This window comes from Rhea pennata, chromosome 2, assembly GCF_028389875.1.
Source record: "Rhea pennata isolate bPtePen1 chromosome 2, bPtePen1.pri, whole genome shotgun sequence".
NCBI classification, from domain to species: Eukaryota; Metazoa; Chordata; class Aves; order Rheiformes; family Rheidae; genus Rhea; species Rhea pennata.
Window position 1 is genome coordinate 115,071,067 of NC_084664.1, and position 288,358 is coordinate 115,359,424.

The 288,358-nt window shown below is 40.3% G+C and overlaps 5 protein-coding genes across 9 annotated transcripts; 4 read left to right on the forward strand and 1 right to left on the reverse strand.

The window, feature by feature from the left end:
• Positions 1-2,998: 2,998 nt before the first annotated feature.
• On the forward strand, positions 2,999-8,531 carry CABYR (calcium binding tyrosine phosphorylation regulated). The gene is made up of 5 exons (XM_062568139.1): positions 2,999-3,161; positions 3,249-3,302; positions 5,242-5,520; positions 7,274-7,912; positions 8,328-8,531. Exons 1-4 carry the CDS (start codon positions 3,014-3,016, stop codon positions 7,906-7,908), a joined length of 1,116 nt encoding a protein of 371 aa, XP_062424123.1. The 5' UTR covers positions 2,999-3,013; the 3' UTR covers positions 7,909-7,912; positions 8,328-8,531.
• A 916-nt stretch (positions 8,532-9,447) lies between these two features.
• Positions 9,448-86,442, reverse strand: OSBPL1A (oxysterol binding protein like 1A). Of its 4 annotated transcripts, none has more exons than XM_062570228.1 (28): positions 86,405-86,442; positions 81,923-82,045; positions 76,882-76,967; positions 74,706-74,780; positions 73,422-73,533; positions 72,245-72,330; positions 69,000-69,144; positions 68,195-68,262; positions 68,063-68,107; positions 66,972-67,045; positions 66,795-66,858; positions 65,658-65,759; positions 64,669-64,794; positions 60,951-61,032; positions 57,903-58,009; positions 37,203-37,365; positions 29,514-29,670; positions 24,266-24,341; positions 22,877-23,011; positions 22,392-22,489; positions 21,452-21,634; positions 20,799-20,906; positions 20,627-20,716; positions 20,260-20,386; positions 17,161-17,277; positions 16,244-16,367; positions 14,189-14,279; positions 9,448-10,653 (listed from the first exon to the last, which is right to left on the reverse strand). In XM_062570228.1, exons 2-28 carry the CDS (start codon positions 82,041-82,043, stop codon positions 10,551-10,553), a joined length of 2,865 nt encoding a protein of 954 aa, XP_062426212.1. In that variant the 5' UTR covers positions 82,044-82,045; positions 86,405-86,442; the 3' UTR covers positions 9,448-10,550. The 4 variants fall into 4 exon arrangements, with proteins under 4 accessions (XP_062426212.1, XP_062426211.1, XP_062426213.1 ...); XM_062570227.1 differs by lacking the exon at positions 86,405-86,442 and adding an exon at positions 84,502-84,518; XM_062570229.1 differs by lacking the exons at positions 57,903-58,009; positions 65,658-65,759; positions 66,795-66,858; ... (8 more) ...; positions 81,923-82,045; positions 86,405-86,442 and having other exon boundaries at positions 64,669-64,759.
• Positions 86,443-94,863: 8,421 nt separating this feature from the next.
• On the forward strand, positions 94,864-115,340 carry IMPACT (impact RWD domain protein). 2 transcript variants are annotated; one of them, XM_062568140.1, is made up of 11 exons: positions 94,864-94,922; positions 95,794-95,922; positions 96,678-96,730; positions 97,743-97,805; positions 101,016-101,101; positions 102,741-102,872; positions 103,167-103,261; positions 107,813-107,886; positions 109,421-109,511; positions 112,866-113,000; positions 115,151-115,340. In XM_062568140.1, the coding sequence occupies exons 1-11, from the start codon at positions 94,887-94,889 to the stop codon at positions 115,220-115,222; spliced, it is 966 nt and encodes a 321-aa protein (XP_062424124.1). In that variant the 5' UTR covers positions 94,864-94,886; the 3' UTR covers positions 115,223-115,340. The 2 variants fall into 2 exon arrangements, with proteins under 2 accessions (XP_062424124.1, XP_062424125.1); XM_062568141.1 differs by having other exon boundaries at positions 102,744-102,872.
• Positions 115,341-121,270: 5,930 nt separating this feature from the next.
• Positions 121,271-129,745, forward strand: LOC134136338 (histamine H3 receptor-like). The gene is made up of 4 exons (XM_062568142.1): positions 121,271-121,277; positions 123,162-123,443; positions 125,742-125,908; positions 128,588-129,745. The coding sequence occupies exons 1-4, from the start codon at positions 121,271-121,273 to the stop codon at positions 129,374-129,376; spliced, it is 1,245 nt and encodes a 414-aa protein (XP_062424126.1). The 3' UTR covers positions 129,377-129,745.
• A 6,555-nt stretch (positions 129,746-136,300) lies between these two features.
• Positions 136,301-142,588, forward strand: LOC134136617 (histamine H3 receptor-like). The gene is made up of 3 exons (XM_062568531.1): positions 136,301-136,577; positions 139,938-140,104; positions 141,782-142,588. Exons 1-3 carry the CDS (start codon positions 136,331-136,333, stop codon positions 142,586-142,588), a joined length of 1,221 nt encoding a protein of 406 aa, XP_062424515.1. The 5' UTR covers positions 136,301-136,330.
• Positions 142,589-288,358: the final 145,770 nt, after the last annotated feature.

Consider the following 288,358-nt stretch of genomic DNA (forward strand, 5'->3'; position numbering starts at 1 on the left):
GTGAGTTCATGTTCAGTTGGCTTATTACGCCTATTTTTTTTCAGTTGTTGCTTTTTCCAAAATGCTGTTTATCTTGTGACTTGACTTTCAAGATCATGTACCAGTGTACCATTTAATCAAGTGATCTATGTAGCTCTGCAGAACTGAAATGACCTTGGTGTTTTCCAGTCATTTGGCAGGCTCTGCTTAGCTGTATGTCCAGAAAAGCTTCCAGATGAAGAGATTAAAAGAAAAGCTTCTTTGAGTTGAATATTGAAGAGAGAAAGAGAGATTGCCAGACTGGTTGTTTAAAGCATTTAAATAACAAACACATACTAGTGTTTCCTTAAGAGTAATATGTTTATTGTATTGAAAAAAAGATAATTGCACTCTTGATAGTTGTACTTTTGGAATATATACTTCTCCCCACAGGCATTACTTATAGCAAAGGTAGGAACTAGGGGGAAGACAGAGATATGCAGAAGGGCACCTTAAGTAAAAACTGTTTTGCAGCCTTTGTAGGAAAAGCCAGAGAGCTTTCTTGGACTTGGAGACTTTGAAGAAACTCCTACTTAGGATTCAATTAAAAGTTTCTGGGAGTTAGAAATAGGTGATGCTTCAACCCGTTCTCTTACCCAGTTGGCTAGAGCTAACCAGTGTGATTCATTTAGTTCTTACAAATTCTCTTTAATGAAGAGTTTGTTGCATTGAATCCATTTGATTTCATTATACTAAGCAGATGTACAATAGTAAACTGATCCTTTTGGGGGCAGAATTGCATGGCTGGTTCCTGAAAATCTGTTAAGGGATTTCAACAGATTCCAGACAACACTGATTTTACATTTCTGCAGATGGGGCATAAGAGGCAAACTGCTGTTAGGCTGACAGACTCTTCAGCTTGGGGACAAAGCAGTGGTATATTTTTAGTAGACCACCTGATACAATTCACATAGTGTTACGATAGGTTTCCTCTAGGTGGCTTCCAAAAATGGCATTCAAGTTCTTGGGCAGTGAGTAAATTTAGGCAATCTTTTTCCTCTTTACTATATGCTGCACTTAAGTTTCGGATAGACAGGCTTCTATGTTAGGGGCTGAATTCTTTTTAAATTCTTCAGGAGGTTTGTGCTTATTTTCAGTTGACTCTTAATAGATTTTCTTGTGTTTTATGACGTGTTTAAGTTTTTGAAGCTTTTGGTGCATAGAACTTTGCAGACCTAGAATTTTGAAAGCTTTCCAAAGAGGCAAGTTCACAAGGTGTCGTCTTATCTGTCTGTATTCCCGGATGGCTTCAAGGCAGCCACATGACTGTCTTTGCATACAGGTATGTTTAATGCATTTATTAAGTCCTGTTGCTTCAGTATGCTCTCCAGAAAGAAATCCAGACTTGAGATTGCTATCCTGTGATGTGTTTTCTGGTCCTGATGTATATTCTCAAAGTACATCTCATCCCTCTTTACAGAAGTTATTCTTCCTAATTTTGTAAGTCGTAGCACATTCTTATTTAACTTTGTTCTTTTTATAGTGCAGTCTGTACTGATACTGTCCAATACTGAAGAGCTGTTTTGAGAGGTTTTCTTAACAAGAAATTAATCTTGCGGGATTCTTTCTGAGAAGAAACATGTCTTGGTGAGTTTACCATTTACATACTCTCTGGTGAACTAACTTTGCCAGTCCAGTGATATTTCTATTTAACTTTGAATAACTTGTTTGGAAGATAATGTTACTCATCTTTTAAAAGAAGTAGTTGTAGATGACCTGAATGTTTTAATAGTCACAAGACTTGCATCTTAGATCTTCAGCACTACAGGAATTCCTGTCAGGTTTGGTACAAAGACAGACCTGCAGGAATGCAACAGCAGGAAGGTAGTTAGCAGTTTTCCAGCTTTCATGAATAATACTCTCTCCTGTGGATGTGTTCTGTGCAACAGATCTTTTCCCACAGGAATCTGCTGTAATTGCATGCTCCCATGGCTTCACAATCTTCAGAAACCCAGGTCGCAGTAAACTAACCAGAAACCCATCAGCCTTGGAAACTGGCATTTTATAGTTACTTTTTTCTGCTCGTTTTACTGGAATGTTAAATAGTTTTGTATGCATCCACTGGTAATACATAACGGAAGGAGAAAGCCATCAACGAGGCTGTTAAGTTTTATCTCTAAGTTTCAAATTCTGCCCTTGCAATAGGCATGGAGACGCGTTAAGGAATATGATTCCTCTTGGGTTTAGCTGCAGTGGCTGCAGAGGTTACAGCCCCCAGCTCTTAGCTCTGACCTGCCGCCAAAAAATTTACCCAGAGCATCCACCCCTCGGGCGCTTTTTTTATTTTTATTTTATTTTTCCTGGTGCCAGGAAAAATGCCTGCTATTCTCATGTCCGCTGCGAATACGGAAAGCGGCGCCCGGGCCTGCAGCGGTGAAGTGTTTGTCTTTCCCCAGACCCTGCGCGCCGGTCGCTGGCAGAGGGCGGCCGCGGGAGACGCGCGTACGGCGCGCGCAACTTCGGCGCGCCCCCGGCCCCGCCCGCGCCCGCTCCCATTGGCCGCCGCGCCGCGCCCTCTGTGACGCGTGGGCACTGTGGCGTCACAAAGCGGCAGCGCCCCTTTCCCTCGGCTATAAGAGCCCCTCGGGGGCGGCTCCCCGGCGGGAGGCTGCGGCAAGGGCGAGGAGCGGAGGCTGAGAGCCAGCGAGTACCGGGGCGCTGTTTGGGTTAATTCTAAGTTCTTGCGGAGATTTGAATTTAAGTCACGGTTTCCTAGTCGGTTGAGGGTTCTTACCATGCCTTGTGCTGCTTAAAATTGCAGAAGGGAGGAATAAAAGATTTGGCTGCTAGTAAAGTTTAATGCTCGTTTAAGTTAAAGGAATGTATGGAAAGCCCTGGGAGAGGATTACTGTTGGCTTAATGGTCACAGTCTTGTACTTAAACACTTCACGCTGGGACAGGTTGGATGCTAAGCTTAGTTTTTTGGGTTTTTTTTTTTTTTTTTTTTTTTTTTTTTTACAGTTCAGAAACCATAATCTGACTTCAGTGGACGAAGATGCATTCTTCAAGGGCCAGGTTTGTGGTTCCCTATGGTCTCAAGACCCTGCTGGAGGGTGTGAGCAGAGCTGTCTTCCAGACCAACCCAAACAACATCACTGGCTTTGCAGCGCTATACTTCCAAGAGCTTGTTGCCTTCAGAGAAGGTTTGTGCCTCCCACTGTTCTATTTGAAGGGCTGAGCTATGCCCAAGTGCTGTCCAGCTCCAGGTTAACTTGTGCTTCTGCTTTCAGGGAATCCCAATCTGGATTTAACAGAGCTGGTTGGAGAATTTCAATTTATTAGTGGTAAGACAGTTTGTTTTCTTAAGATATTTTGAGATAAAATTCCAACTTGAATGGATGCAAATAGCATTTACTTACTATGGGCTGAACCCCAGCTCTATCTAGTCCTGTGGAAGAAGCACATGGGCTGTGTGCTATAAGAAGAGACGGGTGTCTTCAGAAAGCCCTTCCATTTAATGTGGGAAGAGACAGTCTCCTGGGCTGCTTACCTTCCCCTTGAATATAGAGAGCAAGCATATACACTTTGGGACATTCTAGTTTTAATGCCTCGAAGAAGGATTCATGCCACCCTCAGCAGACAGTGACTTTACATTCATACAATACCTATTTGCAAAGAGTAGATCTTATTTTATAAGAACACAGACCTAATTCTGCATGATGCTCCCTTTGGGATGTGCTGGGCACTTTCAGTGGCTCCCTGAGCTTGGCTGTAAAGGCTTGAATTTATGGTGGTATGCAGTAAATGCACAAGAAGATTGTGCAGGAGCAGTGCTGGGTGCAATGTCTGTCCTCACTCAAGAAGCACGCACAGCCCATTTCTGTCTGCCCCACTGAGTTGGATCTCTGTCATCTGGTGGTCATGACTGTCAGCAGCTTGAAACCTACCCCTTATTCAGAAAGGCCACTTGAACTGGCTTCCCAGTAAACTTGGAACTAGCCAGCATTTGAGAGAGACATGTTCTATAGACCAAGAGTTGCACGCTAAGGTAATTACTGCAATGAAGAGAAGCCCCAGCTACAGCCAGGTACTGCTGTAATCTTGTAGGGTTCCCATACGAGGATCTCCTCTAAAGGAGCCAATGATCACTGCTTTCAGCACTTGAAGTAGCTTTCTTCTTGTAAAAACATCTGGTAGATATTGCAGCAGGACTTAAAATATCACCAGAGGCTGAATTTTGGTGCGTCGGCAATTGTTGCGTTACTGTCACATGGCTGAAATTACTCTCTCTCCAAGTGCCTGTTAGTGGTTTGGCTTATGTGGTGGTACACTGACCCCTGCACCAAGCTCCAGTACAAGCCAGTCTGTCTCACCCTTTTCCCATATAGGTCGGTCACTTAGCCTTTCTCCTTCCCTGGTCACATAAGCCTCAAGGCACAGCAGGAATGAGCAGAGCGGAATGCCATGCTTGAGCATGGTTTCCTCTGGAGTGTCCCTCCATGTTTCTTGTGTGGTTTTGAGGCTGCCTATGAGCCAGCAGGTTGCTAGCTACAATTGCTGTAGCTGCAAGGGAGCATTTATCTGTTTGTTTATTTATTTTCCCCCTTTGGCACTGCCTGATTTTGATGCTGGATTGTAAGTTGGTCTGTGTTGGCTTGGGATGGAAATCAGAAAAATCCTTTGAGTTCCTGCTGTTACCATTCTGTGAAATTCCCTGATCTCATCTAGTCATGACTTCACAAAACAGCTCAGTGCTAAGCTGCAATCATTTATCATCAAAGATTTACCTGCTCTTCCATTTTATGCTACATCTTCCACTGTGCTGCTTTGTTACCTGTTGGCCAGCGCTTGATATTTATTTTATATATATTATATATATTATTATATATATATTATATATTTTATATATTTATTCTTGGGAGAAAACAGACATCTTCTTTATTTTTCCAAGGCTGAGGATTTTAGTAGTCATGTATGTATGATGGTACACTATTTTGCTTATTTATTTGATCATTTTGAATACTCTCTCTTCTCCATTCCTTGATAATTAATCACTTCATGATCAGAAATACAGTTCAGGCTTCCTAGTTTTTGACGTGCTATCACTGCTTTCTGAATTTTTTTAATCTCTCCCTAGGCAAGCAAATTGTAAATAATGCCATTTCTGCAACCTGGGAAAGCTTTATAAAAGTGCTGTAGCGTTGACACCAGAATTGCTCTTGAAATTTTATTTAAAATGAAACATTTGCTAAAATATTGCCATTGTCGCCTTTTACCTTACAGAAGACTGGAATGAGAGACTGCCACAGAAATTGGATGCACAAGACACTTCAGTTCCTGGGGAGCCCAAACAAAAGGAAAAGTGTACTGACACAGAGGAGGACCAACTCCTTGAAAGCCCTGATACTGAATATACCTCCAAAATGACTCAATACCCATCAACTCACAATGACGTTGTAGAAAACAAAACCCCCACCGGACCTGATGAAGCTTCGTCCCCCAAGGGACCAGAACTTGCATACGTCCCCGCTGACCCTGCCCAGCTTGCTACCCAGATGCTAGGTAACACTGATTCTGTTCATGCTGTGAAGGATGTGGCAACAAGTGTGCAGACTCTTCCTGAACTCTCTCTGAGCTCAGAGAACATATTTGCACCAGTAGAAGGTGCTGCTGAAGATGATCCTGCTATCCCAGCAGCTGAGGGGTCTTCAGAGTCTGTTAGGGCACAACTGGGAATGCAAAGGCAGCCTTCCGAGGCAGGAGAACTAGGTCCCTCAGACAGCCAGGCTGAAGTCTCAACAAATGATGTAAATCAAGTTTCCTCAGTCCCCTTGCAGGAAGAACCATCACCATCACCTCCTTCACCACCACCAGCACCTCCTCCTAAAGATCCATTGCAGGCCATGCCTCCCCACAACAAAACTGAGGTTATCTTAACCACTGAGGTTGTATCAGTGCGTCATGCTGATCAGCTGGTTATGGATGCAGAGGTTCCACCTTACATAGAGCAGTTTCCACAGAAAATACTCGTTCTCTCTCTAGACCAAGTAGCTTATCTGTTAAAGATTGAGCAGCTATTAAATGCAGGCCAGTTCTCATGTGCTAAAATCTTAGGTCCATCTGCCGATGACGTAGTGTGTGACCCTGAGAAAATGGAAACCACAGCACAAATGGCATCTGCTGAACAAGGTAATGCCATATCAGGTAAGAAAGTCTGGGTCTTTCTGACAACTTCCTGATAGAGCCCTATAGTTTTGTCAGTGTCAGTTTTTAAATGGAAAAGCACCTATGTCAGTGCAACAAAGGGTGGAGATGACTTGTAAGAAACATCTATACCCACACCATCTACCTGGCCCCACTGCACATGTGTTAGATCTCTCTGCAATCTGTTCCAAGGGATGTGGCTGGTTCTGAGCAGGACTCATGCACTCCCATGGGTTGTGCAGATAAGAGTGATTGGAAGGTGCTCCTTGAACCCAAAGGATCTTAATCAAAACAAGCCACATGCTCTGAAGCAGGTATCAGAGATCTAAGATGTAACATATGTGTCCTGGGACAAGGATAGGTGACTGATGGGAGCCCTGGTTTTTCATCTCCTCCCCTTGAAATATTTCATATTCCAGCACTAACATAGGGGGTTTTGCATTTAAAAAAATGGTGGTGGTTGCCTGCCTGTGCTGTCTTGTTAGGGTTGGTGGGTTTCTGCAGCTGGGTTGAGTGGCTAAGTCTTGGTCATCAGCTAGTGGCAGACCTTTTCTGCAAACTGGCAGAGATCTGTGCTGATCTCTTATGGTGAGATCTGCACTAAACAAGCACTTACTTACCCTGAATTTCTTCTCTTTGGTGACATGTGTCTGGCTTATCCCTTGCCCAGCTGGAAAAACCCTCCAGGTAGAGCCTCCCCCATGAGTCTCCTTAGTACTGCAGAATCTTTCTGAGCCCATAGAAGTGTGAGTCCCAGCAAAGCATTTTATAGGAGAGAGCTGCATTAGGCAAATTTGTGAAATGACATTGGCTTTTTTTTTTTTTTAAAATATTATTTTGGAGGAGTTTGGAAAAAAAAAATCAGTTTCAGAAATGCCAATCAAATGGGGCAGTTCCAGAAGACTTGGCCAGAAATGCCCCTGAGCATTAAGGAGTTTCACTTTTCTAGGCTCCAGGTGTTCTTCAGCCAATCTGTGTGTACAGCTCCAGCTCTCTTCTCTAACATGTTTGCTCTAACAAGTATAGGTGTGTTTTAGATATAAGGATTTGCAATATGACTGCAATGCACTGCTCCTGACACCAGCACTCTTACATTTTTTTATCTTTGTAGCCATGGCAGCAAGCGAAGCAGGACAGCCACCACCATATTCTAATGTGTGGACCCTCTATTGTCTAACTGACTTGAGCCAAGGTCAAAAATCACCACCATCCCTTCCTCCTGCTGGAACTGGCATTCCTTATCCCCAGGCAACCCTCTATCTCTCTGGGGGGAAGGATCAACAACAGTTCCTCCAACCAATACCACTACAAGGTCAACCACCACAACTATTCTCTCCGACATATGTGATGCCAGAAGAAAGCAAGAGGGGAAATGTTCCACCTTTCATTTTAGTGGGCTCTGCTGTTCAGAACACACAGGACTGGAAAGCTATTCCTGGCCAGGCTGTCCTTGCACAGCAAGACACTGGTGCTAGGAGATTTGCTACAATCCCAGTACCGGTTGCCAGGCCAGCTGATCAGCAAGTACCTATGCCAAATCCCAATCCTACTGCTGCACAGGAGACTGCTAGGCCACCAACCCCAGTTTTGCTCTCAGTTGCCATCCCCCTGGATGATGTAATGTCTGCAAAGAAAGGCTCACCAGCTGGTGATAAGCAAACGGCCATGCATGCCTTTGCAGGAAGTTATGGTATTGCAGGACAGATTACAGTTACATCTGGCCCAATCCACAGAGCAGGTTCATGAGAAGGTAAGTTTGGGTCTTGCATATGGAGATACTACTGTTGGATTGTATGCAGTTCTGTGCTACCTGAATCTTAGCTTGACCCTGCTTCTGTCAAACGAGATTTAAGGCCAGTGGCTAGAGTATTTGTTATACTTGAAGAGCCCACTCCTCCTCCTGCTGGTTACACCTTGCACTTATTAGTACTACTTTGCTCTAGCTTCAGTCGAAGTAACAAAAAGTTTCAATCTCTCTTTTGCTAATGTATCTTTAACCTCCTTGCACAACAGTTTTTAAAAGTTCAGGCTGCAAGAGCAGTATAACAAACACTTGTGTGGCAAAATACTCTCCATTAAGAGCTCACTTACTTAAGTAACATGTTCCAAAATGTAATTATTAATGTATACTATCATCTACTGAATGCATGCTGTTTCTTAAACAGGTTGAGAAGAGAGGCTGTTTGGACTTCATCAGGAGTGGAATTTACATCTTAATAAATCAAATAACTTAAAGCACGTGCTCAAAATTAAATGCCAGCAATCAGAACAGAATCTCATGCCTTCTGTGTCTTCCTAGCATACTGAAGGTTAACTTTCAGTTTCCTGGGAGTGCAGTATGACAAGACTATGCTACTATAGTGTGTACATAGCCCAACAAATGATTTTGAAATTCCATAGAAACTAATCTGGCCGTGAATGGCTGTGTAATCAGATGTAGCCTGTACTGCTGGGTTATTCTGTAGCCCAAGTTTCAGGAACAAGGAGGACAGCTGAGGCTGTGTTTCAAGGAACAGGTTAAAGTAATGCTCTTCATTTTGCTTTCGAGGTTTCCGAATTGTACTATGATCACTTACATATGCCAGGCCCTTGAGCTGTGAATAGGTCTGCAAAGAATCCCATGTTCTCATGAGAACATAAGTCCCTCAAAATGAAAATAAAAACCGCTCATGTTGTGCAGAAGCCTCTCTCTTGGGGGAGGGAACCTAGCGGAGAGATTAAATGCTTTCTTTTCCCTAGCACTGAATGTTCAATGCTGTGTGACCTGTTGAAGCATTGACCCAACCCGGCTAGACTGTTTTAGCAGTCTGAAGTTTACACAGGAAAAAGTAAGTGCACAAACATTACAGACCAAATATTAAACAAGACTTAAGGAGTGACAGCCAGAGGCTTGAGGGTAGGGGAGGAGGCAAATACCAGTGCATGTATTGGATTTCTGCCTTCCACCCTCTAAGAGCTGGGCCTTCCTATTGAGGAGACTGGTGAAGAAAATGCTTCCCTTATCTCTGCAACTAGGACTCAGGTAATTCTAGCACAGTACAGACAAAAAATACAAAGCAGCTCATTACCTTCTTAGTAGCTTCATGAATCCACCCTCAAGGCTCAAGCCACAGTGTCACTGAGCACTCAGAAAAAGCACCATTCCCAGCATCACCTCCCCTATAAACAGTTCCTGTTCAGGGGAAGGAGTCCTTGAGACAGGCTAGAGCCGTACAACTTCATTGCAGCTGCTTTTGGATCTGCTCAGAAAGGGCCAGCACCACCAAACAAACAGTTTACACTCAATGCGAGAAGTTTTGAAGCCTTTATTTAGTAGCAATTAAATTATTATTCAATTAACACTAACCTCCAGACAGCAGTTAAAATATTGTACAAAGAGCAGCTAGCCCTCTAGAAGCTCTGTACACAGTTCAATATAAACTTACACTCCAAGATTGAAAGCACCCCAATGAAAAGGGGTAAAGCAGCTGTGCACCGGAGGCCTCACTGAGGTGCCTTACTACCTTTGAAATGCACAAGACTTCCTCCCAAGGAGTCTGTACAGTGCATACACAGGTCCTATCCCCTCCCCACCCCCTGCCACTATGTCCCCCTGGGTCCTGGACTGATTCATTCTCGCCTTCTTGCAGCAGTGCGAGGCACCAGAACTACTAGTGCATTAAACAGATTCTTTAAAAATCTGTTACTAGTGTGCAGTTCAAATCAAACTTGTAGATATTTAAATGGCTCTTAATTCCTTAAAACCGTAAGGCTGGTAACAAAACAGGAGAGCAAAACTCAGAGCACACTGCACAAAACATTGAATAAATACCTCTGAGTAATGTTACCAGCTTAAACAACTGCATGAATGGTCCAGAGATGGGACCACTTCTGGAATCTCTCTGACCACAGCTCAGGATTCCAGGTAGTTAGTTACTTAGTAAAAGAAAAGTCACTTTATGAAAAATTACATCTTTACAGGAGTGACGCGCCTTTTTGCTTTAAGCACAGAATATTCCAATTACTGTGTGTGCTTTCAAACATTCCCATATCACAATAAATAAAACCAGTTTTACTTGTGCCAGTGTTATCTATGAAAGAAAGTATTCACAGAACAGCTGAAGGTGTTTTATTCCTCATACACCACAACCTAATATAGGTGTATTCAGCAAACAGGGCAGCACTAAACCATGGCGAGTTACTAATTTTGTCCACACAGGACCCACCATCAGCCAGAAATACTCTGCTCCCTAAGGGACTGCAGTTCATGTACCACCAGATTTACTGCGGAGATGCTTAATATTCTGTTTCTGATAACTTGTCATTTGTTCAGGAGATAAGTAAAACAAGGGAAAACATTAAAACAGATTAAGACTTATGTTCATCAGCCACAGGCTCCTTATTGCATTTTAATAAATATCAGGCAAGTTAAAGTAGTTTCTGTCCCAGTAGTTGCCAGAATAAAGCCAGTCCTGTGTACCAGTGTAGGGATTGGGGCCTTGATGGAACCATCTGTTAAGAAAAAAAAAACCAAAACCAAAAAACAGTATTTAGTGAATTGACTACCACACATTTTATAGGAGTTCAGAACTGCTTTGCTCTGTCTTCATTGGTTACTGGTCAAACTAACTCTCTTGGTTTTAAATTTGTAGCCCTCTTCAGTGGTTAGATTTTTGTCGTCCTCCATACCTCTTAAATGTCTCCTAGGAGAAGTTACTGACACCACTATATTGTCACTTGAAGCAAAGACCACCACATAGAAAGGATGGCTACAGTTCTACTTCAAAGCAGTTGTGAACAATCATCATGGCATGCATAAGCAATGTTTTTTTGTAAGACACGAGAACACCACAAACACCGCAGTTCTGAAAAGAGAAGAACATTATTTCCCCAGGATCTAGATTTCCCCTTGTGTTGTAAACCCTTGCTTTGCACAGCACTAACCCAGAACAAGGGTATCAGTTAGCTTAGCGTAGGTGCAATGTCACCCACAGGCCACAGGAAAGGTTCTGCCTCATTACAACCTAACTATGGTGTATTACATTGTCTCACCGTTGGGCTATTTAATGCCCAGAAGGCTGCTTCCACCTGCATTAAGTTACTTGCAAACTTCTGCTGAGCTGGTTGTTGGTAGAAATACTGAAGTTTATCACCGTCTTTCCTTCCTTCCCTCTCCTCCCTGGCCTGGACGCACTATGTGTACACATTCAGTATGCATGCAGTATATATAGCGCTTACTCTGTTTGGGCCTCGATACTTCTGCCTCGCAATGGGAGCATTTTGCACAGCACTGACCCTCCGCTGCTTTTTGACTTTCTGCTGGATTTTGCCAAGCTTTGCTCATGGGACAAGTCAGTTTGCTGTATGTTGCTTCTGTGGTTAACATGCTCCACAGCTTCCTTTCAGCTCTCCACTGGCCACAGCAGCCAGTTCTTGCTCTGTATGCCTCACTGCAGTCAGCCCGCTCATGTAAGTCATCCTTATGCAAGACTGCCTATTTTAACTCAACTCTTCCCCCTCCAGGATAAGGTTTCAGAACAGAACTACAGCATATTAGGACCAAATATGACCTGGTATCTTTAAAAAGCAAAATTGTAAAGACTACCAGTATTATAACTGCACTGAAGTGGGGTTGCTAATTAGCAAGTCTGGTTTGGTTCAAAAGATTTGAGATCTCAAGTAATGCTTTGTACTATCTTCACTATGATAAACTGAACGGTCAAAAACCTCAACAGTTCACCTGGCCGGATTAAATGAGTTGAAACCAGCAGAAGAGCATCCCTTGTGTTGTAGGTGGTACGCTACTACCACAACACTGCCACACAGGGTGCAAATTACAGTGTGTCACACAGTCGTAGGCAACTGCTCGGCGCATGTCTTCTAGTACGCCTCCTAGTTCACAGTAATAGTAGTTTACTCTAGAGCAAGAGCCAAGCCATCTTGCTGAGAGGTAAGGGTATGAGCACAGATGGCTCATCTCTCAGATAAAGCAGTTTTACCCCTCATAATGCATTAGTATGTCTTCAGCACACTAACACGAGGAGACTATTCCTCTTCTCCAACGAAGCTGCAACTTCTACAGGAAAGGTAATAGAAAAAAGAAGTGAGAGACATGGGGAGACCCAAAGCAATCGAATAAGCACCCAAGTAAGCAAGGGGCAGAAAGACGACTGGTGTTGATCACAAACGACAGATTGCTGCTGTGTTTCAGAACTGAACTAGGCTCTCACTCGAGAGTTAAGACCACTGGTCAGTCTCTACAGTAACTCATCAAATGCACAACACAAACCACTTCAGAAACACCAAGATCCCACTTCTAAAGTGCCTAAAATCCTAGACTTCAAAAATAAACAAAAATTACTAGGCACTTTTGAGAACTGCATCTTGTGAGGGAGGAACTCTACTAGAGAGAGTAAGGTGCATGCTTTTCTGTGGCCAGGAAATCTAACAGTTTACAGAGATTATGTCATACAACAGGTGAAGAACGCAGTTGAAGAGTTTCCCTTCAAAGTACGGATTTTTTTTCAAGCACATTTCTTTAAGTGGAAAGTAACCGTTCTTTAATTCTCTACTTCATCCTTCAGTCACACTGAAGCACTCCTATCACACTCAGCATTCCTGTCAAGGAGATCAGACACTTGGAAGTTTCTGCCACAGCTTTAGAAAGACACTGGAAAACACAGAGTTCTTAAAGGATACCTGTATGCGGTAGGCAGGTCTAGAGTTCACAAACAGACTACTTATGTAGTAACTGCACTATTAATAATAACCAAAGAACCTTATGAGTGGCGTTTGCACTATTTATAGCCCCTGTAGTCGTTGCTCCAAATCACCCTCTGGAAGTTCCCCCATTTCCCTCTAATACAGCACACAGGTGCTTTGAGCTGTACTTTTAAGTACTTCTGACACATGGAAGAACACAGTGTGACTATCCCTTGCTTTGAAAATGCTCGGTAAGAGCTCGGAACAAAGCACAGAAGCCTCAGAATTCAGAAAAGGAAAAGGGAGGGGCAAGGCTGTTCAGTACTTAACATTTTTACTCAAAATTATCAAAGTGTTATTTTGCACCAGTCTCAGGGCAAACAAACCCAAACACTTCAGGAGAGCAAGCACAGGAAAAGACACAAAGTCAGACACATCCAAACCTGGGGCTCTGGGCTGATGGGTGACTTCATTTGAAAGAAAGAAAAAAGTGATTTATAGTTACAAATAGACATTATAAACACATTTAATCCACAGTGTTTGGGTGTACTAATAACAAGTTAATACGGAAGAGAAAGTTTATGTGAACAGGCTACCAATTTATTGCTATGTGTTTGAACAACTGTGTCTGGCCAAACTAGATTCATTTTGTAACATTTTACAAAGATTCTATTTAGCCTGTTGTATGTAAGTACCCCCAACTTTCTTCCCTCATCTTTTCAACAAAATAAATAAAAGTCCTGGTAAAACTCTTGTAAGCTGATTTTTCCCTTAGCTTTTCTTATTTTTGTAGTTAGTTTCTCCTCTTATGGAAAGAGGGAAATTGCTTGGCTATCTTGGCAATAAAGCCATTTCACCAACTTTGAAAATAAGTGTGTGCAGTGGGAGTACAGTATTACTAGCATACACACATACCAACCTGGGAAGTCATGGGCAACAAGCTATCAATTTCCTCTCCATTTCCTATCCATTTCCTCTCCTCCTTTGGCCAGGCATACAAATTTAGGTCAATTATAAATTAATCATCAGCAACAAGAGTCCTTGCAAGCAGTTATCAGTGGCAATATCTTTTTCTTGATGGAACTGAGAGGTGCTCAGCAGAGACAACACAACTCGTGTTCGAACATGGGTGCAAACAGCAAGAGGGAAGGAACCGACAGACTGAGCCTGATATTTCTCTTCAGAAGCACTACACCTTGCGCTGACCACGTCTGCAAATACAAAAGCAGCACTACCAAACCTGCTGATGTTTTCAGCTTTTCATGCTGATAGGACAGTGCGTATTTGGGTGGACTGACAGTTAACCTGAATGTTTAAAATCTTTATCACAGGCAGACACACTAACCTCGTTTTCCAATCTTCCTCTGACTTGGAACGATTTTTGCGAGCAGTCCTCTGTTTTTCTTCTAGCCTCTTCTTTTCTTCACTAGCTAGGTCTTAAAGAGAGAAAAAACAAACAAACAAACAAGCAAACAAACAAACAAGAAAATAAGGCCTTAAGTGTAATATAGGACAGGGACATCTACTTCAACTGACCCAGAAAATAAACAAGGGAAGCAGTAAAAATTGTCCATTTAAAGAGCCTCCTACGTAACACAAAAGCTCTTCTATTTTAGTCTAAAAGCCAGTCCAGCTTCAGCACAATGATAGCCACGGAAATCTTGTTCTAAATTTGTTTAGCCACGGCCTGAGGACCCTGAAAACATGTTTTCTTCACAGCACATGTGAGGTAGGGGATGTGACACATCTAGGATTTATTTCAACACAAACTGGTTATGACATAATGCTGGATTCAATTCAAGAGTCAGGCCACCAACTTAAGTCTTGGGGTAAGATCTTACTAGTGACTAGTTTCTGATCTATAGGGATTTGGAATATTCATTTCCAAATCATAAAGAACTGCCTCTTTGCAACATCTCTGCAGGTTTTTTTTGTTGTTGTTGTTTTGTTTTTTATTAAGCTACTAAGATAGCATGGGACATTGTCCTTTCTGCCAAATAGAAGTGACTGTTCTGCATGTTATAGACAATCTCATTCTTCAGATGTTCTGTAAGAAAAAAAGTCAGACCAAGATATAAGTTAGATTAAGGGCAGCATCTTTTCAAACTTGAATCCTGAACAGCTTGGGAAGAAGTAGTTGGGAGAATCATTTTTGGCAGACTATCAGCTGTTCCCAGTTATCTACCAGCTACTGACATACCACATATGTACCAATGTATCTGCTAGACAGTCTTTATGCTGCTATTACAGTTAAGGAATATAGTCTGTTGCTAAAGACATAGATACTTCACTCTAAGTTTAGACATGCAAGTCACTGAGAATGCTATGAACCTAGTACGTCCATCCCACTTGCCAAAAAACAATCCTATATACAGAAGACGCTAGTTGGGGGAATTCATTGATCTGCTTTTTTTTTTAAGCCTCAGGGAAGTGGTTATCAGCTTCCAAAGGAAAAAAAAACCCGCCACCTTCACAAGCACAACGACATGATACTATGCCTGTGTCTTCATGTTTTATATCTAAATCTCAGACTATTTATCAGAAGCAGTCAGAATCATTGAAATAGGTAAAACAGAATCAGAGGTTTCACGACTTACAGAGATCGCTCAGCAAACCAGAGAAACTAAGAGCCCCCATGCTTTTAGTCTACAAACCAGGCCACCCTGCTTTATAAGCAAAATGCCAAAAAGAAACAGAGGAGCACAAAAATGGCCAGAGGCAGGGCACAACTGTCCACTCAAGTCAGCTGCTATATCAAAGCATTCCACCCCAAGCACGTATCAGAAGACTTTCACTCTGTGGAACCTACTGTAACAATGTCTACAGGGTTTCTAAATAGCATACAACTTCTGCTCATTTAAAGTCCCACAATGCTTTTCTAATTCACTATTCTAAGACAACAGAAACACTCAGCTACTACTGAAGTATAATTCTGCACTAAGCATCTTTTGTCACTGCAGTTCGGCTTAGTTTTGACTGTGATACTCAGAACTGGCACATCAAACTACTTTTGCTTTGGCTGGTGGAAACAGAAAAATGAGAAGTTCACAAATATTTTTGATGGTCAGAACCTGTCTCCTTAGACAAGCTTCCAATTACAGGGCTTGACTATGGAGCACAGCAAAGGGGCTAAAAGCAAGTAAAAAGCACATCAACCTGAAGTTTTTAAGATTCTTGGTTATATGGAGAACCTAAGTAGGTGCGTAACAGAACTTTCACTGGAAGCATACCATAACCTGTCAAGGCTGAGTTTAAGCTACTATCTTGTAATATGAAGGAACATATTTTCATGGGTTGCTACTTTAACATTCAGCCAACTTGAGAATGGATTTTTTTTTATTTCCATTTTTCCAGTCCCTCAACTTGGGAAAATAAAATGCCTTTGCAATAATTAAGTTACCTATTTCGCCATTTTCCATGGCTCTGATATCTGGTCGTAGTCGGCAGTCAGTTTTGGGAATGACACTCTCCATTTCTTTATCCAACTCATTCAAAGCCATAGCAAAGCTAGTAAAATTGTACATCTGAAAGAGACAAGGGTAAAGGGTGACTTTATAAAAAAGTCTTTAGCTGCTGGGTTTAATATACAATAAAGCAGTATTCTAAAAATAAATATCCAGGTGCTTTTATAATTATTATTTTTAATCACTCAGGATAGGAATACCAAAGATGCAAGCAAAACTGCAGCGTCAGGCACAGTGTAGGTGATCCTTGGTGTTTCTGTTTAATCAGGACAGCATCCAATTACTCAGTGCAATGTTTCTCTCTATCTTCTTTTTCCAGTCCTACTAGCACTTTCCTTGCCATCTCTACTGAGGCACTTCCCCCTTGATGAACCTGATGAAGGCACTGCTTCTTGTTTCAATTCTAGGTCTTTCTAGTTTGCACTCTGCTCACTGGCTCTCCAGCTCCATGGCCCTTTACAGACCAACTCAGGCTATGCACATTTTGCAAGCCCTGTAAGAGCACACATCTCCTAGGAAGCGTCTGTCGTCTAATAAGCCGTTCAGTAGGGATTTATCACACAGTAAGTGCTTCAGTAGGGGGAAGATGGGGAGGAGAAGAGGCAGGGAAATTCCCTGTACCACTACCTACATGGAACATTCAATTTTGTAGAGAAATTCAGCTAATTAGAAAGAGTCATGCCTTTCCTCCAACCCCACCTCACCTGGTTACAATAGCAGTGGAAGAGTTTGTTACAATAAATAGGTAAATCCAGACTTGTCCATGAAAACGAAAGCAAATGGATTTGCTTTGTGTTGAACAGGCAAACTGACAGAACAGCATACATTTTCAGGAAGCAAAGCAATAGCTGACCTGAGCTGAATTTGGAGGTCTTGGAGTTATCCTCCATAGCAAAATACTTCCAGGAATAACATAAACACTCTCAGAATCTGGCAATGGCATCTCATCAGGTTCCTCAGTATTACCCACCTAAAAGCAGCACACACAAAATGGAAGGAGTTATTTGGAGTCATAAACCATTTGAACCCATTCACTCCAACACTGAGACTTCAGTAAAGTTACTTCCATGACCAAAGTAAGTAATTCCAATAACACAGGAACTTTTCTAGGTGCTCATCAGAAAGATTAAAATAGAACACATAGTCTCCAATTCCCTCCCAAGGGAAGTCTGCCAGTTTCTTACATTAGTGCCTTTGTAGATAACATCTGGATGTTCAAGAGTTAAGAAATGACAATTTTGCCATCAGTAGGCACTCAAACATATGCATTCCTATGCCTCCTACTTAACTTCATTACTGCTTGATTTAAGCTGAAGAGGAGAAGTCATATACTTTATCCCTCCACATCAAGGAAAAAACAGCACATAAAGTAAGTGCTGTCATCACCTTGTACAAGATGGAAAGGACAATGCTACTGCTCTTTGGTCAGAGGAATCTTCATTTCCACTGACCATTACGTTACCAAAATGGTAAAGGTTAAATCTAGAGTTGCCACTTCTTCTGGAAAGGATATCCTATAAGGGCTGCCATACATTGCTTGAGGCAACCACAATACTGTTGAATGGCTTTCCCAGAAAGGGAGCAACTCCTTCAGCCCAGGTTACCAGCGCAGTTGAGAATAACTGGTGGCCACAGCATAGATGCGACTAAACCAATGGTTCTAAACCATTAAGCTTTTAAAAAACTCCTCTGGATCAGCTGAGGTCCAGAGCTGCTGGTATTTATTCAGCCATAGGAGAGTATGTTATAATACCGATCTGAGGCCAGCTAGACAATGAGTAAGACTTCTCCCAAGAAAATCTAGTATCATGATCACAGCTAAAAAAGCAGCACATTTCAGAGACCACTGGAGAGCAGAGCTGAATTTAAAGGCAACTAATGAACCCAATCACTTTAAATACTTTGGCTACGTGCCAGCAACTTTAATCTTGCTGCTAATAAGCTTTGATCTCTGATGGTTACATCAGATAATACAGGCTGATATTTTTGTACAAAGTAGTCCAGTACCCAGAACTGAACTTAATTGTATTCTGAGATGATTCATGTGTTATGGCTCCTAGAAAGTTACGAAGAATGAATAACTCCGTCTCTCTGCGGAGTACGTGGGTGTGATTGTTTTAGCAGCAAACCAGTTGCAAAGGAACCAGAACAACACACAGAGCAGGTTCAGTCTCTTAGCTACTAAGAAGCTAAACAAGGCTTTTAGACGACTACATCTGAGCTGCCCTGGTAATCTGGCGTTCTAATCTTTAAGGGATACTCCTCACTGTAAGAAATTAGGATTTGAGGTAAAACACAGATCAGAAAGATATTCTTATATCAGAACAAAGGAACTTCAATACCAGAGTGTCAAACTCAAGATGAAGTTTTATAAAAAGACACAATACACACTGTAGTTTTTTGTCTTGTTTGATACAATCTGAGATGTTGCAAAACTGCAAAGAATGAAAACCAGGATTTTAATGTGCTCCTGCCACATGCTGCATAGTTTATGCTCATCACTACTCAAAGTCTCTCCAATTCTAAGGAGAGTAGTAACACACTTTGCTAAAGCAAGACCTCTGGTGTCTGAGTCTGTAACTCTGCATAAGTGAGAGCAACTCCTGACGGCTATCTTACATTATGCTCTTCTGTATATTTGCACTGGAAATTCAGCACAAAATGCTTTATCTTAAATCAAAAAATGGCTCTAGTCCCACCAGAGCTGAATCACCTCTGCAGAGCCCCAGGCCTACTGCAACTCTATCATGATGTTGGTAAAATATCTACCTTTGCGTATATGAAGGTTTGTCTAGCATCCTGTAAGATGGTATTTCCAAAAATTTAATCCCTACAGAAGTCAATGAGATTTGGGGGAAAAGACAAACGGATCTACAAAAGGATTCACATCCAAGAAGGCCCCCTAAAGGGAGAGCTTTAAGCCTTCTATACAGAAATAGTTCTGTTAAATGAGTAGAAAAAGTGCTTTACTAGAATCAGGGCAACATGCAACTTGAGCTTTAGAAATAAGAGTGCTTTATTCTGAATTAAAAAGCAAGAGTAGCCTTGAGCTTTGTCAGAGAAAGCCAAGTGATAGCTCAAGTACAACAAAGACACAGGCTGTGTTTTTTCTTTGTTCCTTCTCCCTAGAGCTCACAGGGGCAGACCTCAAAGAGAAGCAGAAATCTCCAGTGCTTTAGCACTCTCATGATAGCAAGTGCTGGAGCAATCTCAGATACAGCAACAATCTGAATCTGCACAGGAACAACTGCTTTTAGAGGTTTGTTTTCCTTTTTTATGTTAAAAGCTACCAATACTTAAACAAAAAAATCTAGCTTCACTCAGCAAAGGAGGACAGTAACTATTTTAAGCTACTAGGAATGGTTGCTCTTCATCAGGCTACTGTTACCACCACTATTTGTCTTAAACAGAAAGCATACTGCTATCAGAAATGTAGTAGAATTAAGAATGTTATTTTTTCCATTAGGAAAAAAAATACAATTGTGGAAAGGTAGCATTTCAGCAGTTGTGACAATGGAATAAACAGAAATACAAAATTTCTTCTAAAACTTGGAAAATAGGATCTTTCATCAAGATATGAAACATTATAGGAGTCCAAATCCTTCTACTGGAATATAAATATTATCAAACATAATCAGAACCAGGGTCCAATTAATACACAGGTCATTTCCTCCAGGTGACTTGGGATGAAGAGGTAACAACTCTGCAGGAGATGGGTACGGAACCACCAGCCAGTGGATAGATTGTGCCAATTTCTGGTAACTTCGAATACAAACTCTAGAAAGAGTCAGCATTTTATCCCTTAATACTGGTACTCATTCAATCTATTTTTGAATCTTACTAGGTCAGAGAGAATAAGTGAAAAGTAAGTTGTAATGCACTTAAAGTGCTGTTAAAATATTTAGTTGTCCTATCACGCTTTTGAGATACCATCTCTTTACGTGAGTAATACCTGTTTACTGCTTTTCTTCTCTTCTGCATTTTTCTTGTCATTCTTTTTGTAAGCCTCAAATGTAGCTGGGTCAACACTGTATAAGCACTCAGTCCACTTCCCATACAGCGCACAGAGCTTCTTTTTGCTGTCAAAAAAGACTAAGTCTATGAAAGAGCTTAAGCAGATTTATTTCAGCATTTCAAACATATTATTTGAAAGAGTAACTTTTGAGAACAACTTGCAAACCTAACTTATTGGTTTTATGCAAGTTACAACCTTCCCATTTTCAGTTCATGCTTTTGAGGCACTGTTAACAGCATTCACTTCTACAGTTCGCACCAGAAAGTGAGCACAGTAGCTTGTTTCTATTAAGACTGAATCTTACCTTTTGTCCTGAATGTAGCCTTCAACTTTGTGCAACTCCTTCCCAAAGAGGCCACAGGGCTTGAAGCTTAAAACACATTTCTCACCGGTTCTAAAGGTAGAACAACAATTATTTCCAAATGCTTTTCTTTTTAAATTCCCGGCAAGTGAATACACTCATATTCTTAACTTACTTGTGGTTAGTTATTTCTACATTTCCATACTGCTCAATCCAAAGTTTGCCCACAATAATGTTATGCACACAGCAAGTAGGATTTGTCCATGTGTAGGCTTCATTGTGTCTAGAAGGAGAGAGAAAAAGAATAAAGTACACAGTCTTTGTACTGAATGGCACTGCTGCAATAAGCTGTCTTCTACAAAGGGCACCAAGTCTTGGAAGGGACATGGTAATACGCCGGGAAAACTCAAGGAGTTTACTAACCATGCCAGGTGAACAAGGGATACTGCTACTGATTTTATTAATTCTTTAAAACACCAGCCTCAGTGTTGTCAGTCTCTGCTGGCACTGAATCACACGAGGAAAGTCAACAGGACTCAAGTGTACTAGTCATGGTAAGACTGGATGTCCAGGCATCTGCAGAATATACAGCCACATGCACCAACTACTGCTACAATGTCAGTTTGTACAAATTAGTTAGCAGAAAATTTATTGTTATGCAGTGTATCAGGCTGAATGATTGTAGTTCTCGTTTTCTCATCTCCTCTTCCCTGCAAAGCGATTGGCTATCAAACATTAGGATGTGGCTGTTAGACACTCTTAAGTCATGAGAATGTAACGCGCCCTAATCATTACAGATGTGTCCACAATTATCACTTTTCAACTTACTCAAGAAGCTCCAAAGTCATTGTGCCTTTTGGTTCTGCTTCCACACTCTTGCCCCAGAATTTGAGTTTAGGATAAATTGATCCATGAAACACAAAATCATTATTTAAACCCTCAGCATAGAAAGCACTGATTGGAGGATGATGGCTAACTTGTTCTGAGAGAAGTCTAAATCCAAGATCATCTCTGCAAAATAAAATAAAATAAAAAAAACACTGTTTGGAAGATACAAAATAAAAAATACTGAAAGCATATATCTAGTATCAAGTGAAGCTGAAGATGTAGTTCTTCACCACTAGTGTAAAATACACAGTTGACTCATGCATAGTCACTGCACTCAGCGCAAGAGTTACTTAAAATGCCAGAGTAACACAAAGGACGATCAACTAATATATATAACATCTTCATTCTAAGAAACTGAGGACATGTGAAAAGGTAAAAAGAGCAACCAAATCTTATTAGCCAATATGTTTATTTTTGATAATGATTTTTTTAAGTCAAATGTTTGCATAATCACAGGCAAAAACCTCACTTGTTTAAGAGAATTTCCTCTAAAGGCAGCTGTAGACTAATACACTAAAATCAACTACTTGTACTCTGGACACCCACATAATGAGTATTACAACTCTACCACCTCCTTTATATGTAACATGCAGCCTTTCATTCAAGTTTTAGGAAAAAAAAATCATTTTTGAAAATAAAGTTTGCTTTTAAAATGCAATTTAAAGCCTGTTCCGGGTTGAAAAGCTAAGTGGCTTCCCTTCACTGAGGGGTGCATGGCTGAAACACCAGCAACACATTTCCTAGCAGCTGCAGGTGGTGCTTGCTAATGCTGGGTATTTTCAAGCCAAAGAGCAGTCTGTATGCCATCTAACAAGCCTAACAAAACACTGGTTATGTAGAATACCACCCTCTACTCTTCAGTACACCTTTTATTCATTACCTGATTAATTCATACGTCTCTCCAAGCAGTGGGTTGAATGGCTTCCCCGTACGTTCCCACTGTGAGGCTACAGCAGACACAGCAAATGCAGCGACACACTATTTAAACAAACACAAGTACACAGTTAACTCTACTGAATTTTAGTATTTGTCAGATATCAACAACAGCCATGGTATTACAGAATGTTTCTTCTCTAGTGGCTTAGCAAGCGTAGGTGGTTTCTTCTCTCCTTTTTTTTTTTTTTTTTTTTTTTTTTTTTAAGCCAAGGGAGAGGCATAAATAGATTTCATCAAAATGCTAAAAAAGCAAGCCTTAGAAAAAGCACAATACTTCCCTGGATAGGCAAAACCAGTTAACAAATTAACAACAGAATCAGACATGCAGCAAATTACAGGAGTTCCTCCTATAATGAGAGTTTATCTATGAAGAAGAAAATCTAAGAACATTCAGAAAGGACTAATATAAATTACCACATGCAAAAGTACCTGCATTCGCTCAGTCGTATTAGAAAGTGAGCTGGCTTTGTGGATGAGGTATGTATGCTCCATATATTCTGTAAGTCGCTGCAGAAAGCTCAGTGGCTCATTGAATATAACTGGCATTGTGATCTTGGACAACTCCTGATGCATAAATGAAATTTGTGTTAAAAACCAAATGATTAGATACACTGACCTACAGTAACCCAAATGTAATTGGCTTATTACAAAAATAAATCAGGTTCTTAGTGCTAATGCAATGTGCTTGACCTGGCCCTGCTAATGCTGCATGGAAACCCCCCTCTACATCCCTTATGAGCTTGATAAGCCTATCTATATTGACATTAAGGCCACTTCTTTTAAAACAAAAAGAAAACCAAACATCAAACAAATTTCCTACTGGTAAATGTATTAAGAAGGTGAGATGAAACACTGGAATGAAGTATTAAGGGCCCTTTTAAAAACTGAGATATTTATTACTCTTAAAATAGATATAGGCCACCTAATTACTTCAACATCTTCTTCAGAGACAAGCAGGCAGTGGAAGAAGGAAGCGAAAGGATGGAGGAAGGTGGCAGCACAGGAGTAAAAAGCAAGAATTTTAAACTCTGAAAGTATTAAAAAAAAAAAAAAAGGAATACAAGTTTAAGAGGAGTTCTGTTTTGTTGCTGTTTATTTTCTTCCCTACTTTTAAAAAGCATGCATTTTGAATGCTTAACATTGCAGTGGTTTAAACTGCCTGCATTAGCGCATTAAAAGCGTAGTATGACCATTGGCAATGTGCAGAGTAGCCAGGACCATAACAGCAGCACCTGACACTAACAGCTTTGACAGATATTTAAGTACAATCCTCCCCCTGTCCCCTCCCGGGACTGCTACCTCTGTGCAACCGTTTCTGCAGACCAGAATGATAACCAAACGCACATTCCCTTCTGTATGCTAGTGTTACGGGGGGACGGAGGTTTAATGGCAGTAAATACCTTCAGCCTATTGCAGGACCCAATGGAGAGAGGAATTTGTTTCAATTCACCCTTGGCTGTAAGCAGATTAAGTGCCAACCAACTAACCTCTCTGATCTGCCCACCGTCTGGCAGTAGTACTGCTAAAATACTGGGAGGAAGGGGGAAAGGCAGAAAAAGCTGAAAGTTCCTGTTCTCAGAGTCAAAATACAAGTTTTTGATACCACAAAGTGATTGAAGGTCTGAATTCAAGAGAAAATGCCTTTTCTCAACCAATACTGCTCTGACCAACTCTTAACCTTCCTGAGTTATAAAAGCATACAAAAGCTTAAGAAGGAGATTAACACACACACACACACACACTCACTCACACTTTCATCTGGGCCTCAAATGAAACAAAATATTTCAAGTCTATTATTGTAGCTTTCTGATTACCTACCATTCCAATACATTTTCTTAAGATACTCCAAATACTGAAGTCATTTCTAGAAAACATTGGAGATGGCAAGCTTGTTCTGTGAAAAGGAAGGGATAATAGAGGAGGGAAGGAAAGAGAAAAGTTTTCCATTACTAAGCATGGTTGAGAAAAACTCAAATACTCTTTTCCGAAAGTAACACTCTTCCTAATCATCCAAACTGTAAAGCCAGTTACCAAGCAAAAGCAGCACTGGGAAGCTTTCATTACAAATATCAATCTTATTTAAACTTAATTTTTAGTTATTTTTTAAAAATTATAATAAAAAAATAAAATTAAAATGCAAGGGTGAACATCACAGTACTACTTTGAAGCACTTAACTATTTTACCTGCAAAGAAAGCTGAATTTCTCCAAGAACAGTACCAGAACTACCTGTTCATTTTGCTTGAGAGCAAAGAGAATTTCTACATCAGATATAAGGACAGCGTTTGCATGATGGCATCATTAAAACATTTAATTGTGTTTTCCTGAGAACAATTGAGTGCTTTTGAGTATTCTTCATGAAAGATGCTGTAGGTGGGTTCACTGCATTTGAACAGGTTTGAGAGTTAAAGAGTTGGGGGTATTTGATAAGTCACCTGTATACTGACTCAAGGGCAATGACATTTGTTGTCTATAATTAAAATCAACTCTCAGGAAAAACAGAAAAATCAGCATTGCTAGGGAACAGAAAACATCACAGCCCATTGTATGGAGGGCTACGTATACCGAAGCAAGTTTTAAATACACTTTTAAGACCAACATTTAGGCTGTATCTGCGCTTCTCAGCATTACAGAAGTTACGCATATATTTTGTTGAGTTTTCTTACTCCTACTGACTAGATAAATTAATCCAATTTACCTATAGAAAAGCATTAAATGTGGCTTAGAGCTCTTTGCCCATAACAACACTAAAGTCACTGTTTGTACCATAAAGCCAATATCAATGAGGAAAATTGAAGTAAGAATTACCTATAGCTCACTCAAACTGCACAAACTTTTTATTGAGTTTCAAATTTTAGTTAATTCTGCCTGAAAAACTAACCAAGGAGGTCCTGTCCCCCCCCACAGCTAAAGCAATAATCAGAGAGCTACAGTCTGAAGAGTGGTGTTGTCTCCTCCATCCCACTTTTCTGATAAACAGACAGATGTTGCAAGGATGAGAATCTCTGCAGGCTAAGTAGTAAGTTTCAGTAGCTTTATTTTTGGCCCCTCACATATTTTTCTGTAATAGAAATATCTTTATCAGGGCTCATCCTTCAGTTTTCAGAATGAACAAACAAATAAATAAAAGCTCTCTAAAATGAGCCCCATCAAATCAGAAACCTAGTCATATATCTGTATTTCTCAATGTACCAAACTATGTTTGTCTTATTTGCTAGCAGCCAAATACTGACTCATCTTACTCAGCTCCCATGCTGGGGCTGGGTGGGAGGAGGAGTTATTTTAATCGATCAATGTGATATCACTTGTTCCCTACTCAAATTTGCAGTACTACAAAAATACAGAGTGAATCAGATCTGACTGCATAATATTAAGCATTCTGTGGATGCTCTGACACTAATGTCCAGGAGAGGACACTGTCCACCAAGTGTTCAGTCTCATCCTTTCTCTTCGTAGTGTTTACTTATTTTTCCTGTGTACTCTTTAACAAAGGTAGTTTGCAGAACAGGTATTTGTTTTCAAATGAGCCCTTTTGTATGGAAAAGGCTCTCACATATCTCTAGTTTTCCCATGCATACAGAGGGATCACTTTTCCTAAATATGAAAATTTACATTTTCATTAAAGTTAACCTGTCTCTCTATTCAATGCTTTTAATGACATGAAAGCTGGCATTCTGTGTAAGCCATTCATCTACAGGGCCTGCACATGACTGCATAAGCCAAACCTGAAATGCAAGTCAGTTCTTTCCTCTATATTACACACTCGTACTGAAGAAACAAAACAATTCAAAGCCAGCAAAAAGGATCCTGGGGACAAGTAAGGACACACAGAAAATGACAGACAGCCAAGACTTGAAGCCTACTAACCTTGACACAGTCCCTGTGATTATGGAAAGGTTTGTGAATGTAAAAATTTCCTTCCAGATGTCAATTTTAGAAGCAACTCAGGAAGATAATTTTAGCTTTAAGTGACAAGAACATCTGCTGGAATTTCTTTGCAGCAGAACTGATAAGTTTAAGACCATTCACTCAAAAGCAAATACACTATCTGTAATGCATATCTACAATAGGGTAACCACTGCAGTGATCTTGTGGGGAAGATGTAGGGATCATATACAGTGTAGAAGCAGCATGTTTAGCTTGCTCTTTTTGGGTACCTGACCAAATAACCTCCCACCCCCCCAAATCTCAAACAAGCACATTTGCATTTTGAAAGGCCCCTGAGAAAGGAAAGCTGACTACAAAGAAACCCAGCAATAAAAGAGGGAAGCAGCAGTGACAAAGTGGATGTTAAATGTTGGCAAGTATTACAGAACATTCTTGTGCTTTTTCAGTTTTTTTGGTAAGGTTTGGCTCAGACTCAAAGCCCTCCTCTCTTTCTCAAAAAAAAAAAAAAAAATACACAACCAACTACAAACAAACAAACAAAAAAATCCACACGAAAACTTCCACAATTTGAATGCTTCTAGACTAGTTATTTTATGGACCATTCTCTTATCTCTTGAATCCCCCCCATCCAATTTTCAATATTGTGGTGTCCATTCTCACATCAGCCTAAAACTACAGGAAATCAAGTTACCCACATTCTTTCAAGCATCCTATGATCAATCAGTAGGAGGCAAATGAGGTTAATAAACCAGTACTAGACAGAGGAGTACAACTGATAATTATTCCTTAGTATTTTCATGTCATAGCTATCGAGACTCACCTAGAAAGTTTAAAAGGTGACTAGTCTGATGAAAGCCAAGTTTTAACCACCACCAACAGCACCTTGCCAACGTATTTAATATTCTTCACTGGCACTAGCTTCACCTAGGTGCATACCTTACGTCCCACCACTTTTCTTTCCTTGGAACCAACAGATTGATTCCTACTGCTCCAACCAAAAATCAAAGCCCCTACACTCACCTATCTGTACCGAACCACTTAAAAAGGAGAGACAAATGACAGCTCGGACTTTCTGGAGAAAGGCAGGAAAAAGAGTCTTATTTACACTGGCTGGTAAACACTATCAGGAACTTACATGTGCAACTCATATGCAGTTGCAAATCCTCTATTCATCTGAGGAAGTATATGAAGCTATCAAGATCTTAAGCAACAGACAGTACTCTGATCTGCGTTAAGTGACTTGCTTCCATGTAGCTAACAAAAGGAAGTTAAATAAATAGACAAGAAATTATAACAAACCCCAGAGTACAAGGTTTCTACTCTGAAAAGGACAAAGGGGGTGTCACAGATGATGCATATTTGACTAAATGCCCCCTAATTACCCCAAAACAGGCCCAAATTAGAGCCACCAGCAGCTCCCGTTAGGTACCGCAGTTCTGTAGTCAGCTGCAGACCCGCAGTTGCAGTCACTGTAATCAGATGTAGCAAACAAATCCCACATCAGGACACGAATACCACTGCCACCAAGAGTCTCAGAGACAGAGCTAGAAACATTGTGCAACTCCCATCCCCTGAGAATGTTCTTGTAAAGGTAGAATTTAAATTGGCTGAGCTCTGGAGAAAAACAGTTTGCGTCAATATATTTGCACACAAATCCCAATGTGTAACCAAGGCACTCAGTAAAAGCTCAGCATTACAGCTTAACCTAAAAAGTGCTCTAGACATTCAGTCATCTGAAATACAACCATATGTTCCTATATATGTAAGACAGTTGTTTCCAACTTTCTTTAAATTACTAGCCAGTCACTTTATGGAATAGTTTTGCTGTGATTTCCTTCTTTATTATAAAATCACATGCAACTTAAAGAGAGACAACTTACTGAGAGTCACTTACTATTTTTCATTCCCCCTTACAAAAACAGTGGATCTTAAATGCTCCTCTGGTCATCTGCTTTTCACACTTCTAACAACATAGTTAGTGCATGGTTATGAAAACTAGACAGGTTACTTTTTATGAAAAAGAAAATCAAATGTGTTAAACTTTTCAGAAAATGTATGTCACAACATGCATTATCTTTATCATTGTGGTTCAAGAATTGCTTCCCTTCTCCTCCTTGTTTCCCAGGCAATGAATGCACCTTCATCTAGTGCTTTCCTTCCTTTAAACTTCCTGTTCTAACCCGGAAAGGCACTTAGCCAAGGCCATAAATACCACCTTGTTAAAAGCACAAGTGTGCAAAGCAGAATGCTTAGTCAGCTGCTTTACGCTGCCTTTTAAAACCACCCCCTGCTCCTCCACCCAAGACCTCATATGCCTTAGCCTTTGCCTAGTATGGGAGGGACCTACATTCGGAAGTTGAACTTTGAGACATCAAGTCTCAGACATTACCACACACTTTGATAGTGACTGCAGTTTAACCATTTAAGATACCAACTAACTGAAGCATTTCTTGCTTGCTTCTGTAAAATTAAAATTTATTTCCCTATTTTTACAGATATCTGTTATCCCCATCATCATTTTGCACATCTAAATCATCTTCAAATTAGTCTTTTAGAAACACGCTCAAGTCTGGCCCAATCTGTAGCACACGTCATATTGCCCTTCCACTGAAACTTGAGAGCAGTGGTGTCTATTACATCTCATTAGCTCCAGACCTATTGTCCTTCTTTATAGACATGGAAACAAAACAAAAATGGATCATTTGACAACACAAAATAAGCCCATAAAACATAGATGAGACTTTTAGAATAAGACTCCCTTTGTTCACATTTGAGTTTCTGATGCCACGCTAGAAATATTTTTCATTCATTCTTGATACCGATAGAGGGATCAAATGACTAGAAATTAAAGAGGCAATAGGAGGCACAGATCATTAAAGATATATGAAGGAATTAAAATACACATAGATTTCAGTAAGATCTATTCAAAAACAACTGTTTGTTTTTACATAACATTATACTGTATTTTTACTTATTCACATTTAATTATCAAAAAGCAAGACGCAAAGGAACACGTTAGCCTTAGAAAAATATTCTTTATAAAACCATATGACAATTAACTACTTTTCAATCATATCTAACAAAATTTATTTAGAAGCTTTTAGTTACCTTTTAAAAGTTGTGGTCTTTCACACAAAATTACAACTTACTATACACCTTAAGAATTGGCAACATCTTACCTGTGTTTTTTGATGCCGTTAGACAGTGATTCCCCACCGCCACAAACTTTTTCTTCAGACTTGCCTGAAGTTATTGTATCTTTTGAATCCATGCTGTCCTCTAATGAGTACGCTGTTGTTGTCTCAAACCCACTTAATGATTTTTCAGATTCTGAATCTGCAAAAGAGCTGGTGCATGTTAATGAATCTACTGCCAATGCTACACTTCAGTCACTAACAGACCTTCTCCCTCCGTACAAAACTGAAACCTAAGTAGGCTACTGTGTCCTGGTGACAGCATCCATTTGGTAAGTAACTCGTACTGCCACAGAGTGCCACAGCTCTGTATTGAGATATAGACTAAAGAGATTGCAAGCTAGACAATAATACAGTAGATTAAATATCACACAGTATCAAAACCTGATGTTTTGATTAAACCGAAGCTACCACAACTTGCTTAAGACTAGTGCCAGAGTCAAACGGTTGCCAGTATCTTACCCAGCTAAATAACATTTAGCTTAACATTCAAGTTCTGATTCTTCCTTCTATGTAAGATTTCGGTTTGGTCTGAATTCCTGAAACACCTGGTACTTTTCAGCAATCTTCCTTCCCAACTTACTGCATGTATATCAGTGAACAAGAGGATATTGTACTCAATAGATTACACTAGCCATGTAAGTCCCAGCAAAGTCTAAACGATAAGATCACCAGCCAGTAAGGTAAACTTTGTACTCTAGAAGGTAGGCTAATAGTACAATCCACATTGTGTCTAAAGCTAAACACAAAATAAAGCCAACCTCATTTCCAAATAGTGTATGGGTTGGATAACACTTAACCTGCTCTGGAGAAGAGACAGTCTTGCCCCATATTAGATGGTAAAAGCTTCCTGGCAAAAGGTTTTAGTTTTTTTTCATGTTTCCTTCTTTCAAATCTGACAAGCCTGTCAAAGGATTTATCAACTGCAAGCATTAGGAAGCAAACGAACAGCACAAGACAAGTAAAAGATTCACCAGTTTTCATCTCATTTGGGAAACCCTTTAGCAAAGGCCAGATACAGCAATGAATGGTAAGCAGCTAAATCAAAGCGTTCCTGCTTCAGGAAAAAGCAAAGCCAACTTCTACCAGAAGCCAAATTCTATGGCTTCTGTTTCCAGTTCTGATTCCAATTCTAAAATCAGCAATCAAAATCTGTTGAGAGAGTAGTCCGCACAGAGTATCTATAATAAGAATATCTCAAGTCACAATTGCCTATTGCCAGGTGCTTTCTTCTTTTCTCTTAAAAAGGGATGCTAGTAGCTTCTCCAAAACACGTTAAGTATACTTTGGTGAAGGGGACACTGACAAGAGGACTTTCTGCTAGATCCAGACCACATTAGCATCAAGAACAGGAAAAAATCCTGATTAACAGATGGGCTGTGCCATGAGGTCTGCATTCCCTCTGGAGAGAGACACTTAGGAACATAAAGCAGATCATGGCTTTCATTAAAAACACCTATCCCCATCTATGTAAAGACAGTGCTGAAATTAAGTCAGTTGCTAGGGAATGAGAAGAACTGCCAGCTGGTGCTGAGGGTAAGTTAAAAGAGCGGACTGGCACTCCAGAGAATCTTCTCACACATTTCCCCAAATTTGTCAGTCTATTTACATGCCAAGTTATGATATAACATACCAAGCATTAGTTTGGCAGGTACTGTATATAACAAGTAGGGTAAAAGCGGAAAGATTTTTTTATTTTATGTAACCAATCTCTCCGCAAGTACCGATTTCTCCAGAGAGCCTAAGCCCAGATAGAGAGAAAAACACTATTAACACATCCAAATACCACAAAGGAAGAGATGCTCTAGCAACATAACACAGCTTGGGCCTCAGCTTCCCGATCCCATTGTGCAGCCAACACATGACAAGCTATAAACCCCTTCAAAGTAAGAACTGCATCTCTCTATTGAAAGAGCTGCTCGACTCTGCCAACGATTACGAGGACAGGAGAACTGTGAAACAAACTCCGAAACACAGCGGAGCAACGGTAGTAGGGCTCCTTTCACTTTCAGTACAGTCACGCACCGTCCTGTTTTCTGCTAAGAGTCACTACAAGGTTTCCCACAATGACTTCCTCAACTTGAGTTGCTGCCCCACATCTAGAAAGGAAAGAATAGGTTAAGTTTTGTCAGAATCTCTGACCGCTCTCTAACGTGCTTCTCAGCATAGGGAGGGATTTTAAACACTGCACACGTGACAGGCACACTCAGTTCTCCTACTCCTGGCCTCAGGTCACAGCACTGAAAGACAACTACGCCGAAGTGACCGAGCTCATCGCCTGCAAACCTTCTTTTCGGAGCTGGAGATGGTGACCAGACAGTCTTTTCCAGAGAACATGTGGGTTACTTAATATAACAAGAACATACTATACAAAGAAGAACAGACGAAGAATAAAAACCAGACATCAGTCACCTAAGTATTGCTCTCTAGAGATACCTCTCACATTTCCCTGAGAAACAGCTCTCATTGAGAAAGTACGCCTGTAACAGCCCAGTCTGCCAAAGGTCTCTGAATCTCCGGTCCCTAAACCTTTACAGGCAGGTATCTCCTCTGACCCACTGAGCCTAACAAGGCCTCAGAGTTCTTGTTCAGGTGTCAACAAGAATAGGCCTAGAACTGTCTTGTGAGCTTGGATCAACAGGCAACTCTGACTGAACTTTTCTTAATGTACTTGCAAATAACTCCTTCTGAATTAAGATTTACATACTCCTCCGTCACTGTATAAAAAGATCTATATTCACAAGTTGTTACAGAGCAGCTGTCAAACAGATAACTAGGAGAAAATGAGATTTTCCTAGTGAACTGAAGAAGGTGTGGGAGAAAAGAGAGAAGGGAAGGAAGACGAGCTGCTGTTCATAAGCCAGAATTTTTAAGTGATCCTTGAGACAAGAGAAAGCTGACTAGGAAGCCCTCCAGCTCATGAAACCACAAGTATCAGTGTAACAGTAAAAATGCCAACTACATTTTGCAGAAGTGGAAGAGCAAAAGGAAATGGCAGAAGCACTGGTCACTTAACCACTTGTTCTCAAAGCAAAGTCATCTCCTATTGTAACAACCAACAAGTCTTGGTTTCCAGGAACAAAAGTTTGGCCAACGTGTCTAAGTAATCAATACACTTGAGAAAGACAGTGTTGAACCACTGACCGGACTGGGATTCAACTCTGACCAGGTGTTTTCCTCCCGCTCTCCTTCTGACCTACTTGAATTCACTCTTTAAACTGTACTCAAGGCAAGAAGTCCTCAGTCAGAGAAATTCTTACAGACATTGTCTGTAAGGTTGGAAGGGACCTCTGAAGATCATCTAGTCCAACCTCCCTGCTCAAGCAGGGTCACCTAAAGCATGTTAGGCAGGGTTGCATCCAGGCAGCCCTTGAAGATCTCCAGAGAAGGAGACTCCACAGCCTCTCTGGGCAACCTGGTCCAGTGCTCTGTCACTCTCACAGGGAAGAAATTCCCCCTCACGGTCAGGCAGAACTGTCTGTGCTTCAATTTCTGCCCATTGCCTCTTGTCCTGTCACATGGGACACCTGAAAAGAGTTTGTCCCCGTCCCCTTGACACCCTCCCTTCAGGTACTTGTACACATTGATAAGATCCCCCCTCAGGCTTCTCTTCCCCAGGCTGAGGAGGCTCAGCTCTCGCAGCCATTCCTCATAGGGCAGATGCTCCAGCCCTCTGATCATCTTCGTAGCCCTATGCTGGACTCTCTCCAGTAGCTCCATGTCTCTCTTGTACTGGGGAGCCCAGAACTGGACACAGTCCTCGAGATGTGGCCTCATCAGGGCTGAGTAGAGGTGGAGGATCACCTCCCCTGACCTGCTGGCAACACTCTCCCCGTGCACCCCAGGATACCATTGGCCTTCTTGGCCACAAGGGCACATTGCTGGCTCATGGTCAGCTAGCTGTCCACCAGCACTCCCAGGTCCTTCTGTTGTCCCCAAATCTGGGTTCTGTTACCCGGTGTGCAAGCAACCAATAGACACACAGGGTCGAGATATTTGTTTATTTCATTTCTGCGCAGAGATGGGTGCTAGGTGGCAAATCCACAAAGCTAGCACACCTTCTCCCCCTCTCATTCTTGATTTATACACACTTTTCAGGGAGTATTTTATACAACTCTTTCTATTGGTTACAATTTCATTACCTCAGGTAATCGCTCTGTGCTTGCGCTTTCACATTCTTGTTAATTAGCATAGGAAGCGAAGAAGAGGTGGTAACATCATTATCATGTCATTTCCATCTCATTATTCATTTAGGGGTGTGAAGTTTAATATGTTAATAAGCCTTAATGAACCTACGGTCACTTCTGGGTTATTCTGCTGTTTTTGTCTTACCTACCCCTCGCAATCTTCAAAGCGCTGTGGTTTCATCAAGGTTATTTAGCCGGAGCTGGTTATCCTTTGCAGTACTGTTTTTCTCTCCCCCTTGTCTTTGAGTCTTGTTAACTATTTGCAAGGTTTTTCTCACAGTATTTCTCTAACAATTCTCTGCAGAACTGTTCTCCAGAAGGTCAGCCCCCAGGTTGTACTGGTGCCTAGGGTTATTTTTCCCTAGGTGCAGGACTCTGCACTTGCCCTTGTTGAACCTCACGAGGTTCCTCTCTGCCCAGCTCTCCAGCCTGTCCAGGTCTCTCTGAATGGCAGCACAGCCCTCAGGTGTGTCAGCCACTCCTCCCAGCTTGGTATCATCAGCAAACTTGCTGAGGAGGCACTCTGTCCCCTCATCCAGGTCATAAATTCAAAAATGCTATTTGATAAACCCCAAATATGGAAGGAAAGAACAGTAAGTTCTCACACTACTTTGCACTTTTTTTTAAGTGAGCAGATAATTGCAGACAAACTAGAAAGTGAACAAAAGCAACAGAACTGGCACACTGCTTCTGGTACCATTTAAGAGCATTAGTTAGAAACATCAGATCCATTACTAATACATAACAGTTGAATCTGTGGTACAACAGATTAGGTTTACTATAACCTAAATATGCCCGTAGCTAAATAATTGCATTTACAGTAAGATCACATCCATGCAAGACCACCAGTGCCCTCCAACACAAAAGAAACTTTGTTTCAGTAAGACCTTCTACCTGCAAGTCAAAGTCAAGTATCTTCACCTCTAAGTTCTTGATCTGCTTAGCTGTCTTCAGCATTGTGGATAGACTCTGGATTTGTATTCAGCCTGTTTCCTGAGGTCTGTATGCTTAATCAAAGCTGGTAATAAGTCATCTATCTCTCTAAAAGATGTCAGTCTCAACAAATTTTGCAGCTTGTATAGTACTTCTTTCTTCCTCACATCTGTTGGCATGTCATCCTCCAACAAGAGCTCCACAGCTCCACATACTGTTGAGTTTTACTACATGTTTCTATCACTCCTAGGATGAGAGGATCAGCACACCCAGAAACACTGTTTACTAACCTGTTACTGTCAAGAGTTCAGATTAGTAAGACACTCATATTTGCTGTTTTTAAAACTGGATAGTATCCTTTTGTAATATAAAGTTACTCCCATTTCCTGTAATTCTTGCTGTCAAGCTCAGTGTCTACTAACCTCCCATTGCAAGGATTAAAAGTTATCCTAACAATCAGAAAGCACTCATATATTGATAAGTGTTCACTCAATTCCCCATATAGACTAATAAAATGATTCATGAATCTATCTATTAATTAGTATCACTGAATTTTTTTAGCCAGATCTTTTAAGGCACTGAAAGTCCTGGTCTGGAATTATAAGCTTTTGGCTTCTGACAATTGGGTCTAGTCACTGCTTTCAGTTATGAAGATATTTATGGTCGCATCCTGTCTCCTTAGCCCAAGATGGGAGCCCCGCATCCCCAAACTTAGTGTCGCATCTCCTGATCTCTCTGCTCTCACTACATTCTTGTCATACCGTCCTTCTAGTCAAGAATCCAAAGACTGTCAACATGCCAGAAAAACAAGAGGGTTAGAATTATATTATCAAGATCCTAGTGATTAGCTAAAAATGAACATGACAAAAAACTAGTTCTTTTCATGTTTACACTGAAAGTCATAACATGCAACCAGGGGTCAGAAAGCCAAGCCACATTTCCCTTTCTCTAGCCAGCAACTGAATGCCCTTCCCCTAGACATGTGCCTTCAGAGACGGAGAGGACCCAAAATCACTGCAAAACTACTGCATTTAATACAAGTCTGATGAAGCTGACAGAGTTAAGAAAGTGAGTCCGCCCTAAAAAAAAAATTTAAATTGTAAACAAGATGAATTATTTCAAGTAACTTTTCTCAAATGGAGAACTGAGATATATATATACTGAATAAGTTTTGCAGTTACACAAATCTGCTTGTTACGATTTATATGCAGCTTCAAGCAGCAAAAATACCTCCTCTCCCAACCAGAAAGGTAGTTTTAGACACTTTCATTCAAGATGAAGTTTTAGATACTGGGTCAGTTAGGAGATATATAGACTAATAGTTCTTTAGAGCTAAGAGAGTATTCTCTTGTATATACAAATGGAGTAAGCCTGGCTGGAGAGACTACATTCCAGTAGCACCATATAAACAACTGTTTTCTGCTTTGCTGCAGCAAGTGAAAGAGCTGAAGGCCTTTAAGTAGAGCTGTTCCTTTGGTTCTGGTTGAAGAACCTGTTTCTAGTATTCCTTAATCTCTTCTCCTGGTTGAAGATTTCCTACATTTGTTACTGTGTCAAGAAACAAACTCTATTGTTGATTTACTGTGTTCCTCTGCTATACACTTGAGCATCTCGACATAGACTCTACTTTGCCTGTTTTTATCCAATGCTTAGTTAAGTTATGCACTGCAGTACACTTAAAGATGGGAAACACTGGTTTTCTCATCAGTCAAAAGCATCAGACAGTTAAGTTTTCAGAACAAATAACCCCATTCATACCTGCTCATTATTATGCCATCACAATCTAATTATCTGCTTCAGTTAAACTAAGTTTATACTCGAGCTTTTCTAGATCCTGTTAGTTCTAGCAGTTTTTGTAGTTTTAGTCAGCTGTGCATTGCCAGATCACCCAATTAGAGCTGTTACTGAGCTGCACTATGTACATCCTATCTATGTCAATGCATGTTGTAATCATCCTACGCAGTTCAGTGCTTTCCAAAAATCTCTATTTGCATGTTTTGCACATGAAAATATGAAAGGCACTGAACTGAAGAGCAGACCATAAAAAGGTACTTTGAGGATGCATAAGAAATTGTGATTCTTTTCTTCCATTTGTGACACTTAAGATAGACAGAGGTGAAATAAAACAAGCCTTTTATCCCTCATAATCAGTTTGTTATGAACTGATCTTAAGAACAAAACAAAACAAAAAAAAACCCCATATACCTCCATGGATAAAGTAATTCAGAAGACTTCTAGCTATATTTACATCTCTTGAAATAGGACTTGTAAATTTTGCTATTTAAAAAAAGGGCATAGACATCCAGGCAACTGCACCTTTCATGCCTGTAACTTCCTGTCCTGCTAAGGTAAAACAACACAGTTCTACAGGTGAATTGAGGAAAGTTTACACTCAGGCATAATTTTAGAGGCCCACTCACACAGCACAGTATTTTCCTACAGTTAGCTCCATGTTGGAAAGAGATTTCACTTAGAGCAAGACCATTGCCTCAGCCCCCCAACTTGATCAAACACATGCTTGCTATTTCCTCGTATTCTGGACATCATTACTTACCTGAAACAGCATCATAGAACTGCTCTTCACTGATGATGCTTAAAGGTGGAGATCCCTTCACTAGAGACTGCTCTAGTTCATGGTGTTCAGTGGCTAGCGTCTCTAATGCTTCTGACAAGATCTTGTTTTTCTCCTGCTCATGCTCCAGTTTCAAATTCCTCACCTATAAGTAGATACATGTATGAATAAAATCTCATCTCTTTCAGGCATGTGTAGCTCAAAGCTATTCAGAAAATAGACTGTAATGAATAAGTAAACTGGTTCAAAGGCAAATGGCTGAAGTTGAAGTCATGTGGATTAATGAGAATATTACAATTTCTGTGACCACAATGGTTGTATCTCAACATTTTTTCAGTAACTGAGAAATCCGCCAAATAAAATTTAATAGAATAAATCAAAATTCCACGAGTGAATACAAGCCAGTCAGATAACTGCACCCTAAATCTGAGCAAAAATACTTACAACTCTTTACTTGGATGACCTTATAGTGATCAGTTTCTACTCATACAAGGCTACCTCTATTAGTCAGCTCTAATTTGGGCCAAGAAGCATCAGCTGAATCGAATTACAGAGCAAATGTGAATGCCAGCTACAAATAACTACAACTGAACTATGAGCTGAAAACATGCATCCCTGAGGATTAGAGAAGGAGGTTAAGGAAGAGATTCCTCTACTGACTGATTTATCTTTGATATAAACAGCTTTCCCTCCCCATTCCCAAAACAGTTTACAGAGGAGCCAGAAACTGAACAGTAAACCAGCCACCCAAATGGTAGAAGCTTTTTTAAGCCCACACATGCAATCAGCACAAGAGAGGATGATGTTAACTGCATCTTGAGTTCAAGATTAGCAACAGGAGAGCAACATGTCCTTCCTATTTCCTCCTCCTTTTTTGCCTGTGCTTTCCTGCCTCCTCTGTCTCCTAGGAGAATGGAGAGAATTTTTGACTGACTCCTGAATGACTGACTCCTTTTTTTGACTGACTCCTGAAGACCTATTCTCCCAACACAGCAAGGCTGTCACCTGCCATTAACTTCCAGTCACCAAATGACTTACTCTCTTCCTCCCCTTTCCTCTCGCCCTTCTTGTTCCTGTTCAGCATCCCCAACTATTGCCTTGTCCTCTAGTGTATTCTCAAAGGTCAGTTTACAACTTTAATTCCCCCTCCACGAAGAACCAGCAAGGACATATCAATTAATCTCTTGGAACAGCTACATGGACAACTTACTTTCCTAAGCAAGTTATACACATACCAACGTTGCTTTTCTGAATCTAAGTTACAAATTGTTCTTATGTCATTTTCTGGTCACCTTCTACATCATACCTTTACTTCAAGTACTGTTAACATAAGCAACCACATTTATAAGGCAACTGTCTCTCAAAAAAAGTTCTAATGTAATAGTTCTAGATCTAATAATAGCTTCTATTTCCCTATGGAGGCTTCAGCTCTCTCAGTTATAACAACCACTGAAATAGTAGATTCAGAATTGGGCACAACTGAGGGAGTGGGAATTTAGAGGCTAGAAAGGAAATGTCAAAGCAAATTTGCCACTTCTAGAGAAGTTTCTATTCTGGCAGTAGCATATCCTCTGGAGAAAGACCGGTGGAAGAAATTTTCACCCTCTTATTTGTGCCTAATACTAAATCAGCTGATTTTGCTACCAGGCTGAGTATAGAGTAGCAATCCAATTAAATGATAATTAAAGAGAATAAAATTGGGTTGCTAACTGAAAGCAATAAAATCACTAAGTCAGCTACTGTCTAACAGTTCTTAAACAGTTCTTGAACAAAATGAACAAAATCTAGACAAGTTATTGCCACTTTTGTTTAAAGTTCACTTTGAATGTTCCAACAAAGCCAATTACTACAATGCTTCATAGAAGTCAGATGTGCCCCTTCGCAAAAGAACAAGTATTGAGGAGTTCCAGCAGAGATCTTTCTGTGCAACACATCATTTAAAGAATTGCCTATTTATAGAATTAACATTTGTATTTCACACACTTGAGAGAGGAAGGAGAAGGACTCAAACTGAAGTGGTACTTTTCATTATTATTAAGCAGCAAAACAAAATGAGTTATTAATATGGTATTTGCAATTTTAGACTAAAACCAGAAGAATTAGATGCCTTTATCCTCTGTTCTGTTTTGGTAAGTAATTAGGAGTGATGTTAAATATTAAAACTTTAAGCTTCAATACTATCTAACAGCAAACAGAAAGGAAAATTGAAGTATATCTAACAAAATCAAGATTTTTTTTTTCCTGCATCCACCAAGCATGGCAGTGCAAATAAACAGGTAACATAAATACAAATTTGAGATCAAAAAAAAGTCTGTAGAAATTATGTGGAGTTATTTATAATTGCAGAAGGTGGAATGAAAACAAATTTCCCATTTGTTTTCCCATTCCAAAATAAACAGCCAGGCTAACAGTAAGGTTCATTTTTCTATGTACTTGCAGATTTCCTAGCTGCCAAACACTTATTAGTGAAGCACTTACACTACCAGTAGGCAGGAAAAAAGCTTTTCATCTCTTACATAAGGAAACAAAAGCTAGGAATAAAAGAAAACACACTCAGACTGAAGTTTGCTGCTTTCAGCTTAAAAACGTTCATTTGTATCTGAATGATCTTGTTTTAATGCAGCCTTAATTCAATACTTGGGGGCAGGAGATGAAAGTCCCGTACAAAATCTCTGCCAACAGCACTCATCAACCTGCAGAATGGCCTATACATTCAGCAAACGCAGAAGTGCCCAGAAGTCCTGCAGCCCAAAACTCATTGCAGGATTAGAGTTCACATGGGCACCTCTCAAAAGGCAGTGGTCTGGAAATACTCTCTCTAACAACAACAACTGCATCCTTAACAATCAAAACAATTCAGTGGTGTTGACATGAGAACAAAAAAAAGATGATTATACCACCATTATCTGATTTTACATGTAAAAAAGCCTGATACTTGCACAAATAAAACTAGTACCATCTTCATGTAATTTACTTAAATATAGGCATCACTGGAGAAATAATCTTGCTTGAAATAAACATACTAAATACACTAACTTTTCTGTAAAACAGCTTTAAGTAAGTGGTATCATTAGTTTTGTCTTCTTATTAATACATCTCTCAAAATTTTCCTGCAGTAATTTGACTGCAGAGGCAGATCCCCCACCCCAACCCTCCAAACTACGGGATGTAGTCACCATTCTTCCAATCATAATGAGAGAGATTTCTATCCAGACATATCGGAAGTATTAGCAAAGTAGAAGTTTTCTTGAACATCACTGACTAACCAATATACAGGTTTTACCAAAACATAAAAAGTAGATTGCTCTTTATTCTGATTCACAAGACATGGCCAATACTTAAGTTCTGAGATGAATCATTCCATGCCCCTTGCTACTCTATCAGTATTTCTGGAGTTTACACTCAGCTTCATCCCCTTTCTCATCAAAGCTTCTTCTTCCCCATCTTGTCTTTCTTCATTGTCTCAACACAGAAACAACTGTAAGAGTGTAAAAAGAACCTCCAGACTAGTTTTAAAAATACATTTTCACACAAAAATCTTTAGGACCAACGTATAAACCAGAAACATGACTGCAGACAAAAAGAACCCCGCAAAAAATGAGCTTTCAGATGCATACACATTTTGATCTACTAGAATGAGGCAGACAGACCAAAACATTTCAGTGAAATATCACCTAGTTTTGTGAAGTTTCATTACCTGAATGCCTCACTGTGTTTTACACACAGTGGTACAAATACTTAATTAAAAATAAGGTATGAAACACCACACCAAAATGCTGCAGATGTCACTGTACGCACAGCTCCGGAAATCCAGCCTAGGCATATTCAGAGAAATACAGAGGAGATGTTGTATTGATAGTCCGCGTAAGGCACACCTTGCGCTATAGCAGTGGCTTCCACACTTTTCGCAGTTGTGCCTGAGCTGCAGAAAGGCCAGATGGTAATTCACATCTTACCGGGTTTAGTTCCTCATCCTCTAGCTTTGGAATAAGTGTCATCTCTTTTTTTATCCCTGCAGCTGATGCCCGCAGTGCCAGTGCCACCGTCGGCTCTGCGAGCTCTCGGCAGAGCTGGCAGAGGCGGCAGCGCAGACTGCCTCAGCGAGCCCCGTGCGAAGCCAGCTGGGGTCTCACGGGGTTCGTCCGCGTGGGCTCTGCGCCCGACCCTTGTCGGGAGCTCCTTGTACAAGAGCAATTGCACTACGTCAAGAGGGTTAACTTGATGCGTTTGCACTGTTGAGACGGTGACAGTTGAGGTCAGCCTTGTTTTCACCTCTAAACGTAATGCTATGGTAGGGAAACATCAGACTTGCACTGCTGTAAATCTGGTGGGAACTAGCTAGCTTTGTCTCACAGAAATAAGCAATCATTCAGTCATTAACCTTACAGCTACAGACACAATTATAACAGATACACTGACACACAACCACCAAGACTTCAGTATCTAGATCAGTGCAGCATTTTTTTTTAATACTTCTCCAACCAGAGTTTTGGTACTGAAGTTGAGGTAACTGACTTTACTCATAGTTTAACTCAGCACAGTCTACCTACAACAGTTTTCTGTAAATGTTAGAGCCCTTCAGGCTTTTAAACACCAAAATGTTAATTCAAAGAGTAGAATCCATTTATTTCAGCATTCAGGCTACAGCTCTGTTCCTCCTCTCCTCTTTTCTTCCTTTAAAGGAAAGCAATAGGCTACACGCAGACACTTCAACTGTCTTTCCACGCTCCTATGCTCACAAGAGCATGATTTAAAAGGTAACTCCTTCACTGCATAATACTAGCAAGAAAAAAAAATATATTCAAAGTTCATATGTCTATTCCAAAACATCAAATAGCTTCTCTGAATGTCACAAACACAAGTTCCATTCCTCTCTGCAGCCTCAGTTTTCTTGTTGTAGGTAGGAGATTAGTAAAGTGGACCAGAAGACCTTCCCCTCACCTCCTCCTTTTTTTTTTTTTTTTTTAAGCCATAAGCCTTGAAGTGTATCTACACAGCCTGTATCCAAGGCTCTTTTCTGTGCCTCCTGAAGACATCTCAGTGCAACACACAAAATACTTGCTTTGTGCAGTGCTCAATGCTTTTAATTTAAATTAAGGCTCAACAACAGTGGCACTTTTGTAGGGTAGGAAATAATCACGCCACTGATGCTCAGCTAATAAATGAACATCTCAGTAACATGCTATTGCAGCTTCAAGTAAACCATCTAAAACCAACACATAACAAACAAGGAACAAATACAGATACCTCAATGTGCAGGTTCTTTTAACATTAGAATAGTGAATTAAAACACAGCATACCTTAAGTTCTTGGTTCTTCTGAATTAAGAGAGAAAAACATCTCACAAGACCATCATGTGATTCAGTTAATTTTACTTTCAAGCACATACAACTTCAGTGTCATGAATAAGAATGTCCAAATATGCAGGCTTTCAAGTTGTGTAGGAAGGAAGAACCACCTCTTTCACATAGCAGCCACCAGAGGATCTGAAGCCAGACTCCACCAGAGTTTCAGTACTCGGCAAACCACTTTGCTCTGCACTAAGCTGACTGCAGAAAGGCAGCCTACCACACTGTCTTACCGAGACCTCTCACGGCTCAGAAGCAGGGTTTTGGTTTTCAAAATGAACGTCTCTGTCCGACTGGCGCAGAAATTCCATACTCCCTGAAACGTCACTGCGTATGGGACATTCGCCACCAAGCACAGACAGAGAATGCAAATGTTCAGTAGCAAGATAAGGGCTAGTCTAATACCTAGCTGAAAATTAACATTTAACCAGGCAATTAGAAAAATGCTGCTCCATTGAAACTGCCAGTTTTATGTGGCTATCTTCTGACATTGAGAAATTAAATTCCGTTTTCTGGAGAGAAAAAAAAAGTTCCAATCAAACTCACCATTTGTTTCACATGCTTCTCTTCATATCAAACTGTTAGTTTCCAGACTCAGCTACTCTAGCGGGACACACTGGCCTGAAAGACAACTTATTGGACAAAGTTGTGCATTGTAACATGCTACATTACGGCAAGCTACCCACAGGAAACGATGAGAATTGAAAAGGAGGATTCGTTCCCTTGCTCTGTGATCTTTCTATCAAAAAAAGAAGTCCCCACAAGAAAAATCTAAGGCTCACAGTGCAAATCACAACCTCCGTGTGCACAGTCTGCGATACATACACCATTCTAACAGACAAGCTCACGTAATTGCAATGTTGCTGTTAGCACAATACAGTTTATTCTTTCCCTAGTGCTAGCTTCTCCCTGCATAAGCCAGTTCTTTGTGATGACCAGTTTAAACTAGTGGGGAGTAAATCTGTTATTCTTCTACATTTAATGTGGAAAGAGAACTATAAAGTTTTGAGAAGAGCAGAGTCTGTTTTAGTGTCTTGAACAGAACCTGTATTTTCATTTTACCATGGAAGAAATTGAAAGACTTGGAATAACCTCCTCAAGGCATAGCTATTTAAAAAAGAAACAGTTTTACGTGACTTGTTAGCTGACTCAGAAGCATGCTATTACAGCACTAACACTATAGGCTCTGCTTCTACAACAAAGTACTTTTACATTTTCCACTACCTAGAGTAGGACTAAGTTGCTGCTTAAGCAGCTACTGAAGTGAAACCTGAAACCAGTTGCTACACACATCAGAAGGAAGTTTTAATTCTGTACTTTTGAGTTCTCATACTATTAAACATGTTTCGAGATTCAGTAAAGCAAGTTCTCCATAAGAGAGGCTTAATTTCTGTCTTTACTCCTAGAGCTTTTCTTAAAAAAGAAAAAAAAACACACACACAGAAACAAAACTCAACAACAACTCAACAAAACCCCCACGCACAACTCCAAAACGAGCAAGAACAGGGGTAATTTTAGTATTAGTATGTTTTTCTGCAAGTATGCTCGAATATAGTACTCAACCTATCAAAGAAATGAGTACTTAATACATAGTCTTATGGCACATCAGAAAACTGCAAGTGTGACAGCCTGCATTGGGAACTCTCTCTCTCTCTCTCTCTCTGTTTTTTTTTTTTTTTTTTTTTGCTTTGTACTAGCAGAGGCAGACAGTTTCACAAACATATCACTCGACAGCTAAAGCCCTAAAGCACATGTGTATTTTACACAAAGCTTTCTGAGTTCTTACCTGGTTTTGTTTACACACACGCCTTTCTAAGTGGTTGCACACACAAAATCTCCCTGATGATTCCCCACTCCCATCAGCCACAAAGAACTCAACAAACACTAGCCACCTTAACACATGTAAGACCTCATGTCATAACTCCTTATTTGCCAGAGTAAAATAGCTCTTGCAAGCTTTTTCCTTCTTGAAGCATGACCAAAGTGTGGGCTCACCCTAGGGTAGAGAAGACTGAGACCTGTCCCCTGTCTCTTCCCCCCAAAGAAGTCATGCGTTGTTTTAGGATTGTTTCCTGCTCAGGTCTACCAGCACACAGCAAGCATCTCTCAGTGCTGCAGGTCGACCATTTACCCAGTTTTAAAGCTCTATAGAAAGAATAGTTAGATACCACTCACCAGTGACTTAAACTACTGCTAATGCAAATACTGAAATGCAAAATAAAATGTGAACAATTAATCGGGGTAAACTGAGCTCACTGATGATAATAAAGTGTTATTTATTGAATCACAACAAAACATTAATCTTTATCATAAAAGTCTGGTCAACTGACCAATTTGTAGTCTGTAACTACAGCATTAGACTACCACACATTACCAAGGGTACTTCAAATTCAAAGGAGAAACTGAGGGGGCCAACAAGCCATTTTGTTCTTTAATACTCATATAGAGGAAACATCACCACTGAAGTCTTTTTCGTTGTTTTTTGTTCTTTTTTTCTTTAAGCAATGGCTGAAAGATCCCCAAACACACAAACAAACCCCCCAACACAAACCAATCACATACAAACCAATTGGCAGTCCGGGTCACCTTCAGTTACCTCCCAACTCAAAGCCCATAGAAGATACACCAACTTCATGGTCACAAGACTACTTCAGCCATTCCCAAGATGAACAGAAGAATTCATTGTCAGTCAGCTACCAAAGTTCACCTCAGAAGTTCAAGAGAAGGAATTTATCAGGGCTAAGTTGGAAAGCCTACATTTCATTCTCTTGAGTACAGAGTTATGTCTCCCTCTACTTGATTTATGCAAATAATAAAATTCTGCTTGTGAATAAAAAGACAAAACACAATCAGAAAGTTTAAAAAGACACAGCGGAAGTCCTGCTAGGGGCAGCATCCCAGCTATCTTCCACACAGAAGAAACTCAGACTTCAGCAGGATCAGCCTCAACCAGATCATGGCAATGTGTACAGGAATCAAAATACAGATTTTTTATTCAAGGTAAGAGCTAGAGCTTCTAAAAGCAGTCAGATCCCGTCTTATAAGGTACAAGGGTATTATCAAAATTCACTCTTTAAGACTTCCTGGATGAACTGTTTCTGAACGATCCACATGGAAGGGACAGAGACCTTTATCCCTTCCACTCTTCCCTGGTAAGAGATCATGCCACTTCCTCTTGCATGTGAAGTTTGTTGCCTTGCTTCCACAGTTCCATTTGGCTGCATCAGAGTTTATGTATTCAGAGGCTGATGAAGTACTGCAGGTCTAACTCTGAAAGAACACCGTAGCTCTGAGCCAAGAACTCTTCTACAGCACATGAACATGCTGCAAAGACTTCATTTCTGACTGCAGATTAAAGGGATAGTTTTGGACTTAAAAGCTTGGGTTTAAGCTTTGATTGGAGAAACAACTCTCTCCAAAATGACTCTTGTGCTAGTCAAGATTTAGCAGAGGTTTTTGGTTTGTTTCTAAAATAAGACTTTCTGGTAATTTTAATTCTTCCTCTCAAAGGCTGTATTTTTTGCACTTGCGTTTTCTTTAGATGACTCAGTTGTAAACTGATAACTCTCATAAGAAATCTACTTAGGTCTGAGAGCAGCAGGAGTTGCCAGCTTCCAAAGCACGTTCTGTCCCTACTTTTGCTCCAGTCTTAAAATAATGATTAGTCAAACACGAGGAGTTCAAACAAACAAAAAAAAAAAACTTCCTGTTTTGTCCTTTTCTATTTAGTATTGTTTCCATTTTCAGCCAAGCTGAAATTAAACATGGTTGCTGTTTTAAGTTTGCTTGTAGCTTATGCCAAAATAAGCTTGGGCTGAAAAACATCTGTGGTGATGTACAACTTTGGGAAGTTAAGGTATAAGCTGCAGAGCCACTTGACTACCAAAAAGATACTCTGCTCCCCTACCCTAATGAGATTAAGCATCCATTTCCTCAGACACAACCTTACATGGGTAAGGATCTCTTTCAACATAAGCATGACTTTATACATTAATATTGATGCCAATGTGATTAAAGTAGAACATTACTACATGTTTTGAGATGTGGCAGGAATTTTTGTGAGTCTTTTTCCTTTGACAGGCTTTGGACATCTTTGAAGTTTGCTAGTCTCACAAACAGAAAGCCTACATTTAAGATGTAAGGGTTCTTAAGAACACACACAGGAAACACTTCCTTTTTATTCTTAAGAGATTGTTTTGAAAATGCATCTTAAGGCAGTTTTGATCTCCTTACTTCCCTTAAATATTTTGCAGAAGATACAACTGATGACTTTGATCAATTACTTTGCATTCCCTCCCCAACACTTGGCTTCCCAGTCGAATCAAACCCAGTGCGTGTGTCTGTGTGCTTTTGAGGCAACTGTCACGTTTTTGCCACATTTTTGTTGGCTCTTACTGCCTCAGTAGTGCTGCTGCACAACTGGATGTGTTTTAGATTCGGGAGAGTGAGACTAGATTCCTATCAAAAGAATTAACACTTGTGAGGCTAGTTTTCCACAAGCGCCAGATTTGTAATCTTGTTAGTTATTCATAAAGAATAGGTAAGAGTTTATTAAAAATAATTCCATAAAGCATGCATGCCATACAGTTATTTTGCATTTATAAAAACAGGTAGTCAGATGTTTTATTTGCTAGTTTTTATTTCAGAATAGAAGTGCTTAAACAAATCTAGACGCTAAACAAACTACTAAAAAGGTTGAACTCCTGGATAGGACAGGAGTCAACAGTGAGTCTTCCAACACAAGTGTGAGGCATCCTCAGTTGCTACATCCTAGAATACGCATATCAGTTTTCCAGTATTAAAAGGTCAGACTTCATAGAGATACATAAGCACAAAAATCCCAGTTCTACCATTGATTCAGAATGACTTGTGGCATTAAGAAGTTTATCTCTGCCTAAGCAGATTTTTTTTCTCCTTTCAGATGCTTTTTTGACCTTATCCTTAAGCAGACAACAGCGGTAGGCAAAAGGTAAGTCTTAGACAGGCCGATAAGGCATATCCTGAAACACAAGTATGCTATACTCGACATCCTGGATTTAAGGCAGATAGATGCCCTGAGCTATGGAAGTCCAAATCGAATGTTTGCAGCCTTAATTCAAAACAGCAAAAGACATTCACATATTGAGACCAATGGCTGAATTACAGCCTCCAAGTTCTCATTTTCGCTAGAAGTAATTGCAAGAGTGTAAAAACATTAAAATTTTCTTGAAATATGATACCTACTATTACATTACAAAGCAACACTAAAAACATTATCCTTGCTATCCAAAACAGCTGGATAATCCAAACACAAATATTGTCATTTTGTGAAACAAGCTTTCCCTCCTTATGAATGATCTCAAGCACTTTTACCTCTACTTGGAGTTTTTATTACTTTTTTGTTGCAAGAATTGAGTGTGTTATCCATTGCTACTCTGCTCATTCTTGCCTGACCAGTAGCCAGAGAAGAACTGAGCTTCTCAGAGAGAAGCAGGCTTGTTTTACCTAAGTACAATCTTCCATGGACAACCAGTTCATCTAGACTTAACATGGCAGTAAAGCTATTTACTGATAAAGCTTTTATCTATTATTCCCTGATCTGCAACATAGCAGCATCTACAATGAAGAAAAGGAAGAAGGGGCCCTGGCTTAAAGTTCTAGTAATCTCTTTTACGAGCTCCAGTAAAAGCCACAAGTTGCTAAAATAAAACTGAAAGGCAAGAGATTTGAGGCAAGCGTAAATCTAAGGAAAACCATGTGTTTTCTCATCCCAAACTAACATGGAATCTGATAGTTTAGAGTTACAGGCTGCTTTCAAGAGTCTATAAATTGTAGTTTGTGAGTAAAGTCAGAGTTAAAAACACAGATTATGTTATCGACTGATTTCTGACACACAGACCCCTTAAGCTGTCTCAAACAGGTTATAGTAGACTGCCTCTTAAGTACTGCGCTGATGCTTGAAGAAAGTCAATAGCACCAAAATGACATTCTTATAGTCCAATTACCAGCTGGTATTTATGCACAAATTCTCGGCAGTGAAGCAGTAAATATCTGGGAATAGCACACACACAGGAGTAGCTTTTAGCCTTTAGCTTGAAACATGGTTTCAGATGTTGAGAAGATGCAAGTTATACAAAACTAGGTGTTAACTATCCACAGACATAACTGCCAATGGTTTCAGACCATCTTAAAGGTTCAGTCAGCATTTTCACCTGAATTTGATTTGTTCAACCTGCAGCAGCTTATTTCACCAGATCTGTAGAGAGTCCACATGCACAGCATAGAATATTTCCACAATTAATAGTCTTGTTGGCATTTTCAATACAGTAAAAACCACAGATACACATGAACTATCATGTTACCTAGAATTATCTTGACAAATTATGCTTATTCTCCATCAAAAAAAAAAGAAAAAAAAAACGACATATACGATTGACCTTTTTTCATGTCTATTAGTTTCAAATTTCTTCAAGTACCTGCCAATGCTCTTCTGCTATGACAGAGCTGCACAAGGTCTACAGGCTGATGCTCAGGTCAAGTTAAACCAAATCTTCCTGGATAAGGCGAGAATAACTTTGTTCTCCCTTCCCCCTGCCCCCATCATAGCTCTTGACTCAAAAAAAAAAATGCAATAGTGACACTATTAACTGTGAATATTTAATGTGTTTAATGTGAAGTCATCTTTCCATTCAGGGAAAAACAACATACCTAAACCAGCTGATGTTGAAAAAGCAGTGTAACTGTTGCAGCACAGATCTCTCAGATACAGATAAGAAAGTTTAGTCTGCTTCTGTAGCTACAATGTTTCCATTTGCAATCTCAGGGGTACCCCTATGTTATCATGTAGGCCATGGACTTCCTTCAAATAGGCATACTTTAAAGCCATTCTGATAAAGTCTATCCATGGATCCAAGAGTTATTGCATTGATATCTCAGTTTTAATATTAAACTGTAGTAGTGGCAAGTATGAGAGGAGGGAAAACACTCCTGTCTAATACCAGTGACTGACTCCACATTTACCTTCCAATTGGCTTAACTATGAGAGCAAGGTAAACATGCCATCACAGCTGTCACTCTCAAAAGCATCCTATAAAGGCAAGAGCCATCTAAATGAAGGCTATCGTTACATCAGAAGCTACAGGTCCTCTTGGCACTGGACTGTTCAGCATATTCAGAACAAATAGATATGCTTTGCTCGTAAGAGGCCCTGCATCTTACCACTCCTTGCAGCAACCTTCAACTCTCAAGCTTTTTATCATAAATGGAGCATCACTTGTTTTGTGTCTGCTTATCAGCAATCCCCAGGCACATGCCTGCATTGCTCATCTGCTTGTAACACTGAACATGCTTCTTTTTCAGGTCTATTACTGAAGCATTTAAAAGGGGATAATGTTAAGAACAGTGTAAGTCTTCTTTGGAGAAACAAGTTACCAACATTCACTGGTGATCTGACCTGGTGTGTACTTTCAAGGAAAACTACAGTAGCAGTGATTTATTTTCAGCACATAAACATTTTTGCACAGTCCATTTACCAATTCTAATGATAACCCCAATGACTCAGCAGTCAGCATTATACGCATGCATTTCTTCACTGCACAGGACAGCAAGCAGCAATAACACAAGTCTGAATATTAATATTAAAAACAGAAAAGCTTTCAATGTCATTGGCAGTCTGGGAGAGAGGAAGGTCAGTGAGCACATGCTCAGTTCACAAGATGACAAGTCAGACAAGAGGTCAAATTCCACAAAGGTTTACCTCTGTTATAAAAAATGCCATCAGTTCAGAGGAATCATTGAATAAACAAGTGAAAAGGTAGTTTTGATTGAAAAATCGTGATTGTGGCCAAGAAAAATTTAAGTATAACAACAACAAAAATAGAGAGGTACACACAGCTATTACACCCTAGATAGGAAATCATCCATTTCACTGCTCACAGTCAAAGATCCATATACTCCAGGGAACCACAAGCAACTAAAATACACCATCTATAAACACAGCAAAGAACAGGAGAAGTAAAGTTAGATTCAGCCAACCTCCTTTATTCAAGGAAAAGCAGCAAAGTTGCACATGGACAGCCTACTACAGCAGGGCAAGACCCACAGGATGAGAGAACTCAATCTGAATCAGTGACATTTTAGGAGGAGCAGGTAAAAAAACCAAAGAATCCCACAACACTGGCAAACTTAATAGGATTTGATAGCAGTTCAATGACACATTACATTACTCATACTGCTTAGGGATTACACTTTCCAAAGAATTTCACGCAAAATGTACAAATATCGTATCACAATCAGAAACACAAGTGTTAATATCCAGCAGTGGACAGGTCAAGTGAAATTAATTTTTCAATTGTGGAAATACAGGTTTTTAAAAATTAGTTTTCTAGAATAAGAGTTATCAGCCTTACAAGAAAAATGGTACTACAAAAAATAGAAGTTTCAAGAAGAAAAGGTCAGGGGGAGAATAAATTGCCAGAAAATTAGCAAATATATTTGACTACAGTTGCTCAGTCTAGCACTTAAACAGCATTCTGATGATTTACGCAGTAGAAAGACAAAAACAGAAGAAAAAACCCAGAACACTCAGCCCTACATGCAATCATGTACCTCACAAGCTTGTGCACAAAATATCACAATAGCAACAGGTAGGGGGCTATAAACAGAGATTCCAAGTTAAATTCTATTTTCTGTTGCTTCATTTTTTTCTGAAATAGTATCAGTCTTTAGCTAAGAATACACACTGGCTGTCTGAGAGCTAAGAAGTTTCAGAACTGTTTCTCATCTATTCTTTCAAAACATGTCAGACACACATTAGGCCAGCAAATTAAAAACAAGCTGATCAGCTTTATATGCCATTATGAAATCATGATGAAACTAGGATAAAGACATGTACCCTCCTCATTCCAGTTTGTTTTTCAAGTATAGGAAAGAGGAAAACAAACAATATCCTCAGAGCAGTAAGAAAAATAAGCAGAACACATGCACAGAATTTCCATTTTATGTATTTCTTTTGGTCCCAGCTATCAGCTTCCTCACACACAAAAAGAGCAGCACCATTTTCCAAAAGGATTCATATAACAGACTTGAATAACTTCTATTTAAAAAGCTTACTATATCAAATATTATTCCACTAAACTTGACTGTTATTTGATCTTTCCTTCCCACAACCCTAACTAAACTGTTATCCACGTTTTTGTATTAAAAAAAAAATCCCCAAGCAGTTTTTAAACAAGACCATAGAAGCAAGCCTCACAGCTGGTGCTGTAGAGACATAGACAGAAGAGGTTTCATTAAAAAGTAACATGCTTTTCACATGTTTCTCCAGAGGCCTATGAACCAACTGCAATTTAGTTTACACAATTTGGTGGTTTAATAACCACCAAATGAGTGTGCTTGTAAAACCTACAAGCTTTGAACATGTATCAATCCACCCTAAAAATTGCAAGAACAGGTTAGCAGGAGGCTTTGAGTTGGCCAAATGGTTCACCACATCAAATGGTGAATACCTTCAGACAAGTTGTGTGATGAGCTTTTGCACAGGCTTGTAGAGCTGGAAGTCAGCAAGAGTTCCACTGGCACTACAAGTTAATAAGCTACCTTGGCAGTAAATTATATTCAAACACATCATTCACTACAAAGAAAAAGGTTAACTTTTGAAGCACACATTCTTAAGGAAATAAATGTTGAGACTGATACCGGAACAGGCCCTCTGCTGCACCATTCATCTTTTGTCCTGCAGTAACACCCAGGTGTCCTGCTGTGGTCAGCGCTCTCTGCAGCCCAAAGCCTTTTTTGTACATCACTCCAACATGGACCTTATCGCTTGTTTTGAAATTTAAGTGTTTTGTCAATATATAAAGCACCCTTTCAGAAAAGGGAAGCAGTAACAGTTACTTACCTTCCCTGAATGGAGAACTAGTATTTGTTATTTTAGCAAGCTTCTGTCTGGACTGCTGTTTAGGTTCTCTGCTCACTGGTGATCTAACTTGGCCTTGGCTGCTCTAGGAAAGTCTCTGAAAACAGTTATACTCCAACTCCTCTATCCCCGGAATACTTTGGACTCATTGAACTGCTTCCTTTACATAACACTGACAAGGCCACTGTCTTCCCAGACCTATAGTTTGCTTTCCACCTGCAAGACAGCAGGAGGGAGTAAGAAAGAAAATGCTTCCAAAGGAAGAACACCAGGCCACTGGGACAGATTTCACTATCAAGTTGCTCTGATTTGTCCCTCTCACCTTTAGAACTTGCAGAAGAATGACAGATGTATGTAAATTGCCCCAAAATTAGTACAGTAAGAATCATCAAGGCATGACTAGAACATTTGGTATTCAAGTAAGGACAGAAATAATGAAATAATGTTCCAAAACACTTCTTTTTCAATAGCTTTGTTCTATTGTATTCCACGCATACATGTCATTCCACAGTGCATTATATCCTATGCTCTCCTGTATGAGGGAAAAATATAATAATTCTTTATCTGGACACTTGTTTTAACATAGAGAACCTTGAATTAACTTATTACTTTGGAACAGGATTTGATCTACACTAGATATCATATTTCTAGCAAAAGAATACTCAAACTTGGCAGGGAGGAAAAAAAATAGGGCCAAGCAAGTTAGAGATTGGTATGGCTGATATTTTCTTGAAATAGACACACCTTAATCTGAATCCCTCAATACTAGATAACTCTTACTGTGTGCTCAGTGCAATTACAAATTGTCAGAAAATTGCTCTCCTCCTTCCAAGTTTACAAGCTGAATAGACATAGCGTTTCAGTTGTTTGCAATACTGCCTACTGGCCCCGACACACTGAGATTATTGCCTTAGTTTCCATTACTTTCAGCAATGGCCATAAAGCAGAATGAACAACGTATCTATCGCACTGTATCACTTTGCTGCGCTCCAGTGATTGAAAAGAAGAAAAAAAAAAGGAAAAAAAAACTTTCACCTGTATAGGAATGCAAGGAGAAAAGGTCACAGAACTAGTGCCTGCATTTTTCTGCTCAGAGGGGCTAAGGACCTCTGTGGTTCTAGGTCCAACACAACAGCAAGGAAAGACACCATCCTTTCTCCAGGTAAAAGTGGTTACTTTCTTAGTTTTCCTAATTTCAGTTGACCCCTCCCACGCTCCAGGGGTTCTTAAGACCTGGCCAAGGTTAATGTAGCCCAGCGTGCTTTGCCAGGTGGCAGGCAGGAAAGGGACTGCTGACTGCAGGGCTTTTCTGGACAGACTTGCTCAGGGTGCCCATGTCAATAGTTCTCCCTCAATTGCAGAGAGTGTCATTACTATTCCCCTCATCCCTACCCAAGGCAATTGATACAAAAATCTCATTAAGAAGTCACCTGGACCCGCTTCACAGGCATTTTCTTCATTCACAATCTAGTAAGGTAGTAGCTCTAAGCAACAACAACCATGCTTATACATATCTCCCAGGCCACATAGTAGACAAGTATTAAAGACAACTATCTGCATCCTAAAGACTACACATACGTTCATTCACAAACGTGCACAAACACACCTAACTCTCCAACATTCAATGGCATCCCCAAGATATTCACAAAATGTGAAATAAACTGAAGCACTACACTGAACTTCTGCATTTGCTAGTTGAACTGCAAGCACATTTCTTATTTACACTGTTTCACGCTATGTCACTTATACATACAAAAGACAGCATGTTACACCATACTGAAGATAACCAATTCGAGGACTACGACCTACAGTGTTTTGACCTTAGAGTGCCTGCAAACGACAAGCTTAATTTGTTTTCACAAGTTCTACCTAGGTGTAGATACAACCCATTTAAATCAAGAGATGAAGAAATCATGAACTGAACCGTCCTTTTCCCTTATCTCATTGGCTGAACGTTTCCAGCTTGCAAACAAATCCTCTTTTGAGGTGAAAAAAAAAAGTACAAAGAATGACAACACCTACAAACAAGGGAGGAATGTTTCAGCCAACAGCAGACTGCAAATGAAGTCAGCTTACAACCTTTATTTGTTCGCAAGTCATGCAGTAAGATGTGGCATTTACTGTTAAATATAACCTTTGATGGTAAAAGTGAAACTCAGGAGAGTCAAGTTACTCATCAGCATGCTTATCCAGCATTGGTTAACGAAGGAGCAACCCCAAAAAGAAAGAAAAACAAAACAAAACCAGATTTCTTTAAAAGCCATCTTTCCTTTCAGGTTCATAGAGCTTCAGTGCTCAAATATTAAGAATAGATCTTAAACTTACCCAGGAAGTCTTGGCAAAAACAAGAGTGTGCAAAGACAGATTAAGTCAGACGCTTACGTTAAAATTCTGCTGCCATAATACAAAAACATCAGAAAATCTAAAAACACCAGAATCAAGCTGCTTGTAGAAAGCAGGTTCCAACATCTGCTGGAAACAGCGCAGAGGAAGCCCTGCTCTCAAAACCGTACTTACTAACCTTGTGCCAAAGTCACTGCAGAAAAACGCTTCGAGTCACGCTAGCCCCGACACGGACGCCTCAGCAAACGCTCGCTTTCGAGCGGCCGAGTCGCCTCCGTTCCCCCTCGCGGCTTTGCGCACGGGCAGTCGGGCCCGCGAGCCGCTCCCGCGCCGGGCACGCAACAGCTCACCCCGATGTCAAGAGCGGCGGGATCACTAGATAAATAAATAGACAAAGCGAAGCCCCAGGAGCCCGGAGCGAGCCGCACGCCGCGCACGCTACATACCGCCGAGCCGCTTTTCCGAGGGCAGCCGCTGCCGGACCTCGCCGCCCGCGGCCGCGCAGCCCGGCGCCGCGGCCGCGCAGCCTTGCGCCCCGCCCCGCCGCCCGGGCACCGCGCGGAAGGATGGGGGGGGGGGGGGAAACGGCGGGGAAAGCGCCCCAAAAACGCCCTCCCAAAACGGAGCAGCCGGCGGCGGCGGCTCGCAGCGCGGCTCTCGCCGCGCCCCCGCCCCGCCCCGCCGCCGCGGAGCGCGGCGCCCGCTCGCCGCTCACCGGCCGCGGGCGGAGCGGGGCGGCGGCGAGGGGCGGCCCCGCCGCAGCCCGCGCCACGGCGGCCGCGGAAGCGCCGCGGTACATGGCCGCGGAGCGCCCGCCGGGTCCTAGCGCCTGCCGCGCCGCGCCGCGCCGCGGGGCGCCCGCCGCCCCCTCTGTGGCGTCACAAGCGGCCGCGCGGGGCGCCGCGCGCAGCCCCCCCCCCTCCTCCCGCCACGCCGGAGGTGCGCGAGCACCGCCCGGGCCGGGGGCGGGTTCGGCCGCGCGTGGCGTGGCGCGGCGCGGCGCGAGGCGAGGCGCGGCCGCCCCGGTCTCGGGGTGGGCAAGCGGCCGCCCCTGGTAAGCCGACACTGTAAGCTAAAGGAGGAAAAAACGGCTGTGCTTGAAGAGGCGAGATAAAACGGCGTTGAGGCCGAGCACGCCCTCGTTTTAGGGGGAGAACCAGGTTTCCCAGGACGTGCACAACGCGGCCGAAGGATACAGCAGAGCGAGCAGCTCATCTCTGCACGGAGGATCGAGGAGGGAATCCCATCAGGAGGCCCCAAGACGAGCAGCAGGGCTCAGAACCTGCAACAGCAGTGAAGCAGCCCAACAGGCGAAGAAAAAGGCCTGGAAACAGCAGGACAGGCATGCAAGAAGGTTTTAGGCAGCTGCAGTTATCCTTCCTGAAGCTAGGTTGGGAACAGCTACCTCCCATGTTCTCACCATGCTCTGGCCTGCCAAACACTTAAAACATGTAAGCTTTAATTTCATTGATCTGAGGAAAAATAAATGCAAAAGATTTCTTTTTAGAGTTATTTAGATTAGTGTTTTTACACTGAACTTTGATTGCTTCAGCAGAGTCATGTTTTACTATTCAGCATATTTAGAAGGAATATTAAAGCATTTCCTTGGGATTGCATCATTCACTAAAGCAGAACCCAGTATATTGCTTTGGCAAAGCCAGCAGAACTACAGCCTAGAAATCACACCAGGTAGTAAAGAGCAGTACTCTGTCTTATAAAAGGCAACAAAACAAATGCTTTGGGTTTAAGAACAGTAATGCTCAGGGAATGTAACCTTTTTTCAGAGATTCAGGTCTTAAGGAGACACCCCAGGGGCAATTCCCTTCCCTTATGAATTTATGAAAAGCCTCCATTATACTCTGAAATGGCAACATTTAAGTTTATAAATACCAAAACACACAACACTATAATCACATTTTTCCTCTCTGTCACGAGGGACTGTTTTTACTAGCTATGGCAGAAATTCAATTTTATACCTCAGCCTGTCCCTCGGCGGCCAAATCTATGTGCTTCCAGATTGAAATAAGGGCTCTAACACCTGCTGATACTGTCCAAGTTCAAGTAAGGTGAAATTACAATTTCACCATACGTTTTGCCACGCTCCGCTCTAGAAAGATATTTTAGTCTTGCTTGAAGCAAGATGCCAACACAATTAAGGAATACTAACTAACACTACACCCACTGTTGTAACAATTTCCCCCTCATCCACAAATGGAACTGGCAACCTTCATATTAGATTTCCTTAGAAAAAAAACCCAGTGTAAGAAAAGCAATGCTTGTTCCACTCTGCTGGAGCTTGACTCAAGCAAGTCTAGAAGACTTGTGACTGGAGAGAAAAAGCTTTGGAAAGGAAGGAAAAAACTAAAGCAAGCCTAGACAACAGGGCTCATTGTTAGTAACTGGAGGAGACCTAGCAGGCACCAACACAACCTCATTTTGAAATTTAGCTTGTTGATGACAAGAGACAAACTGAAGAGTTACTATTATCACAGTCCAGGAAGATGCATTTATTCCGTGGTACTAATGTATATTTCTAGAGGAAGAAGGGAAAAAAAGAAAATTTCCTACTCTGAAACTAATGAGCATACAATACGTTCCCAAACTGAAGCATTTGTACTATATTCAACAGCACACAAGATTTTTATCACCAGAAAAGCCGGAAATCCAACAGATATCATTCATCCACCCACTAACCACATGGTCTGAAAACCAAATTCAGAAGCAATACTGTTCAGCACCTCACAGTCAGTCCAAAAAGGAGAATAATTTTCCCCAATACAGTAACCTTCAAATTAGTAAAGCAACCATTTTATTGAACTCAAGCATTCAGTTTGAGCATTTTAAACAGTCATTTATAAGCAAGATCTGGGTTTATTCTGAATGTTCAATACTAAGATATCCTTTTGTAACAGATCTTTTTAGCTACTCCCTCTTTTGAGGCACAAGTTTTTGCTAGACACTGAGCATGTAAAAGGACAGCTTGCTAACAATACATAGCTGTATAGGATCTATTTGTTTATGGCAGTTAAGCAGGGAGCTAGTAAAATATCTGAAGTTATTCAGACCTTTTAGAATCCCACACAACAAAATACATACCCCTTCCTGCTTTGTGAATAGGTTGAGGCAGTCAGCCAGCGCCTCACAAGTTTCCTGGGATACTTCAGAGACCACATCAACTTTTTGCAGGAGGGGAGAAGACATTCCTGAAAGCGTCAAGACATTCGTAGCTTTAGGAAGCACACTGTAAACCACAGGATACTTTCCCTCTAAATAAGGCAAACATAACATTCATATTCTACATGAGGGCTGAAGCACAAAGTTCTGTGTGAGAACAAGCAACTGTAGCACTGAGGGAAAGTTAAGTTCTTTCTCTTGCATCCTTTCCCAAGTATTGGCATAAAAGGCACATGAATAGATCAAGTCTCTCTTTCAACATGGCTTGGAAAGCAGAGGAGGTAAGCTATGGCAGCAACACATTGAAAGACTGACTAGCAGCAGTCTCTCCTTTTAATCTTCTTCTAGATTTAAAAGCCTCAGAGTTACCAGGAGCCAAAATCCAAATACAAGCATACTACACTAGTTTAATATGAACTAGTGGGGGAAGCGCATTTTTTTTTGCCTTCTGCTATTGTATTCTACAGCAGAGAAAATGCTTACCACAGTGGAGTTAGAAAATTAGCTTAGAAAAAAAATAGTCTGGGAGCAAAAAGGACACTAGTTATTAAAAGGGGAAGGAGTCCTCATTTTCACGGAGTCATCTCCAGGATAAGCAATACAGCTTCCATAGCAATGTCACCTCACATCCTGACCTGTATGACTGTTTATGAACGAGGCTCTGTGTCTAGAACAAGAAACACACTATCATAAATGTTAAATAGCTAGCAGCTGATGGGGCTAAGCTGAACTTTGAAGTTTCTGTGATGTGCAGCAATTCCTTAGAAGTTAGAGCTGGAAATTCCAATAATCGTACTTACATTTGCACAAGTATAAAAGTAAGTAGAGTTCAGGTTGTTGCGTCACACATCCAGTCATAAAACAGAGTGATGAGCCGTGAGCTTCCACATATTAAAGATGTGGAAGAGACTGCCTGTGGCAAGCCTGTCACACAAGCCATTCTCAAGTAGCATACTAGCTGCAATAAAAGTAAGTTTCTAGAAGCCCCAGCCTTCAGCTTGACACTTCTTAGTAATATAGATACAGTCTAGTGCTATGTGCTTCAGGCTGATGTTGCAGCAATTGAAATTAAGAGCTCCAGCAACGATAGTTTTAAAATAGTCATGCATTTACTTTGCTATCATAGTGCTTGCGCAAACCTCAAAATATAGTGTGTGTCCAAATACTACTTGTTGCCTTTGATATCAAAGCTCGCTACTAAGTCCCTATTTACAGCAGCTATCAAAATAGCTAGCACCTCTAGAAGGAGAGCAGCACACTGAATGCTGGAGCCATTTTTATTAAATATCATGCATAAATTTCAAGGATTCCTGGATTTTGAATAGCATTTTGGAAGACAGTCAGGAAAAAAAATTCTAAATATCTTCTAGCCCCAACATGGCCATTCTGATTAATCTAAAGTTTTTAGAAGCTCCACATGGAAAACCTTTTATTTCTGAAACTTGCATTCCTCTGAAGGAAACTAGAGGACTTGAATACTTTAGAGAGGCTACACCAACCCAATGTACTGACTAGAGAACTGGGGGAGCTACAGCAGAGTTTTCTGTTGAGACCCTCAGGGACTAAACATGAAGCTGGAAACAGTCTGCTGACACATCAAATTACAAACATTCATTGGAAGGAAGGCAGTCTCATCCAATAGCAGTAAGTTCCTGGCAGTTTCTTTGCAAAAGACGGTATCTGGTTTTGCTTTGCTATAGATTTTGGTTATTTGGATTCCAGATTTTTTTTAGAAAAGGCAAAAAAAGAGTGTAGGTGTCCTCATTGGTTCTTTAGGTTAGCACTATGGAGTCAGATAAACTGTCCCTGTACCTACTAAAGGGGCTTTATCCACCTCAATACTAAATTTCAAGCTGTTCTTTGTCAAGAATTCAGTTTTAATGTATTATTAATTACAAACATTTCCCAATACAAGATTCACATGTGTTAGGAAACCTTACTTCTCCTCATGAAGTCAAAAAGTTCAGTTTACTCAATTAGTGCAAGTTAGTTAATATCACACTGTAACTGACCCTACTAGCATATGCAGAAAATAAGTATTTTAGACTCCATCTGGGAGGGTACAGGGGTAGAAGCAGGGGAGGTCAAACCTTTTTCCTCCCAAAACTTCTAGTCTGTTACAAGCTAGAGATTTGTACAGATAAGCAACTTGTACCCCAGTTTGAGCTTCATAAAGTTTAGCCATGGTAAGTAACTAGGACTCAGGTTACAAAGGAGCAACAGTTAAACATGCATACAGAACTACCTTATTCTCCTTTATGTGTTTAATATGTAGGCAGGTTTAGGACATTAAGTGAGGCAAGACTTCTAATCTCTAGCAGCTTGATGTTTATGCTATTTTTAGGCTGTTATGCTGCAAAAAACCCAGACAGGTCAATTTAAGAGTTATTTAAAATGAAGCCTGAAATCTGGCAAAAAAAAAAAAAAAAAAAAAACTCAGGGCAGATGACAGTGGAATATAACCCATCACACCTTACCTCCAGTTAGATAGTTTTATAGTTCCATTTCACACCCTGCTTATCATGTGTGAGCTTTCATTATGTTTCTACTCACTGTAACACAAGTTATGAGTGGGAAGCCACAGTGAGGCAGCTGCTAGCTCTCTGTACCTTGCACATTTATACTCCGCAAAAAGCCACCAATTACATATTTTCAAAGACCTGGATGAAACTAAAGCCCTACCTCATATTCCTATGATACTATCTACTCCGGAGCTACATTTAAGAGAAATTTCATTACATTTACAGCCCCATTAAATTTTTCGGTCAAAGTACTCACTAGTTGTTTCTCTGAATCTGAAATCTTAGTTCTTATAATTATTTAATTTGAATCTGTTTCAGTAAGGAAAACAGACCTATATCTGCAACTTCCTAAAAATTTAATTTCAGTGAAGTTAAGGCATGTGCTCCTTAAAAAGGAGAGTGAGTTGCCTGGTAACAGATAGCATTTTATAAAACTAAACAGCTTTACCTTTTGTTGCATCTAAAGATTTAACCATTGCAAGGAAGTCCGAAATCTCTTTGTTGAGTCTTTGTTGGCAAGCTTGTGCTTTCTGGAAGAGAGAAAAAGGCACTTCAGAAATAGTTAAGTATATTTATTCTTATATATGGATAGATAGATATACACACATATCTACACACACACGAATTTCTCTTAAGTATACTCAAGTTTTTAAATCTGGAGAGCATTAAACATTAACAAAGAATCCCAATGAAAGAGACTGCTACATTAAAACTGAAAGAGTTACTTCAAGCACCTTCAAAGACATGCAAAGCAAACAGAAGAATTATGTGTATTATATAACTGACCAGCTTTTGTTTAAATTAGCATTGCAAACCAAACCCAAAAGCTATGTTGAACATTTTACTTTTCCATTTTTCTCTCTCTTTTTTAGTTAAAGTTTGAAAATCCAAGAAAAGCTATCGCTTGCAACAACTGTACTTTTAGAGACCAGTACAGAGCCTTCAAGCACTAGGGATTTCACAACACGAGTTTTTAAATATTTAATAAAGTAAGCTTAGCAGACCAAGGGCAGTGTTATTCACCCACCATTGACCTTATAAGATGCTGCTTCTCCAGTAAAAACAAAATTAATGCAGGAGTATTTTAATTTATGAGTAAACATTAATGCCAGCTATTGACACAATAAATAGTTTATTCACTATGTTATAGTCAGCCACCTCAAAAAGGCGAGCAGGACATTTTTCTATATAGAGAATTATGTTTGGAAGCACTTATATTAGTTTGTCTTTCCTGATCCATTGTTGGGCAGGATATTGCCAAAAACCATGAAGCGCAGAAGTGACTGTGCACTTTGTTATTGAGCGAACTTCAAAAGCCAGGCTCTGGACCTGTTTCATTAGCTGGATGTAGAGCCGAGGAAGTACATCTTATTGAACATATATCCCCCTTTTCAGGTGCATTATGACTGGCTTGTTCATTGTATGACATGACTTGAACATACAGAATTCTTTTGCAACACTGTAGTCTTTCCTTTTGCAGGGAATGACAGCAACAAACAAAAGTTTCAATGCCTGCAGAGTAGTGTATATGAGTGATAAGACTCCAGAGCCTATCACTTCTTCTAAAAGGCCCGTTGATGTGTGGATACCACCACAGAACTATTAGGTCTATTTTCATCAGCAGTTAAGAAGACAAAAGCGTTAGAAGAGGAAAAGAATGACATTGACACAGTATAAATCCATATCTGTCCATATCATGGAACTTGAAAGAATAGCCAATTGCAAGACAGGAGTTCATAATGAAGTTCACCACTCAGCACATAACTGATTTCTGCTCACTACAGCACAACAGAAGAACTAGAAGGCACCAAGTCCTCATCAGGCAGCACACTGCAAACAAGAAAAGCTTTTCTCTAAGCTATACACTATGATACAGTGCAAATTCTTGCAGCAAGAAGCACAAGACAAAAATACAAATTGACATAAAAAAAGGCAAAATATTGACCACAGATCCAGTGGTGTTAAAGAGAACACCTAGTTTATCCCTCAGGTTCAAGAAGTCCCAATATGTTGTACTAGAAGAAGGCAGAAAGTCATTCTGTGTTTCCCCTGTTTGTTCTCCTCTTTTAGACATCTCCTGCTGTGCTCTGTTGGTGATTAGCTATCATCTTGGAGGACTTTTAGTCTGAGATGCTATGGCTACTCTAGTATTCTTAACTCAAAGTGTAAGTGGAAATAAGAGATTTGTGGTGCTTGTTTGTAGCCATGGTGGAGGGGAACATGTAGAGAAGGCATTTTGTAAAAGCTTAATTTGAACTGACAGCAAATTGATAACACTAACAGTCACACTTTTATTGGCCTTGAAGTTGAGGGGAAAGAGAAGAGGAGCAGGAAGATCTGTATGCTGAAACATCACCCATGCAGTTTTACTAGGGAGTGACACATTTTGGCACTTTCATACGAAGCTCAGATGCAAATGTATGAAGATTAGTGGAACTGTAGCCTCTAACAATAGAAGAGGCTATAACACTAAGGGCTACCAAGCAACAGGAGGGGATTCAGTAAAACAATTCTGTCAGAAGTTAAAAAAAAAAAAAAAAATCCTAGATTTTTAGTCAAACTCCCAGGCCCGCCTAAAGGCTCTTCCAAGTTTGAGGAAAGTCTGATATATATATACACACACACACATACATATATATATATATATATATATATATATATATATCTCTATTTAACATTTACAATAATCCAATCTGCCTTCAAACAGTCTGAAGTTATATAACTCTAAGGCATGAAAGATAATGGTGAATCACCTAGCAGAACTCATAAGATTATTAAAATATAACAAACAAAATCACACACACCACTAGAACATCTCTTCCACAAAACTGAAGTTGTTTTCAAAGTTAAGTCATTTGCAGTACTGAGGTACACATTAGTATTTTGGATTATCCCATTTACAGTTTCTCCACACAGCAGCAGACTGTCAAGAAGCCATAAAAAAAAAAGAAAGAAAAAAAAAAGTTTTGAAATTCTCCTACATTGCTTCTTCTAATTTTCAGTTCAGGTTATTTACACCTCCATCCCTTCTAGCCCCTTTCAATCCCAGGCAAAATGGGGACTGAGACTATAGTGAACAGAAGAGAGAAGCTGGCATGTGAACTGTGCACCTGATCTACTCCACAAAGCATCACAAATATGTTTCTATAGAAAATACTTTTATTTCAAAGACAATGGACTGAGAAAACAGTCATTAAATGTTATTTCCAAAGTTTATTATGTCAATTCACGCAATTAAGTTTTATAACTCAAGTTTTTTCTTGAAAAGAAACCTATCAAGCCCAGTGCCAATCAATTTGGGAGCCCAGAGCAGGCTTCTGTGGAGTATTACCACAGGGCCCCACTGCATTGAAGACAAATCACATGACGAACAGCAGGACTGCACTGACACAATCTGCTGAATAATCCAGAATCAAGCTGCAGATGAAGACTGGCAGAAAATGCTGAAGCAAGTAATTACTGAGTTCTCCTAAGGCCCACACTTGGTAGCCCCTTCTTTAGTGGGCTGATGGGAACTGATGGGAATTACCAGGTATCTCCCTTCTTCCATGAGCTATTTCAATTTCTTTCTTTTATACCACAAGGTATGGTACAAGTGACTTGGTGATTTTTGTGTTGTAATGTCAGAAATTTTGCTTATATATACTTCTCAAACCTTTCCCTTCAAGGTTAAGTATGGTAAAGAGCAAGAACCACAGGTTGGTTACTAGAATAAGTCAAGAGACTCATTCCCCACGGGAAGTCTGTATAGAAGAATTACTGTACAGAGGACTTGATGTGACTTGAGGTGTTAAAGACTGATGCCTAAGCTGTTTCACTGCCTGTTCTACAGAGGTACATAAAGGTGAAGGTCACATTTGGTGACCTTGGTCACACCAAGGCTAGAGAATAACAAAATTAAGTACAGGAGGCTCCCTCTGCTGGCCAAGAGTCTCCAACAGTTTTCTATCTTGCAGTAGTGCTGACAGAAGTGAAAAAGCAACTCCAGTAGCTATGATAACCTATCTTTTATACATACAGCAAGCACTGCAAATACAAGCAGCATTTATCTATCTACAGGAAGAAAGAATCATTACTTTTGGCCAAAAGCATATTTGAGTATTCCAACACATACTAGCATTAATCTGCAATTGCCTAGATGCATGAAGCAAGTATTTAGTACATACTTTCAGAGTTTCTTGAAGGTCTGTAACAGATACTGTATCATCTTCTTCATCATCACTACTGAGCTGCTCCTGTGTGCAGTAGTGAGTGCTATAGGCAGAGTGGTCTTCTATTGCTTCCAGCCAACCCTGAACAGAAAAGAGACAGTGTTAAAACGTATTTCCAGTCACACGCAAAAGGCAACAGTAGACATGAAAGAAAATGTATTAAAGTATTCTATTGACATGAATAAGATACTCGGTAGTAACATGAGACATCTTAAAATTAGGAGAAAGATTGCTAAAAATTGTGATATATCATATTCAAGGTGAGTTGCACTGCAGTCAGAGTGCTGCTTAGGACTTGCTCAATCAGACTTTAAACACAGATACCACATACCTCTCTAAGCCTATCCTAAGCTACATAGTTAATCAATTTCACTCTTAGCAAAAAAATGCAATAAATTCCCTACAGTGGTTTTTTTTTTCTGCTTTCTGCTCAGAAGCAAGGTCTTTGTGACAAAGTCTGCCTTATGTATGACAAACTGCGTGCAAAACTAAGCACTACCATAACTGAGGAGGTAGATTCTTCTCCTCCTGTTGCCTCCATCTCTACATCATCTCCAGTTCCTACATCTACAGAGGTACACAGTAATAGCTACACTACAAAAGAGCCCTTAAAAGAAAAGGTAATTCTCTTGTTTCAGATCCACTATTTTTGAGTATCATTTATTAGCTCATTTTAAAGCTTAGCTAGAAGTAGAACATATCATTAAGAGCTTTTTTATTTGTGATGACAAATTATAAAAGAAAATGCATCAGAGGGAAGTTGCAATGAGATGCCACACAGTCCATGGCCATGCTAAAGGATTCAATACAAGCGGTTATGTCACACCATCCTGGTGTTCAAGATACTGAATCCACTACGTAAGCAGCCATAGTTATCCTAGCAAATTACTTTGTCTTATAGAAGTAATTACATCTTTAAGTCTTTAATAGAAAGTCACTAATACCTCTCTAGTTTGAGGAGGAGTGTTATTTTTAGGGATCTTGAAACGATGAACAGTGTCATCAAAACATCTGACGGAAAAGAAGCAACTGTCTGTAGATTTTACCTGGAATGACAAGGAGAAGTAGCAAAAAATGAGTTTAATGAATCCGAAAAAAAAGGACCAAACTTCTGTTAAAGTTAGCAAAGTAGATAATTACTGTCAACTCTAAGTTCTTGTTTCAGTTTTGATGCAAAGCAAGTATAATTTACAAGAAGCTTCATTAGAACAGTTTTGCAAAACGTTTTGCCTTGCATTTTTTCTACCTCATGGATAAAAATACTAAGGTTAACTCAGTCAAGAAATATTTGCATGGCAACAGTGGATTCAGAAAAAATTTCAACAATAGTGCAAGACAACCAAGATAAAGGAATTATAGGAAGGTAAGAATCACTTTTGTATAGCAATAGTGTATATATACACTATAGTTTAATAGAGAATTTGTGGTGCCAATACACAGAGGTATGACAAGTTAGCTAAAGAAGAAAGCACTGAAGTGATCCTAAATTCATTCTCCTTGAACACTTCCATCTTCCTCTGCAATATACACCCTTCTTTCCCTCCTACACACTTATGTGATAAGGAGGTCTGAGATGATTATTCTTTTGCCAGAAGTGGACTATCAATTCTGGCTTGGTTTTGCTCTGTCTTCCATCCATCCCTTCCAAAAGAGGATCACACAAGTACGACTAAATTTCATTGTAAAAAGGTTTTTCAACAGTCACTTTCAAAATTTCAGTTCTCTAACTGAGATAAACTTAAGTTACATATTTACTCACAAGTAGCCAATGAAAATTACAGGAGGAACTAGAGCTTTGTTACTCTGTATCACACAGTTCAAACAGACATTTTGCACAACTGTAAAGGCACGCTTTATGGAAGCTTTATGTTTATTTACATCTTCAAGAGATGAAAGAGCTAAACAGTCACTTTACATATTGAATTACTTTGCATGATAAGAATGACAAAATGTTTCTCACAACAGCACAAGCATTTTTTTTAAATGAAAGCATGCTTACCAACCTAGCCAAAGATTTCATTGTCTACATACAGAACATCACATACAAAAACTGTAGTTATAGGTCTCATCTTGTTTCCTACCGTGCAGACAGCCTGTGTTAGATGCTTGCATCCCTGACGATGATCATTACTTACTGCATCAGCTCTTCGGAAAAACAAAACAAAAAAAAAAAAAAAGAGAGAGAGAGAGATATTAAGAATCTCTTAAAGAAGGGAATTACTTAACTCATTTATCAGAAATCTAAACACAGAACTTACTGTCTCCGATACCAGGAAAGGACTCCGTGTTCTAGTACTACCCAGTACAGTTTCCAACCAAAAAACCGTGAACTCTGAAAGAGAAGGTTAACAGCTGAACAGTTGCTTTTCACAGTAAGTTTGATAGGTTGAAGACTATTACATAAAACTGGCTGTCTTTAGGACACCTCAGGTGCTACATATTATCACAACAATCACAACAATCTGAGAATACTTTATAATTACAGTATGTTCTTTTCTGGAACTTAAAAATTACCTAAAAACAAGGTTTTGATCTTGCCATTCAGTAGGAACTAAAGTATTGAAATACTACATTTTTTAATATTAGAGGGGTTGCTGATCACAGCACAATTCCACTTTATACAACAAAATGAGAAACAAAAAAACATGTTAAGAAAGCTAACTACAAACTTTTACCTTTCCCAATCACTAACACATAGGTCTCATTTAGAAAACAGTTTCTTATTTTACAACTGTGTGTGCATATATAGGAAAATTTACACTGAAGAAATCTTCATAAAGTCTTCAAAGATTCCATAGAGGAACACCAAAATTAGGTGTTCGTGTGCAAGTTCAAGAAATTTTTCTCTTTATTATAAGGAAAAAAAAAGGAAATTTGCTTGAAGATCAGAGAAAAACCAAGTATTTGACTTGCATCTTCCCTGTAAATTTTTAAAAATCTGACAGAAAGTAACCTGTAGCAAAATGTTAGTCCAATAAGTTATTAAAGATTTAAGACATCTATGCAGCAGATGAAAGAGCATTCTGATCACCATACAGATACGGCACAAAACTTTACCACAGTGAAACCATAGCACAAAAATTACCCACCTCCCCAACCTTACCACTCTCAATAAGTCGGATGCATTTTAGGGACTGAGGTTTCTAAGATCAGAGCATCCTGAATCTAGTTACTTCTCTACTTTGGCCAGCCCATCTGTAATTTATCCAATATGTTAGAATAAAAGTTAAGTCATCTAGCAAATGTGTAATTGAAAAGCTCCCTCATCTATCAACTGTAAGTTAAGTATGTAAAATAACTTACTGAGAAATACTGTAAGCTTTTTTTCAGAAAAGGAAGTAAAACATACCTTCCATAGGAGACCTTCATATCGTCTCAGGGGTTTGTTGATAACCTGCATAGACATTAAAGCTTTTATAGAGATAGCTCCAACTAGGCAGGCATGGAAAGCAGCATTGTAAATGGATACAAAAGTGCCTACCTTTCCAGTTTTACCTCCTAGTATCTGTTTCATTTCTGCACCTTGGGCTAGATCAAGGGGTGTTTGATCTGTTTAGTAACCAAGACAAGGCATGAGAATTTGATGCAAATAAACCTAGAGGTACTTAACTTTTAAAATAATCTTTCTGACACTGTGCATACCCACTAAAGCTGGGTCCCACAAGCATCTGAATTTACAGGAGATGAGAAACAAACTTCTCAGGTGGAAGACAAGAAAAGGTTCTTCAGTGCACTGAAGTGCCCTTCAGTTCTACTGGACGCGTAAGGGCCCTTTGTTCTTAGTTACTTAAGATAACTTTTAGCACTTCAGCTATGTAAAAAAAAAAATCAAGTATCAAGATACAGATGTCTTAATAATAAGTACACAGTCTTCATAACATCTATGTAAAGTTTTCCTGGATTTGCTTTCATTATGATCCTTCTCAAGAGTTACTTGTCTGTGCCAGGTCTTCAATTTTACCACAGTTTTTTTGTTATCTATTTCCAATATACAACGTTTAGTATCAAGAAAACAAAAACCAAGCAGTTATCATGGTTAAGAAAAAGGGCAGGTGAATTTTCTAGGAATGGTAAGTTGAGTAGAGTTGCAGCAAAATACTTATCACACAAGCTTTTCATTTTCTTAATTATCTCGCAATTTAGTCAGGCTTCCTTTATTAGCAATACAAGATTTGTAAAGCATTGTAAGATTTTCCCTAAATGTTAAATGGTAAATTACACAGCTTAGAGAGGCTTTAAATTTCAGCCTTTTCTTAGCACTTTGAAGACTTTAATTTGATACTCACCATTTTTGTTTCGTATTTTGGGATCTGCTCCATTTTTCAGAAGTTTTAAGGCACAGTGCTTATGGGCACGGTAAGCTGCACAATGCAATGGTGTATTTCCCAACTGATCTGTACAGTTGATATCAGGAGGTTTTGGCTTGTTTAACTGAAAAAAAATTTTTTTTGTTTACTCCCCAGGTGCCATGTTCATCCTTTTGGTTGTTAACTGCTCCTAAACCCAAAAAGCACTTCAGTGTAGATCTGGCAATGAAGAGGGCAGGTAGTGAACGTTATGAGAAGTGTACGAACTACAATTGAGCAAGATGTTCAGCTACAGTAGGGGACTTCCTATATCCTTCCTACATTTACTGCACACAGAAATATTTATATTGTTAAGTTATACAGTGCTGGAGAACATCCCCCAGCACTACAGTTCAGACATCTATATTGCTAGATGTCTAACTATTATGGAAACTTTCAAGATTAGAGCAGCTATGAAACTGAGGAAAAAACGTTGGAGAAAATTGCCCTTTTTCTTGTCAAGAACATTCTTTTTAAATATGGTTGCTACCAAACCCCCTAACCTACCACTACACTTATGCTCAAATATGCGGCTACTTGATATGTACACGCAGTATCAGCCATTAAAATTAAGCCTCCAAATCAAACAGGACTGTCTTAATAGACTAAGCTGTTTTTCAGTAATCTGAAGAGACTAAATTCACAGGTGCATGGCAAAAATTCTAGAGAAACTCAATTGAAGTCTTCTGTATGAGCCATACGCTATATTAAGAGAAGCTACTTGAAAATAACAGGATTCCCATTGCATCTTTAAGTCAGCATCAACACTAACCACCTTAAATGCGCTTCAAAATTTGTGCGCCATACAGAATAAACTGCTACAGCTGTTACTTACAGTTCAGCTGGAAGAGAACATAAATCACAGAGAGAATTTGTAGAAGCATAACCTCATTAATATTTAGATCTTAAACACTTGAGTTCCTGAGTGTTCTTAGGTTTTAGTTCTTTCAGATCAGCTGTTTTAAAACTGCCTTATCTCTGCCCTTCCCAACTCCTTTCCCTCAACATCTTTTAAGTCACATCCCTGTGCTTTCAGCAGATTATACCTGGTATAGTTAGTTTCAATGAGCTAGAAAGCTCTCCAGCCATTTCGGTAAGCGTACAGTAAGTTTTTGAGAACTCACGGAATGAACACAGTTATTAGCTTTGTCTTGAGGCTAAAGAACTCAGGTTAAGATTCAGCTACTGAACGTCTAGCTTTTGGTAGCTAAACATATTGTGATCTAACGAGAACCTTGACAAGAGGGAAGAACAAGAGCCACCACTAGTATCTGACACTAAGAAAATACACCAGAAGGAGCAGCTAGAAGGTGAAAGTGCATGCAAGGAAAGGGTGAGGGGAAAGCCTTAAGTTCAATAAGAAAGTTTAGAAAAACTATCTCATCAAATCATCTCTTTCTAAAAAATGTGTTAAAAACAGTACAATCTTTTTATTGGTAAAAATATCAAAATAAAAGAGAGTTAACAATAAAGAGGTATCTTTCAAGTAAGTGAAACTCTTCTCCAGATGCATGGCAGTAAAGAACAAATTCTGGTGTATTAGGTCTCACAGTGAAGTAGACTAAAGCAGCTAAGGATGTTTCATGAGCACAGTAGCTTGTAATTAAAAAACTTACAGCAGGAGCAGAAAGTCCTGAACATCAGCGGGTAAGTATAAGGAACTCTCAAGATAAGGTGCAGTTCACAAGGAGCATTAACTGAAGGATGGGAAAGTCAGAAACCATGGAACTATTTTGAAGTAGAAAAATTTCTTCAGACTTGCTTAAAATCAGCAGGAGTTTAAGATTTTAAACCATCACAGGTCCAAGTATTCATCTAAAGATTCTCAAGAAGAACTTGTATAAATTTAGTGAATTATTAACTGGTTTATATCCAGCCTCCACGTCACCAAAAAGTTTAAGTACTTTTAAAGAAGTTTAAGAGGTCAACATATAGCTGTGCTCACATATACACAGCTCAATTATACTAACATGAAAAAAAAAATCAACTACAAATGAAAACAGCTCACGGGTAGAGATGTGCATATATGGTTCATGTCACATGGGAGAAAGCACCAAGTTTTTTTAATGACAAATTTATAAATATTAGGAGTCACCTTTTTCAGATCAGTTTAAGGCTTAGTCAACAGGTGTGCAATGCCACATGCAATGGGGTAAGAATTACCAGAATCAGAAACAGACCAGTTAATCCAGTGTATTAGTTACAATTAATACAATTATGTCAATGTATTACTGCATAATTCTTCCACATCTTAATTACTATGTACAGTACTGGTTCTCTCTCTCTTTCTTTCAAGAGAGGATAATACTAAAGATAAGAATAACAAAGATGACTACAGATTTAAGAACCATTTCCATGATGGTTCAATTTAGATAGACAAGGACTCTTCAGGGACAAACTTCATGGAGGAGCAGATAACAGAAATTTTGAACTCTGGCTTTGAAGCAAAGAAGAAAGGAATGTCAGAATTCTAAACATACAAATCTCATAGTTGAGAATTTTTCATTAGAAATAAATAACAGATTTCAGACTATCTTGGTGAGTAAAAAAAAAAGGTAGTATTAAAGGTGCTAACCCTGTGGAAAAGAAATCCTACACTGCCCTCTTACTTCCAAAGAAACTCTTCCGGGTTCTCAAATCTTCAGTTTAAGCATTCAGATCTTGCTTCTCTTATAGCCTTACCAGACCATAGTATCATTCAGTTTGAATTAATATGAGAGAGTGTATGTGCACATACAGTTTAAGTCTTGTTCAGTGAGGAATTATGATGATTGTTATAAACTACAGTTATTTCAGCTGCAATGGATGACAGTGACAAAAGTCTATTTTCAAGATTGAAAATAGTCCACACCGTGGTGAAAGCTTAAAGATTTATGACATTTAATGCATCTCCAAAAACATAAACTTATGTCAATATATCTAATAATTACACTGGAACTTGCAATTAGCTGAAGAGTTTAGTTTTCTAAGCTAACCTGAAAGAGGCAAAAAAACACATTGCTTTTACTAGATAACAAGGATATTAGTAAACACTTGAGGTTTCTGCATCTTACAAACAGTAGTGCTGTGCAGCTCATTATGAATTCATAGCACTCTGAAACGCAAGCCCTAAGAACATGTTGTGATACTAGTTTTATGGCTTTAAGTACTGGACATAAAGGTAGCACAAATACTTGAATTCTTACCAAGGCAGTCAGTTTCCCAGTTTCTCCCTCTCTTGCTGCTCCTAAGAGCTCTTCTTCCAGTTTCCTTTCTTGTGTCCTTTCCACTGCTTTTAGAGAAGGATTTTAACAGTCATATTAGTAAAAGTAGCACTTACGTCTGAAGCAGTGCATTTAAGAAACTGTACCAAAATAAGCCTAGAGAAAGAAAGGTTTCCAGTATCATTATCTGGGACATGTACTGATAGCATCTAAGCAGAGTATTTTTTCCAGAAAAGTCTGTATCAGAGATAATGTTCAAAAACAAGTAATATTCTAAAAGTTTGGGGTATGTATTTTATACTACCACCCTCAACTCTACCCCCTAAGAAAAAGGGAAATCAGGTAAAATGTATGCTTTCTTTCCTACCCCATCAGATCTTCCATGCACTCTTCTCACTTTCTCTTCTATTCTTTCTACTATCCCACAGAAATTCTGATTTTTCTCTAACAATTAAGCAGATTAGTGTCTAGAAAGGAATTATCTGTGTACTTGCATGTAGAACAGGAAGAAAGTTCAACTTTTGCATACAGTCTGTGTACTAGACATGACACTTCAGCAGTATTTAGGGGCAGCACATTATTAATAACAACAGGAAGCAACAGAGCTCTTGAACTCTCCAACCTTAAGACCAGTCAGCCCTAAGTAAGTAATTGGGGCACCATCTGCCTCACTTTTACCACCTCCAAGATGGCAGAGGAAGTGAGGTAGAGGATTTCCTTTTTAAATAATCTCTAAGGCTGCAATAGTAAGTCCTAAACTTGATCCAACACTGACTCACCCTTATAAAGTGTTCAGGATTTTGTTCTTTAACAATCTTATTGTCGTAAAGCCATTATTTTTGACTAGTTTTTCCTCATTCTAGTGAGCTAAGGCTTTGACTGCCATTTACCATTCAGAATTGTAGCACATAACATCCCAATAGAATTGAAATATTTACTTGAATAATGCTGTAGGTATTTATAATACTTATTTCTCCAAGTAAATTCCAGTTATATGGTGGAAAAACAACCAATATTGCAGGAAAAAAAATATGGCCTTTTTTTAAAAAAATGACTAAATTTAAAGAGCGAATACAAGTGAGCTTCAGTAGCTTGTAAGGAAAGAACAGCTTCAGAAAGTACAAATGTTTAGAAACATTCTATGAGCTATGAAAGTTACCTTCCAACATATTCCTTATCTCTTTATCATAAGTAACTTCTTTTGCAGTCTGTCCACTCCCATTAACAATAGAAGTATCAGCATTATGTTGCAAGAGTAACATCACCACCTCCTGGAAAACAAGTTGACAAGCATTTTTCATCTATCTCAAAGCCAGAATTGGGCTTTTAGCTAACATTAGCTGAGGAACAGCTTCTCACCACAGCTGAGTTATGAGAACAGGAAGGGATGTTTTAGAGAGCCTGAGGGACTCAGTTGCGGGACTGACTGCAACCTTCTCTTTCATGTTAGTCAAGCTGAGGGAACCAACAGGAAACAAGTTACAGCTGGAGCAACCCAGACTGATTTAAAAGCCTATCTTTGCGCCTCACACAAATACTGAATTTGATAGATTAAAAAAAAGGCATGTTGAGCACTTTTGATAAAGGGAACCTTGCGATTAAAGAAGTCACCCTTTCAGAAGGGCCATGTGGTTATCCACAGAGGTGGTATTAGTTTGGAAACAACAGTTGGAAGTGGGGAACAAGAAAACCAATCTCACCTTAAAGATCTATAAAAAGCACTTTGGTTCCAGCTTTCTAGAAAAAATAGCATTTCCAGACACCAAACAGACCAGTGTGGCCTGTTTTCTTCCCCCCCTCCTCACTTCCCCTCCAGAAACCACTAAAACAATGCTGGCTGCTCTCTATGTAGATATGCATTTAGTAAGGAGGAAATATTTCAACTATATTTGTACCGTGTCAAACAGACGCAAGCACAAGTGTAGATTATTGTATTTTAGCAGTAGATGACAGATCTTTACACTGGTTTCCACAGAATAATTAGCACCTGCAGCTGGAGATAGTGCCATGCCTAAGTGCTTTGCCGCTGGCACAGAGCAGATCTCCTGCCAGAACAGAAGCAGCATCAGTTAGGCAGTTGCACAAGTAGTGCACAGTACTTCTGTTGAAGACAACTATCACAATTTCTTTCTTCCACTGCTAGCAACATTCTTATCAACAAAAAGCCAAAGAGATACGACAAAGTACAGCAAGGAAGAGGATAGACCAGTCTTCTCCTGTCCTCAAAAGGGAGATATGTGTATCATGTTTTTGTTTTGGACAGAGTCGCACCAGCTGTGAAAAAAGTCTAATGTCCCTGGTTCTTTTGAACACACTGTACCAAAACAGATAGTAATTCACTTTCTGGGAGATACTGTATGAACAACTTTTTATAGAGATCTCATGCTAGAGTTTTGCTAGTAACCCTATGAGAGAGCCTCAAAAAAAACCCAACACACATTACCTTCCGCCCTGTGAAAGCTGCGCGATGGAGTGGAGTGTCCCCCATGTCATTCAGCACGTTCACATCTGCACCAGCCTAAACAGCAAAAGAAATCTGAATGTCCCTTCAATAACGCCTGCATAGCTATTCGCTCTAACTGGGGGAGAGCAGGCCACTGTGATGAAAGGCCTTATGGCGTATCAGACTAGAGCCGTAACACGGCCACAACGGCAACCAAGTACATATGCAAGATTCAAAGCCAGAATAAATAGTTTCCAAATGGAAATGCCTCCCTTATTTTTTCCAGGGCTGTCTTTCATTTCTGAGAAGAAAGTATATAGAAGACAAGTTTAACAGATTTTCTTTTTTTTAACTACTAAAAGAACTGTAACAGTACTGGATAACATGCAAACATGTATTATTACTACAAATAAACAACATAGGGTAGCAGAACCTCAGATTCAACAAGCTTTGTTCTCTCTAAATATATATTGTTACTCTTTCACCAAAATAAAAACTTCAGTGTCAGTATTAAGATTGTACTACCTGAAAATTAACCCGTTCTTTTCTAGCATCTTTGTCTCAACTCTCCTGTTCTCTTGTTTCCCACCTTCCCCTTCCCATTCCCTTTGAAAGGAAGAGTGTTTGGCACACTGTGTAGGCACTGTTCCAGCAGAACAAAAAAGCTTACCTTTAAGTGTCTCTTCTACACTGTTTTACCTAGTCTCTCAAAGGTCAGAAAGAGGTCGAGATGTACTTAACTTTATCACATACATGCCTTGATCACGTAGTTTAACCAGATCTCTCTCCTGGCCTAAAGTTAGCTGACAGGCTCCAACTCTAGTTCTTATAATTGCAGAGCCCTTTTTCTGATCATACTGGACTTCCTCTTTGAATATGAAATCTAGGCCCTAGTATGCATAGAGTTTTATATGCCAGCTTCCAGAGATGTGTGGCCTCCTTTTTTATTCATCTTAATTCTTTAGCTAATACCCTTTCAAAAGCCCTACAAGCAATGAATAAAGAGCACTTAGGGTTGTGTAATGTCTTTCAACTCTGGAAGGGCTGATAAATGCATTAAGTGACAAAACTTCACCTTTTGCATTAAGTAGCCCTCTTGGATTGAGAGCATCATCATCTACTGAGCAGGTGCAAAGGCTAGAGAAGAATTTTCCAAAGAAATCTCAGCTTTATTTCCTGCTTTAGAGTCACAATTACAGTTGGTAGTCTTTATTCCAAACAGATTTCAAATTTCATTAGCTACCTTTGCATCTGAGCATGTTTAAAGTGTTCTTGCTGTCTAAAGCAAAAGCTTTCAGACAAGAACATGGTGTCCAAATTACACAGTAAAGGTTGGTTGAAGTTACCCTGAGGATGGGGGGTAAGAAAAGACCTTAGTCAGACATAACCGAAAATGTACTCCAGAGGTTGCTATGAAGAGACAAATGGGTCAGCTCTGACCACAGAAGCTACGAGTTCAACATCTCTAAGAAGTCAGAAAGAAACAGTAAGTCAAACTATGTTAGTTTGTGCCTGGGAAAAAAAAAATATATATATAAGTTACTTTGCGAGAATTCTGCACATACTTCTTTGTACAACTGCACCATACAATCAGCCCAATTTTTTGCATCTGAAACACTTCAGCCTTTCCTACAACACAATCCGTGAAACTGCCTGAATTTTATACGTATAAGTACTACAGTAAACCAGATCAGATTCTTGAAGTAAATGCATTACTACTACCTGTTACTGGCTTATTATATGCAGATATTCATTGAGCATGACAAGGATTGAAGCTTTCATAAGTGCATAGCTATATACTGTATAATGTTTTTCATTCCAACATTCAGATGGTTACATAAGCAAACACACATGTTTCATGAGAAAGTTAGTTCACTACTGGTAGCTGTAAACACTGTTCAAAGTAACTACAGTATACTACTGCAACATCCCAGCAACTTCCAGTGTCGTTATCTTGAGTCCTTGTAACCAGGAATGACCTTCTTAATATTGCAACTGTTCCACTCCCTGGTTTTAACAGTCAGCTTAGTTATCTGTGTTACACACAGATAAACTGTAAGAGTGGCTCTGTCTCTCTACTAACAAGCCTTTCTTCCATCACAAAAAATGAGTAAATACTAAGTGCTTCTAGCATAAGAATCTTCTGCCTTATGCAGAGAGAGAAGTAGAGAGATACCTTCAGCAAATCGTCTACCACAACAGCATGTCCGAAGTAGCATGCAAGGTGAAGAGGTGTCCAACCCAAATTAGATTTACTTCTGCCTAGAAGATACAAAACAGAAACAGGAAAATTAAGTTTTGGTAACACAACACAAGTTGTTTTGAGGAGTGGTATGGATGACTATTCTTCATAGTAACATAAGAAAGCATTTGGTGTATTTTTGGCTTTCGTTTTTTGGAGCACAGAAGCCAGGAGGCATCATTACAATTCATTTAAACTGAATCACTAGATCAGGCCATGGTCTGAGTAAATTACAGATTCAAATCTATGAAATCTTTGTGGAAGAAGAAAGCCATGCTGTTTGATGGCAATTAAAACCTTTGTCTTCATGTAGTATCTTGTGCCTTGACACTAGCAACAAGTTTCAGTTACTTTCATTCAGTGTGCAAAGCGCACACAGAGTGCAAGTACACATATTTCTCTTAGGTGGATCAAAAACGTTTGGCTTACCTGGTTTTATTTCTTGCACATAAAATGAGAACTAAGACAAAGTATCTTCAGAACAGAGATTCAGAATAAAACAGTTGGTACGGACCAAAGTTTGCAGCTTTTTGTAGCTTGGATTCATTTTTTTAAACACAAAGCCTTATTAAGAAAGTTTCATAATTTTAAAAACTCTGCAACGAGACAAGCGTGGGCAGAAAGCAGACACAGAAGCAACAATCTAAAGGATAATAGCAGTTACACGTTAATGAGCTTTTAGAGCATTTCCTAAAGGACTGAAATTCAAGAATTGTCCTACAATCACTTCTTTTAAAAGCAGGATATGAAAGCGTTGGAGACTACTACTAAGCTAGCAGTTCATGTTATCTTCCCTGTGTTGCAACACTCCATTGTATCGAGCAAAGCTGATTCAAGCTTTGTGCTTACTATGCAACAAGACCACCACATTCTGAGTGCTACCCAAAAGCTATGGAACCAAAGGGGACAAGAAGCATTCAACTGTATTAAGCTACAGTCACCATCAAGTTTTCTCCTTAAGCACTGAATTTAGGAAAACGCGCAACATCAGCCACTAGCACAAGCAAAAAAAAGAGAACTACAAGTTCATCATTCTCTTTTTAACTTTCATTTTAAAACTAACATTAGAATAGGGTTCACAACTGAAATACTTCCCAATTCCTTGTAATTGTTTCCACCTAACATTTCTGCCTACTACTGGCTATTTGTTTTGTTATTTGGTTCTCTCTCCAACTTCTTCTCTTGTTCCAATCTCAGATTCAATACCTTGCTCTCATCTTAGTCTGGCCTACTGAGTTCCTGCCCTAAGTGACTGACGGATCTAAGTACCACAGAAAATACATGGTCCACGTGGACCACCAATTCTGGGACTATACTGAATAGCATACCTACAGAGATCATCTGTATCAGTCTAGCAGAGCAGAACTCCTTGCACTCTGACCAGTAAGTAACACTAAGATCTAAATGATGTAAGCTCAGCTTTTAAGTTTCCATTGAGCATCATATCACTCAATACCAAAAACAGCCATCACAAAATTCACTTTTTTTAAAAAAAATTGACGATATACACTTCCCAGTGAACTCTGACCGATTGAAGACACTGCTTTAGGTTACTAGGTGTATGAATAAGTCATTTTTAGGAATCACACATACTGCTGTGGCTTAACAGCCATGCTACCTTGCCAAGTAACACGACAGGGAGTTATATATATATATATGCCAAGGTCTATACTAAACTGACACTATCCCTCTGAAAGTTCCAAAGTATGTGAGCTGTTTTTAAGAAGGCTTGAACACTGGTCCTGATCTGAGCCTTCCCAGCCACAAAAGGACAAATGAAAAGTTCTTTCAAAGAACACAACAAGGGTCAAAACTGTGCTGAGCTCACACAATTAGCCCAAGACAGGCATTAGTTACAGAGATGACAAGACAGTGCTGCTGCCAAGAAATTCCATTATTAAAAAAATGAGAAATTTGTTGAGATGTTTTTATTCAATAAAGTGCCAGAGGCCTTTGCTCTGCACCTACACTGAATGTCTGTGCTTCTGATATCAGCTGAGCAGTTACTTCAAGCTCTTGAGGTATACGTTACTTCTCTTCAAGTGACCACAAGTATCTGCCCTTTACTGCATTGTATGTTTTCTACCAGGACATCAGTGCACTGGGGAGAATGAGAAGATAGACAAGAAAAAAATAGGAAAACAGACGAACACAATAAAAACCCAACAATCCCCCTTCTCCCTCAATTCTTTGCTTTGATGCCACTTGGCTGTAAATCTCAAATCACTCAATTAAGAAAATGAACTATAACTAGATGGTCATCTTTGGGTTGTGGTCTGTCAGGCTGCTATGCAATCATTCAAATACATATTTTGGCATAATACACTTGCTATTGATCACTCATCTTATTTTACAGTTTTCTCACATTGCAAGGTCTAGATATTCAAAGTTCTTTATTTAAGGAGAACGAGCCAATGCAGACAGGGCCTTCAATTGCTCAACTCTTTTGGATGAAACTCAGGTTTGGTATTATTTTGATGTAGCTACCTCTTCTGCAACCAGTGGTCTGAGAAAACTGGAAATTGAAGTTTACTTCACTTGGCTTGACTTTCATCAAGCACGTCTTCCTTATCTTCCCAACTGCAACACAACAAGCATGACAAGCCTGGATTTGTTTGCTCTTCCTTCACTTTTGCTGAAATCAAGATGTTGGGATCATTGCTCATGGTTACGTATCTAATGTGCAGTCTCAGCAAGGGTTCACCCATGCAAAGAGAAGACACTTTACAAGACGCTGAAGGTAAGTTTTGATGCTCAAGCACATAAATCTTTCAGACTCAAGACTCCTATGGTGCTTTTGGGGGGAAGTTTACACTACCTCGAGTATGGCCTTCTACCTACTCCAAAAGTACTTTATTCCATCACTGCCAGGTCAGATGCAAGTTCTGAAGGAGCGGCTGCAGCACTGAAGATACCCCACATCCTGTCTTTCTAGGGACATCTATCATTATCTAGAAATTAATCATAGAAAGACAAGAGGCTGAAAGGAAGAGGGAAGCGAAGAAAGATTGAAGATTGCAAAATGTTACAGTCTACAGCCTTCATTTTAATAAATTATCCTGTGGTTATGCAATTACTATCTGGTATTATGCAACAGATCAGGATTTGCAGCAAGATACTGGTTTTGGTAGTTAGGAGACTTAACGGCAGTGCTAGTTATACTGTAGATGCTGGCTGGTCTGAGTTTGTCTTAGATAATTTCCAGTGGGGAAAGAAAGCAAAATAATCAAAATGGTCAGTAGCCTCTGAAGAATAGCTTTGTAAGAATAAAGATTAAACTCTGAAGTTTAACACTACCAGAACAGTTCCTCCAGAAAATACTCCAGTCACACTTATTTGTCTTCTGACAGATTAACCCATTTAGAAGAATTAAAGACCAGAGAATTCATCCAGTAGGGATTCCATATTCATAATTACTTTGTTTCATCTAAACTACCATCAACACATTCCCTCTAGTTTCCCAGATCTTCCATTACCATGCATTTATTAACTGGCTGGCAGCCACATATTGCTAAACTGGAAGAGTTAACAGCTAAGCACTGTCTATCTTTCCCTTCATTAGCTGAGTGTCTTCTACCTATCTGCTGACTTTCACAATACTAGCATTCAACTTTGATCAGGAATGCTAACTTGAGACCAATTTGCATTATTTACCACTTGATTGCAGATTATGCCATTTTATTAGGCCTTCTTACCTTTAGATTATGTTTAAGAAGAACACATCTGAGAAGCTCTGTAAACTCTAAGCATAGCACATTCCAGTGATCTACTTACGTGCACTGCTGTATGAATCTTAGCATTTTTCTTCCAACTGGCACTACAGATGATGTCATGAATGTTTCCAAAGGACATACTTGTGAGGGTGGAAGATTCTAGCTCCATCTAGTTCACTTCTAAATTATGAACTAGCTTCCTGAAGATGAAGTGTGAAGAGTTTGGTTTTACATACAGCTTGTGTTGTGAGGTGAGCACTTTAACTATTGTGAAAACACAGACAAGGCTGAATAGTCAAACAAAAGCATGAGTAAACTCTTGATTAAGAACTGAAGTTGGGAAAGGGATAGAACTTGTTTGGCTAACAGCCTTTGTCATGACTGAGAGAGGAAGGATGATTCCCCCCTCCCAGCCCACATATACACTTTATAGCACTATCTTCTCTGTTCTAATTAACTGCTGAATGCTGAACAAAGAAACATCAGTCTGTGTAGAAAAAGCAGGATACAGATCCACTTTCTTGAAGCAAGTAGAAACACTTGGTAAATAAAAAGAGAAATACAAAGCTATTTAAAAACTAAAAAATAGGGTAGTCTGCTACTGCTAACAAGCTTGCTAATCCAGCCCCAGTTTGAAGTTCTAACGCTCAGCAAGCAAGTTGCTTATGTTCAACTATTTGTTGATATGCCTATGCAGAATTGCAAAGTTGGCCAAAGACCCGCACCAGCAATTTCTATTTTCTCTTCCCAAGTGATCTAGTATACATCTAAAAGAAAAAAAGAACATACTGCTACAAGGAGGATTGGGACAAATTAAGAGATGTAGCTGCTGATAATGAATTGATAATGAACCATGGCTTAAAAATCTGATCTAGCAGAGCGTACATAAGGTACCTGATCTCCTCTGCAGCCTTGGTTGAGGCTCTTTACATCCCTGAAACATCCCCTTACATCCTGGACTGTTTTGCTTAATATTATAAACATAACAGCTTGGGTGTTGGCAGAAAGAGATACTACTTCTTCACCTTGTTGACATATCTAGCTTCAATGAACTACTCTGAGCGCTGTACATTATATTTACCTATACTCTATTTTTACGATCCTTTCCCCACACAGTATGGCCTTAAAAGTCACAGGGTAAAAGCAGCAGCATAAGTGGTTTCTATTAGTCTACTGAGCACTTCAAAGAAAGCAAAGTTGTCCTACCAGTAACAGTTTCACTAATTGCAGCTTCAGTGAGGCAGATGAGAAGAGGTACTAACCTTTACAGTTGATGTTAAAGATTATTTCTCCTTTGTCCATGCTATCCAATAGCTGTTTAACTTCTTCAGAGTTTCCATTTCTAGCATCATGGAGAAGCTGCTGCTCTGCTTCTGTACTCATCTCTAATAAAGACACAAGAGACTGAATTTTACAATTGTCTTATGCTGCTCTAAGTTATGGCTTAATATAATACCGGTTTTCACCCTTATTTGTACAACCCCAGCATGAGAGAGGTAGTTATTTCCTAAGCAGAAGACCTTTAATATCAGTTCAAGCTGTTCTTCACTGTCCAGCACCTAGTCATGCCACTGTAGGAAACATTAAAATTTCTCATCTAAATATAGAAGTTAAAGAACATAATTCACATATTTTCTTGCTTCTTGGTTTTCCAGGTTCCAAGTGTGATTTGGGTATTGAAACCGTATGACACAAGTGAGAAATATCTTTGCCACAAGCATAACCAACAAGCATTTACTTCTTCCTCTTAAGGCTTTCACCTTTTTCATGTAAGGTTCATGTAAGTTAGCTTTCCTACGCTAGCAGAGGTTTCTAGTGGACCCACATGTTTACGCTCTGCTGCACTGGATGGGCAGCTCGGTTATATCACAGACATTCACAGCTCCACAGGCAACAGATACTGCTGCAAGGCGAGAAGCCAGTCAACGAGAGAAGACACGATTTTGTTTCTTGTGACCACTGCAGTTGTTTCTGGGAAATCTACACAAGATGAAGCACTGGGTAAGCAAGGAAAAGCACATCATAGTGACAGATAATGTAATATCTAAGAGACTAGAAACCTAGAGCAGAGGACAGACTCCCAAAGCGCTGCGTACACTGAAATGGGAGTTTCCACCTGCCATTCAAATGGCAAAGGATTTGGAAGGGCAGAAGAGAAGAGAAGGGGAAACAGTCTTCAAACTGAAGAACTTGCCAGATAAGACCAAACAATCCCTTTCCAGTCTGTTTCAGAAGAGCAGACTGGATCAGTCACCTGCAACCTGCCACAGACATGAGATACAACCTCTTTTTTCAACAAGGGTTAAACAGTACTCCTGTTTGTGTCTGCTTTTGTCTACAGTTTTTCTAGAAGAAATAGCACTAGTACTTCTATAAAGCTTCAAGCCCTGAAGGTTTACTAGAGCCTTCTCTTCTGAACAGGAACCTATGCATTTGTCTAAGGCAACAGGTACAGCTTGTTGTTATTAGGGCATGTACCATTTGTCGAGCAAAGCTGTTTTACCAGAGTCTAGAGAAAGAACAAAATGAAATATACTGATGCATTATCAGTCTGCAACACTTCCTCTGAAGCTTAGCAATACTGTTTGGTGGACCACAGAACACAGCATTGAGAATCATATGCTCTGAAGCTAATAGCATAGTTAGAGCTCATTTTGCCGACTTACTCATTGAAAAAAAAGCAAAGCTCATCCTTCATTTCTCCCCCACACATGACATTTCTTTAGCAATCTCTCAATGTATCACATGAAAAATCATACTCATATCATTACCCCATCTATGTGGGATGTTGACAAAAGACAGGAGGTACTTAGAGCAGTGCACATTCAATGCATTAAGAACCTTTCCCATTTGATATTGATGAGAAGAAAGAAAAGACTGCTTGGGAAGGGAATCAAAAAGCTGATCCAAATGCACAACTCTTATGTATGCAGCAGGGCTAGCAATGTGCATGAGCAGAATGTTAAACAGCTTAGAATACACAAAAAGCTGAATGACTAGGTAAAACTACTTGTATGGTTCTTTCCTTAACAGTCATTAGATCAAAACCACTGATTTTTCTCTCTTTTTTTTTTTTTTTTTTTTTTTTTTTAAAAAAGAACTCTTACAGCAAATATTATCACACAAGTGAAACATGTAGTAATACGGCTAATAAAGGTCCATTTGCTTCAGTGTTAAGTTCCCAGAGACTTTGCTGTTTAGGTCCAGCCTTCAATTTCAATACACTTTGTAAGTCTGAAGTATGCAGTGATGCAGAAGAATGACTGGCTGGCTATTAGTCATAGTTAGAAGGGTCATTCACATGGAAATGTTCCTACAGTTGAGGCTAGAAAGTGAATGTGTCTGTGGTTATTCATTAGACAACAAGTGATACAGATCCTGAAGCTTTAGTTAGCAGAAGCTCAAGTTAGCACTAGTACCTAACTGAAGCCAGCAGCGAGGGGCTCATAACAAAAGTTAGCATAATCTTGGAAAGACTGATTTAAGCAATATGATTTGCTCTTTAGTGGAGTTGAGCAACAGCCAGCAGAGCCAGCAGATTGAGTGGCAAGTTTAGATTACTCAAAGAGATAAATACATAGGAACTCAAACTCCACAGGCTAGTAATTTTATTTGGTACATCTGCACACCACCTGAGATAGGAATATACTATTTGGTCACACGACCTGACATCCAAAGAGCTCCAAAATCCTCACCCAATGGTTTTGAGGTCGCATGACAGCTCACCAGCACTGAGAGACACACTCAATGGTTTAGTCTGGATTTATTAGCCATAAGATACTACTAACAAGTTAATCCCGATGAATTGCACTGCTTGTAAGTTAAGCTATTAGCCACTTACGTGAACTGACATCTGCTCAATCAGTGATGCTGCCATCATTACAGTAGTCCATTAATTAGATAGAATCATAGAATGGTAAGGTTGGAAGGGACCTCTGGAGATCATCTAGTCCAACCCTCAGCGTGGCCCTGTACAGGGACTCATGATCTCGGCATTAGCAGCACCGTGCTCTAACCAACTGAACTAAACCTGCCCCCCTAGCTAAACTGCTTTTCATGGCTTATCGTTATGCCTTGTACTGCTGGAAGGCTTGTGCGCTAGTCTCTACAGTCACTGGTATGCCATGAGAAAGTAAAACAAAAAAAACATTTAGTATCTCAATCATAGCTGAGATGCAACTGTGAGGCACTTCCGTTAAACCTATTAGGTCTACGTGAGCAGTATTTGACTGCTAAGTGAATCTTACCCTGTAAGAAGATATAAAGAATAGCACTGAAGATACTCCACTTCTATCTTCCTCTATGAACCTTCCACTGAAGAGATTTTCCTCACTCTGCTAAAACATCCGGGGTTGTTTTCAGCACAAACTAGACAGCCCAAGTTAGCACACTATTTGCACACCTGACTAAGGAATCTTGCAGAATACTCAACCACAGAAGGCCAGCTAACAACTGCTGATATACCAGCTATGTTTATCTAACTGCTAGGAGACTCCAAGAAAAAAAAACTGCTTTTCTCACCAAGAGGTCTATGAAGATCTAAAGTGCCATCCCTACTGAGCAGTATTGTTGATATGAACCGCTCACTTTTACTTTGATTTCTTCTCCCACGCTGAGGCCTCCTGCCAGATGTATACAGTCCAAAACAGCAACAAACCATGTTAACCAGCACATCATTGGCTTTCGCTCAGCTGCAGCTTAACAAAGATTGCAGGCAGCAGAAACAGTACAGGCACTGCCCAATTTAACATGAAGGCTCTGAGTCAGCAGCTACTGGTGGCACAGGAAGCTTTCCATTCACAACGAGTTGTACAGCATTGGCTGCTCTTTCAGAAGATCCCTCTCTAGCAATGAAAACTAGATTCCTAAGAGAGGATGACATTTGCTTAGGAAGACTTCTTGCTTGTCCCAGCAAGTACGTGTTATGAAGGGAGGCTTGTAAAGGAGAGGATGAGAAGCCCCAAACCGCACAGACAGACAGAACCAGTCTACAAACCCGCACGACACACTGCACCAGTTCCACGGAGGAAGAGCTGCAGCATCAAAGCATCTAGTGATGCTCCCTAAGAAGAGTTACTTTAATTTACAGGTAAAACGTTCTAAAAACCAGAACTTGAGCACGCTTCTACGATGTGGTTCCTTCGGTACTTCGCGTCAAACAACCACTTACCTAAAACAGAGCTACCCCCGCTCAGTAACAGCTAATGCAGAGGCAACAATAGGCTCCCTCACCAACAGCTACTGCCATGGCACGGGTATTTAAACTCATCGCCGCTCCGGGGCACCTCCTGGCTATTTTCTGCCCGCAGCTGAGCTCTGTCAGGTCAATTCCTGCCACTCCCGGCCGTGCTGCAGGCGCTCACCGCGGCTAGCGCGGGACCCCGCGGGACCCGCCGGCCTGCACGCGGGCCGGCCCGGGCCACCAGCCGCAGCCGCCGGGCCCGGCCGCGCCGCGCCGGTGCGTCCCCGGCCGCCGCCGCCTGCGCCGGGGGGCCGCGGGGGCCGGGGACGGGCGCGGAGCCCCCCGCCGCCGCCGCCGGCGCCCCACGCGCGCCCATCTCGCGGGCGGCACAGGGAGGGCGGGTCACGCGCGGGCGCGCTGCAGCCGGGCCCCACCGCGGGCCGCCGCCGCCGCGCAGGCCAGGCCAGGCCAGGCCGCTCCCCGCGGCGGCCCCGACCCCGGCCCCCCGTGCCCAGAGCCTGCCGCGCCGCGCCGCGCCGAGCCGAGCCGAGCCGAGCCTCACCGCGCCGCGCCGCGCCGCGCTCTACGCGCCGGCCCCGCACGTGACCGCCGGCGGCGGCGGCAGCGCCGGGGCAGGCGGGGCCGCTCCCCTCCCCCTGCCCCCCGCGGCGGTTCGCGGCCTGACGGCGCCGGGCCGGGCCGGGCCGGGCCGGGTCTCCTCAGCAACCCCCCCCTACCCCCGGCGTGGCCTCCTGCCGGAAGGAGAAAGCAGCAAAGTGCGGAGGGAAAAAGTGTGTGTGGAAGCGCCTTCAGTCTTGCGTCCGTCTGGAGGAAGCGGGCATTTTTATACTTATATTTTTAATTTATTTTTAATATGTTTTTATACATACACATCCCTCAGGCGAACCGGGCCGTTTCGCGAGGTGCGGCGCGGCTGGGGGCGCAGAGCGAGGCCCCTCGGCCTCCTCTCCCTGCCCCGGTTTCATCCGCACCGCCTGCTCCTGCTGAAGGCACCTCGCTTCCCTGCTGCTACCGCCCGAGGCGGCTTTGGCCTTTCCCAAGCCTTTGAAATCCCACAGGAAATCCCAGGAGTTCAGCCGCATGGGAGTTGCGTGATCCCCAAACCTGCGTCGTCGCCACAGCAGCCATGAGAACCTATCTCAGAAGTTTATGATGAGACTTTCGTTCCAAGACTGGGCAAGTTTCAACCTGAGAGATTACTGTGAAATTCCTAGGACATAAATAACAAGGCAGTCTTTAGTATTGCGTGTTACATATAACTACGCATATTTTTAACATACAACCATTTGAAGAGGGATATATTAAAAGAAGAAAAATAGTTCCGCACCTGCAGATAAAACACATTTGTTACGATTTCTGCTGCTTTTCATTGTCTTCTGTTAACCGATCTTAGCTAAGAGACCTGCTTCTAGGGATGCTTCAGCAATAAGCATAAGCATCCAGTATCTGAGAGGCTGGAGTTCAGCATCACATTGACTTTCTTTCCTCCGTAGCAGCTCTTCAAGCCTGTTCTCCTTACTTACGGAGCCCTCTCAGCTGTGTCATGCCCATGTGCCTATCTTTTCTTACACACCTACCCGCTCCTGTCAGTCAATAAAGCTTTTTCTTGCTTGCTTTTGCTTCTGGTTTTAAGTCTTTTTTCACAATGCCGTAACTGCTCTAAGCAGCCTCAAAATAAAATGAAGGCACCCCCTCTTTTCCTATTTTTCATCATATTTTACATACAGAAATTCTAGATACAAATATTTATATATTTCCTAATACTCATTATATTTTATACAGTAAAAGCATCAGCAACCCCCCTACTCCATCTTTGCAATGTGGTGCAGACTTTATAGCACAGGGCTTTGCCTTGCAGCCAGTTACAGTGCAGCTGCTCTTGCTTCCAGATTCAGACACAGGGGATGTCTGTTATCTACCAGTGTTTTGGCTCCTTGTGCGTCCATGGAGTTTGGGACTCTGAAGTGTGGAAACAAGAAAACAGTTCTACAAATATCATACCTTCTTTTTGTTTTGAGCATATCATTTCTCTTTTTTTATATCTTTCCTTTTTCAGGCAGCCTGCTGGAATTAGTGGTGCAGAAAGCATGAAGCACTTGCCATATTAGGGCTGAACACATTGGCAAACAACCTGGTATAGAACTCACTGGACTGTTTTTGTCAATGATTTTTGCAGCAGAGTGTATTTTACATCCTCTCCTGTTCTAGGATGGGCAACCTGACTGCAGAATTCAAAGCCATGAGGACATAGGCTTTCCTGAGACCAGACCAAGGAGAATCTTCTTCAAGGAGGGAACTTCCACTTTGTGTGGTGCATAATCAACTAGCTGAATTAATTGCTGCAGGCAATCCTATGACTAGAAGTACCCGGGTGAAAAATCTGAAATAATACCACTCTTCATTGCCCTGATTTGAATAAAATAACCACACTATTGCGGCTGAAGTCATCATTAGCAATTATACAAGCCAAGATGTCAGATGTGGATCATTTCTTACTTTGCAAGGTACTGCTGGCAGCTGAGAGAAGACGAGAAGCAGCGTGCACACACACACACACACAGATAACCCCACTTTCTGCCTCTGCACAATTGGCCTAGGCTTCTAGTCGTTTATCCAAGGCTGGAGTAAGGATGAACTTTTGGAAGGCACTTCGGGCTTGGAAAGAGACAATAATTACTGACGATTTATTTTGCTATTCCCCAACAAAACTTTACAATTTTATTTATGATACAGCACCTCCTATCAGCACATAGCGCTCTGACTCTTTGTTTCTTCCACTTCAGACTAGAACATACTAGCCACATTAGCAATATCCCGCTCAGCAAGGAAGCATACAGATGGAGAAGATTAGTGAAGTAACATATAAGATATGATAAGTTGTAGTTTTCTTACAGTAAAATGGTTAATGACTGAATTGACTGAATGTTCATTAATTGACCATCAGTCGTTGGACAGAAATTTAAAATTTGTGCTCTGACGCAGTTCTTGAGAAAGTTCCTGCTTGACTACTTGGAGAGCAGCACAGCAGAAACAGGACCCAGTCCTCTTTCTATACCTATTGTACTTACCAGGTTGGCAGAAGACAGGCATAGCAGAATTAACAAATATGCTGATGGTCTCAGATACGATTCCTGTGGTTCTTTGCCTTGAGCCACCAAGAGCAACTTCCAGAGAATGATGAAAGTAAAATTTCTGTGTAGTTCTGAACTGCTTGCAATAGGAATTTGTTACAGGTGCAAGTTTCTTGGTGATATTTATTTCATTTCTGGAAGGAAATAGCCCATAGAAATTAACCCCGTGAAGTGGTTAATTTGTAGATGGTGTGAACCTGATTCACTGTTGAGATAGGAATGCGCTTTACTGCTCAAAGCAGCACTGAAGCAAGCTCAAGCAGCTTCTGGAGGCATCTTCCTCCAGAAAAGAAGCATATGATAGAGATTATTTCAATGGAGCATTGTATCCTGCTCTACTTATCTGAATGCAGGCATGGCAGAACAAAAATGAGAGAACTCACGGATCCTCTTTAGGCAGGATGCTCCTCTAACCTGCTGGCAGTTATTACACTGTAGAAAAGCTTTTAAATTTCACTAGCTCTACAGCAGACAACTGTACATTGCTATAGGCTATATTCAAGCCAGCACACAACTGGGTCATAGCTGAGTAAGGAAGCAATTTTATAATTCCAGGTGTCACAAAGCCACCCGTATGTGACATAATGCTTCTCCTGTGTTTTACCAGCCATATGTCAGCCAAAGATTCGGTCTTTGTGTAGTGCACTTTTTTGTCAATGTGATTGAATCAGTTTGGTTTGTTTTTAGTTCCAAGATGATAAACTGGCTGCATATAGGGATTTTATATCTAGCAACTTTGTAGGTAACTTACAGTAATTTACCCCTCATCTAGCAAAATATAGCATTGTGCAACTGAAATCAGCTGACCTACTTTGTGCTTAAATGCATATATGTTCCTTATTGTATGGTAGCGATTGACATTTATCAGATGTTGTTTGGTAGCAAGCTGAATAGTATCCAAAATTCTGTGTCCTGTTGGTGAGCAGTTTACTGTTTCTATAGCAAAATGCTTTCACTGAACTGTTAAGATAAAGCTACAGCTCTAGTAGTGACAAGTAAGTAGACTCAATGGAAAAAAAAAAATCTTATATAAAAACAGAACACGGAACTGAGGGCATAAATTGGTAGTATAGAATTTGACATGGTAATTTTGAACTATTAGCATGGTTAAACTATACCAAGCTTAAAAGTATACCTTGAAGGGAAGACTTAACAGAAAATTAAGTAATTGTATGCACTACTGTATACTGTTTATTTCTTGACTCTCATCTTGAGTAGTAAGGCATCAAATTCTCTAACAGATGGATCTGTTCACTTTTAATTTGTCCTTTGTTTGTCTTGTCCTTAATTTGTCCTCCCTTACCTTTATTTAAAGACTTACCTGAACAGTCAAATATTCTTGATTTTTTACTTTTCAGAACCTTAAGCATGTTTTGATACTGATGCAGAATTAAACAACACATCTGCACATGGTAATTTGAGGTATAGTTTGCAAATGTTAAAATTGTCTTTAATCTTCTAATTTTTTTAAAGAAGTTGCAAATGTACCATACTACTTGTGTTGTTCGATACAAAAACAAGTAGTATCTTTGATATTTAACTAAAGATCTGTAATTTTACTTTAATTAAGTAATTTAACTGTAACTTGACTGTAATTCTGTATATTTTACATATTTGTGTATTATCCCTGTACTGTGCTTCTATGTGTACATATTGTGGCTCCATAGAAGTTAACAGTCAAACTCCCATCAACAACACTGAGATTAAGATTTTGTGATTATGCTTTACATGTGATTCTTCATCACAAATCAGAATTTGTCATTCATACCAACTATGGCATCTTGCACCTAATTTGCATTTACTGTGTGTTATAAATGTCTATATAATACAGTTTTCCTTATATCAATTAAATACCAGCTTATTATACAAATATAAGGTTTATAAGCTTTGGATCATGATGTTTAAAAACTGACTAGCAAAGATAAAAGGAATTTGCAAGGCTAGACCAATAAAATTCACATGACATAAAGTTACATACAGAGGGAGAATGATCTATGGTCAGCTAGTTCCTTTTGCTTTGTACTAACATAAGGATGTGGCTATTTACCTCCCCCGCTTTGGGCAGATTTAGTAATAAAATGTAAGCATTATTATATTAAATCTAAAAGTGTTTCTGTAGTTTTGGTAATTTTTTCTTTCCAAATTCTTGACAGCTTGTACATGTCTTCCATTTAAATAACATAAATAACAAATTTTTGTTTAAGCTTTCTGTGTAAATATTTCTTCCTTTATTTCATGAATATTGTTTTTATCTGATTTAAGCATTTGGTTCTCTAGCTTTAGATTTTAGTTCTAAAAAAGCATCAATAATGACCAAGCATACTACACAAAGCAGAGCAAAGAAGCTGCATTCCCTCTAGCAATTTAAGCCACTCTGACCTTTAGAGTTTTCTTTTGCTTACTTGTGTTGATTTGAGCTGTGAATGTTTTCTTTCGCTATCTATGGTTCACAGAAAGAGAACTAATAGACTGAAGGTTAGACTTAGCCATTATTTAAATGTCAAAGCTCATGCACTGCTGTGAAGAGTATCAGTTTGGGACGCTGTTAGCTATTAAGAACAGTGAGGGTCAGTTGCATAGTAAAAGAAGACCCCAAACACTTCACTAAACTCTGCTGTGTTGGTGCCCAGGTTTGAAAGTTATTTCATATCCAGCTTTTACTGAACGTTTATTTTAGACAGGCAAGAAATTAATCAGCTGTTAAATACCCTTGTGCATCATATCATCTACTCTGTTATTAATTTAGTATATATAAACATGTTGGAGATTCACTAATTACATTTGTCTCCATTTCAGTTCAGCAAGAGTTATAAAATTATAATCAACAATGAAGGGAAATAGTAGGGTCCTCATAAATCTGTCAGAGATGTCTCCAATCCATGCAGTTTTTATTCTTTTTTGTCTTTTTATCCAGTACAGTCTCTCCCTGATCCAATGGCAAGTTGTTAAACTCCTTCATATCAATGCTTTTATAGGGATTATAGACAACAGTCATAAATATTGTCAATAATAACTTTAAATCATTTAATAACACATACAGTGAATATTCATGTAAACTCATTTGCTCAACTAAGTCAAAACGAGCAATTTACAGAGTGCAAGCACTCTGTAAAGAAGTGTTTGTTATCATAAAGTTAAAAACTGTCTCATAGTGTCATAATTATAACCTCTTAAAATATGTAAGAAAAATTAATATTGGGACAAAGAGATGCAGCACCAACTACCCATCTTTTCTATGTCTTTATAAGTTAAATCTTTCTGTTATGTTGGGGTGAGAAGGAAACTGTTAAAAAACTCCTTTCTCTGTTTTTGTTGTTTTTTTTTCAATATGGGGTGTTCTTTTGAATTAAAAGTGGAGCAGGCAACTTCTGACAAAGTCTCCATGAGATTCAGTTAAATATGTATCAGTCTTCAATTTTGTCATGTTTCGTGACTGGGTACATTCTTTTTACTAGTGGCCAAAGAACAATTAAATCAATTCTGGCATCATGATGCTGATGACAAAGGTAGTGTCAGAAGCCTTGCTAACCTTGGAAAAATAACCTTTCCAGTTATCAAATATGGAACAACTATGTATTTATATATATTTGCATATATTATTTCTCAAACAACATCAGAACAGAGTTCTATTTTTTTTAAGTTTAAACTAATACAGACTGAATTAACTCACTAAGAAAAAGTACATTTTTTCAAACTTCCACCCCTGCCATCTGAACTTGGGATTTAAAATTTTTGGCTCAGATATCATCAGTAGTAGTGTCAATTAAGTTCTGATAGGCGTATTATAGACAGGTTCTAATATACTTCCAAATTCCAATTGATTTTAATTAAAATTTACAACATGAAATAGGGGTGTGGAACCTAAATATTTTCTTGAATCTAGGTCCAAGTGTGCAACAAAATTTTGCCTCCAGACATCTCTGTGAACTGATTGCCCTCGGGTTAGGCTCTCATTTAACAGCGGTAATGAACCATAAGCCTAAGAATGTACATACATAAACATCATAGGGATTTGCTTTCGTATTCATCTATTGCATTTCCAGGATTAACTGTACCCAGATCTCACCTTTCTTAGAGCTTTTCAGTGATGATGACTTATTAAACTGCTCAGTGTTTCGCTTTTCCTTCTAATTATCTGAATCTTCCTTGCTGCAATCTAAGGTAATGTTTTACTTCAATACTTAGTATTGAGTTAATGTTACATTAACACACATTATCTGTGTCATCTCAGGATGACAAAGTTAATTACTGGCAAATACTTTCCTAGCATCTGATCTGAACCTTCCTAACATCCAAATTTAATCTCTAGTACTTAGTATCTTTTCCAGAGTGGACAACAAGAATGTATTCTCTTCTTTGCAGCAATCTGTAGCATATGAAGGATGCTTACCTCTTGCAGATTTCTCTTTAAACTAAAATCTTTCTCATCAGTCTTTTCAGATGACAGGCTTTCTAGCTTTGTGATTGATTTTATTACTTTAATCCAGACTTTGTTCATTTAGTGCACATCTTTCTTGAGGGATAGTGCTAAAATTGGACACAATTCCTGTTGTGGCTTTAGTAGTTCCTTACAGAGCAGGATTATATCGCATGTCTTAGATTACATCACGTGCATTTGGACATCGCCATATGATGGCTCTCCTTTAAGCAGAAGCAGGGTATCATTGATGAGTACTTACTGTGGGATTCATTAAAACTTCCAAATTATTTCTGTGGAAGTCTACCTAACCAGTACCTTTCCATCCTGAATTTATTCAGCTCATAAGACAGTGCTGTATTTGTCTTGACTCATTTACATCCTTTCCTTTCTTTTTTGGGGAGGGGAGATGGTATCATCTCATTTGTTATAAATGTTCTCTGTTCTAATTCTGTTCTCCAAAGCATGTGCAGATTCTCCCAATTTTTGAGAAAGAGGAAAACGTAGCTTAACCTTAATTCTTCACAACTGAATCGGTATAAAAACACATTGGGAGAAAGCATAGGAACTACAAATTGCAGAAAAAGGTAGCACACGTACTTTGCACAGAAGCAAAAATAGAGAGACACTTAAACCTGTTTTTTCACTGAGCAGATATGGGAAACTTCTCCATGTTAGAGAAATTAATTGCATTTCTGTTAAGTATAATGGAAATTTCATGTGGTACCAATGCTGTTTCTGTAAGTGTTTTTTAGAATAAATTATGCGATTAGAAGAGTGCCACTCATTCATTTTGATTGACATCAACACAAGGCTGAAACTGCTGTCATCTATAAAATTGTCATGGAATTGTAACTGCTTGTACAGTTTATTTTAAAAACAGGACATCACGAATAAGGGAAAAACACCGTCTGACAAGTAGAACCTTAATTCTGTGGCAATACAGGACCAAGGCAGATTTTTGGGACCGTTTTATTAGTGCTGCGCCTTGACTTGGTTATTCGGGGCGCTTGCTGTACGCGCCCGTTAGTTTATGTAAGCTGGGATGGTAACTCCAATGGGTCCCGGGGGGCCGCGGCTGGCGGGGCACAGGCCGCGGGTGGGCAGGCTCTCTCCTGTCACGAGTTTGCCAGTCCTCGGGAGCAGCAGCCCCTCCCCCCCGGCACAACAGGACCGCGCGGCGCGACGCGGGCTCCCAGCGGCAAGGGCAGACACGCAGACGGGCGGCCAAGCCACGCAGGGCGCAACCCGGGCGCCAGCTCAACGCCGACACGGCGCCCGCTGACGCGCACTGCGCACGCGCCGCTGACCAGCTCTCCCCCCCCGGCCCCCGGCGGGGGTGCTGGCAGGGGGGAGGGCGGGCAGCTTCACCGCCGCTACTGCGCAAACTCCGACGCCAGCGCATGCGCGCTACTCTCTCGCAGAGGCCGCTGGACACTGCCCTTCCGCTGCTCTCCGCCTTCCCTCAGGTACCGATGGCGGCGAGTGACCCGGAAACGGCCCAGCAACAAGTGAGCGGCCGTGGGGAAGGAGAAGGCGGGCGGGGAGCAGCGCGGATGTGGGACGAGGGTCTCGCGGGGGCGGTGCGGCCCCGCCCCCTGCGTCATGGCGGGGGGCGGGGCCGGCACGTGGCGGGGCGCGAGGGCGCGGGCAGCCCCTTGCCTGCCCCTCCCCCAACTACCCCCACTCGCCTGGGCGCTAACGGCCGCTAACGGCCGCGCCAGCCCGCGGGGAAAAGGGGTAAAGAGCAGACAAAGCTGGAGGTGTGAGGTGGCTCTCACAGCGGCGATGGAGGAGCCCTTAGTGTTCTCGCTGAGCTGGGCAGCGGTGTGCTGGGTCTTTCGGTGTAAACCCTTATCCTGTCAGTGGAAATACTAAATCAAAATGAGTGGATTTAAGTAGCTTTTCGTCAACCACAAGTCATGTGAGGGGCTTCTTGCCGGAAGGCCTTGATATCCTCCAAATGACAGCTTCGTTGTGTTTGCTCAAGCACTGAGAGGTGACTGAAATGTTGTACTGAATATGCTGATTTCAGATTTTTTAATAGATAGCATTGCAAGCAGCAAGAAATGTCTCACCCGGTAGTTACACTGATTGGGAGCAGCAGGCACGTGTTGCAGCTGCTCCCTGAGTGGCCTTGTCACTGCTAAGAGTTACAGACAATCCACAGAAATGCAGAAGGCACTTGTGTGCATGGGAGAACTGAGCGAAGTCTGCTTACAGGGTGAGCCTGAATTGGTGCCACCTGTATTTGTGGCCTTCTAGTGGAGTCAGCTATAGTGAAACTTGTCACATTTGTAAGTGAACTGTAGAGTGGCATGTCTTAAAATTGTGCTTGGCACAAAAACTATTGTCATTTACTTTAATGTACCCCTTTTCTAGCTTGATGAAATTGAAGCCCTATCATCCATATATGGTGAAGATTGGTGTGTTGTTGATGAAGATGAAAAAATCTATTGCATTAAGATCAGCAATTGTCTGGAGCAACCTAAATGGACCCTCTGTTTACAGGTATAGTATTGTTAAAAGTTTGGCACAGAATATGCCACTGGATCCCCACATAAAAACTTGTTTTTGCATGAAACCCTTTTAAATAGGATTCAGTATGGATCAACAAGATTCTGAATCAGAGTACTTGATAGACTTTTCAGTGATGGTTCCTGTAACACGTCAGTGTGCTTGTAACATTTAAGGAACATTACATAGCCTAATTCCAGTGGTTTCCCCACTAATTTCAGTGGTCTTCCCCAAGTCTCCTTTTTAAATTATGTTTTTACATCGGCTTTGCGTAGGAGAACTCAGTGAACCAGCTGTGGCCACTTCTAGACTTACTTTCTGTGAAGCATGGAGACAAACTGAAATCAGATCAATTTAACTGACTAACTTACTACTATGTGTTTAGAGCACTGAAAACAAGTTTTATTTAGAGGAGGTAACACTGAAGTGTCTAATTACAGAAGTGCAGAGCCCTTACATAAATCTGGCAGCCATGCATGTAGCTATTTTGAAGTTTCTTTTGTGCCTTTGTTTGCATGATATTTCATCCCCAAAGATTACACTGTGAAATATATTATTTGTATGTATAACAGTTATTGGAATCCTGAGTATAGACATAAAGGTTTTTTCATTCTGCAACAACAAAGCCAATTGTTGTGTTCATTTGAAACAGTGATTGTGGCCCTAATGCTGCACATCAGAGTCTGTAAGTAAAGCTCAGGTAATTGAGAGGAATAGCTTGAGGAATATTTATACCAAGTTTCTTTCAGGTAGTTTTGCCTCCAGGATATCCAGCTGCCGAGCCACCTATTTATCAACTGAAGTAAGTGAAGTTTCTTGTCAGTTTTTTTTTCTATTAAACATTTGTATCTCTTTTATGAATTACCACCATTAACTGTTTAAAGCGTAGCTTGAAGTTCAGTTAAGATGGCTTCTTGAATTAAAATATCCTGAGGGTATGGATGTTTCAAGTGAGAATATTTACTCTTTTTCCCAAGCCAGCCTCCTGGGGCTCTCAATGACAATTCATTCTCTTCCTGCAAAACTCTGCTAATGAAACTGTTACTTTGTTGCAAGGCAACAATAAGACTGTGGCAATATGGTGACTGTTGCATGTCCCACTGTTTACTTGAGAACCCCTCTTGCCTGGATCCTTCTGTCAGTTTATAAGGCAGATTTTTTGTCTGAGCACTGATTCTTTTGGGATGGAACCAAGCAGACAAGCTATTTTACTCTTTTCTTTCCCTGTTCCTCACATGCCTTGGTTCCTGTAAGGAGGAAGTCCTGATATGTAAGCCAAAGGCAATGGAGATGTTCTAGCCGGACCCTTGATTCTGATGATAGAGGGACCAAGCCTGCATGGCATGATACAGAGCATGTCTGTCAGAGTTTTAGTTTATTGCTGAGACAATAGAAAATAGTGCTGGTAAACTTGAGACTAAGTGTATTTTAACATGAGACCAGGAGGATACCAGTACAGAACTGAAGGGTCATTGTAAATTGGATAGGTGCTACAATGCTGAAGGAGCCAGAAAAGTAAGCTAATGATGCATAAGGTGATTCTGGAGTGACAATGGCCTACGATGAAGAATGAGTCCAGCTTTCTTATCTGAAGTGAGTGTAAGCCCAAGGACTGAGTTTTGAAGGGAAACTAGATGCTCATAGTTTTACCGAGATTTTAAAAACTGAAATCATGTTTAGCAGGAATGATTGACAAAACTTTACTCTTATGTTTTCTGTCACATTTATTTTAAAATGAACATTTGTTGAGCTCAGTAGAGATGCCGAAATCAGTGTACGGGTACCATTTTCACTGTATTCTTTTTTCATCCTAGTGCCTCTTGGCTTCGAGGACAGGATTATATGGAACTAGCAAATAGCTTGGAAGAAATATACATGTAAGTGATAGGCAGTGGAATGTATTAAAAAGAGACAATGGATTTCCAGTTTCATGTCAGGCTCTATGCGTATTTTTAAGTACCCATATTAGCAGTTACAAAATGGTAGTTACAATAGCCATACAAACGTTAAGTTTCATTTATAAATCAAACCATCAAATATGCTGTATATTTACTGTACATAACATTTGTGAGAACAAAAGTGTGTTAAACCCTATGTCTATTTCTTTTATATTGTTTAAACCTGGTGCTCTTTGTAGATAAAAGTCTTCATTTTGCCTCCTAATCTGTGATCTTTTAGATTTTATGAGTTTCATAAAGAATTTGGTGCTATGAAGTGCACAATTTATGCATCTGTTCTGTATTTGGATATTAAACTGTAAGATGTGAAAATATTTATTGTTATCTTAGAGAAAAGAGACAAAACAATTTTGTATTAAAAAGCAGTATTTCAGCTAAGAGATGAGTGAGTTTTTAAAGTAAATTAAACCATGTTTAGGATCTATTAACAACAATAAAGTATCAGAGACCGTTTATTATCATAGCATGCAGTTAACGTAGCAGCAACTCATAATACAAGAGAATAAACATAACATTTAGAAATACTCAGGTTATAAGGTTTTGAAGTACTGTGAAGTTGCCATAGTTAGCATAGTAATTATATACAGTTTATTTAATACTTTTAGTTTCCAAAGATAACTTTGTAAATGAAACTGAAATGTGTCATAAGCAGTAATTTGGGCACAACTTGAACATAGGAAAAGTATTGTTTTTTTAAAGGCATACAAAAAGGAAGATGATATTCCAGCCTGGATAAGGGTTTTTTTCTAGTTACTCTGTTACCTTGGCTGACTGAGTTTCTTAATGAAGTAATAGATAATTTAAGCAAACAAAAGAGAAGTGTTAGAAATGGAAGAGCATGTTCAGTAAAAAGTTATATGGGATCATATTAACCACAAATATTCAGTAGTGCAGAAAGAACAGAGATTGACCCTAACTCTCAGTCTGGGCACCTGAGTTGTGGGAGTCTCTACCAAGGGTAGAGCTACTGCAAGCTTTTCCTATGCTTTGTCCTGAGCATCTGGAGCAAATTGTCACATGACAGTTGCGGAGAGGAACAGTCTACTTCTGAAGCACTCGCAACAATCTTGTAGATTGTTAAGTTATGCTATTCAGGTCAGTCCGTAGGAGCTCTGTTTTGTCTGTATCAGTTGATTTTGAAAAACCTCCCTGGTCTCTTGTCATTTTTATTTGTTCAGCAGAAAATGAATGTGTTTCTGTTTTAGGCCATATATGTCATTTTAAACTATGTTTCAAACAATAATCTCCAGTGTAATGGAACATTAACTCAATTTAATCCAAATATTCCACTCTTGCAGTAGTCACTGATGTGCACAGTATTCCTTGAAAGTCTTTGACCTATTAAAAGGTCTGGGTAATTATCTGGGTAATTATCTGGTAAACATGGGTACACTGCATGGTTTGCAGGTGCACTTTTAGCAATTGTTTAGGTGATCTACTTCGCTTCTAATCCCTAGCACTCTAAACTACCTGCTTTTGCGATCTAAAACAATTTGAACTATATTGTCAGTCACTAGTCTTCATAATGAAGTGGGAAAACCAGATAATTACAGATCACAAGTCAATTTGAGGAGACCCAAAATACTTAAAAATGTAACAAATATTTTTTTTTTAGATAGTCCCAAAGCAAAAGATTTATTTGGTACAAAACTTTTTTGGGGACTTAAATACCGAAGTGACAAGATAAAAAACAGCCTAGAAAGATGACCTTTAAGACTAAGTGTAACTTGCTAATAATAGGTAAAAGTTGAAATTGGGTTATAACTATAGAAATTGCTAATTACTTGCTCACAGGAGAGAAATCATATTCATTCTCTCTCTCTCATTCCAAAGCATTTCCTAGTATCATATTTCTTAATATGGACCTGTTATGAGATTGAGAAATGGTAAATATATTTTAGAGAACTACTATGAAGTTTAATTCTTGATTCTGTAGTTAAAATGTCGTAATTAAATGTAACTCCTCGTGTATTGAAATGGTGCTTCTATATGATAAGCAGCAGCATGAAGTAGGGCACTGACTTGTTCTGGAATCTGTCCAGATTTTGAGAGTCCAAATTTGACCTAGCTACACGTTTATAACATCCTTACTGTTCCTTGAATATTCTTGAAAAATGTATATCTGTTTGAATTTTTGATTTTGTTCAGCAACAGTGCTGTGCACAATTAGCAAAGTACATATTTAAAAATGTACTTTTGTTATTGATATGTACTTATATGTTGCCCCAGTTGGTGGCAGTAAGTATAAAATTATTAGAATGTGTGAGTTAGCTAAGGCTCTAAATCTTCGGTTTTGGTTTTGAGACAAACATGCACAACTCGTATCAAAGATTATTTCTCAGGACACTTTTAAATACATTTTGGGTTGTTTGGGTCTTGCTGTGCATGAAGACAACATTACTTAGTTCTGAATATAAGCACAAAAAGCATATATTTACAGTGATGCTGCCTAACTAAGGACTCCCAGACCCAAGTCCTAACTTTTTCTCCCCATCCTACAGGACTGCTCCTTACCCAGACTCTAGCACATCCATCCAGTGCTCCATTTGGTCTACTGCTGCTGCCGTACTATGCAGTCTACCAAACACTAGATGTATGTGTAATGAGTGCATGAGCAGGAAAAGAAGGGGCACCTTTCCAAGGAAGAGCCCCTGCAAACATAAAGGCGAAGACTCTCCTACAGCTACAAAATGGCTGAAGGAGCTCACTACTGGCTGTATAATACTGGCTGTTATAGAGAACAACTGACCTAAAGAAAGCTCTGCAGCTAGATGCTCTGACTTAGCATTCTTTCAAAAAGTTACTCAGTAGGGCAGACTGCACAACTTACGCTTTCTCAGCTGCTTTCACTTCCTTGTGTGGCCAGTTTCCATCAGTTGCCTGTTTCCCTCCATCGTTGGTACTTTTAATGTCAAAGACTGTATATAATGATGCAGAAGTCAGCTGTTTCATACAGTGAACCTCACCTAAACAGACCTTTAAACAAGCCTGTCAAAGCTCTTTATCACACTAGACTGTAAAGTTCTGTTTTTGCATGTCTGAAATCTGCATGTTGTTTAACATAGATACTTTCCAAGTGAAATCAGCAAAAAGGATTCTTATTCATTGTGAATTTTAAACGACTTCCAGACAGAACCTTGGTGAAAGTATTCTTTATTTATGGGTGGAGAAGATACGAGAAGTTCTGATAGAAAAGGCACAGTCATCAGGCTCAGGTACTTAAGAAAATATATATTTTTTTAATTTATTTCTATTTAATTCTGATTTACTTGCAAAGTAAGATTTCACTGTGACTGGTTTATGTCCAGTTTTGTATTGGATCTAGATAAAAGAAAACAGCAGTCTCTAATTCTACGGCTTATTGTTTTACCACCATGATCTTCCCTTTTTAAAAAGCAATAGGAAAAAAAAAAAAAGAGGGATGTCAGTGAACTAGGACAAGGTCATCAGTCCTCTTAGGAACTGAATTACTTCCTTAATGGCAGAGTTCAATATACAGGTACATCAAGCATTGTCCTCTAGTCTACGAAGAAATCATTCATAGCAGTACACACTTCTGATATTGAGTACACTCTTGAAAGACTGAGAATGGCCTGAAGAGAAGACAAAATTCAGTGGAATATGCAGACAAATGATCATATTCCATCTCAATTGCATTATACTATATTGAGATGAAAACATATGATCATTAGTGTTGCAGTTATTCTGCTGTTGCAGGGGTACATACTGTTGCTTACAGTGACAGAGTTTGTGTAAGTTCACAGTCATTCTTTTGAAGAGCTTTTTTCTTTTTCATTTAGCATTAGCATTTGCAGATGCTAATCTATTAAATGCATGAGAGACATACATACATCTCATGTATTTGTGGCAGAAGGAGACTTTTTTCTATGGTAAATGTTAGCTTGGTTCTGAGGAGTAAACGACTGAAGAGAAAAAATATATATATTTTCAATGCTTCTTCATAGTATGGTCTAGTTTTAGTCTTTCAATAAACTGTGCATTTTGGTGCTATGTCAAAAGAATTTAAAATGTCATTTTTCATTGACATGACTGAAGGAGTAGATACTGAAAAGTTAAAGTTTTAGTGACAATGTTGGAAATTTTTTGGGTATTTGAACCTTAAGGCTTCCAACTAATAATTTTTCTAGACCATTTTAGCATGCTGTATTGCACCTCTTCTTTTTTATTAAAAAAAGAAGTGTGTTACAAACCTGCATTATCATAGCATCATATGCCCTCTAAATAGATAACTAGATTGTGATATACTAACTTGTCTGTATGTCCCTCTATATCTAGTTGTCTGAGTAGTGGAAGTGTATGATATTTAAACTTTTGCTATTGACTGTTATTTTTCATATATCCTTTGCATGAAGAAAAATATGACTGCAGGACTCTCAGAGCAGATTAAAAATGTCTAGGGAGATGTTTCGAATTTAATGATTTTTGTAACCTAATTAAGTAACATTGAACTATAGCTTTACGTTTTTCCAGAAATGACCAACAAATGACTGAACGCCTCTGAGTGGAGACTGTTTCGGTCTCTAAATTCAGATTAGATTAACAGCAGCATTGTAAACATTTAATGGAAAATGTAAACATTGATTTTTTTTATCTTAGAAATAATGTTAATTAGTATTAAAGCAGAAGATATTATGTAATGGATTGCACATGGATCCCATACCATGACTGTCCTGTTCCTAATTCTAGACAAAATTTTAGCTAATGCTTGATTAAACATTTCTGATTTTGCTGCAATTAATTTTATTCTACATTTTGTAATTTGAGGAAAAGCAACTGGAAATGCTGTATTATCTTCCAAAAAATGTCTAATAAATTCTACTACATACATGTTAGCAGAACCAGATAATAAGAAAATCAGTGAAGAAGTCGATGAAGATAATGAAGATGATTTTCTCTTGGACCATCAGCCAGTTCAGGAAGATTCAGTTAAAATGCTGAATTTTATTACATCTGAAAGCCAAGAAGGTAAAAATATTTCCTTATTAATTCTGATGAAATAGTTTAGAAGAGAGAGATCTTAAGTTTCTTTTTTTCTACTCAGCTTTTGAGTAAAGCAAATTAATAACATTAAAGATTACAGTAGATATGAATAACTATCACAGAAAAGCTACATATTTTTGGTGGTTCTATATGTGAGCTTGTATACTTAACTTTAAAAAGGGGACTAGTTAAAGTTAAAACATTCTTTACTTATGTAGCCATATATATTGTTTCAAGACCCTAAAAAGAAAAGAAGCATTTCCTGTTTGTGATCTGTAGATGAAGAACTGCCGTTGATACATCATGGAAACCCAATCACAGACCGAAGGAGTACCTTCCAGGCACATCTGGCTCCTGTGGTGACACCTCGACAAGTTAGTACAGATTGAGGAACAGACTCTTACAGTTTTTCTGTCTATACTTTGATAAAGCACTACTGAAATACTTGGAATTAGTATTGCGTATTTCTTTCTTTCTGTGTATCTTTGTGTGCTAGTATTGTCTGAATACGCATCAGCTATTGGCTTGTATTATCAGCTAAATAATTGCTCTGCAATGCTTCCCAGTAGTTTTCCAGATTTATTGTTGAAGTAGGTCGGTATTGCTGTTTCTTTGTGTTAAGTGCCTTAGATGTAAGAGAGAGAATAAGAATACTGGTATCTGCCTTTTGAATGTTGATAGTTTGTCATATGATATTTGGAAGCCACTGAGTCTGCCATATGCTGCTTGGAAAATGAATTAAAATGTTTTCATAAATATTTGCTCCAGAAAGAGATTCTATAGAAAAATAAACCTGGTTAAAATGCATAAGCAAATCTTCATCTAGAAATAAGTGAGGAGGTAAGCATGGTTATGCAGTAATGTTTGTCTACAAGAAGTAGGAATATTTAACTAATTCACATCAATCAGTGCAGCTGTCTCTGATACAGACAAGTAGCGGATGTTTACCCGGGTAGGCTGGCTATATTTTGTTTCCCATCATACATCCCAGCTTTTAGCTATTTAACACAAGGCATAGAAGGTATCCTTGTGTTTAATACTCCTGATTCTTCTTTCTTCTTCCTGGAAGTTGTCCTCTTGGTTTTTTTTGAACTAGACTTAACTTTTGGAATCCAGAACATGATAAGAAAATATAATTTCCTGTGTTTCCTGTGGTCAGTCCATTATAATTTCATTTGTTGTCCCCTTAGTTTCTGTAGCATGTCAAATAGTAAATAATAATTACCTCTTACTTCTTCTATGCAGTTGAACTTTATAGTTATCATATTTTATAGGCTTTACTTTTCTGTTTTCCAGGCCAAAGAGCCGTGGTCTATTTTGATGCTTCTTACATGGAGGTGATTCTGTACACATATTTATTTTCTTTTCTCTTCTTCTTATATTTTCTGTATTTTTGAGATGCAGTCCAGAACTATACACAACGTTCAAGATGCAATCACACCAAGGACTTAAGTGATGTAAAGTTTTCTGTTTTCCCTGTTCATTTCCTAGTAATACCTTTCAGTTTGCTTGTTTGTTTGCTTGTAACAGAATGCTGATCTATTATTTTCATAGAAATGTCTGGTATAGCTCCAAGATCTCTTTCTGAGTGCTAATAACTAGTTTGGAGTTGCTTTTACATCACTTTGCATTTATTAATATGATCTCCATTGGTGATCTCCCTTTAGTGTGGAAATTACTGATTTACTCATCTTTTCTTATCATTAACCAAGTTTTAATGATATGAAAAGGAGAATTTTCCTCTTTTATTTATCTAATTCTCCCTTTTGTTTGAAGAATCTTTGGCAAGGGATCTTGTAAAATGCTTTTTGAGATTCCAGGTAGGCTAGATCGACCAGATGTACATGCTCAATGATTGTGAAAGATTGTTGCCGGATTTTTGAGGCATAATTTCCTGTACAAAAGGTGTATCTTGATATGACTGGCTATTAATTCTATTTTTTGTACTAGGCAAACTAACAGAAGATAAACCAAACATAATACTTGTTGGTCTTTACTTCCCTGAATCCTTCCTGGAGAGCTTTTGAAATGTTTATATTAGGTCACCTCGCATTCCTCTGCTCTGCTGCAGAAGCAATTTCAACTGATAAGTTAGATTCCTTATCATAGTTTGATAACTTCATACTCAAATTCCTCTTAAACATTTAAATAAAAATATGATCTAATTCTGCTGATTTTGTTCCATTCATTTTGTCAGCATGTTCTAAAATCTGGCTTTGCAATAAGTCACCACTGTATCATCCTTATCTGACCATTTAAGTTCTCAAACACTGCACAGCCATTTAGTTTTTGTGCTTCAGCTCTATCTTTGAATGGTTCTTTTATATTAAGTTTGTATGTTCGCAACAGAGATTTCTGGTAGGCTTTTGTTTCTTACATATTTGAAAAAAAATCATGATTACTTTCATTTTTATTACTCCAGAAAATTTGACTTGCCTTGCTGTGCTTTTCATGTCTGTCTTGCCATCTATACCTTGTCATGTTTTTGTTTGAATACAACTTCAGCTTTGTGAACCCTGAAAATAATTATGTTTTCAGGCTTATTGTGGAATAACTCAGGGTTTAAAACACTCTGTTATTGTTTTTGTTAAAGTAGCACTGAATCTCAAGAGCTTTCTTAGCTATGCTCAGTTCTTATGAACATTGTTGCTTCAGAAAGAGATGAGATCAGAATCATTGGCCTAACCTCCTTTTCTCGTTCTACAATAATGTCACTCATTGATGATGATTTATGAGTAAGACAACTCCTATTTAGAGGAAGTCCATATTAGCAGACATGGGTTTCCAAAAGGGCATGTCAGTGTCAAGAAAGAGTGTTTACTTAAAGCAAGTTAGTAATTTTCCTTTTGCATACAAAGACATTCTTAATTTCTTCTTTTATGACCCTTACGACAACATAACTCAATAGACCTAGGAATTTCAGGTCAAGTTTTCTTGGTATATGGTGAGTATAAAAGTAGAGCAACTCCCCAAGGATCAAATCCATCTTGTTTCACTGAATGTTGCTGTACAGTGAGACTTGATTGGTCTGCAGACTGCAGGACAGGTTTGCTTTGGTATAAATTCATTTTTCTGAAAGAAAGCCAGGAGGAGTGAAGGGTGGGATAAACACTGCACCTATAATGAAAGCTAGCTTCTTGATCAACTGAAGAGATTAGTATGTGTACATAATACTTTATCCACATCATCTGTATGTTGTAGCAATTTTCACTGATTTTTAATACAGTACATAGATTGTTGGGTAAATTCTTTTATTGAATGCTTTTTATAATGGAATTTCGCTTTTACTGTAGTTTTGAATGATAGACTAATACAGTAGTTATTTATGTAATAGAGTATGCTACCATAAAACATATGAGAAAGGAAAGCGATAGATATATTTCATGTAGCAAGCTAGGTTTAGTACTGTTGCTTTTCCTTGTCTCCTTTTAGCTCGTTCTAATACTTAAAATGTACATTGTTCTTGGACTTGACATTTTTGTAAGGCAGTACAAAGAGCTGATCTATTTTGTCTTTTTTGAGCAGGCACCTGACTAACATGTAGAGAATTTACATCCCTTAATTTTGAGACTTTATTGTTCAGATAATCCGAAAAAAAATAATAATAGAGGAGAGAAACAGGGAAAGGGAGGCTCAAGAGCTACAACAGGGAGAAGAGTAGGCTATTACTTAGCTGTTAGATGTCTGTGTCAGAGGTTCATTGCTAATACAGACATATAATTAATCTTTAGACATTTCTAGGAGCGTGATAGCTGACAAATGACTAATGTCAAAGGTGGTGATCATTTCATAGGCTTTGTACCCTAAATGCATCTACTGAAATGTATTAAGTAATATAAGTTGTTTTTCTTCAATATTCTCGGGGGGGGGGGAGAGAAGAAAGTAGGTGCCTGAGGCAATGTTCTCAGTTAATAATAGGAGTTTTTTCATTGGGATATCTTATATTTGAGGTAATTTTTAAAATTATTACTTGAATTTCTTCCAGAAGAATTGGAAATGGAACAACATAGCTAAGATGGATATTAACTATGTATATTGATTATTCCTGAGAGACATTTTTCTTTTGAATGGAAGGCAGTTCTGGCATTTTTTCCCAAGATTTCTCAACTTCAGTTATGCTTTGTTCAAAGTAATATCAATTATGTATTATCTATTAAAGCCATGTATTGATCAAAGTTCTCCTCTTTGCTAGATCAAGTTGATAAGGGTTGAACAATTGGTAGCTTGTTTAATTAGAAACAGAAGATGAACTAATATGTTTTGAATTTCATACTGCTGCTCTTAAGCAGTGAGATGTGGTAGGAACATCAGTTTGGAAAATGCTGACACTTTCTGACTTTTAAAGAGAAGGTGTTTTTCTGATTCTTTCTGTAAAATGGAAACTCTGAAAAAGTAAATTTGAAAAAAGGAAAGTCTCGAAGTGAAACATAGTGAACTTTCTATTGTTTTCTCTTGTTCTGGTGACATTGGTAAAAACAATATGTAGTACGAACACATATGTCAAATTGTGTCATATTATTCCAGCTTAATGTTATATTTGAAAAAAATGTAGTTAGGTGCAATTCATATTTAATATTGATTTGAAAATGTTTTCTAAATCTTGTTGCCGTTTAATGAAACAGTTTGACACTTTACATATTCAGCAATAACATGGATTAAGCACACAATATACTAATTCAAGGAACAGCAGTTTTCAGTATTCCAGAAAAGTAATTTGCAACTAGCATTAGGGTACTGAGAAACTGCTCCTTGAGTTAGTATGTTGAATATTTAATTTATTTTATTGCTAAATATATCAAAGTTTAAAACTGTTTCATTGTGTTATTAAAAAACAGGCTTTTGTTTAGCAGTCTGATTGAAATGGTGTGTACAAAAAACTCATTGTAAAATCAAATTTATTTTTGTTTTTTTTTTTTCCTTTAAAGGTAAAGAGAATTCTTGAAAAATTGTATGAGAATAAGAAAATTGCTAGTGCTACCCACAACATATATGCATACAGGTGAGAGCTGAATAGTGATTTTTCAGGGTTCTTTGACAAGTAGATGCAGAATAGGAGAAAAGTAAAATCCATCAAAGAATTTCTTTGCTAATAGATCTCTACAGGAGTAGACTTCTTATTTGTATGTTAAAGGTTTTAGGCTTTATTTTGAATTTGAAATCAAGACAGTAAAACATAGAGTAAAAAATGATGTTAAGGTAGTAAAGGAATTAGGAATAAAAACAAAGATTGTAAGTGGATTTGAACAGGCATTGTTATACTTTCTGTAGGATGTGTGAGCATCGAAATGCTACATCGACCCAAAATGAATGTCTGCTATTATTTTTTTTTTAATCTGGGCAAAATGACTTTTTATTCCTGACCTTATTTTTGGAAATGACTGAAAAGTTTTAGCTCAAATAAGAGTTAAAATTGAAAGTCTGAAGCAGACATCTGGCATATAAAGTTTCTGCAGAAATGCTTGAAACTTCAGGGAAAATGAGAAACAGCTAGAAAGAGTTTTGCAATTGTCTGTCTCTGGCAACTTTTGCAAACATAGCTTGTGTGAAATGAATAGGTCTCAGTACAGGTAGACTGATGTAGATTTTCTGAAGAACATAATCAACAGTGAAAGAAGCCCTTTCATTGCTAGAGGAACCAGTCATCTGAAACAGCATATATGGAAAACAATCCATTCACTCATATCTTAGAGTGATGATAGTGACACATGAAAATTAGAGCAACTGAAAGTTTACTTCAACAAGTCTGCTGAAGTTAAGGTTTCTATAAAGAGAGGGTTTGTTTTGTCACTGCTGCTGCTAATTTGACTCCTTGCACTCATGCTATCTAAACATACTTCCAAAAAGTAGCAGAGACATTCTTGTTGCTTCGTATTTTTCATCTGGTATCATAAGCTTCTGTGTAAATGCAGAAGTTATGAAATCAGCTGGGTAACAACAGTAGACCTCTGTGAGGATTACTTTTGGAAAATTAGACTTAGTTTGTATTCCTCTATATGAAACAATAGGCTCCAAAGTTTCTTGGAGTGCTCCCTGTATAAATCTTCAGCTGTGCCATAGCCTGTCACAACTTTGCTCTGGAGGAAGCCTCGGTAGATGGCATGGAGAACAGAAGCTGAATTTCAGTAATAGTTTCATACTACTCCTGAAATCTAGACTTCGCTAATTATTGATAGTAGTTTTGTTAGAGTTCTTCCAAATCTATTCCTGCACCATAATTCATACTTGTATCTGATAGAGTTGGTTTTGATTTAAGCTTAGGCTGAAAACCTGAGTTTTTCTGAATAGGGACATTACATTGATAATGAGTTAAGAGTTAACCTGAGATAGTCAAAAGTATTTGTAAAAGCTTCTTAACACATTTTATACTGTACAGATAAATATTTGTGGTTTACCCTAAGCTTCATCCTGTTTTCACGTAAATGCTCTTAGTAGGGAAGCATATGTTTATGAAAGATTTCTGAGACTTCAGTAATCATGTGAAAATGTTAATTGATTGACATTTTTGAAATCCATTCTGTTTTCACTTTTTAAAGAATATACTGTGAAGATAAGCAGACCTTCTTACAGGATTGTGAAGATGATGGGGAGACAGCAGCAGGAGGACGTCTTCTTCATCTTATGCAGGTTATAGGAATTAAACTTTGACTTCTGGCAGTCTTGCCTAGATTTTAAAAATCACAACAGTGTAAATAAATTTATAAATAAAGTGTAAATGTATTTATAAAAGTAAAGCAGTAGATGATTGCTTTCTCAGACATGAGAGAGAAGTATAGACTGTTGCATACATGTAATAAATTAAATCTTTGATCATAAAAATGAATATTGTTCGTAGATTGTGGTAATAGCTTGAACAGTTCAAAAGGGAACTAAATTATGATTCCTATGCTCACTATGTGGTCTAAGTTTACAGAAATAGAAATTTGAAACAAACTGATGGACAAGACAAAAGAGCTGACCTAAGCTCAAGTCTTTCATTCAATTTCCTTTTATTATTCGTAATAAAAAAATGATACTATTTGAACTTGCAGAGTTGGACTTCAAATGGGAAGGGTAGTGGAGATGAGGGAGTTTTTCTTTGTACTGTTTCCAGTTCTAGGTCCTTAGCTGTCATGTTCACATGTTTCTTTGTTTTCAGGCATTGAAATAATACTCCCTCAGCAAAGTTACTACTAAATGTGAACTGAGATTGATAAATTGTGATTCACCAACATGATGCAAGCCCATCAGTAGTACCCCAAGTAAAATATCTTAACAGCCGGGAACAGCTAGATGTATTTTATGCTGTGTAACTTAAGGCACACTGCTGTCACCTTCAGAACATGGGTTTTCTTTTTCCATCCTTTTCCAGTTTGCGTATTCTCTTACTTAATGTGCTGTACAGCGTGTTAAGCAACACCATTTCTACCACTTAGTCTTGGAGACTGTTTTAAAGCTTAATTTTTGATTTCAAAGTTTATTTCTGAAACCAATTATAACTGACTGAAGCACTTTGACAATTTTCATTTAGAACTTTTTGAACTTTCATTTAGTCAAGTTTGAGCAAGCTCAAATTTGACTTGGGAAGCCAAATCTTATTTTATGTAATATATGCAAGCATGGGTGGTAAGTGTGAAAACTTTACTATAATAATAACAACTTTGCAATTACTATTCTCAGAGGTACCTGATTTATTCTGAGCTTATATTGAGCACACTTTTTAGTCTGCTAATGTATACTTTTGAAAGTTCTCAAATTTAGAGTATGTAGGCTCTTAACAGTCCATAAAAATCCAGCTTAGAAAATGACATGAATTCAAATATGAATGTGTGTAAATCATGTGGATCATTTCTTTCTACCTGTAGTCCTAATTACCAGAGTGTATTTGTTTTGGGAGAGTACTTCTGCAGGGATTTCTGCAACTAGGAAAAGATTAAAATAGTTTTTGGGCTTATTTCTCTTCATTTTTCCTATATAAATACTTACGACTAGTGATGCGGCTTGAAAATTAAATGGTTTAAACCACTTATTCTTCTGTAGTTATAGTTCTTCTCTGCAATAGAAGTTTTATCTTATTTCAGAGAAACCTAACACTTCAGGCAAGATAGCATTTTCCGGTTACAAGAAATGGTGTTGTAGATTAACTTTTAAAATTTAAAGTTAGAGTTAAAAAAAAATTTCCCAGCTGTCTTTAGCATCCTGTTTACCGTGAACAATTGCTCTAAATGGACTTCATTGCTAATGTGTAAATGTAGAGTAGAAAACGCCTCTCACAGAAACTGCCTCAGTCTTTTTTTATGTTTTTACATTATCCTTTTTATTTTAAAATTCTAAGAATATTTCTATCTTCACAAACAGCAGTAGAATCTTCTGATGTTATTGCTCAGATGACACAGATGCTTTTTTTTTCTGCTTACTGGAGGTCATGAATAGTGTTTATGTGCTTATTGATAACTACCTTTTAAGGGATTTTCCACCTCTTCCGCTCCACCAAACCACCATGTAACTTGCAGAACATGATATATTTGCTCAGCTATATGCAAATAAAGCTGTGTTTGCTGTGTCTGGCTCCAAGCCATCTGTAGACATTTGTGCCTAGCATTAGCACTACTATGCAGGATTTAAGAATAAGCTGTTTTTAAGTGAAGAATTTCCACAGAGATTTTAGATTTCTCAAGTTGAGGGGCAAATTCAGGATCATGGTCACTATTCATACAAGACTAACTTGAGCAAAAATTGGTAACTCAGGATTTTTGCTACATGTTTGCATGTGGTAATATAAATTTGACTTAAACAGTGATACCTGGGCCTTTGTACTTCCATTTGTATTATCTTGGCATGTGGCTTCCAAAGCTGGTTCTGACTGGGTAATTTCTAGCTCAGTGCTTTGATCAGACATGGTAAATCTACAAAAGCTGATTGTTTTGTACAAGTGGTGAACTAAAACAACACTAATCATTACTTGCAGTTTGATCTTTGAGAATTCAGGCTAACTTGGGAACTGGGATTTTTCAAAGGAAGCAAAGAATTGATATTTTGGCAAGACATGTTTTTCTCTTCTGTATTTAGACAATTGCTATTCATTGTCTTTCTAATGTTTGTTTGCTGCTAATGATGGAGATCTCCTTGAGGAGAGAATTACTCTAAGGTGGAATAAATGATAGTTTTCAAGTGTTATCAAGTCGCACTGAGGTATTGTGAAAAATAAAGGTGTTGAAGATCTTCCATGTTTCTTGCCTTAAGCAACGGTAAAAGAAATCGTAATTTAATGTTCTGTTTAATTCTCTCCTTGATTACTTAGTTTTGAAAATAGTATATAAAGATTTAGTTTCTTTCAGTCCTAAAGATCATCAGCATGAAGTATGTATGTATGTGCTGTTTGCTAGCAGGCAAGGAATCACAATTCAAACCTAGAAGATTCAGAAGTTTTTCTGTATTCTCCAGATGCTGTTGCTGAAATCCTGCAAATGGCAACAGTATTAGCTATGGCGTTTCAAGTATCCATATGACCTGTGCCTCATTTGCCTGTTTACTGGCTGTTGTTAATTCTGTACACTAACATTTCAAAAATGTGGATAGATGATGTGCTTAGTAACAGAGGCTCTCTGGAAATAATAATGTGCCCCATCAAAAAATAATAAGCGTAACGCAGTAAGTGTCACTATAAATAGAATCTGAGGACTTTGATGCATGGATGAGCAACTACAGTATGCATGAGATAGCTTTACCCCTTTCTGAGGGATGTATTGACTCATTCTGCTTTGAATTTACCTTTGAGTAAAGGCTCAAAGGGGGGCATTTACCACAGAATTACTGACTTGTCTTCATTTGTTGCCCTGTGATAACTTCTCCATGTGAAACAGCTGACTGTAAATTCTTCCTAAAAGCGCAAAAAAGTAGACTCTTTCTATGTCTAAGAGAGCTATCAATAGCAAAACTAGCTTAATAGAAAACAAAAACCCACTTTTTTTCTTTTTCTTTTTTTTTCCCGCCCTTTAACAGATTTTGAATGTCCGCAACGTGTTAGTGGTGGTATCCCGCTGGTATGGAGGTATTCTATTAGGACCAGATCGTTTTAAACACATCAATAATTGTGCAAGAACTATCCTTGTGGAATACAACTACGTACATTCAGTGGTAAGTTACTGCCTTTTAAAATGAAAGTATTTACGTGATAGCTTACATAAACTGGCACTGTTCAGATGAAGCCAGAAGAGAAGTAATACTAGCTGTATCATCTTCTAGTTGCTTTGATGCACTCAGAGTAAGCATAGGATCATTACAAAGACTAAGAATTGTTTTCCTTTTTCATATTGCATAAATTATCATTGTTCTTTTTAAAATTTGTGTATTTTTTTCACTTGTTTGAGAATACAGTAGTGTTAATTGTAAACAAAAAAAGTGACAAAACTGAAGAAAGCTCTACATAAAAAATACTTGGTGTCTTAGATGGTGCATGAGATCCCTGTATTACAGTATATTTCTTGAAAACCAGCCTCATAAAATAGGTGCCAGTTTTCCCTCAAGTAATGTTCAGATGCAGATGGGAAAATAAATTTTCATTAAGTCACTGCTAGTAGGAACACCATGTTAGGCAGTACATGTAGCAGTATTGACTTGAAAGATACTGGGGTTTGCTTTAAAGCTATTTTCTTTGTCCAATATTTTTTGACATTCTTATTTCTTCTTAGATACTATTTAGCAACAGAGATGTTTTTCAGAAATGACAGAATTAATATTATACTGTGAGTTCCCTTATATGCCTTGTACAGGGTCCACTTTATGATGAAAATACAGCATAGCTGTGCTTCTCTTAAATACCTTCACAGAGGCAAACTGAGAACCTGACTCTGTGTCCTTGCCAGTATTGTACCCGCCTCCAGGCGGTATTGGGAGCTGTCTTTCAATTCTCATCAGTAATTTCCTGATGCATTAGGTGGTTTTGAGCAGATACAGATACCTGCTACCCATCTTCCACAGAGTCCTTGGGTGAGAGAATACAGAAAATAAAGGGAATGAAGTTAGGGACCTGCTTTATAAGTGGAAGTGGGTATATGTGTTTACATAAAAGCATCTAAGGTTATTGTGGCTGAATGCTGAGCATGCTTCCTAATTCCTCTGCCTGCACTTGTCAGTTATTTGCTTTTTTACATTTTAGAGGTATTTGTATATACTTACCGATTCCCCTTCTTGTCCCCTGATCAGTGTTTTCTTTTGTTTATATATCTTGCTCATACAATATGAGGAAATTATAATGTGATTTTTAAGCATTTACCCTCAAGAGAAAAATTAATATTGGAAATTACTTGTCATTTTTCAATATTTCTTTATTGTTTGTTAACCAATATGTTTTATTACCAGTACCCCTTGGAAAAATAATAGATGGAAATTACAGTAATTACTATTCTAGTGCCATGAATGTGTCCATGAAAAAGGATGCCTTCAGCTAACTTTCTTCAGAATGGTAGAATTCAAACATCCTGTTAGGGTCTCTTTCCATTCCATGCAGAAGAGGCAGGTGAGAGATTACTAAGTCACAAGTTTTGTGAATTGTACTGGCACATTCCCTCGTCACACTGAGAAGTGCACAGGATGAATACATACTGTGTTTAATTAGAGTAATCCTAACCTGACAGTATGCTGAAATCCACAAAGAAATTAGAAATTATAACTATGGTCCCCCAAACTCAGAAAGTGCAAAAACTTACACAGCAATTGGTTTTCACATGTGAAGAAAAAATGTGTTTTTCACAATTGACAGTCAGAGTAGGCTGCATGATGCAATGTTGATGCTGTAAGACTGGTAAAGTTCTGTTTTTTCTCAGTGTAGGTGTATTTTGCTTATGGAGCTGTACTGGTGTACAGCCTATCTTTTGATATAGTTACATCCTCCATAGAAGGAATTTTGTAGTATAGTGTAATAGTTTTCCTATATAGTAAGCTCCTCCTTGAGTAGAAATGGCTTAGATTATTTCTGCATTACATGCATTTGTTGGCATAAGTATATCAAACAGAAATTTCAAAGAGGTTGTATCCTGCCCAAAAGCTTTATATTTTGAGCCTCTAATTTTGGCATTGCTGAAGAAGTTTATAAATAGCAAGGTAAGCAGGAAAAATAATGAAACTTACTGGTTAAATATTCTACAGTTGTTAAAAATTGTCACAAATACCAGTAAATTATGAACACTATTCGTATTCAAGTAAGTTTTATAGATGACCTTGAGAGAGTACTCGCAGTGTGTAGGAATGTTGCTTTTAAGTTTGGATTTGCTTGGTTTTTATTTCAGGAAGAATCATCTAAACAAGTGGGAAAGAGCAAAAGGATAAAGAAGGACAACAAGAAGAGAATGGAACATTAATTTATTGTTAAAAACTAAAAAGAATTACTTTGCGCATTTTTATAGAAATGAAATGGGGACATTATTGCCTTATCCACAACACACATTTTGTATTCAAAAGAAAATTCAGTAAACCTATAGATACATTTTCTTCTTGTTCTGTCATTTCTTCAGCTATTCTGGAGACCTTAGACAAAAGAGTTTTCTGCAGTATACATTTCATCTCCTTGCTATGATGACATCATAACATCCAGAAACATTTTTTCCCCTCAACTATGGATGATTAATTAAAATGTGGATTATCTATCCTCTCTATTATTGGGTTAGAACATAAATACCAACCTCTTACTAAAACAGGGATCCTAATTTCTTGGCTTGAGGGTGAGACTGAAGTCATTAAGAATCTGCAAATGACCCTTTTTTTGAAGTTTTCAATACCTGAAAGGAAAACAGATGACCTAGTGCTATATGGCCTTGGAGAACCTGGTCCTGCCTACACAGTTCTCAGTCACGCCTGATAGAACCTACTTGGTGACATAAAGACTGGACACGTGTGGTTAACTACCGGAATGTAAAGGTGCTCCCTCAGAATTTCTTTGAGGAGCATACCGTGAGTGTCAGACTCTGGGATCTTGTTGAACAGCTGAGAATACATGTCCTTTAACTAAGGAAACTAGTGATTTCAACAAAGAATGTGGAGATTTTTAAATTACACTGTTACAACTAGTAATGGACGTTACAATCCATTTGTTAGTGATGTTGAATGGGAAAAAATACAAATGTTAAAAATACAGTCACAAACACTTCGCATTTTTCTTCTCTTTTATTAACAGCTGCCAGACTTTTGTCTAATGTATTATAGAAACATTTAACAGGACATTTCTGGCAGTAAATTGTTATCTTGATACTTAGATGAGATTAATTTTTTTAACATTACCTCAGTATCTTTCACTTGCAGAGGATGGATTAAATGATCTGATCTTTCTTAATTAATTTCTAATCTTGTTGATCTTTAATTATTAGCATTTGAGTCAGATGCTTTCTTAGTTCAGGTATACCTGAACTATTTTGCTTGTAAAGTAATGCTGGTTAATGGTTTTGTGTAGTGGCAAAAGGTATAGTTATGGTTGCATAGTTTAAAAGTGTATTTTTAAGACTTGCTTGTTTGATCATCAATCCAGTGTACATACTTTTGCCAATATGTTTTACACTTCATTATTGTTCTACAGTACAGCTACTTTAGGAAACCTTTCCAAAGGTAGATTTCATCTAATTAAACTAATTATCACAGAGTTTCACATAGCAAGAGATATTTCTTAACAGTTGCAGTAACTTAAAGGGGTACTGATATACTAACGATATAGTATAGTATACTAAAGTGCATGTAGTATACTAATGGTATAGGTATTTTAGTAACTAAAATTAATTACTAAACTACTATATGTTTCTTTTTTTTTTAGAAAAAAAAGCTTTTACCATAGATTCTGTGGCAGACAGATCATGCAGTGATTTACTGAAACAATTTTATGCAGCTTGTCTGCGCTGTTAAGCTCTTTTGTAGTCAGTCTAACATCTGTACTTGTAATTACAAAAAGACATTCTTCCCAGGGAAGAAGATCTGTGTATTACCTTATGTAAAAGTCTTGGCATTTCTTGAGTGGTACAACTATTTCTTGCTCATAGTTCATGAGAACTTACTGATGGACACTCTTAAAGTAAAAATTTTGCCATGCACTTGCAGTATTTTATTGATTTAAGTATTCCAAAGTTTCTGATGCCTTCAGTAGAGTTTGAAATTGTCACAATTAATTTAAGAAGAAAAGCAGATGAACTGCTAGACATTCTGCTACAGCTGCTAATGATTCCGTTTCAGTCATGGTAATGTGTATTCTCTTCCCTCAGAGCACCGTTGAAGTTTGAATGCTCAGAACTGACAAGTGATTCTGAAGGTCTTAGTGTTTGGATGTTCAAACTGAGCTAGGTCTTTCTGTTTTTTTCAAAAATACTGATCCTTGTTCTCAAAAATCTTATGTTCTAGTTTTGCATGATGATGAAAATGAAAACCCCCAAACGAAAGAAGCAGATTTTTGGTAACCGGTCGCTGCCTTTAATGAAATAGACTCATATAGCTCATCCACTTGATGAGCAAAATTATAACATAGTAACTTAGAACGGCTGGTTAAAAACCTTTAGAAGCAGGTCATAGAAGTGGAGCTATGTTTGTATTTTCACAGTTTTTCCTTCAATGAGAATATAAAGTGCTGACTAGCTTTCCTTCCTGTGGACACTTTTTTTTTTTTTTTTTTTTTTTTTTTTTTTTTTTTAAGAGATGTTGCATTCTCTTCCTTTTTTGGTTTATAAGCATTTTCTAAGTTTAAACTTCCTTTATTCAATGAAAATGTTCTACATGTGGCTTTCCTGAAGAATTTTGCAACACTGACTTTTGTCCTTTGAGAGCAATGCCTCAGTATACCTTGTGCCATAAAAAACATGTTATTCCTGTGGTACTTTGAGTCCCGTCATTTCACTGAATACAATTGTTTCCGTTTTGTAACTGAGAGAATATAGGAGCAGCAGTAATTGTTAAGTGTCAGGATCAAAAATTTAGCAGTGATCTAGCTGTTGAAATACTTGAGGTGTGTCAGGAGTATTTTCATGCTGGGACTAGTTGTTGTGTCCCTCCCTCCCTCCCCCCCCCCCCCCAAAAAAAAGGGGGGGGGCACAAATAGAGAATATGAGCATCTAGAGCAAAGCAGCAACAAATATGATATGTATTATAATCCTTCCACTTTCATAGTAGCCTATAATGCATTTGGCTTGTTAATGAAGAAACCAAGAAGCAATTCTTCAGAAACTGGGCCAAGAAATGGTTTGTTGTTCTTACTTACTGGAAGAACACACATGTCCCATAATCAAAAGAAAAACCCAATAAACAGGCCTTTCTTACAAGCAGTGAGCTTGCTTTATATGTCCATTGTGCTCTGAGGCCATGAGCTGTTGCTAAGAAAAAATATACACCTCTCTAAAATGTTGCATGAAATCATAGAATTCATAATGTTTATGGAAACTCCAGGTTCCTCTAGCAAAAACGTACATAGCCTCAACAGTGGTTGACATATTTGAATCTTGAATGGACTGGTGTCTCTGATGAAATTTGACACTGCTGAAATATATGCTTTTGAAGAATATTATTCTGGAGCCAATGTTTCACTCTTGAGCAGACTAAAATTATTAACATCTTTTCACTCCAACTGTAGTAATTTTAGGTTGGCACCCATCTGTTAAAACAATGCTGTGGGAATAAAATAGATGATGTAATCATGCTAACCCTGTCATTTTGATAACTAATGATCATTTAATTTTTATAGGGCTGACAGTTTCTCATTTTTGATTTTTGGGTAAAGTTTATGAATATTAGAAATTGTTACCTTTTGGTATGCCTTTATACAGAGAAGAGAAAGAACACTTCTCCCTTTCTCTTATATTTCTGTCACTGTTTTTGCAGGTTTCTGTGGTGAAACTAGGTTAAAGCAGAGTCAGCCAAACTACCTCTGACTGTGGAAATGAATGTTTTCACTCTGTGTTAACTAAAGTGGGCTGATGGGAGATTTGTTTTTGATTTGGCACAGCTTACTCCTCTACCAGGTAGCAAGGATGGAATCAGCCTTTGTTTATAAGGAAGTCTGACCTTTAACTTGGAGAATGGAACAATCTCCATATTTCTGTTAAATATCATAAATACTGCTATTCTAAACTCTACTAAACAATGTAGCAATCTAATAAATATATCAATGTAAACTATAATGGTTTAATATTTTACTGCAAATTATTTTAAAAAAATAAGGATCTAAAAGAATATATTGAAAATCTAAATTGAAATTGAGCATAAGGCTCTTTAGCCCAGGAATTGATAATGCAATGTGATGAGGTTTCAAGTTGCATTAATCAAATTTTGTGTATATGAACTATCACATAGGATCAAGCAAAGAAAAAATTACTAAAATGATTTGCAGCTCTTTAATTTTAAAGTTAGTATCCTAATACAATTTATACTCTTAACAAGCAAGAACAGCAGTTTAACAGTGAGTTCCTTTGTTTAAGACAGTGTAGGTTGTACGCATATCCCCTGTTTATGAAATAATTATAAATTTCATTAGTTGAAAAAATAGAGAAAGATTATAGCATTAATCCAGGTGGATTGCCACTTTCATCTTTTCTGTCATTCTATTCTGTCCTATCTGTTTGTTTTACAGTTCACTTTGCTCTTCAGAGAATGGACCAGAATGCAGCTGAAACGAGGTTAGCCATTACAGGAGCCCAGAATCTGACCACGTAGTATCAGAATGATTTATTTTTCACGTTGGTCAAACTGAAGTGACTGGAGCAGCAGCAGGAGTTTATATCTGGTCTCTGATCAGGGGATTTGTTAGCAAAATATCTTCTGAAGAACTGCCAGGTGGTTTCAATGTAAAACATGAACTTCTGTGGAAGAGTCTTACTAAATTCAAGACAGCTGAGAAATGGAAAAGAACTTCTATAGCTCTTACAAAGAGCTCTTAGCTATTCTCTTCAAGTAATGGTGACACAGAATGTTTCACCTAAATTTCCTATCATAGATCTAGAATTATTCCATTCTGAACGATGTTTTTAAAACAGGCTGTCTACAGCTTTTTGAAATGAGGATAAATGTCTCTCTAATTGCAGCATAGCTATTTTGGAGTGTTTGTAATACCTTGATTCTGTAAGGCCTGAATAATAAGCAGATAACTCATAGTGATTCTTTTACTGTTTCCTATACCTTCTTAAAAGCCTGGGTAATTAAAAATGGAAGAGAAAGTCATAACGTTTACTTGTGGATCCCTTCAGTATACTGATCTGTTCTCATGAGTTTATTGTCTAGCTTGTCTATTTGTGTAAAAATGTCACATATTTTTATAGAATTATCATCGAACTCTTTATATGCCCTGACTCCAGTAGAAAATCAGTCGTTTATTCAGAACCTACTTGAGATGTTTTCCTAGCTAGACAATAGTTTTCTAGACTGATTTAATCATAGCTACAGCCACATAGAAAATTCTGCAAAAATCTTATTTAATAGCTCTGCTGTTAAACTTCACTTGCACTGCTGATGTTTTCCAAAAAATGCTGACTAGCATAGATTATATTTTGAATGTTTAACAAATCAGTTAAATGACTTCATGACTTAAAATAGGTCTATGACCTTGGAAGTACGTTCACAAGGCACAGGAACATAGCATCTGTGTTTTTAGGTGCCCTGCTGCATGCAGACTTTCCAAGCATAGTGTGGAAGAATTAGGTATCTAAGATTTTGAGAAACTAGATAGTTATTGTTAAGAAAAAATGTTGAGGGAAGGAGATGGAGGGAAATTAGGTACCTGTGTGATCCTAGAAAACACTCCTGAATTTAAGCCATTCAGTAAGTTCAGTTGCTTCCCATGAAGCTCAATTCCCATGCTTCCCAATTGCTCAGATGGGATCAATCTTGTCTTCTGCTTGGTTTCAAAGGCTGTAAAATCAGGCTTTCTTGTTTCTCAAGTGAGCAATCCTAATTAACAGTCTGAAAGTATTTTGGATAATGTCTCTCACCTTCTTTTACTGATGTAGTTAATTAATTAATGCATAATTTCTCTCAGATTTTGAGAAGCTCACTAAGAATTACCTTCCTTTTGAGTGTGAGGAAACTGAAGCAAAGGCATCGAATAAGATGCTGAAAGTTTACAAGGGGAATCTGCTTGAACTAAAAGTAGAGCCCAGAATTTCCTTGTTCCCAGGGGACTCTAGGACTTTTAGCCTGTAGGCTGACTAATGTGATGTGTCCAAGCACATCATTCTTTTGTGCATGAGGAACAACAAACTTTAGTAACTGCGGAGAAAATCACAACAGATGGAAGGCTGGTTGTGCCTATGCGATGGAAGGCATCAGGCAATATTCTTGCATATTTCAACCCCAGCAATCATTTGGATAAGTTTTAGAGTGAAAAAACAAGTCCTGAAATAGCTGTCTGTAAACAGTGTCCATTCAAGAGACACAAAAAGGCAATTCAGAGAATGCAGCGTAAGGTGTATATACCAGTTTCTCACTGTTATTTCACATTTTCTGAGGAAGAAGATAGGTCCTCTGTGATTAGAGGATACCTCTAATATTGTCATACTTACAAATTTGTAGGTTATAATTAGCCAGGAAAAATAAAAGTTCTCTCAGACTGTGACATTCTTTGGAAAAAGGTACTTCAGTGAAACTAGCACTATTATTTTGTTATGGGAAATGTATTACTTATACAAAAGAAGAGTAAGATAAATGAATTTTTACTTTCTCTGCATCACTGAACACCCCAAGATCTTCCATCATCTTCATGGTATGTGCTGGTTAGCTCTTAGCTAGGTTCCTAAAACCTTTAGAAAAAAACCTTAAAACCAAAAACCTTAAAAAAACCCAGCTACCTCCACCTTAGAGGCTACAGAATGTCTTAATATAAAGCGGAAGTATTGGGTACTACTGGGATAAGTAGGTGACTGTTCAGAAGATGAAGTAAATTAAAGTAAGTCAGTGTAATTTTTGATGCTATATTGGTACCTTGAGCCACAAGTCACTGGAGTGAAGGAGAGCATACTAGCAGTTACTACACTACATATTTACATATACTACATATATAGTTTATATTACTGTATCTTTCTGCATTCTTATTCTCTTCTGTTGTCTTTTGGCTACTGATGCACACAGGATATGGACTTAGCTGAACCCTTAATTTGACCTGATTTTTGTTCACCACTGTGTTTTTTTTCAACCACGTAGCTTAGGCCTCAAAAACTTAGGACAGGTTAGTAGAATTACTTAGTACTTTTTGGCAAAGTGTGTTTTCAACATTTTTTGCACTACCTGGAAATGAAATAAAGCTTAAAGCAGAAATGGACATGCATGTTGTGCAGATATTTTTATGGATAATAAAGTTTTGCATTTCTATGCTGTTGCCATGCGAACATCTAGTAAAAGCACTTGGTAAATGCTAATGAATTTGTTCCCACAGAGATGGGGAACAGAAACAAAGACGTAGAGGCTAAAAGGTTTCAAATTTGAGTATTTTAAATTGGACACCAATGTGTTTTTAGGATCTACAATAAAAATAATTGATTTTTTTTTACAACTCTGGAATATTCAGAGCTCTCTGCAAATGGTATCATTATTCATACAAAATCTAAGCACTTGCAGAAGATGCACCATTTTTCCCATCAGTGTGGAGAGAAAGACCTAACCCTAATAAAGCTAATTGCAAAGCTCTCATTCAGGGAGTCAGTATTTCGTTCCTTGATTCTAGGAAGGTAGCAACTGATGCTGTGTCACTGAGGTTGGTAAGAGTTTGACAACTGATTTCAGTGGGAGTTTTGCAACCGATGTCTGAGGATTGCACCATTACTACCATGGCAAGTAATTGCGTATGTGTTTACCGTGCATTAGTTTTCAGTGCTAGGATCTGCAGAAAGAGTAACCAAAAAAAAAAAAAAAAAAAAGTTGATTATTGCAAAAACATGTAAGACAAAACAGAGGGACACAGACTTTCTGAAATCTAATGTCACTAGATAAATGGATGAGACTGAGACAGAGAGAGAGAGAGAGAGGAGAATGAGAGAAAATATTAAATCAGCCCTCCTGACCTCTTCAGATAAGGATCAGGTTGAATAAGGAAGAGCTTGCATTTTAAAATACGAGCCTGAAAACGCTACATATTTTTTGCTGGTAACTCTTACACAGGTTTACATGGTTTCAGATGCATTGTTATTTATTAAAATTATAAAATCATAGGAAGAAAAGATTTATCTTGCATCAGAACCGTATAATTCCCTCTTTTAAATCACATTTTTGGGATGTTTATTGACTTCCTGGTCTAGCCTGTCAACGTTCCTTATGAATCTTAACCTTTTGGATAAACCTACGAGGCGTGAGTTTCTTCCCAGAGTGAACTGACCTGGACACGCAGCATGCACAACAGCAGTAGTGAAGCTCTGCATACAACTGGAACGTGTAACGAGACAGCATCCTCACAGCCACCCAGCTCAGAGTTCTCGCTGGCTGTGCTGGTGCTCCTGGCTGTCCTGATGGTGCTGCTCACTCTGATCACAATCCTTGGAAACGCCTTGGTGATCCTTGCTTTCATAGTGGACCGCAACCTCCGGCATCGGAGTAATTACTTCTTTCTCAATCTTGCTATTTCTGACTTTGCAGTGGGTAAGTTGCAACTATGGAGACATGGAGTATTTGTCCTTTATGAATTTTAAGAGAGGCAGGAGTGTATTTTGCTGGGTCATTTTTAACAAGCATGGATAATTTCACAAAATCTACATTCTGATTTACTGCATCACAACCTGTTTTGTTTTTTTAATATAACTGAAACTTTTCATTCTACCTTTTTACCTTATATACATCTAAAAAGGACACTGAAAGAATAGAAGAGACTCTGTTCTTAAGTTTTATAGCCACAATAGCCAGCATCAGAAATCATGTTATGTGCATGTTTTTTAATATTCCACTCTTCATGATATCCAGATTGTTCTGTAGAATGTGTTGATCCCTTCCCCTGTATGCATGACAACTTCTTTGCCTTGCTGTGTTGCAGAGATTGCTGCAACAATCTGCTCTTTGTCTGCCTCCTAAGCCTCAGTGAGGGCATCCTCTCAGCTAGTCAGCTACTGGTATGATTTTAGCATAAGCCTGTGTATGGATAAGGTAGTACTCTGAGCACCTAAATAGGTGCTGCTGAGTCAAAACGCTGAATTGCAGCTTAGAGAAAATTCAGATCTGTCCCAAAGCTGGGAGAGTCATGCAGATGCAGTTTTGAATCTGTTGTGCCTGTGACTGTGACATATTTGAGTCTTTCCTCTTCCATTCGCAAACCCTCTTCTGCCTTTCTGTGTCCTGAGACCAGTCTTTGTCAGCCCAAGCAATTCTTCCCCAATCGTAGAGAAGAGCTTTATGATAGACAGAGAAATACGAGCAGAAAACCAACTGATAGAGTGGTGTTCTGTCATCATATTCACAGTCTAGCACGGCGTGGAATAAATAGTGGCATCTGGCTGAGAAATACAAAGTAAGTCATTTCTCCTTGCAAAGGAATATATACAACTTGACCTTGCCTAACTTCTGTAAAAGTGTGTTTCATGATACTCTGTTTACCTCAATGTCTAGTTTCTTATTCTAAATTTAGTTTAAATCTTTGCACATATTAGAGTCAAACTCATTGATCTGTAGCTGTGTGGCTGCATAATTTAGATTCAGGATGTATATAGACTATCTTTAATTTCTACTTGATCTGATTGTTAAATGTGAGGTTTTTTTTAATGCTTGCAGAGCTCTTTGCCTTTTGTTTTATTTTACTTAATCTATATGATTTTGACCTTCAACAATTTTGCTTTATTTCTGTGCTTCTGGACCTATTATATAGCATATGAACAGAAATCTCTTTAGTAGAGAGGGAAAATAGCAAGAACTGTACCATTTTTAGAGAAACGGAGACTCTCAAGATAATTCTCTGTACCTGTTACCTGAATGTACAGTATTTTGAAATATGTATAAAATTGAAATAATCCTAATTTTTTTTCCTGTGAATGATAAAATATATACTATAACTTCTGATCAAAGGAGCAAGTATTAGATGCTCTGTAGAGGCAGCAGTTTCATTTTACTATAGCACTAATACTGTCCATTCTTAGGGCTCTCTGTACTTCTCCAGTATAGCAAACTACACTATTAGCTTTTCAGCCTTACAAGTTTGAACTGTAAATGATTATCTAATACAATCACCAAGAGATTCATTAAAATGAAGTCGCATTGGCACTTGCACAACATTTGGCTATAACTGTTTAAATTTAGATAGCCATGGGTGTTGATCGCTTGCATATGTTTCCTCTGCTTGCTGTATGCCCGTAGATAATATCCTGTCAGTTCACTACTGAGAAGTGTAATGATCAAGGGCGTATTATCAGAAGAAATGTTAGACAGTGCATTTAATGTGCAGTTCTTTTTAGCTTTTTGGTTATATAATTTGAAAGATTAATATGAACTCCACTTTGTATTTCTGCAACAGTAAATTTTGGAGCACTTTCAGATACCATATCATGCTTCTGAGAGGATGGAAGCATGACAATTAGACTGTGCTTTGTAGAAACTAGTTAGTATATTACTCCAAAAGAAAAAAGATCTTTTCATGTGAATTTCAGCAGCTTAATACAGAATAGTGTTTACTACAACAGCTAAAGCAAAGTCACTCTTTTATCAAATGATACATATTTGAAAAGTAATCGCAATAAACATGATATGCCTTTCAAAAAAGTATTAATGATAAGAATTTTACTGGTTCCTAGAATGTAGTAAAGTGTTCATTGTCTGCATGAGAATATAAAGCCTTCCACATGGAAATTCCAGTCTGTGTAACTTTTTTTTATCAGACATGACAAAGATGTTCCTATGCTTTCATGAGCACTGCCTGCAGGGCTGCCTATGACATGTTCATTTGGTTTATTTCTATAGGTGCTTTTTGTATACCTTTGTACATCCCTTACAGCCTGACAGGGAAGTGGTACTTGGGAAGAAGCCTGTGCAAGCTCTGGCTGGTTATGGACTATCTTGTGTGTACAGCTTCAGTGTTTAATGTTGTCCTTATCAGCTATGACCGTTTCCTGTCAGTTACGAAAGCTGTAAGTAGAATATTTCTAATTATTTCTTTATTTTTTTATATATAAATAGATATTTAGACTTCTCTAAAACTTAGAGTGTTTACAATAATACTAAAAGCTCATGGCCCTTCACTGGGGTAATTAAAAGTTTGGGCTGAAATAATTCAGCTTTTTGAGAACAAAGCTGGGAAAGGTTCTTTATTCTGAAAACATTAATATATTACTGTACCATTTTTTTTCTGGAGAAACTTTGGTGCTTTGGTGTATCATAACAGGCACATTTTTTAGCAGAGATGTTGCCATGGCTATGCCTTTTGCTAGCCTGTGAAAATTTACCTAAATATGCAAGTTTTCAAAGACTTTGTAGAGACTTGGTAGAGGTGGGCAGCTAAGTTATTTGAAGATTTTTTCATGCTTAACCTAGGTATACTAGAAATAAGATGCTTTCTATCATTTTCCTGCCTGCTCTAGGTGTTGTGGCATTGGAATGTGGGGAAATGAGAATGTCTTCCTTGAGTTTTTAGTGTTTCCCTGCACCTGTACACATGGGAAGCTGTCTAATTACACTACAGAGGAGGTGGAGGTCAAGATAGGAAAGGGGTAACTGGAGTGTAGAGGATTTGGGCTTTGGTTATTGTAAGAGTGGTAATTAAAACTAGGTTAAGTCAAGGAGGTCCCTTGGCCTTGGATAAATTTCTAAAAGGAGAAGATGGTACAGAGAGAGATGTGGGATGGATTGTCTGGAGAACATATGAGGAAATGCAGTACCACGGCGGGTGACTGATGTGTTACCAAATGAGCAATTGGGTGGAAACAAATCCTTGGAAGTGAAAACAAGAATAGATAGAAATGTACAGTGAGGGAAGAGGTGTTTCTTAATTTTTAGCATTCTCCTGCTTCAGAAGATATCTGGGGAATCCACTGGTAAATATTAACATTCACCATTTCTAAACTCTTACCTAGTGTTGGGCCCAGATGAAAGATGTTGTCCTTTGCTGTTATCAGTCTGTTAGCTCAAGTGACGAGCTATGCGGTAGATCTGGAGGTTCTCATTCAGAAAGTGCTGATAAGATGCCTTATCTCTGTTTTCTTCCCCAGTGTTATGGTTTTAAGGTTTTCTGTTGCTGCTGCTGCTGCTGTTGTTTTAAAGCTGAACAGTCGGGTACAAAAACACTTGTGTTTGAGAAATGGTAATATTGAGAAATATTAATACTGTTGCAGAGCTTAGGATGTGAGAAATGTAAATTAAGAAGGTATCTGCAACCCAGCTGAGCCTTATGTTCTTAAGCATTGATGATAGTTTTTAGTGACATGATCACATTCTGTTTTCCTCCTCTAGGTAATTAGGATAGAGTGAATCTGGGAGTATGCAACATAGGACAGTTATCCAAAAGATACCGTGGTTCCTTACGGACTTGTGATCTTTCCCTACACCTGCTGCAGAGCTGGTTGTCAGGGGCCAGTCATTTCAGACTAAACTTTTAGTGAAGCTGCATTGAGCTTCCTCTTTTCTGTCTACTAAATTGAGAAGCTTGTGGTCTTACTGCAAATTCATAGTTGCAGTTGATGTGAACTGGAGCTGCACTCTGAGACGATATGGTGCTATAAGATGTAAAACACTAACACTTCAGGCTACAGATGTTTAAAATACAGAATCTAAAATAAAGCCTGTAACACTGCTGCATTGCTGTCTTATTCACTAGTAAAATAGGGACAACGATGCCCATCATGCTAAGGCATTGCTGTGAAGAAAGCTTTCATAAATATTTGCAGATGCTACACTAATGAATAGCATAGGAAACCCAGTGAGGAAGATAATAGTTCTGGATCTCAATAAAGGCTGAGATTACAAACATTGAACAGTGTTGAGGAAACAAAATATTGACCAGCTTCTCATTAACTGATCATCCTGTGCATTGAAAGATGCAGGGGTCAGGAGCTAGAAGTATGTAGTATTCTTACATGGGCTATCAAAAGGGTGATATTAATTCTTGAATTTTCTAACTTTGGATGATATGATTTTAATTCTTAGTATTTTTTTAAAGATAGAGATTTATTTATGGCTAGAGAGTAAGATAAATTAATGCAATCTGGGTAGATAAAAAAAATCCTTCAATACTTGCAATAGATGAAGAGCTGTTTGCAAGGTAAAGTAACTGTTAAAAACAGAATGTTTCAATAAAGTAAGAAATGTTAAAGCACGTGTGTGGATTAGATTTTCTGTTACGACAGGAAGAAATGATATTAAAAATCAGATTATCTATTAGTTGCATTCTTTCTTGGTAACCTGTCTAATACAGAAGGCTTCTACTTTTGCCATTGCAAGAAGTAAGTACCACAATAGCCTTCACTCTTCTCTGAGCTTGAGCATTTCTTAATCATAAACTGATTCCTTAATATTTCCTTACTGAAGTAGTGATGAAATCAAAACATATCCCTTTCCCCCTAGATCTCAGGTGGTAGTTTAGGTGTTGTAATTTCTATGCTCCTTTCCAATCCCAATACAATCAATTACTGAAGCTACCATATTTCATGAACAAGATTAATAGACTTTTTCAGGACTGTACAGAAGTGAAGAAGTTCTTGGTGTCTGGGAACAAACACAGAACAAAAAGTACACTTCATTTTTTTGATTTTTTTAATGAGATATTTGTTCCAAAATGTTATATGAATGAGTGATATGTCCTTTTCTTCTCACAGGTATCTTACAGAGCCCAGCAGGGAGTGGCCTCCAGCCCTGTGGTCAAGATGGTAGCCATCTGGGTCTTGGCCTTCCTCCTCTACTGCCCGGCAATTCTCTTCTGGGAGCACGTGGCCGGCTGCAGTGTGGTTGCAGAGTGGCAATGCTATGCCGAGTTCTTCGACAACTGGTACTTCCTCCTGTGCGCCTCCACCTTGGAGTTCTTTGTGCCGCTCGTCTCCGTGACCTATTTCAATGCACACATCTTCTGGAGCATCCAGAAGCGCCAGAGACGTGGCAGCATGCAGGAGGATGAACCTCCAAAGAGCGGCAGCTTGTCTTGGAGATCTTGCCTGTTGCCGAGTCAAGGAGTGTCTTCTTCAGAAGCAGAGGACAGCACTTCTTCCTCTACGAGGCCAAAGAAAGAGTCTTTGGTAACTGAAAGCTCCTATCTGTCCAGAGGCAATTCTGTAACCCCAGAGACTGATCTCTCTGCTTCTTTCCGTGCAAAGACCAGGTCAAAACTGCAACGGGACAAGAAAATTGCAAAGTCGCTTGCCATAATTGTGTGTGTCTTTGCCATTTGCTGGGCCCCATATACATTACTGATGATTATTCGTGGAGCCTGCAAAGGAACATGCGTCCATAACTCCTTGTATGAAATTACCTTTTGGCTTTTGTGGCTCAATTCATCTTTGAACCCATTTCTCTACCCTCTCTGCCATATGAGGTTTCGAATGGCTTTCATGAAAATATTATGTCCCAAAAAGTTTGCAACATTGCAATCACATAACACACCTTCTTTTTAGGGAATTAAAACAAAAGACTTACAGATAAGATTCCTCTCTTGTTTAGTGATAATTTTTTATATCTTCAGCAGAAATACAGGAAAAACTGTTTTTCACTGATGGTATTGGTTGAGAGTGCAGTAGAGACATGTACTTGCCCTGTTTTTTTTTCTCAACTTGTATCACACCAAGAAAAACACCATCTAGTGCAAAGAAAAGTGTAACAATATTTTGCTGGGTGTGCTTTTTGTGGTGATTGCAGGTTTGAAGTGCTTTTTTATTATTATTTTTTTATATATAAAAATGAGACAAAGAAATAGCTCTTCTCTAGATAGCTGCATAGATGTTCACTGAGGGAGATATGTGTTTGTGTGTGAGTGTAAGACTCCCCCTGCCCTACGCCTTATATGATGCTCATTGTGAGGAATATGTAAGTGATTAGCTTGTCTGATCTGTCCTTATAATATAGTCCATAGTTGGTGTTGCAGGACACATTACTGTACTTCTGGACTGTTTTCAGAGAATAAATGATTTTCAGTCATTATGAAAGTTTGAGAATAGTTATGGAAATTGTCACAGGAGTATGTAGTTGTTACTTTTTATACCAGTACTGTTTTTGTTCTGACAGCAACTGCCTCTTTGGTCATGCTTACATGATCTTTAGTAACAGATCTGTGCCTGTCTGATTATCTAAAGGTTAGGCCAGGCTTGGGAGCATGATCAGATGCCTGATGAATTAGCAGAGCAAGCAATACAAAGTTTGTGCTGGATTTATGCTTTTGTCTGGCTGTGAGAGGACAGACAATACTCTACCTGGCATACAGCCTACCAGTGCAAAGATGTTCCATCAAAATGTCTGGAACGAATTTGAATTGAGAGAGTAATGTTTATCCTTCTTTATCATGTTATTGTGACATATATAGCTTTTCTCTGTCACTGAACCACTATCAAGTTGGATTTTCTCTATCACTGGACAAGAGCCATATTCACTGTTCGAGAATGGGATTCATAGTGGTTTGTCTGAAATGAGGGCAGATATGCAATGCTGAAAGGTAGATGTACTGCAGAGGGCAATGGAACTTGGTTGTATCCTTTTCATATGCCAAAATTTCTTACCTGGTATTGGGTGTTGCAACTCATCCAGAAGACTTTTGTGGATGGATAAGTGAGAGTCACCAGTAAATTTTTTTTCCTCTTCATTTATATAATTCCTTTCCCTCTTTGTCTATATGTATAGATGTATAAAATACAGAAATATAAACCAATCTAATGCACAGAATAATGAAGAGTAATAATTAATTTGCAAAGTCTTATTTGAAATAAATAATTTGAAATTGGCTGTTGAAATGTTGCAAAAGCAGAGTATTTCTTTGTAAGCATGATTCAAATGCATGTAAACAGCTTGATTATAGCACAAAAGTTAATGACTTTGAGGAAGTAAAATGCCATTCTATTTAGAGGCTTGTAACTGAAGACTTCTTTTGCCATTATTTTTTACCATTCTTGTTATGCTTCCATTTCTCATATGGATAGTGTTATGTATTGTGAGCCTAATTGCTGAGAGGAATTGTGAAGGTTGGGGACAGCCTTGGCTGCAGTGACCATGAGGTCGTGGAGTTCAAGATCCTGCATGAAAGAAGGCAATAAACAGGATTGTAATCCTGGACTTCAGGAAAGCGGAGTTTAGAGACCTACTTCGAGGAATCTCATGGGTTAAGGCCCTAGAAGGAAGGGAGGGTGCAGGAGAGCTGGCTAGTATTCAAGCATCACTTCCTCCAAGCTCAAGAGCGGTGCATCCCAAGGAAAAAGTCCAGCAAAGGGAGCAGGAGACCTGCGTAGATGAGCAAGGAGCTCCTGGAAAAACTCAGACAGAAGAAGAAAGTACATGGAATGTGGAAGAGGGGACAGGCTACTTGGGAGAATTATAAAAATGCTGTCAGAGCGTGTAGAGATGCGACAAGGGAGGCTAAGGCCCAGCTGGAATCAAGTCTGGCAAGGGATGTCAAGGACAACAAGAAGGGATTCTTCAAATACATCAATAGCAAGAGGAGGACTAGGGAAAATGTGGGCCCACTACTGAATGGTGACAAAGGCTATAGAGAAGGCAGAATCACTGAATGCCTTCTTTGCTTCAGTCTTCACTGCTAAGGGCAGCCCTCATGAATCCTGCAGCCTGGACGTGAGGGAGAAAGTCCATAGAAGCAAAGACTTTCCTTTGGTTGAGGAGGAAAGGATTAGAGACCTTCTGGGCAGGCTAGACATCCACAAATCCATGGGCCCGGATGGGATGCACCCACGGGTACTGAGGGAGCTGGTGGATGCTATTGTCAGGCCACTCTCCATCATCTTTGAAAGGTCCTGGAGAACTGGAGAGGTGCCTGAGCACTGGAAGAAAGCCAATGTCACTCCAGTCTTCAAGAAGGGCAAGAAGGAGGTCCCAGGCAATTATAGGCCAGTCAGCCTCACCTCCATCCCTGGAAAGATGATGGAACAGCTCATTCTGGATGTCATCTCCAGGCATATGGAGGAAAAGAAGCTGATCAGGAGCAGTCTGCATGGATTCACCAAGGGGAAATCCTGCTTAACCAATCTGACAGCCTTCAATGATGGAATGAGTGGCTGGGTAGATGAGGGGAGAGCAGTGGACATTGTGTACCTTGACTTCAGCAAGGCTTTTGACATGGTCTCCCATGGCATCCTCCTAGATAACCTCAGGAAGTGTGTGTTAGGCGAGTGGACAGTGAGGTGGATTGAGAACTGGCTGAAAGGCAGAGCTCAGAGGGTCGTCATGAGTGGTGCAGAGTCTAGTTGGAGGCCTGTGGCTGGTGGCGTCCCCCAGGGCTCAGTACTGGGTCCCATCCTGTTCAACTTGTTCATCAGTGACCTGGATGAGGGGACAGAGTGCCTCCTCAGCAAGTTTGCTGATGATACCAAGCTGGGAGGAGTGGCTGACACACCTGAGAGCTGTGCTGCCATTCAGAGAGACCTGGACAGGCTGGAGAGCTGGGCAGAGAGGAACCTCGTGAGGTTCAACAAGGGCAAGCGCAGGGTCCTGCACCTAGGGAAAAATAACCCTAGGCACCAGTACAGGCTTGGGTCTGACCTTCTGCAGAGAAGGAGCTGGGAGTGCTGGTGGATGACAGATTGACCATGAGCCAGCAATGTGCCCTTGTGGCAAGGAAAGCCAGTGGTCTCCTGGGGTGCATTAGGAAGACTGTTGCCAGCAGGTCGAGGGAGGCAATCCTGCCCCTCTACTCGGCCCTGGGGAGGCCTCATCTTGAGGACTGTGTCCAGTTCAGGGCTCCCCGGTACAAGGGAGACAAGGAGCTACTGGAGAGAGTCCAGCATAGGGCTACGAGGATGATCAGAGGGCTGGAGCATCTGCCCTACGAGGAATGGCTGCGAGAGCTGGGCCTCTTTAGCCTAGAGAAGAGAAGACTGAGAGGAGAGGGTGTCAAAAGGATGGGGCTAAACTCTTTCCAGTTGTCCCATGTGACAGGACAAGAGGCAATGGGCAAAAACTGAAGCACAGGAAGTTCCGCCTGACCGTGAGGGGGAATTTCTTCACTGTGAGAGTGACGGAGCACTGGACCAGATTGCCCAGAGAGGTTGTGCAGTCTCCTTCTCTGGAGATCTTCAAGGCCCACCTGGATGCAAATGCTCTAGGTGACCCTGCTTGATCAGGGAGGTTGGACTAGATGATCTCCAGAGGTCCCTTCCAACCTTACTGATTCTGTGATTCTATACAGCTTCAGGAGGCCATTGATTCTGCACACCTATTTTCAGTGTTGTGAGTTAAGGAACTGGCATAGATTTTATTCATTTTATTTTTCTGTAAGTCTTTTTAAAAAATTTAGAACATTTATAGACTAGCTGGTGTACTAAGTAAACATCTGTTGAACAGAGAAACTGTAGGTAAGTCTAAACTGGAAAGTATTTGAGCTGGCTGCTTTTCTATCCTTATGCTTTTAGCATAAAAACTCTGATGTAAGAGAACTGCTTGCATTTTGTGAATAAAGGATGGATTGTTACTTTGGAAAAATGGCCTTCACAGTTATTGACTAGGTAAATTGGATCCAAACTTTAGTATGGGAGTTTGCCAGGGAGCACAATATGCAGCAAATTTGAAACCACATAGAGGAGAGTGGTAAAGTTATTACAAATCAATATTTTTGAGGTTGTGTTCAAATCATTTTGTCACACTACTCATGTATATTTAAAAAGATCATCGTGCTTTTCCTAATGATAGAAATTCTTGCTCTCCAGCACCCAAGTTAAGTCAAACTTTTGGACAGTTAATGCTCACAGCATAAAAGCTGTCTTGCCCAATGTGGTATAGCAGAAGTCTCCACTCTGTAGGATATTTTTCAGGGTCAAGTTAATATGTTTGTTCAGTATTTGTTTTTGAGTGTACCTTTCATGCACTGATACAAATATGCTTTGTTTGCCAAAACGATTCCTTGGCAAAATCCTCCACATTCATCCACTCGCTTACTCACTCTCATTCACCCATTTCACTCTTTCATGCCCTGCATTTCCTTCTGTCCTTGCAGATGTCTAATAGGTATCCTCACACACACCCTGCAGGTCTCTCTGAACTCTTTCACTAAGCACAGAGAACCGTGAGACTTTAATGGTGAAGACTGAGGCAAAGGTGGTGTTGAATACTTCAGCCTTATCTGTATCTGCTCTCACTAGATCAGGGCCGCGTTTTCATTGTTCGGTCTTTTAATACAAATATAATAGTAGAAGTTCTCTGTGTTGGCCTTGACATCCTTTGCAAGCCTTCTAGCATCGTGCCTGTATGGCTAGACAACATTTCTAAATTCCTCCTTTGTAGCCTGTCTCTGCTTCCAGCTCCTCTATGCTGCCTTTCTGCATTGTTGCTCTACCATGAATTCCATCCTTAGCTAGTCTCCTGATATGTCTTGTTTTCCTGAAAATTGAGATGGATAATTTCTGTGTTTGGAGGATGCTGTCCTTAAAGGCTTACAGGTTTCCTGAGATTCTTTGCCCTTCAGATTTGCCTCCCATAGGATCCCACCTACCAGTTTCCTGAGTGCATGAAGTATGTTCACTTCAAGTCCAGGGTCTATACTCTGCTAGTCCCCTTTCTCACCCCTTTAGGAGTTGGTACTCCACTACTTTGTTTTCCCTACAGCTAAAACTGACATTGATTGCTTATCCCTAGCAATTTCCTCCTTGCTAGTGAATAGGAAATCCAGCTATGTGTCACCCTTTAGTGGCCAAGCAGCTCTTGTATCAAAAAGTTGTCCCTGACACAGTTCAGCAATTCTTTTGACTGCTTGCACCCTGCTATGTTGCTCTTCCAGCAGATGTCATGGAAATTAATGTCTCCATAAGTAACAGGATCTGTGATCTGGAGACTTCCTTGACTTGCTTAAAGAAGACTTCATCCACTTTCTCAGCCTGAATGGGTGGTCTGTAACACACCCCCACCATGATGTCACCCATGTCACTGTCCTCTCCTATGACCCTGCGCACAAAATCGCTAGATTGTTCTCTATCCCATAAAAAAGCTCCATACATTCAACCTGCTCCTGTACATGGAGGGAAACTCTCCCTCCTCATCTTCCCTGTCTGTCTTTACTGACATGGTTCTATCTGTCCATTGCAGCATGCCAGTCATGTGAGCTGTCCCACTGTATCTATCATTGCAGCAATGTTGTGGCTTTGCGATGGCACACAGAGCTCTTGTTCCTCTTGTCTGTTTCCCCAGCATCCTAAAAGATGTCCTGTTGGCAAAGGAGTGCCCCTGTCCCCTGAAGGGACGCCTCTGATAGCTATCACTCTCCTCTTCTTCTTGTATGAGCACTCGGTTGAGTCTCAACTGGCTCTGACACCTCTGCCAGTGAGAGGTCGTCTTTCTCACCTGTCCCCAGGGCACTATACCTTTACTCTTTCGCCTGCAAAGGCTGTTCAATGCCATCACTTTTAGCTACTCTTTAGGTATACTCCTTTGTCCTGCACCACCATGCCTTCCCCCCACCCTAAGCCCATCCAAGTACACCTCTCTTTCCTTGTTTCTTGCCCCATGTCTTATCGAGCACTCAGCATCACAGTCTCAGCCTGAAAAAGTGGTTGTAGTCTGTGCTGGCTGGTGAGCTGTGGGCATGCGTCATGGCCTGCCAACTTTCGTGTCACTCTTTCCAGAATAAATGAAATGAGGAGGCGTACGTGCCTCCTCACGTCTGCAAAGGGCTAAGAGTTTGGCATTTTTTGTGGTGGGGAAGATTACTTAAAATACCCCAAGAAGCGAAGGATTAAACAGGCTAAGCCTACAGAGTCCTCCAAAGCACAGGTATTTGGTCTTCTGTGTCCAGGGCTACACTTAGGCATTGCTTCGTATGAGTTCGGAAGGCATTAATGATACTTCTTCTGTGTATAAGCTTGAATTTTACAGGCTCTGTAATCAGCAACATTAAGAAATACACATCTCTATTTTTTAACTTTATAATACTGTATGAGGTATAACAGCAGGCACAACAATGCCTATATTTTACAACAAGAGAAATTTATAATTCAAACCCTGTTGACCACTAGGGAAGTGAAAATGAATTCTGTTTTTAGATTCAGTGTGTAAAAATGCTTACGTAATGCTAATATGCAAACTGTTTGTCTTTGAAGAGAGTTGTTTTCAGACTAACTTTTCAACCTCAATAGATAAGGATCACCCTTCAGGAGAGAAACAGATAATTTATTTCAAAAGTGTGCACTTGGTTCTGCTTATGAGGAGTCTTTTATAGGTTTTGATTTCAGGCAAAAAGGTGCCTCAGATCAAGGAGAATTAGCAAGTCCAGATGTAATAGCCTGGGAATCTTGCAGTCCATTATTTGATACAGCGATTTTTTTTGGATGTTTCTGTATTCAGCCCATACTGTTAATGTAATTGTCTCAATCTTTTGGATAAAAACGTGAGTTTCTTCCCAGAGTGAACTGACCTGGACACGCAGCATGCACAACAGCAGTAGTGAAGCTCTGCATACAACTGGAACGTGTAACGAGACAGCATCCTCACAGCCACCCAGCTCAGAGTTCTCGCTGGCTGTGCTGGTGCTCCTGGCTGTCCTGATGGTGCTGCTCACTCTGATCACAATCCTTGGAAACGCCTTGGTGATCCTTGCTTTCATAGTGGACCGCAACCTCCGGCATCGGAGTAATTACTTCTTTCTCAATCTTGCTATTTCTGACTTTGCAGTGGGTAAGTTGCAACATGGAGCATTATAACGTGGAGGCATGGAGTATTTGTCCTTTTTCAATTTTTTGGAGAAGCAGCGGCAGGGATGTATTTTGCTGTGTGGTTTCTTCTAAGAGTAGTATTTCCTATCTGTATATGTAGGGGAGGGATAAGGTATGGTGGAAACTTCATTAAGTGTTTTAGCAATCTATTATTTCTCAGAAATGCATTATAATGAGGAATACATCTGTTGTTGTATAAGTACTTTTAATGTCACTGCTTCAGAAAAAAGGAGCAACCACTGTATGTGGATACTGACTGAAGGAAAGAGGTTGTGTGCTACTAGTTCTGGTTTAATTCTGCTCTTCCTGTTAAATTATTCATTGCAGACTGTCAGAATAGCTTCATGTTTGACAGTGGAAGTATGTTCTTATATAGCTACCTATGTTACATCACAGTAAATAAATTACTTCTCTACATAATACTAATGGCTTATTAAAGTATTGTACTACAGCAAAAGTGCTCTACCATTAGTTCTCTACACTTGATGCAAATCAAGGGCAAGCTATGGAGCAGATGGATTGTCCTGATGCCAGCAGCAGTCTGCTCCCATCTATTTTCCTTATTAGCCCCCTCCTCCCATAATGTCATTGCAGAAGTACTGGGATGTTGCCCCTGGATGTGCCGTAAAGCAGTGGGCAATGCCAGGACAGGAAGTGGGTGGTGGGACAGTGTTGTATAGCACGCTGGCAGGGTTCAAGCCAGGAACCACTGCAGCAGAGAAAGTTTGGTGCAAGCATTGTCCTGGGATAGATGTCCCAGCAAACAGAAAACAAGAATTAGGTTCCTAAGCAAGTTCAAAAGTGCTGAATACTGATTTTTACAAGGCTTTTCAGTGAGGTCTGCCTGGCTCTTTTAATGTAGCAGCTTCAGTATAGGATTGCAAAATTTTAAACTTGCATCCTAGGAGCAGGGATAGAGACTGCGTCTTGAGAAGTATTATAAAAATCTTCCTGCATTATCTTGACTTGAGGCTAGCAAATTGGTATTTCTGCATGCAAGTGCTTCTCTTTCAGGCGGTCACAGAGACCAGTGTTCATTGAACCACAAGGAGAGAAGTAGCACCCTCATTGATCTGCACTACTTCTAGCAATGCTTACTCTTCAAAAGTACTGTTTTTCTTTCAGTGCTGAGTAGCGGAGCACATGTGTTTAGCCTCTAAGACTTTGCTTCATTTATGCAATTTTTAACAGACAGTCTCTAATTCTGGGGCTCACCCTGTGGGGCAGAAACTAAATGATGCCTATGCTGAAACCTTTGTTTTTCCTGCTCCCTACATGCAGTTATCTAGAACTTCCACTCCATTGCTCAGGTCTTCTGCAAAAGCCTGTTTCTCCTTGTATTTTACAATTTAATCAAGAAATTTTAAATCCCACCTTCTAAATCAGTTCTTGTTTGTAGCTGGTGCCTCATGGAGTCTTAAGTCAGCCAAGAGGAAACAGTTGGTATAGGTACTTTGTTAGCCTATAGACCACCTAAATCTGTGCCTTTATCTCTTAGAGCAGTCAGAAAATGCTTTATTTTCTGAAACTGCTGTAGTATTTTTTTAACGTCTTAGGGAACTGGAATCTTTTCAGACTCATGATTCTCAGAGAGTGACTCATGTCTTTTGCAACCTCTTATTATTAAAAGTGAGAGCAATTTCAAATACTTGAAGCCTAGTTCTTACATCTGTAGTTACATCTATAGCTAAAATTAGGGATTATTTTTGACATGGTGCCAAACATTGGTTAATCACATTGAAGTTGATGAGAGTAGTAGCTGTTATCAGCAATTCTGAAAAATGAGTAATTTGTACAGGAGTGACTCTGCTTGTATTTCAAATGTGTATTAAGGCAAGCCATTGATGCTGAAATTGCTGCATGTTTGTGCCTGTTGATAGCAGCCACTGTTACCAGCTCAGTGCCCCAAAGATGATTACTGTCAGTGAATCACACCAGCCTGAATATGTTCAGTAAATTTTAAGATCCTGTCATCTTCAGCTGACATATTAAAAAATAATGATCTGAAAAGTTTACAATGGATCTTGAAGCTGCTTGTATTCTGTATTTGTCTCTAGGTGGAGCAGCTATTTCAGGCATGGAGCATCAGATACTGCACCATTCCTTTGAAAGAATATGAGTGATGGTAAAACTACATTTTAAGAATGAAGTTGTTGAATTACTAGCATAAAAATAAAGCACAAACATGGCTTTCTCGTGAAAATAGTTCACTGGAGGGCAATGGTTTGGTATTCTGTCTAAAGGCAACTTCCTACTTCAACTTTACTCGTATTATAAATAGGTGATACAAATATAACATATCTGCCAGCAAATTAGCAATGATTAGTGGAGAATTTTTCTTCACCTAAGGCAAGAGAATTTCTATTTCCTGCTAACTAGAGAAAGGAGAAATTTCTCCTACTGCTACTCCTATTGCTACTACTACTGGTAGCAATATACAAACTTTTTACATTTGCAGGCAATTACATTTCTGCACTTTGCAACAATATGACCTGATTTCAGATAGAGAGATTTGGGGGAATTTTCATCCTTACTGTTTTATTTTGTTCTTTTCTTTGTGTTTAACACCTCCTTAACTGCAAGAATTTCAGTCTCTGTTAACCAACCTTTCTCCCATATTAGGGCAAATAGTGATTTGTTTCTCTCATTGCCTAAACTTCTTTGATTCTTGGCCTTTTGGATGAAAGCTAAACACAGCAGAATAGAAAAGCATTATTGAAGTTATCTCAGCTAGAGAACCAGCATGATTTAACACATCACTTAAGGAGGGTTCCATATGTCTGCTGTGACTACTCTATCTTTGATAGGTTTCCAGACAACACACAAACTCTCCAGTGTATTTTTGCTAACTTAGAAATACTAACCAATCTCACATTAATAAGCAACATTAGCAATATTTGTAGATGTGTTAGGGGGAAAACTAAAGCAGATGAAAGATTGTACGATATACAGTAATAAGTTTACATCTCTAAGCATAACCGCAATGCATATATGCTGGGCACAGATTATATATCTTTAGAGTCTATAAAGATGGTTAGATTGCAGTTTTCTTCTTCAGCAGATCCTTCTTTGCTGATATGCCCTAAGCTTATTCCTAACAATCAGCATACACAAATTCTCTGAGCTCTAATATACAGAAAGTCATCATCAGATTTCAGGAGAATTCAGGAATATATAAATTTTATGCTAACATAAATTATTGGTATCTTACTAGTATTTCTTTTTAACTAAATGCCAAAATACTGACTGTCTGCATGCATGAGCACCGTTTGCAATCCTGATTGTAACAACTGCGTTGTATCTTTGTCGCTGCTTTCCATAGGTGCATTCTGCATGCCTCTGTACATCCCTTACAGCCTAACAGGGGAATGGCAATTGGGAAGAGGCATCTGCAAGTTCTGGTTACTTATGGACTACCTTCTGTGCACAGCTTCAGTATTTAACATTGTTCTTATCAGCTATGACCGTTTCCTGTCTGTTACTAAAGCTGTAAGTACCCCGTTTACACCCTCTCTGAATTTTGTCTCAAGAATGTGGGAAGTGGCAAAATCAAATCTTGATATTAGTGATATACCCTTTGCTGTATTAGTGAGCATAGGCTCAAATTTAATCAAGACAGGAGCTCTCAAAAATGTGCTGGCCTGTGGAAATTGTTAGTTTTTTGCAGGTAAATGAGATGAATATTCTGCACTGGGTGTGACCCAGGCCAGGTTGAACAACTCCTTTCTCCTCATTTTTACTACAGGCTACTGTTGTGCTACTAAAGAAAACAGGATGAGGGGTGGAAAGGGTAAGGGAGGAAGGAGTCTGGCAATAGGGCTGGCTCTGGGCTAAGGGAAGAGGAAGTTTGAAGTAAACCATGGATTTTAGTTTGGACCTAAAATTAGGCATGGGAGAAGAAGGCACTGATGATAACGCAGTAAGTGAAGGACACTCGGGATGTGCAAGAATAAACTCCTCTCAGTATCTGGGGCAGAACCCAAAACTTCAGATGCATGCTGTGTCTCTGCTTTCTGCAGAGCACCTTGTGTGTGCCTTATGTCTTGGTTCATATGAAGGATAGAGGTCAGTTTTTCTCACCAGTAATTCTGTTACCTGTAGTGGTAGGGAAATAGGTGGAAGAACCAAAGGTTCAGCTCTTTGGTGATCTATAAGGATTTCAATATAATGTCTTATGGTACATTTCAGCTTTTGTTTTTATTAATTATAATTATTTACATTACTACACTTGCATTATTTTTATTAAATTTTATTAATTTCTGTTATTTAATTTTATTTCAAGGAAAAAGAAGAGTGGGAAATTAAACATCTAAGCATTTACCTTTAAGAAATATTACACTGGAAATCCAAAGAGTCAACATTTACAAACAGCCAAATTAAGAGCACCTGTGCAAATGCAATTAAGACCTATGGACATCTATATGATAGTCCTTAATGACAGTCATACATTTTTTTCCTACTGGATATCTAACTTAGCTCCCAGACTTATAGATTCTTCTTAACACGCTGTCAAAGGGATAGAGCAAGACATGAGAGCTGTGGACATGAGCTGCCTGTTCTAAATCATATAGTGGAAAATGTGTGGCCAGGAGCCGGGGGAAGAAAAAAGGAAAAGGATGATTTCATGGCTTTGTCAACAAAAGGCTGCACTGCAGAACTGTAGTCTATCCTACCTCCTCATGATGTATGCAGTAAATGTATTTTTTCAAAGTCTCTGTCAAATATATGTGGCAAATTTTCTGTTGACTACTTTTACATATACAGTCTTATTTCCTTGTAAAATGCTGTAAAAAGGCAGTGTAGTTGTAAGTGAATAGGAGTCATGCTCTGAGCAACTATAGAATGCTAATTACTCTGGCAATTCAGACTACAGATATCTGAAACAAGACACTTCAAATTAAGAGATGTCTCTGACACTGATGGATGATCGTGTTTCATTGCCTGGACCAGGACCTAGCACTGTTACACTAATCTGTCGAGAGACACCCCTATGTTATGTCAACATCAATAAATTAAACATACCTGGGGACGTTCCTGGGTGAGCTTCAGCTGCTCAACATAGCTGTAGCTCTAAGTTGCCAAATAGTATACCAGCTCCTTTGCTGGTACTTTCATGGGTTCCAAATGTTTCTCTAAAGTTATGGCATTTTTCTTTGTTTCTCACAGGTATCTTACAGAGCCCAGCAGGGAGTGGCCTCCAGCCCTGTGGTCAAGATGGTAGCCATCTGGGTCTTGGCCTTCCTCCTCTACTGCCCAGCAATTCTCTTCTGGGAGCACGTGGCCGGCTGCAGCGTGGTTGCAGAGTGGCAATGCTATGCCGAGTTCTTCGACAACTGGTACTTCCTCCTGTGCGCCTCCACCTTGGAGTTCTTTGTGCCGCTCGTCTCCGTGACCTATTTCAATGCACACATCTTCTGGAGCATCCAGAAGCGCCAGAGACGTGGCAGCGTGCAGGAGGATGAACCTCCAAAGAGCGGCAGCTTGTCTTGGAGATCTTGCCTGTTGCCGAGTCAAGGAGTGTCTTCTTCAGAAGCAGAGGACAGCACTTCTTCCTCTACGAGGCCAAAGAAAGAGTCTTTGGTAACTGAAAGCTCCTATCTGTCCAGAGGCAATTCTGTAACCCCAGAGACTGATCTCTCTGCTTCTTTCCGTGCAAAGACCAGGTCAAAACTGCAACGGGACAAGAAAATTGCAAAGTCGCTTGCCATAATTGTGTGTGTCTTTGCCATTTGCTGGGCCCCATATACATTACTGATGATTATTCGTGGAGCCTGCAAAGGAACATGTGTCCATAACTCCTTGTATGAAATTACCTTTTGGCTTTTGTGGCTCAATTCATCTTTGAACCCATTTCTCTACCCTCTCTGTCATGTTAAGTTTCGAATGGCTTTCATGAAAATATTATGTCCCAAAAAGTTTGCAACATTGAGGTTAAGTGCTTTTCTAGAAGGAAAAGCCCTTAGAGAGTTTTAGCTGAAGAGCAACTGCAGCTGTACTGAATGAGGGGTGTAAATGGTCAAGGTTTGTAAGTAGAGGTAATAACTTGCAGTAGATCAATCTAGCTAGAAAGGTTAGACAAACCTCTGGGCAAATATGATGTCCTTCAGAGAAGCTTGCATGTGCAGAGATCGTGTACTTTCCCCAGCTATTTCAATTGGCCAGGTAAAAGATATTGCCTCTATCTTCAAAGCTTGCCTTGACTTACCCTATCACACCATCCACATTATCTTCATTCTGGTTGTTGAAGATACTGTTTTCAGTAATAGTACAGCTCTTATTTGTGTTCACAGATGGTATTAGTTAACAATGCAATAAATATAGGTATTTGCTGCAAGATCAATAGTATTCAAAAGGCAGTATCTTAGTATCTTATATATATAAAAGATATACAATAGCACTGTGTTCAGAAGCATTATTTTTTCTTATTGTAAAATACTCAGTTAATTTATGATTTCTGTTGTCAGCCATATGATAGGATTACTTCTTTCATGATGCTTGGACATCAGGGACAATACAGGGACTACTTTTAAAGGCCTTAATGAAGATGTCCTCTGCAAAAAGGCATTAACCTACATACTTGGTCAGATGAGGTGATGGAGAATTCAGAGGTATAAGGCATTTATGCACACCTTCAGCTGTTCTTTAAGAAATAAGCCTTCTACAGCTACAGTTTTGAAAGATCATAAAAAATGAGGAACATTTTGTTTTCAAAGCTCTTATAGAAATCAAAGACAGGTCCATGGGGAGCAGTATGCTGACCATGGTTGGGAAAGTATCTGTTATTGAATAACTCAACAGAGCATTTGCAGACTTTGGAATATGTAACCTCCTTGGATCCCATCTGATTGTGCCACCACAGGAGCATCAGCTGAGCCCTGATCAGGGGGAATGGGGCCTGGCTTAAACCATCCCGTGCAAGAACACATCTTTTCTCTTTGTGAAGGAGCTGTGCTGCTCGTCGGAGAGTGGCATTTGCTTTTCCTGAGTTTGTACAGTTGCACCCAGAGAGGAGAAATTCTACTTCTTCCCACCCAGGAGGACATGTGTGCAGTGGGCAGTGCAGTGCCAACACTTTGTAGCCCCTCCAGATCCTTTCCTGACTCCCAGTGGAATGGAAACCTGCACTGTGAGAAATGCAGGTCTTGCAGGCCTTTCTCATTTCCAAATATGATATAATGCATGAGGACCAACTCAACTCCACATGTGAGCAAAGCTCCATTCAATTCAGTGTGCCCATGGCCAAGGAATTCAAATAATTGAGAAACAGCTTAAATGCAAATATTATATCCTATTTCTCCTCCTTTGTACTTCTGTTTCTTTCACATAGCTTTTGTTGGAGGTTATGATAAACGGGTAAATGTCTTACACATAATGGTGTATTTGGTTTGCTGCAGGAACCAGAAAAATTACTGACTTCAATGGCTTCTCATAGTACATGTGGTGAATTAGCTGAGACAGAGGAGAGGTAGACTCCTTCCAATATTCAGCTTCCAAAATATCAAGGTTATTTAGTTACAGGATTCTGGAATTATCAGGCACTAGATTCCTTACTAAAATATGTGGGTATAATTCTTTAAAAAACAAGAAGTTTATTTTCTTAGCACTGGCAATAAGCATAAGGCTGGCAAATGAATGGAGGAATAAATACTGAAGAAATGTGAATGGTAGTGGGTCTCCCTTTTATATCACAGTTTTATTTAATACGAACCCATGTTAGTATGTTTTACTTAATACTCCTTTTAATATTCTCCTTCTGGGCTGAAGTGCCACTTAATCACAGTCATTTGTCCTGTTGTACAGTATGACAGTCTAAACGTGACTACCTACACAAATTAAATATGTATTCACTAGTGTTGTAAGAAGTGTTGTGTCTCTAACATAAATTGAGAACTGAAAGAGTTGTCAGGAACTACTTTGAAGACCTGTTTTTTAAACAGAACTTTACTGAAGATACTCATCATGGAGTATAGCATATGAGCTGAAGATAATGTAATACAGAGAATTCAGTAAAGAAATACGTAAGTGGTATTATTTTTATAAACTTAAAGGGAAGATAATAATCTCAATTTTGACAGTTTGTGAGGTTTAAAATACTAGGAAACACTGATGGATGATCACCTTTTGGGGAATAGTCTTGCCTAGGATTCAGGTTTAATGTTTCAAGGAAGGAAAATTGTTCATACTCTTGCAGGTAGAAACATGAATGTAAGTTCAGGATTGGAAGAATGATGGCCAAGGGAAAGTCATTATTTTATTGTCTAATCACTAATATAAACCTGCATTTTACAAATACAGCAAGCAGATGTACTTAATTTGACATTGTCTCCAAGCAGACCAGATCTAGCTTTTATTCTAATTTTATACTCTGTATTTGCCTAGCCTAGGCTTGTTCTGTTGTCAGTCTTAGATATGGAGATGAGAAGGCCTTTCCTTCTACAGCCTCATGCCTATTAATGTTTCCTTTGATTTTTTTCTTCCTATCATGTTTCTTTTTGGCCTAATATAGGCTAGAATCTAAACTTTTGAAGCCCATCAGACTTCAAAATTGAGAGGTCTAAAAAGGCATATTAGCTTTCCTACCTCCTCTCTAGCATTCTTAAAACACACTTCTTACTTTATCTTTAGATTAGAAGTAATCTTTTTAGTCGATGTTTAAACAGCACTGAGTACTATAAGGCCTTGATCCATCACTCGAATTTATAGATACTGCCACAAGTTGACAAATCTATTGAAACAGGGCAGAACACAAAACACAGGTGCCCGCTGCACCTAGTGATTTTCTTTAGATGCAGTGTGTACCAGTTTTGTACCCTGCAGAACTTTTGCCATTCTTTTAAAGCAGAACTTATAACTTTGGTAATGTTTAACAGCACAAATAAATTACATTGTGTCAGCCTGAAGAGCAAATAGCTCCTTAATGCTCTGAAAGACCTGCTTGTGACGGCACTAGGGATGGAGGACTAAAGATCTCATTTTGGTTAACTTATCAGAAGAATATCTATGAAACGGAGCCTTTGCCATGTGTAGATAAGGAAACAGATCGTTGTATCTTTTTGTCAAGTTAGTTTTTTTTCTTCCTCCTCCTTGCTCTCTTCCTTTGCATCAACTCAATGCTGATATTAGCAGGGACTTACTTTTCAGCAGCCTGATGCCTTGTGCAGTCTTCAGCAGTGCCCCATGCAAAGCCTGGGAAGGGCAAGACATTTGCAAAACCCAACAACTGAGTCTAAGTTAGTTGACAGAAAATACTAAGAACAAGCCTAGCTTCCCTGAGGGGCAGTGGAGAACCTACCTCCATCTGCATTTGGGCTTACTTGTCATGTAAGTCATCGAAGCAATTATTCTAGCTGGACATTGCTTCTTGATGTAAACTTAGTTTCAGGGGCATGGACAGATAGCTCAGTAATACCCATTGCTTATTTCTGGTACCCTCTGCAACCATACTGGGAGGTAAGTTGGCGATCTAATTGCTCTTACCTGCCCCTCATCTTTTGTCAGATATTGTTAGTAGGAGAAAGAAGTAAAAAAAGAGCTGGTGGGCAAGAAAAATAGGGTGGTTTAGGTAAGGGGCTAGATCAATCTCTCTATTCTTCTAAAGTAGAGGTTATTTCTAACAGAAAAAGGCACAGGATCTCTGTAATTTATACTGCTAGAGGAAATGGGGAAACACTTATGTCCTTGAAAAGAAAGAGGGTGGAACAGTAATATACTTGCTGGAAGAGGGAAATTAATTTAGATAAACTCCAAATGGAAATTTCCCCTTGGATGAAATTAGGGGAACAGTAGTTGAAGAAATCTTGTTGAACAACAAGAGGAAAAGGGATTGACAAACACAGCCAAAAATCGGATGAAAAAGAGAGAGATCCTGATTTCCCAGGAGGTGTTTTATATCACTGAAGACTATTCAGTCAATATGAAGCATACTTTAACAAAAAGGACCGCACAGTAAATTGCATGCTTTTGCTTCAGATTCCCTGTGTGGGGAAAGCCCAGGAGCTTTCATAGCTTCTGCTAAGAAAAGTTTGGCCTGCACCGCCAGGCTAATGTGTGGAGCAGGGCTTAGGTCCTGAACACCACAGAGTGTGCCGAGGGAAGGCATCAGTAGGCGTGCTGGTTAGAGGGAAAAACAATACTACATTTAATGCAAATTTCAATTCTCCCTTGAACTGACTGAACCTTGTGGGACTTCTCATATATGCATTATTTGGTAAGTGAGAGTAACTTCCTTTCTTTCTTTCTTAGACATAAAGAAAAATATTTCAAAATATCAGAGTAAAATGCTACTTTGAAATACATAATCTATTTGATAATTGCTGTGAAAATATCTTAAGAAAAGACTTCTATAAACAGCATTCAGATGTGCATCTAATTGCAAAAGTTGTAGTGGAAAAAGGACAGTGTCGTGGTCTTTAAGGGGAAACTGTACTAGGTGGATTCTGGAAATATGGCTTTTGAGTTTTATTATTGAACAACAGCTTGATCTTCCATAAAAAGTTGTCTTTGGACTTTTAGCAGGAGACGTGGTGGTAGGAAGGATCCCCCTGTTGAGCAAATCTTAGCCAAGAGAAACTGGGTCCTACTTCTATTTGTGTGAAGTTGCTGTGGGCGCCCAATAGGTCTCAGTCCTCATGAACAGCCTCACTGAACCCCCAGGCTCACCCTCACCCTTCAACCCTGGAGTTCCCCTCAGCTGGGGAGACCTGGCCAGAGCTACAACAGAGCTTGCAGGCTGTGCTTAGCCCTCTCTTTTGCATTTTTTGACATTTAACCAGACTTCTCAGGTTAACTTTGGACCCAGCTCATCACCTCATGTTTTGTTGATGGCCACTGGACCCTTGATGGAACTGTGACCGCCCTCTCCCTGCTCTGCTGGGGTGCCATAGGGCTGTGCTCAGTGGGTGTGGGTACTGCCAGCTCATGTTGTGGCCCCCTGGCTCGCCTTCCCTTGCAGAGCAACCTGCGCAGCCTGGGGAACAGACACCCCAAGGTGCCAAGAACGGTGAGAGCGCCTGGGGAACAGAAGTCTTCTGTAGGAACATATCTGTGATATCGCTCATGTCTCAGAGAAAAATCACACAAATGCAGCAAATCCAGTCTGATCCCTAGCAAGCTCCTGGCTCTGCCCCCCAAGGTTTGCTTGCATTTCTTGAAAACAATTCCTCTTCTACCTTTTTTTTTTTTGACCACCTTACTATGACATGACACGTAAAGCTGTCCTACTGCCTTACCAGCATAGTGATCTTCTCTGACCGTTACTTCCTTCAGCACTGTTTTCCTTGCAGTCTCACCACATTTCTTTTACCCCTGCAGTACCTGGTTCCCATTTTGCATCAAGATGGTCGTGTTCCTCCATATCATTGTGGTGCCTGTAGACTCACTGTGGTGTACACTTCTGTGTGCCTTGCTCAGCAGCTCCCTAGGCATGTTGGTATGGCTTTTTCACTAAATGTGTCATAGATCTGATTACTGTTCTCTACATTACTGCTTTCTTTCTCATTTCCTGTGCTGTAAATGTATCTTTCTTTTTAAGAAGCCTAAACAGAAATAGAATATTCTTCCAAGTAAAACCTGCTGCTGGTAATATGTTAACAGTCTGACACAATCATAAATACCTTACTTCATAAGAATTTTACCATTTGTCAGCCTACCTGCCATTATTGTAAAAGACCTGCTGTAATTCTAAGGTAGAACACAGCATTCTTGCATATAGTCCCCTCAGAACACGTCATCCACACTATTTGCAAAATGACAGTGCTGCCTAAAACTTGCCAAAAATACCAAAATGCCAAAACTTAATGACCTATATTCCTAACAAGAAAAAATGATCATACTTGCTTTGATGGTATGGAGGTTCTGCCACAATATTTTATGAGGGTTTGGGGAACTTTACTTGAACTATACTGTAAAATGTCTGATTTTATTTAAGAAATAATGTTTTCAAAAAAACCAAGACCAGAAATGAAGCAACTTTAAGGAAAGAAACACAACAAAGGTACCCAGACCAGGAAAAACTCAGTCCCTCTTCTTTTTTTTTTCTTGTTTTCTACTTATGTGCCTTTGGTTTGTAAACACTATTTTAAAGGGGTTAACAGTTTAATGGGTTTAAAGGATTAAACTCACTGTTAATGATGTGAGTTAGAAATAGGCTTACTAGTGTAAATAGCATAAAGCATATGACAAAAATGGAACAGACTCACACAATGAGAGAAAGCAAAATTTTATATTTTCTTATGTAGAAGGGGCAGCATTCTTGAAAAGAGGAACCCCCCCCTCTCACAGTGCTAAATCTAGCTATCGTCTTCCCAAGACTTTTTCCCTGTAGCCATTTTTTTCCAGGATCTGGCTATTATAATTCTTTAGGCTGAATCAAGCATTTTTGACTTTAAATATTTGCGCATTGCTCTCATCTTCACTCATGTGTGTGCTTACTCGCTTGCTCGCTCTCCTTGCCAAACAACTCTGCCCAAAGGTTGTATCTGAAGAGTGATACAACCTTTTCTTATCACTATATCTTCAAAGAAGAAGATTCATTAGACCTATCAGTTGCAGAAAAAGCTCAGTATAACTCAATTTAACCAATAACAACCTTACTGACCTACTCTCTCGAGTCATGGAAAAAATTAAATGAGCTGCTCCCTTTCTCCCTTTTTCTCTAGGACAAGCCATAGTGATTTGTGTTTGTATTCTTCATGCTGGTGTCTCTTGGCTCCCTGAACCTAGGCCTGACTGAGGAAGCAACACAAACTCCCCTGGAAGGGGTTTTTTTTTAATTTTATTTTTCATTTCTAGGAAAGAGAGAGACAGTCACACTGTTACACAGGTGCCTTGTAAATGTGGGCTGGCTTTCCAAGTCCACCTATATTGCTAATGAAATGAGAAGATCCTCTAGAGTGCAGTTTGGGAGAGGATCCTGACTTAACCCTGTGTGAAGGCGATTCAGAGGGCCTGCTCTTCCCCTGCTAGGCGTATGAAGACAGGTGCTGTGAATATATCTGCTGTTTTTCCTTATGAGAGAGTCCCACACAAGCCTCATTTTTGGCATTTTCCTATTGTTGCTCCAACTGATGTGTTCCTGCAGATGTCACTAGTGCTACATGGTACTCTAAAAATTTTGAAATCCATGGGCTTTTCAAAAGGTGCCATTTGTACAGTACTGCCTGATTTGACACCAGCAGCTTTCTGCTAAAAAAGCTACCAGGCCAGTTATATTACATCTAATATTTACTCTACAGCAGAAAAGATTAATGGAAGGACTTATTACCTTGGCATAATAAAGGAAGAGTTTAGTCACACAGATAATCATAAGTCAGTGCAGGTCTTTTTCTGAAGTCACCCTGCATAGAAATCATCTTACGCTCTGCATTTAAAACACAGTTTCCTTTCACCCACGAGAAAGGACGGGGAGTCCTGCTGAGCTGAGAGCGGAGCCCCAGTGCTAGCTTATGGAAAAAACATGTCCTTTCCTCTGATATGAAAGGCTTTGTTCTTGGGGCTGCGTTGAGCTGATCTGTCTGCAGAGTGCTGCTCCGAAGGCAGCCCAGCTCTCCCACCCTGCCTGCTCCTGCTGCTGCTGCTGCTCCCGGCCCCACGTTCGTGCCCTGGCCGGCATCAGGGGCCAAGGGTGGGTGCAGCGGCACAGGATCTGAGCCCAGGAGCTGATCCAGATGAAAAGCAACCATTTGTCTTTTTGGTTAGTTAGTTCAGGTTGAGTACCTTATCTAGTTTATCACACAACCACATAAGCGCTTGTCACTGGTGTAAAAGAAGAGGTGAGATCTCCTCGTTTGTCAGCAGTTTATTTTGATGCCTGCTTGATGCAAGGATGAACTGCAGCTTTGGAAATGTTTCTCAGTCGTTTTCTGCAGCACAGATCTTTAGCTGCCAGCATAACCAAAGTTATGCCAGCATAACCGGAGGATGAAATTGCCTGATATGCATAACCAGACATCTTCAAAGAGATCTGCTCAGCTGGGCTTTCAGGCTGGAGCACTTGCACGGATGAACAGCTCTCAGTTCTCTTGCTTTCCCTGCCATGCTAAGGGTCTTTGCAACTTTGACTCCAGCTCAAGTTCTTTGTCTGGGGACACTGTCTGTAACTGTTAAAATTAGTGGAGTTCCCTGCAGAGACATTTACATTCAACTGCTGTTGCTGCTTTTGACAACTGCTTTTGACAACTGAAGGTAGAGTCAGATCTCAAAGATGTACATGGACAATATGTCAATGCAAATGCATACATTACAGGACATGAGCCAAATTAATTTCTGGAATAATGCCATGGAAGTTAAGGAATGGGTATAGCCTCTGAAGTTTAACTGTTTACATTATTTGTATTATATTTCAGTAATAGTTCTAATCATTTTTTCAACCTATTCTGCTATTGCTGTTTTTGATTAACCCATTACCTGGTTTTATATTGACAAATACAGTGTTTCTTTCCTGTTCTCTCTCTCAATGAATTGTCCAAATGGGTTAATTTTACAATGCATTTGTGATTCTTTTTATTATTATACACCCGACCTCCCTTACCATGGTTTGCTGGACAGTTGCCCTTTTGTTGCCGTTGCGCTAGGCCAGTGGGCTATGTGCATCCTAACGCACATCCTAACAGCACTAGCCTCTGACTCACCTCCTTATACAGCCAGCTACCTAGTGGCATGGGAACTGGAGATAGTGTTCTTTAAGGAGCTGTGCATAAATGCTTGCTATTTTTTCTTAATGAAGAATGTTTTATATATATATATATATATATAATTCTCTCATCTAGCATGCAGGTTTCTATTTTCTTTGCCAGCTTGAATCTGTGAGTATATGAGAATGAGAAAAGGAAAGTTTAAACAAAAACTGAGGGAAAAAGACATTTGAATTTCCTTCTGAGAAAACGTCTCCTTTCTGGCAGTGTCCAGAGCCTAGGTCCTAAGTCTGTGCAATTTTTTCTTGTGAAGCTGCTAGATTTGTTGTCTTTTGGTACTGTGGGAGGGTACAACTGTGCAGGGAGGAAAAGCAGAAGGTTACGATTAAACCTGTTCCAGCTTCTGAACATTAAAAGAGAGACGTCAGCTCCATCAGGGAGCCAGCGTGGGGTGCAAATCACCACAGCAGATCTGCAAAAACAGGCAGTACTGAGCTGAGAAGCTACTTTGTTTTTTAAAACATCATAGAATAAAAACATAACCAACTTGGAGAGGGAAATGAATTTTCAGACAGAGCTAAGGCTGTGAGTAGGATCGAGTGCCTTTGTCCGTGGCACAGATGGAAGTTTCTTGCTGACCAGTTCATTAGGGAAAAACTCATGTCTTATTTGATCAGGCTCACGGGCTGAAGTCGGTGGTTTTACTGATGAGGCTTGGGGCTCCCTGTGACACTGAGGGGGGTGGGGATGGGAATGACACAAAACCTGTACATTCATTTGAGAAAAGGTGTCCTAGATGGTGAAAGGTGTTACAAAGAAGACAAATTCTTCCCGTAACTTTTCTTGTTGTTCAAGCAACATTTCAGTCCAACATCATCATATGGATTACATGTTTTGTCCATGTTGCCCTTGGACGGTGGAGACAATTCCATTGACTGCAAAAGGAGAAGTGTGGTCACCTCTAGCTACTCTACCTCTAGCTAGTTCAGCTACTCTCAATTTGGGTCAGACAGTTCCTACTCTCTCTCTTTTTTTTTTTTTTTTTTTTTTAGCTACTTGACTTGAAGTATTGAACAATGAAACACATTTTACTTACCATTGCTCGAATGGGTAAGATATATAGACAGCCACATATACAGACTGCTGACATATCTGCAGTCAATGTGCTGAATCGCCTGACTTCTGCTTGGACCATATACATCTTGAAAGGTAGAAAAGACAAAGCTGAACCAAATGGGCACTAGAGATGTAAGGGAGAGTGGTTAGTTCTTACTAAGATAACAAACAAATGAGGAAACCTCTGGACTGGGTAAAGACTTTGAGCCTCTTCCCACATACCTTCTTAGATCTAGATGGAGTTGTTTGAAGATTGACTGAATCAAATGCCACAGAGAGATCTAGCAAACTTCCGTGGATGTATTTCTTGTGGAAGAGAGACCAGCAGAGCGACAGATGTGATTCAGTGCTACACTAAATTCAGTTCTGAGCTGGAGAAGCTCCAACAGGTTTCATTAAAAGAGAATCTTTCTTTTTACAATTTGCTAGTTTTTAACTCTGTGGTTTAAAAAAAGGAAAAAAGGATGTTAGTAACATTGGTGTAGTTTACTAGATTGCCAAAGAAAAAAAAATGTTTCTCTAGTTTTTGACAGGTCAACTGTGTAGAGAAATATCCAGAGGGGAAAGAGTGCACGTTGGAATTTCACACCACTTACAATATCACAGCTTTACAGTCAGGCCCGTGAGTGGGGACTACCTCACCCACCGTGGAGCAGCTTGCAGTCTGTAGTCATTAGTATTCCTCGACCAAGTCTGTTTATTTCTTGCCCTTGAAGTCACAAAGTGTTCACAGAGGCCATCACCTCCTCTCCTTCCTCCCCCCTGACCCTCCCAAAGCAAAAATCACCAGTGTAAGAGCTCCCTTGGATGCTTTTTGGCTGAGCTTGCTGTTAGGATCTTTTCATCTTGGATTGTCTTTCTTTCTTGCTTCAGGCCATTAGCCTTTGCTTTGTCTCCTTTGACCACCCTGAATAATTCTTCCCCCCTCCATGGCTCTTCCTGGTTTAGATTTATTAATTGAAAGGAAAGCTGTCGCCCTGGCCCAGCCACCTGAGGAGCTGATGGAGAGCCTGCGGTCAGGCAGCGGGCTGCAAAGAGAGGCGTTGCATTGCGCACTGCCCCCCTGGCTGTTGTCCTTATCCGTGCTTTGCTGACAGGCAGGGCACTTAGTGTCCAATTTAGCTTTTCTAATAGGTGAAAACTTCTCCACAGCTATGAGAGGAATTGGGAAGCTGTGGCTTGCCCCATGGAGAAGAGGACAGGGACCTGAGGTAGGCAACATGACACCGAGCCCAGGAGGCAACTCTCAAGATCTAGGTATCCTGTGCCTCGGGCACCCGGATGTCCCAGGCCTGCAAAGGCTCAAAATTGAAATCATCTTCACATAAAACACTGCAAACTGAGGGCAGGTTTGCCTAATCTGTTACTCTCCTCAGGCTTATGAATTCAAAGTTGGGCAACATGCTCTGATTCTTTCTGTCTCACACTGAACTTAAGACTTTACAGAAAGTAATTGCTTTTTGCCTTAAAGCTTGCTTTTAATTCCTGGCTCACATTAGGGCCAAAAAGTAATGATTTGCCTTTGGTACTGCAAATGAATGGTACAAATGCTGTTTTAGGATGTTTCCAGCCTAATCTGCTGACTTGCTGGTCAAGAGTGGATGCAGCTGAGGTAATTGCTTGGAGGAGGGAGCACAGGCCACCCCAGAAACCCTCTTTCCAAGTAGACTGTAGGCTGCTCCATCACCACTGCTCCGCTCTAGTGCAGCATGAAGGCACTGCAATGCTTTTTTTTGTATTGAGCCAGGAAATCCCCTGGTAGTGTTCAAGATGGCTCTAGTAGCAGGAGCTGCTGATCGATCAAAGCTACCTTTTTCTTCTCTCATGTTCTGGAAATCTCCTACCTTTTGTATTAGGGAAAGAGCAAAACTCCCCGTCCATCTCTGTGGTTGTGAAGAAGCAGAAAAAACAAGCAAAGCTATCTTTTATTTAAAGGATAAGATCCAGTAAAAGGGAAGTAGAGAGGGGTAGTGGTTACATAGAACAGAAAAAATAAAGTTTCTCTGGAAAAGGAGGGAAGATTTTAAAAGGAAAGCAGAAGGCAGCTAGCTGCGGGATGATGCATGTTTCACGAGACTGATGTATTTCCTGCAATTTGTGACTAAAACCCCATGGAAGCGAAACAAAGTTTTACAAAATTTGAATGCACTTATTTCATACAGAAAGCTTCAGATATTTTGAAATGCATACTTTTGTCATAAAAAAATAAATGCTATGGCATCAATTTTAATAACCCCTTTTACAATGGTCTACAGCTTCATAAATGACAAAGTGGGGTCCCTAAACTTATGAGGTGCCTGTAATATATGGAGTAAAGCATCTCTGAAATTTGAACCTTCACATGGTTGTTTAGGACCTACGTGAAGTGAGCTGGGAGGTGTCTTCTGTCATGACATTTTTAAATCTTGGCAAATGGTTAATAATATGTGGTTTATACTTTTATTCACAGACTTAAATTTTAAGAAATATTGATCAGATTAATGTTTGATATGGTGGCACAGTGAGTTTCCATTCTTTTGTTTTAAGGTTTTGTGTGAGCATAAGAGTTTAAGGTGATTTAAGGATTTAGATGAGTAGAAAATAATAAATTGTCTTAAACTCCTTAATGCAGCTTAGCTGCAGCTTTGCAGGCCATTGCTAAGACAACTTAGAGATTTTAAGGCTTCCTCATGCAGCAGAGTTTGCCTCTAATCTGGCATTTTTCAAAGTGCACCCAGAGACCTACCTTGTGTCTATCTTGAAGTAATCTATGAAAATAAAATTATTGAAATCCAAAGTTTAATTATTATTTTCTCCCCAAATGTTCATGAGTTTAGGGATGCTGCTAGTATTTTTTTTATGACTTTGTCTTACTGTGTTATCTTTGTAGGTAGATTGAACCAGGCACTGAGTAGAGCCCTGAAGTTCCCTGTCATTTCCAGCTTCAGTGAGACTGCTTAGCTGGAAGAGGGTGAAGGGGCTGTTAGCACTCCTTAAAATAATTTTGGTTAGAAAGGACCTGTGATAGTCGTCTGGTTTAACCTCCTGCTCAAAACAGGGTTAATACTGAAGCCAGAACAGGTTTAACTTGCTGTACAACAGGGGAGCAGCTGACTAGTCCTCTAGGCTATTTCTCTGCATGTCTTGCAGCTGTAACTAACCCTGCAGCTACCAGGGCTGAGACTGTGCAACCACCAGAGGTGGAGCCACCTGAGCACACAGTGGAAGTGAGCACTGTTTAAAGGATGAGGACCTGACATCTTCAGTTTGAGCGTAAGTGCACGGACATGGTCAAACTACTGAAAAGCAACTTGCATGAAATGGAGTTAAAGGGGGAAGTCATCCAAAAGGAAATGTAAGTAAGGGAAGATACACCAAATGCTAATATGCTAATGGACATGGATCACTGCAAAGCTGTGTTGGAAAATATGTCCTTTAATTACAGCTGTAGATGAAACAGAGACCACTTTAAATATATGAACATTTTTTGTCATTTCTTCTTCTGTTTTAGTTCTTCTAATTCTCTGAGGTAATGCATAATAAGTGAAAGCGCTAAGAGTCCTGTGCTACAATCCATGATTGTGTTCCTACTTAAGAGAATTGTAAAGAAGGCTTAATTTAGAAAAATTGTAAATGGCGGTGTGGCCTTGACGTTGTGAAATGGGATCTCTATGCATGGGTTCCCCAGTGTGTTACTTATATCCACGTAGCACTCTACCCCCTTCAAAGTGGGAAACAGGCTCTCACAATTCATGAACTGCCATCAATCCTTCTTTCTACTCTACTGCCTTCCTGCCATCACTAACAGTTCCTATTTTGCTGACTGGTTACACGATAACAGTACAGCCAAAGACCATTAAATTGGACATTCCAGGTGGCAGGTACTGAAGGTGTAGTGGTCATAACATGAGAACAACATTTCCTCTGTTTTTTCCAGTCACCTTGACCGTCATTTATTATGACAGTGTCTTCCAAACTTTGTGGACCTGCTGATCACTATGAGCCATTATGATTTCTTTCACAACCAGTATAGCCTTAAGAAAATTTTGATTTAAAACGCTATGCCTGATACAGTGCTACTAGCCACCTCTGGCTACTTTGCAAATACCACAGTTGAAGAGTCAAAATATTAGATGGGAAGTTTTTTGGGAAAAAGATTTCATTTGTTTTCCGGAACGGTAAGAAAAAGCCAAAAATATTTCCGCAGTTACCGTATTTTGCACTATCTGTTCTAGGAACCCAGAGAATTTTCTAAATGTTGGTTAACTTAATTGAATAGCAGAAAATTTTGCTTATAGGAAGATTTACCCTTACTTTACAAATGGGGAAGTGAAATCAAAGAGTGGAGGGATGCTTGATTCTAGTCCAATTGGCTGAACTGGAAACAGAATCAGATTCTGTGTAACTTGTCCTACTCATATGGGAGAAGCCGTAATGGCTAGTAATAGCCAGCCTGTAACTATACCAATGCCTGTGTATTACCGTGGGGCTTTATTTCTATTCCTAATTTTATTGCCTTATTCACATGATAAATTATTTTCAAGATAATATTCAATGATGTTAAAATCCAGGAATCTTTGAATATAAATTATGTGAATTATTGAAATGACCCATTTATATAGGTTTTTAAGTAACTTTGCTTTTCATTGCAATTTCACAAAATTAATAGTAATGCTAGTTTTATACTCTATTTCTTAACATGAATTAGCTTGAATAATTTGGTTTGAAAGTTAGTTTTGAGCATGTGTTTTGTGTGAAACTATAGCAATGATCTTTGAAAGCAGCAAGGGGGAAATACGGAAATAAACATAGCTCCTGAATGTCTGAGAGGTCCCTACTCTCACAGACAGCTCTGTTGGGTCATGCTTTCTTAAACAGTGCAAGCTCATCCTGAGATGTGATTAGCTTTCTGTCCCCCACTCTTCTTGGAAACCTCTGCCTGAGCCCCTTTGTTTTTGCAGTTAGCTTTCTTTCCAACCTAAATTTCCTCCAGATCACACTGTATGCATAGGTTCAGTGCAAATATATGGCAAAAGCATCTTTAGGCTCTCTGTCAGCATTTGGCTGCTGTGGGGTGTAGTTCTGCATTATATGATTATTATACGTGGCTGCACGGCTTCACCAGTGAGACTAGGATCATGGCTGCCTTTGTTGTGCCAGTGTGTCTTTTATTTTACACAGGTCTTCTTCCTCTAGGGTGCTTGCAGAGCAGCCATATCCCCAGCCAGCTTCCTCCTTGTTAGGCTGAACAGCCAGACTTCTCGTATCCATTTTCCTAATCTTTCTGCTGACCTCTCTGCACCTCTTCCAGCTGGAGCACATCTGCCTTAAACATGGGTGACCGTGATCGTATGCAGTTTTCCATATGGTATCACCTGGGCCTCGTACAAAGACATGAACACTTCCCTATTTTTATTGGCAATACCTCCCCTGATACGCTCAAAGTTACCTTTTCAAGGAAAGAAATTGAGTTAGTCTTGCAAGGTCTACCTTTAGTAAACCCATGTTGCATTTTATCCCATATTGCTTTTACCTCTGCATCATTAATTAGACTCCCCATAGAATTCTATTTTAAAGCCTTGCAAGCTATTGAAGTGCCTCTAATAGACCTGCTAATGTGGGTCCACGTTTTCACCTTCTTAATTGCAGGTCATACATTTGCTATTCCCCAGTCCTGTGGAGTTGTCCACAAATTGATTACCTTATCAAAGAGACCTGCTAACAGACGTGAAGAATCATGTGACAGAGCTTTCCTAACATAAGGCAGGACATTTTATTTTCCTTCTGATCTGAGCACAGTGGTCACCTTTGTCTTAGGGAGGTTGCACATTTTATCTACATTCAAGATTCAGTTCAGCTGATTTACCCACACTTTTCTGGGAAATCAATAATCTTACTAGCAAAAAAAAAAAAAAAAAAAAATAAAAAAAAAATTGCTGTGTTTTCCATTTAATTATTTAATTTAAGCTGAATCAGTTTGTAATCAAATGCTACAAAATTATTTTCTGTGGTTAGCTGTCTTGTACAATGCCTTTAATATGAACCAAACCCAAGTCTCAACTCTGATCATCTCATCTTTCTTGAACGAAGGTCACTGAAGATGAAGACACTTCTTTGCTATCCCAGCTAATGATATTGTCAGATACACTACCACTAGAAACATTTCAGTGCTAACCTGTATCCGGGATGTGATGGTTTCCCATAGTGACGTTTCTGCCAGGGATTGATACTGGGGCCAATATTGCTTAACGTCTTCATTAATGACTTGGATAATGGGACTTAATGCACTCTCAGCAAGTTTGCAGATGAAACAAAAGTGGGAAGAGTGGCTGTTGCACCAAAGGTGCTACCTTTCACAGGGACCTCGACAGGCTGCAGAAATGGGCAGAGAGGAATCTCATGAAGTTCAACAGAGGGAAGTGCAAAATCCTGTACCGGGGGAAGAATAACGCCATTCAGCAGTACAAGCTGGAGGCTGACTTATTGGAGAGCAGCTTTGCAGAGAAGGACCTGGGAGTGCTGGTGGACAAGGTGAACATGGATTAGCAATGCACCCTCGTGGCAAAGAAGGCCAACAACATCCTGGGCTGCGTTAGGAAGAGTGTTGCCAGCAGGTCGAGGGAAGGGGTCCTTCCCCTCTACTCAGCACTGGTGAGGCCACATCTGGAGCTCTGTGTCCAGTGCTAGGCTCCCCAGCACAAGAAAGTCACGGATTTACTGGAGCGAGTCCAGGAGAGGGCCATAAATTTGATGAAGTGACTGGAATAACTCTCATATGAGAAGAGGCTAAGAGAGCTGGGACTGTTCAGTCTGGAGAAGAGAAGGCTCAAGTGGGATTTTATCAAAGTTTATAAATATATGATGGGCAAAGAAGCCAGACACTCCTCAGTGGTGTCCTGTGACAGAGTGAGAGGCACAAACCAAAACGTAGGAATTATGTCTGAAGATAAGAAAAAACTTTTTTTACTGTGACACTGATTGGACACTGGAATAGGTTGTCCATAGAGGTTGTGGAGTCTTCATCTTTGGAGATATTCAAAATCTGACTGAACACAGAACTGGGCAACCTGCTCTAAGTAATTCTACTTGAGCAGGAGAGTTGGACCAGATGATCTCTAGAGGTGCTGTCCAATGTTAACTACTTCATGATTCTTTGATTCTGACAGCACTTACCTCTCTAATGTAGGCTTAGCTAAATCTAGTGGTGGAATTTAGTGTGGATTATTGTCTTTTGTCCCCAAAATGGCTTTTTCTTTCTTTCTTTCTTTCTTTCTTTCTTTCTTTCTTTCTTTCTGGCCTCCAGTGCATATAGTCTATTGCTGCCATAGTTCTGTCTTCTCCTTGGTTATCATCTTATAAAGTTCAGGTTCTTTTTTAAGCATCATGGGGAAATTCAGGTTTCTCAGGAGCACAAGGAAAAAAGTATTCAATGCAAGAATAATACCATGTGTTTTAAAAATCTGCTTGCTGTACATTTTGGAAAGATCAGTGAGGCCAAGCAAATTATATAAACTATTTTAGAAGGGGTTTTCAGTTGTCAGAGCTGGTGTCTTTTATTTATGACTCTGATTAGCTGCTATTCAGTTTAGGGACATAGGGAAAATTTGGGAAGAATGAAAGCCCATAATGAATGGCCTGGAGAGCATGTTTTTCTAAAACAGAAAGAAACCACCAACCATACTGTTCTATAAGCAAATGTGCCCAATGGAGATAGTCTAGACAACTGCACCTGGACACCACCTGGATATAATTAGAGTCCCAGAATGGAAGATGTGTTAAACTGTACGCCAGAAAATATAACACTGTCTCTCCTTTATCCACCTGCCGTAGAGAGATGAGAGTTACTTTGAGCTAGATTGTACTGTAGCATAGGCTCATAGCACCCACAAATACCTCAGGGGGATATAGTCTCTTTTGGGCTCTACCAGCGTTAATATATGTATATATTGGATTTTCTTTGCTTCTGTATCCATATGAGGAACAACCAGACACGGAAAGTATTGCCATGGTTTTCACCAGCTGTGCAAGAAGGGCTTTCTCTGAGTCTTTCCCTTCCTCATGCCCATGGGCTGGGCATAGTCCTCATGTGGTCCTTGTTCTCCTTTAAAGCATTAACTCTTAAAATAGCACTCACCACGTAATTTTTTTCTCTCATCCATTACTATCTGTGCTATTTATTTCTCAATGTATCATTCAAAACTTAACTTCAGAAAATGTACTTCCTGTATTGCTTTATTGCTTTATTATCTGGAAGTGGAGAAATCATAAAAAAGTTTGCCTAAATTTATATTTGGCCTGTTCAGAGAATGATTTGGTAGAAGTGAAATGTAATGCTTGGACTGAGAAAAAAATGAAGGGGAAAAATTAAGTTTAGCAATGCAGGATATAACAATCAGTTAGTTAAAAGCTAACATAGGGCCTTCATTAAATGTTAAAAATCTCTGTTGAAACAGTATTAGCACAGCAGGGTTATGAAGAGCCAGAGGTAAATAATGACTCAGAGCAAATAGGCCTCAGCAGGAAAAAAAAAAAAAAAAAAAAAGTCTGTTTTACCTTTTTGTGATCAGAAACTGTCATCATATACACTCAAAATTACACCTAACCTCATTAACATTATGATTATATGTGATCTTGTCAGCAGTTCCTATGGTAAGAGTAAATGGAGAAAAAAGCAATATGAGTCAAGCTTTATTACGTTTTACGTTTATTATTAAACATTTGTTATTAAAACGTATTATTACGTTTCACTAGTTGTGTAGATAAGCTTGGGATGAGAGTCCTTTGCACTAGACAAGCTAAAATGGTGCAGGGCAACTCAGTCCTGAACATAAGACCTGCTGCTCCAAGGGAGGAGTAAGGGGCAACCCTTACAACCAGATATTATTATGATCTGCGTTACTGGAGGATGAAGGACAAACAGGACAAAGAACCGCTTGTGTAAGGTGCTTCATAATCACAGAATGAACTGCTGCCTGATGGAAAAAGTGTTGACATCTTTGATATACTTGTGATAATTTCAGGAAAACAGTACATGAAGGAGGAACTCTCAGCTGTCTAACTCCTCCTCAACCTGAAGACATGGTGGAAGAAATGGATCTTGAAGAGAGATTTGAAAGAGTCTGTGGTGGTGGCTCAGGCCCATCTTGCCTGTCTTTCTGCCATTGGATTCTGTAGTGTTCTTCATTAACACAAAAGATGGTAATATGTATGTAAGAGCTGAAGTCCTCGCTAGTATGAAGTCTTCTGGTACCTCTCTCTCTCCTTTGGGGCTTGAATGTCCCTGACATGGTGTTTTGGGGGCTTCATTTTTATTGGTGGAGTTGGTAACAGCTTGGGGACATCAGGAGCTGTCGGTGTGTTTGCTCTGTGGTGGGAAAAAGGAGTGAGGAGGGAGCAGTGGCTGCATTTTGCTGTGTGTGGCTAAAATGGGAGCCACAGCAGGCAGGGAAGCAAGGCCCTTGGGGAGAAGGGGAGAAGCAGAGCAGAGGGGTCTGTGCTTCAAGAAGCTTGAACAGGTGCAACAAAAGACTGGAAGTTAGGAGGCAAACTCAAAATGTAGGATCAACATAAGGGAAACGTAGGCAGCCACAAAAGGCTGTCTTGAGTCTGTTTGAATAGACAAAGTAGGGCTGTGTATCTTGGGTTTCATCTCAGAGAAAAGCTGCTGTAGTTAAGATAGAAGGTGATGAAGGACTCAGTCACATAGGTGGATGGAAACGTTTTGCTTTTAAAATGAATTTGGAAATTACAGTCTGTGGATACAGACAAAATCTATAGGGCAGGGAAGAGGGAAAATGGTCTTAGGATTTTCCTATCATAGAGAATAAATGCTGAACTTCCTCAAATGTCTCCATAGAAAAGGAAACCAATCTTCTTCCTTCATATGGAAGCATGGCTCTATTCCCAGCCAAACCTCCATGTTACAAGCAAAATTAGAACAAGAGTATCGAGCTGATGAAAGAAAAAGAACTCAGACAAAAATAAGTCTTGAAATATATATATTTGGGCAGAATATGAATGTTTAAAAGATATTAATATACCCTCTGAGAGATGAAGAAAGGTTCTGCCATCTCTTATTATCTGGCTTAGTAGGCTGAATAAGTGAATAATTCAGAGAGCAAAGTTTCTCCAATGAATGAGTCATCTAGACTCCAAACTATTAGCATGCAGCCAAGGCACATTGCTAAAGGAGAGTTCATCCACCCTGGTTTTAGTAACTGCTCCACTCAGTGGGGGAATAAATCATTTTTTCCTCAGTTAACACAAGATCTGAATAACCATCAATTCCCTCCACAGTATCTGCAGCACAAATGATATCACAGATGCTTGATTGTGGGTATAAATTAGCATATTATGCCCACAGGGGAAGTCTAGATGATGATGGTTTAGTAGCTGAAGCCTGCTGGCCTCTGGGAAAGTGCAAATGTAATGTCAGATGACTCAGTTCGCCAGGTGAACAAGAAAGGCTTTGCCTTTGCAAAACAAAAAGGTGAAAAATGAAGCACATTAGAGAGCGGTGCCTGTGGTCATAGATGCAGTGGGTACCTGACAATAATACTTACTGACATTTAAAGGGGAGAAAAGGCCCTCAGCCCCTTTAAAAGCTAAATTGGTGAACAGAAAGGGTGGAGAGGTATCCAGGTAAACATCACTACATGCTTGCCGTGTTACTGTGCTCTTCTCTGGCCAGCTGTTTTCAACCTCAGTGGAAAGAAGATGTGCTAGCTAGCTCTTTGCTCTGACCCACCAGGCCATTTCTATGGAGGAAGGGATATGACAGCTACCCAGAAGTTAGAGGAGTTGGTAGGAGCTATCTATGCAAATTCAGGCCTCCATTTAGAAAGCAATGTCCATAACTGAAGATCCTGAGGCAGTTAAAAGAGACAGGCAAAACAGGTTGTAATTTAGCAGATTTTCGCTGACTGCGGAGAATTGGAGAGTGGTCAGAACTGCTGTAACTCAATAGTGAAGTCAGACCAGGTTGAATATGGACATATTTAAAAATCACAAGTTATCACATATATAAGCACAGTATTTCAAGTTCCTTACTCAAACCCCAGTGGAACATCATGAGAATGACAAATTGTTGAGCTAAACATACCAGGTGTTAGTAGGATTGTGCCTGTAAAGAGCAATAAACAAGGATTTTATTGGTGCTTCAGTAGAATCCCATCACATTCCCACTTTTGATCCCTAGAGATAGTAAGTGGCCTCAGTGCAGGACCAAATCAGGAGCAGAGGTCAAAAACCAGCATGCACTACAATTTGTCACACTGGGCCACTATCTTCTTTCCTGTTGCTTTATTTCCCTTATTATATTTCCTCATGGCAGGTTTTCCCCCCGTCTTTTTTTTATTACCAGCCTTTTTGTTCTTGCCACCCAATATTTTTTTTCTTTTACAAAGAAGAGCTTGTTAATTCCTTTAAAAACAGTCAACACTTTTCTCCCAGTGGCCTGTTGTTGGCGACGCAGCATCTGCATGGTGCCAGGTGGGATCATTTGTCAGCGACTGACAGGAGACGCGGCTGCCGCTGGTAACTGGTGTGCACATGAAAGGGGAGGCGATGCTGAAGTGAGGTTCTTAGAGAGCCATGCAGTTCTTTTCTCGTGTCAGGATGACAGGTCTGAAGATTTCTCCTCCATGCCTGTCTGACAGCATGGAGCTGTCAATTACCGTGTGTGCTTTCACAGGAAGAGCAGACTGGATTCTCCCTCCTCGACTGTCCCGGGCTCCTCTGCTGTTCAGAGCTGTCCCTCTGGGTTAATGAGGCACCAATGTAATTTTGGCGCCCACCTAGTGTGCTGACAGCCGTACCCTGTCTCCAGGAGCTCTGGCACATTACCATGGCTGTCACTGACCCAGGCCCCTCGCTGGAGCTGCTGTGCACTGAGTGGCAGCTGATTTTTCCATGTTTTTTCCTTCTTAAGCTTGGCGAGGAAAGAAAGCAGCAATGCTGTTAAACAGGTGACCTGAGTGAGAAGGTTGTTCTTCAGGCCAGGTGAGTCCAGCATTTGCTGCTGCTGAATGGCAGGTGGAATAGCAGAGACCTTCCTCCTCCTCTGCTTCTGTGCACAGAGCAGTCACTGACACATGCAGCAGGGACAGCTCCTTCACTAGGAAGGAGACTGCTTCTGTATGTCTGTCTGCAGGGAAGGCAGCAATGGTAACTATGAAAGCTGTAGTGGTAAAAAGTCATCTTAGTTTTCTCTTCATAAGATCAGTGGGCTGTATCCTGGGAAGGGGGAGGTATTTGTTTCTTGAGTGGGCATCCACAGAAGTGTCTCTAGAACTTACTGCATCCATGGGAATCTCCTGTGCCTTTGGTCACCTGCTGAGGCTTTCCTGATTCAGCATAGTTCCAACTCTTATCAAGTGTCCCATGGCTTTCCCCAGATGTTCACTGCTAGTGGGGACTCTACCTCTAGGATTTCTACATAAACACAATTCTTAGGAGGCTTAGGCAGGGCTGTAACAAAGGCAAGGTGGAGGGGAACATCCAGGCTGCACTGTGAGGGGCACTCAAGTGGGAAAGGCAGAAAATGTTTGGATTTGGCATGTGATTACCGCTTCCTGCTCTAGTAAGAGCCCCAAAGGGCCTGTCTTCCCTCAGCCCTACCATGCGGCAGGAGGAGATGGCCACATTATCATCCAGCCAATGTTTTCAGTCAGCCCCAGGGATGGAGATCGCACAAGTGCAGGTTTTCCTTTGCATGGCTCGAGGTCACACTGAATGACCTGCAACAGCAAATGTTTACTTCTCAATCAGTTATTGATTTTCTTCCAAATCACAGATAGTCCTGAGTGCCCCTGGAATGAAAGCTAGAAATAAAGCTACTAATTACCTTAATTAATTGCATGCTTTTCTTTCCTTTCAGGAACCATGAAGTCTTAGCATTCACTGGTCATGGACTCTTCTCCCTGCATCTATGCATTTTTAAAAAAGGTTAGCGCTGTGATATTTGTGGTGCAGTCGAGGATGATGACAATGGGATGTAGCTTCTTCCGTAGTTACCTCCGCTCGTTGTGACCCATAGCATACAAGCAGTGACTTGGACACATGGCGACTGGAGCCCTTTTGCCTCTGTTACAATGGCATTTTTCCACTTGATGAGAAAGATTCATGAGGAGTGCCTCAAAGCACTTTTATTATCAGTACTGTTTACTGCAATTGCTTATTGCAAGTAAATTCATATCCTTGGAAATATGGAGAGGTTTCTCTAGTAAGGGAACATTAAAGGCAAGAGTGATTAAAGGCTTTGTAGCAGGGAGCTTAGCTTGCACGGCTGCGGAGCCCTCCAGCATAGGCACAGCTCAGAGGCAAATGCAGAGCTGGATGTCTCCACAGTTTGGAGGGAGGAGGGTGACCAGAAAAGGACACTCAGGCTGAGAGCTATGGCTGCCCCAGGCACTGCTAGTGAGGAAAGGCTACTGCCTGTTAACTTAGCTCCTATCAGCCCTTTGCACAAGCCTTTGCTCGTACAGCTAATCCTGCTCTAGGGATTCAGCAGGAATAAAAAACAGGAATAAAAATGTCACTGTTTAAACCAACGTGGTTCAACAGATAGAGGTTTCCAGTGCAGACTTTGCCTCCAGTCTGTTTGTGAGGGTAGCTCTTGTCATATTTTATGCTAAGGCAGGATTGTTGTGAACAAGGTAGGAGAGGTCTCAGCATCGCTGACTCTTTGATTTTGCTTGTTTGACGGTACTCACCACTCTGGAGCCGAGGTTTGTGTAATGGGCAGATACCAGGAGAATCACAGCATTTGCTCCTTTTAAAGATGCTTAGTTGTGGAGGGAAGATTTAAAGTTGCAATCTTAAGATTCAAAATGAGGCAGAGAAGAAAAAATAACGCTGCACTTATTTAATTGTAAAAATCATGCCAATGTTACTATTATGGGGTTGCTTCCTCTCAGTTCGGGTTTTTTTTTGGAGGTGGCATGAAGGTGAACTTTGCCTTCCGTCTCCCTGCTCACTGAAATATTTGTACTCTGTATTACTAGCGCAATTTATGAGTTCAAATTTCTTCATAGCTCTCCGGACTGAACTTCCACTTTAGGAATGCACAGTTTTACTGTTAAAAAGAGAGGCCTGCACTTCCAGTGACGCTGCTCTCACCAGCCTGTTAGTACTGGGCACATCAGTTTTACACAACGACGGCAAAGCTGATGCACGCTCCTGAGAAATGCCTCTGGCACGAGTCACGCAGCTCAGCTCGGTCTCACCAGCCACTGGATGTCACTGTTGCTCCGCAGAAAATAGGCTGGTGAGCAGTAACCGAGGAAGGCAATGCGATGGCTATGATACAGGAGAACATATATTTTCACACCCTCTGTACGATGCAGCTGCATCAAGTAGGTCTGAGCAGTCCAGTTACATGAAAAGGTCCACATGGCTGCTATGGGTGTCATAGTTTGCAAGCCCCGGACATTCTTTGATGATGTGCCCTGCTAGTGCTGTAGCATTGCTGGTGGTAGCTTCTTTTCTGTTTCAACGCTGTAACGAAACTATGACCAAACTAGTTGAGTTACAGGAAAGACAGGAAGCCAGAGTGCCTCTGTGTAGATACCGTTGGGCTGAGGCTGGTTCAGAGGCTTCTCAGTTACTCAGCAAACAGCATGCAAATATGCAGCAAACACCGAGAAAGAAGAAATGAGGGAACACAAATCTCTGGCCCAAGCTAAACATCCTTTCAGACAGTCCAGGCCAGCCAATGTGCAAGATCCAAAAGAAGCAGCTTTAGGATACCTCTGACATTTCCAGCTGGAGCTCAGTTGGAGCTTTCCTGCCATTTGCAAAGATGTAAGAGACTAGAGGGAGTCTAGCCAGGACACACTGGCTACATCTCAGTAGACTGGCAAGTGCATAGGGAAACTGAGTTGCAGGTTGCCAGAGAGGGGGGCCCAGGAGATCTCACCACAACCCTCTGGCCAGTGTGCCTGAGCAACCTTACTGAGGAAAGCAAAACATGCAAGAAGCAGTGTGTCAGACCTTGCCCTGACAAGGGACCTGGCTGTGAATGCAGGGGATGATTAGGCCTTGGAAAGGCTCCTGAGTTCTCCCAGTTTAGCTGACAGTCAACAAGCACCAGTGAACCTGGATGAGCAGAGCTGTCCTGAGAGGATGACCGCAACCTGTGCAAGCTTAAACAAACTTGTAGACACTCCATTTTTCTCTAGGAATAAGTTAGGCCCCAGGAAGTTTTAGGGCAGGCAAAGCAGAAAGATGGCAGAGAGATATCTTTTCTTTGCTCTTCCTCAATCTTACTACTTGTGCTGAACATCAGCTTCTCATGGATGAGATTCAGTTTCTAGATCTGAGTGTCTTACACAGAGCTTTCATGCTTTTGCTTTAAGGGAAGTTTTTTGCTCCTAGTTCCCAGTCTGACTTTAGATTAACTCTTTAGAGATTTCAGGATTTGGCCTACCATGTGAATTTTCATACTCTTCTCAAGGCATATCTACTAAAACCTCATTATCCAGCCGGTACAAAAACTTCCAAAAGTGTTTCTAGTAAAAGGAGATAGTTAAACAATAATAAAACGCATCCTTAAGAATGAATTATTTAAGTAAGACCTCAAGAAAGCACAGGATTTTCCAGTTCCTTAAGAAAAAACACTCTAAAGAACAAGGTAAAATGCTCATTCCTCTAGGAAACTGTCTTAAAGTAACATTGTTCCTTAGGAGATGTTTATTCTTTCTTTTAAGACAATAGATTCCTTTTCATTGGAATCTTGACCCAACAAGATACTTAAATATATGACTAACTTTAAATTAGTTGGATCTAAATGGATTTGCATTAGTAGCAGTTATACCTTGAAGTGACCTTGATTGTATTTAGTAGTAGTAATATTAAGAGGAGTGAGGGAGATGCCACAGAAGATCAAGGAGACAAACCCAGGATTAAAAAAGTGAAGCTGACTAGAAGAAAATGAATTGCTGCAGGAAATCGAGCTGACAATCCTGGCAGTTTGTCACCGCCAGGTGTGGAAATTCCATTACTTGAAAAAGATACTGGAAAACATCCAGCATACAGCAGGTGACCTCACAGGTCTGGTTAAGCGACAATTTGTGCACAGTGTGGGTACCCTCAGCTTAGTGTTAATCAGGTGGAAAAGTTAACGTGGCAGTCAGGACATCCCAGCTTAGGTCTAGAGACAACCTCTCTGCCCAGGAATGGTGAGAGCCAGCTCAGTGTGTCCTCTGAAAGCGTCTGGAAGAGCCGTGATTTTCTCAAGCCCCGTGTTTCCGTGTACAGATGCTCAGGCAGTATGAGCCCCTGGCTGCGGCTGGCAGAAGTCAGTGCTGTGTCGGTGGCTCTCTGAGCACATCCTTCCTGCCGGTGCCGCTGTACAGCTGCGCAAGCGTGCTGCTGCCCACCAGCTTCCCTCTGAAGCTGGGAAGTTAGAAATTACATTAGAAATGTACCAACATTGCTTGATGGCTTCCGGGTAAGGTCTGACTCTTTTCTAGATAGCTTGGAGCAGGAAAAAAGTGAGTGCATAGTGTCTCCTCTTGTCTATGCAGATGCACCCTACGGGTGCACTCCCCCACCTGTACGCCACTGCCTCTGGAGAAACATACTTTGCTCCTGATTTTTTTTTTGTAACCCAGGAGACTGCGTGAATCATGATAGGCCACTCTAATATACGGAAATACCTAGGCTAGTGACTTCTTAAGCTTTTTTCTCCTTTGATCTTTATCTTCCTTAGAGGCATTTATTTGATCTCAAAAGGATCTTAGGGCTACAAGTCTGCCCTAGCAAAAATATGACAGAAACTGGAGGAAAGAGGTTTGGAGTCTTTTCTTCTGCCTGTTCACCTACATAACACAAGCAAAATATTGGCATGTTTCTCCAAGGACTATAGGGACAGGACATAGCAAATTTGAATGGAGAGCAATTGAGAAATGAAATTTCTGTGATAAAAGCAACAGGAAAAGATTAAGACTATGAGAGGTAGGAGACTCTTCTAAAAAGTACTGCATTGTTCTCAGGAGATTTGGTCTCAGGAGACCCAACAGCCTGTGTAACTATGTCAAGGCCACTTGATTGCTTTGTTCCTCAGCTCCCCACCTGTGAAAGGTCCCCTGCCCTTTGTCTATTTAGTCCTAGCAGGACTGTGACTTCTTGTGTTAATATAGTGATGGGTCAAGAGAGGTCTCACTTTCTGTCGGAGCCGCTAGATGGGACCAGAGCAAAGTAAGGAAAATAATTTTGCTATTTAGATCAGTAAAAACATGTTTTCTTTGTCCAGTCCCAGGATTTAATCAAACAAAGTGACAAATAAGCTTCCAGGTTTACCTGCCAAAAATTATAGGTCTTCTTTCTTCTTCTTTCTTACTTTTTTGAAGCAAGCCCCATCTGCATATCTGACATCTGTATCATCTTGCTGGAGGAACCAAATGGTGTCCATCCGTAGATATAAAACCTGGAGGTGCCATTGAGGGGTCTGGAGTACTTCCCTCCTCTCAGTACACTCATTCCTGAAAACCCTTTGAGAAGCGTTTAATACTGGAGAGATCAAATTCAGACAGAACAAGAGAAAAAGCAGGGAAAAGCAAAACGAAACAACATCTTTGTGCTTCCCTCCCCACCATCCACAGCTAGGGAAATACAACAAAATCAGAAGGGCTTCAAAATCAAAACACTGACAGAAACTAACACTTTTTCCTTCACAGTTCCCATCACTCCTTTGCTTGGTGCCCACCTGCTTGCCATGGGCAGTGATCACAAGCCAGGCAGGACAGGGACCCTTTCCTCCTTATTCACAGTCGAGAGGAGCACAGCGGCAGTGCTATAGCCACAACAGGATTTCTTAAAGCATATTGCTGACAATTGTTCAGAAGCTGAAAGTAAACAACTTGTTTACATGTATTTTAAATCCAGCTTGGTGCCAGGCAGCCCAATTATTTAAAACATGGGGTTAAAAAAGTCGCTGTAAGGCAAAGACCTTACATATCAAGCTTCAGCCCTTAGTGCATTAAAATGGCTGAGTAGAGGCTCTAACATAACCTTACCTGTAATGGCATGAACACACCACTGTAATAATTCATTTAGAGTGATGACACCTGAGACCTAATTTAAAACTCCTAGATGAATACTGTTCTCACATTCAAACCCCAAGGCTGCTGCAAACATACCTAAGAAATCCTAAGAACTATAGTGAGCCTAATTGAATTGGACTTAAATGGACCATTGAGGTGGCCTCACAGAGCTCTGGGGAATTTATATTGTCTATACTGTATCAGAATCACAGCTTGAACTGAATAACTGGTTACATTCAATCATGTTACTGTAACTCATGCTCGAGGAAAAGGGGAAACCTTTTGCTATCAGCAAGGCTGTATGGAAAACAATTTCAAATCACTTTAAACCCAGTTGGCAACTACTTTGCCAATTATGGACTCCTTTGGGAAAGGTGTGTGCTAGGGCTCAGGACTAAATGATTTATGTCAAGCGCCCCAGTCCCCTGAGGCATATACAGGCGGCTGCAGAGGAGGTGCTTGTGGCTAATTATTTCTCCTAAGAATACTTTAGCAAGGTAATTTGCGCTTGCAGATGAGTCACGGTGCATGCTGAATATAACACAGGCAAAGCGGGCACCTCGGTGATACAGCGCACAGACAGATTAAAGGGAAATGACTGAGATCTTAGGTCCTTAATCCCACATGCAACACCCTGGCCCCCCTGCCTGCCACCCTCACCCCGAAGAGCCACCGGCTGTGCGGCGCTGAACCAGAAGGCGAGCGGGTCCCAAGCACAACAGCTGATGGCAAAGGGGAATAAAAGCGTCCCCGCTCGCTCACCCTCCTCTAGTGACGCTGCTGCAAATCTGCCTGCGGATGGGAGCGCAGAGCAGGAAAAGCTGCACAAACTGCAGCGGAGAGTGGCCGAATACACTTCTGGCATTTCTGCCTCCATATCTCCTCGACGTGATGGCAGTTTCTTCACTCCTGTTTTCTAAAATCTCCTCACAGCTGCACTGTTGACACTGTGTTATAATTTATGAAGCCACAGATGTCTGAGACATGTAATGCATTTTGCGAACGGCAAGTGTAAACGCTATTGTTCCCCACATGGCTCAATCGCTTCTCTTTCCTGCTCATAAAAAAGCTGACCTCTCGGATCCGAGCTACTCCAAGAAAGCTGCAGCATATCCCTTTGGATGTGTTGTTGCCATTTGGTAAGGTGTAAATAGCATTGATCTTACAAAAGATTTGAGCCTGATTTCAGAATCTGCTCTTCCCCAGAGCTCAGGGGTGCGAGGTGGGAACTACAGGACTGACTCACAGCAGCGTGAGTTACGGCCAGAAGTTCTGGGCTGATTTGTGTCTGGAGGACCAGTCAGGTGCCTGTACACTTTCTGAATGCTGCCTACCAGCTTTTCAAGTGATTTTAGTCTGTATCATACAATCAAAACTGATTCAGCTCTTCTCATTCACACTACCTGAGGTTCTGGTTTTGAAATTTCGTGACCAGTAAGAGCAAGGATTCATGACAAACTCAGAGCTGCTTTTCCTGATCAGGAGTTAGGAGAGATTCAGGCACATTCTCATTTTGCAAGATGCATTCATGCTTATCTGCTGCTTTGAAGCAATGGAGAAGACAAATGCATGCTGAAAATTACGGGGGAAACGTAACTGAAATCTTCTGAGCCTTCAGTAGAGCAGGGACAGGCCACCAGCCTACAGCTGAGCCCAGGGTTGTGAGCAGCAGACATACTGGTGGCACTGGTGCCTGCTAGCATGTGGCTGGGTAGGGAGCCACCAGGGATCCAACCAGCAGCTGCAGTGTTTTAGATGGATCAATCCATAGTAATAACCTGGGAAAGACCTAAAGCACCTTTCCCTTTTTCCTGCAGTGACAGAGGCAATAACACAGCTGTCATAGATGGAGACAGGCCAATGAATTTGCTAACCCATAGCAAACAGATGAGTTATGAAATACCGAGTAGCTACACTGACTGGCTTCAAAACAGCAATCTGACCAAATGCGGCTCTTTGGTATGTCTGGCTTGTCCAAAGGATCTGTGGACTTCTGGTGTGCTCATGCGACAGCCTTTCATTGGGAGTGTAAAGCAAAATCCATTCTTGTTGACCTGATTAATGTAGACTGCAAGGAACAGGCACTGTTGAGAGGATCCTCTCTCAAGTGCTAGCAGCAGGGGAAAGCCAGTCCTATGCCAGTTGCCAGGACAGTGAATGCGCAGTGTTAGCAGATATCATAAACCCACAGATGGCAATAAAAGTGTTTGTAGTCTGTAGCCTTCTGGGCTGCATATACTCAAGTGAGCAAGCTCCAAAAGAGCCTTAAGCTGAAGGTTTATTTATCTGTCTATTTTTAATCTAGCCACATTTAAATTTAGGCCCAAAACATTCACTTCATGCTGAAGACAACCTGACTTGTAATACCTGTTAGAGAGAAGAGAGGAGGCAGCTCTGTGGCAAAATACTCAAAGGGTCCTTTTTCTTGCCCCTGTTCATTCTTGACCCTCCACTTGCCTGGTCTGTCTAGACAGCGGGGATAAGACCTGAGCTTGGACAAGTCTTATAAATGATCCAGGGCAGGCACTGATCCTCTGCTGTGGACTTAAGCTATTGAGCGGCTCGTGAGGGAAGGCCTCTGCCACTTGGCACCTTGGTGGGCTGCTCTTCTCTGTCTGACTGCTCCAGCCTGCGGTTTCAGGGGGCACTAACCTGCCCGAAGAGCCAGCTGTCAGTGAGCAGCTGGAGCACGTTCTGGGGGAAGCGTGCATGAAACAAGGCACTGGTTCAGCAGGAAGACGGTCCTTCATTTGCTCTTTTTCTTCTTCATTTCCCTTGAGTCTTTTCAGGCGTGCTCACCATCAGCCACTCTATCATACACAAACCCCTGCCATAACAGCTTAAGTGTTATTCTTTCTGTCCCAGCTGATGAGAAAAAAACACTACTCTGTAATATAGTCAGGATCTTCCAGGTCTTTTATTACCCCAAGAAGGAACACAGAAAAACTCTTCAAAACTTTTCCTCTTTTAGTACAAAGAGTTTATGCCTATATTATGCAGCTGACTTATGCATTACTCTTTTTTTTCATTCCTCCCAATTTCTTTTAAGTTTCTTCCCCTTTGCACTTCTGAGCTTTACTGATCACAGAGGTCAAACAGATTGAAAACATGTGTTCAAGTAAAGTGGCTTCACCTTTGACCTTAAGCTATTTCTCCTTGGGAACATTTAATTTGCTCTAACCAAATGTATTTTTACTTTAATGGAATGCTCTTTGCCTGAGGCAAACTGTGTGGAAGTCCATCAGATGTGTTTTCATTTTACCACTTTGTAGAAAAGTGTATTAATCCATTTTGCTTTACATCTGGAATTTTTTTAACACAGCTCTGGGATTTTCCAGTCTAGCTGCAGCCCTACTCATGGCTCCTGTGCAAAAGAACAAAATAAAGTAATATGAAATAAAATGGACCAAGTGGTGTGTTTGAACTCATATTAAGAATAAAAGTTGATTCTGATTGCAAGGGGAAAAGAATTTCAGCATTCTGAGTCTGTCTATTTCTTTTCATGATGGATCACATATTTCCCAAGGACAATGATATGTGCTACGCCGAAGTGCAGAGGATATGAACATTTTGCTTACAAAGCTATCCTGGACCCTTCTGGTAAGCCACAGTAAGCTTTACATTAGGATCAAGCTGTGGTTACAGTTCCTTGCATTCAGTTTGAGTCTTTGCAACTTAAGTCAAGGCTCACAGCACTTTGTGACAGAGCGCAACAGAGAAGACACAGTCATTTCGGACTCTCTTAAGGTTTGGATTACTTTGAAAGCCTTACACATGAGCATCTTCTCATCAGTTTCTTAAGTCTTTTAGAGAGGTTTTCAAGTTGCTTTCCAACCCACACATGCATAGTCCCTTGTTATCTGTTCAGCCTACCTGCTATTAGTATAATATCGAGGAGATATATCTAGCTTTAGTATTTTCTCTTTTTTCCTCTGTAAAAGATAATTTTGGCTCATGTAATCTTCTTTGTCTCCCAGTTCTGATCCTGCCACCTCTCATTTCTGGGTAGATTACTGAATTCAACAGAATACGACAACCCAACATGAGGAAGCCTGAGTAAATGTCAGACCCTGACAGGCCAGAATGACAGAGCAGGTCCGTGTCTGTGCATATCCATTCATTTTTCTAGTCCCCACAGCCAGCTTGGGCAACGCACTACTGGAAAGAACATCCCTCCCTCTGAAGCCCTACTGGGTGAACTCCTTCATGGCTGGAGCGCTGTCCTACTTTTCCACTGTGCCTCTACTTCATAGTCTGCTGTCAGAGGAAATTATTCCTATTTTACTGCCATCTAGAAAACTGCAGAAAGCAGTAATAACGACAAGAAAAAAAGGATCATGTGCAGATATATAAACATATACGTATATGTTTCCCCCTCTTGTGGATCTAGGGAAAGTTTCCCATAGGTGTAGGCAAGCAGAGCCTGCTGAGGTTATTCACTGTGAATTAATTCAGTAAATTCAGGGTGCTTTTTAGTTTTGCTTTCTTTTTTTTTGGGGGGAGCATACATCAGTTATTCCTCAACAAGATCCAATTTCTTTCTATGAGAATGTTATTTGTTAAACAGCTTGGACAAAGCATTTTCAGTCCAGTGAGAGGTTCACTTTGGCTATTCGCTATTCATTATTCACGGTGTGTGAGTGTTCACATAAGTCATATGGTATTGTCTCTGCTCCTTACTTGAATAACTCTAGTTAAACAGGAGACTAATGAATGTTAGAGCACACATGGTGAATAGCTAATAACGAAGAACATGTTCTCTCACTTGCACCTGTACTCAGTAATAACCAGGGCTGTCTTACAAGCATGGGGCAGTGGGGTCTGTAATCTGGGCCTCCCAGCTCAGAAGGCCTCTTTCCCGCCCCCTCAGCCATCTCACAGGATCTGCTGTGCATGTGCCATGTGAGTCAGTCTGGACATGCAGCATGCCGCTGTGTGCAATGAGATACTGTTGTTTTTCTCGGCTGGATTTGTGGCCTGGGGAACCCTTAGGAGGCTATACCAGGGGGCACTGGTGTGTTAGCCAGCTAACTTCTCAGTGCGGGGGGGGGGGGGGGGGGAAGAAATGGGAATTTGGTTATTTAAATGTTAGGAAACAGCAAAGAAAAATAGGAAAAGTATGTGGTCAGTCCAGCCCTTTATTCTTCTTTCTAATAGGAAACTCAGCTCCTTCATTTTGCAGTTCTGATGCAGAGGAACCGAGATGTTTCTCCACTGAAGAATGAGGGTGTGATTTCAGCATGATCAGAGAAATTAGCACTAAGAACTAGGTAGTTATTGTGCCTAATAGTTTTGCTAAAGCTGCCATACACAGGCTCAGCACACGCAGAGCCAGGAACTCCGGTGTGTCCTCGTGACGAGCACCAAGGCTGGACAGTCACAGCCAGACTAGAGAAGCTGTGTGGTCATATGGCTGTCAGAACTGCTTTTAGTGTGGAAGACAAAAACATCCCTTATTATGGCCCTTTCTTCTTCTTCCACCCCTTTAGTATACTCTTGCTTGTTAGGCTTATGCTTTTGTGCCTTCTGTGATTTTGCTCTTTACGCTACTAGGTCAAAGCTGGCATCTTCATGATGTCATCTCCCCTCAATGTGCTTTGCCGACATGTCTGCTGTTGTTGAAACTGAGAAGTAGATCCAAAAAGATGCTAAGTTCCTCTATGTTGTATACACTGTCACAGTCACAGATGAAGAAATGTGAAGGAAAACATCTTCCTTTCCAAATCATCTATTTTCATTTTTCTGTATTGACATCTTCAGTTCATGCCCTAAAGGGACTGAAAGCAATGAATGTGTTGAAGCTACTGGAGTTCATATATTCTGTGATTTAGACGAGAAAGTGCCTGGTGGAGGAGCTGTCTGCTAAGCAACTCCTTTTCCAAGCCCTTTTGTGTGAAGCTAGTCAGAACACTCCTGGGGAATAGACTTATGAATTTAATCTGTTGGTCCAGAAAACTTTTGGGATTCAGGGAGAGTTTACTGAGCTAATCAGCATTAGTGACCATTCAGATATGTGTCTGGTGACTAATTGCTCACAAGAAACAGAAAATGAAATGCACCACTGTGCATGTGCTGAAAGTATTTGTACTCATCAGGTAATACATCTCTCTGAAATGTTCGCACATACCGTTGGTAGGTTTGAGGGAAAGGCTACACATTTTTAGTTGCTGATTTTGAGAAGCAGATTTGTGCTATGTTCTTATCACTTAAGAAGCTGGTGGGGCAGGACACTCTTTGCTATGTTGTTTTTGTGTTGTTATAGTCTTGTGCTCTTCCATCTGCTGACTGCTGCTGCCTTTTTCATTTTTCGTCCGGGATACTTCAAGCTCTTGTGGTGCTCGAAACAGTTTTCCTCATGCGTTTGCAGTCTCTAGCACAACAAGAGCCCTGATTTCTGCTGGTGCATGCTAGACATACATTGAATACAAATAATAGATAATACTCATTCCTGCTACATTGGTCTGCCCTGTGCTATAGATCAGATATGAGAAGAAGGATTTTAATCTTCTTACAGTCAGGATTGTACAGGTATATTTCTGACAGAGAACTTTAAAACTACCACACAGTGAAAAGTTGGAAGGTCTCTTGTAAATCATATTATAATCACGTGTAAACATAACTTAAGTCAAGTTGATGAGCAATACCCTCAAAAGGATAAATGTCTGATATTAGATTTATTTCAGATACGTTTACAGAAAGGATTGATAACAATCGATATCTGCTCTGGGGATGAGCAGGGAAGCAAAAATGCTAGTGATCATCTAAACTAGACCACTGGATGTCACTATTGCCTGATAATGTGCACAGGCAACTGAAAGAGTATAAATGGGGTTAGTTCAAAAGAAGAGCGGGATAGGTTTAAAGATGGCCTCTGGGACATCTATTTAAAAAGAAAGAGAAAGTTACACTATTTAGGAATGCGCATAAATTCTGCTTCTGTGCATTTAGCAGCCTTAGTGAAGAAAGTTCACCTGTATGCACGGCTGAAAGTGCTCTGTCTCCGTTTTTGAGTAAAAGGATTCATAAGCTTTTCACTTATTCACTATAAGACACTTTCCTTAGCTCTCTGATATCTCTGTGTGAAAAGCATCACTGCCTTGCACAAAGGGTCCCTCCGATCCAAGATGATATTAATAAATCTGTTAATTTTATTTAAGGCAGGTAAGACTGGATCCGTTATGATAGCTATGAAGTAGAGTACTTTTGTCCACATACCATGAAACTCTCTGGCTACCTCACTGATTTTTACAGGCTGCATCTTGGATTTCTTTTAGAAGCTTGGGACCTCACCTGAGCAGTCAATACAGGAAACATTTCTATTTGCTTACTGCAGAGATCCCACCATTCACCGATCTTGTTAGTCATAGCTGAAGTGGTGAATTATTTATCCAAGTCCATAGTGAATAAATATCTAATACTCGTACCCACATAACTTCATCCAAATCCCATGGAACCGGGCAATGAGTTTCTTCTTTTGAAAGGCCTGAGATTACTAAATAATTCAGAAGCTTCTTTCTTGGCTGTGATAGGATACACAGCTTTAAACTACCTCAAAGTGCTTTTTGTAAGGAATTAAGCTATGCTGGGCATTCCTTTTGCTTTGTCTTCTGGTAGAAGACAAAGATATTTGCTAGATATTTACTTAAATGAAAAGTGGATGAAAGCCTTTGTTCATGAAACTCTGACAGCAATTAGAAAACAAGCTCTTTGTTCTTAAAAGGATTAAAAACATGGGCAGTTTGGGTATCTCTACTCCAGATCATCCTCCTTTATGGAGAGCTGTTGGAGGTGTCCTGTTGTTTGACAGGAGTTTGAAGGCTTCTACAGTTGCTCTGAGTGGGTGTATTTTATCTGCTGGGAACTTCTAACTCTTTTTATGGTTAATAATTGATTCATTTTTTCCCTTGCCTATCTCCACTGAGCAGTAGAGTTAGTTATAGTTGCTTACATGACCCTGATTACAAACGTGACACACAGGCAATGTCTGTATGATTTGTGCCACAGGATGTCCATAGGTGAGATTTAATTCAGACTTGAGCTATGTCCCTTAACCACAAGACAAGCTTTCCTTTCTCTTTGTGTCTATACCCTGAGGAAAATAAAGCCTGAACTTCACTGGATCTCCATCAGGTCCCATGTCTTCCTAAAAGATGTTCAGCATCATTAGCAGCATCTGTTAAAAGACCTGATCTTGTTCCTGATCTTTCCCCGTAGAAAATCGACGTGAGTTACTGCAGTAACTGGTGCTGGCTCTCTCCTTCCCAGGGAAAAGGACCACCAGCCCCCAGAAGGGGGATGATCTTCCGCCACTTCAGGACTCCCTCTGCTGAAATGTGAGGAATTGGCTCCAGTATGCCTTAGCCCTCTTAACAAAAGGCCAAGATACCAGTTATAAAGCTGAGGTGATTTTGTAGCTGCTCCATTGTCAAAACACGTTATGACTGCTAAAAAGAGCTGATGATTCACAGTGTCTGTGCACTAAAACAGAAACCTGCTATTTTGCTTGCGGACCTTTCAGATTAGGCATCACACTTTGTATGAGCTGGAGCAGCATTGGACATAACTGAGGATGAGATCCCAGCTAGTGCCTCAAACTGAAATGTTGAGGACAAAATTGCAGACCATTATAGTGCCTTGTATCCTTCTTTGCCGTTAGTCCAGCTGGCTCCAGTGGATCTGCTTGTGCCAGTGTAGTCACAGCCTCCTTACATTAATAGTGCTGAGCAATTAAGAGAAGCATGACAGAAAGTCAAAAATATATGAAGAATCTCCTTTCTGCAAAGCGCTATTTCTGGTAAAAAATATTGCAGCTTCTTGAGAATTTTAAACTGCCCTAATGAATTTAATGGTGAGGCAACTACTCTTTACCAAGTTCTGTAGCTTGTTTTAAAAATGTCAGTAGAAGGCTATTTTACTCTATTAAATTATATATATTTTAAGAACATTTTCCATGAACTCCTTATTAATTTCTGTACATCCCTATTTCATTTATTTTTTCCATAAGGAAGATTGTAAAACTCTAAGTAATGTGATTGGTGACCAAGTCTCAGGGATATGTCATGGCACCCTTAAATGAGTTGGCTTCATTTCATTCAGTCTATACGCTGGCAATCTCCAACCAGCTATACAAGAACAGAAGAAAAATTTGAGGATTTAAGCTATACTGTGAGTGAGAAGAACTAGAACAGTCTTTAATGAGCTGCAGCAGTTTGTTTTTACTTCTCTGGTACTTATGTGTACTTTAAATAAAAGACCAGCTTGAGCATTTTAACATATCTCAGAATCACCCTATCATTTTTTCATCACCTAGGCGTTCTGGTGTTCTTGCCCATTACATGACCATTCTGGAATTGAATGGTCAGTGATGATAAACAGGATAATAGATTACAGAGTAGTGGGAAGGTAGGAGATATTAATAAGGTAAGATTTTTAATTAATTTTTCAAGTTAATTAAAATGTCCAAAAGCACAATAAAACTGCAGAAAATCTGGCAAGGGAATGGCAGCCTGTCTGATTAATGCAAGTCAACTGTCTTCTGAGGGTAATAGTAATAATGATGAGATTATGGATATGGAAGAACCTGCTAAAGAGATATGAGATGCATGTGGAATACAAACTGTGTCCTAGTTACTATTTTATGGGGCACAATGGATCTTATTAAGGAGGAATAGCAGCAAGAATTACCACTGAATTGCTCAATAAAAGTATTGTGTAATTAACAGTGCTGCACCATCAGCTTGAGTGCTACCTCCCGTTGATACTCCACATCCTCCATTTACTTTTGTTTTCTAACTAAAGTACGGGAGTTACAATGGCCGTTGCAGACAGCTTGAAAAACATATTGCCTTGTTCATGATGATACTTGAAGAAAGGGGAACGAGTGTTGAAGTGCTGGAGTGAAAGATAGTATGCAGAAGAGATTTGGAAGATCTCTTTCACAAGTGAGAGTTTGATACCCGCCTCCCTTAGTGAAAACAACAGTGAAACGAAACAATAACTGTGAAAATTAGAGAAAATAAAAATACTTCCTTTTGGCACCCTTGGTCCAATTGGCTCCAATTTTGGCAGTATGTGTCCCATCCAAGCAGATAAGAATGACCACAGAAGACAGTGCAAAAGTGAGGAATAGGATTCACTGATGGCTATCTTTTTTTTTTTTTTTCAGATAATGCACATATCATGTGCCTACTGCAACAGTGCTCTGGCCTTGGCCGGGTATTCTAGGCCGTCTATAATGAAATACTATAGTATAATAGAGGCATCAGTGTCAAAAAAGAGAGGATACTTGAATACTGCAGCCACAAAGTTGACCAGACTAGAAAAGAGAGCTGAACTGCCCATGTGTTTCTGGATGTTTGGAGCCTGAGTTACGATAGAGGAGGCTTTCACTCAAAATGAATTGCTTGCTTTTTTTGCCCCCCCCCCTCCTTTTTTTTGTTTCTCTCTTGCTAGCTAATTTTTGGGGGCTCCTGACTAGGTTATACTGTGTCCAACGTTCATTTTACTCAACCTTCTTTGTGTCAAGAGCAAAATTCTTAATTCCATCTTCAGTGTTTACCCAGGCTGCTCTTAAAAACAAAAATAGTATCTTGAGGATTTTAGTCATGGTGAAATAATAAAATCAAGTGAAAGCCTCCTGTTTTGAATTCTGAGCAGGCTGCATCAGCACGTGCAAGAGAAATGCCTACTACAGACTGCCTCGTAATTAAAAGGGGAGGGTGGGAATGGCAAGGAAGGTCTGAAGGCTGTTGATGTAAAACAGAGCCAGTTTATAGGGGGCTGGCTGAGGACTGAAGTTTTATAGGGTGCACTTTAAACAACCATGCAGTGTACTAAAAATACCATAAAAACCATAGCTTCCAGCCACAAGTTTCAGAAAACGCTTAGTGGCGAAAAAAAAAAACAAAAGCTGAAAGTTACAGGGCACGAAGAAAACCCGATACTCAGAACGGAGGAGCGTTTAGGTCTGGGGCTTCGCTTCAGGCTTCAGTTCAGCGCAAGCACGAGAAACCACTACTGACGCCGGAGGAACCGCGAAACGTTCAGTATCAGAGGCCGCTTTGGCTGCGTCTCCCGTTGACGCCCCGAAGAGGTGCTGCCGCTCGTTGGCTTATTTTTCTGCCGAGGCCTCTGGGGAGCCGCAGAGGCGGCCTCCCTGCTTGATGCTTGTCATAGCCCGTTGCTCCTCTGCTCTTACTGCACCAGCAAAACGTCACCTGCGGAGGAGGGGGGTCGGGGCCTCCCGCTCCTCGCCTTCCCCCCCCCCCCCCGAGGGTTTCCTCCCTCTCCCCTCCCCGCCGGCACTGCTGCTGCCCCGGGAGCGGACAGGGCACCGCGGCTTTATCGCTCGGGTCTCCAGCGGCTCCGAAAGCGCTGTTAGAAATCGGACGTCATTTTTTCCTTCTTGCACTGAGATCTTCTTCGGAAGCGCCCTTGGGCCGCTTTGTTCCCGGCAGCTAGGGAAAGGGAGGTGAGCGCCGGGCAGATCTGTCAGCGGCTCACGTTTGCGTGTGAAATCTGTCCCTGCAACTGCTTTTGGACATCAAAACAGGAAAGAAAAAGAGAGAGAGGAGGGAGGCAGACTGGAAAGGACAGCAATGTTGGCGCGGAACAGAAAAAAACCTTGCCACAACATTTGTTTCTCTTTCCTGGCTGAGTAAACGCCGCATCAGAAGTGCGCGGCCGGGCCCTGTCAATCACGGGATTTTAGGGGCCCCTCGGAGCCGTCCCTCCGCGGCACCGCACCGGCCCGGCTCCCCTGCTGATGGCACCCCAGGTCGGGACGGCGCCAACCTGCTCCTGATCTACGCCACGAGCAAACAAAAAAATGTGCCAGTGCCAGTGCGGGCGCCGGCTCGGTGCTGCTGCCTGGTGCAGGCAGGGTAAAACCACAGCGCCTTCACCCTGCTTCCGAGCCAAGCTGGGTTCAGGCACCCTTTCTGGCAGGGGTTAATACCTTACTGCATGAAGACTTCCATTACAGGGAACGGGACTGCCCACTGAGTCTGCAAACCCAACTCAATGGCAGACACTGAGCTTCCCGATTTTCTCCCCAGCTCAGGCAGTTAGATCTCTGACTGCCATCGCTCGCATCCTTGGTTTATGGTGAACATAAAGCAGGAGGCCATTTAAAAAAATAAAATAAATCAGGCCCTAAATTTAAATTGTGCTGGCATAAATCACCCATGCAACAGATTGCATTTATTTATTGCCTTTGTGTGCAGTGCAAGAAATCTGTTGGATGCACCTCATAGAATTCATAGATTAAAAAATAAAACTCCTTACGAGATACAGGCTCTGTGCCTAAAACACAGCACTTTCCTATTAAAACCTTTCCTCATCCTCGGGGGGGAATACTCTGGCACCGCTTGCCCCCATCACCCTCTTCCTCCGCCTCGGTCTGAAATTCCTCCCCAATGTTCCCGCTCCAGCGCCCGCGGCGGCGGCGGTCCTTCGGCTCCTGACGTCGGCCGGTGCCCGTCTCCCGCGCCGGCGACGCGGCAGCTGCCGCCGGGCGGGCAGGAGCCGCGGCTGCAGCCTCGCAGGCAGCAGAGCGCCGGGGAGGGGACCCTGACCTCGCGCCCGCTCTCGGGACCGCAAAGAGAGGACCAAAGTTCGCTTCAAAGGAGAAGTTAAGTGGGGCAGCGCTTCACAGACCGACATCCACCTCTCAATAGTGGGACATCTGGTGACATTAGCTAAAGTTTCATAAAAGCTCCCCACGGCCTTTTCAGAAATAGAGCAGGTTTCAAAAAGAAAAGAGAGAAAGAAAATACAGAGCCTTACGTGTTGGTGTTGATTTAGCTCCATTTTCTATTATATGGCACCGCTAAATCCAGCAAAGGATCTTAACTCGATTTCTTCTTTTCTGAAATAGGACGGATGGCTAGTCACGAATGTATTTTATATACAAAGATGTGGTTTTGTCCTGCTTTCTTTCTTTCTTTCATTATTTATTGAGGAAGATAATAGCTTATGGTACTTACACAGAGCCAGCTGTTTGCAGGATGCCAAGAGCAGGTGGTCTGGGAGGCCTCTGATGAATTGGGAAAGACACTTACCAGCTGCTATCGCTGTGTGAAATGAGCAAACCTGCAAAATCTTTATTTTCAATTGCATTGTACTTCTAAGTAAGCAAGGGAGACAGCCAGTATAACTACAGACCATGACCAACAACCCACATAAAGAGTGTGCAAACACAAGTGATTAATATACCAGGCTCTCGACACACCTAAAACTAACGCGTCAGATTGAACGGGGTGTACGAGAGGGAAGGGGAGAGGGCGCGAGCGCGTGGGAGTAGGGGCTGTGCATCGGCAGGGGTTGCTTACATACGCAGTGGGATAAGGCAAGAAGGAACTACCTGATGAGCGTTAACGGTCTTTATGGAGTTCTTAACTCCCATATTTTTTTTCTGTCAACTAACCTTGTAAACAATGATGCTGGTCTTTAAAGCCTTTTTGGTCTTTTTCTTTCTTTCTCTCACCGTCCCCACTCCCACTTTTTTTTTTTTTTTTTTTTCAATTACGTGGGACACGCTTGTGTGCTGCCTCACCAGGGCACAATCCTTTGGTGGTAACCACATCCTCAAATGGTCACCGATGAGATGCAGGGATAATGGGTTACAAAGACAGACATTAATAAGGTAAGATAAGAGAGGGGAGGTTTATTAATTTTTCAAGTAAAGTTAGGATGCCCAAGGGCACAGTAAAACTGTAAAGAATCTAGTGAGGGATGAGAGGCCTAGCTGATTAATGCAAGTCAGCTGTCCTCAGAGGGTGATTGCAATAATGATGAGATTATGGAAGAACCTGCTGAAGACAAATGAGATGCATGAGGAATAAAAACTAAGTGTCCTAGTTACTCTTTTGGAGTGCACGATGGATTTTATTAAGGAGGAACCATGATATAAATTACTGCTGACTGAGATGCCAAAGCAAGAAGCTGGGCTTGCTTTGCTGGAGTTTCTTTGCTGGTGATGTGGCATGCAACCCAGGGTGCCTCTCCTGAAAACAAGCCAAAGAAAACATGGGAAAGTTAACTTAGGGCTTCCTAAAAAGTAACACGTATATCCGTTTTGTCTCTTTGATGTGTCCTCCTCTCTGCCTGCCCGCCACCATCCTCTCCTGTGCCTTGTCCTCATTGCTTCCCTATGGTGGGCAGTCTAACCCAGGGCTTCCCAGGTTGTCCCGTGAGTACTCACCCCCCTCCAGAGATGTCTCTTCTCCAGACCGGCCCCACAGAGTGGAAATAGGACAATATTTCTGTTCTGCCTTGCTTCCTTCTCTGACCTACCTCTCCCATTTACCCACTCTGTGCCTTGTCCTCTCGCCCCCACCCCGTTCCCGTGTCTTCCCCAACTTCTCCTGCCACCTCCCCTCGGTTGTTCTTTGCTCGGCGCCCACTCCAGCTCCGGGCTGGAGGTGGCCGGCCACCCCACCGGCGGATTGGGATTGGGACTGGGATCAGTCCTGAGGCCATCCAGCACCGCTGGTTCCTACAGTAATGTGAGAGGCGGCCTGGGCATGTCTTTTTTCACATTAGTGGGTGTTTGGGAATCGATCAGCATGCAGGAGACTGACCGGGAGAGTGCATCCTCTGCAGCCGCTAGGACGCGTTGAGGTTGACTCCGCGATGCGGGAGGGCAGGAGACGGTGTCCAGGTGCAGGAGACGGGCAAGCCTGCTCCAAGTCGCTCAAGAAGGAACCAAGTGTAATTAACGGTGCCCTAACGAATGCAGCAGCGCGGCCTTTCGTATGAATTTTCCATGTCCATAAACTGGCCATGGGAAGAGGAAATAAGGAATTATAATATTGACTGCTTGTGTTACAGTGCCAAGTCAACACTTCCATTAGAAAAATACATTTCTAATCGGTTTGAGTAATACAATCATGAACTTGCATATCAAGATTAATCCTAATATTCAGAGGTTTCAGCTGGAAAAATCTTTTTTTTTTTTTCCTTTTTTTTCCTTCTCCTTACAAAATTCAGTGGATTGGTCTGGGCATTATAAAGTTATACTACCTCTCTGCACCAGGAGTTTGTTTTCTCCCGCACACTCTCATGCTTCCTTTATTGTCATTTTAATGTCACAGTGTGGGTCTTCTGATATCTTTTGCTGTGTTGATATTCTCAATACATGTAAGTAACTACTGGATTTCAAAACAGCCATTTTTCCCACTCTCTAAATATGTAATTATCTGATAGACTGGCATCTCTGTACTATTAAGAGCGTCCAAATGCATATTTATGAAGCACACAGTAATGACTTCATTTTAGCAACTCCCTACATATATATTTACATGACAGACCATAATGTTCTGCAGTGTCAACCCCCATAAAGCTCATCTGTGACAACAGTGCAGTGTGAACCCTAAATCTGATTTTTGTGCCCTGTGTTACAGACACATCACTCAATTCTGTGTGGGAACCCTCTCTCTGGGGGAGCGGTCACTGCTGGGCAAAGGGCATTATACAAAAACAATGTATTTTCAAAAGGAAAAAAAATCGTGAACAAACAAAAATAACAGCCCTAAAAGATCATGTAAGTATGGTGCTGCTGATTCCCAGTAGCAGATGTTTCGGGTGTTGCAACTCCCATCAGAACAGCTGCAGGAATGTAGAATCACATCTGGGTTTGCAGCGGGGCTGCATCATTACCCACTGACAGCGAAGCAGCCAGCTGCTTCCAGCGCGTTACAGCGACCACGCTTCGAGCCGGAGCCCGCGAACGCCCCCTCCCCGCCCCGGCTTCACAGCCGCGGCCCGTCGTTCCCTGCAGCTGGGGTCGTTGCTGCGGGCTGCCGTGGGAGCCGGCCCCAGGAGAGGAGAGCTGGCCCGGTGGCTGCGCTCCGCCGCTGGCTGCGGGAGCTGGATGAGCCCTTTTCCCGCGGGCAAAGGCGCTGGAGGTGCTGCAGCCGTCGTGTCCCGCGGCGGCTCTCTGCGGCTTGCTCGGCTCAGCTTGCTCCCTGCTGAGCGCCTTCCCTCTCCTGCTGCTTTCTCCCTCCAGCGACTACATCCAGGACACGCTGCGGGTTTCGGGCTGGTGCTTTACGCATGGCCGAATGGGAGAGAGGCTCGAGTCCGCGCTGCGAGGGCGAGCGAGGGCGGCCAGCTCGGCCCCGGTGCTCCCGCCTGCTGCCGCTGCTCCCTCCCCGCGCCGGCTCGCTGCTGGAGGCGCCTGCGGGCTGGAGGTCCCCACCGGGCGCACTCAGATCCACACGCTTAACCGACTTAAAAGGGAGGAATTTTGCTTTTGCTCTGGCTCTTTGTGCGAGACCAGCCTGGGACTCCAGCTCCCTCAGTACAACTAGGTCAGCCAAAAATATTTCCACCAGGCAGTGGCTGTGTGGTTTGCTGGGTACCTGAAGTACGGCTCGTTTGGTTATTTGACTTATTTAGCCCTGCTGTTAGGATGAAAGAACAATCTTTCACATTTTCTAACTTGTCTCAACGAGACTGCAGGCCTAGACAAAGATAATCATTTTCTCCAGCCTAATATTCAAGAGAGAAATTGTCTTAAGGCATAAATATATACCTCTGGTATCAAAATCTGGACTTTTTGTACAGCCCAGGCTGTAAACGTCTTCAGAGCTAGATGCTGACCTCTGAGCCACTGGGAGAATTCAGACAGAGTGTACTGGCCTCATCATGGCTTACCTGAAAATATAGTAATTTATTATTCTGTATGTCAATATATATGAATAACTGAAAGTGATTAGTTACAAGATTTGCAGTAAAATGACTGTGTTCTACTTCAATCAATGACCATTACTGTACAACAAAAGGTTTTATTAAATCTTTAAAAAAGGACTAGTAGAAAAAAAGGAAACGACATGAACAAATATTTACCGTAATGCGCTTGTCCATCATCTTGTTGTCACTTGACAGCCTACCACAGAATACAGGACACGCAGTATACAATTTTAATACAGGTTCTCAAATGCCTCAAGAATCACACACACACTCCAGATGATAAACAGGGCTGAGGTTGTTTAGCTAAGCTTACGGGTGCCAAAGGCTTTAAAGGACAAACACACAAGCAGATGCATTTCTCCTTTCAGAGTGGAAGATTGTCAGTAAGGTGAATGGTATCCATGCTCTTGCATAAGCAGGAAACAGTTTTCTACTTGTCTACTATTGTCAAGTAAAATCATTTTTAGAGGAACTGATGACAATCTTTGGCTTTTAAAAAGATACTTTTTATCCCCAAATCAGAACGTTGCTCTCCTCAGTGAATATTTTTTTGAGTAGTTTTATATTGTTTTATTGTTATTGATAATTTTATGTTATGATAATAGCAATGAGGTTCTTCTAGGTACTGAGGAACCTTTGGGTACTGAGGAGGATGAGAATTGCTTTCTCAAATTGATCCTTCAACTAAGAGAACTTTTCCCATCAGCAAATGAGACCCATAAGGTGGAGGAAAAGAGCAGCTCTTAGGTCCAACAAGAGGATGAAACCATCCATGGTGTGGGGAGCCTACATTTTCCATGACTGTTGTCCAAGCATGCATGATTGCCACTCTGAGACCCTGCTCTTGGAGAAGACCCATGGAGATGGGTCTCCACATCGCACTGCCCACTCCCCTGCATTGCCCCAGTGAAGCCTCGGTTTTCCTCGGCCTGCATTTCACCCCTGCCTTTTGTGGTTTTGTAAGCCTAAGCTTCCAGAGATTTATTGAATTGGAAGAAACCCTTGGAGGCGCGTTCATCACGTTGACTACTGAGAGCTTCTTTTTCGGTGGTGTGGCCGAAGCCGAGGGTCAGTGTGGTGGGGCGAGTGCAGAGGGGCTGCTCCCAGCTGCCTGGGCCATGGGCACGAGGAGATTTGTACTCACTCTCCAATGCTCCTAAGCTTCTGAGGAAAGCTAAATAAATAATGGGAGGCACAAAAAAAGCAAAGGGTTCACAAGTGCCTCTGAAATAAATTATAGAGTGTAAACTCCCCACGGCTCAAGGCTGTTGTTGAGGTGGCAACAACACTCAGAGCAGACCTTGCTTAAAAATACCTGCAAGGTTTCTTATGAGTTCACCTAGGAGAGCAAATCTTTTCATTGCCTGCAATGTTCATTAATGTCATCATTACCTTCTGTGGAAGCAAAATGGCAATATAGAACAACTAACGAAAACAAAGGTTAAATACAATTTCTCTGCTTCCCAAGGGAATATGGTGTTTCACAAAGCAAATCTCTGTTGATGAGTGGGAAAATATACAGGTTGCTTTTTTTTCCCCTTCCATAAAATTTTATTCAAAACTTGAACATAAAGAGGAGGAATATATTAAAATAGTATCTATGTGAAACAGATCATGTTACCATAGATTAGCAGATAGGAGAAAAATCAATGGCTTTGTATAATCATGAAGTCCATAATTATTCTGCAGACATACCTTAGAGAATATATGCATTTTAATGCCTTTATATAAAACCTTCCAAGGAACTGAACATAACAATAATTAATAACATAATTAATACTTAATTTATAAAGGGCACAGTATGCCCCACTCTCCTGCAGAGGCACTTGGGGTGAGGAGCAACAGAAAAATAGAATTCAGATAATAATAACTCATTAAAAGGAAGAAAAGAAAGATAACAAATAAAGAGCACATGGAAGCAGAACTAAGGGGGAAAGATGCACAACTGGAAATACATAGGCAAAACACAAAAAACCTAAAGGCTCCCAGCCTCATCCTATTCCTAACAAGACTCCGATTTGCTTTGGTGCGGTGGAGATGGGGAAATGCTGAGAGCCCTGGAAAATCCTCACCTGTTGCTCTTTAAAACCAGAAATAAAAAACTTAATGGACTTTTGAGCTGGAAGTTTCATCATGTCTGGTAGCCAGCAATAAAACTGACTAAGAAAGACAACCAAATGAAGGTTATGCCATGTGCTCGTTGACTTCTTCAGAATAGATTCAAGAGTAATAGGTGTTGGCTCTTCCCCAAATTTATTTATTCCCGTGTCTGCTAATTCCATGCTTTATTATAGTTTTGAGCATCTTCCTGATACAGAAATCAGTTTTACTGGTTTGTAGTTCACAGAATGACCACCGCAATGCTTTTTCTAAAGACTGGTATCCTAGCTGCTGTCTCTCATTCCTCTGTTATAGAACAGGACTGATGTATAAACTACTGCTCAAACCAAAATTAGTTGTAACCAGTTTCATATTTGATTGAAATCTTCTACAGCTTTTGGTTAAAAAAAAAATCCTGCCTTCCTGATTTGTTAACATTTAATTTTGTAATTTGCTCTGAAATCTCTTCACTGATGCCTCTTTTTTGAAATACATCTTTCAAGCTCATTCCCCTTAAAAATGGTTAGTGTGAAAGCTTTCTTGCCTCTGATGTGAATTCTGATATAAATAACTCAGCTTTTTGCAATGCGCTTGTCTTTTCTGACTGATGATTTTTGATTGACTAACTTTCTTGTAGACTTTCTGCTTGCTGTAAGTGTAAATGTTCCTCAACCTTTCTTGGCTTGCGCTATTATGTTTTAATATTTTACTGGATATATGTTTATATTTAGATGCATATTTTATATTTGAAAGCATCTATTTCCTATCTATGCATGAATTTCATTTTTCTGTAGGGTTCTTGGATTGCAAAAGGCAATGTCCCTTCTGGACAGTAGCTCACATTTGGACAAAACAAGGGCAGAATAGTTTTGTAAGTAGCTGTACATGGATGTTGAGAGCCAGCCTCGAGATTGCTGTCATCCACCCTGAGTCATCCAGGGCCTTGGCCTACGCTTGTTAAAGTGAGGACATCAAGAGACTCCTGATTTCCAAACCAATGTATTCTTAGAGCATTGAAATACTGAACTAGGATGAGGCAGTTCCTTTAAAATGAGAATGCTCCAAGCTGCTTCTTGAAACAGTATAAGCACTGAAAAAACAAATTTATCTCTAGGGGAGGAGAAAGGATCCTTCTGGACAGTATGGCTTTGCGATCCAAGAACTTTTAGACTCCTAGCATTTGATTACAGTCACTAATAGGTTCATAGAGATCTACTTGCCTATCTTTTTGTAGCCTGTATAAGTGGTATCCTTAAATGGTTAGTTGATCTTCACTGTGGATTTTTGTCTGTTGTTATTCTGGGATACAGAGTTCTTATGACCTCCTTACTAGAAACACCTCCTTTCAGTCTGTGCTCATGCGTCTGCTGGCTTTTGTCCTGTGCTGGTGTTCTTTTGAAATCTCAGTTCTGGGCTCTCTCTTACACAAAAGGCCTGACAGCCCTTCACAGGTCTATTTTCTTGGATCAGGCAGAAAGAGCTGCTGTAAATAAACAATGGCCAAGATAAAACGCACAAAGCACTAAAAGAGCTCCATCTCCCTGCTGGACCTGACCACAAGGGACTCAGTGCTGATGCTTTCCTGGTGGCTGGTAATGGTCATAGAATATGTTAGCACCAGCTCACTTGAAATCCCAGAGCTTACAGGACCTGTTAGACAAATGTGATTTGATGCTTTACGTCACCCTTTGAAAAGCCACAAAATAGTGCATGCTAAGTGATGAAATCAAATAGACAACTTTTTTTCTTAATGGGTAGTTTCTTGTATTTCTATACTTCCTCCATATGCAGATAATGCCCTAGTGAGACATGAGAATGAAGGCAGAATTTGCAGCTGTGGCAGAGAAACTATTAAATGTCTATAAACAAATATTTTTATTGTGACAGTGCTGCATGAACCAGTACTTTCTGAGACCCATATTCACATCAAGATGGGCTGGGGGACCATGGTCAGTTACCAGTGATGGTTACTTGGAAGAGTTTGGCTGGGAGAGGTATGCAGCCTTTTCAATATTCTTGTTCAGTTGTATAATTCCAAGCCCTGCAGTGTTGTTATCCCTTAAGAAAACTGCTTTCTGTTTCAAAAGCACCAACTCTGAATGTTAAATTGAAAGGTGATAAAAGAATCACAGTGGTAAAAGCTGCACAGTTCCCCTCTCTACAACAAGCTGATTCAGTGTTTGCTTCTTTACATTTTTATGCAGATATAAAAGGCTACTTTGGGAAATCTGTGGCACTATTATTAAATGTCACTGAACAGAGATGAGTATAGTGATGATTCATCCTCAAAAGATTTAATTTAGTTTGCACCAGCTTCCCCAACTTTGAGTTCTTATTTTGGATTATCTCTACCACAGTCCCCAGATCTAATGTAGGGATCATTTACGTCAGTTGGAGTCCTTCCTCTGGTGTCAGCGACCTTTGGATCAAGGTCTTAGTAAGAATGGATGCCCTAGAAATATTAATCTTGATAATCATGAGTATTAATATCCCATAGTTCATAAGGGCCAACTGAAAAATCAGACCTCCTTGTGCTAGCTACTGCACACAGAGTGGAAAATATGCCATAAATCTATATAAACAAGCCAGACACAGTGTTGGGAAGGGATGTGGCATGTCATGGCAGCAGCAAATGTCATGTCAGTTCAACTTCTTTTTCAATATATTTAGTTAAGAAAGAGAAGAAAAAGGAAGAGAGAGAGGGGGAAGATTTTAAAGGAAAGTGAGAGGAAAGAAAGGAGTAGGAGAAGAAAGATAAGGCAAAGATTGATAGCTCAGAAGTGAAATTAAGGTAGAGAGGCTAGATGAAAGGGAAGGCTATGGGTGTTGAAGTCATCAGCACAGAGTCAGAACAGGTATGTGGCATAATCAGAATACTCTTACAAACGAATTAGCGAAGGGTCATTAACTTGAACCATACAAATCCAGAATGGCCTCAAAACTCTCAAGTATCAGTGGATTTAAAGTAGGTATGACAAATAATGCCTCTCCCCACCCTTGACTCTAATGGCTTCTCTGTCAATAATCCTGTGTATTCATTAACACCTGAGTAGGCCCCAGACTTGGGGAGTTATATGAGAAAAAAATTAATTTTTAATAATTGATCCATATTTGAACTTCTCAGAACTTTGGGAATGTTTGAGTTTGGATCTAGAATTTAAGGCATCTTGTGCTCTGGGAAAGGAAGCTTGATCCATCCATCATGATATTCCAGTATTATTTAAATTACAGTCTTACACAGGAGAAGTTTAACTAGAAACTTCAGTACATTGGCTAGTAAAATGGGAAAAGTATGTAAAATCCAATTTTCCTGCCCAGTTCATGTAGGCATAAGAAATCTGTACACATAGCTAAAACATTGCTCAGTAATGGATCTTCTCTCTCATCCTTTTAAAATTAAATATCAACATAAATTCTCACTATCATGAGTTACTTTGACAATTATTTCTATTTAAAAAAGAGGGACTTGAAACTGCTCCTTTAGGGAACATTTGTATCAACTCACCTAGGTTAAGGGGCTTTGATGGCAGGGGATCTTCACAGTAGGCTGCAGTTGCACAGAGGGGCTCCTCGCTTTGTGTGGATATGCAGCATTATGACTTTTATCTCCCTTGAAAAGTCCAAGAGACATCAGGGGATGGAACAGGGAGAAGAAATGGGACAGTGCTGGAGAGCTGCTCCCACAGAGGCAGTGGGAAGCATAGAATAAATTAGAACAGCTCTGAGTTTCTCTAATTTTCACAGCAGGTTGGACATGCAGAGTTGCCGAGAATTAACACCTGTGTTTCTGCAGAAGCAAATCCTCAGGAAAAGTGTCACAGACTTTGATAGAGAAGAAAGCAGCAGGGTTATACAGAAGCTGAAAGGCATCCCTTGAAAATGTTTTAAATGCCTCTAGGATTTGAGGAGAATGCTATTCTCCCTGCAATAAATATATTAATTTTAAGTTTCAGGGAGGCATAGAGAAATTATGGGATAAGAATACAAATACAGAGGTGTATATTTCTGACAATAATTTTTTTACACATTTCTGACTCCAGAAATGTTTAGAGGCATTAAAATTCATTTAATTTCATGGTTATTTTCTGAGAAGGAATCTGAGTAAAATAAAATGGAATTGTAGGTAATGGAAAGATACCATTCATTGTTACCTACTCCCTACTTATCAGCAAAGGTTTAAATCTGTAGGAAAATTCCTCAAGTTCAGAGTAGGTCACAAAAAAAAGGTAGCTTCAGTGTTTAACAAGAAGATAGATATAAAGAAACACTGGCGAGTGGCCTGAAAATCCCCATGAGCTCCAAGATCTGTGATTCTGGAGAGAGCAGCTCTCTGCCTTTCCCGTGCCAGCATGGTCCTCAGCTGCCAGGGAGCCTTAACACTGCAAAAACCCATCCCTCTCTAAGAGGACAAAACCGTACTTGAACCTCATGTCTGCTGCCTTGAACAGAGGTTGTTTCTTGCTTGCACATTTCCTTCCATTTTCCCTTGCACAGAAAAGACCTTTCGTAATTTTGTCCTGTAGCTCTCTCTTGTGATGGCTAGAGCTATGCTAGTGTGTGAAAATTTTGCAAGATACCAGTGGTGACAAATTCAAGGACAGGGCAGCTTGTCAGATGAAGCTTGCTTGAGATGGACAAGAGGTGGGAGTTGATGATGAATGTTTTGAGAGAAGTGGGTAAGGATGAGAAGGAAACAAAAATAATTGATGAGCTGAGTTATGAAAATAGTACGTAATGGAAGTTCCACTTCCACTCCTATAGTGTCTGCTGCCAAGAGAAAATAAAGGGACAGAAATGGATGTGAAGATGGAAAATGGGAAGAGATGAAAAAATGGGGAAGGCATGATTCACTTTGGGCCTTAGAATGTTATTTTTCTGCCTTCATCCTTCAATCCTTTACATTTAATAATATGATTGAGTTATAACTTACTAATTTCACTCATTAAAAGACCTTACTGAAAAATTATTTAATTCACCTTGTTTTGGAAAATTCTGTTATATCATGTTGAATGTGGGTAGAAGAGAAATAAAAAGAAGTCATCTCCTCCTGTTGTGCAGCATTAGTGATATATCAAGCAAAAGAGAATCAATTTAATACATCACCACTGCAATGAGAATTTCCAGAACCATTGAGCTGAAAAGTACAATCCCACCAGTCTGGTACCAGGAAAATGAAAGTTGATGTCTGCCTGGATCAATTTTATCATGAAAATAATGGCATCACTCTGGGCACAAGATTTAAAGCCTTCAAGGCTTTGGGGAAGACACACTCAGTAACCTACATACGGAAGTAGATTGATTGAGAGTGGCTGGAACACACATAAACCTGACATTTTTATCCGTCTGGGCCTTTATCAAGACTGATAGGCTGCAACATTGTCTTTCTGAATGTTCCTGCTGCTTTCATATGTAAGCTCTTGGGTTTGCATTACTCTTGAGGCTTTCACAAGGTGTGTGCACAGTAAGTCTGCTATACCACCACTTCTCGGTGGTCTGATGAAAATGAGTTAAATTCGCCCGCCATCTGGATGCCTCAGAAAGGAGACATAATTTTCACTCTTTAATCTTCTTTTTATAAACAAAGTAGTCTAGACACCAACAAGCAGAGCTTCTGAGAACAAAGAACATTACATGCAGATGCAGTCTTTAGGCCCCCACCTGCCAGATCTTGATTATAAGAGATCTGCGCACTGTTACCATGTTCTTGACCCTGGCAAGTGGCACATCTAGCTTGCAGCCGGCAAATCTTTGGCCTCTCTAGCTTGTAAGTGAGATGGTGCCATTCAACAGACATTTGTGCTAGCTTAAGATAAAGCAATTCATTGGTAATTACAAGTGTGAGGGAAACTTAAGAAAGTACGATAGTGAACTAAAATGAGCTTTGGGTTAATTTTAGGAAGAAAAAAAAAAGCTAATGAAAATGTTCATAAAGAGGAAAAAAAACTTAATATGCTGTTATGGAAACATATAATAATTATGAACATTAACAGCATCAGAGGCTAGTGCGAAGAGAGTTGTTTAGTATTTCCCTGAAGATAAAAAGCCATCTGCATGCTTCAGGAATCATTATCTTTTGGTTCTCTGGGGTAGAGAATGATATGTGATTGCTAAGCCCCCGTTTACTGTATACAAATGTTACTCTGTGCAACAGTGGCAGTAGAAAAGCATTCTACACCTAATAGCAAAAAGCAAATGGCCTGATGAGGTAGTTTCACAAGTTACCACTTAGATGAATAAATCCAAGGAAAGCAAAAGATGAGTGAATTATGTGGGATTAACTACTTTTCAGCACAACTTTCTGCTACTTCTCTTCAAAATGTCAAGAAGTTTCTAGAATATTTGAGGAAGAAAGACGAAAGTTTAACTTGCATCATTGCAATCTTTGACTCCCAGTGATAAAGCCCTGCTCTGCTGGTCAGGAACAGCTGTGGCTGGATGGCTTGACTACAGGGGAGGAGGCTTCTGAAGATCTAGTTATAAGTCTAGGTTTTGCCACTGTTTTCTGAATTATCGGCTCTTTCTTAGAGTTGCAGTAGGCAGCTGCCATTTTTGTGTCCAAATGTCTGCACCTACAAATTCCTTCTGGAAATCTCCAACAGCTAGAGATGCAAATATTCAGCTTTACCTAATTTATTAACCACTGTGAAGAAGGCATGACTGGGAATAGGAAGGAGGTTAGGTCATTTCCTGCTTTGAGACCTCAGTGTTGGACAACAGAGGCTTGACACCTTGGGGTATGATGACCTTGGAAAGGAATGGGGCATCTGGCCCCTACACCTGTTTTGCCTGATTTCCCTCACTATGTGCTGGGGAAGATGGTACCTTTATGAGCAGGATTTTAATTCACTAAAGTACTAGAACTCCTTTGCTTTTCCTGGATTTGTTCACCTGAAGTATAACTTGTGCATCGGTCTCATTAGGTCATTTGCTTTTTGCCATTAGGTGTAGAGCACTTCCCTGTTCCCTCTTTAGAAGTATGTAGAATTATTTATGCATGTAAACCAGCAATCTAAAAGAGCAAAATGGTTGGTGAAAATTATGAAAATGTCCTTTTTGCATATTGTTTGAAAAATGGGCAAGTTACTTTATGAAAAGGAGACTTTCTGGCTTATACTAGATCCTAGTATTTCAACATTTGATTTCATATCTAGCCACAGAGAAAAAATTAAACATCGGGAAGTGATGAGCTCAGAAAGCTGTGATTTCAGAAATGCCAGTATTTTCCATCAAGATTGCAAATGTTCCCAAATGGACATGTTTTGATTAATAAGGCTGGCTTTGTCCATAGGCTTACTTTAATGATTTTCTTTATGTGAAGCATATCTTTATTACAGCTCTATTCTCTTCATGTATTTATTGTTAGTTGCTCTGTCTTTCTAGGTTATTTATGTTGCTTTAGCCTTTGGAAGCTGCAGTATGGCTCATTTCCAACATACAATGCAATGAGATAGAGTGTGGGTCCAAACTAGTGTTATAGCTCAAAGCAGTGCACGTGTGAAGCCTGATTGCCTGGACTTACCACAGTTTGGTTTGCATTGAGGAGTGGTTATACTTTTTTCTTCATCAACACTGTTTCTGGGCAAAAAGCAGCATGTGCTGCTGTTGCTGCTGGAGCAGACCAAGGAGCAGATTCTGTTTTCCAGTCGCACGCAGGGAGGAAATACCCTGCAAGAGACTCAACCTGCTTCTTTACACAGCATCATTGCGTGGAGCAGTGGTGAAGTGGGGGAACAGCTGCAGAGTCTAGCTGCAGAAAGACCACACAGGACAAGAACTGGAGGCTGGTTAGCTTCCCTTGGTATATTTTAAGACAACTCGTAACAACAGGCTATTGGGGAAGGGGTTGTTTGCCATTTTATGCCTGTACAATACCATCTTTCTGGGTTTTGATTTTGACAGAGGCCTTTTGAATTCATCTGTAGCTCGAATAGTAAATTATGATACTAACATAATTATAGTAACCTTAGAAGTGTTTTATACATTTAAGGACATCACTAAACAAAACTGCAAAGAAAAAAAAAGCATCCAAACCCAGCTGGTGAGAGTGAACTCTTCCAGGAAGGAGTTGTCTTCTACTCTCCCTTCTACCATGCCTGAAACAATAGGTTTGTTCTTGGCTGGGTCTGGGACAATGTCATGCAAAACTTATAAAAGTCCATACTGATGCCACCAGCATTTGTTTTCAGATTGTCTTCCAAATTTCTACAGGCAATATTTTGCTGCTCTCCTTCTCTCTTTTGAACAGATAATCTAATATTTGTTGCTCAAATAGAGTTTCAAGTTTTCAAATACATCAATTTACTGTTTATGCTGATTTCTATATACTTTCAAATATAGAGGCATTTGAAGGTATAAATTTATCACATGTTTCTTGTAAACTAACCTCCTGCCCCCCAAGAAAAACCCTTTATTGCCTTGTGTACTCCCTCTAGTTATTAAGCTATATCAGCCACTATTGATGGAGTTGTCCGAATTCACTTCAAAATGTGGGGTTTTTTTTTGCCAGGGAAATCTTGCATTCTAGATCTGTATGTGATTTATCTGAGATGCTGTCAAATCAATAAAGTTTCACTTCAGCTGTCAGTAAAAATCTATGTGGCTGTAATCCCCATGGGGATTTAATTAGTCACTGTGTAGGTGGTGATAAGTGAGTAGAAAAGGAGGCAAAGTGGCTCTCACACTACTTGGCTTTTAACTTCATCCTTCCAGGCTGGTCTGGACCATGGACCCTGGACTTGTCGTTTCATCTCCGTTCAATTATTTGTGCCTTTCTTCTTCTCTATGGGGGAAAAAACTCCCCATGTTGTGGGCCCCCTATGCACCAGGCTAGTTACTTTTGTAGTGATTACATTTTAATGCCACTCTGGTACCAAAGACAAGCTCTGCTGGGCTCTGTCACAGTAAGCACTAATAAAAAAGAGAAAAGGGAACCCTTCAAACCAGTTCAGCATCTCTCCTCCACTTCATAATATCTCTCACTCTCTTGGTCTTTCCTCTGGCAATAAATAGGCTGTGAACTTCAGAAATACGCAGGTTCAATTCAGCTAAAGAGACTGAATTTAGCTGCTTCTGAGATTATTTGTTCATGCATTTGAAAATGAGCATGTGTGACAAATTCCAGATTAAATGTCCTGGAATAGTAAATCCTTAATCCACAATGTAACTATTGCGTGGCATGGAAATGGCATATGAGATAATCCATTACCAGATTGCACTAAGAAACAAGCCGGGAAACTTCTCAAGTGAAAATGAAAAGTTTTTTCCCCCATAAAGAGTGAGAAAAGCTTTATTAAAACCAGTATTTTCAGTGAAATTTATTTTTGACATGTATAAAAATGCAGAAAAAGTCAGCTACCTTTCTTCAGTAACTCCAAATATTTGATTCAATTTAGTCTGTGACTATTGGAGGTTTACCTGAATAAAATCTATGACAATTCTAAGGCTGCCTTAGCACTAAATGCCAAGTCTGAAAATCATTTTTCTCTTGTCTCTTTCAAGTTGAGAATGAAAAAAAAAATTTCAATATTTCAAGCCTGAGCAAGTCAGAAGGGCTCAGGCACACAGCTGTCAGTGAAGACCCAAATATGAATTTTCAGAATCTATGCCGGGTGCTTTTTGTAGGACCCAAATGCCTGTCACTCAAGGTCCAAAGCCGCCAGGCTCCTGCTAGGAGAGTGCAGAACGGCTCATGTTCTGGCATAACACTTCTGCTTGGCACCCCTGGTCCTTAGGCATCCAAGCCACATCTGCAGCCCTGGGTTTGATCACCCCAGCTTTCCCTGAATCAGAGTCTCACCTTGCCATGGACAGGTTGATTTTTGTCACCCAGTAAAGTGCCCTGTCCATGGGGGTGTGCACATCTGTTTTCCCTTGATCCTGTTGTGGCTCTGCCACTTTGCATGGATCATGTATTTACCATCGACTAGTGAGGTGTTTGCTTGAAGAAAGGCTTGTATTCAGGACCATTCCTCCCTGAGGGATGCTCCTAATATTTGAATTTCCTCTCTCTCACAGATGCATTTCATGCATAATTATTCCATGCCAAGTGAAATTACTTCCACAGGAGGGAACAAGTGCTCTCTCCACCTTCCCTCAGCCATCATTTCCTCTCAGGGCTGCTTTCAAATGTTTTCTGGCAGAGGGAGGGATTTATCTCTCCTTTGCCTCTCATTTGCTGGAGTCAGCTAATGGCACACCCTTGGAAAAATGGCACAGAGCAGCGCCCTCACTACCCACACTTTGAGTGGGCTTTGTGCAGCACCCAATTTGTTGGCAAATACTCAAAGCACTTTTTGTATTGAGTCAGACAAACAGGAGAGGTGGGGAGAAATGTCTACTTCATGAACAACAGCCAAGCTGATGCATGAAATTGGTGCCAACCTGCTCTGCTCTCTCAAAGGTATAGTGCTTGAGGGCAGCCCTTCAAGGATCTTAATGGAATTAAAATTGAATAGATAGACACTTCTGTACAGAAAACTCCTAAAGGATTTAAGAGATGAACAGAGAGGTGATCGGATGATCTAAATTTGGGATTTTGGTGCCAGTAGTTGCAGTTTTAAGCCCTACATGAATCTTTTAATGGATTTTAAGTTATATATCTTGGTGAAACCAGAAGGACTAGGGTATTTACATGTTTAATAACCATCAGTTTAGGGCATCACCTGCCCATATGTAACATGGCAGGGTGTGTGGAAGAGTATTTCCCTGTCTACCAGGGAAATTTGGGAGGAAGAGAAAAGCATGGACTGTGAGGGCAAAAGGAAGCACTTAAGGCAGAAGAAATGACTGATTAAAACAGAGTTACTTAAGCAGCAGATTTTTGTCCACAATTAAATTGATTTGGTTCATGAGTAAATTTCACCTATATTTCAACAAGACATGGGATAACGCCTGCAGAGATCCTGTACTTCCGAGCATCCTCCCCAGGGTGTAGCCGCTGGTCACAATCCGAGCTACCTGCCCTAAAGTCAACATATAGCACACTGCTTCCAGAAAAGCAAACCTCAGCAAATTACCCTGTAGACCTCAACAGAAATTAATTAAATGGCCATGGCTAAGCCTGTAATGTAATCAATAGTCAGATCACTGCTATATGGACACAACTGTCTACCTGCAGAAAGATTATCCCACACAACGTGGTCTGGGTTTATATATCATTATTTAATGATCATTAGGCCCCAAGGATCACAAGCTACCTTAAAAATCCAGCTGCCACTGTTGCTGGAATATTTGCCCCTCATACTAATGAATGACTGAATAAGGTTTCTGTATCTTGTTATTCTGTATCTTTTCTGTAGCTTACTTTCAAATTTTCATGTTGCAGGAAAGAATTTTATATATTTTTTTAAATAAAACTCAGCTGCTGGCGATGGATCTAATAACAGTTGTCTGCATGTGCAGAACTGTGATGTGCCACTGGAGGGGCATTGGGATTCTTTGGGATTCTGGGGTTAGTTGTACAGAACTCCAGAGATCACTGTTTGCCCAGTATGAGAATTTATTGGAGATAAGAGGTTATAACAAAGCTAAAAGTACAGCAAAGCTAGAAATGTAACAGAACTGAAAAAATACATATGCATATAAGAGCTCTGCAGTTAAATCACAGGTGCACGGTAGGGCAAATACCCACGCCTCTTATGGGCCACCCTTCCAGTATAGTTCTCCCCGGTTTCTCCTCACCACACCATTGACATCAGGCTCAACTCTGCTGATGGGTGGGTTCTTGGATCCGCAGGACAGATGACCATGGGTCGCAGTCCCCAACAAACTTACATGGCTTATTCTCTTTTATATCCAGTCAGTACGATACCAGCCCAAAGCCATCCAGGGCCGCGTGACTCTAGTCAATACTAGTGCACACATCAACAGATGACCCAATGTTCAGCCCAAAACCCTGCTCCCTGGGTAACACACCTTAACGGGTCCTTCTGCGGGGAGCAACTCCACCTCACCTAGATGTCTGTGGTGTCCCTTCTCTCTGTCTGCACTTGTCAATCATGGGATCATTAGAGGGTGCACCCCAAGCTAAGCACCCCACAGTGTCATACTTTGACCATGGTGTGGTGCACCTGGGGTTTGTTAACTCTTGCAGAGCACCCCAGAGCAAACCCCTCTTCTATGAGTTGCACCATATGGAGTCTCATGCCTGCTTGTGCGGTGCCTGTCAAGAACTTAATAGAGTGCTAATTAAAATCAATTACAGGTTGGTGCGCCTTTCCATTAAAACATTCTGGCCCACTTTAAATGCCTCATAGATCTCAGCTAGGGTCTGGTTGCAGTAGCGGTTTCCTTTTGCGCCACTGTAGCTCTCACTAATCCAAACCATCACTGATTGCATGCTGCACCAGTAGCAGGCCATTTCTTACAGTGTTCCAATTTATGCTGGTAGGAGGATATTCTTGTGTAATCCTGTTGGCATACCTACAGGTATGTCCAAGGGTGCAAAAGATGACCCAAGGCAGGGAGACTGACATTCTGTTTTAACAATGAGGAAATTTTTGTTGGTATGGTTTCTCCTGGGAGGCTCCTTGGGATGTGATTAATAACGTGTAATAGGCACAAGGAAGGGTGCAGTTGCCTACATTGCACTGCACTATGCTATTTAACTCTAATTGGAATTTACATGAGCACTGAGGTTTGGGCCTTGTCTACTCTTCTACATTATTTTGGATGAAATATGAATTTTGAAAATATGAATTTTAAGATAAGAAATTAAAAAACAACTTCTAGTCCTAAGGAGTTCCCTGGATAAATATGTCCTTCACCATTTGTAGCTGCCCCTGCAGCTACTGCCACTGTCAAGGGCAAAGGTCTCCTTTGAATTGGCATGGTCCTTTCAGGCTTCCTTGGTAAGTGATGTCATGTTAGATGGGAACCAAGGCCTTTGTGTACAATGCAGATCAGCAGCAAAACATGAAATACTGGTGTTATCTATGTATGCTTATTTCTGCATCAGGTATTCTCTCTGTTTTGAAGTCTTAATAGTTTTTAACAGTTGTGCTCAAGTTCATGCTAGCTACAAAGTTCAGATTCAGATCAGGAGCTGGACTGTCTAAAGCGTCCTCTTTTGGATCATACCAGTAATTTACATCGATATTATCTTGAAACAACGGGATTAATTGCAGGGTACATAGAAGGCACTTCCTTTCACCAGCCTTTCAGAAGAGTTAAGCTTACTCTATAATAAACATGACCATCCCATTTTCCTTCTTTATAACATACTATTTTAAGTGCAGCAGTTTGCCTGCTGTGTGCTAAACTGTTCCATTCTCTTTGGCTCCTTTCATACAGAAACTACATCAGGCTTCATTTCACCCTGCATCCTGCCTCTTCTATCTTCTCTCAGAAACTAAGGAGGTACAATGCTGTAGTTGCAGCATGAATGTGATAGACACTTATGGTGGGACTATGTAATCTCTACTTTCTGTTCTTCTTTTTAAAAATCAGGGTAGTGTTCAACTAGTTTTCTTTTAAATGCAATTAAATTCTGAGCAGAACTTTTCATTAAATGATCAACAGTGCTGCTTGGGGACTTATTCTTAAACGTCAGTGTAGCTGCATTCTTCATGTGCCAGTAAAAAATGCCTGAGATCACATCATACAGTCCTCCATTTTCTTGCATTAAGTATTAGCATTTAAAATTTAACAATTGATGAGTGCATTTTGCAATTGGCTGCAATTCTCCATTTTACTCTCTTCTGTAAATCTGAGATCCCTGGCAGGGGATGGGGAAAGTAAGGAGACTGTGAATTATCTGGGAATAGCAACACGGACTGTAATCTCTATGCATTAGAAAAACTAGGGATCCTTTTAAATCTAGAAGAGTGAGTGACTCTATAGTTAACCTAAACTTAGAAAGATGTAGAGTTTTATTTGATCAGCTAAGCATCTAGATAGTGCATAAATGTCCTATCATTAATCTGTAAAATTTAGCCATCGTTGCCTTTCTACAGCTGAATATGGAAAGACAAGCCATGTGCTTCTGGTCAGCTTCCTTCCTCCTAGTCTAGATTGAATGACCAAACACAAGTTTAAGTCAGAGGAGAGCTGCATTATTATATTCCTCTTATTTTTCATTCAGACCACATTATATGAACTCATGGTACATGAACCAGGCAAGAAAAGTACAGTAGTCAGAACTCTGAAGGGCTTTAGTGTTGCATTAGAGAGCTTTGTTCCCCTTGGTATAATATAAAAATGGCAAAGATGGTATGGAATGAGTGTTTTTAATAACTCTCCGAAGTGTTCTATTAACTGCCGCGTATCATATGAATGTGGTGCAGAAACCAGGGAAGCATTTTCAATTGCTGAGCAAAAACAATTTAGGGTGTAAATGTGCTTTCAGATCTGCTTATAGGAATCTTGCCAATTAGGTTTCTGTTAATTTTCCTTTTGTTCAATTGGAAAAGTTTTAGGAGAGAAATTTGTGACACAACAGCTCTGGAAATACCCTGGTATCTAGCCAATGCACTTCCAAGGCTAAGAATAGCATGCAAATCGTGCGATACTGTGATGGTTCCTGGTCAAGTCCCAGTGCTGGGTGGAAGTCAGGAGTCCATGCTGGCTCTCCAAGATGTTTTCTATCTTGAATTTTCACCTGAATATCTTCAGCTGCAGTGTCTGAACACTGTCAACTTCCCTAGAGAGCTTTGATCTTCAGACACATCTGCAGTCCCTCATGGGGCTGGTGGAACTGTCTTGGAGTGGAATTTCTGGGAAGAGATGTACGTACATATGTATTCATATATATACATATATATATATATGAAAATGCTTATGAAGCTAATTAGAGGTAGCTGTAATGTTTTGTAGCATGTTGCATGTATGTCATTAAAGTGAAAGGTCTGTCAAGCACCTGCTGCTGCCTGTGACCTCCTACCTGGTAGCACCATGAGGGCAGAGATTAGAGGCACACACAGCAGAAAAGCAGCTGTGTGGCATGCTTTTATTTTGACCAGTTTATGCCACACACCACACAAAGTACTGTAATCTTTATTGTTTTCTGTTCTCCATTAAAGTCCTTAATGATTGCATTTCTCTTTGTTGGTACAGGAATACTAGTGTGAGGAAAAATTATACTTCTTAGTAATGTATTACTCATCTCTTTTTTCTTACTTGTATTGAGAAATGGTTCAAAGAAGTGAATTGTGCTTAGGAGGCACAAAAATTCATGATTATCGTATCCTCTCTCAGGAAGGTTCTGGGAAAGACTTTTACACTGACCCACTATTGATTATCTCTTCCAAAATTATTATGCAGGGAAATCTCTCAGACTTTTTGTACAAAATCTGACCTTTATTAAAAGGCTATTCATGCTTTAAAAAGAAGCTGTTCCACATCAGAAAAAGCTGTTCCACATCAGAAATATCATAAGTTTAGATGCCAGTGTGAGCAGGAAAGCCACTGTGATTACCAGCATGAATGGAATCAGAATTAATGGCAAGAATGTAGTCTCAAATGCTAGGACTAGGTAGGTCACACTGCCTAAATATTTTGACTCAAACCTTCTCCAAATACATACTGGGACAATGGGCAAAAGGGTTTCTGGCAGAGAGGAGTATGTACAAGTTGCATTTCCCTGCTCACATGCCAAGATCCACCGGGCATTACAAATGGAGTGTAAATATCTCCTTGATGGTGGAAATTCACACAATGAGATTTCTTGAGATCCATCACTGATCATCCTATAAAACATCTTGATGTAATTGGTAAATGGAAAAGATAAAGACAGGCTACCATCTAGTGGATACACTGTAAAAAGTATTACATTTGCATTTAACCTGATAGTGACTTGAATAGATAAACCACAAAAAATCAATTCAATTCTTACATGCTGAAGTGCTATCTGAAAGCACTCTGATCATGTATGCATTCAAACTGATTAAAAAAAAATCTTGCTGTGCTTTTTCCTGGTACCTCAAAGCAGCTCTGTTGGTCCCAAAGCTAAAAGAAACCAGGCAGCTAATACTGCATTTGACAGGTGTCCTTATTCCTCACTGACCTCCAGTAGCAGGATACAAGCTACCACCATATGTTAGGATGTAGGTGAATTTAATGTGTAAAGCACAGAAAGAAGTCTAAGATAACCAAAATAGGAGAAATAAGGCATTTAACTCAAATATCAAGGCATGTGTCTTGAAGACAGAAAAGCAAATACCCGGTGTAGTAGTTAAGACTCAGCAATTGCTAAGGAAGGAGTACAAATCTGATTTTGTTTATATCTCTGCTTTACCTGACTGGCTTAAGTGGAGTGATTTTTAACCTGAATTGCCATGCTTGCTTCTGGAGGAATAAAGCCTCTGAGGCATCTTGATGTACCTCTATACAAAGTACATGCTTTATGGAGTATAAATAAGAAGTGTGAGTAAGTCACGCAAACTATACCTCTTGATCCTAACCCAAAATTGGTGGACTAATCACTGGAACTGGACAGACAGAAAGGGAATATGCAGTTGCTGGGTACCTCCAAACATCTCTGTTGCTCAGGGAGCTGCAACTCAGCCATAAAGGATATGATATTAAATGCAACATCTCTGGACAATGAGCTGCAGAAAAATAGTTGGATAATAAAGACAAACACAAAATAAAGCAGGCCAGTGTATCAGAGCAAACCAGTATGGCTTGTGGATTACACAAATGATACTCTGTTCTCATCCAATAGTGTAACTCACAGTGACAGAAGCTTCAAAATCGTTTGTCTTTGTCTCAGAGCAGCTTAGAAATAGGGAGACATGATACAGATCTATCTTATCATATCAGCTGAACTGTAGGTTTGTATAAAAGGTAACTTTAATTTCTTAAACAATAGAAACATTAGCTGGCCACCCTTTTTGTCCTCCTTGATAACTTCCATTTCTGTATGAGGGACAAAGGGTGTATGCCATAGGGTAAGCACATGGGACATGCCTCCGCTTGAGGATTTACCGAACTGACGGCAGCTGCTTCAGCCCTTAAGCAGAAGTGAGCGTGAAGAAGGGTGCAGTGGTCCTTCTCGCAATACTGAATTGGTATTGAGGAAGGTGGTATAGAAACTGCTATGTGTATGGACCCACAGCAGATTGCTGCCCTTCTGGAGTGGCAGAGAGGTAAGGTTGAGGACATGACAAGGCAGATTATGGGAGGTGTTCCAACTAGCTTTAAACTAGCTGACTCCAGTGGTGTTAGCAACACAGCCACTGAGGCACATGGTTCAATGTAGGTGTCTACCAGCTAATTTTTCATGCAGCTTTTTTGACAGGCTATACAGCTTTTGCTATTTTCAGTGTAGCTGAAACTAGCCCAAGCAGCTAGCTCTAAGTCACAGGCTCTTTCCTAGCTTTATGATAATTATAAAAACATAACAAATAGGGTTCATATTTACATCATTAAGTGTGTCAACAGCTATTTCCTTTAACTCATATGCTTGTGTAGCTTTGGGTCAGTGTGGCCCAATGTTTCTCATGCTACTATTTTCTGGCTGCTTGATAGCTCAGTTTCTGCAACTAAGCAGATATACAAAGCAACAGAAGAAGAGGGACTTGAAAAGGGAGCTTGTTCTCAGCCAAATTCAGGTAGGAAGTTGTAATTCTGTCAGGGTGGAGAGCAGTTCCTTCCTAGAGGTAGCAGGCTCCTCGCTGGTCCCTCAGTTCCTGCATGGAAGCTAGAATTGGAAGGGAAATTTAGTTAAATGACATTTCCTTCTATCTCTTCATCATAGAAGCCAGCAAAAAAAGCATTGAGCAAAAAAACAGAGATCAGATCAAGAGCCTTTCAAGATCAAGCCCTTCAAGCTAGATATAGCAAATACCAAGGCCTGAGGTTTATTGATGAAAGCCCAGGAGACTTGGCGACAGGGCACAGAAAATAGAGAGGAAGACACGTGTAGTGTAAGACTCACAGAAATACTCCACATTTGGTAACTTATACCAGATTTAGATGTTCCTACTCCATGGAAACCAAAGCAGTCTTCTTCTAGAGTTTTTCAGTAGCCTTTGCTCTACTGATCTAGGCCAAAAGATCATACCAGTTCACAAAATAATGTTCCTAGCATTCATAAAGTCCTTCTAGGTATGGAAGGACGTTCTAGGTCCTTCTACATTTTCAGATAGGTCTGCCTTCACTTATCTTCTGTAGAAGCCTCTTTTCTACATGAGTCTCCTCATATCTGGTACCTGCTGCAGCACTAGCATTGTAGAATGGGTACTCCTGAACCAACACTGGGAAAAGCATTCCTCTCTATCACCAGATATCATTGCCTCTGGGGTTTTAGCTACATCGTTTTTTCAAGAGTAAAAATTGGCCCAGTCTAGCAAAAAGCTTTTCAAATTACAAGGGGAGTCTCACTCAGTCACCCAAGGTTTGCAAAAAGAGGAACAAATTAAGAATATAACAATATTTGTACATATGTTATTTTTTTCCTGAGAAAAATTTCTCGGTTGTTGAAACCTGAAGCCTTACAGTGCTCTTTAGGAAGAGCAAGTGGGTACCAATGATCACAAGCCCCTTGAATTTCATATAGCAAATGTGTAAACATAGTGTAAGTTCACAGACTCCAGCACTGCAAGGATAATATATTTCCAGAGTGCACATTTTGGTGAATTAGGATGTTTTGCGAGCAAGATGTGAATAGTAAAATTTACTGGCACGGAAGGGAGCAGGAGCAGGCAATTCCCAAGGGACATCAAAGTTAAAGCACGGCAGTTCGTACATCCTCCCACAACAAGAGGGAAAGAACTAGGTGCTGAGAGGCAGGAGGAAGAGGATGGCAGGACTCCTTATTCTGACGTTTTGATAGTCAGCTTCTGAGGATGGGGGAGTTTTCTTCTGACCTTTTTACTTAGCCTGCTTAGGTTTGCTTCTCCTGAATGTGCATTTCTATTTGCTGCTGTGTTTGAAGTTTCACTCCACAGTTGCACCGGTTTACGGTCATGGGCTTATCTCTTTTTTGGAGAATGGAAGAATTTTAAAAAGCCGTTTTTCTCTCTCCAGTCTGTGCGACCTTGCATTGAGCAGAGCTAGGAAAACATTCAGAATGAACTCCAGAAGTGAACCTGAAACCTGCCTTTGGGTTTTGTTATGAACTTGAAACTGAATTTTACCAGAAGTTTTATAAGTCTGAACCGAGTTGGAGGGGACCTGGGCTGATTTAAGGTTTTACAGGGAACTGTTTGATACTCAGAGGCTTTATGCGATTTTGGCTCGAAACAAAGCAATCCTTGGCTGACTTCAGCCATTTAAATCTCTTATCCAAGGTGAAATCCAAGGGTTCTGCAAACCCTTAGATAGGCAAAACTAGTGCGCACACACACACACACACACAAACACACACACACGTGCACATGCCCACACCCACCTACACCATGTTAATGCACAGAGCTGGATCCAGGAGCCATGTCAAGAAACAGCAGGATGTGTATCCTGAGACACCATGCCAGAGCTGAGTGCTGACAGCATATGAGTTGCAGGGAATTAAAATCAGACCTTGCCCTTCCATAAACAAACATCTCACTCAGTGTGTTTGTGGAGTAATAGTGACATCCTGTGGCCAGTTCTGATTAGTCCCAATCACGGACATGCTGTTTATTCCTAACAGTCTCAGAAATGAGGACCTACCGAGAGGAAGGACAAACGCAGAGCCTGAGAGGGAAAACTCCGTCCTTCCTCGATCTTGATGTTAAATTTCAAAGGAGAGGAAAGAGTTACGACACACTTGTTCTCTAGTCATAATCCAAACAATACGGCCCTTAGCTAATTTAAATGTAAAGTGATTTTAAACATGCTTTCTGAAGCCGAGCATAGAAATAAATACCCGCGGGAGCTGCTGGGCATAGCAACTGGAAAAGGGAATAGGGAAACTGATTTCTGAATCTAGTGCAAGGAGAGACCATTGGTGAGGTGGGAGGCAAGGATGTTTGAGATCATCCTCCAGAGCCTGTTGAGATGATCCAAGTAAGCCAAGTATAAAGGTACAGCCAGAAGGTAGCACTGAAATGGAAGAGCAGTTTCATTTCCCACGCACGCTGTATTTTGATGTTAACAGGCGCGGCTGCGGTGCTGTGGTGGGTTCCCTGAGGGATGGCTCTTTTTTTTCCTTGCAGTTGTCATGTTTTTGCCCAAGTACAGAGGAAATATATTGCCAGGTGAGCTAGGTATAAGGTTGCCCAGAAAAGGGAAAATTTAAGATTAAAAAAAGGAGGTGTAGGACAGCCAATAAATTGTCAATGGAGAGAGAAAACAGGCAGAGAGCAGCTGGCTCAAGCCCAGCAGAGGAAACTCAGTGCCTGGGAGACTATCTTCCTGCACTATACTATTCCAAAATATGAGGAGCCACTGGAGTTCAAGGAGAGAAGAAGCCAGATAACCAAGATGATTTGTATTACTCATGCAAATACATACTCATTTTTATTGCCTAAATTTCGGTAACACCAATGATGTGACAGAGATACTGTTCCTACTCTGAGGTGTCCACCGGTGTTGTCTGATGCCTCAGACAGTCCATGGCTGCAGAGAAGGCCATCTAGACTCACGGAACATGACTGATGTAGGGTTGCTGCTGGGCTGAGAACCAGAAGGGAAATGAGAGCAGGGATTGAGTTTCAGAGAGGGAAGATGATTTCCCATCATACAGAAGAAAGTAGGAGTGGGGAAGAGGTGAGGTGGTGATGTTTTCTAGTGACTACGGCTTCCTTGTGGAAACTAATTATCCTGAGATATTTCCAGAATTGCACAGACTTGTTATATGGGAAGGAGCTCACATTATACCTGGTCACACAGGAAGAATATTTTGTCTTCTGACTTGTATCTGGAGACTAAAAAGTAGCGGTGGACACAAAGTCGTCTCTTGTCATTTGTTGGGTTCAAGAATGTCTTTTCTACTGGAGTAAGAGACCTATTGCATTTGCAGTCTGCAGAAATGATTTAGTGAACTTTTGGAATACTCTCGAGGGACAAACTATACAGTTTTCTAATTGATGGAAGTATTCTTCCACCTTCTTTTCATATACCTGTAGAAAGTCACAAGTGTCCTTTTGTGATATCAGGTATCCAATTGGATAGGACCGCTCCTCGAAAGAGGGCAAAACTTAGCACAAAACCACACTACCTACAAACCAAGCAGCATCCCCGGTGACTGGCACAGCAAACTATGGGCTAACTCAGTGGGCTATAATCCGGTGTCTCTGAGAAACAGCAGAAAGGCCAAAGCTGAGGGAAGAGTCAGTGAGGTAAAATGAGACAGATGTATTCCACTATTAATGTGGCCCCAAAGCAAAACAGCTACCTGGAGAGAGAGTTTGGGGGTTGAATGACTGAAAGAAGGCCGGAGCTGCAAACAGTGAAACTGGCTCCTGTTGTCTGGTTCTGTGTGCTGAGAAGCAAGACTTAGCCCCTTTTGATAAAATAAAAAAGAACTGCACCAAAATAATAGATTGTCTTTATTTTCTCACCTTAGTGGTGAGAGGCTTGGATGTGAGCTACTTGCTTGGGCATCAGCAGCTTTTCTCTGATAGATCAGCAAAGTCTCTGTGGTGAGTTTGTCCTCTGCTGCTGATTCAATGCCCTCTAAATATCTGCCTCTTGTCACTGGAGTGTTTAATTCCCAAATTAGGTTGTGATGCTAGGTATCATACTCTCCCACTTGTTACGCTCTGATTGGGTTTGTAGACCTTACTAACACAGAGGTAAAGCTATTAGCTGTCAAGAGTGGGATGTTTTTGGTCTGATCATTAACTTTCTCCATTGCTCCTTGCCCCTTTTGCTGAAACTCTTTTCTGCTGCATCCACAAACTGCTGCTTCTGCTGGAATGACAAGAGACAGGAGTCTCTTAACCAGCTGCTGGAGCTTCTCTGACCTTTCCAAAGCCCATGGTTTGCAGAAGCAGCTAGCAGAAAGAAGAAAGTAACATGTTAATATCTAACTTCCACTTTCAGAGATTTTGCTTTCTTTTGATGGGGGAGGTACCTTCCAGATATAGAATCAAGCATTTGCTTACAAAGGCAAAAATATGTACTAGACTATGTCTGATTATAAACTTTGCCTTTAAAAAGATTAATTCCAAGCAGATCTCATCAAAGTAAAACTCTATGGATCTGTATAAAATATATAAGCATAACTGGCCATTAAAATGTCAAAAAAGTTTAGCAGGGGAAGAGAGTTAAATCCTAAAGAATCAGCTGTTCCATCTCTTGAGAAACTCACATTGGTTTAAATTGATGGAAGATCCTTCTTTGTGAATTTGATTTTTTCCCCTTTTCTCCCCTTCTCTCTCCCCTCTCTTTCCTTCCATCTCCAAATTTCCAAGTCCTTTATTATTGGAAAAAAACAAAATAGTTACAGTCACTGTAAGCAGATAAACGATGGATAAATTTTCCAATTTCATGAAGTCTGGTAGAGTTTGGAGACTTTCTACAGAGAGATTGGCATTTCATGTATTTGCTCTGCTCTGCAGCTCCTTTTCATTAATAACTTGAGTAATTAGTGGTCTCAGCAAATAACAGTTTTCATGTAAATAGCTTTGCCTCCCAGAGCAATACTGGGTAAGAAATGTACATGTGAGGTAGGAGTCTGTGTATCCCACGTCCCACTCTGCACCCGATCCATATGAGGCTTGGACCATTTAAAAAGTAGCTCTGTGCCTCAGGCTAGGAAGCTCTGATGGATCATAGTTACATCTTTGTAAGCCTGTAATTATCTATGATGAAACCCCCTTTTCTCAAAATGTCTCGTCACTTTTGGTCCTGCTCAAAACTGTTTGAACTGTTGTGTCTCCTTGAAGGGCTAAGACATTAGAAGGTCAGAGTCCTCATTTTTTTGGAGAAGAACTGCTCAAGTCTGCAGTACTCCTGACACTAGTTGGCTAGCAGCCTCGAGGACTTGAGGCGCAGGAGGCACCATCAGAAGTTCACAGGCCTCCTACTCCTGGAATCAGGAGGAAAGTGCTGTTCTTTTCATTTGATTTCCAAACTATTCATGCATGATGCACCATCAGGCTTTTGATTTGAAATAAATAATTTGTATAGGAAGATTTTTAATTTCCCCTTGTAAATTAAATTAAATTCAAACAGAAGTGAAAAATGCCAGGCTGCCATGGGCCCTGGGAATGGGTACCAGTGGGGAATTCTAGTGGTGGCAGGCCTGTCCCATCACTCCATGAGGAAGCAGGGCACTGGAGGCAGCCCCAGCTCTGGGCATCAGGCACCACTGTGGGGTTGGGGACAGGCTAAGGGAGGGACAGCAACGCAGCGGACAGCGAGGCCTGGGGCTGCCTACAGGGCCATCAGAATAAATCCCAAACAAACATCAATATCCAGCAAATTTAATAAGCAATAAAAATCAAGTAGTTACAATTGTAAGCCTGCACCATCTTAAGACAACTAATTACCAGCATATCTGAAAACCAACTTTACTAACATGAGATGCTAATATGGCCCCTTGATTTTCCTTTAGAAGCCAATGCAGTGAGAAGGAGCTTGTTCTCAAGCACAGCAATTTCTGGCTACTAACACAGGGCTGCTCACCACAGAAGGCCAACGGAGAGCTGCAACAGCAGCTTGGTGCATGTCTTTATGTTCAGGCTATCAGTCAAGTATCATGAAGACTAGTCACAACACTGGTAACATGTATCTGACATTGCTTTCTGCTTAAGACAATCCATTGCTTCCTTCCTCTATGATAACCAGAGCGTTGGAAAAGTACATATTAGAGCAAGATGTGAAATCCAGCAATTCTGATAAGGTTAGAAAAATTCTTACTGAGAGTAGCAAGAAAACAGGTTCTTAAATGCCAGCTGAGGCAGAAGGTTTTGTCTCATTGGAACTCTACTTATTCTATGCTTGAACAGCTCTTGCCACAGCAGGAGCCTGAGTAAACCTACATATACGAAAGACAGGCTTAGCAGATATTAAACTGGCATTCATTTATTGGAATTCATTTTGGCTACTTTTCTTATTTCTTTCTGGGAAGCCATGATGGTGGCATGTGGGAGTTAAGATAGCTGTATTTCTCATATATGCATTACTTGCCTAGACTTTAATTTGAAAAATGAAAAGGGACACCTATTCACTAGCACTAAAAAAGACATTTTTGGAAGAAATTTGGGTTTCTTTTCATTATTATTATTTTTATACCCTGAAATAATGCTGTGTTTGATTCCTATTTCACATAAGAAAATGAAACCCCAGGATGAATATATTGGTCCCTGGAAGGCAATTCCTGTAAACAAATTAATACAACTCAGGCTTACCTCCTCTACATTTTGTTCCTTTTCTTGTACAGCCTATTGATTGATTTACCTCAGGGAAGAGATTCCTCTGACTCAGATACTAAGCAAGTTCTTAAGGAAAATATCAGCTTTAAAAAGGGAGTAGAAGAAAGAGCAGCAGTTGCAAAAATTGCTAATCTTTCATTTGCAGGAGTCACTGAACATCTGGATAGTATGAAGCTCCTTTAACTCCCTGAGTGCAGAAAGAATTAGCACCAAAGGGCAGCCCATGCTAATTCAGTGCCATTAAACTTGTATAAGCTGGAAGAATGTGATGTTATACTTCCACAGGGCCATATGGATTCCTCTTTGCACTTCGTATCCATCAGAGGGACTAGTAAAAGTAGTTCAGTACTATACAGTATGGCTTTTAGAAAGATAAAATAGGCCCTGTGCAATATTACACAGTATTACACGTCTGCCATGTCACGTCTTGGAACCAGCTTGCTCTTATTAATTGTATGTGGAGAGCTTGTCACTGACACTTAACTTCTGAGTGTCCGTATTCAGAAGACCAGAAGACCAGTATAGTGCAATAAAAGCAGGAGTTTCATACTTTTTCTGATATGGAACTCCTATTTATTTTTTAAGGAATCTGTCATTTTATTCATCCTTTTGACTAGAGGTTTTGTTTTTAGATTAGTCTTTATCTAATGCCTCCAGTATTAAAATATGACCTCTTGCTAATCTTTGCTGCTCGCTTCATTCCACTTGATCTATAAGAGAGGAAAAAGGATAGCACTTGCCTTGAAGCCCCCTTCATAGTTTTCATGTGTCCTTAGTTAATTCCCATTGTAATTCTCTCTCAGTATCATTTTTCTGAATGATGAAAAGTGAACAGGCTCTGCTTTCAAAGTCAACATTATTCGTGGTCAAAAACAACAATATGCTTAACATTTTACAGTGCCTTTCATATGCAGACCTCAGACTGCTTTAACAAAGACAGAGAAATGATTTTTATGCCATTGCATACAGGGGAGAAGTGCACAAAGGTTAAGGCCGAGTTTTTCAGACTTGGGCCCCAAACTTAGTACCCTTTTGCTATGAGTTAATATCGATGTCTCCCAACAGAATTGAATTATTTTGCCCAAATGCAAGTGTAACTTAGATGTGAATACTTCCCAGCATCTTACCTTTTAAATGACCTGTAAGATCAATCAACATACAGAATATAGCCTCCAAAGTATCCTTTCATGTATGAGGAAAAGGTTTATAAAACAAATCTTTATGTACAATAAAACAGAATGAAAACACTATGCTTACAAAGAGAGCTACTTCAAACTACATGTAATTATGCAAAATTCAAGTAATCCTTATCTCCCTTGATTGCTATAGGAAAACTCCTCCGAGAAACTCTGATCACATAGGAAGCAATCTCTGGATAACTCTTCAGAAATTCAAGGATTGCCAAAACACAGCTTTTGGAGTTCCCTAGGGCAGGGGGTTTAGGTAAGGACTCCACACTTGGATCAAGCCTCAGGATGTTCTTGTTTTCTCTCCTACAGTGGTGAGTCAGATCAGATCCGATTTGCAGGCTCAGCCTCCCACTGGGCAATAAAAACACCACTCTCCTTTTGGGTATAGTTTTCAACTCCAAAACAAACACTAAGGGCAGCCAAACTGTGGTCAGAAAACATCTAGAATGAATGCTCTGGGCTGCAAGGAGGATGTCATGAGGCTGTTGCTTCAGACTATGCACCCTGCTGAAACTTCTCACATGACCTTCAGCGTACAGACAGGTCTCTGCTCCGTCAGACTCGGGAGGAATGTTTGCACATTCCTGCTAATTGTGAAGTTTGGCAATGGAGCAGCAGAAAATAACTGTGAAACACAAAAACATCACACACTTGTAGAGTGGCCTGGAAACTGCACAAGCAAGAGGGTCTGAATTCAACACATCCAAGTCACAGAACGGATGAGGTTGGAAGGGGCCTCTGGAGATCATCTAGTCCAACCCCCCTGCTCGAGCAGGGTCACCTAGAGCGTGTTAGACAGGATCGCATCTGGGTGGGTTTTGAACATCTCCGGAGAAGGAGACTCCACAACCTCTCTGGGCAACCTGGTCCAGTGCTCTGTCACTCTCACAGTGAAGAAATTCCCCCTCACGGTCAGGCGGAACTTCCTGTGGTGCAGTTTGTGCCCACTGCCTCTTGTCCTGTTGCATGGCACCACTGAAAAGAGTCCGGTCATATCCTCGACCTCCCCCTCCCCTTAGGGTATTTATAGATATTGATAAGATCCCCCCTCAGTCTTCTCTTCCCCAGGCTGAAGAGGCCCAGCTCTCGCAGCTGTTCCTCATAGGGCAGATGCTCCAGCCCTCTGATCATCCTTGTAGCCCTACGCTGGACTCCCTCCAGTCCAGTCCAGTTCAAAGGAAAACCCCCAAATTATAGACATCTTCAATTATACCACAAAAATAAAAAAACATTAGCGCCCTAATCCAAAGGAAATGTCTTGCTATCATTACCTTGGGAGCCTACAGAACACAGCCCCATTTCTTCCACTTGGTTATCTGTGTGTATTGCCAGACTTGCCATACTGCCCCGCACTCAAAAACTGTTTAAAATAACACACATTTCACACATTATTATACTGTAAAAGGTAATTCACAAATCACAAAAGAAAGGCGAATGGCTCTTTTGGCAGAGGGGATTTCAAAAATTTTCCATCTCTTTGGAGCTTTTACACCATTACACCCATCCTGACACCCAAGGCTCCCAGAGCTCTCTGTAGCAAGTTAGTGACAATATTCAGAGAGAATATTCAGAGAGATTTCAGAGGCCAAGTGGCTTGTTTTAAGTTATGCTTCTCTCAGGTAAGAATCCAGTTCTAGATCTCTCAGTCCCACAGCAGTGTATTCCCAAGGTACCTTACAGGCGGAGGACAATTGCTTCAGTGTAAATGAAGTATTTGGCCTTGGTGCACAGAACAGGTACCTTTTTTGTGTCCATAGACCAGAATCTAGTGATTTCTGTAAGAACAAAGGAGGAGAGATGACATGCAAACCACAGTGGGCTTCTTTTTTTGAGTGAATGCTCCATGGACTTAATCAGACTCTGAGTTTGTCCATAACAAGTTCAATAGTTGCTCTTTGCTCTTAGATCCTCAGCTTCATTAAATGTAAAAGTTTCAGCTTTTGTTAGCGGTTAGTTGTACCTAGATCTATAAAGGCTGCTCTGTCTATCTATGATGAGACATAAAACTGAGGTCTTGACCACCTGTGGTCATTAAGGATCCCATGGCATGCTTCAAAATGTAAGGGTGGTAGCTTCGTCTCATGATCAAATTGCAGTCCGAGTAACTAATTCCTCCTGATCTAAAATTCACCCTTTCAATACGAGACACAGTATTTTTATTCACAGTTTACAATATTGTTGTGGACTGCTAGCTGGTTGCCACATTCTTCCTCAGAAATTATAGCATTATAGCAGCGAATTAAATGAAGTGTGAGAGTACACATGTTCATCTTCTTGGTCACAACATGACACAGAGCAAGTCTGTCCCAGACAGTGCAATAATATACATACACAGAAACACGTAGCCCACTTAGAATTCCAAGGCTTTCATATTCACTTCCTTAGGAAATTGCAGATCTGGCAGCTTACAAACCTTGAGTCTTCTCTGGTCAGTAGAAAGACAAATCCCACTGGAAAAGAGATGATGTTGGCTGCAAGGAGAGGGCCATTCCTCCCGTGTCTGAAAGCTAAAAACAGTTTGTAAAAAGGGAATAAATTATCTACTATTACTTCAGTGAGATGTTTTTAATTTACTGCCCTGCTGGATGCAGAACATATACAAAACAAAAATAAGAAGGACCGTATTTGTCGTGAATGTGCTTTGTGTCCCATGATGCAGTATAACACACATTTAACTTCCTGTCATGATGTTTTAGTTGACTTTTCAGGGATCCTGCTCAAAATGGAATATGTTTAACCCCAAGATACCTGCTTTTTCAGAATAGGATTAGTCTGTCTAGTTTGTGTATCACTGCCGAGGATCTGTTCTGAACAGAGCTGAAAGACTGTATTGCTTATTTATTTCAGTAAATGTGACAAGTACTCAGGCCCTCTGTAACAGTTCCTAACCAACAGAGAAATACTTGTATGTTATCTATTTGTCTCATTTATTTGTGCATGGATCAAATGGCTGAAATGAAAAGGAAACCCATGTAAAAATCTGTGGCAAAATAGAGACCATAAAAGTACTTTGAGAATCCACCTGATGAAATGTGATATAATAATTTGCAGTTACATTTCTTTTTGGTTCTAAAAGATAAAATGAAAGATGGACTACTTGTAGCAGTGCATGGAAGAAATTTGGACATAGTCACGAGCACAGACTTCTCAATAAAAACCTGCTAAAGCTGAGAGGTCAGTGCCTGCTTTTTCGTCTGCTTTTGTGGAGAGTAGACTCCTAGGTCTAACCATTGGAAACAATTTTTCTATAAACTTCAGTTATTCGTAATATAATAATTCTTCATATGGGCTGTAAACGTTTGGTTCTCCTCTCTTCCAAGTTGCAAGATTGAAGTAAAACTTGGCAATATTCTGTTTGTTGAAATTAAAGGCCTGAGGTCAGATTCTGATCTCCCGTTGGCCTTACACCTGTGAACTTGCTTTGATGGAGTCATTTTTGACTTACTCCAGCATAAGCAATAACAGAATCAAACCTTACATATGCTTTTTATCTAAAGCTGTGTTCCAGATGTGTTTATGTAAGCTTTTTTCAATAAAACGTGTGCATTTTAAAATGTAAATGGATTTTTTTTCTTTAATTATAACCATATGGGCTGTTATTAAATTTTCATTTTAAAAACTGCAGCTATAACTAGCCCAGCCATACAAAGCGCTACAATGAGTTTGCCTGACCAGTGGGATGTTCACACAGTACCCACGCTAATGTGAGAGCCTCAAAGCTGGAAAAGAGGGAAAATCTGGGACGGCATTCTCTGACTTCAACGTGAATGAATCCATCCATCAGAAATCTGTGCCTTCTTGATTTTCCTCACATTAGAGTATCTCACTCCACTGAGTTAACCTTTTCAAGAGGAGTCACAATTAGGTGTAGAGCTGGTCCTGCAAGCTGGGTACTCACCACTGCTGTGTCCCCTCTTTTCTCCTTTAGCTAGAGATTAACTGCAGTGCTAGGTACTTGACTTCCTTACAAATCTAGCTTATGGTTTTATGCCTTGAACTGATTAAGACCTCCAAAATCATTGAGTTACATGGCCTGATTGCTCCATTATAAGAATGTGTGCAAACTTGGGGGGAAAGGGGGACTCTGAAAAACATATATTTCCCCCCATTTCCGCCTCTGTACCGCTATCATGCTGAGGCTCTGGGAAGGAAAGGTCAGGCAGCTGCTGTCCCCAAACCTGGGAACGGCTTTGTGCAACAGATCAGCAGAGGTGCCTGAAGGGATGAGACCTCCCCGACTTCCGTACTTTACAGTGCCTGTTCCTGGGGAGACCCTGCACCCACAGCCTTGCCTGCACCTTGGCATTGAGGGATGGCATCTTAGCCCAGACCACAGGCTTGATTTGCAACCACAACAGAGAAATAGGGGCAAGTAAATAAATTTTGATTGACAGATTTTCTATTTAAAAAAAGAAATTTATTTGTTAGAGAATAAATATTTAAGAAAAAGTTACCAATTTTGATGGAGTTTTCCATGCGATCTTTCTGAGATGAAGCATTTCAGAAAGGTAAAAGAAAATTCATTTGAATAAGTTTCATTCATTTCACATTCATACCTCCGTGAAAGAATGCCTAATATAGTCAACTATGCTTATATTTTACCTTAACACATTTTAATGTTACAGAATAGGAAGTTTTGACCCACCACTCTCCGAGTATTTTTTTTTTAATGGATTATTTCTGTGTACCTTCTGTTTGTCAATCTGGAACAACTATTTGGAAGTGCAGAGGTATCCCCCAAAACTGTCAAACCTAATAACAATCAGGAGTTTGATCAGCCCTATGGGCTGTAGAGGACTCTTTCTTCCTTTGGAGACTGGAGATCATGGAGCTTGTTTCTTACTTACATTCATTGCAGCTTCTTCAGCCCTTAATTCCACATTATGGGCAGATTGGATATTTATGTTTGGGCTATTACTTCTTCATAATACACCTGCCCAACTGCAGGGATGTTCAGTCATCTCAGAGTCAGGCAGGTTAAAAATGTTCTTTTCTCTTGGACTCAGCTACTGTGGGCTCTTGGGTCATATTCAGCTGCATCCCAGTAACATAGTTTGAGGAAAAGATGCTAACGTAGAACAGCTGTGCTGGCCGGAGTAATGAGCTCTACTGCTGTTGTGAGAAGGAATGAGTTTGTCAGAGGGAGAAAACGTCTGTTCCTTGTAGTGAAGAGTTACCTTCACGACTGGGCTCAGACGTTTCCCAGAACTTCCCTGGGCTGCAGTCATGGTTTGGCCGCACTGTGGTGTGTTATGAAGATGTGAACAGTGAGCTAGGTAGCTGAGCTGCCCCATCTGCACTTTTTTTTCATTTTAAAATTTAATAAAACCCCATGCGGTTAAATTGAGAAAAAAAAAACTAATAATGTTCCCAAAATGATTCATATAAAAAACAAAATGTATATTAACCTCCCATCCCCTATCTCTAGTGAACAATAAGATACTTTTTTTTCTATAAAATCATTGAAAAATCATTAAATGGCTTATTACATCATGAGCCTAAACCATCTACGTTTACTTATTATTATTTTTTTTAATGACCAACAAATGAAGCTTATATATCGATGGCTTTGTATGCATCAGGAAAGAAAGGGTAGGGCATGTGAATGAGGAATCTAAACAGAGATGCCTTCATATTTTTATATGTTTTTAATAGAGGTAGGTGTTTCTGCCTGGAGACCACATGTTTGGGTATTTTTTTTTACAATCTGAATGTATGTAGAAATATATATATATATTTATAAATGGCATGGACTGTTACGATATGGGCTCCACTGTAGTTCTGGTGAGATGATCTAGATACGAAGAAATGTCCAGAGGAAAAATCATTTTCTTATAGGCACACATTTCCATTATTTTGATCCTATCCAAACAGCACTGATTCCATAAAGTCCCATGTCCAACAAAAGTCCGAACAGCTGGATGTGCTTTTTGGAAGTAGGTGCACAGTGGATTTATCACCAACAGGCTTAGCCAGGTCAGCCTGGCTGATGGTATGGGGTAAAAGCTTGTGGGCAACTTAATAGCATGTGAGGACACTGAAGCCTCATATTAGGAGGTGAGGGTCAGAACCATCCCTGAGCTCCAGAAGGGATGGATCCAAGAGGGATGCTGCGTCTGCTAGGCTGCTAGGGTTTAATGCAGGCAGCAGGGCGGTTTTGATTTCATCCAGTCTAGACAGTGATTAGTTTGCGGCAGAAATGATAACCCTAGAACAAAATGGCCCTCCCAGCTGCAGAAAAAATGAGGCGGCCCCCCTTCAAAATCAGCGCCAAGACTGCCCTGCACGCAGCCCGCTGGGCACTCAGTGTGTCCCCAGGTTCACCTGGCACCCCGAGGGGGTGGTGTGGCATCACCCAGAGGGCTCCTGAGCCTCTGCGTGCTGTGTTGCAATGTGTAGTGCTGCTGCCAAAACATGAGACCAGCTGGTTTACTCATTTTACACAGTGCAGAAATGTTATTAAACTGCACCATACAGATAAGTATGAGAAGAATTGCTAGGTTATTTTTTTTTCACATAAAATTAGCCAATTTGCTACTGTGTGTAATTGTAAAGAATGCAAAGCATCCCATTCAAGTGATTAACCTCTTAGTTAATAAAAGCAACAATTGCATGTGTATAAATAATATAATAAAAGGAACATTCATATCAAAGTAATATAGCTCACACTATCCTGTTTCTCTCCTTAATTAGTAAATAATTCATCAAATTTTGCAATGAATTGTGCTCCCACCCACATTTCTTCATCCAATTATCATGAAATAGGAAAGCAGGCGTCTTCCTTCTTTGAAAAGGATGCGATAATGAAATTGTTCAACAGCTCTTCTCAGCCCTCTGCTAGGCTAAATTAGTACTTCCTTGGGCATACTGTTTCCTTTGTTCATTTCTTCCCCAATTCATTGGTTTTTTTTGTTTTTTTTTTTTTTTTTGAGGATGTCTTGTATGTTAAATGCTGCTTTACATTGACATGCTTGAAAAGAAGTATGCTCATCACAGTTTGTTTTCAGCAGACACTGACTGAAATTATTTCTGCAGTATAGATGAATGACGGTGCTTGACTGCCAAAGAGATCCTTCACACTTTAGGTTGTATCACATGCTCAAAATTAAAGGAATGCGATAAAACATAAGATACAAAAGAGGATGAAAAAGCAAGCACTTGCAAGACTTCAAATGCTAGAATTCAGGTCGTCCTTGCCACAATATCATGTTTGAATAAGATTCTTTATTAGCTGATCACATTCTTTCCTCCACGGGATATTTGTTGGACCCAGCGCTTGAAAAAAATGAACAGCTACCCAATGTTTTCTTTCAGCTATTCAGTGTGTGGCCTCATGTTTTATGTACTTCACAATATTCAAATCCTGCTCAGAAGACAGAATTCTTCCTTTCCCTTTGGGCTTTTTTTTATGGTACTCTTTGCCACAATATTGGACAGCCTCACACACTAAGGAACTCATTTTCACAACACTGAAATAAAATAAGGGAATACTGTTATCTGTGTTTTATGCATGAGGAGCAAAGGCACATGATCCAAAGTATTCAATAATTTCAGATACTGCACATGAGATATCAAGGATCTGATTTTTCTGCCCCCTTCTTTGGCTCGGCCACCTATTCTGCTGCCTGTGCTACAGTGAACAGGGCTTGAGGGGGCATCAAGCCACAGCCCAGCAGCTTGGTGCCAGGAATTTGCAGGAATCTGAGAAAATCTTGCTGGATTGTTGGCTGGACTGTGCCTAGTGGGCACCAAATCTTGAGGCATGATGCTGCTAATCCAACACTTGAGAAGCTGGGCACTTCATCGCCTTTGGGAAGGTTTGTCTGGAAGACCACCTCTGGCTGGAAAAGTCACTCCCTGCCAAATATCCAAACTTTGTCTCAAAGTATAAAGAACTTTAAAATCTCTCAAAGAAAAGGTTACTAGAATTTTAAATTTGGGAAGAACAGCACCCTCATTGTTTTACTACTGTAGTCTCAAAGGTTTTGACCAAGATTTTTAAAACCAGTCAGCGTGGGCAGATACTTGATACTGAAAACCTCAACCAAAATTGTTGGGTATAGCAAGTTAATAAGCAGTAAAAATGTTTTTATTTTTTAATAGAACTATATAACACCTGAGGCCACCAGCTTTTCTTGTTATAAGGTCATTATGGAAACTATATTTAAGGAGCTGTATTGCTATTTTTTTATTTCTCCATGTGGGCAGGTAAATTTCTCTATGGAAATAAAACAATGAAAAAGCATAAGCTGTGGTCTTTGTCGTTGTTGTTGCTTTTTTACCTTAATGTGTAAGCACTCTAATACTTACTGTATTCTAAGTAGCACTTAGTGCAAGGTGAAACAGAGTCTTTCAGAATTTATTTTAATTTACCTAATAGTGCTGTACTCCTTAGTGAATATTGATACTAAAATCTAGTCTTGAAGATTCTGAGTCCTCTGCGTTGCTTGATTTGAACACAAAAGCTCAGAAAAGGATTAGAAGAGGCAGACTGTCCACTCTCTCTGGAGCTTCGGCTTTATTTTTCTTTGTTTTAAAAAGAAATCTCTTAGTGTTATGATTGCAAAGAAAATCTGGAAAATACAACCCCCTGGTGTCAGTCATGTCCACCTGAAAAAATATCAGTATATTGTGAACTTCCACGTTCACTTCAAAGGCTGCTAAGTCAGATGCCACTTATGATTCTTAAACCAAGTCTTTATTGCTTCTTCAAGCACAGAAGAAACTTCAGCCACTTATAAAGATCTATGCTAGCTACTTTGACTGACTACTCTTTTAGATAAGTTATTAGCCCAACACAGAGATGCTGAAGTGAGGAATTAAAAAAATCAGAAATTTGCATTTAAACACATAGGTCCAGAGACAGGCAGTCTCAGAAGAACACCCAAATACTCTAGGATAAAATTGAAGATATTATCAATACCGAGAATTCCTTGTGAAGAAAAGGAAGTTTTGTTTTTCTGTGCAACTGGGGATGGAGAGAAGCTCTGTTTTAAAGATGTAGCTTTCCAACCAATGTTTTTGTAAAGGCTGTGAGTAACTTTTCCTACATGGAAAATTGGGTCTCCTCTCTTTCTTCAGCAATTATGGTGACACAAGCTGTGGAAGATGATACAGGATTTTATCCTTTTTTTTCCGTTTTCTTTTCCTTTTTTTTTTTTTTTTTCCTATAGGCTACATGCAAGGATCATTTTCATCACAGAGCAGTGCTCCTGGGACAAAGGCAACTCCAATTTTCATGGTTCTATAAATTTCATTTAAGCAGAACCAGACTGTTGAAGGGAGTGTGGCGTCTTCTTGAGGCGACAACTCTTTGGGCAGAATTAGCTATCCCTGTTTCCCTACGTAAAGTGAAACGGCACCATCAAAAGTAAAGCACAAATAAAATGGCAGCTTTTAAAATGCCAAACAACATAGTGAAAGGATTGCTGCATAGCCTTACCATGAGAGGACAGCAGGACAGCATACTAAAGATTATTTTTTAATGAACATATGACCCCTCCCTCCCCAAATACTTGGATCTAAAGCCTGATAAATCAAAGTATTACTCACCAGACATTCAAAAGCTTTAGTCAAAGGAATTTAAAGATGTGTTAATTAGTCAAAAGAGAGAGTCTATACAGTCTTGTAAACATTATAGGAGAAAGCTATTAAAACCAGTGAACAGATATTAATTGAAAATGTTATATAAGAACTACAGAGTTCATACAAAGTGCATCTCACTTGATATGAAACTCTGCGTATATGCAAATTCCATAGTGAGCAGATTAGCCTGAATTCTGTTTTGGTGCATGACTATGAAAAACTGAAAAATGTCCTCACATGTTGGTAAGTGTGTGTGATATGTACCCGAGGTGTATGAAGTGTAAAATCACAGGTGAAGGGCTGTGGGGCAAAGCTTTAAATGCAGCTTAGAGAGGCCTCCGTTAAGCACCTGAGAGAATCTCCTCTGAGCTGGAATTTCTTTTCTCGGCCTTCCTTAGGGAAGAGGTTGTATCAAAACACTGTGGCCTTATGCGAGTGCTTGGCTCCTTTCTAAAGCTATGTTCACATGCACCTGGATTTTTCTCCTGTGGAAGCTGGAGCATGAGGGAGCCTGCTGGTCTCACATTGGTGTGGACCTAGCTGGGGCGTGTACTCAAACCTGGGAGTGCAAAAGTGCTCCTGGGCGCTCCTCGGATCACACGAGGCAGTTACCAGGGAAAAGCATCTGTTTAACAGCAGTTCATTCTCCAAATGGTTCCTCTAGGGAGATGAAGGTAATCTCTCAGGTGTCTTCTCTCCCCAGTTCACAAGGCTTCTGTCTGCTTTGCTTTCATTTTGACTGATGGGTTCAAAACTGAGGGGGTACAAATAGGCACTCGCAATCGTTAGTCCTAAACCCACCTCTAGTCCACTCGATGGACCCATTCAGGCCTTTGCTTGCATTGCCTCTGCTTTCAAGTCCATAAACAGCACATCCTAACCTTTATTTATCCTTAAAGGGACACCCAGATGGGTGGTTAGGCAGCTCCCAAGAGAGCTGAGCATAACAAGTACACACAGAGACACCTGCGTGCCTTTCTGAAGCAGGAGTTTACTGAGATCATTTCCTAAGAATCCCCTGTTACTCTGCAGCAACTTGTTAGTGTTTTGGAGCCCCAAAAGCTCAGGTTCATCTTCACTGAGATGTCTGATTCACATGAGTAGCTCCCGTGGAGTCGCTGTGGAACCGGCGTAGAGAGACAGCCCCCCAAAGAGCAATCCCAGCTTTCTTGGGTTTGAAATGCCTCCTGGAATAGCTGCTCTCTTGCTCTTTTTTCCTTAGCTGTAAGAAGCCCAGGATGCCTGCACTCCTAAATTTGTGGCCATTTATTAGCTAGGCTTAATTACAATTCCTCCTCCTCCCCATGCTGCCCAGCCCTCCAGCAGGCAGCAGCCCTCTCTCCGCTCAGGAATGACCGAAGACTTGTTTCCCTCTTTGTTTTTATAGCAGCAGTAGTAGCCCTAATTCATATGTTTTTGTGAAATTCTACATTTTTTCCTACAAAGGCAGCTACACTCCCCTGCTCCTTGGTGTGCCCATCTGTATGTGCATTTCCAGTGCAAGTTTTGGTAGAGACTGGAAACACTCACACTGCTTTCGTTGGATGGACATGCTCTAATTTTCATGTTTAGACATGCGTGTGTGTACACACACTTACACACACACATGCATTTCTGGAGGCACCTCAGCAGTGCATTTCTTATCAGACTAAACCAAGTGGATGAAGAGGGAGGGGGATGTCACAGCTTTTCCACTCCGGTGACTTTAGTAATAAGTTGTAATTCCTGTTTTCCTCAGCACTGAGATATACATACTGAATCTCTAGACAAATCAAATGGTTGAATGGCAGTTAAAATCCTAGTTTCACTGCTAGTGCAGTGTCAAATTTCTTCTTTTTTATTGTCTAACAAGTGAATATAGATGCACCTCGTGAATGAGAAGGAAAAAAGAAGCTGTATCTCAGCTTTGCTCCTCACTGATTCTGTCCTGGGTTGGAGCTAGCATAATCTCAAAAAACATAAATTGGGCTCTGCCATTCACAGGTTGCTCATAACAGTATTTTCTAAAAGCACAAACATTGTTATACAGCATCTCACTCCTCTGGGGAGGATTCTCTCAGAAATGTGTCCCCTTCAGCCTATGCTAACATCAGCCGTTTTCTCCTCATCAGACATACTCCAGATGCAATTATATAATCAGTATTTAATGCATTTTTTTCAAGTTTTCAGAGTCCAGAACAGGGACTACTCAAGAATCTGAATCCAGATCGTTGAAGGAACACCTTAGTTATCTTGGAAGTAATTCAGACCTTTGGAAATGTACTGTACAGGGTTAGTTCAGGTCCAGAAATGGTGTGGAGATCAGTATCCTGTTTACTCCACTTGTCCATTGGAGGTAGAAGGTTTTGCAGCTCAGTATAATCTTAAACATGTCATTACCAATGGAAATTTGTGTTGGCAGCTTCTGTTATATGCAGCCAAATTTAGACAAAAGGTCAGCTATGTAAACATAGATTTTACATATATGCATTAATTAGAAAATAGAATTGGAATGGAAATTTGGAGGAAAAGAAAATACTGAATGATGTCATCAGGCAATTCAGATCATGATGTTTTTAGACATGACAGCATCTGAGAATCAGACAATATACAGTAACTTGCAGTTAAGAGATGTGAAAACGACTTTTATTTTTAGAGCCTGAACAATATTTTTTTCACAGCTATATTGTAACCCTGCTCTTATCTGACAATGCAGTGCCCAGAAACCCTGGGCAGTAGGACTTCCATTGTAAGAGATGCCACAGGAATACTGTCAAAAATTGTCCATTATCCTCCTATGACAAGAAAAACAAATGCTGTGCAAGAAGCACAGAAAGAGGACATGGGTCCCCAGGTAAAACAGGGTAGTGAGCGTGTGTATTATGACAAAATCCACTGAGGAAATGAGTTCTGAAGCCTCCTCAGCTGTAGAAATCTGGTTCTTCAGTTTTATGTAGTGCCTTACAGTCCTGGGTCATAGGGGTCCCTGTTGCATCAATTTAATTAACCTCCTTTGGTCACAGGAGCCTTGGACAAATAAGAGAAAAGGAGAAAGGAGAGAAAGAAGAGCTTTCTGTTGCACCATAGATCCCCACTACACCTGACCCAGGGACCTCTAGAACCAGAAGAAAAAAAACACTACAGATTGAGATAAAGAGTTTGTGATTTATGACCACAACTTAAAAACTTATACCCTCGGAGGAAAAACTAACACAGATCTCTCCAAAGTTTATAAAATGTATTTCATTATACACATAGGAAAAGTATATTACATAGCATGTGATGACTAATTGCTTAGGTAGTCCTTTCATTTGAAGGCTCTATCAGTTGCTAAATATTCAATACTCTTGCCTACTTCCAGGGACCATCCAAAAAAAAAAAATGACAATGATCTAGAGACTTTTGGGGCAGGTAGATGGTTATACTAACTCTCTTCCTAAAGCTGTTCTTCTTTCAAGCTGTTCTGCAGGAATCCTAGACAAAACATCAAGTCCATATGGGATATGTACTGAGCTATGTGCTTGTAATGGTCTTGTCCAGATTAAATTAGCATGGACTTTCTCTGTTCCATCCAGCTGCTTTGCCATACATGGAAATGGGCATTTACCCCCCAAAAGGCAAGGTGTGATATCAGCACTTTCTCTGTGCTCTACATGGGAGTAAGAGCTTTAATTCCTCTTACCAGAGCCCCACAAGAGCTGCACTGATAAAAGACTAACAGGAGGTGCTTAGTCAGTGAACCACAATTTACTGTTTCCTGATGGTATGATTCCTACAGCCCAAGAATAATACTCACTGTGTGTACATAAGCAATAACATGATGCCTTACCCTTGTTCTCTATAGGTCACAATTATCTATATACTCAGCATCTTGCTAATCTTCTTTCAGTTACTGTATCTAGTATCCTTGTAAGAGATGCCTTGCAAGAGATTCCTGATCAGATACTTCTTTCTGTCTTATCACAAGCAGGTGCAGAGGGCTTGTAGGAGGAATATTTAACAGTTTCTTCAGTAGCAGATTCTTATTTTGATGCAAAGTTGTGTAACAATAGAAGAACCTAATAACGAACTACAAAAGTATGATTTAACAACGAGCAAAGATTTGGACCTCGTACATCTCTCTTACCTGCTGTTAACATGCCTGTGTGAGTCAGAAGCAGGTAGCAGTTATTTGATGCCAGTGCATCCTTATACACCGTTCACATTCCACTGCATCATGTCACATTTGATACAGCATAATGCAATGTGACTAATTTAATCAGATGTGAAGTGCACTACAGCAACATGTCAAGTCATTTAAAAAAAAAAAAAAAAAGCAGGTGGGGAAAACAAGGCTTTTTGCCAGTCCATGGTTGGATTATTTTTCTCAGCTGGAGGGCTTCATTTTCCGAGCTTGGGCTTTTCTATTCTGACCTTCTAGCCAAGGGCATGTGTCAAGAGGCTTGTATTTCCCAAAGGCAGTGACACTGTCTATTAGGTCATATGAGCTGGATCATCAAGCATTCGTCCACCCCAACTTCTGGGCCACCATGCCTTGCCCAACCCCACCTCCCCAGCAGTAACTCCTGTTACGATGCCCTTGCCTTTGACAGATCAGGAATTGAAAGAAGTATTTTATTGCTGAACGTGTACATAATGGAGCCTAGAAACTGAGCAAGTTTGCTGTGCTCTGGTGCTAGTCATTTAGGAAGCCTGCATTTAATTAGCTACTTCTGAAGTATGACAAGGAGAAAACACAAGATATATCAGTACAGATGCATTTCCAATCAAGGGTTTGCAGCGTTTTAAGGTGATGATTATAATCATAAATATCAAAACCACCAGTGTCCACAAGAAGTCTGTCAAGCTTTCAGTACATTTAGAAAGTGTAGACACACACATGCACTTTTGATCGTCTCGTAGTCTGTGGGTCTGTGTACAGAAAGGCTGCCATTCACAGATGTTCACAATTTCACTCTTTCAAGGACAGTGACGTTTTTTAAAAAATCAGATGAGTCTTTCCTTGGTTAATCCTTTATTTCAGAGCTACCTCCTCTCTTTGTACAGCACCTAAAACTTGTAAGGCATTGTAGAAAATCATTTACCTCCTCTTCAGTTTAGGCCTGTGTTTTTTCAGTTGTGACACAGTCCCCAAAGGGTCATAAAGGGCCTCAGAGGAATCCACAAAGCACTAGGAAAAGGTTAAGAAATACTTAAGCTAGTGAAAATCTACCAACTAGTTGGAAAGGAAGCTGCATAGGGATTAGGAGGTCCAGAAGGAGGACTGCACTTTCACAAAATTTAGGAAACATTGCTATTAGAGAAAGAGGAAAAGAACATCTGCTCTGGTTGCTGCAGCAGACACCTGTACACAACAGCGACCCTGAAAAAACTTAGAAAACTTCGTAGTAAAATATACTTACATACTGTAAAGAAGTAAAAACCTATTTATTTTGGCCCTTTCTGTCCCTGTACTGAACATCCTTCCTTTTCCTTTGTCTCTTTGAGAACCAAAACTTTGACATGCTGTACTCCTTTACTGCCCACTCATTAAGTACAACTTTTATGGACTATCCCCAACTCATTTCATTAGGCCTGTGGAGTTGTTACTGCAACTTGGAGGCTTTGCTGATTACAGATGAGTAGATGCTGTGCTAGCTCCTCCTCCAGTAGGTCATTTCCTTCTTCTAGTCCCCCCCTCCCCTTTTTTGTCCCTACCTAGTAAGGAAAGGAGGGCCTCTCATAGGGAGGTAGAGGTAGGCTATAAGGTAAATTGCTACTCTTTGAAAATGATTTTTGGTGTTGACGGTACTGTGGCCTCCTTTCTATCCTGTAAGGCATGAAGAAAAATGTAGCTTTTTTGCTGCTCTTGAAATCTGTTTCCCATTGTCCTGTGAGACCAGTAACTCTCTGACTGGCTCCCTACTCATTAGTCCTAGGTGAGCCTCAAAAATATGGTTCCTCAGGCTGATCTCCAGGGCAACCAGAGAAGTTTCAGCGCCTCTGGTGAGGAGGATGTTGTGCCAGATGGCCAAGAGCCACAGCGTGCTAGACTGTGTCCAGCTAGAGTTGGTGGGAAAAGATGCAGACGGCTGACTTCAGTGTGGCAAGGAAAAGACCGAGTCAGCGCCTCACAAGGTGATCAGCAAGAAGGGGATGGTAGTAGTGCATTGGGGAATGCTGTGAATTTAATCTGACTGCAGCTGCAGGTGGGTATCTAAGGCTGTGGGGGTAATACAGGGCATACAATCATGCACCTGTGCTTGTTTTCTGGGATTATGGAGGGTAGGATGGCAGAAAGAGGTGACAGGGCTTCCTGGTTTCTACTCAAGTATTGTTCTGTAGAAATTCAACTCCTGGTGGGTTTTCTCCATGTGCAAATGTGTCCCTCTGTTTGAACAGGCACTCAGGAATACAAAAGCTCCAGGTGACACCCCTATAGCTGTTCTGCCCTGTGTCCTTGGAGCTGCAGCAGAATGCTGTCTTTCATACTTGCATTGCTCACCATGACTTGCTTGGGTCTAAAATCCCCCAAATTCTTATTTACAAAGTAAGCAGACCCATGATACATGTTCTTAGAGTACTGATGCTCTTTCTTTTCAGTGAAGCATTTGGCTTTGAAACTATAGTCAAGGCACTCTTAAGGCAACAACAGTGCTCAAAATTGAACCAGGCTTTCTGAATAGAGTTACTTCTTAACCCCAGAAATGTTATCTTACCACAGTGCAAATCACACCTGCAGCTTGCCCAAAACAAATGGTGTGAGAGCTTTACTGGGTTTGCATCTACCCAGTGTGACTTGAAGTTAGAGAAGGAGCAATATATTGGTTTCCTGCCAGTTAGTGTAGCTTGTCCAGGGGACCCAGAAGATTGCTGCGTAGCAACACTATAAGAGGAAGATGCTGCAAGGTGCCGTCACTATTCTTGGCAGGCTGCTAGTCCTTCCAGAGCCTCAAACCAGCTTATGCACTTTGGAAGTAGATTTCCTGTGCGTATAGGTGTTTTGTAAATGTTGAGCCTGTTTTATTGTATGGTAGTTAATCATGCTGGCCAGCTTATGGGAGACTCCAAACAGAGTTTGCTTGCTGGAGCAGTTGGAGTTCGCACAGCCTTTGAGCAGCTTTTGTTGTATTACAGAAACTTGTTGGAAGGATGCTGCTAGGCCTTTGATAAGAGGCATGCAGCTACCAGCAAAAGGGTAAATTCTGGAGCAGAGAAAGGGAGTAAGGAAATAGAACACACCTCAGTTTCTATCTGTGTCGGGGTACAGGAAAGGAGGCAGGAATAGATCAAACGAGTTGAGCTCCTGCACAGAAGGCAAAATGAAGTATTGAGGCTTACAAAAGACTTGTGCTTTACCCTCCTCTGAGGAGTTTTACAGTGCTAGTCTTCTGTTTTCAGACCCAGTTAAAATGGTGAAGTAGGTGGAGTGCAGGAATACTGTAGTAGTTTGATGGAGCTGGGAAGCACTGAAATCCCAGGAGTTTAATGACAGTCTAGTTCAAGGCCCAGGCTCCCAGGGCCTGATCTTTCTCTGCCCTTACTAGGAAGATAGGAAGAGCTGTTTCTGTAACAGCAGAGGTCACTGGATGCACTACAGTATGATCTTTAATTCCTTGCAGATTTGGCTTTTTGACCTTGGACAAATTGCATTAATCTTGTGGTAACTAATTCACTTCCTCAAAGGCTTACAGTGGGGGGGGGGGAAATGATATCAGACATTTATAAAGTACTTAGCAATTAAGTATCATAGAAGATGCAAGTTCTTCCTTGACCATGATTGTTTGAGTTTGTTGTTCTATTTGGTGAATTTTGTCATTTTCTTCCTTAGTCTATCGGTTTAGGGGTCATGCTGCAGCTACGGTGGTGTGTAATGTGGGTGAAGGCTCCATGAGGCTGTCCGGGGTCCCCATGCGGGCAGAGGATGGGAAGACCATAAAAATGTTGCCAAAGTCTATCAGTCTCTGGGCGGACCACAAACCAGTCCGATGCTGGGTCAGAGACTGTACTAACCCGGGCTGCTCAGCTGAGAGAGATCACGGTCCTGATGGTGACCTCCTGCAATGCGGTTTCCTGGAGGAAGAAGAGAGCTTGAGCTCCCTGATAGCAGAGGAGCTTCTCTCAGCGAGTGATGGCTATGATCGCACTACCTGGGACTCTGAGGCAACCCACTCCCAGGCAGCTGATACCAGTGATCATGCTCCCAAGAGTTTTGTAGAGGACTATTCACTGGCTCCTGTAAATACCCTAAAAAAATACTCTGCTTCGAGTTTTGACCAGCTAGTAGAGAACTATTTTAAAAACCCCTGAGTCCCAAATTCCAAACAGATGTGCTGAAGCCAAGTGTGTTAGATGCAAATGCCAGTCTTCATGTGCACAGTTCATAGCAATGGAGACCTCAGCTGGTAGTAAAGTTGAGTAGGTTCAAAAAGGGTAAAGCTGGTATGTTGCTCATGAATTGATGGGCAACTAAAAAGACAAAACTGAAACAAGCTTCATAAAGCTTGCTAACTTTCTTGGGGGTTTAACCTGTAATAATTGGATATTAAAAGTAGAAATTTGACTTTCAGGTTAAGCTAATGTAACTATTTCTTTTGTAGTTTTAGGGATATACCAAGAAATATGGGTATGTGTTTTCTTAGTTGTAGAGTTTATTAAAAAAAAAAAAAAAGGATATTTGAAATTCAAACCACTCATGTGCCAGTATTTCCTTTTGCTGACTGCTTTAATTTGCTCTATAGAGGCCTAGAGTATTGGGTCTGACTTTTTTTTTTTTTTTTTTTGATTTACATCTACAAATTCTATTCTACTGTATATATTTGATTATCTTAGATAGTTACTTACATATGATAATGTGAGACAGCTAGGACACCTCCTATTGAGGAGGAGGATGAGAAAAAACTAGCTGTGATTAATGTGTTTTATATGAGTTTAAAAAAAAATTTATTGGTTGTTCCTAGTACATTATTGATTCTTTTTTTTTCCATTGCTCTTCTGAGGTATTGTGTAGCTGAGCACAGATTTAGATCTTGATTTCCTCTGTTTGGAAACTTCCCCTTTTTTCTAAAGTCCGCTTACTGACTAAACATAGCCTAGTCTAATACAAAGACTGCAAGGTGTGATAACTGAGGAGCAGGTACTTCAGGAACCTGATCAGTCATCCTTCATGCTGTTTGGAAACGCATCCTGCTGAATGGTTTAGCTACGTCTTAAGGGTAGAACCCCTTACAATGATCAGACTTTAAATACTAGGGAATTAAAATACATTGTAAGTCTTCTAACCTAAACTTTCAAAGCAATTTTTTTCTTTTTGCTTGGTGCTAGATTTTTTTTATTTTTCCTGGTATGTAGCTGAATGTATAAGTTATGATGCTCTTATTGCGTGTTTGGTTAAGGTAGCCTCTGTCATAATCATTTGTTTGCTTAATTTCATGCATTGTACCATATTGCTTTTTACATGGATAAAATTCTGCAAGCAAAAAAATACAAGTCTTCTGTTTTTGTTTTAGATAATAGAAGCAGGAACAGAGTGAACAAAGTGGTTGTGGCTGTTGTCTCTATTCTTAACATTATGCAGGACCAGGCAGACTGGCTCACTCTTTTCAGAGCAGTGCCACTGTGGGGGAAAAGGACAGTCTGTGTCACAAAGATCTAATTTAAAAAAACAAAAAACAAAACTAAACTAACACCTTAGTCCAATTCAACAATGAACAACATCCCTCTCTTCTAGAGAACATAATTCAACCTGTTTGTTAGCTTAAAATTAAGCATATAGTTAGAGTTGCTGAGTCTTGTGTGCTGTATAAAGTTATACTAGAGCGGATTAGGCAACTTTTTGTATGTAAGCTTGAATATATACCTGAGTTCAGGATGAGCTGCTGCTTTTGTCAGATCCTGGCAAATCTGCAAATAAAATCTTTTCCAGAGAGCTTACAAACAGTCAAATTAAGAATGTGTTAATTCTATGTATTTTTATTATATTTGAATAGTCCCTCTCCTCTCTTAGCTCTCACTCCTTTGTGTGATAGCTGCTTAGCTTTCTAGGTGGGCATTCACATACAGTTTAAAAGCCTCTTTTAAGAATGTTTGTGGAACTAGTAAGAGATTCTGTTTGCACCTGGTAGTTAGGAATTAGACACACAAAAATGAGGTTATTTAGTATACTGGTTGTCACTTACTGCTTCCTGCTGCCAGAGTTCTTTGGGAATTAGGGATTCCCAGTAGTGCTCAGCCTTTCTGAAATCACATGCCTTAGGGCATATGATTTTTAGCCCCCTCGCCCCCCAGATGGGAGCTTTGTCTCAATCAAAGCTAATAATATATTGTCTAGTCTATTCTACATCAATGCAGTATGGTAAGCATGCTCACCTCAGTTCACCTACTAGGATTTACTAGCCAGACAAAACTCTTCACCAAACCAGTTTGCTCTATAAAGGTGCATAACATGGTCATTCAGTCACTACAGTGGGAATACAGCCACGCATTCATGGACTGTGCCCCTGATTATATGCACTCCAGAAAGCATTGCATTCATGAAGGTCAGACTAGCAACACCTAATGCAGTCATCTTCCAAGAGCTTTTTGCTTGCAAGGAAAGGCTTGTGAAATGCCTTCTCTTCTCATCCCTCACCTCCACCAGAAATGTCACTAGTAGGTAGTAAAATACCAAGTGTTGTAGAGATGTCAGCTTTTTGACAGCATGATTCAGTATTGTGCATTTTCAATTTGACAACTATACACTTTTCTTTCCTTGTGAATCCTACAGCCTGTGAGCATTTTCATGCGTGCTTGTCTCTTTTCACAAATGATCCTACAACCGGGATTTTTATCACATGTTGAGTTAAACACAGGTGTAAAGGTTTGAAAGATCAAGACCTTTCGTGAAAAAATCTCAGAGTAACTTCCTGGGGGATGGCCTATGAGGCATTAACTTGAATATTTTATTTAAGAAAAATAGATTAGATGAAGCCAGGAAACAATGTGGAAAAGTTCTCAGTTATCTCTGGAAGCAAATAGAGCGAAGAGTAGCTAATATTTCGTTCCTCACAAATTTGAATCCCTGTGGCTTTTACAAGTTTGACCTTCTGTTCCATGTCTGTCTCTGTGTATGAGCAAAGTTAAGGAGTACAAGGACAATCCCAGTGGTGGAACAGCAGCTCTCAAGAGCCTGGGGTTTCTTACAGTGCTGAGTTTTAAACCATCTGTTTCTTTCAGTGTAAGTGTTGTAATGTTTCTTGTATGTGTTATGTACTCACAACAATAAAAAGGCAGAACTATTCTGTTTGTTTAGCTAGGATGAATAATGATAGAAGTCAATGTAACATAAAGCAGGCTAGCCCATGTCATATGAATCCATCAGGGAACCTAGGTATATGCTCCTGTTACTGGTATATGTTGACCTTACATCACTGCATCTTCACCACTGACACCCTACCTTGGTCTTACCAAGAGGTTTTGATGCTTAAATATCAAAGAGAACTGTTCGCTCTCTGCAAATATTTTTTTCTTCTCCTTTATGGTTTATAGGCCTTCCTTTTCCTGGTTAGACCAAAGGTTAGTCTGTGGAAACAGGTGTGTCCACTGTGGTGTTTTCTCACTCTCTGTCTGCAGCTCCAGAGGTACTTGTGTATTTTGTTCATGTGGGAGTTGGCAGGAGAAAGAAGGTTCAAAAGAGGGGAACTGAGTCAGTGATCTTAGAGCCTGGACTGAGAACCTCATGAGCGCAGAGCTATCTCTGCTCTGAACTTCTGTCATAGCTAATGCACTGGAGCCCTCTTTCACAAGTACTGTTTTGTTGTAATATATATGATCATCAGATACTACATTGGAGTAGCCACATTTCTCTTTGCCATGTCCTACTGCAATGTAAAAAGATATTTAATAACATTCAAAAGCAGTGTTGTGTTTCTGGGCCCACCTCTAAAGTCAATAGGTTGTTGTCAGTGCTCTAAGGTGCTCAAGGCAACTTTGGTTAAAGGATAAGGAGTTTTTATTTAAACCAGTCTGTCTGTGCCTACTTAAAAAGATCCAAAGAACCTGTATCAAAGTGCTAGCTGAAGTGCTACAAATAGCATTTTATTCCTTTCTCTGCACTTCCTCCCCCAAATAATTCTATTGTTCTTATAAATCTGCAGCATTCCAGCTGTGACTTGACAAGAGCCCTGACAATCGCAAAAGCTGAATTGTAAGAGCAGTGTTCTTGTTCCCTGAATTACTTTACACAGCTAAATTTAATACTTTCCCCCCACTTCCCCACTTTTCGTTCTGGCAGATATTTAAGCTGCAAATTAGAGACGTACTGAATTAGCCTTCAAACCTTGCAAATGCTGTCAAAAGCTGACTTCGTAATGATGTGACTCTGATATCAAACAGATTATTGCTTATATATAGCAGCACTTACAAACATGTGCATACTTGTAACTCTTGGCCTTTGTGCTGCTATGCAGCCAGCAGGTCATTAATGTACAGTACAAACAGGACAGAGCCCTGCGGACCTCTCATAGGAGCGCCTGAAAGGAAGAGTCAGAGTTTCCAGCAACCACTTTCAGTTGGCAGAACTATGATTGGAACCATGTGACAGTTTGAGGCAGTGTACCACAGGCAGCCAATTTATTACATATGGCAATATGATTAATGGTATCAAATATTTCTTTTTTTTTTTTCCAGAAAAAAATGTCCAAGTACATCACAGCAGCCAATTGCATGGAGTCCAAGGCAGTGCAAATCTGTTCCATGAATTTAAAGTCAGGCGGATGAGGTTAAATGAGAGAGGGCCAGAGCCAAGATAATGATTACCAAGTAAGTCCTTTCAAAAAAGCAAACTGTTTAGAACGTGTTCATGAGCCCCTTTTCTCTTCTGTCTTATAGACTTAATGGATACAGTCTGGAACAGATTTCTGAAACTAAGCTGCCTTCTGCTCTTAGATGCTTTTCCTCTAATACCTGTTAATAGTATCCAAGAAAACTTGCAGTCCCAAAGCAGACAGCAGCAGGCTAAGAGGCAGAACGAACTATCATTTTGATGAAGACTGTTCTTCGTTACAGGCAGAGATCTATTTTACCAAATGTTATGCTTCTAGCAAATACATGCTAGTTTTTAGTAGTTGCCAAAAAGTAAACCAACCTAAAACACCTTCCTCCCATCACCCTGAGTAGGACTAAAGGTACTATTACTAAGGAAAAAACTTCAGGAAATGTGTATATTGGCTGTGCCAATAAATTAGTGCCACAGAATCTTTCCGGGTCTATTATTGCTCACACTATTGAATTGCTAGAAAGGTTCTGCATGTTTCTAACCTGTGTCACATTCTCAAACAATACCTGGACACAGCTTGGGAATCAGCGTGGGTTAGAAGCTTGCAGAAGGCCTTGTCTTTCTTGGGGGTTAAGAATAGATATATATTGTTTTGGGCTAGTGTGTTTCCATGCCATAGAGAGGTCCTAAGTACATTTTGCTTACTACTAGTGACATGGTTGAAGACTGCAACAGTAACCAGTGAGGCTTGTTTGTGCATAGCACAAATACCAATAATGCACTTAGAGCGAAAAAAAAAAAAATAAGGCATTTTTTCTATGTTTGTGCCCATCTGAAAAGTCTCAAGCACTACATCTGATACCCCAGGCCTTGTGTTTGCTGGTCATACCCTGCTCCTGTTCTGGTTCTCCATGCTGGATACAGCTGGGCATCCAGGCCTGTAATCTGTGCCTTACCTGGGGTTGTGGAGCAGGTGGGACGTTGAAGTTCTCCACTGCAGCCAGAGATGGGAGCTGCTGCCTCTCAGCAGTGGCTTCTCTGCAGAAGAGCTCTGCTAGAAGACCTTTCTTTTTCTTGTTACCTCACATAATTGGGGCCATACTGGTTCCATGTGAGCTTGATCTGCATGGGGACAGCTATCCTACCATCCCTTGTGTCACTTAGCCAGTGCCCCCTTCGCTTTGACGCATGTTGAGTCACGTGCGCTGAGTTCATGAGCTGATGATAGGATTGCTGTAAAAGACCATACATGTGTTCAGACTCTAAATCTGAATGTCCCATGGAACAGAAAAACTTGACCCTAATGCCTATTGCCTAATACCTACAATTGCAAACTGCTGCCCTCCCCAGGGTAACTTTGAAGGTGCTAGCCCTGGGCAAGCACAGGTAAAAATATTTGGCATCCAAGTATGATTTTTTTTTCTATTATTTTTCCATTTTTTTCTCACTCTCTCCCTATTACTGATGGTAGCACAAACCTTTTGTTAGTGTCCAAGACTCCTTTGTTAAAGTGCTGTAATACAGCACGTGAAGAGTAAGCTATTTATATCTTTCTGGCCTCAGTACAAAATGTGCAGCAGGAGCTCTGATATGGCCTATTGCTTCATTTCATATGGCTTGTGGGCACGTGGTCTTTCTTTTGTGCGTGCGTCTGTGTTTATTATTGCTGAATGATGCTAAGACTTCTACTAGTGCGGCCTGCCAAGGGGGTTTTGAAAAGCTTATGTGGTTCAGACAAGGAAAAGATTTCGTATACATTTTCCATGCTGAAGGGGCAGTTGTCCTGGCTAATTTTAGGCATCTGATGTAGATGCTCTGCGCTGTGCTTTGAAGATGTCTGTCACTCTGTTGGCCACAAAGGACCACACAGTCCTGACCACAGGAGTTCAGGATCGCACCTACACGTGATGCCCAAAACGGGTGCTGCGAATTCCCCCTGCCCGCAGACATGCCTGCCTGCATCTCCTGGCTTTTGGAGCCTCTGATTCTGACTGATAGCGCTGCCATATGTGTGTTCATATTTTAACAAGATCTGGAAACCTTTGAACAAATTACCACAAAACTTTTTGCAGGGAAAGCGCACGAGAAGGCTGGCTACACGAAGTGACCCTCTTACAGGCAGAGCAGGAGAGACAAAGTGCGGTACAAAGAAAGCAGAAATGAAAGAGCCGGCTTGGAACTCTGATCCTTGCAGACTTTTCTTGAGCGCTAGCAACAAAAAGTGTAACTCTTGTGATGAATACAGTCCTACTGTTGTATTCCTATGTTCCAACAATAATTTCAATTGAACCCTACAGCATGTGGAGTCCCTTTGCTTTTTAGGTCATAAAAGCAGTATGTGGAGTAGAGACTTAAAAAATGGACTTTTAAAAGACTCCAATGCCTCAATCTCTCCAAGAATTCGACTGACAAATCTCCTGTGTAAAATGATCACATTTTATAGAGAAGAATCTTTGTTAGACATTCATTAGTAATAACATGTGAGCCAATTTAGCGAATGAAACCTTTCTTCTATATAAAACCCACTGTGGTCACTAAAACTAATGACTTTTTCGGCCTACCACCCTTTAATTCAGTAGCTAAGCACGTGAATTTCCTGTATTGCTTAGTTCTCCAACAATTTGTTTATCTTTGAAGAGCAGGTCCCTGACTGTGTGAACTTGGGCACATCCAAAGGTTAAGTAATAATAAAAAAGTAGATCGGGACCACAGATGTGATATTTAAAATCACCACAAAGTTCTGATTGTATTGAGGAGGTCTTGAAGAAGAACAGTTAAACGGGCTTGCTTCTATTTCAGCTCATCTCTATGTGAGCAGGAGCTCGGGCAGGAACATGATTGAGAGAATTAAAAATACAACACGAATTTAATTGCTCTGAGGCTGATTTAAACACATCAAAACTGATGCAAAAAAATTCACTGACCTAGTAGTCTTTGGAGCAATTGATGCATTTTCTTGTAACTTAAAAAAAACCAATGTTTGTTAGCTGCCATGCATTAAATTGAGGTAGGAAGAAAGAACACAAAGTTTGAATTTTTTTCTTTAGATTCCAATTTTTTTAGCAATTAAATATCCAGATGAGAAAAGTAACAAAGAACAGAGCAATCTGAAAAATGTTAAGGCATTTTTCATTTTTTTTAAACATAGTTGACAAAAATAGGAGGATATATTCCTTAGTTCAAATACGATCAATTGTAATGAGGAGAAAGATGTACTTTGCCTAATAATTATAAAGCAAATTCTGTCCTGCAATTGTCAAAGCTATATCTATGCTTCCAAGCAGATGTTTGTTTTAACGTGCCTTGACTGGGGCTGACTGGGATGATTTGTGGCTCCCTTTCAGTCTGAATGCTGTGCTTTCCCTACTGTTGCAAGGGAGAGAGGGAAACAACTTGGGCAGATCTTGCCCAGATGTGGAGCGAAGGCATGCATGAGTGCGTAGGAAGTGCTCTCAGCTCCTACAGTTTAGAAGGAAACATTGAATTTTCTTAGGATAAGTCTAAGAATACTCTCTAAAGGTGCTATGTAGAATTTATTTTTCTTACAGGAATAAAAAATTCAAGGCCCATTTTGTTTTTAAACAATCTCTATAAAAAGAAATATAAGTATCTCTATAACGCAAGATTCCTTAGTGCCTAATTTGCTTCTATTATATTCCAGGCAAATTAAGAACAAAACCATGGCAGAATACATTCAAAAGTGTCAAAGTGACTGAGAGTCAATTTCCAGGGACTTCATCTGAAATTTTGGTTCCCAAGTTGCTTTTAAAACAGGAATTAGGTTCCTGAGTCATCCAGGAATCAATGAAAATGTTCTCTTGAAATGCGATGAGGAACTCGGACAAAGAAGAGTAATATACAGTCCTTGGGGCAGGATCGCCTAGAGAGAGTGATGGTAAATTGCATTTCTCGTTAACCATAAAAATTTTAATGTAACATTTTAAAAGGTAAAATTAAAAGTATTGGACAACAGAGTGAAAGACCTAGCAGAATAAAGTGGTTTTAAGGGGACTAAAGAGGGCTTACAGAGGGCGTAATGTTCAAAAATGGCTGTGACCTCAAAAATATTGGAATATACTTAGGTCCCTTAGAAAGGTCTGGTTTGGCCTCATCAAAGAGAGGGGTAGCATGCCGTGAAGAAAGAAGAAGTAAATTCTGATGCTTATATGACCCTTGCCAAGTTGCCCTGGTGTGAGCAGCCTCTTTTGCTGATTTCCCCAGCTTTGGACAGCTTGTGCTTAATTTTATGAACCTTTGATGCTAATGTACCTGTAGGATCCTAGAAAAAGGGCTCCACATTCCCGTTGGCTCCCTTGTGCTGCTAGGAGCCTAGAGAGCCAGGTGAAGAAACCAACCAGCTGCAGACTAATCCAGAAAAAAGGAAGATTGGGGGCATAAACCAATTTTCAGCCAGATCCGTTCCTTGATCTGATTTGCTCCATAGCTGTGCAGGGGCTCGTGCTGGGATGACGGAAGGGGCTGACCTTTTCCTATGCAACCTGCATCTACACCAGCTTAAATCTGCTGTGAAACTGCAGTGTAACTAAAGCCCAGCAGATGATTTTGTATTTTTTTTTCCGATGTTACAGTAGAAAGACTTTTAATTTACCCACATATTATGACTTCATCATTAATAAGGAGGAAAGTAAGTAATGAGACAATGTGTACAAAATGAACAATTTCATACCATAGTAAGTTGTCTGGCGAATTCTTTCATGAATGCTCTCTGTGTGATATTTCTATAGTATAATAGATTCTGGCTGTTCACTCTAATAATTCTGAGCTTCAGGGTAAGATTTTATTTCTCTTTTGAAAGTAATATAATCAGTGGTGCTAGCACAAAATTCCCTGTGTGTTTTTGTGCATCCTTAACACTTCTTGGGATGAAAGTGAAACTTATATTATTTAGAGCGGTTCAAAGAACTACATTCCTTCTGTAATGGTGGTTCCTGCTTGAATTCCTTATAACCAAGCAAAAGGTACTACAAAGCATAGTAGGTATTCTACATTTGCAGAAGGAATGAGTCCAAAAAGCTTTAGAAAATGTTAGTTTCTTTGCACAAAGGCATATTTTAAAAGTCACCCAAGGTTAGCGTGGATATTTGTCTATCCAGGAATTTTATTTATAAGCTATCTATATGAACAAAGTTCCTGGAGATGAAGGTAAAGGCTTTTGGCAAAGCATTAAGTAGCTTAGGACAATAATGATACAGGTACCAGCAAGTATTTTGATTGAATTCTGTCTTCACTTGTTAGCTTAGATTCACAGCTCTATTGAGAGGATCACAGAGCTTTGCCACGCTGTCTTCCTTTCCTCTGCTTGCTGGGGGCAGAAGCCCACCTCTGCAGCATCCATCCAATTCGCAAGCTCCTGACCCTTTTCTTGATTCTATACAAAGCTGCCATCTTTTTTCCTGGAAAGCCGATCACGTCCTATCCCCACAGAGCTAGAGCTATGTCTGCAGCCAGCCAGACTCTGCACCTATGGAGAACTTACTAAGGCAATTCTTCTTCCTAAGCCGCTGAGAAGAACGAGTTTCTCATCTGCTGGCATGAGTGTGTAGCTACTAAATGGTTCTCAATATTGTTGGGTCTGAGTTTTCCCCTCAAATTGCATGATGTTTCTGAAGCACAAAGAATAACTTCCAAAACAGAATGTGGTCGTCTGTGCCAGACACACCATTCCAGTTCTTCCCACAGTTGTTTAAATCTCTCTTGTGGCAAGTATCCTATTTTTTTTTCCAAGACTGAGAAGAAGCTTTTCCCCTGCCTTCTAGGCAGCAAGGACCTTTCCTTATGCTTGAACAGCCAAATTTCCTTCCCTTCTTTTTCCTACTGCTGTGCTATGCTATTCATGCACATGTCCCCAAGGCCTTCACATGTCTTAGCTGGTGAAAATGAAGGTCAGCTTGGAATCACTGTTATGTTTTAGCATATGGATGCACTCCTATGGTTTTGAAATGCTGGTTTTCTTTGTAAGAATATTCACAAACCAAAGGAACTTTTGTGCTTATTTTTCATTCTAACCAACTTTGTCAAGGTCCTAAGTCATTATTAACTGATTCACAGAACTGTGAGTTCATTAATATGTAGTAACTCATCACCTTATGATTTTAATCCATTAATATGATCTTGTTTTCAGCTGTTCGTAGCAATTAAATCAGACCTTGATATGTCTGAAAAAAAATTGAACATCAAGCCCTGCTATTATGAGCACTCATTAATAAACAAGACAATCTGTGATAAATCATGCCAGGGGTTTTAAGGAAAAGATGATTACCTGCTTCAATAGCAATAAAACTACCAGTAGAAATTCTCCCATCATTTACACATGCACAATCCCTTAAAGCAAACACGTTTAAGTACTTAACAGATGGACAACTGAACCGAGGGATGCGTGTATTAGAAAAACAGAGCAATCACTGTGTTTTTCAGCAGAAGTGATATTAAGATCCAGGGAATAAGTTAGAAATATTTTAATTAACTGGAAGTATAAGCTCAGTTCATCACAGGGCCAGTTTAGGTCTTCACCCCTGCTACCCAGATGAAACACAGTATGTATCACTCTGAGATTTTAAGATGATAGATTCGTTGTGGGATGAAATTTTTGCTTTGTCCCAAAGCAGTAACAGCCTTGCTATTGCTTTTCTTCAGACCCTCTTTTTCACCCTCTGTGCATTCAGAGGTCCTACAGTAGTTTGAGAGCTGAAGTTGCCCTGGTGTCCTTGAGGAGTACTTTTTGCTATTCAGCTGTGCAAAATGCCATGTGTTGCTACTCGTCACTGCTCTGCAGAGATGGCTGCATTGCAGTGGTGTTCACTGTGAAGCGTGTTGTAAGTGTCTTTTTGATGGCCTCAAAGAGTCTGTGGAACATTGTTAAAAGCTGAAGAGACCTACAATGAAAGCAAAATTAATGACTGAAACAGGCCTCTATCCTAACTGAATATTTCAGATGAGGGACTGTATTTTTGGAGGCTACCTTAGCATATTTTGTATCATACTCTAGGATGAATATCTTGAAAGCAAGATATTACTGATTGACAGTATTTACCTCTTCAGTTTAGTTTATCCTTTGATCTCAGGGCTCAAATGCTCCTGTGAGGAAATGCATTGGGATTCTCTTCCTCAGTGTGCATTGTCCGGCAGTATTCATGACAAAAATGGACAGCAATAGAGAGATGAAACCTTCACTGGAGGAGCAAACTGAACTAGGGCCCTCATGCTGCCCTGACTCTGTTGAACTTCTACTGGGGTGAAAACTGTTCTCTTCATCCTGCCCCCATCCCCTCCGCTAACTGGTGTAGTTTTCCAGTTCAGCTAAAGTGTTTTTACCATTGCAGTCAACAGAGCACCATGGTTTCTAAGGAGTTCCAGAGGTTTTTTTTTCCATGTCAGTGTATTTCCCCATTTTACTTGGAACAAGAAGCTCGGGAAGCTAGTAACTTTTAATTCCACCCAAGAGCAGCAGGGAGATGCTGAATCCCCAAAGTTAGTCTGTGACAGGAAGATTTCCTGCTTAATTCTGAAGGAACAAGAAGGTCAAATAAGGTTCATCCTCATCCCTAAGGTTAAGGTGTATCCCTTCAAACAACTAAGGGAAACAAATACATGGCTGTTTGAAAGATTTCTGTGGCAAATCCACCTATAAGATAGGCAGTTATTCAGGCTGTGTTCTGCAGTATGCTCCTCTGTAACTGCTTGATAAATAATATGTATTGGACACCAGCTTCTAGCTGAAAACCATTCTTGTATTTATGGAAGCCTTTTATTGTTCTGTGACTTAGATTTTGTTTGTGAGGTAATTTTACTCCATAGAAATACAAGTTATTATTCTTATAAGTATCCTTTAATCTAGTTTGGGATGAATGTGTTTCGAATAAGCTCCATGGTCCCAGTTTCACATCAGTCTACAATTCTGTGACTGGTAAATAATTTTGTAGCATGGTAATAAGGTTCTGTAAACTGTAAACCTGATTCAAAGGCCATGAAGGTCAAGGGTAAGACTGCCTGTGCCAAATTCAGAGTCCTCTGGGAAGAATCTTGTGCCTTAATTGACTGTAGCAATTTCAGAGTCACAGTGGTGCTCTCTAGTGCTGGGAAGCTCATCTCTGCTTTTCCAGAAGATCAGGTTTCCTCACATTGATGCCCTGGCAGGGACCTTTGTAGGTCACCTTGCTATCACATTGTGATAACGTTTCCAGATCATTCCTTTTCCAAAAGGCTTTTGTTCCTTGGAAGGTGCCACCCAAATAATATTAAAGACAAGAAAACCCACTAGCAATGAAAATGATTATCTGTACTGATTATACGTACTGATTAACTGCTACAGCATCTTCTTTCCTGCTTATTCAATTTCACTGATATTGGCAATGAAAAATAATCACTTAGAGTCAATGTCCTTGCAGACTGGCAGTAAGACTAAGTGGCAACAGCTAAAAAGACCAAGAGAAGGATATTTAAAATGTACCTATTGTTGCTTTGGCTTTTCAAAAAAATGTCAACAGAAAATCTCTTTTGTTCAGCTTATGTGTATGTTTGGTGAGGATGGGTGAGAGGGAAGATGCTGTGATACTCTTATTTTCATGAAGTTAGATGGGGCACTGACTAGCCACCTGTATTTAGAAGGCAGCAGATGCTGAGTTTGTGCTTAGAACAAAAGGAAGAGCTAAAAATGCACAAAGCTCTATGTTGGCACAAACATACCACTTTTGGTAAAGACTTTGTTGTGTTGTTCCCAAAGATAATGCTCTACTGCCATCCAGAAAGCTTGAGAGTGGTATTGAAGGAGCAGGATATCACCTCCTACCACATTTTCTCCCCTCTGTCCAAAAATTGGTTTTACATTTTTCTTTCGTTCATGCTTCCTAACACTTTTCTTTATGAACACAAACACCACACAGTAAATACACTATGTCATCTCAACAGATAGTCTAGTAGATTCCTAGCAAAGCTGCGGCTGGGTTGAAATTTTGCTTGTGGATTCTGAAAGAGTGACTTACGTAATGACCAAATATAAATGTAATTTCATAAACATAATAGGTTAACAGTAACTGAATGGTTGGCCAATGTTCTTTGGCGTGTCTGTGTTTGTTTAGACTCAGTTATTCTTCTGTACAGAGGAATAAAAAGCTTCAGCAAGACCAAAGCATTAGGATGGTTCAGCCAGTCAGTCACCAGATGAGTGTCTTTTTATTCGTAGTGAAAATATATATAACAGATTTTGATTCTGGCGTAGGAGGTGTTACATGGACATCTAGTCGGAGCATTTGAGGACTGCAGGTTTCCAAAACAATTAGTACAGACATAGCAACTAGGTCCTCTATCAAACTCCTGGCTCTTGCCTGGCCAACTGTGCAGGCACAGGGATTTTCCTAAGCAATTGTAGTTGCAGGACCAGAGCTAAGACTGACAGGGAAAAGAGTTAGCCTTCTGAAAGGAAAATGCATTTCCTTTACGGGCTCTCACACATACACATGACGGTCTTTCGTATAGCTACAAACTCTTCTGATTACCTATCTGCAAATGATGACGGACCAGTTTGTCCTATGTCCCTCCCTCTCTCTATTTACAAAATTCTCTTCTTACGTCTTCTACATTAGAAATATGGGATATAGAACTCAGTGTAGCACTCTGCATATCTGACTTTCAACACTGTTTGGAAAACCCCAAGGCCAGGACTGAAATAAGAGCTGAAATCCAAACAGTGTGTGACTGAACACAAAACAAATCATGGCCATGCAAGAATATGTTGTGACAGCTCTGCCTTCTCCCATAACTACTAGTCAATTTTCCTCCTTACATTTAAATAACGCAGTATACATATTGAACTGATAATCGAGTACATGGAAAATGCATAGTGAAGCTAAAAAATGCTGATGTAAAAACTACTACAGCCCTTCTGCAGGGCCAGGTGATATTTTCTCTTTCTCTCTCCCTTCAAACCCTCCCCTTCTCCCCATCTTTCTATTTCTCTCTTCCTAATAGCAAGTGCTAGATTGGAGTTGCTTTTGAAAAGATAACAAATAACATAAGCAAATTCAAACCATATAGAGTCCCTCCAAAAAAAATGAAGAGAAAGGAAGTATAGGACTTGCAATAAATTTAGAAAAGCCTATCATAAATGAACAATGTCTGCATATTTCTGTGACATGAAAATCTGACGCTACAGAGTCTTGGCAATAATGTCAAAGTTCTCCCTTCCTCAAACAGTGCAAATGTGCCATGAGACAGTATGTTCCTGCAACATCCTCCCCTCTCCTCCTCTGCTGCACTCCCCTATTCCCCGCTTCTTCCCCCAGGGTGGTGAAGTCCTGTCAGGGTACACACAATTTCTTAATGGGGATGCTGTTCAGAAGACTCAAAATCCTCACTCAGTTGTATTAATTACAGATGGGTGTGAAAGGCCCTCACCTGAGCCTGCTTCTCTGCTAAATCAGGTTCCTCAGAGAGGGACCAGTGGATGTTTTGGTATAAAGGCTGTGTCCCAACAGAAACCAAGGGAGCAGAGATCAGATTGAGTCCTGGCCCTCTCCTGATCTGCATTTCCCTTCCCTCCCATGATGTATTTCCTTGCCCAGTCAGGGATTATGGATGCTCAACTCGAGATGATCCATGCTCATGTGAGTCTGTCTCTCAGCTCCTGAGGAGGACAATGTTGGTTAAAGTTCTCAAAACTTCAGCCGAATTTTGACCGAAACGTTTCAGCTATCACACAGTGGAAGTAAAAATGAAGCCTTTCCTATTTCTGTCACTTTTCCTTGCTCCTAGCAAATGGCTGGCAGGGAGCGTTCCCTCCTCTGCAGTCCCTGCTGGGCTTTTCCACAGTTGGGTGTAAGTAGCAAGTGCCCTGAGCCATGGGCTGAGATTCTCTACAGGGAAACCATTATTTTTAATTTTCTGTGTAGAGTGTTAAAGAAGAAGCAGATGGGGAAAGAGAGCAGCGAAAAGGCAGCTGGCAGTTCCAACTCACCTCATTTTTTCTCCTTTGAAAACATTCTTCCTTTTCCAATTTTAAGTGGTTTTTAGGGTACTCATTAATATGGAAAACAAGAACAATTTCCAGACCATTACTGCCAGGGTGAATTGAAACACTAGCCAGCCTGGGCTAATAGTGCCAGGGTCATACAAAATACCAGTCGGCACAGGCTATTAAGTGCCAGGCTGATTTGACAGAACTGCTTGTCCAAGATACAAATGCCAAAGTAATTGGAAATACCTCCTCACAAGTAGATGTATAAATCAGTAAATGGGTTTAATTTAACAAAGTACGTGTGATTATCTTTGGCCAGGTGAAGAAGTAGTGTAGGCACTGAACAGGGAAGTGCTGATAGCTTTAGTGTCTCTAAGTGCTACATTTCCTTATTCTTATGGCAGTATGGGTAAAGTTTCATTACGAGAGAATACAAAAGTGAGGTTGCCAGTCCCTGAAAGCTGTATGCGGTGCTTGTGGATATCCTTTGAAGAGCAGGGAATTCCTGCCGATTCCAGAGACCTGTCAGTATGGGAAGTAGAAGCATAATTTAGTGCTTATGTCTTACAGATGATGTTGGCTTGAAGAGTATTATTCAGCAGCCTCCCTGGAGCTCTATAAAGCTCATGCTAGCTTCTCTAAGTGTCTTACTGTCCAGCCACTGTTCTGGCCTGTCACCTGGCTCTGGACTGTCACCCCATCTGAGAAATCAATTTAGGTAACTCCACGCTAATGGCAGATGGGATTCAACCTAGATTTTCAGTGCAGCAAGCATGAACATCCCCACTTGGAAAGTTTCATCTTTGCTAGTGGGAGCTATGTTAGCCCAACAGCTTCCAGGCTGCACAGTTCAGACACTCCAGTTGGATGAATGGGCATGAGTTACACCAGGAAAAGTAAATAAAAACTCATTTGGTCATGACTGATCAGAGTATTGTGCTCTGTTGTAAAATGGTGGCAAAGGTGACTGGTTATGGAGAAATGCAGTTATGGGATTGAGCTGAGTTTGTTAGGTAACAAGAATGAACCTGAATTCTTCTCCAAATTGTCAATCACACATTTATTTAGTTAGTTTTGAGGATATTAGTTTAATTTTCTTAATGTTTTCAAAACTCCTCTGAGCTTTCTGGTTCTACAAGAAACAGACATAAAAAGTTAACAAACTCAAAAATGAAGTTTTTCTGTGAGACTTACTCAAAGAATAAGCCATATTAGCTGTACAGTGATTTGCCCACTTCAGATTTCAGGCTTGATTTTGTAGACTGAAGGAATATTGAGAATATTGAGACGGTTTGGCTACAGGTAGTCTAAACTTCTGAAGCACCGGAGGTTAGCTCATCATGAGCTTTGAAAAGCCTTGCAAAAGAGAGCCTGAATTCTTCCCAAAGGGCCATAAGAGGTCTTAATGCTGCATGAAAGGGTCCAGAACACTTGAAATGGGAAATACGGAAGCACAAAGACATCAGAAGTGTGAGAGAAATAGAATCGGTAATTGATGGGGATGTAACCAGGATGTAATCATGAAATACACTCTCAGCAGTAGCAGCTTAATAATGATGGCTCATCTCTTGCTCAATAGATTGAAATTTATAAGGAGTGTTCATAACATGCTCATGTATCTAGCTCAGATATCTAAGCTGTCTAAATCACATCACCCTGAAATAAAAAAGGCACACCAATCAAAAGCTCGGTAACCTGCACGATCCCATGCAACAGAAACTTAATCTTCTCACTTATCATCAGCAGAATAAAGTTGGGTAGTCTTGTTAGGCAGCTTTGGATCACTATGAATTCATTGTTTACAGAAGAGATCCTGCAGTATTTTAGGAAGTATTATAAACTGATTTATATTGAACTAAAACTTAAACATGTATCCTGCATTTTGTGGTACATTATTCTTGCTGGCATGTTGGTGTATTTATTTGCCAAGGTCAGTTATGTTTGATGGTCCTCCCACTTACTGGTGTGGGACTCTGCACACCAAAACCTTCCTCTCAACACCTCATGAAAGGTAAACCTTTAAGAGAAAAGAATGACATCTGTACCTTACCACATGATTGCATATGTGCAAAATCAATGCCCACACTTCCTCAGATGCCCTTGAGAAGCTCATCATTTTGTGGTACATTCATGGCTGCCAACCTATGCAGAACATGCACAGCCCATAGCCCATAGAGCTGAGACCTAGTTTAAGATAAGTAAGCAACTTATGATCAAATTAACATCCTTCTGCAGAATCTTTTGCAGTACACAAACCAGGGATTTTCCTGGTCTGTCTTGCATCAAGCCCAGAGAAAACAGTGCATTTCTATTAGGATTCGTGGGAATTTTCTAGGGTTAGAGGATCACTTGCTAGCAAGAAATAAATCAGTAGAAAGCAGAACAGTGAGTGTTTCTGTTTTCTGATTCATGCAGCTAATTTTCCTGAGGCTCTCTGGGAAAAAAAATAGTTGCATTTAGCATTATTTGGGATAAAGCAGAAAAATCTTGATCAAGCTTAAGCTTTATAGTAGTTTACAGTAGTTAACAAACCTGGATTGTATTTTTACATCTCCTGAGACACTTTTCATCCTATAGTTAGATACCTACCAATTGTTGATACCCATGAAAACAGCACAAAGTATTCTATCTGCTGCAAAAAATCAATAGACGGTATTTTAGTCTACAGTATTGAAAACAGAATTATATTTCAAGGAATAAATTCTGCCCATGCATTGAAGGGCAGAATCTGACCCTTAGATTGAAAAGAATTTCAGACCTAAGAAAAATCCCTGCAGTAAAGGACAGAATAGCAAGCAGGATCTGCAGAAAAAGGGTGGAGATGCTTTTCCTTGGCTTCTACACATAGAATAGGTTTCTAACAACTTATCTGGAATTATAGCTCCTTTACACAAAGCACCAAATTTCTACAGTGCTCAGCTGTGTATTTATACAGGACTCATTACATCACCTTTATCAAAGCCTCTTGAAAGTGTAGGTTAAGTCATATATGAAGGGTTTGACGTAGTAAGTGAGCTTGTCATGTTAATAACATAATAGAGTCCGAGAGAGTGTTCATTCTGGAAGTGAATGTGTCTTACTGTGTGATTTATTTTTGATAGGGGAAAAACAAATTGTGCTTTTGCAGAAATCTTTTATTTCATATGGGAAGCCACCTTTAAGACTCATCATTTGGCAACATGCTCTTGCTTCCCTCGACTCTCTTCCCACATCCATTGCTAGTGGCTTGGTGTGTTCTTTATCCCTTGGGCCAGCTCATTAGCTGGATGCATAGCTGCTCACGTCTATCATCAGATCCTGCTAACAAATCCTGTAGGACTACTCCAGGCCCAATAAGAGATATATTTGTTTTGTGGTTTGCGTTTTGCAGAAAACACTATGTAGTTCTCAAAGCCTAAAGTACTTAAAAAAAAAAAAAGCAGCAGCAATTTTCATACAGTACTAAATAAAATAAATTATAGGCCCCAAATGATCTAATAATTCCTAAGGCAGAGTTCAGATGCAGTAATTAATTATCCCAACATGGAATTCATAATGATCAACTATTAATATGTGCATGGGGGACTGGATGTCTCAGGATTTGGTAATGGGATAGAGAGACTTTCACCTCTAAGTTGCTAATTTGAATCTGACCCAGATCTCTAGTGACTTCTGAAAGCTGCAAGCCTGTGCTGTTTGTTCTGCAGTGTATATAAAATGAAATAATGTTCTAAGCTGCTTCCTAGCAGACCTGTGTCCGTACCATTGGTGGCAAAGTGCAAATGACCTGCCATCTCCTGTTTGATCTTTTTAATTTGGAGGCTGGGAGCTCCACAGTTAAGAATATGTAGTCGGTCTTTAGAGGAGAGTTCTCCAGAAAATATTCCTATTAGGGCATGTTGCCCATGGGAAATATGCTCCACTAACTATGAGGAGAAGAGAAAGCCTGGAAGCCAGCACTGCTACTGCTTATGGCCATGTGTGCACCTAGCTGACATGGGTGCTGCTGAGAGCACCATGAAGCCCCAAGTGCTTCTCAGTCTTGACTTTGCAGTGGTTAGAGCTCAGGATAATTAAAATCTGTCCACAGAGGCACGTGTCTGTCCCTGTGGAGTGCCTTCCAGGGTACTCTAAATCCCAAGAGAATGGTGATCTTATTGACTTGATGTGGGTCACTCCATACTGCCCCAAGACCTCATGCGAGGGGTCCTCTGCTTGCAGGTGCACGAGTATTCGAGAGCTATTCAAACAGCAGGAACCACCCGAGAGGTTCTGTCCTCGGCGGTTCAGCTGGTTTCTTAGGACTTGGCTCCCAGTGCATGCAGCACGGCAGCAGCATGGGCAAGGGCTGCTTCAACCCCTGCCTGCATGCCCAGGATGGGCGGTCTTTGGGGCTGATCCATCTCCACCTTACTTGATTTTATGAATCTGTGGTACCTGTTTCTGTTTTGGCAAGTAGCGGGGTTCTGGTTGCTGCCAAAGATTTAGATATTTTCTTCCATTTCCCCAAACGCTGGTAAAAAGTTTGCTTGACATACTAGATGACTGCAAGCTGGAACTCCACAGAAAAACACTGCTGCAATCTGCAGAACACGTAGAAAATTTGCACCCTCCTGAAGCCGACGTACCAAAGAACTTCTGTCTTAAAAACAAACAGCAGAAAGATATTTAAAACAATTTAAGCAAAGAATTTAATCTAAATTCCATACTTGGAAGAAACCATCTGATTTCTGAGAAACAGGAGCTTTGCGCCAGTTTAATATTGTATATTAGTCCTTTCCAGATTTTAGTAGTTTGTTACTGTCATTGAATCCATCTGAGCACTGAATTTTGAATTTAAATCAGGAATATTGAATTTAATTCCTCTTTGTGAATCTCTATAAATGCTTGATGATCAAGATGCACACATTCTCTTTCTCTACAATATTATCCATAATTTAGCACTTTGTAGGTTAGTGGACAATTCCTAATTAAATTTCCAAATTTGATGCACATATTCTTAAGACAAAAAGAAGTAAGAGTAATAGCTGGTAGTTTATAGTAATTTTATACAGCAATTAGTAAAAACGGGCAACATGACAACTATTTCTAGTTATTTCTGAATACATTCTGGATCACAATTCCACAGGTTGAAAATTGTGCAGAAAAAACCGCAGGTATCTTAAGAACATAAAATATCTTAAGACTTCTTTTCCTTTAAATTGTAAATAAAATGAAGTGACAGTAATTGCTACTAATTAGGTCTTTCAGTCCAGTGATAAGAAACAAAGGCCTTTTTTTTGAAATCCATATGAATTTTCCATTTCTACCAATACAAATGAATGTCAGGGGACAGGTTGCTCTGTGTACTAATACTGACTTCTGGATTCCTGCTGAAGGTAATTTGGATTCATCTTCACTGTATCCAGTGCATCAATATGCACATGTTGCCTTTTAAGTTTTAGATTTCCTTTGCCTTTTTTCAGCTGCAACAGTATTTTAACCAGATGGTAATAAACACTGTCCCTTATATAGCCCTTTTCATTGCTAAAAAACTCAAACACAACACACTTTTCTAAGAACAGCCACATGTTTTGGTAGACCAGGACAGATTTTTAGTTCAAGGCAGCACCGTCTGGTATTATACCACAGGAAGTGAAGGGGAGGATAGAAAAGTGGAAAAGTAGTTTTGGAAAATTTGAATAATCAGAATGTAATTTACCCTGTTGGAATATGAAAGGAGGGTGGTTTGATAACTTGTCTGTGTGGAAAAGGTAATGAGGTCATTAAAAGCTACATGATTTCAGGATGGACTTGTATTCAAGTGGAAGTATCATTCGTTAGGACCTTTTAAAAAAGCCATGCTGATGTATCATGATGTGACAGATGTGTCCAAGGACACACACTGGTAGGGGAGATGGACAAGGTAATAGAATAGGTCATTCCCTCTTCTAATTTCTATGACTCAGGAATCTAGCCTTTTTATTTCTCTGAAAGATATCACTCACAACAGTGTGGTGCCTTCAGTAGTTTTATATTGATCATGAAGATTTCCATTCTGGAAGCAGTTACTTTGCTTGGCAGGCTGCAGTGCAGACCAGGCAAGACTTGGCTTACTTTTAAAGCCTAATAAGGTCATACACCTACAGACAATAAGAACTGAGTTCTGTGCCACTATGTCAGATTACATCTCAAGATTTCTTGGGCTTTGCTTGGTGCTCTCACCATCTATTTCTTTTCCTTTTTGTGTAAAGAAAGCACATTACTTCCTCCACATCTTTCTCTTGTGTTGCTGTAATGAATTCCTTGTTATTCCCTCAGGGGGCTGACTCACACTCTTGCATTTGAAGTGAAGTAAACTGGAATTTGTATCTTTGTGAAGGTCACTTGCAGTGCATACGAACAGGCAAGAAGGGTCGGAATGGTAATGCAGATCACAGATATACTGGCAGTACAAATGCAAATGCAAATGCTGACCACCCGAACATTTCAAGGCTGCCAGCATGCCATACGTTTGTGTGCCTGGACAATGTGAGGCTAGTCGATGCCCATTTAAAGACTCCAGTCAGTGAGAGGAAGCTTGCCTGTATAACAGAAAAGACTTAACATCTGTCGGAGAAGGAAGTGAACAGCTATGAAAAAATCTCTACTTGCCAGATCCTAGAGATCCTAGAGAATTCCTTAATCCTTATTACCTCTAATGATTCACAATCCACTGGTGAAGGGACTGGTGTCTGAAGTGGCACTAGAATTGGAGAGCTGAGAGAAGAGCATTGTATTGTGGTCATTTTTGTCTAGTGGTCAGAGGTCTTGTGCGAAAGCAAATGCTTTCCCCAGTTTGATTTGAGTGGATTCACGCAAAGGAAGCTTCTGCCACTGCCTTCAGTGAGACTCTTCAAGGACTGAGAAAGCTAATGACCCAGGCTCAGTTGTCGTGCTTGATTCTGGATCTAGAGCAAAAAGGTGTGGAGAAATGAGGAATCAATGGCAGAATCAAGTTTCAATAATTAATTTGCAAGCCATGGAAAATGGCTTGGTGCCTAATTGAATAGTCTGGCCTTGTGTTTTGAGTAACTGTGAAAGATCAAATCTTTAAAATAATAATCTAAATACCATCTCTCCTTTCTCTCTGCTTGAGCTCTCAGGCTTGTTTAGCAAGCCCTCTTTGAAATGAGACTTGTAGAAAACAATGCTTTGTTACACTTTGTTACACTGTAAAACAATATCCTCTGTTGTGGCCCTTCAGGAGCTAAAAGGGAAAAATGAAAGGAAAAAAAAGGGAATCAGATAATGATCAGAACATATAACAGCTTTTCAGAATTAGTTGGCCAATATGAAATATTTGAAGCTCAAGTTAAAATAAGAATGAAAGCAAAAGCAGCCAAATGCATCAAACAAACAGAAAGGCCTGCAGAAAGAGATAGACAGAGAAGGAAAACAACCCTGATCTTCAGTAACTTCAGGCTGATTTCGCTTATGTTTGTTTTTGTTTGCTTCAGTGCCCCAGCTGGTTCACTACCGGACTACACCAGGTAATGCCTTTCCCACTGACATCACTTTCAGATACATTTGGCCAGGTGTCTCTTATTGCCCTATTTGCTCATGAACACCTTCTTTATTTCCTCATTTTTTTGTTAAAGAGAATTTTTGCACACCTTATTCATTAACTTGGGCATTTTTCTTTACCTCATTCCTTAATCATTTATAGGAGGAAAAAAAATGCTATATCTGTGCTTAAGTAATGGTAAGGCCAAAATCTAGTATATGAAGAGTTGTCCTACTTTTTTCTTGGCTCACTGAATGCACCAAAGAAAACAGGATCTTCAGATCCTCACAGCAAGCAGGCACAACTTGACTGACCCTTCATCCCTGCAGCCCAGGTGCCTGATCCTCTGCGGGCCAGTGCACAGCACCTGGTGCCTCCAGCTCCTCTTGAGGTTGTTGCTGCAAGATTTACAGTGATTCTCCATGTGCTGGCTCACACATGGGCAAAGTGACTTGGTGCAGTGAAACCAGAAGTGTTGTCTTCTGATTGCCTCTTTATACCAACTGACAGAATAATTTTTTTCAAAATGCCATTTCAAAATAGAGAGAAAACCACAAGTTGTATAGATTCTAATTTCTTTTAGGGCATAAAAAATTCAGTGTATACAGAGGTTACCCATCCTCTGCTGTCTTTCCATGATGGTCATGTTTATTCCTTTTGCAGACATCATCTAAAGCTGAAGAAGAATTATTCCACTCATAAAAATGTAAGAGAAATATAAACAGAGCAGTACCTTTTATATAAAACTATGGGAAGAAAGGAGCATCTTAGGTAAATACCAAGCTACTTATTTTATGATTTTTAAATGTCATTCTTTTGTCCAATATTGACTTTTTTATATGGAAGTTGAATTATAGATCTTACAGCACTTGGGAGCCTATGGTGTCCTTACTTGGACACAGCTGGTCAAGTTAAGACTTGAAGTCACAGTAATTAGTTATGAGTTTCTCAGCACCAGGGAGCCAGGCCAGGATGCGAAAACTTTGTGAGGTTACTGCCCCCCTCCAGCTAAAACCAAAGCTACTGGGAAAGAGCTGACTGTCCTCTAAAAGAGTGCACTGTGGGATCTGCGTCTTGTTGCTGCAAATAGATGTTTCTTTGGGCAGCGAGTCTGTGGACAGCCTTTTACTACTCTGACTTTTCTCTTTTGTCGAACAACTTACTTTGAAATGTCTATATAGGTAAAGGAACACAGACAGTGTGGTGAAAAGAGGACTGAAAGTAAAGCCTGGATGATATTCATAACATACAATAACACATTCTCTGCTAAAAATCCCCAAATCATCTGTTGAGGTGGAATCCCTGGACTGACCCTAAGGAATAGCCAGGTGTGCAAATTAGAGACAAAAAAGCACATCACAGAAATGAATTAACTGTAGAAGCATAGGCAAAGGAAACAAAAAGGGAGGGACGGGAGGGGAGGGGAGGGGAGGGGAGGGGAGGGAAGGGAAGGAACAAACCAATTTCATGCTGTATGTATGGTTTCATAACAGTTAAATAGCTTGATTCTTCTCAAAATGTAGCATTTCCTATCTGTATCCAATGTGGCAGTTTCTGGAACACACAAGTCTCTAGACTTCTCCTTTAAATGCTCTTAATTGTGGTTTTAATATTATCCTGTAAAAGGAAGCAGAAAAATCAACATTTCAAGAATAATTAAAACAGACAGTGTAGTCTCTCTGAATATTGGACGAAAACTCAGAAGATCCAGCATTTCAGAGCTGTCTGTGTCATAGACAAATTCTTCTCTCTTTCTGTGTCACCAGGGGGTCATTAAGAGCTTTCACAACGCAAATAAATCATGGAAAAACAATACATTATGCTACCCATGGAAGGGAAGGGTCTGGAATCTGGAACTTCTGATTCTTGGTCTGGTATTCTTAACTGCAGGACTATGCTAGCTGCCTTATTTTAATTATCCTTTAACAATGAATGACGGTTCATTTCTGACAGATTCGAAGAGACACCCAGACTTCAGCTTGTTTTCCAGATAAAATCTGCAATATTAATGTGTCATGGGCGTGCAATACCACGTAGGAATTCTTGTGATGAATTCAGTGTCTCTACTGTTTTTTAACCCTCAAATAAGGTTTGCTTCAGACTAAGCTTTGGTCAGGTTTTAAAAAGGCATTTTTAAATACATGGGAAACAATTTATCTCTATCTATATAGTTGGAAAAATAAGAAAGTGACAAATTACAATGTTTTATTTTAAAAACTTCCCTTTTGTTTGCACATACAGTTAAAATACTGTCACTTCCTCTAATAACATCTATGTAAAGGATCAGAAATCTGATTTGAAAGAAAGTAAGTGCTATTTCTAAGGTGTTTTTAATCCATAAAAAATGTCAAAACATGAAATAATCTTATTTTCATCTTTTACAAAGGAGCAGATAACCGTTTATATGAGTTTGTTTTCAAAATGAAAATATTTTCTTATTTGACTTTTTTCAGTTCTTGTTTTTTCAATTTTCCTTTCTTCGGTTTCCTATTCATTCTGTTTGCCCTCTTCTCTGTGTTGCTGTTGAAGAGAAAGGGGAAAGGGGAAAACGGAGCAAAACAAAACCAAACCATAAAAAATGTTAGATGTTTCCTTTTCTCATTTCTGGAAAGAACAAAGGCACGTGTCATGAAAAAGTTCAGCAAACTAAAAAAACATTTCAAGGAATCTCATGACTGGTCACTTTTCAGAATGACTATTACTCTGTTTTATGGGATTCAGAGATGTATTCTACTGAATGGAAAATATTTTAAGCATGATTTTTGACTAGACTGTCCTTTTAATTAACTAGAGCTAGCAGTTTAATTGAAAGTTAAATGTTCTTTGCAGATTTAAGATTTCCAAAGGCTCTGACCTAATAATTCCAACTGGTGTCAATGGAAGAAGTGAATGTTTTGCAAATCTGTGCTGTATGGTTTTCATAAAAAAGGAATTAGCCATATACTGATTATGAATTTTGAGCATATTTTATTTTGATCTTGAAACTTCAATATATTTTTCTTCTGTAATAAATTAATACTTTACAAGCTTTTTTCTTTTTTTTAATTGAAATCCTTATTTAGCCATGCATGTGCAGAGTATGTTCTTATGCAGAGCTGTGTGTATCCAGAGTAACACTGCTCTGGTACATAAAATATCACCCTTGCAAGCAGGAACCTCTCATTCTGACAGAGGCCCAGCAGGCGACAGAAGGAAAAGCCACTGGGCCATGAACCGGGAGCATGGAGTATCACCTAGTTTTGTGGTTACCCCAGAGGAAGAAAAGCAGGAAGGTGGCAGATGGATCAGCAGGGACCAGAATGCCACCTTGCTGGACCACACGTTTATTTTGTCCCACTGTGTTGTCACTTTGTTGGTTGCCTGCTGAAGGACAACTGTTACAGCCTGGGAACGGGCACTTCGTAAGAGCCTAGCAAGCCATACTATTTCTCCACTCTCCTATGAGGGACTGCTCTGTTTGTTTGTTGTTTTTTTCTCAAAAACCTTTGACATGGATTAGTTTAATTATGGGAGAAAAATAAAACAATGAAAAGAGTGAAGGCTGCAGCTGCCCTGATATGTGTTTTCACAAGTAAACTAGACCATCAAGGTGTGCACACTTCAGTTATATAAAGTATAGCGATATGAGGACTGGCTTTTTTCAATATCAAAATTAGAGAAGAAATGTTAAATGCCTCTTTGCTTGTATGGAACAGATGTTGTCTGAGATGTGTACAGATCTAGAGTTGCCTGCCCAGATCATATACTGTATTCAAATAAAGCATGTTTTTCTGGAAACTAGTAGTATCCCAGGACTACAAAGTGTATTTGAGACTGCAGGTGCTCTGTGGCTTAGATTTTTTTTGGAGCAATGTAATTGCTTTTAATGTGTTTATCCTCCTAACTGGATGATGCACAGAGGCATCAGCGTCCTTTGAGGCATTTCTGCAGCATCCTTAAGTTTTTATCAAAACCATGCTTTACCTTCCAAATAGTTGCTCCTGCTCTGCACAGCATTTCTGCCTTCTAGCTGTCTGAAGCTTTGTGAATTTTCTCCTTTTTATGGCTGTACAACTCACAGGTCTTGGGGCAACATGTACTGCAACAGTTAAGTAGATCTGACAATACTGAAGAGACCAAAAGCAGACTATCCAGCGTAATAACTGCCATTTCACATGTACATTCTGCTGTGGATCTGCATATGCACCACTTTTGACGTGCCCTCAGTACACCAGGTTTATTCTGTGTAATAAGGTCAGCTCCCAGGGTACACTGTTACATGTCACGGCTAATCGTCCAGGGAGTGATGATGTCCAGCCAAAGTCTCACTGTGGTTTTTGCCATGTCCTGTTTGGGTGATTTCCCTGGAAGGATGGGTGCCATGGGTAGTAAAGTAAACCCATGAAGGAAGCTGCAGAAGAAATAGGAATCCTATAAATATATTTTCGCTTCTGTTCTGTATTTGCCACGGGAGTGTGAATGCAAACAACTTTGTCATGCTTCTCATTCATGGTTGCCAGTGTTCACTTTGTTCTGCTGAGTTTTGTATTGTATTTTGGATTTCCTTGTGAGGGTACAAGCCTTCTGTCTCACCTGTTACGATGTTCTACATGGACATAACTTGGAAGACTCTTGTTATAAAACATGCTCAGGAGTATAATAAAATCCAGTCTTTGCCATAGTGTTTTTTATACAAGTGCAAAACTGCTGCAAATTGAAAAATTACTCTCATTCATTGATGGATTTATTCCCAGAAACTGAGGGTGTGGTGCTGTTCTGAGCTAGAGACAAGAGTGTTCAAATGAGCTAGGAAGGGTTTCTAATCCTAAGCCTATTTTCCCTTCATTTGTGGACTCAACACAGTACATGAGATTCTTTTTTCTTTCTGTTATTAGACATGCTTAACGAAGCTGCCAGTGCAGCTTAACATACCTGTCCTACTGCAAAAATCCACAAGTCCATTTATCATTTCAGTTTTTTGCTATTTATGAACTAGGTACCAAATGGTCTGGGAAATTCCCCTTTTCTGATGATTATAACTATTGTATTAATGAAATGGAATGCAAAACACATCCCTGAGTAAGATGTAAGGTTATTTTTGATCAAACCTTCATCCAAAAAAGAGTCTGGCTATGTAATAATCTATGCATGGTACCTTGAAAGTCAACAGGCACTAGTTCTGATAAAATGAGCAAGTTTAATGGTTATAATACTGCTCATCAGAGTTTCCGCTTGCCTATGCTTGATCTCAACTTTTGAGATAGCATCTCAAGGACAGGCATTGCCTGAAGTCGTCAAGAACACAGATACCCCTTTTTCAGCCCATCATCCAAAGACCCTTAGGGGCAACACGTAATAGGCTCTGAAAATGGAACCCATTATTAGGATTTCACACCTCTATCAGAACATTTTCAGGATTATGCCAGTCAAAAGAGGTCAGGCATCAGTGGATTATAATAAACAATTTAAAATGAACTCAAAAACCTGTAGAATACTGTAGTACAAAACACAGGGCAAATGCTGTGTGTTTGACATGGTTAGCTTTACTAAACAAAGAAGGGCCATTATCTGCATTCACTGAAGTCAACGGGAAGTTTCCAAGCACGGTGCATCACCAGGGTACTCAAACTGAAGAGACTTAAGCAAATAGCTCTACAGCCACTGGAGGCACATTTATCTCCTGAGATGTTTGTGTGTGGTACATATTGCCTTGTTTTTGAGAATCCATATGTTGCCATCACTTCGCTGCAAACTCAGGACTTCTTTTGTATAGTTAGATGTGAGGTACCGCCAGAAACACTCAGATGCATAATGATCGATTTTCATTTGCGAGGATTACTGTATGTACTGTATTTGTCCACACTGGCCTAATAATATCTCTGTAACTCATTAAGACTGAATGAGAGAAATCTCGTTTGTCTAAACAAAAGAATGAGACAAGCTGCACTATTTTAAAGGTAAAGCTCACTTTTGGCTCACACACAACTGGCTATTCAACAACAGCCAAGTTTCTGTGGCTTACCTAGCTACGCCACATCAGTGGAGCCCTGGCAATTGTCCGTGTTAGCCAGCTGCTAATGCAAAATACTTTAGGAAGAATATTGAAAACATGGAGAGATCTTAGAGGAAATCTGTGGGAATGATGAAAGACATGGAACATACTATTTGCTTTGAAAGACTGAAGGTATTCAATCCTTTCAGCTTATCAAAGAAGAGAGTGAGGGGACAGTTTACCACAGACCGCTAGTACTTTCTTAAAGAATGCAAACACAGTAATAGATGGCTCTGCAGTCTGCCAGACGAAAGAATAACAAGAATGTAAGTAAGTCTACAAAATAGAAAAAAATCAAGCTGGAAATAAGATAAAAATTTTAAACTGCAAAAGTAATTGATTGTTGAATCAGTTTACTGTTATTTCAGTAGAATTTCTATTACTGGATGTTTTCAAATCTAGATTGAATTTTTAAAAAAACAATACAGTTCAAATGAAGACCAGCTGTTGATCTCAAAGTAGAAGTTTACACTGGTAAGTCTTTTGGCCAAATTTGTGCAGAATGTCAGATGATCAGAGTAGCCTTTTTTCCAGGTGTAAAATCTCTATGTTTAGCACAATACAATTCCCATTAAGGGAAGAAACTTAAAACAAAACCCTTCAAACCCTAACACTATTGGAAAAGATAATTTGCACCCTTTTTCTGAATAATGAGGTCAGCATTAGCTTCTGAAGACAGAGAGGTGACAAGCTCATCCAATCTCCTCTTCTCTGTGGTTCTGTTCTTGCCAGATTTAATACAGTTTTCCTACTCTTGTTATGCTTCTGCCTAGTAGACTGAAAATTTCCTATCAGTTTTCTGTTCCTCCACGAAATACAAATGGTATTTGATCGAATTACCTCTTAACCTTCTCTTTGATAAGCTAAGTTGGTGAAGTATCTTAGGTCTTCTGACTTAAAGGTGTGGACCTTTAAGGTATGGGAGACAGTGAGTGATGGAGTGAATTTGCTTGAGCAATGTAAGCCTAAAGCATATTTTCTTAGGAGTGTTTCATGAAATGGACTTAATTGTTGTTACTAATAACTCGAATTTGCCAAAAATGTTCTAATCAATTTATATCTAATATGTGTTTCAGAACGTGTATTGATTGTTTCATCTAGCTGCTTCCTTTGACTCTTTGATAATAATTAAGGAACAGTGACTTCCAACAAATGTCAGGGTTTTCATGTTTGAATATAAGTCTCTTCTTTACCCCACACTTTGCAATAATGAGATCTTTTTGCTTTAGCATTTAGATGTGCAAAGAAGATGCTCTGCATACAGTAAAAGCAGAACAATCATAATCCACCCAGAGGAATCCCAAAGCAGTGATCTGGGAGGGAAAGGAAAAGCTCCTTTTCAGATGGTCCAGCCCCACCCCCTTGTCATCAGGATTAAGACAGTAAGGGTGCGGGTTGCATATTTGCAAGTGAATCAGATTTCATTATTTTTCAATAAAGGCAACAGAAAACCATTGTTAAGTTACCATTTAAGGAAAAAGGGTGTTTTGAGGAGGTTTCTTTCTGAGAAACAGCTAAATAGATTTGTACATTTTTTCAGATTGAGATTTGACAGTGTTTGTTTTGGCTTTAATTGTAAGGATTGTGCTTTAATAAATGACTGTGATAATTTATCAAAATGTGTAAAACATGGAGGAAACACTGAATTAAAGGAAAAATAATAATTCACCACTGTCTTTATAGCCTCCCTCCTCCCCCCCACACATCTCCTAATATATATGAATCTAAACGGACTGATGATTTTTGGTGCATCAATTTTACTCTTCACATCTTCAGAAGATAAGAGTTCAGTGCTTATAAAAAAAGAGCAGGCCCCTGGAAAATTTGTAAAGGTGGATAAATGCACATTAAGACACTCAAAGTTACAGCTCTCTTGTGTATGTATTTCCTGATAAATGTAATAACCTCCTTTTCCAATGACTGTTTTTCCTCTAGGTGCAGAATTATACTTTGCAGCAGTTAAGTATTATGTATCTTCATAAAAACAAGATTTAAATTTTTTATCTGCCAACATTTGAAACTCTGAAAGCAGTGGCTTCCATATTTCTCTGCAAGATTTCCTGGACAGAAACACATGCCTAAAGGCTATGGAGTTTTTTTGTTGCATCTAGGACACATCAGACCTACCGTACAATTGATCGGTGCTTACACAGCAAGTCCAATGCAGCCTGGAATTACTAGATTTACCGGGTGCGTGCACAGTGCAGGTACTGCAGGGGTGGGGTGTCCCACGTGTTGGATTAGGTGTGCAAGCAATACCAAGCCGGTGTGCAAGCGTGCACCAGCCATTTGTGCAGGGTTTCTGAAAGTCCAGCAGTCTTCTCTGAGCTACAGTAATCTGAACACTTTGTCATGTCTCAAAAAAGGAAAAAGAAACAGAAAAATGGGAAAAACCCCTACTCTTGTACAAATATAGGAAATTCTTCCATCAGAGATCCCACATAAATGACCCAAGAGCGCAGTAGGGCAGTAGGTGGTGGATAAACATGGTAGAAGCAGCAGGTATGTTTGAAGGATTTATTGAGTTTAACGTATCATTTTTTTTCCATCGCTGTGGCACTCTTCAGTGGCACTAACTCTAACAACACCCGCGCTGATGTACGGACCAGCAGATGTCAGTGTAGTTCTGTTCATTCATCTTTCTTTTTGATGGAATTCCAGTTATTTTCTTTGGTCTCGGCCGTTCAGCTCTCTTATTTAACCATTGTCTTTTCACAGCTTAATGCATCATAATATTTGTAATTCATGTCTTCTGTCAATGCGTTTGGAAACGGACATACATCTTAACAAACAAAACCCAACCTGAGGACTAACACTGAAGTGCTGACACGACAGGGCAGGCCACAAGGCAGCACGAGGGAGGGCAGGGACAGGAAGCACAGACAAAGCGGTGGGTGCTGAGCGGGGAGCCTTGCGTTTAGAGATCCCAGAGGCCTCCTCGGGATCCAGGCTGCCCCAGAGGTCAGGCGTGTTGTAATTCACAACCACCCCCGGCTATTATGCTCTATTTTCCTGTGTCTTTTAAGGAGAAAAAAAAAAATAACAAAGATAAGAGAAGAATGTGCTCCCTTGTCCCACTCTTTTAAAGTGTTTCTTCTTCCCCTGATAATATCAGCCAGGGTGCAATTTTCAGGTGAAAGCTTGCAGAGGGGTAACAGAACTATGTGGTTTCTAAGCCAGGCAGTAACTTTGAGACCTGGACGGAAGAAGGGAGTACTGCCTTAACCAACCAATTCCAGGACTTTCTGCAGGAGTTGAATGCATGACATAAAGCGAAGAAATCCCCCCTCAAACCATTTAGAATAGTATTCAGTTGTAGTCAAAAGGATGAAGGGAAAAACCTATGTTCTGATGCCAGAGATGGTAGCTGCAAAAAAGAACTTCGTTTTCATGCATGGTGACATTATATGTTTTGGATGCTGTTATATCTCGACCACATGAGGAACTCCGCATGTGTCCTCCTTCGTCTTGGACTGGCTGCTTTTGCATCCAAAAGCAGCTGTTCTGTCAAATAAGCTAGATAAAGTCTGTTAGCAGAATGAGCAGCAGTGCTTGTTGTAGTGGGAAAGCCATTTTAAGCCTCCAGTCACCAGCAGTCTTAAAACCTTTTTTAACCACCCTGACCTTAAAACTTTGCCCACCCTATAGAGGACTATAACTAGCAGTATGCAAACATGCAGAACTTCCATTGGAGCTCATTTTTGGCAGAGCTGCTGATGAGGGTGTCCACCGCAAGGGTTGGGGTTGCTTTCACATCTCCAGCCACTGGCGCCAAAGATCCAACTCAAGACAGTGCTACACATCGATTACCTGCGGTGAATGAATGACAGCTCAGTGCTAGCTGTTTCACACTGCTGAGTTGTTCAGAAAATAGAGACAGGGCCCCCATTTAAAAAGTTTTGGATCTAGATGGATATGATCCCAAAATAGATAGGATTCCGATCCAGGATTTTGGCATAGCCTCTTACAGAGTTATTGGCTTTGCAAAGAGTTGGAGTGGAATCCAAATCTCAGAGGTTGCGATTGTTTTGCATTTTTTTTTTCAGGTCCATTTTTAGTATAAAATAGATTTCATGAGACACTGTGCTAAACTTGTGACATGGCATCATTATCAAATCATAACATGATGCTATTAATTCATCTCACTTTCTGCAAGTTGCTGTGACCACAACCTTAATTGTTTCTTGAAGCTCACAGTAATGTGGCCTCTGGCTTATAATAAAATTACGTGCAGAATCTCATGAGATGGAAAAGGAAAAGGAAAAGAAAAAGGAATGAAAAACTCTTGGCCTTTTCTGAGTCGTACAAGTCAAGGCTTTTGACAGGGATAAATATTCCAATAACAGAGATTGGCAAATTCTGAGAAGTTTGGCTATAGATGTTTGGATGTTTCTCAGAAGCTTTTCCAAACCTCATCTGAAGATTATCCAAGACACTATGCAGATCTTTGGGGTTATAATTTCTAGCCTTCACTGAATCCAACAAGCACAGACTCATGTGAAATTTGAAACAGAAAATAAACAACTACCTACTCCTGGAAAAAAAATCCTTTCTCAAATCTTGACTGACTAAATCTTTTGACTTTCAGGAGAGTAAATACGTATGTTCACCTGAATAGAAGATTTGGGTCATATCCTAATATTTAGCTGAACCAACTCGAACATCCTTTCTGATCCAATACTTTGCTTTTAATAAATGTGACATGATGGGCCAGACTCTTTATTGCATCTAGCATTCCCTGGGTAATGAACCCCCCTTTTTTTTCCTCCTTTATATCCCTCCACTGACCCCATAGCAACAATGTGCCATGCTGATCTGTGCCCCTCATAGGCTGGCAGTGCTGGATCATATCACACCTCAGCCACGTCTGTGTCCACACTGGTGCCATGTTAGCAGATGCCTGAAGTGCAAGGCACTGAGGAAAGCACTGCAAGAACATCCTCTGCCCACTCAGTGTCCATTGTAGGATCTACCAGCCCAGGGAAGACAGCAGCGTGAGGTCTCCAGCCAGTCACTGCTCCCTTCTATAAATGTCTTGGTGTTTCCACTCTGAAGTTATCCAGTAAGAACATAAGCCCTCAAGTTGCCTTCAGAAAAAAAAAAAAACTTTCTTTAAATGCATTTTCCACAGCTAGAGCAGAAATATCCCCATGTCAGTGTTAAATTCCTTGCCGTTCCATGAAATGGTACTCTGTTCTTAGGAAGGGAACAGCAGGAAATGACTTCTGTGTGCTAATCGGATATACTAAAAACTGGCTTAGATGGTCTCATACACATCTTCAGGTGTTCAAAAAATTAAAATTGATATAAAATAAAATGAAGGGTAAGGCTGTCAGTCATCTTAAACAACATTGTGATGCTCAGCACGCAGTCAGGACACTTCTGACAGTCAACATTGTCTCACACAGACAGAGCTCCTTTTACTTTGCTGTCCCAAGAAATGTTTTGTAGAGTCTATCAGTCTTCAGGTAACTCAAAGAAGGGATGTGACAGGAATTTAATGAGCATCTTCTTATATCCTCACTGTTCACAAAGAGTCAAAGTCAAAATCACAAAGAGTTAAAGTAACAGTAACACAGCAGAAGGTTTCTCTGGGCCTCTAGGAGGTTCAGCAGATTACTAATACACTACAGGCTGCTTTAATGACAGAGCTTCCAGCTCAAATCTGGCCTTTTTATTATGATGAAGGGCCTGGCCCCAAGTGGTACAGAACACCTGCAGCTCTCATTGAATACAATGGGATCTGATGCTGATGAAAGGGACCATTTTCCAACTTTCTTAGAAGTAGATGCTCCCCAGATGTTAGGCAAAAGCCCTGCAGGACAGGCGTCAAGCGCTGCCATTCTAGGCAGGCCAGTCACTATTTTCCTCTATAGGACAAACCCAGGAGTCACTGAGAGTCGTTTATGTGATCAGATCTCCTGTCCAGGAGCAAGCGATTTAAGGCCAGTGCTGACTAAATTAATGGAAGTATTAGTCATTTCTTGAGAAACACTGGATATTCAAACACACTGAAATTTTTCACAAAACAGCACACAGGGAAGCTGCCTGATGGCACCTGAGTTTTGTCACTGACATCAGACTATAGCACAGGACAAAACTTGGGTGAAACTGGAAAGTATGTGTGTAAGGAAAGATGGAGGAAAGTACACAACTTCTCATGTATAATTAAAGTTGTGTGTCAAAAATTCAGGAAAGCCTTATTTTATCTGAACTTGTTCACGGTCTCTAAATTTCATTGTTATTTACATATAATCAAGAGAAAACAGTGCTTTCCATTCATACGTTATCACTATTTTGCAATTTCCCTTTTGATATTATCCCTTGGTTAATGCATACTGAGATCTTCAACCTGGGATGATACTGATGTCTCTTGTTATGCAAACGTATGAGACACACCAGTGCTGCAGGCAGGGGTGGGATTGGTGACAGCAGTTAAACGTGAAGTACTGTAAATTTCCTGGTAATTTGCAAAACTGCACAATCCTGTTGGGTTCTTTATTTGATTTTATTTTGTCTCATTCTCCTTCTCTGTGCCTTTTAGCTATTGCTTCCTCCTTTCCACATTTTATATATTCACTTATTCTATACAGAGCTGGTTCTAATTAAAGTCAATCAAAAATAAAGTAATACACAAACATGAGAATATATTGTATACTTGATCAGCCATGGCTGGGCAATAATATAAAAGCAAAATCTACATTCCTACCCCCCTCAGCTGGGGATATGATCCAGAATCATATTACCAATATAAACAACATAAAGCAGTCTGCTTTATTAATACCTAATATATCAGGTATCACACATTCATTGCAAAAGGCAAAAGAATAAAAGTATGCCTGCATTCTGACATTGACACATATTAAATAACACATGTCCTGTTCTGGATTTTCCTTTCTTTGTTACAGGGTGGCAGGAAAAGAATAAATATAATAATAATAATTTAAAAACTTCTATGACAGTTACGTGGTGATGGCAACACTGGCCCATTGTATGCAGTGAGTCAACATAAAAATGCAACAATCCCCCCCCCCCAAATAATATCACATATTGGGCCAAATCCCAGCCATCACCAGCTGTCCAAGAGCTGTGGATTTGCTGTGGCAGTGCTGCGTAGCTGTGAGGAGGGAGGCAATATGTGAGGACTTGGGCGAGTGATCCGTAAAGCTCAGGAATGTCACAGAAGTGCTGGGTGCCGGTTTATTTTTCCGCTCTTGGATCCTGGTAGGGGCAGGTTTATCCTTTTCACAGTGCTGTTGTAACTCTCATCCCTAGTACTGCGGGACTAATGTCAGGCAGCGCATAGCTGCAGGGTTAGAATTCCCCAGGGATGCTTCCTTTCTGGTTTTCTCCCTCTTTTCCCTAATCCCTTCCTCCGCCATCAGCCTGGGAGTGGAGGAGGAGGGGAGGTCTGGAAAAGGGAATGCAGAGATAAATGCTGCCAGACAAGCCCCTCTCTGTCAAAGTTATTTCCCCGGACAGTTTCTTTGTGTCTGTGTAGCTGGCATAAAGTGGCCAAAGCATACGACTGTCTCTCATTACAGTAATTGTATGTACAGTGAGCGTATGTGCATATATATAAAGGAATAAGGCAGGACCCTTTCTTTCACTGGGATTTAAGTTTTCTTCAAATATGAAAGCCAGTAGCTGTCTTCTGCTGCATGAAAATAAAACCATGAACTTTAAAAAGCCGTGAAGTAAAACTTCCACAGTGGCTTTGGTATGGCTGATTCTTTTTTAAGCCGTTTGGACTTGGCATTGCTTCCTGATAGCTTGCCAGCCTGAGATGCTGTTGTTTTTATCCATACTGGAGGATCAGACAGCTTGCAGTGTTTGGTGCTTGTATGGGTTACCTGGCATCATCCTGAACGCAATGAAATTGCAATTTTCACCCCTTTCGCATGTGCATGAGCACCATAAGCATGAGGCTGGGCCGTGCACAGGCCTGCCAAAGCCCCTCTTCCCCTTCTACTGAACGTGATAGCCCCGCACACCGGGGCTACAGCGTACCCTCCTTCATCCTTTTCCGGCTGCCAGTCTCCAAAGCCAGGCTGCACCTATCCCTCTCGCCCCCCCGCTGATTCAGCCTTACAGCTCAGCCATCTCCCTGTGCCCTTAATGCGCCTACTCTGACACGTCATGCATTTGCCCTCAACACAGCAAGACTCTGGGAGCTGGCGAAGGTAGGACCAGTCACCTGATTACCTGCTAATCTGCTGCTTGGCAGCAGTTGGTTGTGTGAAAGCTCTTATCCTGCAGCTCAACTTTTTCACAGAGGGAGGTACGGCTGAACATGAACTCCTGTACAGAGGCAATTACAGAAGCTACGGGGTTACTGCCTTGACATAGGCAGCTGAAGCTTGCCACCTCCAAGTATCATTTGCAGTATTTCACACACTAGCGGTGGTGCACATATCTCGGCCTGGTTTGGCGGGCTTGGCATTTGTGAGTCTGTCAGTCTGGCTGAGAGCTGCTCTGGGCTGATGGGATGGAGGGCCGTGGTCCTGTTTGCAGGTTTGTTGGGGGAGTGATTGCCTCCTGCAGTGTTTGCAGGGGTATCGCATAAAGGGACGCTGACCTTGGATGAGCTTTGAGGTACTACCAATAGTGGCAGTCCATTGTACTCATTCAAAGAAAAGTTCCTGATTGCATTTGCTTGACTGATATATTGGAGCATGGTGCATGGCATTGGATTTGCTGATTAAGTATTATGGCGAGCCAGAAAATGATTTGCTGTGACATAATAAGACGTGACTGATGTGTCTTGATGTGATACAAACTGAAGTGTTGCAGTAAGATGCACAGTCAGACCCATATTGGTGGTAAAACCTAGAGCGCTTTTTCTGATGCCACGTCTTCAGATATTTGACTTGGACAATTACAGATTTGCCACCAAAGCTCTGCTGTCCTCAGTTACCATACTAAATCTTCCTAATTGGCAAATACATTAGCGAGAACTGACATCACTGTGTTAGTCACTGTGCAAACATGGAGGTTGGTGAAAAGGTACAATCGTTCAGAATTGTCCACGATTAATCACAGACAGGTAGTTCAGAAAGGCCTTGGGAACAGTCTCCACATTCAGTTACTAACACTTTATGATCCAAAACAGAATCCAGAAGTTATTCCAAGACAGGTGGTCATAAAATCTTGAAAACTGGTACTGAGAGTTGCTTTTGTTGTGCCCTACATAAATCTGTCTGATTTTGGCTAAATTATGTACTGTTTAAAGTCAGCATTTAAAGTAAAAACAACCTGTGTTGTATTTAGAAGAACCTTTGCTGCTGAAACCTCTGAATATTTCCAGGACACTGCGTGTTGCTGAAGATTAGGCCTTGAAGAGCAGAGCTTCCCATACAAGGAAGGCCAGACGGGGCGTTGTGGAAAGCTGTATGGTTATACGCAGCCACCTGGGATCAGACAGCAAATAACGAACGAGCCAAGGGTATGTCCACCCTAGCTGTAAAGCACTATCACAGCTTTGCCCTGGACAACCTCCCCTGCTTCTCAGTAAGTCCCTGTTTCGCAGCTGTGGGCTGTATGGTGTGGGCAGACCCACAGCGGCCACTCAATATGATGTGACATCAGGAGTAAAAAGCAACAAAAATAATACTCTCAGCGCAGGAAATAGCAGAGGCAAGTCCTCTAAGAGTTAAAATGCTTTGGGAATGCAGGACACAATTACAGAAGGTTTAGGGAGTGCTTCTTTTTGTATCTGCAAGCGGTGGGGGCAATCACAAGGCAGCCTTACTTCTAACAGTAAGTGGTGCGTCAGCCAGATTGCAGTTAAGCTGGAAAGCAAAGTCTAACTGTGAAACTACATTTTAAAAATTTGAGGAGTTACTGTACTTCATGTAAAAATGAAACACAGGAGAGGAATGTTATTAAAATAAAAAGGAAGGAAAAACCATAGGAGCATCGGAGGCTGATCTCAGACTGAAGAGTGGGTCTTACAGTTTGGAAGGCTACCTGAGACCTGATAAGACTGTGATTGTGATCAAAACAGCCTGGAAGTGATTACTGGCAGATTTCAAATTAATCCTTTAAGAAAACATTAGGATTTGTCACAGTGAAGCATATAGAGGGTGGACTGTTCTATGGCATGCTAGACATGATACAAAGAACCCAGAATTACTATAAAAGAGGAGCTGGAGGTCAGAAGAGTCCAGCAAAACATTGCAGGATGTTGCACACACTGGGCTAACAGCACATGCCAAAATAATGGCCAGCAGGTGGGAGAAGGTGCAAGAAATCCCTTGAAATTATTTCAATTTGCCAGCTTTGCGGGCAGCAGTAGAATATTTGCAGTACAGAGATGGAAACAGATCATGACTGAGGTAAATCAACACTTCCTAGGAGCAATGGATAGTGTTGCAATAGGCCATGGGACTATTGGTTGGAAAGCAAATGAGTCCTTTGCTTTTACATGAAGTGAAGAGCACAAGTCCCACATTACCACAAAAGTTTATTCACACTGCAAGAAAAGTTAGTGGTCCTGGAGGAAAGACAGCTAAAATCCTGAGATCTTTATAGTGACCTGGGTGTTTGTGAATATGCTGGAAAAGATCCGTTCTCAGAACTGACAGGGAAAAGGCAAAAGGCCTGTGCTAAAGGGAGGCTAGTCTCTCTCCTGGGTCAGGAGGGAGAACCTCTCCTGGGAGCAGAGACTGAGGGTGAACGAAAGCAGCCCTATCTCAGTTCCCGAACTCTTTTGGCATGAGTCCGTGTACTTGTCCCAGTACACTTGTACCCCTGTGTACTGACCACATTTGGGTCAGATTTTGTTTCTACACTCTCTGTTCATCTTTACTACTAGGAGACATTTCTTTAGGTATTAGGTAGATTTTTTTTCCAGTAATCTCTATTTTTTTTTTTTTACTTAGCATTAAAATTGTTTAAAGTTTATGTTGAAGCAGAGCTCATAAGTATCTGTTTCATTTTCTTCCTTTCTCATTCAGTGGTGGGTCAATTTTTACAGTGTTTCAGTTATTATTTTCTGTGATGTTCCTCTTACTTCTCATTGTCTTTTCACAGTCATATCAATATTCTTGCCATTATATCCTTCAGTCATCTTTCTATACAGTTTGGGTTTTGGCCTGTTAATCTAGTCTTGTGCGGTTTCTCTGCTTGGAAATTCAGGGCTCTCAGTGGCCTGATTCCCACTGTAGTGTGTCCTACCTATTTCTTGGTGCTACTTTGTGGTAATTGCTCCCCTTTCCTTGCAGCAGGCTTCACTTGACACATGATTACATTAGATCTCCAGAAGTACATCCCAGGCAATAAGAGCAATGGATCTGGTACCTATGCACTTTCACTTCTAGTTGGGTATTTACAGAGGAAATAAACCAGTGAAGAAAGTGGTTTAGGAAAAAAGGAGTTAGGAGGGTTTAGGGGGAACCATGAAGTGCTAGGGAAAGAGCAAATACTTTTTCTGGGCATTTTGGGCAACAAGAACCACATGTAGATGGAGTCAGACAGAAGGAATTTAGTTGATGCATTTCCTCAGTTTTGAAGGAGGAGTCAACACCTGAAAGCTACTTTGGAGATGGGAAGCAGCAAATATGATGAGAGAATTAATTTTATTGTTTACTGTAGGCCTTAGCCGTAGGGAAGAGGACTTGTTGTGACAATCCCTGTAGCTGGGGTTAGAAACAGTAAGACCATGACATTTTTGGAATTGTTAAAAAAGATCAGATCCAAAACAGGAGAACTTTCCTTTTCTCTCCCCTAAAATTTCTTGTTTTGTCTCCTAGTGCAAATTTTCAGGAGTACAGGATGAAGACAAACTTTATTCTTTCATTTTCTGACTTTTCAGTGCTTACTTTGCAACCTAAATGTTCACTTAATGGATGTTTTTGGATGTAGTATAAATACATATAACATAGGCTACAGTTGGATGTTGATCAGTGGCATTTATCATACCCCTTCACTCTTTGATCCAAATTTTGTCCACTGATTCATATCACCCTGGGCAACACATAAGAGCATCAAATAACTCTTTAAAAAAATTGAGGCAAAATGCCTATGTCTTGCTCTTTCTGCATGGGTGTTTGTATGTACAAAATGCAGTAGCAACTGCCTCTGAGAACAAAGGGAGTAACATGCTGAGTGGAGGGAAAAAAAAGAGTTCCCAAAAGTCAGGACGTGGTGTTTCCTCAACTGTTATATAATATTTATATTACAGTAGTGCCAAGAGGCTCCAGTCAAGATCAGAGCTATCTGATTATATGAACTTCACAGAAACATACCAAGACACAACCCCTGCCCCAAGGAGGAGGTAATCTAAAAGGAAAAAAAATACAGAATTCACTAACATGAGGAGGGGTATATATCTATGTGGAACAGATGAGAAGGAGGGACAGCCATTTTAGGGCTGAAACTGCATTTCTCTCCCAGTTAAAAAGGCCAGCTATCCATAAAGCGTCTAAGGCAAGGTCCCTTCTGTAAGCAGAATGATTAGCCCCGTAGGGAATTCCCACAGTGAGTAGTTATTCATGAAGGAAGGTGCTTGAAGAGAGGGGCTGAATGCTTATTGGTTTTGAGAGAAGGCAACCCATCTTATCTTTGGAAAAAAGGTTAAGAGATTTAAAGATGGACCCTGGATTTTGGTAGCAAAGGCTGGTGGTTTTATTCATTTGTTTCTCTTGGATCACATGTCAGAGCTAAAAGCTGGGGAGGTGTTATGGATATTGGTAGAGTTACCAGGGGTAATCAGTGAAATTATTTAGTCAAGAAAATATTCTGCTTTATGAAACTGGCTAGTTTCCTGGCTGCCTTAGCACACCAATGTAGCCATGTCTTTATATCATCTTACTTTTATTTTCTGAATTTAGTAATGGTTCTTCCTGATTCTGTCCTATCTGATTGGACTGCATTGCTGAAAGAAAATCTTCTCCAGCAGCTCCTGAGTGGAAAACCAACTGTGTATTTAGGTACCAAAAGGCCTCCTCGGAGGTAACTTGAAAAAAGCCACCCTGGGTTGCTCTGGGTTTGTATGCCATACTTCACTGAAATACAGCTGTTTCCTAACTAACTAACACTTATTCCTAAATAACTGAGTGCCAGCACTGAAAACAGCCTAGCTATGGCAGCTTGGCTTTCCATGTGGGCTAATTTACTCTGCCAAACACTGGATTCCCGGTGTAGACATGATCTCAGTTTCATGGAGTCTATGCCAGAAAATTGCTAGGCACCTCACACCGAGCTCCCTAAGCAGAAGGCGCCAGGGTTGCCTCCGCAGCCCAGAGCTGGCCTGGGCACTCAGCAGTCCTGTCATCAAGCCATGTCCGGAGAGGTTCAGGCTGCACCCCTCCACCTCAACACGTCCCCATGATGTTGTTGAGGGAGCGCGTGGAGGTGCGAGGCTGCAAAAAAGCAGGGAAGGAAATTGGACAGGTTTCCTGTATGGTACCCAAGTGAGGAAGAAATCTGGTAATTTTTCTAGCCCTGATTGCTCTTCTGTCCATTGCCATGTGTCAGATTATCACTTGAGCCCCAGAGCACTTTCCATGGAGTTAGAAGTCTTTCTTAAGGGGAAAGGTAAGTACAAGTAAAGCAAGTTTTAAGTCCAATGTGGCCTTCAAAGGAGTTGCATATCAAGCTGCAGATATCTATGGAGTGGCTAAACTTAAGCTTGCTGTTTCACAGGCAAATGCAGCTGCGATGTTTTTGGCGAGTCCTGTGCCGTGGTGGAAGATCACACTCTCTGGGTTATATAGCACTCAGGGCTTATGGGAGGACTTCAGTCCTTGAACTCCTCCAGTAAACCTATCTGTGAAAGATCTCCCGCTGAAAACAAGGTGAATTGAAAGCAAAGCAAATGCTATGGCACAGAGAAATTAGGCTGAACTGAACACACTTACTGAGTTCGTGTATCCTTGATATCTTATGCTGAGGTGAATAAATATGAAATGAGGTCTTTCCTTAGCTATGGATATCAAAGTCTGGCCACATGAATTTGCTGCCTCTTGGTTATTTTGAGATCTCCCAACTCCAGTGCATGATATAGTAAGACCCAGTGAAGAAATTGGCCTGAGGACGATTAGTTTTGTTCAAGGCTGTATACTTCTCTAGTAAGTGGCATTTGGGGGCTGCAGCCACTATTCTAGCCTTTGTTGACTGGCATGGTACACTGCAGGACTAAAAGGAAACCTTTTGAACCTCCGTCAGCGGCTATTAGCCACATACTTTATACGTAATCATCTTTAATCCTGGCCACTTTCCCTGTCTTGGGTGAAATATGTTCACATTCATCCTAAACAAGTAGAAATGTGAAAGCAGATCCAGTGTTGCAGCCTTAGATGCACAAATAAAGAACACAAATGATAACCAACAATAACAAAGCATCACAAATTGTGTGTTTCAATTACGACTGAAATAAAGAATGACAAAATAAATTAATTCAAGGGAGAAGACATTGCAATTAGTAAGCTGTCAATTTATGTAATGAGTGCAGGAGAATGAAAAGGATATCTCTATAATTTGCGCTGTAATCCTTATGTCCTGAGGGCACAATAGATCAGAAAGACTTTTTCCCCCCAAACAGTGTATCCATTCAGAAATAAAAGTGTGGTCAGAAGGTACAACTCTGTAGTACTGTATAACTGTATAGCTTTTTCATTATTAATACTAAGGTAGGATAACACCTTTTCCTAGAGCTCTTTTATAATTGTGTGGTGTACATTATCCTATTAACATATTATGTATATATTAATATACACCATGGTGTATATTAACTATTTAGCTCTTATTTGGTACTTTAGTCATTTGACCATATGAAGCACTTGATATTGTGAAGTTATCATTGGTGGGATTTTCTTGTGCCTCTCACTTTTCCATCCAAATGATCTAACACGAGGCCTGATAGGGCCAAACTTGCTCTCTAACTTCAAATGGATCAAGCTACTCAGATAAAATAACTTTGCAGCAAGTTTGCACCAAGGAAGAACTGAGGACTGAAGTATCACTTTCAGTAATTTCATTAGAAACAATGGCAATTTTAGGGCACACACACAGTGAGGTTGGACTCTGGAGTGCGTTTAAACTGTGTGTTATGCTCCTCTGTAGGTGGTGACGAGCAATACGTCTCACAGACCATCAGAGGCACTTAACCGGTGGCAATTTCTGTGACCTTTCGTGAAGGAGAGGGACACGCTAACTCACCTCAATTGTGTTTCAAAGTCAACACTACTGTTGCCATCCTGACCCTTCATCTCCCTCTTCTCCTGACGCCCAAGATTTCTGTGTATAATGTGATCTTCAACAGAAGGAAAAGGAAATGATGAAAGAAGAACGCAATATTTTTTCCCCTCTCTTTTTATGAGTATCATTGAATATCGTGATTATATAAGCTCCAAAGCAATTGTCATTAAAATGCAAACATTACACATACTTACACCTACTGCATCATTAAGCCAACTACTCTTAGGTGCATAAATACATAGCTGACACAAATAAATAAATAATCACAATGAGGGCTTACAGGTAAAGTGTCTGAAACAGGTAAGAAAAATATGCTATAGCAAACTAAATCACAAAAGAAGTTTAAGGGCCCAGGTTTTCTCCCACTAAGTAGCTCAGTAACTGTCTTCAAAGTCATATGAGGGAGAAAACAAAGAAAGATGAAATTCATTATATTTTAGGTATTACAATGGCCAGCAACTTTATACTGGGGTGAACTCCTGTTTTGGTTACGGATGAACAAGTTATTCCTAAAGAGTCACCCTGGATATGTTTTCCAGCCCACTCTTCAGTACTAATATCAAGGGGAGCTACGTGTGTGCAGCGTCCACTGAACCACAGTGCAGAGAATTTCTTAGTTGTTCTGCGACTATTCTTCATCAAAATTCAAAACTAAATGCTGAAATTACAATGGAGCATCTGCCCAGCAACTCTAAACAGGTTGTGACTGGTGACTCTGTCTTGGAGACATTGTAACATCTTTTATCCTAGTGACAATTCAGTTTGCCTATCCATTTTCTCATATATTGGAAATGGGACAAAATAACCTGGCTTTGGCTTAGGTCCTAGCACACATATTTTTCTCTGCTCCTATCCAAAGCAGACCCAATATACTGGTGAGTTTGATTTTAAATAAGAGAAACTTGGAATATGTCATATTTGCTGAGTTTCTTTGCCTCTTTTCTCCTTTAAATATGTGTTATCTGCTTTCTAAGATGAAAACTTCTTGGGCAGCATTATAAATTGATATGTTTAATGGGATTGATCAGCTACGCATTCTCTAGTATTAACAAAGATACTGTACTAAGTGTCCTGCACTAAGTGTCCTCCAGTACTGTCAAAATGCACCCGTGAAAGAAACGAATAGGTAGAAATATCAATTTATGATGCAAATGAAATGTCACTACAATCAAAATACACATGAAGGAAAAAAAATTCTGTAAAGAGTGTATCTCTGATGTATCTGTGTTGCAGACTGTGCCTGCTTATGTCTCATCTTGTGTTGGCATTTTTCTTTACTCTGAGTGGTACTGCTCACCGGCATGCCAGTCTGTAGGGTATACAAGCTCTCCAGAGGCATAGAAACCCAGAGGATTTCTGTACAGTGTTTTCATTTACCTGAATTTCTCTGTTCCCAAGTGTGCCAGCTTGTTACTCTTGGCATCACTAGAAAAGCAGCACCAGAAAAAGATGCAGCTGACACTCTTCAGTTATGCGAATGTCTTGAACGTCTCCACAGGTTAAATAGCATTCGGGCTAATACCAGTGGAGCTATGTATTTGTAAACCAGGTGAGAGAGCAGAATCAAGGCCTCCAGATATAATCCCCTGTATTGAACTATGTAGAAACCCAATGTGAGAGAAAGCCTTGCTTAGTCAGACACAAACTGCTTGTCTCGTGAAGGCAAGGCAAAGTGCATGGCTGTCAGAGAGAGCTGGAGATGGCCCAGAGCTGGGAAGGAGTGAGTGAGACACACAGACCCGTGATGAGGAATGCTGTGATTTCTTTTTTTCACCTGCCTGATGATTGATGAAATTACAACAATAGAAACAAAAGATGGCTTGGATGGGCAATGAAGTAACACAGACAGGCTGAAACACCTTGATACCAGACTTGCACAGCTGCACATATGCCACTGCTGATCCATCAGCCCAGCATGCTGCTCACAAAGACTGATCAATCTACACATGCCATTGCTTGATGTTAGCAGCAGTAAATAGAAAAGAAGAAAAATATTCATAATACACTGAAGGATATATTTTTGTTTCCCCTTTAGTGTTTTTCTTTCCCTTGCATAATAGACCTATGATTTACAGCAGTATGAGTATACTTTCATGGGCTCAAGGGGCCAAATCTCATAGGCTTTCCTTAAATACTTCTCATGAACCTGAGACATTTGTATCCTCCTCACCAGGCTAAATGCTATGGAATTGCAGAGTCTTGGGATCTCTTCAGATTTGGCTTAACTTCATCAAGAATTTGGGGAAAGGAAGGAGGAAGGAAAGACTGAATGAGAGGTGGTGCGGGTGCTAGCTATTACGACTGGGAACTGCTACAAATGAAAAGGAAGCACAGGCAAGAGTTGAGTCAAGAAGCTGCTGCAAAGTATGAGACAGCCTGACTTTCCAAGAAGAGTTTTGATTAAACGATTTGTATTGAAAAAAATATTCTTCAAAATAATTTGCAGAGTCTAGACGATAGCTGTCACATGAGGGAGACTCAAATTTTCAGATCAATAGATGAGTTTGCAGCAACTCTCCTTCTTATATTAATTACTGCTGGAATCCACAGACTCAGCATTCATTCAGTAAAGACATTTCTCAAGTCATTATTACATTTTTGGCTCACTTCTTTATTTTAGATATAGTATATCAGAATCATGAGAAGGAAATTTCTTTCAAGCTAAGCAACCAAAACAGAAAATACTTAAAAGCTCTATATTGTAGTTAGTGCTTGCTATTTATTTGGATGTAGCTTATAGCCCTTTGCACAGAACACCCAGTAGTATTTTTAATGTTCAACTATCTTAGCCTAATAGAAGAACAACCTAATTTTTAACACAAAGGAAAAATAATAAAAAAAAAATTAACGCTCCATAATAAACCAACTGCCCATTTATATCAATGCAAGTTTCTACCTACTGCAAAGCTATCATGTGCCCCTTATAAACCTGCAAGTTTTATTTCATTTTTCACATGTATTTAATCCATCTGTAAATTGTTCATTGGATAGCACAGGACAATGCTCTCTGGGGAACTGTAAGGTATGTGTATTCAACAGTGCAGAATAAACACAAAATTTTATTACAAAATGCCACTGCTGCTCCTGGCATGAGTAATTTGTGCACCTGCATTTTTAAAATGTTTCAAAGTTTTTCCCCTTTGTGAATTCAGCAGCAACACATATTATCTTCCAGACTGCCACAACACAGTATTTGCAGACTGTGTCATGTCAGCCCTTGTTATCCAGAAGCCGTTGTTTTCATAGCAAATAGCAACTGAAAATGAGAATGGTTCACTCCAGACTGGGGAGAGTAAGACAGTGCTTCTGTATGGCCTTGTCACGAATGCCTCCAAGGTGAGCAGTAGGCGCATGTGGGGCTTGCATCCAAATCCTGCATGGGGCTTTGGAAGCACAGAGAGAGGCCCAGGAAAACGTGGAAGGGACTGAATACATGAGGATGACGCTTCCTCCAACCGTTTGTCCCACATTTGAGTGTATTCATCCTTGCAAAATGCCTAGAATCTGCTAGCTTGGGGAAGGAGAAACTGGGTCTGGAGATTGAAATGTACTCTCCAGTGTAGCACTGCACAGCCAATGTACTGGGCCAGCCATAGATATCATTAAATGTAGAGTCCTGAATAATTACTACTGTGCTTTAAATACACCGTCACCTTCTGGAAGGCTGTGTACCTGTGGGACGTTGACTGGCTGAGCAAGGTTTGGAGTGGGTAGGGGAATTAGGACATTTTAGTTAGTTTAGGCTTAGTAATTTAATTTTTAATAGTTATTCTGCAGGTGTCTGAAGTCAGCTCTGTATATACAATTTTTAAGTAAAAATTTCCCTTGTGTTCCCTGTAATCTCTCTGAAATGTTCCTTGAATCTCTCAGAACTCTCTCATTCAAATATGTAAAGTGTATAATTCCAAGAAATCTTATGTATTTGTACATCTTAAAGTCATATTATCATCTTAAAGTCCTATATTGCACAATTCCCCCATTTACAATGGATCTTAGGCAAAAAATGATAGAGATCTACTGTTGTATCAGTTTGATCATCAGAGACTATCTCCAAGGGCAGTGACAAGGAAGTGAGTTTTCAAGGTATTTATCTAACTGCTCTTGCAAATGCAGTAATGGAGAGATGGTGCTGATGAAATTGCAGAATCGCAGAATATTTGGGGTTGGTAGGGACCTCTGGAGGTTATCTAGTCCAATCCCTCTGCTCAAGCAGGTCACCTAGAACATGTTGCCCAGGACCCTTTCCAGATCACTTTTGAATATCTCCAAAGATGGAGACTCCACAACCTCTCTGGGCAACTTGTTCCAGTGCTCCGTCACTCTCACAGTGAAGAGGATTTTCCTATGTTCAAACAGAATTTCCTGTGACTCAGTTTGTGCTCGTTGCCTCTTGTCTTGACACAGGGCACCACTGAGAAGAGTCTTACTCCATCTGCTTAATACTCTCCCATCAGACATTTATACACATAGGTAAGATCCTCCTTCTCTTCTTACCTTGGTGACATTTTTAATTTTCTTAATTTTTGAAGATTGGAGAGGCAAAACAACAAAAACGACCAGCCTACATTTTCCAATATTTCTGTGATATATATCCATTTAGAGAATGAGATCTGAATAGTCACATCCAAGAGCCTCCAGCTCCATGGAGATACACTGAACATGGTACAGATGGTGCAGGTGTGGACAGCTGTGTATGCTCAGTTCTGCCTGCAACAGGGCAAAAATGGAAGGAAATCTGACACCTTTGCCATCAAGGCTATGTGTCAGCCTCCTACCACCACGCATATCTGACCAGGTGTATCTGATACGCAACACACGTTCAGGTCTGCACTTACCTGAAGTCCCCACAAGAACTGATGCTGCTCTTCTCCCTCACTTACTGCAAATGGCTAGCATCATAAATACTGAGCCTCATTTTTTCCCTCTTTTGTCGTGAAGAACTGGAATAAACATTATCAAGGCATGAGAATGGAGAGGAAGCAGAAAAATGGGAAAACTAGCCTGCAGTCACTGAGCAGAGCCTCAGGACGAGGCACCTGTTTCCTTGGAAGCCACTGCCAGGGCCATTTAAGTCCTAGTTCCCTTTGAAAAGGCCTAGACAGAGGATGCTACTGGGATATTTTCTCCAGCATGCAAATGGATACCACCTCTTTACTTGGCTAGGCCATAGAAGATCCCCTCCACTGCTTTACTCCCACCTGCGCTAGCCCTTGCTAAGGGGTAGCTATGACTGGAGTTACCAGGGTACAAGAGGATTTGGACACAACAGAAAGAAATGTCAAAAGCAGGGAAATGGCTGAAAATGGAAATAGCTGGGTGAATAAAGCAGCATGAGGAAGATTATTCCAAATCAAGTCTTACAAAGAGAGAAGCAAACATCCTTCCACAACACTGACAGCTGAGAAAAATCTCACTTCAGCCAGTAAGTGGGATGTGGCCACCCCTACTGCACGATCTCTTGGACAGTGCAAGGGACCCAGCTCAGACTACATGATAATAAATCTGTGACAGGGAATAACCTTACAAAGTGAAGGGAATCTGCACTTTGAAGTTCACAAACACAAAATGTAACTTAATTTTGTGTGAAATTTCTGAAAATGTAGCCAAAAGATAAAACCAACATAGCATACTTTGTCTGACCAAGCTAGTTTGTGCAAGACCATATTTTGCCATGCTACTCAGTGAGTACCTTACATCAAATAATGCCTCTCTGCTGGGTGGGCTGCTCTTAGAGTACCAGTGTGGGCAGCCAAGGCTGCCAAGACTGTGGCTTAGTACAGATACTCCCAGAGAATCATTCCTCAATTCACAAAAAGTGTGTTAAGTAATTTCAAATAAATATGCTTGAAGACAGGATAATCTGCCCTCAGATATTCCGCAGGCAGAAAAGTAGGCGAAATTCGTCAGATTAATTATTCATTGCAAATTCTCTCAGCAATATCATTGAGGTCAACAGCAAGACTGCTGCTGAATACAATGGGACATGGTCTCCAAAAGTGGATAATTCACTTTTTCTCTGAAAATATGAGCAGCTTTGCTAGTTTCTGAAAGACAGACAAACGCAACCAAACAAGCAGAGGCATGTGTAAATAAGCAGTTCTATTTCACAGAGATTGACTTCAATTTCAGTCTATGTGGGGCTGTGTGTCCCATATTCTACTCTGAGCTTTACGTTCAAATGAACCCAAATTCTCAAGTCTCAGTAGAGTTGCATATATGCATATGCATATACATATAGTGCATTTATTTATCTTGTGGTTTTACATCAGAACTCTCCAAAATGATGAATGTCCATGATTTTGATGTAAAATCATAACTTAGCTTTCAATCTTTCAAAGGCTTATGACCTATTTCATAAACAAGGTCTGAACTTTTTGAATTTATAGTGAAACCCCAAAGTTAGTAGGTTAGGAAGGAGGAGGAGGGTTGGTTGCATCGCAAACACTTTGCACAGCTGTTCAAATGAAAACACTGAACACTTGAGGGCTGGATTTCAAGAATCACCATGTTCTTTGTACTCCATAGAGGTCTTTCAGTCAGTACTGTACACCTGTATTTTTTAGATCCATCAGTTATGTGCCTGAGCAATGTAATTATAACCTAAACCGTACCCTCTGACTAAATACATCAGCCTAAATTCCTGTTTATTTTAATTGCCTCTAGTTAACCAGCCCAATCCTGCCTTCAGAACACATGAAAAGATTCTAAAGAGTTCCCTCATTTTCCACTCCAGCCATGTAAAACCAGACTGAATATTTTTACTGGGGAAGGAAGGAGAAGAAAAATAAACAGGGAAGGAAATGTAATTGGAGGTGGCATTAAGAACATGGCCCTTCTCTTCTGTTAAAGCCCTCAGGGGATTTAAAGGCCACAAATGATGTAGGTCTTCTTCTTGAACCACTGTGAACTTTATCTGCTTGGGTTTAGTATCACTAAATGTGTATTAATGTCAAAGATTGTTTGTGTGGATTATTTATAAGGCATTCACTTCGAATTAGTGCTGCTTAAAATGTGTAAGTTCATAACTTGCCAACAGCAGATGCAATCTGCAGCAAAAAGCAAGCGGCTCCATAGATGTATATACAACAGCTGGATAAAGATCAATAGCAGAAACATCAACCACGGTATTGTTTCAGAAGCAATTCTTTACTTTGGAGATATATTTTATTCTACGTTAATGATATCTTAAGTAAAGTGATAGAAGACATGTAAGGATGCATCTCAAAGTGTTGCGCTGGGACTTTCATGCAGTAGCCTGCCTGTTATTAATATTATTCCTCCTTGTGCTGTAATTCTACCCTTCTGCTTTCCAACACTCGCCCCATAGCAGGGGTGGGCTGCTCTGTGGGTCTGTTCTGGGTGCCAGGCCAAATTGAGAACCGAAACTGCTATTTCCTCTAGTACAAGCCAACTGCTTTGCTGCACTGTACCCACAGATTTTAGGACAGGTCTCATGAAGGTTTACCCTGTGTGCAAAGGGAGCCTGCGGTACAGCAGAGTTTTCTGTATTGGAAGCGAGAGGAGTGAGTTGAACACTGCATATTGTTGGGAGTAACGCGGTGTCACAACAACCGCGTATATGACAGGACCCCAGAAGTGATGCTCGTTAATGACCTGGTAGGCATAAAATTCTTTGATTAAGCATATGAAAAAATGAATTTTCAACCACCTTTACCTCATCTGACCATGCAGTTGAATAGCAGGTCTGGGCCAGAAAGCTGTTCGTTTCACTATCTGAAAGTCGGTCAAAGTCAGCTCCTTAGAGAACTGATTACAGGACAGAAAGAGTCACAGTTTAGTCACAGTTCAATAGATATTAAATATGCCTTGATGCTGCTTAGGGTATGAACATATACAGATGTAGAATAAACGTAAGTCTAAATTTGTACCTAGTTTCCCTAGACCTGAACCTCCTTTGGCCAAGCCATCAACTCATGTCAGTAGAGTTTTAGAATATTTTGCCTATGCCTTTGGTGAAGGTACCAAGATCAAGACAGGAGAATTATGCCCTGCTGATCTGTCCACTGTGGCTCTTTCCAAAGCCAATGAATGACCTAAACTTTCTTCTTGCTCAGACATATCACTGATATTGGAGTCCAAATCACAGAAACGCTAACTCAGCTTTCTGTGGAGTATGTGGGATGGATTTGGCCCTGAGACCCATGATGCTGGAAGATCTGCATTATCTCTGACATTCACATAAATGAGTATCTTTCCAGTCATCAGCAAATAAATCTATCGGAAATAGTTATATTTAGCAATATAGTGTTTTTTCTTATTATAGCTAGGCTGCCTTTACATATCCAGCCATGAGTTCAGCTGCGTAAGCTCCTCCAGTCTGATCATTGACTGAAACAACTGTAAGAAAACTTCAGGACACACACCCCCTTTCAAGCGCCAGTTCAGCAATGCTGAGCACCTAAATTGTCTTTGAATGCACTTACTGCTGCCCAACAAAGTTACTTACAAAATGTACTGAAAACCAGCATTGGCCCCTTTTATGTTAACTTGGGAAGGCCTATTAGTCATATCCTGAAGTTTACTTCTTAACATGGAAGATTTTCAACATCTATTTCCTATTTTCTCTCCCCTACTTGCTCTCTGTTATCTTCCACTCTTATTCTCTTCTGTTGTTTCTTATATCTTCTCTTCTCCTTCTTCTAATTTCCTTGTAACTGTACAGCATTATGATTTTTTTCTCTAATGCTTTTCCATGGTATCTAGAGTTCTCCTTTTGCTTTTAGTTACTTCTGATAAGGTACTTCTGACTTTTTTCCCCTTTTATACACTTTTGTACATTTTTCTTTCCAGGTTGAAGTTTCTTTTTCATTAGCCTCCTTATTTTGCTCTTGAGAGTAATGTGGGTTTTTCACTGTGATTACAAACAAGGCAAAATCACTTTCCTGGGGTGTTTTGAGGTGCTGAGTGGGTGTTTGTCCCAATGCTCACTTTCTTTGTTGGGATCTTGAGATTTATCTGGCATGACCAACTCCTCCTTTGGTTCCTCAGCTGTTGACAGTCGTCCTCAAATCTTCTTCCTCAGCATGTGCATCAGCACTCATCGTGAGTTGAGTTTATTTAGGGCCACAGCCATTATTAATGGTATGAACCAGCAAAATTGTGAGTACTTCCTTGGAGATCCTGAGCCCCCACCGCTGTACATGATTTCAGTGGGACATGTGAACCCTCAACATCTCTGAGGAACTAATGAGGACCTTGCAGGATGGCATTTCCTGCAGTAAATGTTGCTACATTAAGCAATTAATAAAGATGATTGCAGCTCAGAGCTAAGTATCATGGTGTTGCACTTCATTTATGTTACCTTCTTAGCAAATGAGTCAGAGAGACGTTGCCACGTATTTTTGAAGAGTGACTTTCTTGCTAATTATCAATATGCACATGGTGATGCTGGTATAATTAGCACAGTGGATAACACCAATATAAAATAACAGAAGGAATCTCTCTCAGTGACATCAACACAGTGGATATATACTTAAAACTGCATGAAAACTCCATAGCAAAAACCAAGGAGCTTTAGTTACATCCCCTAGCTCGGGGACAAACTCAGCCCAAATTTACGGATGTTTTGGTGAGTCTGGGAGTAGTTTGCTTTGATTTGGACACATATATGGACATCAAGTGAAACTTGGGATTCCAAAATGAGCCAATACAAAATGAGTTGGATTTGTGTTGGTTTCAGGACAGATCTCAGGACAGGCCTCAGACATTGCCAAATACAAAAGAAACAAAACTGAAGAAATAAACTATCTGTGGAACCCCTGCTAAGTGAATCCAAGATGTTTCGTACAGCTGTACTGTCTCAAAAGAAAAGTCAATGTGTAGGCTATCAGCTCAGTTGGTATGCTCTGTAGGAAACAATACTCAGGTTTTATAAGCCAGATCAATAGCTGGCAAAAAATGATGCAACTCCTTTAAAGTCACTGGAGATGAGCCAATTTATACCAGCTACATCTCCAGCCCAACACCATTTAAACTTTCATAGTTTCAATATCCAAAAGAACTAATACTTTAGTATGAAGCAAATCTGAGGTGCATATGGCCTATAGAAAGCATTTGCCAAAACATGTTTGAAGTGTAGTGGCAGAGCTTTTGCTCTTGCTCTCCTCTAAATTTCTGTACTTAATTTGATTTCCAGGCCTTCAGCTAGGTCTGGCTGTTTTAGGGCCTGGATTCCTTGGGGCTGATCCTATCAGTCTTCAGTCATGGATGCAATCCGTGCTCGCAGCACTAGTCCTGTTTTGTGAAAAAGCACTTATGCAATGAACAAGAGCTGTGAAAATCGGGTGCTTGTGCTTTGCTGTGCTGAGTGTTGAATCCCCAAGCCTCTGAAGTGCTGAGCATTTCCCAAGGGATTGTGCGTTCCCCTCAAATTGCAGTCAACTTAATGGGTGCAGATACCTTGCAGAATATATTCAGTCTCTCCCTGAATCAAACCTTCAGACAACAGTGTTTTAATTGTTTTTATTACTCATGTGCCAGACAGTCTGCTCATTTGTGAGAGTGGTGATATTTTTTTAAGCTCTTTTTTGTTAAATTTTTTTAAGCTTAATGGGAGGCTTTATGTGGTCATTCGCATAAAAGTTTCCTCCTTGAGGGAGTCAGTCTAGATAACTTTAAGATCTTTTCTTTGGTCCCTGCATCCCACTCTTTCTTTTCTGCCCCATGCTTACAATTCGTAGCACCCAGGCAGGCCATGGTACATATCTACATTTTACTCGACAGGGTTCCTCTCTACATATTGCAAAAATCAATGCTCTGTCATACTCTTTACCTCTTATTTCAAGCCAGGCTGTATATTCTTAGGAGAAGTAAGAGCAACTCCTAGCATGTTTTTATCTAGCTTGGGCACAATAGTGCATAATTCCTATTGATGCTCCGGGCATTACCACAAACTAGGATGTTGGAAACTCTGTTCCTATCTCATCTCACAGTGTCTAAATTGGTCAATTTATTTGTACAAGTGATCAAGCCCTTTACATTTATAAAATATGGGCACAACGCACCTAGTGAGATATAAATTGTTAACCTGGAGTTCTCACTGCAATCCTGAATTTCGTTGAATCTTCAGTTATAGGTCAAACACTTCAGGTTAATCACTTAAACATTTGTGCAATGAAACTGCGATGATTTTGTACAGAGATCATCTGCAGTATGTAACAATACCCAGAGCTGTGAGATGATTTAACAAAGGTCTCTACCTGCTACAACACCTTAGCACAAGGGTGTGATTTAAAGGTAATGTGGCAGGTTTAATGCAGAATTTTCTGGCTTTCCTAGGTTTAAGTCTCAACCTTAATGGTATAACTTGCATTGACATTGTTTCAGTTTGTTTTGATATCGTAATTGAGTCTAATCTCCACAGACTTGCACTGCAGTCTTATTTCCTACTGTAGTCTCTCAGTGCAATTTCACCATAAGAGCACTGTAGTGAGGTCTTCTCCAAGTCCTGTCTCGAGATCATTTTGTGTTTGTAATAATGGCTCTGCAGAAGGGTCTCCAAAGATCTGCCTGTAATAATTTGCCCATCTTAATCTCAAGCTGTAATGATGTCTCAATGCCAGAGAGCAATTACCATTACAAATTCTAACTGGTCTTAGGAAGGAGCGGCGCTGCCTCATTAGGTGACACATTTTGCTGTGTCCAACCTCTTATTTAAATGTAGCACATCTTCTGCCTATCCATTACTCTCTTGAATTCCTAAACTGGGCTAGGGTATGCATTTTA

Coding starts and splice junctions, on each gene's coding strand:
- CABYR (XM_062568139.1), top strand. CDS start 3,014: ATGCATTCTTCAAGGGCCAGGTTTGTGGTTCCCTATGGTCTCAAGACC. Junction 3,303..5,241: donor AGAATTTCAATTTATTAGTG/GTAAGACAGTTT, acceptor TTTACCTTACAG/AAGACTGGAATGAGAGACTG. Junction 5,521..7,273: donor GCTTGCTACCCAGATGCTAG/GTAACACTGATT, acceptor TTATCTTTGTAG/CCATGGCAGCAAGCGAAGCA.
- OSBPL1A (XM_062570228.1), bottom strand. CDS start 82,043: ATGAGTACAGAAGCAGAGCAGCAGCTTCTCCATGATGCTAGAAATGGA. Junction 72,331..73,421: donor GATAAGGAATATGTTGGAAG/GTAACTTTCATA, acceptor CTTCTCTAAAAG/CAGTGGAAAGGACACAAGAA. Junction 20,717..20,798: donor GTAGAAATAACTAACCACAA/GTAAGTTAAGAA, acceptor TTCTACCTTTAG/AACCGGTGAGAAATGTGTTT.
- IMPACT (XM_062568140.1), top strand. CDS start 94,887: ATGGCGGCGAGTGACCCGGAAACGGCCCAGCAACAA. Junction 94,923..95,793: donor CGGAAACGGCCCAGCAACAA/GTGAGCGGCCGT, acceptor CCCCTTTTCTAG/CTTGATGAAATTGAAGCCCT. Junction 107,887..109,420: donor CACAACATATATGCATACAG/GTGAGAGCTGAA, acceptor CACTTTTTAAAG/AATATACTGTGAAGATAAGC.
- LOC134136338 (XM_062568142.1), top strand. Junction 123,444..125,741: donor TATTTCTGACTTTGCAGTGG/GTAAGTTGCAAC, acceptor TTATTTCTATAG/GTGCTTTTTGTATACCTTTG. Junction 125,909..128,587: donor TCCTGTCAGTTACGAAAGCT/GTAAGTAGAATA, acceptor TTCTTCTCACAG/GTATCTTACAGAGCCCAGCA.
- LOC134136617 (XM_062568531.1), top strand. CDS start 136,331: ATGCACAACAGCAGTAGTGAAGCTCTGCATACAACTGGAACGTGTAAC. Junction 136,578..139,937: donor TATTTCTGACTTTGCAGTGG/GTAAGTTGCAAC, acceptor TGCTTTCCATAG/GTGCATTCTGCATGCCTCTG. Junction 140,105..141,781: donor TCCTGTCTGTTACTAAAGCT/GTAAGTACCCCG, acceptor TGTTTCTCACAG/GTATCTTACAGAGCCCAGCA.